The sequence below is a fragment of the Marmota flaviventris genome, chromosome 1 (genome assembly GCF_047511675.1).
Source record: "Marmota flaviventris isolate mMarFla1 chromosome 1, mMarFla1.hap1, whole genome shotgun sequence".
NCBI lineage: Eukaryota > Metazoa > Chordata > Mammalia > Rodentia > Sciuridae > Marmota > Marmota flaviventris.
This window is the reverse complement of record NC_092498.1, coordinates 129640999-129929356: the sequence shown is the minus strand read 5'-3', so window position 1 is coordinate 129929356 and position 288358 is coordinate 129640999.

Below are 288358 nucleotides of genomic sequence, written 5' to 3'. Positions count from 1 at the left end.
GATACAATAAGAGAGGTAAATAGAGAGCCTACATCCTGGGAACAAATCTTTACTCCTCACACTTCAGATAGAGCCCTAATATCCAGAGTATACAAAGAACTCAAAAAATTAGACAATAAGAGAACAAACAACCCAATCAACAAATGGGCCAAGGACCTGAACAGACACTTCTCAGAGGAGGACATACAATCAATCAACAAGTACATGAAAAAATGCTCACCATCTCTAGCAGTCAGAGAAATGCAAATCAAAACCACCCTAAGATACCATCTCACTCCAGTTAGATTGGCAGCCATTATGAAGTCCAACGACAACAAGTGCTGGCGAGGATGTGGGGAAAAGGGTACACTTGTACATTGCTGGTGGGACTGCAAATTGGTGCAGCCAATTTGGAAAGCAGTATGGAGATTTCTTGGAAAGCTGGGAATGGAGCCACCATTTGACCCAGCTATTCCCCTTCTCCGTCTATTCCCTAAAGACCTAAAAAGAGCATGCTACAGGGACACTGCTACATCGATGTTCATAGCAGCACAATTCACAATAGCTAGACTGTGGAACCAACCTAGATGCCCTTCAATGGATGAATGGATAAAAAAAAATGTGGCATTTCTACACAATGGAGTATTACTCTGCATTAAAAAATGACAAAATCATAGAATTTACAGGGAAATGGATGACATTAGAGCAGATTATGCTAAGTGAAGCTAGCCAATCCCTAAAAAACAAATGCCAAATGTCTTCTTTGATATAAGGAGAGTAACTAAGAACAGAGTAGGGTCGAAGAGCATGAGAAGAAGATTAACATTAAACAGGGATGAGAGGTGGGAGGGAAAGGGAGAGAGAAGGGAAAATGCATGGAAACGGAAGGAGACCCTCAGAGTTATACAAAAGTACATACAAGAGGAAGTGAGGGGAAGGGGAAAAATAATACAAGGGGGACAAACGAATGTCAGTAGAGGGGGCAGAGAGAGAAGAGGGGAGGGGAGGGGAGGGAAGGGGTGATAGTAGAGGATAGGAAACGCAGCAGAATACAACAGACACTAGTATGACAATATGTAAATCAATGGATGTGTAACTGATGTGATTCTGCAATCTGTATATGGGGTAAAAATGGGAGCTCATAACCCACTTGAATCAAATTGTGAAATATGATATATCAAGAACTATGTAATGTTTTGAACAGCCAACAATAAAAAATTAAAAAAAAAATATTCCTAAGGGAAAGAATCCATACAAATTCACATTTAATTGTGAAATTGTATCCTGGGAAATAGTCAAAACACTTGTAATTTGGGTCAGAGAAGAAATACTAAAATAGTGTCTATCAAATAAAGTCATCCACTCCAAACTCAAAAAAAAAAAAAATTTATGGAAATCATTGAAGGTATGTGCAACATTAAATGAAAAAGAAAGAGTAAATTCATATATTCTTTCATCAAATTTAATTGTCCTTCCTCAATTTGTCACAATGCAAAGATTACTCTGAAACATTTCTTCTGATCTCCCTGTTCCATCTTAATTTGGTTCCTTAATTTGGTACCTCCTCAAACTGAGAAACATATGGAAAATTGTAACACTTTCATCATTAAAATCTCTGACTGGGCAAAAAAAAAAAAAAAAAAAAGTAATCTAGAAGGAGGGAGACTTTATGCTGTGAATATAAACAAAGTCTGGTCCAAGTCGTGCTTTTCTGACGTTTTTCTTTCCCACCGAGATGGGAAAGAAATGTCCACCTGCATTTTCCCATCTTCCACCCAAACCTTCCCGAGATCCCAAGGACAGCTCCGTGTACCTTGGGCACCAACAGAATCATTTCTCCAAATTGGTTTCCATCTAAATCGGCTGTTGTGCCTGAGGACGCCAGAGACCTGTCCTGCATCGACGGATGTTGTTCATGCAGCTCTTTATTTGCACCAGTCTGAGTTTGATGCTTTCAAACATGTTTATGTTCATTTATGGAGATCAATTGCCACCAAGCCTTCTTGTCATTTGGAGTGGGACCAGATACACCTTTGGTTCTCCAAGGCCTCTGCAGCCCCAGGCAGAGGGCAGCAGGAAAGCGACTCCTTGGTTTAAACCATGAGTTCAGGTCCGTACAGAGCAGACGGAGCAAGCAACATGGCAATGGGATAAAATAGAGGGATTTTTCAGAATTAAAATGATCAGAGCTATTTGGCAGAATGACTTGAGCCACATCTATGACCCACTCAAATTTCACCAAGGAAGCAAACGATGTCCTCCTTTATGAACACCAGGGTCCTGAGATGTGATCTCCAGCAACACTGAGGGTGAAGGTAATGAAGTGACTGTAGTGAAGAATTCAGTATTGCCCAGGAGAGATCTGGTCAGCCTCGGTCCCTGTGAGGTAACCCACTTGCTCTCATGGAAACGCCCACTGGTTGCCTGGCAGCCATAGTGAGCTCAGGGCCCTGCCCACCTGGCTGCTAGTGACCTGCTTGTAGCTGAGCCCTGACAGGAGGCAGGCCCCTGAGCCCTTTCCTTGGAGAGTTTGGAAGGAAACAATGGATTCCAGCCGTGGCTCTGCTCTTGACAGAAAGAGAAGTCACTCAGGAATGTTGTATGGCCTTTGTCTTCCACATGGGCAGGGAAGTCTTGACAGCAGGGAAAGAGATGCAGGTGGGCAGGCAGAAACAGGACGAGAGGTGGACACAACACCTGGGGACCTGCAGCAGCTGCTTCTCTGTCCTCAGGTTCCATGAGGCCTTGGGTTCATTATACCAACCCCCTGTGCTCCAGCTGGCCAGTCATTTCCTCTTATTTGTAGCCAGTAAAAGTCCCAACCAAAGGACTAAAAAAAAAAAAAAAATTGTTTTGCAATCTGAGCTGAGAGATGTACTGGCCCAAAGGTAATATGTTCTTCACAGTCACCCCTAAATACCAGTGGGGTCCTCACCTGCACACAGGCTTCACTCTTTTGGTGACAGACAGCTGTTGGCCCTTACTCCACCACCTGCAGGATGCAAGGACTGGCTGTGAAGGTGGTCGGGAGGCTCGAGTCCTAGTTATGCCATCAACTTTCTGGTGACAAGGGACCAACAACCCATTAGTTCTATTTCTCATCCATTAAAGTAGAAATAGTAACACGAAGTCCACCAGCTCCTCAAAATGATATTATGGAAATAACATGATTAATAGAAAAAACATGGCGTCCATGGTGTGCTCAAGGGAGGGGAAGGCCAGTTTGAAGGTCCAAGGAAGGGGGGACACCAATATAGTTTTCACGTGAGACAGCAGGTGGAGAAGAGGATGAGATGGGTGGAAGAAGCCAAAGTGAAGACCTTGAGGTAGAACTGCCATTGGGGAACCCATATTTTCAGAGGAGGGCAGGGAGACACAGTCATGTGCCCATTCCCAGGGGATGTCCAGAAAGCCTGAGGTGGGGGGGGATGTTTTCAGAGGGGACGTGAGCTACAGCCATGAGCTCAGGTGTGAACTGAGAGTTCTTGATGTGTGGCCTCTGAACAAAACCTTCTTGTTTGCAGGTGGAGAGAGAAGCCAAGGAAACACGCAAACCACATTCATGGCCCCATCTCAGTCTTTGATAAAGTCGAGGACCAGGGGAAGGACCAGCAATGGTCTCAGCACTGTGGTCTCCATCTTTTGAGACTGAGTCAAGGATCTTGAGTAGAGGCTGTTTAGGTGTGAGGTGTCTCCCAAAGCTCATGTGTGCGATGATGCAAGAAATTTCAGAGGTGAAAGGATTAGATGATGAGAGCTGCAGACTGGTGCTGCTATAAACATTGATGTGGTTATGTCACTGTAGCATGCTGTTTTAAATCCTTTGAATATATGCTGAGGAGTAGGATAACCAGGTCTAATGGTGGTTCCATTCCTAGTGTGTTGAGGAATTTCCCTAGTGAGCAGAGGTCTCTCTCTGCTCTCTGATAATTCTATTCTGAGCTGCTTTTCTCTGCTTCATCCTCCACCATGATGTTCCACCTCGTGTTGGGCCTGGCTAGGAGTTTGCCATCTCTGAAACCATGAGTTGAAATAAACTTTTCCTTCTCTAAGTTGTTCTTGTCAGCTATTTTGGTCATGATGATTAAAAAAAGATATCTGAGTGAAACAGACGCTATCTGAAGTTCCTGTCCACCCTTTAGAGATAGAAATGGCAGCTTTGTTTAAGATTAAGAGGGATAGATAAGGGTCCTTTGGCTGAGTTAGAAAGAGAGAAAAAAGGGAGAGGGAGAGACTGAGTAAATCAGAAAGACCCACGAGCACAGGAGAGGACACACAGACCTCATGACACAGAGCCAGAGGGCAGCGAGAGGCCGCAGAGTGGGAAAGAGAGGAAAGAAGATCATCCTCCCCAGAGATGTCCAGGGAGCTGGAGGCTGAGAAAGCACGGCTCAGGACAGAGACAGGAGCAGAGACAGGAATGGGAAGGAGAGACAGAGGCACCAAGCAAGGCAAGGAACATGTAGGATTCAATAAAAACAGGCAGAAAAAGACGATATCCTCACACAGACAGGCAGAGAGCTCCTGGGGAGCAGGAGAGAGGAGATGGAGGGATGGAGAGAAGGAGACAGGAGCGAGGAGTCGGACGACTCAAGGTGGAGGCCCAGTGTGGGGCTGGGGGCAGAGGTGGGGCTGCAGGCTCAGACCTGGCCAGGACCCTGTGATGGCCTGTCTGTGCTCCTCACAGCTCCTTGCTTGATGACCATGACGGGGCGCTCTCAGCTCCCACTCAGCGCTGCACCTGTCTCCCTGGAACCTCATCAACAGCTCCCCTTTGTTGTCTGGAGAAATGTCCTGCAGCTTGGTCCAGATGAAGGTCTAATAAACCTCGGGTTTCCACCAGACCAACAAGCAAGTGGCAGCTGTTGCACTAAGACTCAGACTTGGCCCAACGGCGCTCCAGAGAGAGCCACTTCAGAGGAAGACGTGGAGCTGTTAACCATCCAGCCTGCAAGAAAGGCTTCACGTGAAGAGGAGCAAACCCTCCTGCACAGTGGAAATGCTGCCCAAAGCTCGGTCCTTGTCCCTGATGCCAGTCCAATAATGAGGACAGGGTTTTCAGAGGAAGGAAAAAGAGGGTTTATTGCTTTGCTAGCAAAGGAGAGACACGGAGACTCCTGTCCCAGAGGCTGGGATTGTGCCCATCAGCAGGAACAGGGGGCTTTTATAGAGGTGATTCAGAGAAGATGAGATTGGGGAGGAGAGAGCAGGAAGGAGAGGATCAGGGAGGAGGAGAAAGTTGGGAAAAAGAAAAAAAGAAACATGCAAGTTTCAAAGCCGCAAGGGACATAGTCAAAGCAACAAGTGAACCCCGGTTTCAGAAACTGCAGTCCCAGCCGTTCCAGCCACACAGGATCCAAGAGCTGCAGTCTTGGGTTGAATCTTCTGTCCTCCACACAGGTCACGACTCTGCCTGCCTCTTGGCTGGCCTGGGAGTTCCTTCGAGGCACAGAGCTGGTCTAGAACAATTCCCTAGATCCAAATTGCAACAGAGCATTAAAAAGAGTGTTTGTCAAAGCAAAACCCAAAATAACACAATGAAATCTCACCTCTCACAGAATCAGCCCTTGTGGTGTGAGGAGAAGATGACTTGGGGAAGGACAGCGCAGGCTGGACCCCCTTCTTTAACCCTGTGGTCTAAGATGCATCTTACGGAGCACATCTAGTTAAGACATATTGAAGAAATTTCCTACAGTTAAGGAAGGAAAAGAAAAAATGTCCAGGCAAAATTCCCAGAGACCTATGACACCCCTCCCAACCTCCCAAATCAATTTTGATTTATTTTGGATGAGAAAATAATAAGCATCAGAATTTTTTTAAAGTGTATTTGCATATATAATTACATATATTTCTATATTATACATTTTATGTTTATTTATTCCACATTAGAATCATCAAAAGGAAGCATGATATCCAGAGAAATCTGGGAGAGTCTACATCAGAAGGAGCTGGGTGAATTCTTCCAAGGTCTCACTTACAAAATAAAGATTATGAGGCCCATTAGAACAAGATTATTTTTTCATTTGACAAATTGTTCACCATTTTTGTGTTCAGATAGGAAAAAATTAATAAATTATAAAGCAATATTAATTTATTAACCTAGTAAAATGTATAAATCTGATGCTTTGCTAAATTATTATAATCCAAAACAGTCTTGATGGGCCTTTCTAGCATTTATGCATAATATTTCAGGCTGTGAATATGTATTGATACGTATTAATGGAACCGATTGCTGCAAAACTCTTCTTGTTTTCCTGCATTACATCAAGCCCAGCTCCATTATTTATCCACCTGGGTGTTAGAGCGGCACTGTGCACTGGAACTTTCTGCGATGACGAGAATATTCTGGAATCTGGGCTGGTGAGCACTTGACACTTTGCCAGTACAAGTGAGGGGAAGAAATTTAAATTGTGCACATCTGAAGTCCCACTTGTGGCCAGCGATGGTGCCCCTGCACGGTTCATGCCCTAGGCTATGCGGAACAACACTGGATTTGACGTCCTTAGGAAAGCACACAAGGATGTCACATCACTATTATTGTTGAAAGGAAAACTCAGCTTGCAGATGGCTGAGCTCTGGTTCCATTTGCAAAAGCAAAAGGAGTCACCCACATTGGATGACCCACTGACCTTCAGATTCCTTGCACAGGTTCTTTCTAGATACCAAGTTTCTGACTCAGACTTCTCTAGGCTTCTTTCTCTCTCTCCTTTTTACCATTAAGGATGTAAATGTCAAGGAAGTAAACTGTCCTTTGCAAGGTCATAAATAAAGAAACCATAATAGGATTGGAATTTATGTGATATCTGGAGGCTCAAGTGACTCTCAAGGGCTCCTCCAGTCACTAACATAGGAGCATCTGACTGTCAGGACATCTCCTCACCAATGCAGTAATAAAGAACTTTGCATGTTATTATTTTACAAATTGTGGTAATTACATCTCAGCACACCGAGTCTCCTTTGTAATGCTATGAATCTCACTTTGCACATTTTAAACTAATGAGGTGAGCCAGGTGTGGTGGTGCAGGCTTCTAATCCCAGCTTCTCAGGAGGTTGAGGCAGAAGGATCACAAGTTTGTGACCAGCCTCAGCAACTTACAAGACCCTGTCTCGAAAAAAAAAATACAAAGGGCTAGAAATGTGGCTCAGTAGCTCAGTGGTTAAGCACCTCTGGGTTCAGTCTCTGGTTCCAAAAGAAAAATAAAAGAGTAACGAGGTGAGGTTAAATAACTTCCTAACAATCAGGCAGATGAATCTAAAGTGGAAGGCAAGACATTGGTCAGAACCGCAGGAGCCAGCTACGTTGGACAAACTAAAAAGGGCATAAGGATTGCCATCTACCAGGGTAATGGATGGGCTGCTGGTTCACATGAAGCAATATCAGGGGACCTTCAACATGTGCCATTATTACAGGCTGGAAAAAAGAACTGAGCAGCTGACCTTAAAAGGAATCCCTGGGAAAAGTCCATAGGAGTCCCATCACCACCATCAGCAGCACCAACCCCATCATCACCAACACTGTGGTCATCACCACCACCACCCTCACCATCATCACCTTGTGACCATCATCACCATCGTCACATCACAACACTGTTTTTGTCAGAGTCCTTATCATCACTCCCTTCATCACATAAACCCAACCCTTGTCCATGGTTCTGTTTGAAGATCACCATGTCCATGATACACCAAGTCCGCACCAACGCCTTGAGTAGGACTGCAGTTTGCTGAAATTTTCAGAAGAGAAAACCAGTGCACAGAGAGTGAGCCTGTCCAGGTCACACAGGGGAGCCAGAATTTGAACCCAATTCTGTTCAGCTTAACCTGTGGTCTCTAATATTCTGCTTGAAGGACTCTTGGCACAGGGCTGATCTCCATTCCCTGTCCCTAAACCAGCAACCCCTAATGTGCATGCTATAGTTAGAGGAAGAGGAGATGGGCAATTAAACAACCACAAAATGCAAAAAAAAGTGTGTGTGTGTGTGTGTCTGTGTGTGTGTGTGTGTAGCATGGAAGAAAAAATAGGGAAAGAAAAATCACCCTTATTTAGAAAGCTATGAATTGAAACTAAATCTGTAAGAGAATCTGAGATACAATTCCTCCCCTTCTTCCTGATATATCTCCAAATACTTGCCCCCACCTGCACCTGAAAATTAAACAGGGGGTAGAGCACTATTGCATGGGCATACACACACATGCACACACACACGTGCACACACACACACACACACTTCATTGCCTGGACGCTCAGGTGGGTCCTGAGCACCACACCCCGGCTTCTCCGTGTGCTCATCTCCTCCTTGTTCTTCCACACGTCACCCCCCCTGCTCCTCTCCTAGGACCCCATCAGGACTCCTCCCTGCAGAGTCACCAAGACTCCTCTGTGCTCTTCCCACAGAACTTGGCTCCTCCTTGGTGCCAGTGTTTCTAATCCTGGATTGAAACCATCACTTTTTAAGCTGCTGCCTGCAACTGCCCTGGAGACTCCAGCCAGGAACAACCTGTCCAGCTTGCTTTCCCGAATGGCTCCGCCTCAGGGGAGGCACCCTGCACCTGGTCACCATGGCCACATGCCCCCAGGGGATTACAGCCTTCTCCAGCAGACACAAGGGCCTCCCCAGGGTGAGCACTGATCCCCTCAGAGAAGCAGGATATCCCCAGACCAAGGCCACCTCCCCTAGAACCCAGCAAGCCAAAGACTTGCCAAAGCTGAGAGCCTCAAGAGTCAAGGGAGACCCAAGATGCTCTAAGGTGGCTAGAAGGATCCTCCTCCCTCTGTGCACAGATGCCTCCTCACAAACGCAGAATGTCCACCATTGGCTAAGTTTGCACCCAGAGTCTGTGAAGAGAGAGTGTTAAATTCATGCAAGATCCACAACTTCATGGAGGACACAGCTGGAGAAAGACAGATGTACATAAGCAAATAAACAGGGAATAGGATCATTTTTAAACTGTTGAGTAAAGGACAGAATGGAGTTTTGAAGTACAGAGAATAACTAAAAGGCAGAACAACTAACAGGCTACGAGTGAGGAATTAATGATGTGTATTGACTCCAGGATGACTGCAAGCAGAAGCCAGGCCTGGGGAAAAGGGCTTTGCTGGCAAGTGCAAAGGCCCTGAAGTGGGAGCAAAACTGGGCTGTTCCTGGAAAAAAAACAAAAAAGAGGCTGGAGCACCTCAAGGTAGAGAGAGAGCAGCAAGAAATGAGGGCAGCGGGTGGCAGCGGCACACCAGTAGAGATTTAGAGGAACAGACGACAAATGTTGTTTACTTCTAACTGCTGGGGAAGTCAAAGGAGAATCTTCAGCAGGAGACTCAAAACATCTGGTGTCTGGTTTGAAAGAGTGACTGTGGCCACCTCTGGGGACCAGATCATCAGGAAGCTGGAAGATGGCAGGAGTTGAAAGGTCCTGGAGTTGAGACAGGCCACCTGGGGAGGTGATGCAGCTGGGGAGGGCAAGGGAGGTGAGTCCTGCCCATACTACATGCACTGGAGACTCCAGGACCTGTGGGCGGGCCAGACATGGTGGGAGGTGGGAGGAGAGACTGAGAGAAGCCCTGGTCTGTGTGTCCAGGGCATTTGCATGGATGGTGGTACCATTTGCAATCAGGGGGGAGATGAAGGAGAGCACTGTCCACCCAGGGAGGGGGCCTCCTAGATGTCCCCTGGAGGCCACAAAGCAGACCCGTTAAGGTTAAGCACAGACCCCAATCCAAGATGAACTCCACCCTGCGCTTCCCCGGGATCAGATGGCTGGAGTCTCCTTGCGCAGATGTTCATTGTCACAGTTACAGACGATGCCCTTGGAACCGAAGAGCCTGCAGGAATCATGGGGTCATCAGCTGCGGTGTGGGAGCAGAAGGGCTGAATCAATTGGCAGTGAAATGAGAACGAGCCCTGGTGGGGACAAAGCGGGTTTCATGGAAATGACTCCCTAATTGTTAATCAATTGCAATCGACTTCCTGGTCCTTCACTAAGGATGGGCTGCGGGTCCTGCCTGAGCCTGGGCCAGCTGTGGGCCATTTCACTCAAGCCAGCAAGGGCTTCTGAAACAAGTTCAGGTCCTCCGCTCTGGGAAGACAATTCCCAGGAAAGAGCAAAACTCGGAAGATGCGGGCACTCAGGTCAGCTCCATCCAAGAAATCTCTCTCTCCCTGAAACAGTGGAGATGGTGCAGGCTAAGTGACCCCAGAAACATGGCTCCCCACAACCAAGCATCCCCGGAAGGAGGAGCTCCAGGTGCCACCAAAATGGGCACAGTCTGAAAGATGGCAGTATGTAAGGCACAACTGCTGCAGCCAGAGGCCAAGGCCCGGTGCCGGCAAGAGCCAAGCCGCCTCGTGAGGACATCAGGTCTCCTGGTGGCTTCCAAGAGGCGCTGGAGAAGGGATGGCCCGAGCCTTACTCTCAGAGGCCCAGATGCCACCATCCCGTTCTAAGAGGCTCCTGCTCCCTAACCTGCCTCCCTCTGCTCTTGAGATTGCTGTGGTCCATAATTAATGTTCAACATGTGTCCTTGTTGGCGTCACTGTCACTGTGAGCAAAGGGCGCACACCCAGTCTGGGCCAGCAACAGCTTCTCTGCTCTGGTTGGCTGTGGCAGGGGCTCAAAATAATGAGGCTGCACAGCTTCTAAACCCTCAAGTTGGAAATTTCCAGGTCAAGTGTAATCCCCAAGTTTTAATCTTGAGAATGAATTGGCTGGATTTAGAGATGTTGGGTGAACCCAATAAGCACCTCTGCTGGGCACACCCTGCACCTGCACCACGTCACCTGGGTAGGGCAGGCATGAGGTCTCAAAACTCAGGGAGGCAGCAGACGCATCCTTCTCCTGCCACTGTGCTAACTGAGCACCAGGCACTGTGAAAGACCCCCAGAGACAGTGCCCTGCCTCATCACAGAAGAGGACACAGAGGCTCCGGGGGATAGATGGACTTGCCTGGTGCTCACAGCCTGTCAGAAGCATATCAGGGACCCAAGGCTAGTGTCCCTAGGATCCGCAGACAGTGTTTTGAGCTGCTGTGCCCTGTGCCTTCTGCTCTCCTCCATCACACGCATCCAACAGCCTCCCTGCTCAAAGGCAGTGGCCGGCCACTGCCCTAAATGGACCAGACGCCTCCATCCAGGAGTGTGGGCTCCCCAACATGCCTCCCTCGGCCTTCAGCACGAGGCAAAGGCCAGGGAAGAAACAGCTGACCCTGTGACAAGTGGCGCTGACCACACACTCACTCAGCATTCAGTAGAAGCCACTGGTCCTCCCAGGACACCTGGGTTTGTAGACATCCACATGTGGCCTACAGGGCTCACCTGTAAGTATCCAGTGAGCTGGCTGCAAGCCTCCCAGGGGACTGTGGTGTGACAGTCCCCATCATCTCCTGTCCTCCCATGGGAACTTACCAGGAAAGTGCTTTCAGGGGAAGATCGTACTCATCTCATCCAAAGATGCGGTTAGATTTGGAAGGTACCAGGGCACCACCCCCTCTCTCTGTCCTTCATTGAGATTCCAACACAATCTTTGACCATGAGCATCATAAGACTCAAGGTCCCCAATGCAGGTCCCTGTTCCCGAGCTCATGGAGAGGGCAGGATGTCTGGGTGGTACCCAGGGCTGCACTGGGTCACCAGGGTCTTCAGAGAGGCAGGGTAAGCAGTGGAGATGGAAAGGATTCTGAGACAGAGGTGCAGGTCCCAATGACGTTTCTGCCATGATGTGATTTTGGGGGTTAAATCATATGGATTTGGATTCCTGCTTTGAGTTGGTTTAAGGGATTTGACTGCTAAAATTCTACCTGTAGATTTCTTTTAAACTTCAGGCTTTTTTCTTCCAGTAAACCGTGCACATGATAAATAAATTCAAAGATAACTTAAAATTTTCCAGCATGATTAAGCTCATGTGTGCGGGGGGATAATAACGAACCATCTGTGTCCCTTCAACATAGATTCAGAAGCAGAACACAAACGTGAAGCACTCCTGCTTTGAATCCCATTGTCACACTTGAACCCGTTTCTCGGGCTTCTCTGTTTGCTCACAGATGAGGAGATGCCATAGAACACACGTGTCAACCCAGCCCTTTTACATAGTGGTGCCATATGTATGATACACGGGATTCTGTGTCATGCCTTTCACATTGAACAGTGGAAGAGCTGGTCTCTGAAGTCTGATTTCAGAGTCTGTATGAAACTTCTGCTCAAAAAAAGGTCTGATCTTCACCAGGGGGATGAAGGATGTGTGGCGATGGTGTTGGCAGATGGGATCCAGCAGGACCACTGAGGCCACCACCAGACACCTGGGCCACCTTCATGGAGAACAGGGGTAATCCAGAGTGTCCACAATATCCCTTGGCCATGGGTCACACGGAGCAGGCTCTCTCTACATTGTCTCTGTGGAGGTCATCCTCTGCACTGTAGGATGTCACGCAGCCTGGCATCTTCACTGAAAGCCAGTAGCAACACCTCAACCCTCAACTGAGAAAGCAAAAATGCCTCTAGTCATTGCCTTGTGTCCCTGGGTGCCCGTCACCCTATTGAGAATCACTGATTAAGGTTATCAAAGTTTATCAAACTGAAGATTTACAGTTGGAGCAATTGTTGAAATCTGATACCAGGGACCCCTGTCCACACATTGGGTCCCTCTTCTGACTTCCCACAACCAGGCTCAATGCTGAGCCACACGCCTGATGGGCAGGAAGGAGGCAGCCCATCGACCAACCTTCTGTCAGCATCTCCTGAAGGACATTCTGGGATTCACGCCCCTCCCTTCCTTAGATTCAGAGATTGGTTTATGCTTCCTGGCCAGGAGAATGTGGGTGAGCCCGGCTGCCCTGTTTAATGTCTCAGGCGGTGAGGAAGACGGACTCGGATCCCACCAGCATGAGATTCCCAAAGCAACATGACAGGATCAGGCAACACAAACTTTAACACTGCAAGAGCTCTGCCTCCTCCTGTGGGGACACTTCACCACCCCCACCTGATCCCTCACCTAGGTGTTACCATGGCTGCATTGGAGTCTGCTCTGAGCTTGACACGGGGTTCACTATCGACCAAGACACCCCCCCTCCCCCGTGAAGGCTGCAGATCTTCATTTTTGTTTGCTTGCTCCTTTGAACTAGTTTTATGTTATTTTTGAGACCACGCCACTGACATATGATTGGCATATAAAAACTGTAATATAGAATGTACATGTTGGTGGCTGTGGCAATGGAGTGTGCACCCATGAAATTGCTGCTACAGTGTGGAGAGCCATGACAGTGACTGGGAGACCAGAGTCTGAGATTGGGGTCCCTGATGACTTCATGGCTGTGGCATGCTTGGTGACTGGGAAAGTTTCTGTGCAAAGGCACAGGATGCCCGGTTGCTATGGAGATGTCCTCCATGCTAGAGTCTTATCAGCCTCAACCTAATTCTCAGGCAGGGCAGCTCCTGGGAATGAAGGAACTTCCTTGCTAAGATAGCAACAATGTTGACCAGCTCCGCTGCTCCTGAATCTACCTGTGAATTAGTAACTTTAAACAATGGACTTTCTTGAGCTGCACAAGGCTCCTAACACTGCACAGTGCAACTCTAGGATGTAACTGGGGAAATAGCTGCATACTGTGGCTAACTCTGTAACTTTCATGAATACAAAGAATAATGCTTTCACACTCTTTAATCTGATTTAGGGACATATATAATAAAGATTGCTGGTGTAATTCTTCAGACCTGCTTCTCCACTAGAGAGCAGTGCTCCACTGGACCCCAGCTGTTTTGTCTTCAAGATCTGTGTGTGTTGACTCTTCCAATCTCCCATCGTTCCTTGCTGGAAACTGCTAGTTTGGCCTCGCTGGTTACTCACTACCGGCTATATCCCGAGCATACCCATCGCCCCCAAAATCCCTTTCCTGCCAGTCTTCTGTATCTATTGCGATGAGGACATATGCTGGACCATCTTACCACTTTTTGTAGTGCAGCCCAGTGGTGCTTAGCTACAGAAGACGTTTTGAAAAATGCACCATCAGGCAGTTTTTTTTTTTTTTTTTCAGTGCGCAATCAGCATGGAGTGTACCTGTGAGATCAGAGATGGATGCCCAGTCTCCAGGCAGAATAACCTCAGGGATCTCCATTGTATACTGCATGTTGTCCACCACAGCCACTGGGTGACTCCAGATCCCTTCCTCCTTGTGAGACTGAGCCTCGGTACCACCATCTCCCCATCACCCCTGCCCGCAGCTAATGGCGGCCACCTTTCCACTCTATGAGGTTGACTCTTCCAGGTACTTCACATAATGGGATGAGGCATTATTTCCCCTCCGTGTTGGGCTTACTTCCCTTTATCTACATTGTCACTGATGGTTGGTGGGATCCACATGAACGAATTTCTAAAATATCACAAAACATAATCAATAGATCTGAGGCTATTTTGAAATAATTGGGGGTTCTGGCCATTCAGATGCCCAGTCCCACAGGGAAACAGAGCTGGAGCCAGGGCTGGGGCCCCCGTGTTCATGCAGGATGGGGTTCTGCAGTTGCCTTGAGTCCCCTTCCATCTGACCCTGTCCACTGGTCTACACGCCTGGTTCTTGCTCCTGGATCTTGTGCTGACCGCCTTGCTGAGCTCACGTGCTCCCTCTCCTCCACCAGCTGGATAGCAGGAAAAGGAACCTTGACCCTCAGCAATCTGTGCTGTGTGCAGGAAACCTCACCCAGAATCCAAACACCGGAGGTCTCCCTTTCAGTGTCCATCTGTGCTCTGTGGCACCAGGTATGAGAGGCTGTCTCTGTGTACAGCCCCGTGTTTTGTCTGGTCCTATAAATGTTACACTCCAAACCCCCCTCACCGTGATGGTCACTAATGTTTTTTGGGAGTCTAATGCTGAGCAGAGACCAGGACAGCTGACTTATACACATTTTCCACTCACTGCAATCCTGAAAAGGTGACTTTTTGACTCAATTGTATAAATGGGGAAACTGAGGCACAGAGATGTTAAGTCACAATGAAACTCTCCTTGATCCCCCTGTTTACTGTGGTAATGTCACCTGAGCCAGCAATGTCCTTAAGTTCATGCTGGGCAGGTAGCCTGAGCTTACTTCCCAAGGATGGGGACCCAGTGTGGACTGTCAAGGGGGTGCAACGGTCCTAGGGCGGGGAAAGCTCTAAGGCAGAGGCAGGGGGTGGAGGAGGTGGGAGGAGGGATGGGGAGGGGACGGAGGTGAACCCTCAGGTAACTTCTTGGACATTATTAAGAAGAGGGAAACTTCCAAGAGATAAAGGAAGCCACTAGAAAGTTCAAGCAGGCAAGGACGCCATCTGATGTGTGTTTGAAGAAGAGCACCCCTTCTGTTCCTCAGAGAGTATGCTGTAGGCTCTCCAGTGGGGAAGCCAGAGACCACTGCAGCCTCCCAGGACCAGAGAGCTGGCCTGGCCTGGTCCTGCGGAGCTCAAGCACTGCTCTCCCTGCATTATATTAAATCAGTCTGCACCTGCCTCCACTCCCTCAGGTCTCCACTCCCTCAGGCCTCCACTCCCTCAGGCCTCCACTCCTTCTGGACCTCGGTCCTATGAGAGCATAGACCCAGTTGGTTCCAGCCCTGTCGCTGTAGACCCTGAAGCTTGGAAAGAGTTGGTAACCAGGGAACCATTACTGAAGGGGACACCATGGGTCGGAGCTAAGTGTGAACTTCAGCTCTGTGTTTTGAGGCGAATTTGATCCACTGTCTCCTTAATTAAAACCCTAGAGTCCCAGGTACAGAGCAGTCAGGTGCTCCCATCTTGGGTCTGCAGAAGGTGAGCATCGTGAAGTCTGGGGATTCTGTGAACCTGGTCGGGAAGAACATCTGTATTTTTTTTTTGTTGTTGTTCCTGGGATTGAGCTCAGGGGCACCCGACCACTGAGCCACATCCCCAGCCCTATTTTGTATTTTGTTTAGAGACAGGGTCTCACTGAGTTGCTTAGGACTGTGCTGTTGCTGATACTGGCTTTGAACTCTGGATCCTCTTGCCTCAGCCTCCTGAGCCGCTGGGATGACAGGCATGTGCCACCGCGCCCAGAGAGAACAGTTGTACCTTGATTTTACTAACCTCTAACTGTGATTTAGCATTGTTCTTTGTAATGAATGGACACAAACACACACACACAGAGTAATAATAGTCCCCGTGCCCGTTCCTGGTGATGCAGACACCCTGGAAAGCCACTTTCAGGCACCACAGGTCCCGAGCGTGGGGCAATGGAGGGGGCACCAGATCTGTGCTGAGTCTTGTCCTTTAAAGCTGCATGCACTACTGTACCACAGGCTGCTTTTAAGGAATATTCTGATGTCATTATAATTGGTTTCTTGGCAAGACTATAATTTTAGCAAGGCTATAATTTTACTTTACTCAGAGAAGTTTCCACAGGCCTCACCAGACTTCCACGGCACTCATGCTCAGAGATGCTGGTCAGGCTGAGGGAACTGATGTGGACTCTCTGGCCTGGACTTAGGTTTCCACGTGGAATTTCAGGCATAACTTTGGGCACGCTGCCCATCCTCTCTGTGCCTCAGTTTCCCAAACTATAACATCAGGGTACAAACAGCACCTAGGTTTAGGTTGATTGGCAGCTTTCCCTGGAGCCTACATAAACGGGCTTGGCTACTTGGAAGGCCCCATGAATATAGCTCTGTTCTGTGTCCTGGGCGGCCTCGCGTAATTGAAGAAAAGCCAAGTAGAGAGGGAAGGAGGAGGAGGAAGAGTTCAGTACGATGATAGCATCGGATAACTTGCCAACAGTGGGCAGAGTCACAGAAAGACACCTGCAGGGTTTTATAGGCTCCAGAGGAAAACACGCTTTTACCCTGGATTAGCTGCGCAGGATTTCAGGGCTCACAGCTAGTTATAGTGATCCACAGAAACAGAAATACCAGGCCCCGTGGGTTACAGAAGTGCTGGTGATTTCACCCCTCCTGTCGCCATTAAATCAATTTATCACGCTCCATTTACCACAGAGCAGGGGCTGGGTACCTTGTGGACACTAAATAGATGCCACAGCTGGACATGAAGGGAGGACCACTCAAGGACTGACCGGTGAGTACAGGAGGGCTTTCTCTTTTGTCTTATTTATTTCTCTAATTGCGCTAAAATACATATAACACAAAATTCACCCTCTTAACCATTTACAGGGGTAACGTGGTATCACGGAGGACACCCAAACATCTAGTTCCAGAAAAGTTTCACCCCGTACCTGGGGTCCTCACTCCCCGCTGCACTGCTCCCTGGCAGTGGCCCAGCCACTCTCCCTCTGTGGACTGACTGTCCTCTTGCTTCCGCTCAGTGAGCCCAATGCCATGTGGACAGCTGGGGCCGGCCCTATCCCACTGCCACCCCTGGCTGCTGGCTGTGGATCTCCTCACGTCCACCCTTCAGCTCCACAATGGTGCACGTGTTCCCAGGACGGGAATTGCCACCTTCCCCCAGTGCTGTGGACAGCGTCCAGCAAGGCCGGAGGTCCCCTGCTCTGGCAGCAGAGTGGAGCATCTGGGCTCCTGAGGTCACCAAGGCCACGTTTCCAGTCAGCTTGACCACATCCCGGCCTCATGGACCTGGCCACGCTCTGCAGCTCCCTGTGCCCCAGCGTCCCCGTGGGAAGCCATAGTGCGAAAATTCAGGAGATGCTGTCAGCTCTGAAAGAGGAGAGTAAACAATTTTAGGCAGAGCTGACTGACCCTCTGCTGCCATTCTCTCCCTCTCTTTCTTCTCCAAGAGCTCACCTCACAGCCTCCTGGGAGCAGGGACACCAGATGAGAGCAAAGAGCCTGACAGATTACCATGGGTGTGTCACCCAGTGCTGGCCAATGAGATGCCAGGGCCAATCCCTGGCAGCCCCCAGCAGGTCCTCTGTCACCTGAGCTGAGGACCAACACCACCTCTTCCCTTCCCGTTGCTGGCCACACCTGAGTGCAGACATGGTACCTGGACTGCTGAACGCCATCTTGCATCATGAGGTGGCAAGTGTGAGGTCAAGAGAAAAGGCTCTGAGGATGGTGGGTGCCAGGAGAGGGTGCCAGCTTCTCCCCTGCTCCTGTCTTGGGGGTCAGGGGACAGCAGTTTCCTCTTGGCTCCTATTCCCAGCATTCCCTTCTCAACTTTGCCCCCCACAGTGCTGGCTCCCAAATACAGAAGGGAATCTGGGGACACAGGAACTAGCCCAATCCCCAGCTGCTGTTCTCTGCACTGTGCTTTTAATTCAGGACGTGGGTAAATCTGCAAATATTTTTTAAAAATATCTCAGTACAATTCACAATTGCTCACTTATGGAGCCAGTCCAGGTAGGTGCCCATCAGCAGACATAGGGATAAAGAAATCGTGGGCCGCGTCCCTGATGGAGTTGGCTCTCGGGAGCTGTGGAGTCCTGTCATTTGTGGCTAAATGGATGGGACAGAAGAACAACCTGGTAAGTGAAATAAACCAGACTCAGAAAGTCAAAGATCGAGTGTTTTCTCTCATCTGTGAAAGTTCAAGAGAGAGAATGGAACATAAAAGGGAGAACTTGCCGCAGTCTGGCTGGGCACAATCAGGAGCCACTTGTCAAAAGAAACTAACTTTATTTTTAGAACCACACACGCCAAACAAAACAGCCTCTCAGGAAAAACCCTCAGAGCCTCAACTGCCACCACCAGCTTTCCACAAGCCTCTCTCTCCCACACAAGCTTCTCTCCACCTCCCACAATCCTCCTGCTCTTGAGGCCGATTGGCTGGGTCACGTGGGCGGAGCCAAAAAAGTCCCCCAATGAGCAGCTCCGTGGTCTGAAAGGGCAGGGAAACAGTCCAATGAGCATCACCGCAGAGGAGCCAATCAGCTAGATGTTGCTGGGGCTGAGGAGCCAATCAGCTAGATGTTGTTGGGGCCGCTGTGAGCCAATCATCAGCCGGCAGCTGGAAGTTTGCTGGCAGCTGGAAGTTTGCTGGGGCCCCTTCGGCTGTGGCTCTCAACATCTCCCCCTCTCTGTTTAAACAACAAGCATGTGGCTTAGGGACCGTGTCTGTTAGGCAGTCCAATTCAACATATGGTCCTTACCCGTCATCGGATGAACTGACCTCTAGGCGTCAGCCTCCTGTCTTAGGTTGGTACCACTGCAATTGGATCATACCCGTCACTGACTACCGGTCCAGCATACAGCTATACTTGTGGATAGGCCTTTGCACCAGTGGGGGGGTGAGGTTCTTTGCCTCACCTCTGTTGGCCCCCAAATTTTAGACCATCACTAGTAGAGGAGGATGCAAAATGCCATGACATTAAGCCAATTGAGGGCTCCTTTGAAAAATTGTACCACCGGTGACATCATCAGCAAAAATACCCCAACACTACCACAAGTCGCTGCACCAACAGATAGTTCACATTGCATACAGGTAAGCTCACAATGTGTCCAGGCAAGTTCTGCAAGCAGTTCAGTGATGGCTATTGTAGAAGCTGTAGATTGGTTTTATCTTTGACTTCACCAGCACTGGGATGAAGATAGGAATTCTGGCAATAATGGCTAAAGAAAAAATTATGTAACATTACAGAAGGCACTAAAAGAAAACAATTTTCTTAACAATTTACATTGTCTTCACCGGCACTGGGATGAAGATAGGAATTCTGGCAATAATGGCTAAAGAAAAAATTATGTAACATTACAGAAGGCACTAAAAGAAAACATTTTTCTTAACAATTTACATTATCTTTAAGAGAATTATTAAATATAATGAAAAGGAAAGGTGAAAGTAAACAAACAGATCTGTTAACCTTCTTTTTTGTTTACATATTAAAACAATCCTCAACAGTTGTTTACCCAATTTAAATTAAACCATATAAATCACGTGTAAAAAAAATATTTGGATCATTTTATCATGAGCGCTCATCATATATGATATATGGACATACGTACATTCAAACATATAACACAAAACACAAGTGTGCACACATAATATAATACATACAACACATAACATTATAGTAAAGGCCTTATAACTTTTTACAGGTGAAATCTCCATTGCAATGTTTAAAAACTCTATAGTCAAAAAATAGAACTGATCAGCAAAACATTAACCTAGGTCTGTATGAGCTCAAAAAACAAAATAGAACTTCATGATATGGCAAAGGGCAATAATAAAATAGATATTGAAAAAAGCATCCTGGTTCTGTTGCAGATGTAAGAATAGCCAAACTGGAGTTTTGGATATCAGTTGTTATGGATTTGAGCCAAATCATCGTCTTTTTGGTCTGTAGAAATCGCTTTAGTTAATCTTTCTGGAATCCAAATCGGCTGCTGTTCTCCCTGTGGAAACACATAAACAGACCCCCGACTCCAGACAATCACTGGGTCAGGACCTTGGTTAATCTCTCTGGAATCCAAATCGGCTGCTGTTCTCCCTGTGGAAACACACAAACAGACCCCCGACTCCAGACAATTACTGGGTCAGGACCTTTCCATTGTCCTGTTAGAATATCCTTCCAAAGTACCTTGGGCTTATGTACATTTTTTGGACACATATGCCTTTCCGCAGCACTAAGTCCTGATGAATCCAAATTTAAAAAGTTTAGAGTAAAAAGGGTTATTTTAAGTTTATCTTTGGGGAATATATACCCCTTCCCAATTCCTTCTTTTTGCTTTAATAAGTACATTTTAATAGTTTGATGAGCTCTTTCAACTATGCCTTGTCCCTGTGGATTGTATGGGATTCCTGTTATATGAGTAATGCCAAATGTTGAGCAAAATTGTTTAAAAGAGGTAGAAGTATAACCAGGGGCATTATCTGTTTTTAACTGTTTTGGAACACCCACAGTGGCAAAATTTTGTAAGCAATGAGCTATAACATCTTTAGTTTTTTCTCCGGCATGAAGGGAGCCCATCAAAAATCCAGAAGAAGTATCAACTGTAACATGCAAATATTTTAATTTTCCAAATTCTGGCAAGTGTGTGACGTCCATCTGCCAAATATGGTTAGGTATCAATCCTCTAGGATTGACTCCAAGATTAACTTGTGGTAAAAAGGTCACACAATTTTGACATTGTTTTATTATTTGTCTAGCTTGTTCCTTAGTTATTTTAAAACGCTTTTGTAAAGTATTAGCATTGACATGGAACTTTTTATGAAAATTTATAGCTTCTTCTAGTGTAGAGAAAATATGTATGTCATGTGTAGTTTTATCTGCTAAATCATTGCCCAAACTAAGGGCTCCAGGCAATCCTGTATGTGCCCTGATATGTCCTATAAAGAATGGATCTTTTCTGTCCCAGATTAGACTTTGTATAGTGGAAAGCAAAGAGAAAACAGTAGAAGAAGGGGAAATCCTACCAGCATCTTCAAGAGATACTATAGCATTAACTACATACTGACTATCAGAAAATAAATTAAATACAGAATCTTTAAACGTCACAAAAGCTTGTAAAACTGCATTAAGCTCTAACTTTTGAGCTGATTGTTTGGGTACTAAAAATGTAAAAGTTTGATCAGGGGTAACTATTGCTGCTGTACCATTATTTGACCCATCAGTGAATATATTTGGAGCATTCATGATAGGTGTTTTTCTTGTCATTTTTGGAAAAATTACAGGATGCAATGACCAAAAAGACAATAAAGGATTAGATGGTAAGTGGTTATCAAATGAAACATTAGATTTGCACATGATTATTGCCCAAGTATTTAACTCATTAGCTAACTCATCAATTTGATTCATAGTATATGGAGTAATAATTTTATTGGGAGAAATTCCAAACACTCCCTTTGCTGCTTTTATTCCTTTGAGTATTAATTGTCCTACAGCCTCAGGATACCTAGTAAGAATAGTGTTAGGAGAATAAGATAAATGTATCCATAATAATGGACCTTCTTGCCAAAATACTCCTGTAGGAATATTTTTTGTTGGTAGTACAATAAATAATAAAGGCAAACTTATATCAATTCTATCCAAATGCATATTTTCCATATATGTTTCAATGATTTTTAATGCCTTTCTTGCTTCAGGCGTTAACATTCGGGGTGAATTTGGATCTGATGGACCTTTTAGGATATCAAATAAAGGTCCCAACTCTCCTGTTGGTATACCTAAATAAGGCCTTATCCAATTTATGTCTTCTAATAACTTTTGAAAGTCATTAAGTGATTTGAGTTGATCTACTCGTATTTGAATTTTTGGTGGACGGACCATGGTTGAGGATAATAGAACTCCTAAATTATTAATTGGAAAATTTAATTGTACTTTATCTATTGCTATCTCTAGATTATATTTTTTTAATAAGTTTGTAAGTGTGGCATAACATTCTAGCAATGTGTTTTTATCTTTGTGTGCTAATAATACATCATCCATATAGTGAAATATTTGTAGTTCAGGATTTTGATTTCTAAGTGGCTGGATTGCTTTGTTAACATAAATTTGACACATAGTTGGGCTGTTAGCCATCCCGTGAGGGAGTACTTTTCATTCATATCTCTGATCAGGACCTTCATGATTCAGTGCAGGGATAGTAAATGCAAAACGTGGACTATCCTCAGGATGAATTGGAATTGAAAAAAAAAAAACAATCTTTAATATCTATAACTAAAACATACCAGGTTTTTGGCAAAGCAGACAACTGAGGAATCCCTGATTGAGCAGGTCCCATAATAACCATCTCATTATTAATGGCTCTTAAATCTTGCAATAATCTCCATTTACCAGATTTCTTTTTGATGACAAAAATGGGAGTATTATGGGGAGATACAGAAGGTTGTATATGTCCTTCCGCTAATTGTTGTTTGACCAGGTCATGGGCTGCTTCTATCTTTTCTTTAGTCAGGGGCCACTGAGGAACCCATACTGCTCTTTCTGATTTCCAAGTAATTTTGATTGTCTCAGTGGCCCTTTCTGAAAATCCAACCCATGTCTGTCTGTTCCTTGATCTATTTGTATTGGTGCTGCTATACCTTGTTCTTGTTTTTCTAATCTTTTTCCTTTCCTAAAACCTTGTCTAGTCATAATAGTGGGTGCATTTTGGTTGATGTTATTTGTTAATGTCAAACCTAATTGATCTAGGACATCTTGTCCCCATAAATTTACGGGAAGATGATCCAATACATATGGCTGTATAGTTCCTTCACATCCTTCAGGATCCTTCCAATCTAATACCATTGCACTTCTATGGGGATTAGTTGCCACTCCTAGGCCTCGAAGCGTTTGAGTGGCTTGTTGTAATGGCCAATGTTTTGGCCATTCTTGACGAGAGATGATGCTAAGGTCTGCACCTGTATCCAGTAGCCCATTAAATTCATGTCCTTGAATATTTAGTTTTAGCATGGGGCGAGAATCTAAATTTAAAGAAAGCATAGCCCAGTCTACACCTGTGGAGCCTAATCCCTTGGAACCTCTTTCTACAGTACGACTGGAAAATTTATCATGTAGGCTTGGTATTATTAGTAACTGTGCTATTCTATCTCCTGGTGAAATTACTGATATACCCTTTGGAGAACTGGCTATAATTTTTATTTCACCTTCATAATCGGGATCAATTACCCCAGGACTTATCATAAGTCCTTTTAGAGTAGAAGAGCTGCGTCCCAATAATAAGCCTACTGTTCCTTTGGGAAGAGGTCCTTTCACCCCTGTGGGAATGATTTGAACTCCCATCTCTGGAGTTAGTACTGCTCTGTCGGAGGTGCAGATGTCCAACCCTGCATTCCCTCTGGTTTGTCTGATGAGGGATCTGATGGACAATGTGTCCTGGGCACTACCCTGATGGGGTTGCTGGGTTCCTCCAGTGCTCCGTATATTTGTGGTTTTGGGCCCCGGAGCATTGGGCTCCCCTGTCCATTTTTTGGCAATGGAGCCCGATGCCTTTCTCCACGATATCGTGGATAAACACCTGGTCCTTGTTCGTTTTTTGATAATGGAGTACCCTCTATGGTGGTTTGAGAATGGCATTCATTAGCCCAATGTCTCCCTCTACGGCATCATGGGCAAATACCTGGTATTCTACTCCTTTGATACCTAGTTTTGTTAAACTCTCCTCCAATGGGGCAATTCCTTTTAAAATGTCCTGTTTGTTCACAATTGTAGCATGTTCTTGGCCTGGCATCTAAAGCCTGTTTTACTGCAGCTGCCACGACTTGCTCTTGTTCATTAATGTCTCTACATAATTTAATATATGTGTTTAAATCTTCATGTTTCCATGGTCTAATGATATCTCTGCACCAACGATTTGCTTGCTCATAAGCCAGGTGTTTTAGTAATGGCATTGCTTGTTCTGTATTCCCCAAAACTCTGGTAGCTGTTTGAATAAGCCTATCTACAAATTCAGCATAAGGTTCATTAGCTCCTTGTATTACCTTAGATAATTGACCTTGTAAACCTCCATGTCCTTGTAAAGTCTTCCATGCCTTAATTGCATCTGCAGCAATTTGTGTGTATACGCCAGGATCATATGCAATTTGTTGCTGCTGATCCTCGTAAGGTCCCTTTCCTAACAACATATCTAGATTTCTCTGAGGATAACCAGCTGCTGCATTTCGCCTAGCCGTCTCCTTGCAAAATTCCTCATTGGCAACCTTCCATAACAGGTATTGTCCTCCATTTAGCACAGCTTTACACATATTAGCCCAATCTGCTGGCGTCATGTTCAAGTTGTTAATGGATTCGACCATGCTTACAGTGAAGGGTGCTTGAGGACCATAGGTTGTTACAGCCACTTTTAGCTGCTTCACTGTTTTGAAATTTAAAACTTGGTAAAATCGCTGCCCTCCTGCCTCAAATATAGGGCATGTTAATATTTGAGATCTTGTCTCAGGATCCCAACTATCAACTGCGGGGGTTGGGGACCTCCCAGCATATGGAGGTGGCCTTGTTAGTTGGACACTTACATCCTCTGGTGATAGAAATGTGTTAGTAGCAGTCTCCTGTTGTAACTTTTCCCCTGATGGCTTTTTCTGTTTTACACTTTCTTTCTCTGTCTGACTAGCTTGAGAGGCCTTCTCTTTTACTTGAATCTTTTCCTCTGTCTGACTAACTTGAGAGACCTTCTCTTTTACTTGAATCATTATGTCTTGTCCTTCCTCTACCATTGTCTGAACTGAAGGCTTTGGACTAAGCAAACAAGATATGAACGTCCACAATGGCAATGTGCCAACTGGCAGAGTCCCTGGGCTTTTCTTTTCTATTCTTTTTAAATCTTCACCATGATGGTTCCATTGTGATATATTTAACAACTCCTCCTTAAAAAGCCATGGGCTACATTTTTGTATTGTATCAACGTATGCCCTGATTGTTCTTGATTTTACTGAGATGCCTCCTTCCTCTAACAATTTACTTAACACTCTTTCAGTTTGTTTTTTACTAATTTCTGATCCCATATTTCTACTATAATACAACCCAACAAGATGACGCCTAACAAAACTGAAACAGAGTGAAACAAAATTGAAACAACACAAAATCATTATAATAGCCTCCTGAAATGTCCATCCGTCCTTTCTCCCTATCTGTTCCTCAGATGTGAGCAGTTTTTCTTCCATCTTACACATCTCCAGGGACAGGCAACTTAAAACAAAAGTGAAACAAAATAACAAAAGAAGAATCTTAAAATGGCTACCCATCCTCTCGCCCTGCCCTCAGGGGCGAGCAGTTCACTTACCCTCAGTCGCTCCCCGTGCGTGCCACCAAATGCCGCAGTCTGGCTGGGCACAATCAGGAGCCACTTGTCAAAAGAAACTAACTTTATTTTTAGAACCACACACGCCAAACAAAACAGCCTCTCAGGAAAAACCCTCAGAGCCTCAACTGCCACCACCAGCTTTCCACAAGCCTCTCTCTCCCACACAAGCTTCTCTCCACCTCCCACAATCCTCCTGCTCTTGAGGCCGATTGGCTGGGTCACGTGGGCGGAGCCAAAAAAGTCCCCCAATGAGCAGCTCCGTGGTCTGAAAGGGCAGGGAAACAGTCCAATGAGCATCACCGCAGAGGAGCCAATCAGCTAGATGTTGCTGGGGCTGAGGAGCCAATCAGCTAGATGTTGCTGGGGCCGCTATGAGCCAATCATCAGCCGGCAGCTGGAAGTTTGCTGGCAGCTGGAAGTTTGCTGGGGCCCCTTCGGCTGTGGCTCTCAACAAGAACTCATGAAAAATAGGAAGAAAATGGAGTAGAGGAGGGGACTGAGGGAGGAAGGGAGGAGGGCCATGGGGAAACAGCAGGGAATGGAATCTGCCAAATTATGCCATGTCCACATGGAAGTCAGCCGCAATGAGCACACCTGCGAGTTTATTTATTATAATGCAATAATAATAGTAATAGGAAATCAACAGAGTAGAGCAAGCAGATCAGGTGGAGGCAAGAGTAGGGTGGGGGAAGGGAAGGTGTGGGGGAATGAGGTTGGAAAACTATGTTCTGGGCATGTGCAGATGTGGCAGAGTGGTCCCACCCACTGTGTGTGTGATCACAATCCACTAATTTTAAGATTTGAAAATAGAGATATTCCAAAGGATGCCACTAGTACATTGATGGAGAACTGGGATATTCCAGAGGATGACGTGTGCTGCCCTGTTCTGAATAAGCAACATGGTTTAAAGACAAAAAATTAAAAAATGTGGCTCAACTACTGATCTCCTGGTTCTTGATTCATAAGAAAGAGGTGCCTTGGAAGCCCTATATGAGCATGGGACATGTGACATCTTCCTTTGAGAACAGACTTTTTTTTTTTCCTTCAGAAAGAAACAGGGCAGTGTATGGGGTTTAAAGGGAGATGAAAGAGTTGATTAAAAAAAAAAAACTCACAAAACAACATTGTCACCTGTCAACTTCATCTCCCATAATTAGTGCGTGAAAATCACTTCAGAGCCAGTTAGTTTCCAAGGTAAACCAAGAAGCACATTAGAGCAAATGAACACCCGGCCCAGCCTTCTTCCTGGATGGCAATCAAGTCAGCAGTGTGTTCTAGAATGTTCCTAGCCTTAGGTAGGCTGGGGTGGCATGGGTTCTAATGGCCACAGGGATCTGAGAAGACCCAGGTGTGAGTCTTATGGAATGTGACCCAGACATCAACTGTCTGCTTCTAGGAAGAGCCTGGTGACACTCATCTGTCCACCTTCTTCTCTGGCCCAAGCACTGTCACTGTCCACCTGGGTTATTGCCACATCTTTCCAAACCGTCTTCTGCTTCTGCCTTTGCCTCCACCACCACCTTCTCCCTGTGCAGATCCTAGTGACCCTGTTACCGTCTGCGTGCTGCTCCTCGACCCAGAACCCTCCACCCACTCCCACACCTGGATCCAAGCTGAGTTGAGGCCCCTCCTGCCTGTCCAGTCTTGACACCCCAAGCCCCTTGCCTCCACTGCCCAGGCCCCTCTGCAGTACACTGTGGGCCTTCCTCTGTTCACACTGCCCCGGCCACTCTGGCCTCCTTCCTGTGTCCCCCGCTACCAGCACCCACTGGTTTCTGAGCCAGGCCTTGGCTCAAGCTCACTTGTGCCCATGGGCTGCCTTCCCTCCTCCGGGTCTCCTGGCCAACCCCCCTTCCTGGTCAGGCCTTGCTGATGGCTCTACTAAGACCCCTCCACCAAGCCTGGTCTCCCTGTCCTCCACCGTGCCTTGTTTTTCACCAGAGAACCGAGCACCTAACATGCTAGGTATTCCACCCATTTTACCGTGTGCCTCCCCGCTGGGGGGACAGTTTCACGAGGGTGGGGACTTTGTCTGTGTTCAGAGCTGCTGTTCTAGTAGTGATTGGCACGTGGTAGGCATTCTGCAAATATGCCATGGAAGGACGGGGATGGACAGATGGACACGTGGACAGGTGGACATGTGGAGGGAGAGATGGATGGATGGATAGACAGGTGGACAAATGGATGGATAGAGGATGGACAGATAGCACCACTGTGAGTCTGCAGCAGACTAAAATCACTTAGGTACTTTCGTCTTCCAGGAGGCTGATTTCGGGTCCTACCCTGCAAACCCCAACTTCACACTCCTCTTTCTTGCTCTCATTGCCCATCAACTGCCTTCCAATATTTTGCTGTTTGAATTTTAGGATCTTGGCAGCCAAGTACATCCCTGTCAAATCCCACTTCCTCCACAACAGAGGCAGACCTTCCTTTGCCTCAGAGGAAATTAACAAATCTGGCCACCCTGGACCCTTGAGTACTTCGGTGTGGGTTGGGCTCTGCTCGTGGGCAGTCCCCATGTATCTTCTGGGGCACTGGGTGAGCGCCTCAGGGTGCGCAGCTCTCGTCCCTGCCCTTGCATCAGCTTCCCCCAGTCCTGAGGTCTGAACTGTGGTGAGACCCAAGTCTACGGAGACTGTGTTCAACTTCTTGGAGACGAAAACCACATCTAGTTTATTATTGAATCCCCCAATGCTTTATGAGGGAACCAGAGCTTAATAAATATTTGTTAATTTCAAAATGGGAGCAATCCATTCAGATAACAAGGGAAAGATCATCACGGCTGAGGGAAAATAGCTCAGGGTAACATCCCTCGGCAAGGCAGGCAGAGAAATGCTGAGATTTTGAAAGGAGCTCTTGTTACAACTGACTCAGTACTGACAAGGACAGTCAAGGTGACCTTCCCCACAGAGTATGGATAGTGACAGGGATTACCATCTCTCTCCAAGAAAAATCACAGCTCCCAGTGACCTGGGGACTTTTGTAATCACCAGTGATTATTTAAATGCCAACACAACAAAGAAGTTAAAGCTAGTCCAAAAGGAAAAAAAAATACCCCCCCACACACAGACACACACTTACACCTGTGCCTGCATGTGTCTGAGAGGATAAAAGGAAGGCAACAGAAACTGAGGTTAATGGTATATATTCCCAGCATCCTCCAAATGCAAGGGCACTGGGTTGCACAGACACACAGACACACCTCCAGCCCCAGAAGCTGGAAAATCCAGTGAGGGAGCAATAATTAGCTCCCGAGTAGAAGGGTATGCTGTATGCCATTTGGGTCAAAAACCAAATCAGAATTCTTATAATGTTCAATTAACCCGAGGGATTTGCAGACTCTCATAAACCTGAAGTGGGTAAATATCTCGGAGTGAGGCACTCTTCTGCCGCAGAAATTAAATCCTCCGTCTCCCACTAATGGGAATCCAATAATTTGGTCCTATGACCTGGTTGGTTCATCATGTTAATTACAAAAGCCTCCAACTCCTTCTTATAGGACCAGGGCTGTCAGTCTGGGCACTGACATTTTAGATCAGATCATTCTTTTTTTTTTCAAGGGCTGATCAATGCATGTCTGATGTTGAAGCACTTTTTCTGGCTTCCCTGCTAGATACCAGTAACATCCCAGGGTGACACTACTCCATGTCCCCTTGGAGACAGAACACTCCCAGTTGAAACCATCATTGCAGGATAATTAGTCTAAGGTAACTTGCTCTAGCTGCACGTGTATTTGTGTGGATGTAGTTTCTAACTTCCCCATGGCTGGCTGATGCTGCCCACTCAGGCAGTCCTGAAACACAGGGTGAGGCTCTGACCATGCCCACACCTGCAGGGGTTTGGTTAGGAAAGGTTGATTTCTTCTGAGCAATTACAAGCTGAGATGCTTATATGACATGATAGCAAATAATAAGAAAGTTGCTTCCCATCATTCCTGAAGACTTGCTCAGTTTGGAGAGATGGGAAAGGCTGCTCAGGATAGGGAAAGAAAACTACTCATTGCCTGAGTAGCTGTATTTCTGGAGGGAAAGTGAGTTTATCGTGTTCAGGACACAGCAGAGCAGGATGCACCACAGTGCAGTTTTCGGCACGATGGGGGTTCCCAGTAATGTCGAGGTTTACGTGGGAGTTGGTACCTAAAGGATGGAGACAACAGATGGACTCAGAATGGAAATTGATGTTCCTTCCGGTGGTTGAGCTGGTGTGACTGCATCCATGTGTTCTCATGAGGCGCTGCAGGGCTTCTGAGGTCCACTGGGGAGCATTTTCCAGAAAGAAGTCTGCAGAGACTTAACCCCATCTGACTCACCATTAGCCTGTATTAAAATCAAAATGCCCTTCACGGCTTAACTTATTAGGAAGCAGGAGTCGGGAGAGAGTGATGTGCAGGCTTCTCCCATCGGGTGTGCTTTATGATTCTGCCATGGTCCTGAAACAGAGTGTTTTAGATTGAGTGAAACACAATCTGAGTCTTTGTGACCAGTGGTCTTGGTGGCAGCCCATATTCTCACAATCAATGGTTGATCCTCATGTGGGTGGATGGACACAGACAGATGGAGGGGCCCAATGACCTAACTCCAGGCTTAATGTGTTTATTTGCCTTCTCTCATGCAACCACAAGGAATCACAACCCCAAATAGCCGGTGGGTGGAGAGGTACGTGCTCCTGTCTCTAGGAGTTAACAACACATTTTGCAGAGCTCCAAGCCAGGGACAATTCACCTTCCCAGGACCTTGGCCGGCAGGCCCATGTTGCTGAAATGCCTTCACAGCACCAGGACTGGACCTCAGAGTCAAGTGGTCCCTGCAGGCCCTGGACAGCAGCAGTGGCAAGGGACTGCCCGTGACTTCTCTCTTGAGGAAATCACCCCTGAGACACTGGCATCCATGGGAATTCAGCCAAACCCTGAGTGGTAGCCACGACCCTCCTTTACCTGGGAACAGACAGGCTGCCTTCTAAATCACGGGGTAAAAAGGCATCGCATACAGATGGCCTAACCTCATGTGTCTCTCTGTTGGAAAGTCATTTCACATATTCCTAATACATGCTGAGAATCACATTCAAAATGTGATTAAACACCACCAGCCAAGGACGGCTATTACGCTTAGCAGCTGATTAGCAAGGGAGGGGGGCGCACATGGTGCCAGGGTAAATGGATCTTCTAAATGACACTGTTGGTCTGTCTGCATTTGTTGTTAGTGAAATGGTTGGGAACACACATAACTAATAATGCTAAAGAGCAGAGTGTCGAGATTCAAATCTTAATAGCCTCATTTAAATTAAATTTGTATTGATTGTCCTTCTAATTATTTTTCCCAGCCTCTGACCAGGGCACTTTCCTCCGCCGTGGTGGAAGGCCCTCTCCCTGCTCCAGGGCTCCGTGAGATGCACCAATTCTGGAGAAGTCCAAAGGCCTGCTAAAGCGAACCTGCAAAAGACTTGTAGCTGAAGCCTTTGGTCTTTCTTTCTAAGATCTCATTTGGAAAATATTGTTGAAACTTCAAGCCAGACCCTCAGACTACATTTGCTATCATAGGAACAGTCTCCAATGGGCGGCATCGCGGAGGTCTCCCACCACCTGTGGGTCCTGACTCATGTAAGCGCTCCCGTCTGTGAGGTATGCAGAGAGCTTGAAGACACTCTGATTAGCTCATTCACATTCGCAAGCGGCCCCTGGGCACCTGGAGGCAGATTTCCCAGCCTGGAGTCAGATACTTTAAACAAACCTGCCCTATGCTAGAAGCATGTCCATTTATAAACTGGCCAGGCACGGCAGTTAGGATGGCCATGTGAGCTGGTTCCCAACTCCTAAGCCAACGCAGCCCTCTGTGCACACGCAGGGACAGCAGGGGCCCAGGGCCTCCGTCCAGCCCTTTGGAGCATTCCACCCACCTGGACAGACATGCCCAGGAGACCCTCAGGGGCAGAACATCTTCTTTAGGAACCACAGGTAACAAGTACAACTCTCAGCCAGGCTCTGTGGCCCACACCTATAAACCCAGGTGCAGTGCAACCCCACAGCAGCGAAAGCACCTATGGCACGTGGGTACCCAGGGAGCCTGCTCAGATGCATCCCTCACAGGCTCCAGGGTTTATAGGGGGCTTCTCAGCACTGAGTGCTCTGTGGGTCTTGCCAAATGCATAAGGACAGGTGGCATCACTCACAGGGTCCCACCACTCTGCATCTCCTCACTCCTCCCTGTGCCCCCATCAATCCCACAGGTCTTTTCGATGTCCCTGTCACTCTGGCTTCTACAGAACATCACAGAGTTGGGGGCATGGAGTTTGTCGTTATTTTCAAGTGGTTTCTTATACAAGATGCAAAGTTGTTGTTAATCCACCCTGTGAGCTCTGTGTTCTGACAGGTGAGTGAGACCATTAGATCTCACATGTTGATGAGGTCGCATTTAGGATTACTATTTTGTCGTTTGTTTGGGTGTTGCCTAATTTGGACTGCTTAAGACTATCAGTGACAAAATCCACTGTGGTCATGTGTCTGGGGGGCAGACACTGACGGAGCTGAGCTGCCTTGGGCTGGGCAGACCCCGGGGCCATTCTGCTCAGCATGTCTCTTAGGCTCCTGATGGGCCATCACAGAAGCTGTCCGTTGTGCCTCTCAGAGAGTGGATGGCAGTTCAGAATACACAGGGCTTCCCAACCTGGGCTCCACGCAGGCAAAACAACACCCAAGTCTGTTCTGTTGGCAAAGCAAGGAGCAGAGCTTTCCCTGGAGTCAAGGGGCCTGGATGTACCCCTGGCTTTTCACAGAGGAGCAGATGAGTCAGAGAACAAGGGAATCAACACTTCCCTGTACTACAGTTCTGCAACCAGACCACCAGATGCAGATAGGTGGATAGACACTGGGTGGATATCTACAGTTTACACACACAGGAAAGTCTGATTTAGAAAGGAAGGTCGGCTAGTTGCAGTGGCCCACGCCTGTCATCCCAGTGGCTGGGGAGGCTGAGGCAGGAGGATTGCGAGTTCAAAACCAGCCTCAGCAAAAGCGATACACTAGGCAACTCAGTGAGGCTCTGTCTCTAAATAAAATACAAAATAGGGCTGGGGGTGTGGCTCAGTGATCGAGTGCCCCTGGGTTTAACCCCTGGTAGCTCCCAAAAGAGAGAAAAAATAGGCTTCCATTAGAAAGAAAGGGCATATTGAGGACTGAGCTCAAAGTTCCCACCACAATGTGGTCATTATCATTTGTACCATTACAGAGAGTAACTAGTTAACGTCACCCAGGGTAACATGTTCCCGCCCCACGGTGGTCATTCCCAGAAGAGACATGGAGGTGTGCTGTGTATGCCTTTCTTGGGATGGTAAGAATTTTTCTTTTTTCCTTCTGCACCAGGCGAATAGGTAGGTGTAAATGTCTCCAGAGCCCTGCTGTCCAAATGGCACCCACAAGTGACATGTAGATGCTCAAACTGAAATTATGAAATAAAGTAAAATAAAAATCCAGCTCCCTGGCAGCTCCAGCCACATTTCCCTTTCTGGACAGCCCCACGTGGCTGCCGAGGGACACAGCACAGAGGAAGGTCTGGCCAGCCAGGAGGCTCTTTGTTGGACAGCTCCACTCTGCAGCAGGGTGCTTCCCTATGTCACCTCTGTGCCCCGCGGGGACACAGGTTATCATAACATGCAGTGCTGGTTTAGGGTTAGCATGGTGGCATCGGATGCTAACGTAACCTGGTCGTCCGGTCCACATGCCGAGGTTTAAGTCAATATGTGGGGAGAGATCATGAAAACCAGAGGAGTCCAAAAATGAGAAAAAAACACAGTGTGTCATGTGAAAGTACGAAAGAAACAGCTTTTTAAAATAGTGAGGAAAAGGCTTCATACAGAAGGCTGGGAGCAAGCTGGGACGTCTCCCTCCAGGACTCTGTGCAGCGTGGTTTTCTCAGGCAGGTGACTCCATAGAACCAAGTCTGCAAACTTACTCTGATTTTAAATGTCGTGTTGAGACTTGGCCAAAATAGCGAGAAAGAATTTGTGCGGAACCTCATAAACCCGTCTCCCTCGCCACGCGCATTTTTATTTGTGGGTTGATGGGAACATGCCATGTATGGAGGGTGGAGGGAGCGAGAGGAGAGGATGCCTGGGTACTTAAATCCAGACTTGGTGAACATTGCTGTAATTCTGATTTAATGTCAGCTCTGTCAGAACCAAGCTCTCATCTTCTCCATGCAAATTATAATTTATGTCTTAATGGCGTGAACACTTTACCTCCCACTGTTTTTTAAATCAAATTCAATATCCCTCTTTTTAGTATACTATATGTTTCACTTTCACTTAGAGGTGGCTGTGTGAATTATAAAGTGTCTCAAGCTCAAAAGCAATCATATCTTAATTTTTAAAGCGTATCAGAAAAAAAAAAGCAGAGCCTTCCAGCTGCAGAGTGGTGAAATTATCCTGATTTATGGGATGGATGTCTGTCTTCTTTAACATTCCCCTGCCTCAGGAGAGAGACAAGGACCTAGTTCCTCAACTGGGGGTGATCACCTCTCATTCCCCCATTTTTTTCTTAGTAAAACATTTAATTTTGGTGGGGGCTAATTATAGTTCTTTCTGAATTTGATTTTTACTTGACTTTGGAAAAACGTAAATTGTTTTTGTTAATATGGAAAAGCTCTGGATGCATTTGGTAAAATTTAAGCACAACCCACTGTGTGGGATGCATATTGTGGGTCTGAGTGTGGTTTTGTCTCTGACCTAGGCGGGAGCTGGGATCTTGAGGAGGAGAGCCCGCAGTCCCAACCACAGGGGCTACTGTAACACGCAGATCCATGGGTGAAGCCCCAGTGGTAGAAATGAGGCCCCACGTCTGTCCCCAGAGCCCAAGGGGAGGAATTGCTGGGGCCAAAGTGCTCTTTCTGACTCAGGGCCTGGTTCTCACTACAGCCTGGACGCCCCTCATCAAAGTCTGGAAAGAGACTTCCCCCCACAAGGCTATTTCAGATAAAGCAAATATCTGAAGCAGAGAGCCTTTAGGCTCCTTGACAGCAAGGTTCTTTCCCAGGGAAACCGTTGAACTAAAGGAAAAGTTTAAAAGCAGACCTTGGAGGGACAGTGAGCCAGGCCAACTCTTCCCAGCAAGAGGAGGTTGCAGGAGGGTGACCTTGCCTCTCGGAGGAGTGATGGTGTTTAAAGGAAAGCAGCCTCCTGGGTCTCTGGTCTCTGCACCTCCTCCTCCTTCCACCAGAGAACTGGGAACAGGGTGGTTTTCTATGACATGCTTACCGGACTGTTGAAATGAATGACAGCTGCATTGTCTTGCTCCCTGGCTGCTTCTTAAACCTCCATGAGCATCTTATGGTGCCCTCTGAATATCATTCCATGCCTTGCAGACAGGGAACCTCATGCATCTACAGTCTGGTGCAATAAAAGTGACTTTTCCCCTGTCTCCTACCTTTAGATGGAAGTGTGGCCTTCTGAGGACCCTGGAGGGGCTGGAAGGGTGGGTCAAGGCACTTGGAACTCTGTTGCTAGACCTGGGTCACAGGCTGTGCCTGGATGGATTGCAATATTAACATAGGGCTTTGTGACAGATTCTCCCACAAGAGTCACACACAGAGGTGGGACCCGAGGGCCAGAGACCCCCTCAAGTCAGGTTAGGAGGCAGGTTGGCTCTCAGGGCCCCTTGGTTCTCTGAGCTGCTGAACAAGCCCTGGAGACGGTAACCCCCTCTTGGTGCATTCAGATTCCTCCTCACACGTGCTGCGTTCCCTCAAGCACTCCTCCCTCTGTGCCTGTTTCTCTTCCTGTGTGGACACTTTCCAATTCTCTCATGAGAGTTCCTGGGCTTTGGTTCCTTTGGTCTTTCAATTGAAGTTCGTTAAAATAGTTACTTAGCTTTAAATTTTCTCCCACAGATCTTTGTAAGAAGAAGCATGTCCTCGATGCTACGGGGTGCCATTATGTTTGGCTCTAACAACCTGCTTGTTATGGTTTAGTGGTGAGGTGTCCCCAAAAGCTCACATGTGAGACAACATGAGAATGTTCGGAGGTGCAACGACTGGATTGTGAGCGCTGTAGCCTAATGGGTGGATCACCCCCTGACGTGCATTCTCGGGGTGATGAGTGTGGGCGGGTAGGGTGGGACTGGAGGAGGTGGCTGAGGGGGTGTCCTTCATGAGTGGAGCTCTGTCTCCTGGTCTCATGCCTGAGCGTTCTTCCTCTGGGTTCCTCTGCCATGATGTCCTGCTTCACCCCGGGCCCAAGGCAATGTAGTTGGCCAACCACGGTCTGACCCCTCTGAAACAATGAGCCAAAGTGAACTTTTCCTCCCGTATGTTGTTCTTGTCAGGTCTTTTGACCACAGCAGGGAAGAAGCTGCCTCACACCCTGCCAGACACTGGCCCAGAGTGTAGTGCCGCCTCCTCTTCCCACCAGCAGTGCTGGGCGGGCAGCGGTTGCATGGTGGCCAGCGCTGGGGAGGCCTGTCCCGAGCATCAGGCCTTCTGAGAGCGCATGGAGCCTCGCACTTGGTTCTGACCCACGTTTCCTAGAACTTGCTATGCTGAGCATCTTGGCTCTATGCTTGTTTGCCATCTGTTTATCTCCTTCAGTGAAGTGTCTGTTCACATAAATTCCCCATGTTTAGTTGAAGTTGGAGGGTTTTCACGCACTCTGGACACGGGTCACTTATGTTATTTCTAGATCTTTTGCAGACTTGGACTTCCCCCTTTGCCTCTGTTTTAGGAGTGTTGCTGCCAAGACCCCCCCCCGCAATAGATGGCTGGTGGAGAGAAGGGAGTGGGTGAAACCACATCAGGGCCTTTGGTTGGTGGTGGGCTCTGAGGTGGGTACAAACCATCATGCCTTGTGTTTTCTTCAAGTCATTAGTGGATATTTTCTGCAATATTTGACTTAGGCTATAATCTAATACCATGGGCCCTTCACAGCTGGCCTGTGAACAGCTGCAATGGCAGGTCAGTGGACGATATCCCTTCCCACAAATAGGCACAGGGTGACTTGATATTCACATCCAGAAAAATGAGCTTTGCTCCGTGTTCTGTGCCGTAGACAAATACCAACTCGAAATGAATCTGAAACACAAGTGTGAAAACTCAAACAATAACACTTCATGAAAAAAAACATGTAGGAATATCTTCATAACCGTGAATTAGATACAGTCTAGATACAGTTTAGATCCTGTCTTAGATACAGTATAAACGATACTTAACAAAATCTTGGTAACATTGATTTTATTAAAATTAAAAATTTTGTTCTTTAAATGGCAGTTCTCCGCATGGAAGGATAAGTTGTACTGCAAGAAAGTAGTCTCTGCTTTGTGATTTATTTATTATAAAATTCTATAAAGTGAAAACATATCTATAAGCAGATTTGGGGCTGTCTGGGATAGTGAGAAATGTGCAGATGGGTGAGGGTCAGATTTACAAAGGAATGTGGGGAATTTGAGGGTGTGAAGATATGTTCACTACAGTGACTGTGGTTTCACAGATACAGATATATATATATATATATATATATATATATATATATATATATATATATATACATATATATATATATATATATATATATATATATATATATATATATATATATATATATACTGGGAGCCATTAGCCAAGTAGGTATGACAATTTCCTTGCCAGCGTACCCCATGTTGCTTAGTGGAAGGACTCGTGGAAATAGGACATTTTGCAGTGACATTGCATGTAGGTGACCTTGCTCAAGGACCAGGGCAGTTCCAGGTTTAGGGTGTTCCCAGTTTAGGATAATCGGGTTTAGGGTGTTCCTGGTTTAGGATAATCGGGTTTAGGGCGTTCCCAGTTTAGGGCGTTCCAGGTTTAAGATTATTCCTGCTGGGAATAGGGCGTATCCTGCTGCCTGAGTTCCCCTTGAGTTCTCACGGGATTCAGACAGTATTTTTTGGGAGACAGAAGCCCAGTGGATGTGGATTTGGGCAGAGAACGTGGATTTCCCCAGAACATGATTGTAGACGGCTGGTGTGAGTTCGGGAATAAAGAGTTGCTGTTTGAATCTACAAGCTGTGTGGTGGCTCGTGATTGTGTGCCCAGCCAGACTGCGGCATTTGTGCCTAGCCAGACTGCGGCATATATATATATATATATATATATATATATATATATATATATATATATATATATATGTGTGTTTGTATATACATGATATACATATATACATATATAGGTATATATGTGTGTGTATGCATATATATTACCAAATTGTACTTTAAAAAGTTTGCTCTAGTTAATTATACCTTAATAAAAATGTTGGGGAAAAGGCATCTTGCCAAGTGGAAAAGCCAGCAATGAAAGGCTTCAAGCTGAGTGACTTCACCTGTGTGTCTCTTGGGTCAAGTCCATGCTACTGGGAAGGAAAGAAGGGGGGTGCTTTTCCAAGGCCACAGGTTGGGGGAGGTTGTTTGTGAAGGGACAAGGGGATATTTTAAAGCATGGGAAATCTTCGTTACTTTGATTTTGGTGTTATTGGTGTGACTATATCCATTTGTCAAAATTAATCGGATGCCAAATTTTTCTGTATGTCATTTGTAAATCAACAAACTTTATTAAACACAAACTGAAAACATCCACAGCTGCTCCAATGATTGAGATGTGTGATAAGAATTTAGGCTGCTTGGGGACAGGTTCAGGGGGACATCACATGAACTGGGCTATGGCTCACAGTCCCTAGGGTGAGGATGACACAGCTCTGCAGGTCCCAGGGGTGGGGTGGGGAGCGCTCACCTGGACCATGTGAACCTGCCTTCCTCAGTGCTCAGCCTGCATGAGCGTGTTTGGCATCCTGCACGGGAGCCTATTTTGGGATGAATGAGGAAAGAAACAGCCATCCTAAATCCCTGGTGCTGGGCTGCAGGCGGGGTTCAACTTTGGGTCTCTCTGCCATAAAGAGTCTGGGAAGATTGAACAACCCACTTCCATCCTTTGGATCTCAGTTTTACCATCTATAAATATGAAGAGGATGGGTGAGGTAGACTCCAAGGACCCCTGAGACCAGCTGGTCCTTCGAGGCAGTAGAAATCTGGGGGCTTGGAATTGTGAGACTCACAAGCAGCATCACCACCTGCCATGGGCACTGTGGCTGCCATAGCCAGTGCTCACCAGCAGAGCACGCGGAAGGTGGAGAACTGACCGTTGTCTAGATATGCAACCTGAGAGTGGGAGGGCCTCTCCAAGAGTCCCCAAGCTTCCCATGATACAGAATGACCACAGGTGTCAGCAACACGCTGAGAAGGGCAGGAGGACCCGGAGCTGACCAGCCCAGGAGTCTAGGGGGTGGCTCCCCCTGGCACACTCCTGGAAGCAGGTGTTTAGTTGCCCAGCAGAAGACTAGGAGGCCCACAGGGTCACCCTCCACTCAAGGGAAGAGCTGTGGACGCAGCCACTCAGCTGCCTTCCCCAGAAGACCATGTTGGACCTCGGAGATGCTGCTTACTTGATGTCCGCTGCCTACAGAACTCCCCGTGGCTCAGGCTAAGTGACAGCAGATGCAGAGACCATTGCAACTGTCACATCATCTCTGTTGGCAGAGAGGGCATGGGGGCGCTTCAAGTCAAAATATACCTGAACTGGTGGACGAAGGCACGACTTGTCTGGGGGAAAGATTTCACAACAGTTATGCATGTGAATGACTCAAATCCACCCCTAGATGTCACATTCAGTCCTGTATAGAGAGGGATCCACTCTCAGTTCCTTCTCTAGGGGTGACAACATCTATGTCCACACCATATGGAAAGAAGACGTCCATCTGCCTCCGAGAGAGGCTCCATTTGAAAGAGTTTCCCAGTTTCAAAAGAACCAAGGAAGGGGAGGGAAGAAGTGACAATGACTGTCACTCTCAGACATTTTCATGTCAATCAAACCTCACTTCTGTGTACAAACAGAATCAAAGTCTTCAACATGGCTCAGCCAACCAAGGCTCACAGCTGTGCTTTCTCCTTCCAACCAGACCTGTGAGAAAATAGTAAGAGTGACAGTGAATGGGGTAGAGGGAGGGGGGACTTGCCCTGCATTGGCACCCAAGCTGGGCAGGAATGTGTCTTCCTCCCTCCAAACATTCGCCATGAGGACCAGCAGTTACAGACACAGTCACAACCACGGGGAGATAGACTTACAAAACAAAAAGGGAAAAGCAAGCCTCAGAGGAAAATGTATACTTGACAGTTGTCACAGGACGCAAACCATTTTATTTCTCTGTCTTTTGAACAATCAGTTCATCTAGAGATGGAACTAAACCACCAATAAGACCCACCATCCTAGCACATTTTTGAAGGGACGTTAGTCTCCCTTGTTTACAACTTCTCTCTGCTCTCTCTTGTTCCCCTAATGTTAGTAACAATTCAAGATGCTCTGAAGATACAGCTCATGAAGAACCCTGGTGTCCAGAAAAGAGAGAAAAAAAACAAAGAAATTTGCACTTGGGATCCATTTATACAATGCATTCCATAGGAGTCTCACTCCACCATGGGGCCTCCTCAGCTCCAACCCACAAGTTGGGATGTTTAACGAATGTGTGGCTTCCAGAAATGGTGAGTGAAAGATGAAGTAAATTGTACTTAATGCTGTGGACTTACAGAGCCATCCCCATCTTTGCTATGAATTACTGTTGGAAAATGTTTCTCAGAGCAACATCAACCACCAAATCCTATGGGAAGTAGGGATAGATGCTGCCAGCTGCAGGGATGCTGAACGACGCTCAGCCATCAATACCAGCACTCGAAGCACCATTCCCAAAGGTCAACAAAAGAAAGAATGATGTGCCTTCAACTTCCGCACACACTCCTCAACTTCCAAACAGCTGTTTCATTCATCAGGAACAGTTAGAGGACTTCTAAAAAATGGTCTGAACCGAGACCCAGGGAGTTCATTATTTTGAAGGGAAAGTATAGAGGAGAGAAAAGATAGGGGTTGCAGTACCCATCATGCTCAGTCCTCCACCTGCGTGACCTTGTACAAGTCACTCTGATCCTCTGTGGCCTCATATCTAAAGTTCCTGCTGTGCTCTAGGAACAAAACCAAAGGGCCCCAGAGTTGCCCAGGGCTGGACCAGCTCAGCACAGGAGACGCTCCTTGAGCACGGGGCTTCCTCCACACCCTTCATGCTCTGTGTCCACGGGGGCACTAGAAGGCACATCCTGCCCCACCCAGCAAGGGCTGTAGGTGCAACTTAGCCTTAGCATTTCTGCATCAACCTTCTGATCAAGCTTCATCCTCCTTCCTGTCTGCTGGTCACATAAATCCTTCCTCCATCACCTAGCAACAGCAGACTATTTCCATGTGAGGCACTGGTCCTCTCCCTCTCAACCCAGAGAGTCCAGCTGAGGAGATGCCAGCTCCTGACTCCAAAGAGCAGAGACGCAGGATGGTCAGCAACTATCCTGCACACCCTGTTGCAAGCCAGCTCAGGAGGCAGACCGCCCCCACACCATCTGTCAAAATCAAGGACATCTGCTGGATATTCACTAGTCTGGTATGTCTCTCTCCTGAACTGCTGGGCAGGTGGACCATAACTCCCAGGTGTCCCGATGATGGAGGTCCCGTCTTCCAAACATGAGGAAACTCAGTTGAAGCCAACACAAAAGGAAGTTGGGTGAAAAGATGGAGAGAAAATCCTACAAACATTTCCCAGCCACCTGAGTCACCTAGTCCCCAACCAGGGTAATTGTTGGCCTGCCTTCCTTCCTTCCTTCCTTCCTTCCTTCCTTCCTTCCTTCCTTCCTTCCTTCCTTCCTCCCTCCCTCCCTCCCTCCCTCCCTCTCTCCCTCCCTATCTTTCATCTTTCTTTCTGTATTTTTTTTGTTGTTAAAACCTTATCATTGGCTTCCTGTCACCATCACCTGAGACATATGCCTTCACAATAAGATGGCATCACCTGGCAGGGTTGGGGACATATTTGGATTGCTGTTCTGGCCTGATGGAGTCAGTGGGTTCAGTCTCACTGCTCTCCTGATGTAAAGAATAATAATCTAAACAGAACCTCATAGTAATACCATAATGGATTTATACATTAATGTAAACATAAGCCTTCTGCTTGGAGCATATACTACCTGGCCTCCTCTGCCGGGGCCACCAGTCCTCTTGCAGAACTGTTCTTTGAGCTGAGCAAGGTAAGGCACACAGGAAGCTTTCCCAGAAATGAGCTTTGAGAAGAAGCCACCCAGATCCCGGTTGGTGCTCAAGGCAGCTTTCTCAGTGGGTGACCTGAGATTCAATCCAGGATGCCACAGGCCACTCCCTTCCACCTCCCTCAACAGGCCTGGCTTGTGCTGCCGGAGATTTAACCCAATTCCCCTTTTCAGTTATTAGGTCTTTATCCATCAGAGCAGAAGACTAAAGAAACCTAAGAGCATGGGTTCACACCCAGAGTCTATAGTCAGCCTCAACTCTGGGTGCCTCAGTTTCCCCACTGTTGAAAGTGGTGGCCACTGGCTACCCCACTGCGGTTGTGCAGACCAGATACCCCACGCAGCAGAAGCACCAGGCTCAGCACGTAACAGGACCTGGCTGCACAATGCTGGAGCTCCCCAAACACAGAGGGGCAAGAGCATGCGCGCACGCACACACACACAAACACACACACACACACACACACACATCTCCAAATATACACAGTTCAATATTGCAACTTAGAAAAATCAGATAGTTCTTAAACCAAAAAACATCATTGGAATTTAATTATTTTGAAGGATAGGTCCCCTGTGGCTCACTTATTCCATGATGCTGGAGTAGGGGAAAAAGTTAATAGCTTTCTAATTATATCAATTTCCCATTTAAAAAAATCTGTTTCTCATTTATTAGTCTGCCAAGGGATTATCAGGCTAGTTGCTTTTTGCTCTTAATTCATAGAGCAGAAATAAATTAGTGCAGATGTGTGAGATCTTACTCTCTCAAATTACCACTTCCTAAGTTGAAGCGATTAAACTAATGTGTTTTTATGGAAGTTATTTATAAACCCATTTATCAGAAATTTGACTCTCATAAGGTACAATGGTCAATCGTCCTCATGAAATAACCTAAGGAGTTCCTACCTCACGTCTCACATCTGACCGACTTCGTCAGCCAAGCTCAGAGAGAGTGGCCACAGAGAGCTCCAAGCTGAAATTCTTGGCCAGCTTGACTTTGAATTTAGCAAATCATGTTTTCAAACAACGGGAGTGTTGACCAACACCTCTCCATGAGCACATCCCTAACACCCTTAATTCTTGCTAATGAAATGGTCACCCGCTCCTTCCTTTGCCTCCCAGTCCTATTCATTGGACGTCCAATGGATCCAGATACAAACATCTTGACGGGTCCATGTGACACAGAAGAGGGGCACCATGAGCCCACAACACCCACTGCACTGTGAGTTTGGAGGTGACAGTCGACCTCAGCTGGAACGGGCAAAGGGATGGCTATGGATGTGGACACAGACATGGACACGTGTGTTAGCTCTCTGTTATTGTGGCCCAAATACCAGACAGAAGCAACTTAAAAGGAAGAAAGATTTATTTGGGCCACAGCTTCAGAGGATTCAGTTGAAGGCCCATAGCTCCATGACTCTGTGTCTGAGCTGACCATCATGGCAGAAGCTCCCCACTCATGGAAGCCAGGAACAGAGAAGGAGAAGGGACCAGGACATTGTCCCCAAGGGCATGCTGCCAAGGACCTGCTCCTTCAGCTAGGTCCCACCTCCTATAGTTTACAACATTTTACTTTCAATAATGCCATCAGATGGTTAACCCACTGGTGAGGTCAGAGCCCTCAGGAGCCCCACCTCAGAATGTGGATGCAGAATATTTCCACGTGAGGAACTGAGACCCAGGGAGTTCATTATTTTGAAGGGAAAGTATGAGCCTCTGGGGGACATTCCAGATCCCAACTATGGCAGTATGTATGTGTGTGTGTGTGTGTGTGTGTGTATGGACACTTCAGTGTGTGGATCTGTGTGTGCACACGTGTGTGTATTGTGTGTACTTGCACACGTCAGTGTGGCGGGCTAGATCAGACAGAGATGGCAGATAAACACAAAGACAGAATGGACAGGACTTTGTATGTCGGCAGTCTCTTATTTTTTGTTTAAAGCTGAATGTAAGCATTATCTGTGAGATGTCACTCTGAATTATGGCTTTGAATGACTTCCTGCACAGGCTGGCCACGTGGCCTACCCCAGCAATGTCACAGTGAAGTCTAACAGGGTTTGACAACGTGACTCCCACATTCAACAAGCATTGTGTCTCCACTCCGTCCACGCACGGCTCCAAGCTCGGGAGACTGCGAGGAATAAACCTTCCCTGCCGTCAGGGACGGAGCAGAGACCTAAACAAGAAGCGGATCATGATCAGGCTCCTCCCTGTTGGAAGTGACCTGAGGCCCTTGGGCAGGAGGTTGTTGCTTCTCTCACGTGGCCACACCAGCCTCTGGAGACAGCTGAAGCAGAGGTAGTTCTTTCTTCTGGACAGAGAGGGAACATGAATGCCTCCCTAGACCCGAGGAAGGGGGAGCCCCCACTGGGCTTCACAGACCCTGCCAACCACATGGCCCAGGTGACCACCACCAGCCTCCCCTGGCGCTCCCTGCCCATCAAACAGTTCTCTGATGAGCACGGCTGACCCAGAGAGCTATCAGTCACAGGCACGGCAAACCCAGGTCTTACTGGGACTGAAACTCATGTAATTACTTTTTGGAAAGCGATGTTTTGTATGAAAAATATGATAACATGAGAAATATAACATTAGGCATGGAAATAATATTCATATTTAGAAAAAAAATCACATCAAAGTATAAAAACTTAAAGCTGAATAAACACTGCAAATACCACAAAATTTAAAAAATGGCACAAATACTCTTATTAATTGATTACCTGACATACCCCCATAATATTTCTGCTTCCCCATATTGTCTGCCTTCTTCAGTGCTTGCTCTGATGGTCTCTTCCACACAAGCCAGTTTGTAATGCAATTTCCTATAAAGAGTAAAGAAAGATAATTTGTTTAACTCTCTGGTGTGGCTCATGGAGACATGTTTTTGTTTGGGAAATGTTTTTGTTTAGACTAGTCTCATCTTAAAACCCATTATTTTCCCAATCATACAAATTCTAGGATTGTCCAATATTCTCTTGAGTCTTTTTAAGACTTGGAAGATCTGTAGATTTGGAAGATATTCAAGAATTTTCCATGGATGAGCTTCTGCTCCACTCATTTCCAATATTCCAATATTGTCCTCCCTGCCCTGCTCCAGAACAGGGTGACATGAACCACAGTAATTTTTGACATGTCCCCTGCCCCACATATTCATGTCCCAACACTGGACAAACCTGCAGAGTCAGCAACATATGCACCTGGGAAGCCACACCCCCAGGGCCACCTGTAACCCTACTGTGTGCACAGCGGTGTCAGGCCTCCGTAGCTGCCTCCTGCCAAATCAGAGTTAAATGTATCTCTCAATTAACCACCCTGGGCCAGTTCTCCAAAGTGATCACAGCCACCTCAGTGTCACCCCACAGGAAAGCAGATGTGACCAGGGGAAACTGAGAAGAGATGGAGAGCTCAAGTAGCTGCAGGTGAAACATTTGGCTTTTGCTAATTGTGCAAAAACATACATCCTGTGCATTTCTGCATGAAGAAGTCCCAGACCAGTCATGAGTGCAACCTTCTGTGCATAGTGTGGGTGCAATTACATGATCATGCATTCCTGAGCTTGACTTTGCACCCACTTTCCCTCATGGACAAGGTGCTTAAATGAAGAAATGAAAGTATACATGCAGAAATGAGTGACGGGACCCACCAGTAAACCCAAAGCTGCCTGCCATGAGTGGGCGAGTGGGCGCCCAGCTAGGATGAGCCCCCTTCCTGATGCTCTTTCCGGTTTTCCTCAGACCAGGCCAGCATGGTCCAGGATAGACCAATGGAATGAGCCACCACAGTTGTCCCAGTGGGTCCACCACAACTTCGTGGAACAGTGATGGACAAGCAGGAAAGACTCCTCAGTCAGCAGCAGAGTCTGAAATGATGGACACCACAGTCCAAATTCAGGCACCTTTCCTACTCAGGCCTGAGCACATTAACAGGGCAGTTATACTTCCTAAATCTTACCCACTCCTTTGTGAGCTCTAGTTATTAAGAGGAAAAATCCAAGGATCTGCAAGTTATGATTGGGAGGGTTTTCGTGTTGTCTTATGGTCAGCTGGCCAGGTGCACTGAATGAGGGAGAAGTGTGGGGAAATTCCAGATAAGGAATATTGGAAATGGAGATCAAGACACTGCTGTTAAAAATACATGGACCCTTAGTTACAGTCAAAGCATTTAGGAGCAAACCTCCTAATAAAACCCCTGAGAGTGGATTACCTAGGACATCACTGGCCATCCTGGGAGAAACGTGGACACTCTGTTGAGATGCCACGTATGCAACCTATGGAGATCTCCAGGGTTCTTAGTTATTCCCTCTTCCTGGTGTGTTCTCCTTCCAAATTTCTTAAACTGGCTTCTGTTTATTATTCCAATTTCTGCTAATATATCTGTAGCCTGGAGGAGCTTTCCTGCCAATCTCCATACAGCAGCCCCTCTCCCAAGCATTGCTGCACTCAATTGCCCACTTTCTTTAGCCTAATGCAATCACACCTAGCCTGAAAGGTGTCAGGTAAAGCTCTGTACAAGCATTTTTTGTCTTTCTTCTGGAAAGCAATGACCCTGCCTGCTCCTGTATTCCTGCTGCCTGGGAAAGAACCCAGAACACTTAGAAGGTGCCTCTGGGTCCTTGGTTGAAGGTTACACTCCAGGGGCTGGAGCCCAGAAATGTTAATTATCTCAACCTGGCCACAGAGACAGCTGGGGCAGAACCAGGAGGCAAAGGTGTGACCCTTGACGGTTTGGGTTCTCGCTGCTTGGTAATCACTTGAATGTCAGTGATGTGAAGACAGAGAAATACCAAAAAATGCAAACGGTTTTCCCGGCGCTGCATCTTGCCACCCAGGAAAAAATGAACGCGGAATATTTTCTGAAGCACACACATTTTACCTCCACAGAGAGTGTGTGGGAACTTTCCTCTCCCACAAATGACATTAGCAATTTAGAAAATAATTTAGAAGAAGGTGGCATTTCACAAAATTGCCAATAACTGTTAGAAAATCTCATTAATGAGATACTCTGATGTGGAAATCACTGCAATCCTATTTCGTAGCAAAACACTGTAATTAAGCCATTGTGTGTCTGTGTTATTTAGCAAATGAATAATTACACTATGCCCTTGAGACTTGGTGCTACTTTGGAGCATTGGGGCTAATCTCTTTGGTGTCTTGTCTGGAACTCGCTTTAATGAGCAATATATTCTGAGCCATGTTCAAAGCCAATCAACTACTTTATACAAAGAGATATTACAGCAACAGAAAAAAGATCGAGTGTGCCGCAGGCCATAAAACACTGAAACACACTCAAACTACACTTAACTCTGAAAAAAAGCTTTTAATTCAGCAGTGGCCGCTGAACATCTTGTACATGCCAGGTTTTGTACCGCACACTAGGAAGAGAAGGATGACAGGGTTTCTAGTGTTGATGGGTCTTTTTTTCTGGCTAAAAGCAATTACAGAGAAGTCACAAAATCAACCTTAATGACAATGTCCCCTTCTATACCAAGTCTAACTTCTGCTGTCTCTTGCCCAACTCTGAATGGCTTTGCCAAGGAGATACTTGACATTCTGGACTCAGTCAAATAAATAAAATGAGGCAAACTTGCTATAATTCTTGCAGCTGCCCCAGCCCTCTCCATATTCTCTAAGCCAGCCTCAAAGACTGGAGGTCAGCAGCCAGCTGCTAGTGGTGAATCCCCTTCGCTGCTTCATCCCATGGTCATGTTTAAGCAAGAAGTTAAGCATGGAGCTGCATGAGGTCCAGCTGGCCTCAGGTAGGCACAAGACAGACAGAAGGAGGGTGGCAAGGGACAGAGGGTGAGTGCCCTGAAAGATGGGGACCCTAACAAGACCTGCGCTCTCTGACTCCATCTCTCCTCCCCCTCTGCAGGGAGTTCAGGGATCTGGGGGTAATCAGGTGAAATGGGTACCAAGAGGGGAGAGTAGCTCACTCAAGCTTCATTTGTGAAATGCTTACCCAGGTTTCCATGCACGGATCCTTCCCTGTGTGAGAAACTCCAGAGGTTCTGGCACAGGGCCCTCCACCCAGAAGCAGGGGAGGTCCATGGAACTCCCAGAGCAGGTGGACTCACCTGCCCAGGTGACATCCCAGCAGCAAGGGGGAATCTCTGAGTCAGAGAGGACTGAAGCCACTGTGGTCTTTGAGGGATAGAGATGGTGCATCTGTGATGAGCTGAGCTGGGCACAGTTTTCAGCATACACAAAGCAAGAAGGCCCTACATGATGAAAAATGTGCTGTTGAAGTTATATTGAAAATGATTAGATGTTTTGAAATTTGAGTTTGGCGCCAGCAGGGTTTTTTGCTGGTCTCAGCCAGCTGTGCAGTAAACAGAGGCTGGTACCTGGGGGGCCACTCTTTGGCTCATTGATGCTACAATCTCCTAAACCAAATGTTTGTGGATTTCCATCATCTCATTTATTTTGCCTTGTGTCTAAATAGTTTGGAAAAAAATGAAATTAAGGCCACCAGATGAAAGAGCCAGTCGCAGCATCTTCTGGTCAGTGGCTCTTGTGAATTGCCTCCGATAACGTACCAGGATGGGAGGGCCTCACTCTCTTGAGCCCTCTCTGCCAGGAGAAGAGGAGGAAGCAAAACCAAATGCATGAAAACCCTGGTGGTCTGCAAGCATGTGTCCCCATGGCCCTGTGCACGCCAAGCCAGGCTGGGCTCCCAGCATGGAGGACTTCAGCTGCCATGCAGTGGGGAGTGTCTCTCCCTCTCTAGAACCTTTCCCGAGGCAGGACAGCAATGGCCAACCTAGGACACTGCTGGACAGTGGACCAGTGAGTGTCTGGCCATAGCCACTGCTCATTTCCACAAGCTTGAAGCAGTTTGTCATTTTTTTTCCAAAACCTTTCCCCTTAGCGATAGCATCCTGTTTCTAAGATGGAACGAGGCAGGAACGTAGCCACAGCCTGCGAGAAAGCTGCTGTGGTTCTGAGCATTGCTCCCTGTTTGGCTTAGTCTCCCAGCGCAGGGGGGTTTGCATTCCTTTCTGAGTGTCCCAGAGTGTCACTTCTCTGAGATGTGACCCAGGCCTGTCTTCTGTCTTCTCAAAAACTCACAATTCCTCCTGTTAGACTGACTGTGCATGCACCATGTGAAAACTACGGCTCTCCCCAGTAGCTTCTCTCCAAGGACATCACCTTGCAAACTTCAGAAAATATGCTAAGTTCATAGAAGCTCTCTCTGCAGCTCATAGAATGGAGCTGGCTCTGACACACAGCTCAAGCCTCCAGAGCGCACAGGGGGGAAAGCATCTGCTGTCAAGATTCCCTGGAAACATGCTTTAAACCAAGCATGGTCAAGGCACAGTCCTTGAGTTGAGGATTATTGCAAGTAGCCGGCTGGTTTACAGAACTAGCCCACGGTATGGAAACCCCAGTTGCACTCAAGCCATGATCCCCACCTACCTCCAATCCAGAGACAGAGTCCACAAAATAGGTTAGTTAAAAAAGAAAAAGAAAAGATGACAGAGGAGGAAGAGGAGGGGAGGAAGAAGCTAGAAGAGCACAGCTTTGGTTGCAAATGAGAATCTGGGCATCGGTGGTGACACTCCTCAGTCCAGGGCTTCAATCTTTTTTTTTTCATTTTTTTTCCTTTAATTTTTATTGTTGGTTGTTCAAAACATTACATGGTTCTTGACATATCATATTTCACACTTTGATTCAAGTGGGTTATGAACTCCCATTTTTACCCCGTATACAGATTGTAGCATCACATCGGTTACACATCCACTGTTTTACATATTGCTATACTAGTGTCTGTTGTATTCTGCTGCCTTTCCTATCCTCTACTATCCCCCATCCCCTCCCCTCCCATCTTCTCTCTCTACCCCATCTACTGTAATTCATTTCTCCCCCTTGTTTTTTTTCCCTTTCCCCTCACTTCCTCTTGTATGTAATTTTATATAACCATGAGGGTCTCCTTCCATTTCCATGAAATTTCCCTTCTCTTTCCTTTTCCCTCCCACCACTCTCCCCTGTTTAATGTTAATCTTCTTCTCATGCTCTTCCTCCCAACTCTGTTCTTAGTTACTCTCCTTATATCAAAGAAGATATTTGGCATTTGTTTTTTAGGGATTGGCTAGCTTCACTTAGCATAATCTGTTCTAATGCCATCCATTTCCCTGCAAATTCTATGATTTTGTCATTTTTTAATGCAGAGTAATACTCCATTGTGTATAAATGCCACATTTTTTTTTATCCATTCGTCTATTGAAGGGCATCTAGGTTGGTTCCACAGTCTTGCTATTGTGAATTGTGCTGCTATGAACATCGATGTAGCAGTGTCCCTGTAGCATGCTCTTTTCAGGTCTTTAGGGAATAGACGGAGAAGGGGAATAGCTGGGTCAAATGGTGGTTCCATTCCCAGCTTTCCAAGAAATCTCCATACTGCTTTCCAAATTGGCTGTACCAATTTGCAGTCCCACCAGCAATGTACAAGTGTACCCTTTTCCCCACATCCTCGCCAGCACTTGTTGTTGTTTGACTTCATAATGGCTGCCAATCTTACTGGAGTGAGATGGTATCTTAGGGTGGTTTTGATTTGCATTTCTCTGACTGCTAGAGATGGTGAGCATTTTTTCATGTACTTATTGATTGATTGTATGTTCTCCTCTGAGAAGTGTTTGTTCAGTTCCTTGGCCCATTTGTTGATTGGGTTATTTGTTTTCTTATTGTTTAATTTTTTGAGTTCTTTGTATACTCTGGATATTAGGGCTCTATCTGAAGTGTGAGGAGTAAAGATTTGTTCCCAGGATGTAGGCTCCCTATTTACCTCTCTTATTGTTTCTTTTGCTGAGAAAAAACTTTTTAGTTTGAGTAAGTCCCATTTGTTGATTCTAGTTATTAACTCTTGTGCTATGTGTGTCCTATTGAGGAATTTGGAGCCCAACCCCACAGTATGTAGATCGTAGCCAACTTTTTCTTGTATCAGATGCCATGTCTCTGATTTGATATCAAGCTCCTCAATCCATTTTGAGTTAACTTTTGTGCATGGCGAGAGAAAGGGATTCAGTTTCATTTTGTTGCATATGGATTTCCAGTTTTCCCAGCACCATTTGTTGAAGATGCTATCCTTCCTCCATTGCATGCTTTTAGACCCTTTATCAAATATAAGATAGTTGTAGTTTTGTGGATTGGTTTCTGTGTCCTCTATTCTGTACCATTGGTCCACCCGCCTGTTTTGGTACCATGCTGTTTTTGTTACTATTGCTCTGTAGTATAGTTTGAGGTCTGGTATCGCTATACAGCCTGATTCACACTTCCTGCTTAGAGTTGTTTTTGCTATTCTGGGTCTTTTATTTTTCCATATGATTTCATAATTGCTTTCTCTATTTCTACAAGAAATGCCATTGGGATTTTGATTGGCATTGCATTAAACCTATAGAGACCTTTTGGTAATATCGCCATTTTGATGATGTTAGTTCTGCCTATCCATGAACAGGGTATATTTTTCCATCTTCTAAGATCTTCTTCTATTTCTCTCTTTAGGGTTCTGTAGTTTTCATTGTATAAGTCTTCCACCTCTTTTGTTAGGTAGATTCCCAAGTATTTTATTTTTTTTGAGGATATTGTGAATGGAGTGGTTGTCCTCATTTCCATTTCAGAGGATTTGTCACTGATATACAGGAAGGCCTTTGATTTATGCGTGTTGATTTTATATCCTGCCACTTTGCTGAATTCATTTATTAGCTCTAATAGTTTCTTTGTAGACCCTTTTGGGTCTGCTAGGTATAGAATCATGTCACCTGCAAATAGTGATAATTTAAGTTCTTCTTTTCCTATTTTTATGCCTTTAATTTCTTTCATCTGTCTAATTGCTCTGGCCAGTGTTTCGAGAACTATGTTGAACAGAAGTGGTGAGAGAGGGCATCCCTGTCTTGTTCCAGATTTTTGAGGGAATGCCTTCAATTTTTCTCCATTCAGAATGATGCTAGCCTGAGGCTTAGCATAGATTGCTTTTACGATTTTGAGGTATGTTCCTGTTATCCCTAGTTTTTCTAGAGTTTTGAACATAAAGGGATGCTGTACTTTGTCGAATGCTTTTTCTGCATCTATCGAGATGATCATATGGTTCTTATTTTTAAGTCTATTGATGTGGTGAATAACATTTATTAATTTCCGTATATTGAACCAGCCTTGCATCCCAGGGATGAATCCTACTTGATCATGGTGCACAATTTTTTTGATATGTTTTTGTATCCGATTCGCCAGAATTTTATTGAGGATTTTTGCATCTAGGTTCATTAGAGATATTGGTCTGTAGTTTTCTTTCTTTGAGGTGTCTTTGTCTGGTTTAGGAATCAGGGTGATATTGGCCTCATAGAATGAATTTGGAAGTTCTCCCTCTTTTTCTATTTCCTGAAATAGCTTGAAAATTATTGGTATTAGTTCCTCTTTAAAGGTTTTGTAAAACTCTGCTGTATACCCATCCGGTCCTGGGCTTTTCTTAGTTGGTAGTCTTTTGATGATTTCTTCTATTTCCTCAATTGATATTGGTCTGTTTAGGTTGTCTATATCCTCCTGACTCAATCTGGGCAGATCATATGACTTAAGAAATTTATCGATGCCTTCACTATCTTCTATTTTATTGGAGTATAAGGATTCAAAATAATTTCTGATTATCTTCTGTATTTCTGAAGTGTCTGTTGTGATACTGCCTTTTTCATCCTGTATACTAGTAATTTGAGTTCTCTCTCTTCTTCTCTTCGTTAGCATGGCTAAGGGTCTGTCGATTTTATTTATTTTTTCAAAGAACCAACTTTTAGTTTTGTCAATTTTTTCAATTGTTTCTTTTGTTTCAATTTCATTAATTTCAGATCTGATTTTAATTATTTCTTGCCTTCTACTTCTTTTGCTGTTGTTTTGCTCTTCTTTTTCAAGGATTTTGAGATGAAGTATGAGATCATTTATTTGTTGTTTTTTTCTTTTTTTAAGGAATGAACTCCAAGCAATGAATTTTCCTCTTAGAACTGCTTTCAATGTGTCCCATAGATTCCGATATGTTGTGTCTGTGTTTTCATTTATCTCTAAGAATTTTTTAATTTCCTCCTTGATGTCTTCTATAACCCACTGATCATTCAGTAACCTATTGTTCATTCTCCAAGTGATGCATGATTTTTCCTTCCTTCTTTTATCGTTGATTTTCAGTTTCGTTCCATTATGATCAGATAAGATGCATGGTATTATCTCTACTCCTTTATATTGTCTAAGAGTTGCCCTGTGACATAATATATGATCTATTTTTGAGAAGGATCCATGTGCTGCTGAGAAAAAAGTGTAACTGCTTGATGTTGGGTGGTATATTCTAAGTGACACAGACAATCTTACAGCCTTAGACTCTTATACCCCAACCACAGGATAAAAGCCTGCTTGTCCCCTTTCCTCCAGGGACTGAGGAGCTACCTTTAGAAAGGTAACCACAGGTTGGACAGGGTGACCCCAGACACGTGGGCACCTGGGGAGAGGGACGTTGCCACCTCCCATCATAGGCTCAGAATCTCTGCGTTAACACAGAGCATGCTTCTGCTCCCCAGGACCTTGTGCGGCCTTGGTCTGCGGCTCTCCTTCTCCTCAGGTCCCACAGCAAAACGGGGTCTTGCTGTCTTCCTCCTGAGTGGCAGCCAGGTCCTGCAGGTGGTAGATGTTACAGCAGCATGGTGCTTGTCTGCTGTGGATTCCCAGAACCAGGCCTTGGCGTTCCACTTCCTGCACAGCTGGAGGTGAACAGAAAGTGGTCAATACAGAAATGAATGCCACAAGTCAGGGGAGAACATCTGTCCAGATGCAACAGACCCAGGGGGCTAAGTTCCATCTCTACACTCTTGACCTCTGAGTTCCATCTGCAGTCCTGACCACCACCTTGAACCTGGAGATCTGTGTCCAGCTGCCTAACATTTCCGACTGGATGGATGTTTCTTCTGCCCCTCAAACCGTAATCACCCCAAATTGAACTTTTGGTCTTCTCCCCTATACTGGCTGCTGTGCACTCTCTTCCCTGTGAATGTGCCCCCTTCCTCGGGCCACTCTGGTAGAGCCCAAGGAGACCTTGCTGAAGCTCTCTGCTTCCCATATACCTGGGCTGGTCAGCGGTCCTCTGTGCTCAGCTGCGTTCTGACCACACCTCTCACCCAAGCTGCCAACACTGTGTCCAGGCAGCTTGACTAAACCAATCTGGTATAAAGACGAGTCTAATAATCACCATGTTGGCAGACCTTGGACAGAGGGTCCAACTTCTTCTGGTTCCAGTTCTATTTGCTCACAGGGGCTAACAGAGCTTGATCCTGTGTCAGAAATGAAATCTGTGCCCTGCCGGAAAGGGCTTGTCTCTATTGAAATCAGACCTGGATGGGGAGAGGAAACGAGCCATTGATGCTCTTGTTTCAGTGAGGACTGGTGGCAGGATGTGAAGTCGGAACGAGCATCTGTGTCAGAGATGGGCTTCACCTGATGGCATTTAACCAGGAGGTCTGGGGGGCTGGCAGAAACTCACCCCTGGTTGGACTTGGGGCTGGTTTTCTGTTTGACGCTATCGGCTTCTCTTTCTGCAGAAACAAAGATGCTGTGGGAAGAGTCCCCAGTCCATTTGTGCTGAGTGCTTGCGTTTACCTGGGCCAGCTGCTCAGGAAAGCTCAAGGCAGGTTCAAAGCCCGACTGAGTCGTTCAGCTTCCCTGAGCCTCAGCCTCCCTGTCCCTAGGCAGAGCTGGTACTGCTGCCACTTCACTTGGGTTTTCTGTTTGTCATGATTTTGTTTTGTTTTGGAGAATAAAAGGGATCACATAGCACAGCAGTCAGCAGTCGGTTGCTGACAGGCTCCAGCCAGCCTGCGGCCTGGGGTGGGGGTGATTTTACTCCAGCCGCTAGGCCTGGGGATTTGCCTCTTGTCTCAATCTGCTCTCACCCTGCAGCACCAGGGTTGGTAGTTACTTCCCATCTACCGGGGCATCTGGCCAGCAAAGCTTCAAAGATTCCCTCTCTGGCCTTTTATGGAGAACCCCTGCCAACTCCTGGTGTCTGTCCTAGGGCGTGCCTCACGCAGTGCTCAGCAGGCGAGAAGGTGAGTAGTATCTGCGCCTGATTCCACCTGAAGTCTGAACCCACCCTGGTGAGCAACTGAATGGGCTCCTGAGCAGCCCCCTCTCCGGGGCCACCCTCCGAAAATTTTGGGGTAAAAAGCATTCTGAAAGGCTAGTCCCTATTACAGCATTGGTATTTCAATAAGAACAACTTGTGATATCACCCTTCTCAGAGAAACAAAACAAAAACAGGGCAGTCGTGGGGAAATACTATCTAAACCCAAAGAGGAACTCCTGCTTATTCTTCAAGACCAGCTCAGACGCCACCTCCTCTGAGAAGCCTTCCCTGCTCCCACCAGGCAGAGCCAGCTACTCCAGCTCCTTCCTTTCCTGACACTTGGTCCTTTGGCCTCAGCAGTTCAAGTGACCTCTAAGTTGTGCTTCGGCTCATTGTCTAAGCATCTGCCTCCTTCACAAGAGTTTTGAGCTCATTGAAAGAAAATCCTGCTTCTGAATAGGACCTTGGGATGAAGCTGACCCTTTGAATTTCTCACGTGTTAAACAGGGAGCCACTGGGATGTGGGGGAAGAGGAACCTTAAGATTCATCTGGAACCAGCAGCAAAACAAAGGAGTAGTGTCCAGGCAACACTGTGTCCAGAAGCTGCAGTCAGGGGCTGGGAGGGCATCGGACTGCCTGGTGCCAGCTGTGGGGTCCTGAGACAGCAATCGCAGGGCTGCAACAGGCTTGAGAGCGCGATATAAGACTAATTCTTAATGACCCCATAAGAACTTGCAATGAGAAGACTTTTCCAGTGTTAAATAAAACAACTTAAGTACAAGTAAAGCATCCTGTGGCTCTAAGTTCATGACTGTATCCTTCAGAATAGTCTTTTGAGACCTGTACTCTTCTTCCACTGAGTCAACCCTACTCAATCAAGCATTTCTACATACCTTGTGTCAGTCAGGAAGGGCACTATTTCATGGTAGTAACAAACATCCTCCAACATCTTTTGACTTACAATAGAAGTTTATTTTCCTTGATATTAAATATCTTCTGTTGATTCTGAGTCATGTAGGACCCCAGGATAATAAAATACTGAGACATGGTGCTGCTCAGGAAGTTCAAGCCCAGGAAGGGTTTGCCATAAGCAGCTAATGGAAGTGGTATGAGATGCTCTGCTGTTAAGGTGCCAAGCAGGGCGATCAGTTCATGATATAAGGTGATGGAGAACAGGAAGTGTCTAGCCACCGCACCCATGCCTCCCACAGTTCTCCCCAAAACTCATTCAAACACAGCTCAAGGGCTGCACAAGACATCAAGCCCAAAATGTAGCCTGCCGTCCCTCATCCAGTCTCCACAGACCTGCCTTTGAGACCTTTCTCCTGACCGCAGGGCTGTGGTCTGGACGTTTACACCCCACCCCTCATAGTGCTGGCATAATAGCACCCTGGAGAGCTCCTTCCTCCCTTCCCACAGGAGGAAAAATAAGCTTTCAACCCATGCTGAACCTGCTGGCACCTTGACCTTGGACCTTGACCTTGGGCTTCCAGCCCCCAGAATGGTGAGGAATAAATCCCTGTTGCTCTTGGGCCACTCAGTCTGTGGTGAGTTGGTATAGCAGCCCAAATGCCCTAAGACACTCCCCAACCACTAAAAATCAAAAAAGGAAAAGCAAAACCTTGCTTAGCATCAAGGATGGTCATGCCAGCCCAGAGCTGGCACCCAGGGACAGTGCTCATTGGGAGACCTAAAAGTCAGTCTCTAAAAGGTCGGCATTGATAGAACTGTTCTGCAGGATAAGACAGAGAAGGAAGGGAAACGTCACCATTCAGTGGTCTGCTGCACCATTCCTGCTCAGTGCTCCTCAAGGTTTTCCATACCAGTGGAGCAGACCAGAGCTGTTCAAGGGACCTGGGGCCTGAGCAGGGGTGAGCACTGTAGATCAGGTGGTCAGACGTGCCCTGGGGAACAGGAGCCGGCCGATCTGGAAAAAACAGGAAGCCGGTTACCATCCCTCCTTCCAATGTCTCCAGTCACGAGGGTCCCAACTGAACCCCTACAGGCTTTGATTACACAAAAATCAAAAAGTTCTTCTAAAGCAATTGTGATAATAACAAAACCAAAGACAGGCAAGTGTGGGGAGTGTTAGCAATCTTAATAGAGCAGAACAAAAGAGGCTAAAATCCAAGGACATTGAATCTCATCAGAAATTAAATAAATATAAGTAATGAAAAATTTGCTCTGCTTAGATTTCATCTGGGTAATTACGCCTGTCCCAGTATCTTAATTTTACTAACACTTTTTTTGTAATAGATTTTAAATCTTATCAAAAATTAAATGAAAGCAAATAATGAAAGATTCTCTCTGCTTAGAGTTCACCCAGGGTAATTATGCCTGCCTCTTAATTTTACTAGCAATGTTGTTGTTTTTTGGTCTTTTTTTTTTTTTTTTTTTTTTGCATTGTTTAAATATTTAATTGCAGTGTGTCTCAAATCAGTCAATAATGCAATCCTATTCCATGCTCAATTGCACAGATTATTTTCTTGATTAATGAATGTATACAAATAGAAATTGTCAAAGGACTGGTCTCAGATTTCCAAACAGGACAGCACCCCAAGAGAGATCTGTTGTTACTTCTTTTAATTTTAATTTTTTTATTAGAGCATTGAAGTTATACATAGTAGTTGCGTTCATTTTGACCAAGTCATACATGCATGGAATTTGATTTACTCCATTTCAGTCCCTCCAAGAAAATCTGGTTTTGATCTTAATTATATCTGGCATTGGGGTTAGACGGGGAAGTGTGTGGTCTCTTTAAGAAACCTATAGATGGGTTTTACTTTCTTCTCCACCATAAAACAGCCCAAGTCCCTCTTTCTGTGGAGGACCACTGAGCTTTTCATTTCGTTTCTATTTCAGTTTCTAGGTCAAGGCAGGCTGTGGTTTCTGGCCACAGGAGAAGATGCAGTTCATTTCTCAAGTCTCCGGTTCCCAGGGACACCAGTGTGAATCAGGCCAGAGCAGCCCCCGCTGCATCGCCCTGTCTGACAGCACAGGATCCCAGGACAGATCCAGGAGGTGGCTGCAGTGCCAGGTTGCGGGTCAGAACCCATCACAGTCGGTCAGTCCCAGCCTAGGTGTCTGCAGGTCTCCTGTCTGCAGCAGGACGTTCCTGCACTGTGTCCATTTCTGCACACTGAGAGTTCACCGGGATATTTAAATCAAGAGGGTTTTTTTTTTTTTTTTCTGTCTTTAACACAACTCCGGTCTTTCCTTACAGAACTCTTTTTATTTTTATAAGCAGGAAGCTGCTTTGAGAGCAGTCTTAGTTTTGCATTAAGAGATGAGCAGGAAGCGCAGAGTTCCCTCCCGCACACAGAACGCAGGACACACTTCCAAAGCACACACTGGCACTGTTCTGTACTAGAACTCTATTCTAGCAGAGGCTGGCAGAGGGCAGAGACGTGGACTTCTGTGAGTGCTGGGCTGGGCCAGACCCACTGTGGGGTTTGTGGGGAACCCCCTCATCCTGTCAGCCTGCACAGCTCACACTGAGGGGAGCTGAACACACCCAAGACAAGCAGGGAATGACTTCCTCACATTATGGAGTGCGTGTCTCTGGAACAGTGACCAGGCATTCAACATGACCCAAAAGGAAACAGAACGTGCTTTCTATGGTCACATGAGTCCTGTAAGAGAGACCGAGCAGGAGAAGAAAGGAGAACACGCAGGGTCTGCATTTACGTAACTTGAGTTCTGTAATGTCCCCCTCCTGAACTTTTTATCCCTTCCAAAGAGAACGGAGACTCCTTTCATTTAAAGACATTGCAACTGGATCAGTCACATATTTCAGCAAAACGTACTTCTTGTACCAAGACCAGAAATATCCCCACTTGCACCAGCCAGTATCTGGGGACTAGAGACAGGAATCTCCCCCAAGCTCCCTCCTCTGTCACACTGCCAGGGCCCTGGTGGCCCAGCTAACTCACATGCCCCCAGAGCCCTTCCCCAGCCTTCATCCCAGTCCTTCATCAGGGGCCAAGGGCTGGCTCTGGCGGGTGGTTAGGGAGGCACGTGATCCAAGTCACTCCATGCAGACAGTGACAACCAGGACTCATGCTGGGCCTGTCTGGGGAGAACAACTTCTCCACATCAGCAGATGGACGCTGGGAGCTGCTGGCCACCATATTCCTCCAGGATGGAAGAGCAACTGGGAGGAATCCAACCATGGACGATGGGACAGGCTATGAGGGATGGCTGGAGCCCACACCCCACACCTCTGGTGCCCATCCACCCTGAACTCCACCTGTGTGAGGACCGCAGCTCCTTCTCTGCTTGGGCTTCGTTAGTATAATGCCCAACACCATAGATGGGACAGTGTCCACTGAGAGGCTCCCAGCCCCCAAGGGACATCTCCCTGTGACACAGCTCCCCATTACAGAGCCCCAACCAAAGTCCAATCTCTGCCAGAGGCCAGGTTTGAAGAGCGTGGTGGATATTGTTAGCTGCCCACCAAGGGCCACTCACCAGCCTCCTGTGGTAGAAGCAGAACTGGCCTCCAACACAGACGCCATTCATGCCAGATACCTACCTCCCAGAGAAGATGTCAGTCCATTGCTCTCCTCCAGGATCTGAGTGAAAGACTGCCCGAGAATTGTGTGAGAGAATCTCATCCATGGTTAAAATGGGAGACCTGAGGACAACGTTCCCTCTTGTTGATGGAGTTGGGTGAATTTGTGATGTCTGGAGACCTGCAGCCATATGGAGTTCGTGAGGCAGCCACATGAACTGCCAATAATGCAATCCTATTCCATGCTCAATTGCATAGTTTATTTTCTATGCAGGAATGCAGGTGATTAGAAAGACAAAGAGCCTGGGTGATGGTTTGATGTTTACCCTCCAAAATCAGGAGATGAAGCCTTAGAGAGGTGATAGGCCACCAGAGCACCTCCCTTGAGCGTGGGATCAAGGATCCTCAGTGTACAACAGGCTTGCCACTCTGTCTTTGCCACAGAAGGACCCAGTGCCCCTCCCCTCCAGGGGATACAGCAGAGCCTGCGTGAGCCGTGAGCCTTTATCTCTATCAGATGTCCCTTCCTCCAGAGCTGCAAGAAAAGAACCCTCTCCTTTTTGAAACTATCTCATCCTGGGAGCACTGACTGTGCAGGAGGAAAGGTTTCCAGAGGCGGGGCAGGGAGACCAGGCTGTAGGCTCACAGCCTCGACTGCAGCGCATGCTGACCAGACAGGGACCCGCACAGAGCCACCATACCCCTGGCCACTTCTGCCGTCTGAAATCAAACTTCAAAGGAGGCAGCAGATGCCCTGGCCGCAGCCTGCTGTGGTCTCGAGGGTCCATGTCTCCCCCCGCCCTGCCTTCATTCATCCGCAGCAGATGTCCGTGGGCATCTACTTGGCTTCCCCACTGTGAACTGAAAAGGCGGTACTGTCCAGAGAAGAAGGGAAGATGGCGGAAAGCATAAATGCACAGCGGCCAGCATCAGGCCCCAAGTACGTGCACCATGAGCTGACGGCGGTTTTTCTGCGAGGGCCATAGCTTGGCCCAAAGGCTGAGATGTACCAGACAGGTTCTCGGTTCAAGGTGAGGCAGGTATGCTGTGGACAGCTTTGGCACCCATGGCAATGACCTGCTGGGTGCTTTGATGCCAGGCTGCTGTCCTTGCAGGGTTTTGAGCTTGCGAATGAGTTCAACCCCAAGCCCCAAGAATGACCTTCCAGGCAGAAAGGAGAGGATGGGGCCCTGGAATTCAAGCTCCCCTGGCTTCCCAAGTCCTAAGACAGTTTCCAACTCAGCGGGCAGCAGGTACCCAGTGTCATACCTGCAGAGTGACCACACCTAAGCACAAAGTACCAACACCCTACAGCAGCCCTACCTAGCTTCACACACCAAAAATCCCACACTTGTGTCTTAAATCACTCGGATTTTTCCCATTTCAAGGCTGAACTCTGTGATGCAAAACATAATAATAACATAATATTTTTTAAGTACTTTAATCCAAACTTCCTCTGCGGCAAATGTGAACTGGGGTGACTTTGGCCACCTTGAAGGTAACTAGGTCATTAGTGCATGAGGCCCTGTGGAGCTACACCCCTGTAATGAAGCCACTCAGAGGCTGTTTGGTGACCTCTGCTGATGAGCCCAAGGAGCAGACGTCACCAAGAACACTGAGAAGCATCATTTCACGAAATCTCCAGAAATCGCTGTCCTGCTTTCAGGTCTGTTGGGTGTCCCTGTGGCCTCCAGGGTTGAGGCCCAGGCGAACACCGCTGCTCAGTGGTCTTCTGTGTTGACTGCCGTCATCGGGCACCTGTGACTGTCTTCTCCATGAAATCCTAGCTCTGCTCCTGAGCTCATAGGTCAGGGCCTGCTCTTCTGGAGCCCAGAGGAAGCCTGGTCCATGCTCACTGCCACGCTTGGCTAAGGCACCTTGTCCTTCACTGCAAGGTCCCCTGTTCCTCCATGCTGTCACCTCTGAGGCCCTGTGCCTGTGACTCAGCTCCCACGGTCCTCCTGCTCCTCCTGCCCCTGGGTCACCTGGAAACCCGGGGCTCTCAGTGATGTGTCTGCCCTGACACTTTCCCTGTTTGGATCCAGGGCATTCTTGAGCTGCCATAAAGGCAGAACCAAAAAGATCCCCTTGCTGCCTTGGCAGCTTCAAGTTTCCAGAAACATCTATCTGAAAGTCTGCAGGGGACAACAAGTGAGGAAAATGGCAGCCACCAGTCACCAGCCCCAGACCCTCCCCCTGAGGCTCAGCTCCCTTCCCCGAGGACAGGTTGCAAACTGAGCCAGCCCCGGGGGAAATACGAGGCCGGCAGGAAGACCTTGCCCAAGCCCAGGAGGTGCCCTCTCACCCTCGCCTTGTGGACTGAGCACCCTCGAATCTATCCACTCTGCAGGGGCTGGTTTTGATCCACTGCTCTTTCCATTTTGTGGTGAGGGGCTATTGACCACAGAATCTCTCTCTGTGATCAGTGGCAAATCTCAGCTTGGCTGTGTCACCCACGTCTCAAGCCATCCGACAAGTGCTGGGGTGTAGCTCGGTGATAGGGAGCCCTTGGGTTCAATGCCCAGGACCTCCATGGGGAAAAACCTGAAGCTCCATGGAACACAGCCGATGTCCCTTCCCTCGGGCAAGCACATTGCCCATCTTACATTTTATGAAGTCTCTGCTGGATGTCCGTCATCCATGGATTTGTTGCCTGATCTCATCAAGTTATCAGGATCTTGTGCTGTATCTGCTGCCACTACAGAGGTTCTCAAGTAAATGCTTACTTTCCCAAGTCCTGGCTGGGCTCCCTGGGACAGCTTTGCTTTCCTGGTGAAGGAGACATATATCACAAGAGTTCCCCCTTGTCCCTCAGTTCCCTGATGGAACTAGGTTGTAAAGTTTGGAATGACAGCAGCCATTCTGTGACCCTGAACCAAAGTCATGTCTCTTGCTTTTAAAAAAAACAATTAAAAATCAGGAACTGGGGCCTGCAGCTGCTCACCTCCAGATCTTGCTAAGTGTGAAGAAGCAGCCCCGTCTGTGTGGGCTCCTGGGGTTTCTGTCATATGTAGTCATAGCCTGTCTACCGAGTGAGCAGCATGTGTTGGGTTAAGATATCACAGTGCTCTGGGCCTCATCTCTCCAGCCGTGAAATTAAAAATAGGATCTGGGATCTGTCACACCCCACAGCAGTAAGATGGATTCTAAGGCAATTCAGTCTCGAATCCGGCACCTCGAGGAAGGAGGAGGGAGAGCCGGCTAGAACGCAGAGCCGCCGTTGCTTTAGTTTGTGAGCTGGTCTCACAAGAAGTGAGTCTGTCGTTTCCTCTCACCTACCAGTGTCTTATGAATAGCTCAGCTGCTGCGAGGAGGCCCTCGAAAAGATATCCTAATTTCACAATTACAGGTAATAAATCTTAACGGGAAGTAGTACATTTCTTTCTCTCATTAAATAATCCACCCAAAACATGACAGAACTCTATTTTTAATAGAATTAATCAGGCTAAAGGATATACACCAATTACAGAAGAAATCCAGGGAAACTGTCACAAAATGATAGCTGTCCAGTTAGGACAAGAAGATCACAAAATGCACTTCAAAGGTTTTCTCAGCACAGTGCAGGAAGGTGGCAACGCAAGGGTAAGCAACCATAAGCCTTTCATGTAGAAGAGGCAAATTAAACCAGTTATCCATCAAGGAGTTGACGACAAAATTGCACATACATGAAACAGATCCACTGGGCAGACAAGCACTTTAAAAAAATAAAATAAAATTCTCTAAAGTGATGGAAAAAGGAAAGTAGACACTGATGGATCCTTGGAAAGCCATGTAGGAAACACAGATTCTTATTGGCTGGCAGGAAGTAGCCCTGTCCCCTTCCAGGACTCTGGAACTCAGAGCCTCACCTCTGCCTTTCCATGGTCAGCTCCCCTTCATCCTCTCTAAAAACCAGAAAAACTCTGAGATAGACACAAGGTCCCTCTCAGGTGGGGGTTGCCTGTTCCCATGCACCTCCCCGCCAGACTGCCTGAAAGAACTGGATTTTGTCTTGACCTCTTCCAGAACATCTGTGCGCCAGAGGCTGCTAGTTTTCTGTCCAAAACCCTTCCATGACTCCTTCTAACAGAATCCTGATTTTTCTGGGTCTGGAAACATAGCCAGGTTTTTAAAAAGTCCTTGCCCTTGGGATAGATCAGCCAAACGCCACAGCTCAGGCCACGGGGACACGGCAACAGATGCCTGGTGAGGCTGTAAGAAAGCACCTTGGAAAACTGTGTGCAGCGGGTGGGGCTGGATGATGAGGGGACCCAGACTTCTCCTAACTCCTCCTAGAACTTTTAGATCTCACCTCCGCCACCAGCTCCCCCAGGCAGCTCTCCCATGCCCCCTGAAGCTGCAGGACATGTTGGGGCTGGAGGTCACCCTGGTGGAAGTATTTACACCATGGACATCGTCAAATGCTACAGAGGGCCAGCTGTCAATCATTTGACAGTATTCCCCTGTTTTTCACCCAAGACCAGGTGACCTGCTCCACCGTCCTACATAAAATTATAAGAACTGTGCTCAGCTTAGATTCCCACCTCCTCCCTAGCCAGAAGTGCCTGTTCCTTTCCCTGCTCCCATCCCTTCTCACACAGAGCACTTGTTTAAATCTTCCTGCCACAGGCTGCAACCTGACAGGGTTCTCTGTCTGGCGTCTCCCCCAGCCCTGTGCAGTCTGGCTCCTTCTCCTCACAGAAGTTCTCCCTCCTGATTGCTTTTTCTGACCAGCTCCCTCCCCACCCTGCTGATAACCATCACGATTGCTGGGAATCCTCATGTTGCTCGCTGCCTTTTCAGATTAGCTTCTTGATTTATTGGCATCTGTGCCTATGTCCCACCATGGTGCAAACACCCTGAGAGCAGGACTTGGTCAGCTGGGGGTCATTGGTAAATCCTCATGAGCTGTAACTGAGTCTTATACAGAGTAAGTTCTAGAACCTCCCCCATGCTGTAGATGAAGGAACCAAGGCTGAGAGAAACTAGATGACCCATCGCAGGTGACTGCTGGTGCTGGGATTCCAACCAGACAGTTCCTACCAGCAGGTTGACCAGCCTCCTCACTCACACCCAGGTGGGGGGAGCTTTGCTGATGGCCTTGCCAGCACAGGGTGGCCTGTGGGGACCTGGGGCTTTTTCTGTCTTCTATGGGAGGAGTAGAAATATGTCTGTTCCATTAGCAGCTGGTCCCCAGTGCAAGTGAGAGACCAGGAGGTCAAGTGAGAGGGTGGCTCGGTGACCTCAGACTCCCACCCCAGCCCTAGCCACCCACAGAAACTTGACATCTTGGTTAGCTTTTGTGGTGGGTTGGTCTGTCATGAGCGAGCTCTGCCATTAACATAGACCAAACACATTTGCGACTTTCCACAATGTCAAAACTTATCAAATGACAATAGATTCATAGGCCACACCAGTTTCATCTGTGGCAATTCACTGACTATGTGTGGGTCACCTGGTAATTATATGAAGGACAATCACAAGTTCTTTCATTCCAATCTTAATCTCTAATGTCTATCACACTCAAGTCACACATCACACTTTATGGTGTTACAGAAAGGCCAAGAAAGGGTTAAGGCAGCCACAGGGGTTCAAAGGCTGAACCGAGAGCAAAGGCAGAGAGTCATATGAAAGCAGAGTCTCTGAGGGTGGTGAGAGAAGATTAGGGACCAGCCTAAAAACTTGTTCAGGGTGCAGAGCTGTCCAAGTGCAGGAACTTATGCTAGGCGAGGTTCCTGATAGATAGCCTTTTGACAGTGTCACCTTGGAGTGTCAGCTTCAGATGTCAGGTTGGCATAGGGCCTGCATGGTCATCATGGGCAGGATAAGCTGCTCTGCTCAAGTCACAGGATGGAGATTCAGAGGTTCACCACCGTGGTGATTTTCTGGGCAAGGCTCATGATGAGCCAACAGGTGACTGGGTCAAGGTGCTGACCTGTCCAGTCTCAGGAGATTCCTCCTTTGGTGGGTCTGAGGTGAGAGTGTTGAATCTGGTGAGGTTGATAAGCTCCCATGCCTGGCGTTGCTGGTAGGGTTTGGGATGACCACACAAGGCAGGTGCTCCTTGATCCAGTTTGGTAAGTTGGCACATGAGTTATTTACCAGTCTGTGCCTTAGGGTGGTGCCGGTCAGATGGAGATTGTTTACTTGTACAAACAAGGAGTGGAAACATTCCATCTCAGCCCTTAAACCCTAAATGGAGTGACACAGAGCAAACTATTGTTTTATATGACGGCACACCAAGGATTAGGCACAGCCTGAAAGCTGCTGTTCTCCACGTCATGGAGTAACTATCTGCTCTCCATTTTCCCCCCAAAATGCCCATGACTGAATCCTTGGAACCTGTCACTATGTTGCATTATACTATAAAAGGAATTTTGCAAATGGAATTAAACATGAGAGATTACCCAGCATTCTAGTGGAGGACAAGTATAATTGCAGAAGCCTTAAAGGAAGAGGAAGACTAGAGTGAGACAGGGAGACTGGAGGAGATGACTCGGGAGAGCTGCGGGGTATGAGCAGGACTCTGCTACCATGGCTGCCTTTCAAGAAGCCAGAAGGAGACCACGCATGAGGCAGGGGCTGAGGGTGTCTTCCAGAGGCCAACAAGGGCACACGTACTCAGCCCAGAGCACAAGGCAGGGCCTGAATGGGCACAGGAACTGCTTCTCCCCAAATTTCCTCCAGGAAGGCGTGCAGCCCTCTGACCCCTTGATTTCAGCCTGGTGAAACTCACCTCAGATAAACTGTAAGATCATAGATCTCTGTTGTTCCAAGTCATTGTTTGTGGTAATTTGTTATGGCAGGAGTAGAAAGGTAATGAAAAATAGGTAGAAAATAATGTTTTCCCCAAATAACAGAGCTTATCAATCTTTGAGGATTCTCAGGAATTGATAAGCTCAGATCCATAAAGAGGCGCACAGGAGAAGTGGCAGATGTCCTCATCAATTAGGTGCAACTTGATTGGCAGGCCAGGAATATTAAAACACAGACAGCATGCCGGCTCCCGTCTTGTCTCAGTGCCCTGCAGCAGAGCTGCGGCAGACGACTCTGTCTGCTTGGAGATGTACCCAGGCACAGCAGAGTGTAGGACAGACCCACACATTAAAGGAAACCTCTACATACAACCTAATGAAGGGAGCCTTTCATTCCTCCTGAGAGCCCCAGATGCATGCCTTACTGTCCCTAGAAACCATCCATCCATGATCAAATATGGCAGACCCAAGTCAAGTGATGAATCCTGGTCCAGAATGTGTTTCCAGAATCTGGAAAGGCTGTGGAGACCCAGGTGTCTCAGGACCTAACACTTAGATCCCTCCCCTGCTTGTGGTAATGCTCTGGACAACCGCCCTGAGTTCAGTCAGCAAACATGGTGTGGGAGGAGCCCAGGTGCTCTGCAGGTGGACAGGCTTATCCTATCAGAATTGCTGGCTTATCCAATCAGAATAGTCCTTCCTCTGTGCTATAGCAATTGGTGCAGGGATGAGCTTCTGACTCCATCAAGCCAAGGACAGGCAGCCCTGGGGTCTTTGCTGAACATCAGTGCTCAGGAGAGCAGCTAGCACAAGTGAATATTTAAGAAGTGAATACATAATAATGAATAAATGAAATGTTTAAAAAATGATGCATGCTGTTACTTAATTGCACACAAATCAGACTTTGCCAATATATGCATTTATTTTGGCGATGGTTTAATTAACGTTCTCAGTTGCTAATTGTGGATAGGTTAGAGCGACTCACTTGTCTTTTGAGGGGAGGGAATGTTTCCTTGATAGAATGTGTGTGCCATCGGAGCAGGGAACACATTTTTATTGGTTCCCACTGTATCTCCAGGGTCGTGCAGAATTCTTGGCACACCATAGGCTCTTAGGAACTATTTGTGGAAAAAATGACTGGCACTCTCTTATTCCCAGCCTCAATACTATCACTTTTCCTAGATTTTATGGCTAGTCTCCCTGGGTGTATAGTTGAATTCTGGGTCACTGACTTGGGAATCCTGAGCACAGCTATAAAAAAAACATTCTCCATGTGACTGAATAAGAAAGCAGCTTTGTCAAGTCTCTCTCTGCCAGGGAAGTCCTGGCAAGGTGGGGGAGGATTCAACCCCATGGACTAAATATATATGTGCACTCTCAGCTTAGTTGAGGTATAGCCTCTGTTCATTCACCAATCACCAACCCCTCCAAGAGAAGCCTCTTGTCTCAGAGTTCACAGAAAACATGCCAAAGTGACCACTGAGGACTTGAAATCCATAATTATGACAAGTACCAGGCAGTAAGTACCTAGCACAGAAAACAGAGTAACATCCAAGTCCCTACTACCATGCTTAGGAAGATTGACTGTGTGGGAGCCTGGAGCTCTAGCTAACGCCCCTGCAATTTAGTGATCCTTGCTCAATCACGTGTGTGTGTGTGTGTGTGTGTGTGTGTGTGTGTGTGTCCAGGCTCCCGAGCACTTGAGCTTAACTGTCTTGTGACGCCACCTCTGAGCCCAGCACAGTAGCAAGCTTCCCCACAGACCCTGGGTTGCAAAGACCTGGGTCAGATCAGGCCCCTTTGGCTCTGTCCCCCTGGGAAAGCCACACACCTTCCTGAGATGCAGTTTCCTCACCTGGAAGGTGAAGGTGATAACTATGAGAACTTCTGAAACCCATGAGAGGAATTAAAGATGAAGGAGGAGTGAATAGCCCTAAGGAGCTCTCAAAACTCCAAAATAAATGTGTCCAGCATTGAAAATTCCAGGATGTGGAGCTTCCATTTAACTAATGTCCCAAGAGCAGCCTTAGACCCACCCCAGGTTCAGGTCAATCCCTGCTCACCTTCCTTTCAAATCACCTCCTCCAGGAAGGCTCCTCTGGCCATCCATCTGGGCAACACTGACCCTTGCCTCCCTGATGTCACATCCTGCCCACGTCACTTCCTGAAGGCCTTGGGAGGCTTTTGTGTAGTGAGAGACCATCCAGCTCAGTGGTTCCATCTCCCATTGCCCTTTGTGACCTCTCAGGTCCTCAGCGCCCCTTGGGGACTGAGGAAGGACTATTGTTAAGAAACCAAGGGTGACATCTCCAGGTTGCAAGCTCAACCCAGTCACAACCCAACATTACCCTGCCCCCTGCCCACACCCCTCCCAACCACTGACAGAGGTTCTCAGGGCATTGCCAAGCACAGATCCCCACGTGAAACCTGACCGAATTATATGTGGCTGAAAAAGAAATTCAAGTTTCACTGCAACCTTTACTTCTCAAGTTCAGACTGAACTCTTTAATGTAACACCTGAGCAGAAAACTCACAGGAAAAGATACAGAAATGTCCCTCAGACACAGAAAAAGTGGTCAAGCTCACTGACACTTCTGGGAATATTAAAACATCACTGAGGTCATATTTCTCACCTAACTAGCTGGCAAAATTGAGAACTATCCCAGTGTATCCCACAGGATAGGCTGTTGGGACCTGTACCTGCACAGGTGGATGGCAAGGACGTCGACGGACCCACCCCTGCTGGGGGGAGAAGTGGGCTAATCTTAGCTGTCCTTCATGCACTTAACTTTTGACTCAATGACCCCACTCCTCGAAATCCACCCTGAAGATACACCTCGAAAATGTGTGTGTATGTGTTTACTCCTCTTAGCATTGCTTACACTTGTAAAACACCAGAAACAATAAAGATGTCTATACAGGGCACAGTGGTTGAATGATGACATATCTGCAAATCAAGGGCCCTGCAACTGTTAACAATACAGAATGCTGTGAACTAAATTGGAGTAATTTCCAGGATATACAGAGAAGTACACAAATAACAGAATACCATACTATCCTCCACCTGAGAAAGAAGTGGATCTGAGAAAAGGCACAGGCATCAGCATTTGGTGAAAATAATTATAGGAAGGATAAACCAGAAAGCAAGAGACGGAAGGGCTGTGGGAGATTTGGAAGAAGTGCACTCCACCTCTTCTGCGTGGCCTGCAAGAGGGGCCACATCTCCCAGGCAGAGCTCGCTCATGGAACCAAAGCAAAATTTCATACATTTAAAAATAAATGCATGAGTGTTAGAAACCAGAATGTGGGGATTTTAAAATGGCATGTGGAATGATCATCCCATCCCGCCCGTATCACAGATGAAAACCAGCCACACCAAGGACAGGAGAAAGAAAGGCACCAGGCTGAGTAGCTTATCAACTGTGTTTTGACTGGATCTAGGAAGCCCTGTACAGCAATGTTGAAATAACTGACACTAGGATGGAACAAACAAGTGAGTCTACAGGATGACATGATAGCCAGATTCCTCATTTTCAGAAAAAGAAGTTACAAATAAGGGAGGCTAGAACAGACCTGGGACAGAAACAGAGGCATCAATTCAAATCATGTTTGTAAAGGTACACACACATGGAGAGACTAGACAGACAGATTAGACAGGTGGATGAAAGATAGATAGATAGATAGATAGATAGATAGATAGATAGATAGATGCTGGATAAGAGATAATAGATAAAAAGTGAATGAGTGGATAGGTGGATGGGTAGATGGATGGATGGGTGGATGAATGGATAGATGGATGTAAAGTTTAGCTAGATGATAGATAGATAGATAGATAGATAGATAGATAGATAGATAGATAGATAGATAATAAAAAGTGAATGAGTGGATGGGTGGATGGTAGATGGGTGGGTGGATGGATGGATGGACAGTTGAATGGGTGGATGGATAAATGGGTAGATGGTGGAAAGTTTGGCTAGATGATAGAGAAATGATAGATAAAAAGTGAATGAGTGGATGAGTGGATGGGTGGATGGATGGATGAATGGATGGATGGTTGGATGGACAATTGGATGAGTGGATGGATGAATGGATAGAGAGATAAAAAGTTTAGCTAGATGATAGATAGATAGATAGATAGATAGATAGATAGATAGATAGATGTTGGCATGGGTTAGTAGGATAGGTCCATTTCCAGCCCTCTGTTCTGAGGGGCTCAGGAGCAATCATCCCCATAAGCAGGCCACATGCTGAGACCTGGGAGGCAGGAGTGTCATTTCCTGCAGTCCCTACTACTGTGTCAGAATGCTGTCTACTTGAAGTAAGTAGACTCACTGACAACCAAATTGGAGGGTAAAATGTCAAAATTTTGTCCTTCAAGGAGACATTCGAGTCCTCTGTAAGCTTCACAAGCAGAGGAAGAAAGGAAGGGAAGTGCAGATCATCAACTGCTTTCCCTCTCGTGTGGCTCCTTGTCCAGAAATACACGCCTCACAGACATTGACTTCACAGAAATTGAAGGCAGGGTCCCCTGTCTTTGTGGCTGTGACGAATCCCTCTGGGAATTCTGGGAGGTTCGCACACCTGTCGTACCATACCACTAGTAAAAAGTTAGACACTTTGTCTGAAAGCTTATGTGGAAGGTCATGAACATCAGATGACGGGCCTCGTCTTATCCTAGCACCAGCTTCCTGGAAACTGCAATATAGAATTTAGGAAGGTTTTATGAAGCCCCAGGGATGTGTGGAGAAGGTCCTTGTGCCTGGACAAGCCCTCACTCCCCTGTTTAATTCCAAATCCAGTCTGCCCCATGGGCAGCTGACACAACTGCTGTCTGGGCCCTGAAAGAGACATACAGCGGAATGTGCCCTGGTAGTTCTGACATTTCCTTTGCCACCCTGTTGCATGACCGATGTCCCTAGAGGGGAGCAGGGGAAAGGCTCCGAGAGGCCAACTGCAAAGGGCCTCCAGTCCCTGCCTTCATCATGTGTCATAGAAAGAACTAAGTTTAGAGCTTTGGAGGGAAAGCAAGAGCCTACTGCGTGCACCAAGAGGAGCTCAAGGAGGTCTCCTGAAGGGGGAGTGCCAGGGGACCCTGCTCTGGGACACCCCAGGGAGCTTCTCAGGGAAGGCTCACGGCCTACAGAGTCCAGAATTTACCAGGACACCAGAAATCCTGGCAGGGACACCATGACCCAAGGGCTTGGGTAAATGAAACTGCCACATGTAGAACTTTGCTTGGAGCACGCGCACGTGCCTGTGGAAAACGTCCAACCTACAGGTCTGACCTCCCCCTCCACGAACACAGACAGCAAAGCGTGAACCATCACAGCCTCCAGCCTGGACCCCCACCCCCACCGCTAACCCCTCAGCTACCCACCCATGCAGCACAAGAGATCTGGCTTCTCCACATTGTCACCTGCACTTGGAATTGTCTCTGATTCTTGTCTTGGTGTACCTATTCCAACAGGTGTGTGGTCTTTTCATTTCTTGTTGGACTCACTGAATCCCTCAAGGCCCATCAAGGTGAGCACCTCTCCTCACACACTAGTTCTCCATCTACATTCTTCAGTGAGTGTTTTCTCTTTGCCCAAGTTCTCACTGGATGGCTTTTCCACCATCGGTGTTGGCCAGGTGTGTGGCCTGCCAATACTTTTTTCCCATGTCTCATCTTCTTACACAGAGCAAGCCCTTCTGACTGCGGCCAGAGCCCAGTGCATCTTTGTTTCCTATTCTTTTATGGATCCTGCTTTCAGCCTCATAGTTGAGAATTATTCACCAAGAACAGTGAATAATTTTGTTTCCTTTAAAAGTTACATGGTTTTGACATTTTACATTTGGGTCTAGGATCCCCGAGCAGGAGGGTTGCCCAGTGGTTCCGTGCTTGCTCCCCTGTGCCAGGCCCTGGTTCAACTCCCACCATTGCAAAAAAGAAAAAAAAAGTAAATAAATGAAATAAAACCTGTGATCCATTCTGAGTTGAATTTCATTTACGGTGTGATGTTGAGGTCGAGTTTCACTTTTTTGCCTTTGCATGTCCAATGGTGTTAGCACCATATGTTGACAAATACTGCACTTCTGAAAATTGAGATGTGCTCAACTCTGCCGAGGAATCTTCTTATGCACAGTTTTCTGAAGGCAACCGCTGCTCTCCTGCTCAGTCTTCACTTGCCAACCCTCTGTCTGAACAAGTAGGTACAAAGGGTGTGATTCTCAGTTTAGTGGAGCATTTTGGAGAAAAACTCTCTGCTAAAACCATAAAGAGCAACATTTGTAAAGGACCCAGTTTCTGGAGCTGCCTGGAAACTTTGTCTCATGGGAGTGGTGTCCCCTGGATCCTCAGCCTGTTCTAGTGACTCCTGAACACCAAATCTGCCTTTTAAGGTCATTGGGCCCCACATCTCTGCCAGTGTGTGTCCAGAAGGTTGGTGCTCGAGAAGAAGGGCAGAGGAGGGGGAGAGAGATGCCCCTTCCAGGTGGATTTGGCCTGGCACCATCTACAGACCCAGGAGCTGGGTTCTAACCCACAGTCCCTTGGCAGATGCCTGACTGGCAGTGAGTGTGACACTCCTGGCCCTGCAGACCCTCACCCCAAGGCCATGAGGCAGTAAGAAATGGGTAGTCCCACCTCTGTTCCCCCAGGATCCCCACCCCAGGACCTCAGCAGACACTGTGATGCACAGCCACCCAGGGTCCGGTTAGGCACCAGGATTGCTCCTGGTCTGTCCTGGAGGTGCTGATCCCATGTGGGTGGGAAAGGACCCAGGTACCCACTGTCTAGGATTCAGGGTTCACCTTCCTGCTCCCTTCCCCCCCAGGGTGCCCACTGTCCTCCTCAGCCTGTTTCTCTCCTGCTCACTGCCAGAAGCAGCATCTCAGCAGACAGCCCACAGCCTCGGCTGAGAGCCCACTCTTATGTAGTTGTAGATAATGAGCCGTGGAATGCATGGGAGAGTCGCAGGTTGACTCTAAGTCACTGGTAGAGTTTCCTTTAAGTTACTGCTGTGAGATACAGAAAGTCTGGTGGTGCATTCAGAATGCAGTATTTAGCCTTAAATGTAAAATTGCCTGGGAGGTAAGAAAAGCAGCAGGAGGGAGCAGAGTGGAGAGTCGAAAGCAGTTAACACCGAGTGTGCCAGATCCACAGCCCTTGACAAGCAGGAGGTGGGGGAAGGGCCAGCCTGACCCCAGAGCAAACCTAAAGTGCGCTCAGTCCAAGAAGGCCTTCCCGCTACAAAGAGCACAGCGAGGTGGGGACAAACAAAGGTGCACTTATTTAAATAGCCCTATAGGAGACAGGTGACCTAGGTGACATTAGACAGTGCACCCATTGTATTCAGCCAATGAGGCACCAGGAGAAGGACCCCTGCACACCATGGGATAGAGGCTGACGGTGGCTGCTCTGAGGGCAACTGCTCACCCAGACACCCAGTGTTGCGAGACTGTCAGTCAAAAGCCTTGCTCTCGCTCTACCTCGTGTCTCTTAGTGGATTCTTGGGTTTGGAGAGATGAGCTTGTTTCTCAGGACTTGGGGGCTCCTCCTGGATCTCTGGCTGTGTGTAGCGTGAACCTGGTGGAGAGCAGAGATACGCCCCACCCCACTTTGGGGGATCTGCCCTACCTGGATGTCCTGTCCCCAAAAGAGTCCATACAAACACCTGGACCATTGTCTCAGGGAGCACAGCAGAAGCAAATAAAGTCACCAGCAACCAGGTGAACTCATTCATGAGCCAAGGTAGAAAACGGGCCTTGGCGGTCAGGAATTTGGGAGGGAGAGTGTATGGGAAGGAGGCGTGTCCTGGGCAGAAATTGAGTGCAGAGTCCTGGTGGGTTGTTTCTTCTCCCCTAAAAGAAATGACCAGAGACAGATGGAGCAAGAACTCAGAGTGTCCAAGAAGTCCCCAGGTATGGGGACTGAGCACACAGTGAGCTCAGAGTGTAGGAAATCTCCAGTAAGGGAAGCTCAGTTACAGGAACCTACCAAGGATGGTGTGTAAGAACTCGACTCCTAGGGACAGGGAAGGAAAATAGAAGGATCCCACATGCGCAAGTCTTTTGCTTAAGATCTTCTTCCTGAGGAACTCGTGGCCTCTCCCGTTCTTTAAATATCTGCACTGACTCATCTGATCCAAAAGGTCACTCGGGTCTGATGTGGACAGCCTCCTTTACCACAGTAATTATGGCTGCCTTTAAAAAAAAAAAAAAAAAAAAAAAAAAAAAAAACTTTGATCTTTTCCTGAGCTCATGGTTTTCCTGGTTTTACTCTCGTTAGTTTTGTTTTTACTAATTGGAGCTTATCTATTTATGTTTTTTAGCTGTACATAGTTTTTTCATGCTCTCTTTATTCAAAGACCAACTATTCAAGGCTCAACTCTCAAAAGCACTGAAAAAGGAATAGGTCTTCTCCTTTGTTGAGTTCTGAGGAGGAAAACACTGGGATAGTGGGGGTAGATCTGCCCCCATGGAGGTCCAGTGGCTGCCGGAACCTCCCCAGAGCTGACAGGTTGTCCCTAATGTTCCCAGTCGTACAGGTCCTTCTCATGTCTGGCTCACACTGTAAAAACCTATGACAGGCTCTATTTTAATTTCTAAAGGGTCAATTTACATTGGTAGGTGTGACAATGTCTTTGAAATTACTAACATACATATTTTCTAGGTGTCCAGCCAATCGAGAAAACATCCCTTTCTATAAAATGTTTAAAGTGTAATATCCATTGCTTTTTAAATTTTTAATTTGTTTTAATTAGTTATACATGACAGTTGAATGCATTTATGCACTTTGATAGATCATACATAGATGGGGAATAATTTATCATTTTTCTGTTGGTGTATGTTGTAGAATCACATTGGTACATAAGGTAATAATGTCTGTCTCATTCTACTGTCCTTCCTAACCCCTCCCCTCCCCTCCCTTCACTCTCCTCTACCTAATCTAAGGTAATTCTATTCTTCCCTAGTGATCTCACCTACCCCATTATAAATTAGCATCTGCATACCAGAGAAAACATTTGGCCTTTAGTTTTTATGGAATTGGTTAATTTAGCTTAACATGACATTTTTGACTCCATCCATTTACTGGCAAATGCCATGATTTCACTTTTCTTTAAAGCTGACTAATATTCCATTGAATATATACACCACATTCTCTTTATCCATTCATCTACTGAAGGACACTTAGGTTGGTTCCACAGTTTAGCTATTGTGAATTGAGCTGCTTTAAATACTGCAAATTGGTGCAACCACTCTGGAAAGCAGTACCGAGGTTCCTCAGAAAACTCGGGATGGAACCACCATTTGACCCAGCTATCCCACTGGACAAAAGGACAAAAGGACAAAAAAAATCAGCATATCCATTGCTTTTAAGAATTTGTCTTTGGCAGAAACAACAGACTTAGAGTGTGAATTAAACTTGTATGATACCTTGGTTTTCATGTGTAACCTAAATTAAAAATGAATAAATTAGATTTAACATAAGTGGAATAAACAATTATAAATGTGTTTATTAGAGTAGAAATCTAATCAATTTGCAAAGCTAAAATACTAAAACATCAACTACTAAATTTAAATTTAGATATTATTGTCTTCTTAAATTCCATAAGGTAAAATATACTTGGATCTATTAACTTGGTAAATGGAAAAGTTGGTAAATCTATTAAGTGTACTTTCATAAATTGTAAATGTGCTTTCATAAGTTTGCTTTGCTTCTGGATCTAAACTAAAACAAGGTTACTAAGAATTAAAATTCTAACAAACATAATTCTATATGCAAAGAGTATAAAACATTTCAGCTCAGTTTTGATTAAAGTGTTTTAAAAAGCACAAAGTATTTCCTCTTATTAAAAAAGGAATAATTTTTCTAAGTTCAAAAATTTCATGAGGATTTTTTCAGAATGTGAATTTAAGAAAGGGTATGAAACTAAAAAAAAAAAAGAGATATAAGGATGTTATCAGTATAGATGTTATAGTATATTTTATTATGAAAAATTGGAAAGAAAAAGAAATGTTGTTTGGTTGAGAAATAATTTTATATATATATATATATATATATATATATATTTGTGTGTGTTAAAGTCCAATATTTAAAAAAAGGGCAAAACTAAGAATGTAAACAAGTTGTAGAATGTCTAAGTAGGTTGCAGAAGACTTGTGAAAGATAAAGCTAAGTTTGTGCATGTGATTAAGTCGGTTATAATAAGCACAGTCAGCCAAAATTATTTAAGGGATTTTCTAAGGTTAAATTTTAATGTACTGATATGAAACAAAAATCAAAAACATTGATCTGTTATTTTTCATCAAGATAATTTCTTGTGTCCATTGGGTGTTATTTATAGGGAAATGAAATCTCAAAGGAATTATGGTTTGTGCTCATTTTAAAGTCTTTTAAATGAATCCTCCACAACTAATTAAATAAATAATAGTTATTTTCACTTATTATAATGTAGTTGCCACCATAAATCCATGGAGCTAGAGATAGGTATACATCTGAAATTAAATATGCCTGTCTGAGGCTTGTCTAAATGTTCTGTTAAATTTGTAAAATGAAAGCATATATAGGTTTACAGGCAAGGTGGCCAGTAAAAGCTATTTTTTTTCTATTTATGATCCTTAACACTGTTTCCTAAGTGTGTGAGATTTAAGACTGTCCTTTGCTTTTTGCTAGTGTCGCTAACCTATACAGACCTGTGATTCTAGTTATCATGCACTATGGATTCTAAACCTTTTTTTAAAAGTTAAACTTAGTTAATATAAGGACCTCTGTGATTGTGACACTGTTACTGGCTTCTTTGTGTACTCCACGTATTCATATTCTCTATGTACACAAGTCTTTTACAATGTAAAGCTGAGAAGAGCAATTTACCAAGTTGGTGTTCTCCAAACTAAAATTATCTGTAGCAAAAGTCTTCTTCAGGTTTATATAAAAATAACAGATTTGTTTGGTGTTTATTTATGTCATCTAAGGTTCTGTTACTGGATAAAGGTAACCTGTTATCAGTAAATTATATATAATATTTTATGTTGTTTTTTACCCTGGGATGGAAATGTACATGCATTTTTGAAAGATAATGAGGAGAAGCCTGAGTTTAAGGTTGACAATGTAGAACATGGAAATGTTTTTACATTTTTTTAATGAAAATGAGTTAGGAGCCCTCACAGCTTTGTTTGATTCGTGATGCAGACGCAGTGTTGAACTATGCCGTTTGTCAAGAGCACAGCACCTGAGATAAGGCTCTGCCCCTCACCCTACTCCATGTCAGCATGGCTCCAAGGAAGGCTGACTTATGCTCACTTAAAGTTATGTTCAAAAGATAGACTTATTATAAGGATTACTGTGACCTCGAAAGGAACAAGGGATATGATACAAAACCAAGTAAAGAAAGCTTGGGTAAATTATAAAAAGTATTTAAGGTTGCAAACAAATTTTAAAAGAAAGTAAAATTTGTAAAGAATCCATATGTGATTGAGTTGATAAATTTATGGATCTTTGTGGAGGCAAAATAGATATCAAAAATACATCAATCATATTATATATATATATATATATATATATATATATATATATATATATATATATATATATATAATGTTTATTGGTTGAAAGCTATTATACAAATTTAATATGTTTTTGCTCCTTGTTAACTTATTTTGTATTTTCCTTGTAAAACTTTACAACTTCTCCTTGCTAGTGTTTTGCCTTTCAGAACAACGTGGGTTTGTTTCAGGTAATATGCCATCAGCTATAAGACAGACAGGACATTAGGGTGACTTCCGGTACTGATGCTGACCCTCATTAAATGGAGGGTGAACTGTAAGATCATAGACACAGAGTTAAAGTCCAGTACTCCTACTTCAGGACTGTGAAACCAGTCTTCTGGATGTTTAAATCCAAAACTTAGAGACAGAAGCCAAGGAAGGAAAATGGCCAAGTAAAACTCAGACAGTATTTTGGCCCTTGCCCTCGAGGCTCAGCCAGGATCCAGGGACCCCTCTAAGGGTCCCACATCTCCAGTGGGTCACCCAACCTCCCCATCAGAGGGATTGAGAGGACCCTAGAGAATCAGTGCACCTTCGGCCCAGAGAAGGATCAGGGAGAGAGGAAATGTCCCTGATGCTTCCAAGGGGAGCCACACATGGTCAGCCAGACCCTGACCCGTCCTGGCAGATGGCACAATGGTAGGAATAAGCCAAAGGAGCCAAGAGTCTTCTCATGAGTTCCCAAGAGCCATTCCTGGCCAGTCTCAGCTGACTCTTAATAACAATTAAACCAATTTGGCCTTAAACACCTGGCAGGAGAATGTAACAGAACACAACCACCATGGACATTTAAAAGTTAACACAATGGTCCTGTATTGTTAATTGAGATGTATATATATGTCAGTCCTCCCAAAAGTAAGTAAAACTGGGAGTTTAGAAAGAAAGGATTTTTATGCAGGAGTGCCTGATAAATCTCACACAAAGATCTGTCAGAGTCACAAGTTTGTTTTGAGTCCATTTGAGACCTACAAATCTTCCTACCCTCCTCCGTGGGCAGATTGATCTGTTTCTGGTTTTTTGTTTTGTTGTTTGTTTGTTTTTGCTACTGTGATTACTTAGCTCTATATTATTATGAGCTGCTATATGGGCTCCTTTATTTGAGAAAAACTACAGAATTCCTTACCATGGAAACTAAAGACCAATTTCTGAAAGAATATTTGCTCGGGCTATGTTCCACTTTACCACCCATCAAGGTAAAGGGCTCCTTGCTCAGGCTCCTCCTCTAGGGTTCGTAGTCACCACCTCCAGCTTGCTAACTTGGTTTTAATCAAGACCTAGAAAGAAGACGAGCATCAACCGAGTTGGGAAGGGTCCTACCGAGGGCTCCTGACCTAGGCAGCTCTACAAACTGCTAAAAACATGACCCTGGGTGGTTTCCATCTTGAAAAGTTAATATGGCAAGGATGGGTGGCCATACCAAAGGGTACAGGAGCAAAAATGCAAAGGAGACCCAAGGTTATCCAAAGAAAAAGAGGGGACTTGTGAGAGAGAGAGAGTCTGGTGGTTCATTTTCCAGATACAGCACTTAGCCTTGAATGTCAAATTGGGATGTAAGGAAAGCAGCAGGAGAGGGCAGAGTGGAAAGCTAAAAGCAGTTAACACTGGAGTGTGACAGGTCAATGGCCCTGACAAGCAGGAGGTGGGGGAAGGGCCAGCCTGACCAGCAGAGACAAACCTAAGATGCTCTCAGCCCAGGAGAACAAAGGCAGGTGAGGACAACTAAAGGCTTACTTCTTCAAAGAACCCAGTCGGACACAGTAAGACCTAGGTGACATTTAGGGAGACTGAACACCCTGAGGAGGAACCAGGTAGGGACCCTGGGACTCTGGGGAATAAAACACTGACTGTGACTGCCCTGGGCCTGCCTGCCACCCAGACACCCATTCATGCAGGACCCTCAGTATAAAGCCTGGCTTTTGTCTCCTAGTTCATTGTTTGGGTTTGGGTAGGTGAGCAAGTTTCTCACACTTCCAGAGCAGATGAGTAAATACCTCCCAGCAGATGATAACCCGTAGGAAAGCTCTGGGTACACAGACCTCGAGAGTAAGCAAATAGAAGGAAAATGAGTTAATTGGAGAAATTCTTCAAGAAAAGGGGATTTATGGGACCATAAAGGTCAAGATAGAACTAGAAGCCATGGCCCCACGTGCCTCTTTCTGTCTCAGAAAGGGGGATCCTTTAGTGGGACAGGCACACTAGGAGAACTCCTGACTAGTACTGACCCCAGGACGGATTGACCTGTAGATGAGGCCCCCTGGAGAGGACCAGCTAAGGTCACCAACTCCACCACCTGGCAAAGTGAAGGAGAACCTGGTCACCTGATGGGCAGAATGCAGAATGTGGTCCCTGCCCCTCCGGCGCACATCCCAGTCACACGTGTGGGAACAGCACTGGGTCCTTGGGGGTTCTCCGCTTGGTGATCACCTGCTCTCTCTCTCCAGAGTGCTTTCTGCTTGAGCCTCACTTTACCTTCACCTTCATTTCACTTTACTTTCTCCCATAATGAAGTTCTCTTGGGTGGCTTTTGGTGTCTGACTTTAAATTTGAATTTCTTTGGTGGGAACATAAGGAACCGGGATTGAGCTTTAGCCTCCCACACCCCGTGACCCTCACCTGCTTCCACCGTGGGTTCAAGACCACAAAACCATCCAATTAATGTCAAGACTGCCTAAGAAGGCTCAGATTTTGTTGCAAGTGTAATTAACCAATTACACGGAATCCCCATTACTTAATTTTCTCACAGAGCAGTAAGAGCTAACACTCAGGCGTCTGCTTGTGAGCTTGTTTTTACATGTATTAATTCACCTAATCCTCCCCACTTGTGACTCTATGGGGTCACAATTTTAGTACTTTTTTAAGGCAATGCCATTTAAACATCAAAATGTTACGTGTATGTTAAGACTTTGTAAAGCATAGAACTGGACCTCAGGAGAACTGGAGTGTGGGGTTCACATTTCAAACCACAGCACTAATCTGCCTTCCCTGTACCTCCTCAAAGATATGGCATCCAGTCCTATGGTAGCCAGAAATGCCACTTCCTGCTAAGCCCCTGCTCTCTGGACACCACAGGTGAAGCCCATGAGCCAGAGGACAGCACTGCTTCACTGAGACCCGCTCCTGTGCCTTGTAGTTGATCCATGACATTTACTTAGTAGATATCATACATAGAGAGCCCAAAACTGGGGAAGGGAACTCAAAAAGGATTCTCTCATGAGGAACTAATTAACCCCAAGTGTGGTAGCCAGAATCAAGTCCCCCAAGAAGCTCACATGTCATCTCAGAAATAGTGGCGAGGGCACTGTCCAGACCCAGGGGAAGGGAGGGAGCACCTGGTATATGCTGGGTCCTTCCAACAAAGCATCTCACTTAATCCAGCATGGTAGCCCCTGGGGCGCCATTGTTACTCCCATGAGGAGGCCCAGAAAGGCCTAGTTACCTGCCCAATACCACACAGCTAAGGGTGACAGAGCAGGACTGGAAGCCAAGTCTGTTTGATCTTCTCCAGGGGAGAAGGAGAGGGCCTGCAGCTCCCTCAGACTTTGGTGAGGGACAGTCTCACATACCACAGTCATTTTCAGATTCCACTGTCTAGATACCACCACAAAACCAAGGTGTTAGAGTGAACAGAGAATGAAAGCAGCAGAGCCAGGGCATCTGGCAGGACTCCTGGCCCCACACCACTTCCTGCTCTTGCAGGAAGCAGACCCAGTCATTAGGAGAAACACTGATCCATACCATCCGTCTGTGGGCATCCCCGTCCCACCTCAGAGACTGGGCTCAATAGTGTAATTTCCCTTCAGCCTAAGATCAACCAGGTCCGTGAGCTGTCAGATCATATTGCAGATGATGCCATTCATACATCATAGAGATGTGACATGAGAATTGATTGATTAATTATGTGAATGGATTATACTTGATCAGTGCCTCTGTGTGTGGGATCTTGTGGGATCTGTTGTTTGGTTTTTCTACAATAAAAAGATGGTATAATGCTCCCATGTAGTGTCCAAGTAATTTCAAATGTGCATTCAAACACCAAAACTTTAAATTCAGTCATGTCAACTTTCTTCAATTCACATTCACATTTACTGTAGACCACAGCGTGACCTGGAAGTCAAGCATCTGGAGAGACAAGGGATTGGCCTGCAGTCACTGTGGGCCTTGCTCTGGGATCCCATCCTCCCCCATTTGGGTTCTGGGTTTGGGTTCTGGGAATTTAGTATACCTGTCAGCTTCTCCTCTCACACACATTGCTATCATCTGAATGCTTGTGTTCCCCTAACAGCAGTCAGAATTCACTAACCTGAGCCTCCCAAATGGATGTCCAGTGGCTGGAAGTTTCTAGAAGGTTCTTAGTGAGCTTTGGAGATTCCCTCCTAACTAGAAGCAACGATTATTTGAGCTTCAATTGTTTACACACTAGGTCAAACATCTTTCATAAGTTCCTGCTCCTTTTTTGGCAAACCCTCCAATTATACAGTAAATACAGATTCCTGTCTGTAATTACTGCAGCTTGGGATAAGGAATTATTACTGGACCAGAATTTTAATTCATGAAAACAAGTTCAAAGTTCAGTATCTGAGGAGAGTAGCATCCAGGGTTACCTCCCGCAGGGCTCCAGGGTGGTCCAGATGTGCAAAAGGGAGGCCAGGAAGTCGGTTGGGTAAATTAACACCTGTGAAGCTGGTGATGATGCCAAGCACAGCCAAAACTCGTGGAACAAATTTCTAGCCTGAAACTTCACTCCTCATGACCCAAAAGGAAAATACAAGACACAAAAACTATGTTGGACAATTCTCAAGACTGTCAGCTGATGTGATATGGTCACCAGACCCTGGCTACTTCATAGCCTATTAAAGTTTCACCTCACTATGGCATGACAGCATCCGCTCAAAGAGTCTCCTGATCCAAGCCAGGTGAGGTGACTGATGGGGCTTTTGGGATGGGACATCTTAAACAGAGCTGTGTGCCCAGGTCCTCTCAACTGTGAGACTTTTGAGATGAGGTGAATCACCTGCTCCCCATGCCACACATCCAACCACAAAGTTCAAGCAGATGTAGAACAATCCTCATAGACATTCCTATGCAAAAGGAAGGACATGAGAGCCCTGAAGGAGCCACTGGCCCATAGCCACTCTGGCTTACAGCCAGGAACACCATGGAAGTTCCTTGATTGAGAGTTAATCAATCCTTCCCAGCCCCAGGTGCCACCCTTGATGGAGAAGATCAGAAGAAAGCAAGCATTTGTGTCTGTGTGGCTCTCTCAGCATGCTTCCTGTCAATTTGAGGGACACAACTGCTGATTTGATGGGATGTTGCCACTATCCTTTTAAATTGAAGATGACAGTGTATCCATAGGTATAATTCCCTCTAGCTCTGGATGGACCTCCTGTGAATACCACGGAGGTTCACTCCATTAAGTAAGAGCTGCAAACATGAACATCTCTTACATAAGCCATAATCCCATAAGCTTCTTGGAAACCCTGTGATTTGATTAAGAGTTGGACGCCCAATCCCTCTGATGGGCCTTTTGTGTGATGTGCAGTCCTCTTCAGTACCATGTTTGTGCTTTCCAAGGTCATTACTAATGTTCTTACAGCCAGACCCTCAGGTCATCGCTAAGAAGTCTTTTCCTGGTAGTGCCCTGCATTTCTCCCATGCTTGGGGGCCATTTTAATGCTACCATTCTTTGTCAGCAGGAGGCTGAGAATTTTACAAACCATCGAGTCCTGTCTTCCTTTTTAAACAGTCCTTTCCTGACTTGTCTCTTGTCCCATATCTTTTCCAATCCACAGCATCTTCAGCATGATGCTCAGGATCGGCCAAGCACAGTAGTCACATCGCTACTCTCCGCATTCCCACGGGTGAGGGCAATACTGAGTTCATGCAGAGATGCAACAGGACTCCCTCTGCCAGCTTCCCAAGACATGTTTCCCACATTCTCCTGAACTCTCAGTACCCAGAAGCAGATGCCTCTTCCAAGACCACCACAATCCACCAAGGCCACCTTGGCTTTCTCTAATATGCTACTTAGAATGCCCCTGCCTCTGAGCCCTGCTCACTTCTAAGCTACTCCCAAATTCCTGTGCTTCTACTATGACAGCTCATTTTTTTTTATTGTTTCAAAAAAAATTATCTCAAATCACAATGGCTTAGAAAAGCAGATATGCCTCAAACCCTCGTTAATGGGACACCTTCACCAGTTGTCTGTGGCCCAAGATCTTATACACGGCTGCTGTCAGTCTGTCATCCAGGGCTGCAGTCACCCAAGACTTGGCTATAGAAGATAATCTGCTCATGAAGAAGCTCATGATGGAGGGAAATGGGGTCTCTAGAGGAAGGGCAGTGAGGCCAGCCAGCAGCCATGCACAATTCAAACCTGCCCAGAAATGGAGCTGGAAGTCACTCTTGGAGGAGGTTTGGGCACTGGGAGGAATTCAGGCTGCCTCAGATGTTGTGACAAATAAAAATCAAATAAAAGGACACTTTAGAATGAGAGGAAAACAATAAGGGGAGTAAAGGGAGCTTCCACCCACATGTCCCAGAGCCCCTGTCAGCAGATCCCTTCCTCCCTCCCTCCAGGGCTGAGGCTGTGCTGGCCTGAGACTTGGGCTGTTCCCACAGCATGAGAGGCACAGAGTATAAAATAAGTTTTCCTGAAGATAGTGCCAGGTGGGGGCCAGGAGGAAAGAGATACACACTGACTGGGTAACTTGAAGACAGATAGATAAAGGGACGCTTTAAAAGGCAAGAAGAATATTTAGTATGACCAGAATGGGTAGCATATCAGGGGCAGTGTGAGCAGAGAGGTTAGCTGTCTCCTGTGCTGCAAGATGGAAGGGTAGGAGAGGTTTCTGGAGCCAGAGAAGGCTGGTCACATGCACAGGACCATTAGACAGAAACTGTGGCCTTTGGTGGGGGGGTCTGGAATATCTCCTGAGGACCGTGCACTGGGGAAATACCCGACTTCCACCCTTTCAACCTCTGTTCTCCTGGACGTGTCTCCAGGACACACCAAACAGGGAGCCAGAGGACAGAGATGCTCATGATGCAATCCAAACATTGGTGTCTCTAGGCACAGGGAGGGCAAGAGGGTGCAGAACAATCTTGATGGGGTTAGAGCATACCCAGCACCCCCTGTGAGTGGGAAACACAGGAGCCCCATGGGGAGGCCCAGAGGTCACTTCCTGCCCTTCTAGTGGCAGGACTATCATAGGCTGAGCCTGAGCTCAGCACAGGGCCAGGTCCCCCAAGCAGTCCTTCTACCCAGGATTTGGGCCCCTCCTGACAGGACCACTCCCTGCCAGAGGGGAGTTGCAGAGATGAGCAGGCTTCATTGCTCCACCCAGGCTTACCTGTCAGATAAATCACACTCTCCCAGGGCAGGAGGGAGGGTCGGGAGAAGATGCCACAGGACCTGACTATTCTCAGGACAGATGGAAAGATGCTCGTCTCAGCACAGAGGCACATTCTGGGTCCACCATTCTCCACCAAAGGCGTGCAAGGTAAGGTGCTGAGGACGCATAGGTACAGTCATGGTTCACTTTGAGAACATCTTACTTCCCATCAGCAGAGGGGTAAAGTGCCTAGAGTGGTCAGCCACACAGGCTGCCAGAGGCCATCAGGAATTCAGACCGAGAAGGGGCAGGAGATCCATGCTCCCAATGCATCTCACTCCAGGACAGGTCAGCAGGGTCACCTGCTCTGAGCTGCATCTCTCTCATTTTCCCAACAGAGACTATGAGGGAAATCTGAATAAGCCTAATTGTGCATCATGTTACCACCATAGAGGGGAAATCTATTGTTTTTAAATAGACATCCAGAGAAAAAGTCACAAAAATTATAACGGTTAACAGTGCCAGAATCAGGGCATAGGGGAAGGGGATAGTTTCTTTCTTTTTTGACACGATAGTAAACAATTTTGCCAATGAGCTTATCTTGCTTTTGCAACCTAAAATAAATAAATAAATAAAACAATTAAATAAATAGTTCTCACATCCTTAAATTTTATTTGCCATCTGGGAAGCTTAATGAAGCGTCCAGCAACAGCAGTTTCCCTGAGTTTCGGGTCCCCGGGGGAGCTGCTGAAATGCCCCCTGAATATACATAATAAGATGTGAGTGGTCACCTCAAGCAATAGGGAGCACTCAAGTTCAAACCCCTGAATTCCAGGGAGGATTTTAAATAGGCTGCTGTTCTTGATCAACCATGTAAGTTGTGTAGTGATTTCCTGAATTCTCTTTCCTTTATGAGATGCGACCTCAAACTTGACCATTTTGACAAAATCCCCAGGAATTTAAAAGATACTGAGGAATCCAGCCCACACAACAGCTCTTGAGCAATTAAATTTGTAACCACAAGATGACAACTCCAGCCAGGTGTGACCTTAACTGAGAAGCATTTCATTACCCCAACTGTGATAATTATTCTCTCAATAATGGTCTCAAATTATGCAAACAGACTAACATAAAGTGTAAGAAGTGAAAATGGAAAAACAGCCACCTCTATTTCCTTCCTAATGAGTTCTGCTAGAGACCTCTGTGCCGGAGCCAAAGGCAGGGGGGTTTCTTGAGACAGTCGAGCTCTATGCTCTCCAAGTTGTGGATCAAGACCTAGCAGCAGGCTAGGAGACAGTCTGGTATGTTGCCATCAGCCTTTATAAAAACATGAAATAGATTTCCAGTGTCAGCTCTGACATGACTATAACTTGGTAGTCTTCACCTCCATCCTTACACAAGTGAAAGCTGAACAAAGGGAACAACAATAACTTTTCCTCAGTCTATCAGAGAACTGAGGTTTCAGGGAACTGGACCCTGAGGCCAGTGCAGGCAGGTGCATCAGAAGCTGCAGCTGAGATCTGTTTGCCTTGAGCAGAAGACCTTGGTGTACAGGCTGGGAGAAAGACTTCAGTGGTCATCATGGTGGCTGCTGTGGACTAATGTGAGTCAGAGCTCCTGGGAATACAGGAGGGAAGACATCTTTCCATGGATTTCACTGTCAACAGTCCCTCCAGAATCTGATGGTGAAAATCAGAGGAAAGCCCCCTGGTGGTTTGGAAGTCAGAGAGAAGGAATAATCATTGTAGAATATTCCCAGAATGTTCTCCATAACAAACTGCTCTTCAGGAAAAAAAAAAAATTTCCAAAGTCTATTCCTAGTGGAAAAAGGATGTGTCTCCCATGCCAGCCCCCTAAGATCTGGAAGGAGACAAGGATTACTCTTCTCTTCATGTCTACTCAACATTGTACTTGAAGTCCTATGCAAGGTAATATGACAAGAAAAACCCTAAAGAAAACACTGTTGTATATGCAAACAAACAAACAATAAGAATCAACAATGCTTTAGTGATTATAATAAAGCTGCAGCAGATAAGGTTCACACACAAAAGCAAATTGCTTTTACATATTCCAGCAATGAAAAAATTGGATTTTGAAATTTAAAATACATTATTTACTTTAGCACCTCAAAATGAAACACTTAGGAACAAATCTAAATAAATAAATGAGATATGTATGAGGAAAACTATAAAATTCTCATAAAAGAAATGAAAGAAGAACTAAATGAATGAAGCTAGAGTTCATGCTCATGGATAGGAAAATAATGTTATTGAGATATAAATTCTTCTCAATTTGATTTGTAGATTCAAGGCAATTCCAATCAAAATCCTATAAAATTGTTTGTGGAAATTGATAAATTTTTTCTAAATTTATATGAAAATATTCAGAATGCCTGACACAATGCTGAGAAGAATAGTCGAGGACTGACACTTCTCCACTTCAAGACTTACCATATGGCTATAGTAATCAAGCAGTATGACAAAAGACTAAGCAAATGTCAATGGAACAGAGTTAGAACCAAGCAATAGATCTATATAAATGTAATCAGCTGATTTTTTTTTATAAAGGAGAAGAAATTATTTAATGGAGAGAGTCTTTTCAACACATGGTGCTGGATCACCTGGACATATACCGCCAAGGAATGAATGTGGACACTGACCTAAGACCTTACACAAAACTCAACTTGAAATGATTCCCAACATAAATTTAAAACACAAAACCATAAAAAAGTACTTTCAGTAAAAGAAGATAACAGAGAAGATTATCTAAGCAGCCTTGGGCCTGATGAATTTTCAGATATGAAAAGAAAAACACAATCCTTGAAAGAAATTTTAAGTTGAACTTTACTAAAATCCATGTGACAGTGTTCAAATAATGAAAAGATAATCAGAGACTTAGAGAAAATATTTTGAAATCCATATTTTGAAACCCATATCTAATTAAACAGTTTTATCCAAAATATTCAAAGAACACTTCACATTCATCAAAAAGATCAAAGAGTATAATTAAAATATGGTCAAAGGACCTGAGTAGGAACCTTAGTAAAAAGGAAACGTAGGTGGCCAGTAAGCTTATGAAAAGAAGTTCAACACACTGAAGTGGGAAAAAGTCCTAAAAGCTGTGGACTGTTATGGGTTGAGTTGTGTCCTCCAAAAATAATAAGTTGAACTCCTGCCCCTCAGCAGCCCACAGTGTGACCTTTGGAGACGTGGTCTTTGTAGCAGTAATCAGTCATTTCAATGAGATCATTAGGGTAGGTCATGATCTCATAAAACACAGAGATGGACACACAGAAGGGAGATGATGTGAAGACAGCCCTACCATGGTGACATCATCTACAAGCTAAGGACCATGTGAGGCTACCAGCAGCTAGGAGAGGCAGGGACAAGAACCCTCCCTGGAGCCTTCAGGGGGAGCATGGTCCTGCTGACACCTTGGTTTCAGATTTCTGGCCTCCAGAACTGTGAGACAACAAATTCCTGGTGTCCTAAGCCTGTGGCGTGTCATTAGAGAAGTTCTGGACAACTGACACAAACACTGTGGCTGCCCAGAATGCAGAGTGACAGCCACTCTGACTCAGCACTGACAGAAATACAGAAGGTTCTCTCCATTGTGGAAGAAATTTCGGCAGGTTCTCACAAATATATTATTAATAGGCAAACATCAATCATGCTCCAAGGTGTTCACCCAACTGATTTGAAGTGCTATATTCATGAATTCACCACCTGTGAATACTTGTAGAAGCTTTCTTCATAATTGTCCAAAATCAGGAGAAGCAGACAACACGAGAAAGTACAATAAGTTACTATAATTCATACAACAGATGTATTCAGAAGGAAGTGAGATCTCAAACACATAGGTACATCTCAAAACACACAGGCAAATCACATGGTTGTGAATTTATTGCTATCCAAGTAAGAATTGAAGAATTAAGCAGATGGATGATTCCAGGAGCCAAGTTTCTCACTGTTGGGATGGAAAATTGCAGATAATGGAGGGGAAAAGGGGAGAATGGTTGATGTAGCAATGGGTTAGAGCTGGGCCCAAGAGTATGGGCTCAGGCTTACCTTAATACAAACACCAGTAGCTGCTTCTAGAAATGTCTGTAGGTATGTATACATGCACGGTTAGTATGCATATGTGTATTTCCTTCCCTTGCCAGTCAAGAGGCTGAGAAGCAATGACTTCCAGCAACAGTGAGCAAACCTAATGCTCATGGTGTGGTTTCTAATATCATTCTCCAGGAGAGCAAACCAAGTTCCCCTGGAGAAGGCCAGATCCTAGGACTTGGGCAGGATAGATGTAAAATGAACATGGACCCTCTTGCATTACATGAAGGAAGTGTTTTGAGTAAATAAAACAATAATTACACTATGAGGTAATGTCAAAGCAATATGCGGGAAACAATGGAAAGTGCTCTCAATGTTCAAAGCTGGAACAATTTAAGCAACAAAATATTATCCAAAATATAAAATAAATATCCACTTGCCCCCAAATATAAAATAAATATACATTTACCTATACTGGCATAATTAGAAATTGAATAGGTAAATAAATGGAGGAGAAAATGTATCATTTAGAAGAATTCTTAATAGTTTAAGTATGCACTTCACCCTCAAAAATGGGAAGTGGGTGTGGATGGGAACCTCATTCCAAAGAGTAAAGCATAGAAAGGGAAAGGAAAAGTCACTTTATACTAGAGGAAGTTTAAAAATGCTATCTTAGTCAGATGATTGAGGATGGCATCCATAGTGATAAGACATGATTATATTTTGTGCCCTGAGTTCAACGTGATGGGAGGGGCACTTTACCCCTGTGGCCTTCCATATGTAACCTCATCTAACCAAGAAAAAGCAATCATATGAAACCTACTAGACGTGAGACTGGACACAACCAGTCTTGGACAGTCTACCAAGCACACAATCAGTGCTCCTAAGCTTTAGATGCTGTCAAGAACAGAGAAGATCTGAGATACTGTCACAGGCAAGAGAAGGGGTGTGTGGGATCTGCCGACACCAGTTTGAAATTGTTTTGTAAATGTAAACTACTTTTAAAATAAAAGAATACTTCTAAAGTACACACACTTGAATGATTTTTCTGGAAAACTGTTGCCCCCATGATCATTCCAGATGATGATGCTGAATACAGACTCAGGTGATTCTCTATCCATCATCCCAGATCCCAGCTACATCCCTGGCTCAGCTGCGATATGAAATTCATTTTCAGAGCTTCTCAGAATCTCAGCATCATTCTCTTCTCTTCCTGGAGAAAGAGCAACACGCTGTCTTCACTACTGATTTTGAAGCTTGATCTCCAATTTCAGCACGGCCAAGGTTTCCAGTAGTTGGTGCATAACTAATGGAGTCATCCCTCCAAGGGAAGGAAATGTGGCAGGAGGAATATGAGATGACATCTGAGGACAGAGGGAAAAGTCAATTGGTAGAACCGGAATGCCACGTGCTTTGTGATGTGATGTCACGATGGGGTCCATTCTCGGCTTTCTGTACTTGGCCATCCAGGTAAGACGGTTGCTTCCATGTGTGTGTATGGGCTGAATTCCTGACTCTCATCCTTGAACCAAGCACCTGACAGAGGTAAAGAGAAAGCCTCACTTTCTACACACACCTTGCTCCAAGAGTGAGCGACCTCCTGAGGAAGAGACCATGTTATGGCTTGGATGTGAGGTGTCCCCCAAAAGCTCACGTGTGAGACAACACAAAAAGGTTCAGAGGAGAATTGATTGGGCTGTAAGACTCTTAACCCAATCAGCGATTTACTCCCCTGATAGGGATTCATTGAGTGGTAACTGAAGTGGTGGCTGGAGGAGGTGGGAATCCAGGCATGGCTTTGGGTACATATTTGTATCTGGAGAGTGGAGATTCTCTCTGCCTCCTGGTCACCATGATGGAAGCTGTCTTCCACCACCCTCTCCCACCATGATGTTCAGCCTCACCTCAAGCCCTGAGGAATCGAGTCAGCCATCTATGAACTGAGACATCTGAAACTGTGAGCCCTCAAATAAATTTCTCCTCCTCTACAGTTGTCCTGGTCAGATCTTTGAGTCATGGCAACAAAATAGCTGACTAAAGCAGACTACATCCTGATCCTAGTCACTGAGGCCACGATTACACCAGGTGGCCTGATCGCCACCTTGTGCCTTGGATTCTGAAGGTGCATCTCCCAGTCCTGGGGCAGAGACGAGGCCCCCCATGGAGACCAGCTCCAGGGTCTCTAAGATCCCTCACCCAGGTCTGTCCTCACTTTCCTACCCCCAAACTCACAAAGGGAAAATCAAATGGTCTTCAAAAGGTTTGTCTTCGATTTCCTTCCAAATTCCTTCAGGTTATTTGGCATAATTTGGCTTTATTGGTAAAAAGATATTTTTGAAACATCCAGTGTCTGCCTTTAAACAAGCACACGTCTCTCCCTGGCTGCTGCATCTATAGCACATCTTAAGTGGAAATTTGGGTACACTGAAAAACACGAGGCATTTTCATCGACTTTGAACACAGAACATGGAGAACATTTGAGAAAAAAACTTCCAAAACTCATTCTCTTTGGAAGCTGCTGTCTGCTCCTGAAACCGGGGAGAAGTGACAGAAATATTTTTAATTGAAATTCCTGCGCCTTCTCCTCTGGAAAGACAGACGAGTGGCTTCTCTGCTTCTCAGCGGTGCAGACTGCTTCTCCACAGAATATCTCAGGGCTTGAGCTCAGCAGAGTGAAGCAAATGCCAAGGCAGAAAGCACAGCTCTGTCTCCAGCTTTCACAACGGAAAGGAGTCGGGGTTTATAACAAATCCACTGATGATGGGATTCCATGTCCCTGGAGACTGCAGCCCTCTATCAAGATCAGTGAGAAGAGATACTCCTAATAATCACATCAGCAGGGGATGCGCTGGGGAAATAGTTCCAAATCTCAAGTGTTTTCAAAAATGCATGGATCAGACTCTAGGTCACCAACACCCTCCCTAGTTTTCATCTATTTAAAAAAAAAAAAAAAAAGAATTTCATCAGCTCAGAAAGCTCTCAAGACCCTGAATGTGCCTTTCCTACATCCCTTTCTGCACTCGCAGAGAGCTGCTTGGTGCCCAGTGTTCAACAGCAACATGGTCTCGCGGTAGCCTGGGGGTGAGCTCATGGGTGTTGGGATGATTCACTCTCCAGCTAGGCCTATCCTTGAGAAGACTTGCAAAAGCTGGCATTCAGAGAATTAATAAATGTGGTGATAGTAAATGTGGTGATAGTTACAGTCCACACAGATTCTCCTCTTGCTTTAAACATTAGCTCTCCTGGTTCACGACATCCTATTTGCTTATGGATCATGGGTTGTAAGAGTTTAGCTCAAAGGATATTCTTAACGTGGGGTGGTGTGGAATTAGAAAGCTGTGTTGCATAGGCATGAGAAATGTGAAGCCAAAATGTTAGGTTTGCATTGGAGATTAGCAAGAGAAGAGTGACATTTTCTCTTCATGTTAAAAAGAAGATTTATCAAAACGATGTCCCAGTGGCTGATGGATGTGTCTGTGGCAGAAATTGGCCTTTGGTTTCCCTTTGCAGAGAAGGCAGGTGTATAAGAGAAACCTGTTCCCAGGGTCTCCTCTTAGTTGATGTCAGGAAAAATGGTAACACAAGTGGAGAGCTTGAGAAGGCTTCCACCAGCATCTAGGAGCTAGAGAAAATGCGTAGGCTGCTCCCAAAGGAGCCTCCCTGAATCCCCACTCCCTCCTTCCCTCCCACCCCTGGCCCTGCAGAGCCTCAGCCCATATGGCTCTTTCCAGTCTGCCTGTCACCCAAATGCCATCTTGCACATCTTACATGAGTCATAATTGGAAAACACCCACCAGTTATGTGAAGTAACCCCCTAGGGGTGGCCCTAGAAGTCTAGGCCCTGCTGATAACAGGGCTGAGATCTGTTCTCCCCATCCAGTCAACCACGCTGGAATAAATGATGACCTGGGTTCCTTCCAGTCTGACTCCAACCCCGACCCTAATAATCTGATGCAGAATAAACTGAAAATAGCCTTCATTCTGCTCTGTTCTCATACATCCAGGAGAGATCATCAACAACCGGACTTTAATTGCTAAGCCTTCCCATCTCTGTGTTGAAGGGTATTTCAAGATTTTCACAGTCCAGAGTCATCCTTTTCTTTGGCTACAGATTTGGGGGGGGCAAGAGAAAGCCACCCAGGTTGGAGTCAACACAGGGTCATCGAAGGATAGGGGGCTACACTGAGCAAATAAAACACAAGATGCCCAGTTCATCCTGAATTTCAGATCAACACTTAATTTTAGTGTAGGTGCTGATCTGAAATTCAAATTTAACTTGGTGTTTTACATCTTATCTGGCAACCTTATTGGAAGTTAAGCTGAGATAGTTTACAAAAGTGCAGAGCTTGCTAAACACGAGTTTCCTTTTACACATTCAGTATCCCTTTCAGATAAATCCTGGAGGAGTTTATTTCCGACTCTATAAGACATAACAGAGCATAAAACATGCTTCTATTTCCTTAAGAAAATATTTATGGGAGAAAACAACTACTTTTACATCATATATGCATGGGAAATGATTTTTAAAATAGTTTTGTAGGAAAAATACATAACGGTGCTGATCCAAGTACAAAGTGCTGTATATCACATATAAGAAAACAGAGCCAGATTTGAAATAATGGCCAACTAGTGCTGAGAAATTATGGAATCACATAGCTAACAGAAGTACATCAGCGGCAGTGAGTGCTGTAACACAGTGAGAAATACCCCAAATGTGCTTGGAGATGGAGTCTGTCCTCTGTAGGAGTCATTATGAGAACAAATGGCAGTAGAATGGCTCATAGCCTACCAGTGACTAAAAAGCAAGGTGCACTGTGAAATAATTGGCACCCACATCAATTCCCACCCTCTACTTGGAGGCAGAGTGAAGCGGGCAGCAATAATAAAAAAAACATAAATTTTGAAGGAATTCCCACCCAGGGAATGTGGGCAACTTAGATGTGGATTATATGTAGACAAAACAATATTTCAGTAAATATCAGTAGAAAACACTGAAGGGGGAAATAATGGATTCTGATATCATGAGCACACATGCAGAAGAAATTAAAACTTCACTCACTGTAGAGAACAGCAGAGGGAGAAAGTGGGTGCAATCTTGGAAAAACTGAGCTTACTCAAGAACTTACCAGGACTTCCATCAGCGTTCAGAACAATCCAACATTGTAGCAGCAATAAATAAGAATAAAATACACATGCAGGAAATAACACTGAACATTTTCTGGGGTTTCTCGGGTCTTGTTATTTATGCAGAGCAAACCACCCTCAGATAGGTGATTTCTAGCTGTGATGCTATTAGCTCCCACCAGAGAGTAGCAACATAGTTACTGTCCTGAGATCCACTTCCTGTAGCTCTACCAAAACTCCCAAGCAGCTATTGGCTTTTGGCTTGTCATGTAGGTTTCATGGACCTAGATAATTTTAAAATAAGTTGCTTTTGGAAAAAGCCATCAGACAGTGCTCCAGTTTGAAAAGTAGATGATCTTATTTGATCAGAGAGATTGAGGGAAAAAACACAGTTACAACAGCACCCAGGGTACATTGTCTGTGTGCTGCTTGATTCAGCTTTCCTGACCAGATCTGTTTTCACATATCTAATAAAACTTGTCCCTGGGTCTGTAGAAAGTCCTAAATGTCACATACCTCTTGTTCCAATGGCTCTCCCCAAATTAAAGTTTGTAAGAGGTCTCCCAACCTGCTGCTCTCCAATTTCACTCAGGAAGGCCGTGTTCTCTGGTGTCCAAGGTGAACATTTGCAGCAAAACCTGTCAAGCTATTGGCTGCCCAGGGGCCAATCAGATGCTCTCAATGGCATTAAGCTAGAGTGGGGGTGGGCACGTGTATTGTGATGTCACAGGTTCCAGACTTGCAGCCCCTTGAGCCAGGACCAGAGGAGGCACAAGTGGAAGCACAGAGGAGGAAGCCACCATGAGATGACAAGGGACCCAGGGCAGCCGGAAGATGGCAGAGCAGGTACAGGAAGCCACCCTGGACTCTTCCACAGCCCAGAAGCAAAGCAGCAAAAGGGCCCAGAGGGGACTTCTAGAACTCAATGTTGGGCAGGTCAGAACTTAGAGGGATTTGAAATTAGACCACAGGAGTAGAAAATAAGGACAGAATTCCTTGACCCCAAACCCTGACCAGGGTGGAATAGGGGGACGGGGGGCAGGGATAGAGAGAAAGAGGAAGAGAAAAAGCCCTCAGCTCACTTCCTCAACAACAGCTAGAAAGAGAAGCAGAGTAAGTTAAAGTGGGAGGAGCAGCAAAGACTGCAAAGGAGGTCAAGCAGCTGAACCCAATGTGCAGGTGGAGAGCCGTGCTGGGCAGGGCGGCCACTTGGTACAGTCCATAGCCAATCCCCCTAGAAGAAATTAAATTAATACAGCTTCTCTCCATCTTCTGATAGCAGCAAATAAAACCAAAGGGAACATTTCTGGAGTGGGTTGTCTTAGGAATCCATCTAGAAGGAACTTGTACAGGGATTTTTGCTAGAAGAATGTTACAGAAACCCCCTCCCCATCACCTCAGGCAAGAGGAGTGGGGTGGAGCAGAGCTGAGCTAATTACTCTCAAAGGGTGCTAACCCCCATCTAGTGCTCCCACAGCATCGGCAAGAGCTCAGATCCCACCCCTGTCAGTGATGAGCCAACCCTGGTGATCTGCAGGAGCCAGGGTAGAGGCTTCTGGGTCAGAGACCACCCCCACAGAGCCTGCATCCACAGGACCCCCAGTAACATACAACCAATAAACTCTTAGCACCACTACCAAGAAGCCCCAGCAGAGGGGAGTGGGAGCTCAGGGATGTATGGCTGCCAGCTGTGGGAGCTCAGAAGAAGGTGGGCTGACTGCAACCCTGCCATGGGGATGGTACCCCAGGATGGACATCAGCCAGGGTGGAGGCTTCTGCACCACAGCCTGCCCACAGAGGGCCTGCATTCACAGCCCAACATTCAAAGACAATATGAAGAAACCCCTGAGGAGGGATTTTAAAAGCCACAAGAGAAAAATTGTGTGTCACATTTAGAGGTAAGCTAACGAGGCTTTCTTCAGATCTCTCAGCCTGACATTAAAAGCCAGGAGGACTTCAAATAATACATACTGACCCCTAAAAGATAACAAGTGCCAATCAAGATTACTATATCCTGCAAAAAACTAGACTTCATAATTGAAGGTGAAATACATCCTTCCATGATAAGCAGAAATAAAAAGAATTCATAACCATTAATCCCATACTACAAAGCACACTCAGTAAAGTCCAACATGCAGAAAAAATTAAAAATAAATGCCAGAGTCAGCATGTGGATGAATGTTGCTAGAAGAATAGTCAAGGGACAGTCACTCTCGAACATAGAAATAAAACAGAATAGCATTTTTTATTTAAAAATGATCTCTCTATAGTAACATTGAATATGAATGGTTTAAACTCCCATTACAAGATATAGATTGACATAGTGGATTAAAAAAGAAGACCCAATGATGTTGTTGATAAACTCTATAGGCAAAGACATCCAATACAAATGGAGGCCAACAGTGAGCAAGAGTAGCTACTCTCTCATATTAGACAAAGTAGTCAAGCTTAAATTATTCAGAAGACATCAAGATGGTCAATTCATAATGGTTGAAGGAATCATCGAACAAGAAAGAATGGGAGTGAATGTTCATGTCTCAAACATTTGTGCAACTACAGCCATAAAACCATTCTGTGTTTATATCATTCTGTGCCTACATTAAAAAAAAGATCTTAAATAAGTCATCTAACATTACCTTTCAAATCTTACAAAATATAAAGACTCAAATAGGCCCGAGGACAATAATACTGGATAATTTTAACACACTCCTGTCACTAATGGATAGGTCATTCAGAGGAAAAACTAAGATTCTCCAGAACAATTAAAAATAATTTTAAAATAATATTTTTTTAAAAACTGTTAATCAAAAGAACCTAAAAGACATCTTTTGAATACTTCATCAACAACTGAATTCACTTTCTTCTCAGTTGCTTGTGGAACTTTCTCTTAAACAGAGCATACTTTAGGACAAAAAGCAAGTCTTAGCTAATACAAAAAAAAAAAAAAAAACAGAGATAATTCCTTGCATCCTGTAAGGTCATATTGGGATTGGATTAGAAATCATTAACAAGTTAAAAAATAGAAAACATTGCAACAACTGAAGATTAAATAAGACACTTCTGGATAATGAATGGATCATAGAAGAAATCAGAGGGAAATTTTTAAAAATTCTAAGAAACAAATGAGAACAGAGATATGACATTAAAATCTATGGGATAGTGTGAAGGCAGTTCTAAGAGTAAAGATTATATCTTTCTGTGCCTACATTCAAGAAATAAAGATATCAAATAAGCCATCTGACACTACCCTTCAAGGTGTTAGAAAAGGAAGAACAAGTTAGTGCCCAAATCAGTAGAATACAGAAAATATTTTAGAGCCAAAATTAGTGAAATTGAGAATAAAAATATGAAGATTCATGAAACAAAGAGTTTTGGCTCTTTAAAAAGACAAACAGGATTTATAAGCCCTTATCAAAACTAACCAAAAGAGAGAGAAGACTTAAATTATTAAAAGAAGAGATGAGAAGGGAAATATCACCAATGACTCTTCTGATACCCGGGAGATCTTTAGGAATGTTTTGAAAATTTACACTCCAATAAACTGGAAAACCTAGAAAATGCTTTTAAATTCATAGACAAATGTGACCTACCCAAAACCAAGAAAATGAAGAAAACCTAAACAGAACAATATCAAGCAATTAGATTGAAATAAAATCTGACCAAAAAAATTTTTTTTTCAGGACCAGATGGATTCTCAGCCAACTTTTACCAGATTTAAAAAGAAGAAATTATGTCAATCTCCCAGAAATTAGTCCATGAAATAGAAAAGAGGATTAACACTCTCAAACTCATGCTATGAAGCCTGACAGCAAGGAGGAAAAACCTCAGAACAATATTGCTTATTAACACAATATCCTTAATAAAATATATCCCTGATGCAAAAATCCTAAATACAACATTAGCTACCTGTATTCAGAAGCACATTAAGAGAGACTGGGATTGTGGCTCAGTGGCAGAGCATTTGCCTCATATGTATGAGGCACTGGGTTCGATCCTCAGCACCACAAAAAAAATAAATAAATAAATAAATAAGGTATTAAAAAATTAAAAAATCACATTAGGAGGACCATACCACATAGACAAGAGGATTGTATCTCAGGGATGCAAGATGGTTCAATACACACAAATCAGCAAATGTAATTCAGCACATAAATAGAATTAAAAACAGGAAGGGAATGAACATCTCAATATAGGCAGAAAAAAGCCTTGATCAAAATCCAGCACCTGTTCAAATTAAAAACACTGAGAAACTAGGGTTAGAAGGAATTCACCTCAACTGCATGAGGGCGATTGTGACAAATCCAAGATCAACATACTAAATGAAGAAAAACTGATTTCTCTAAAATCACAAATAAGACAAGGATGTCCACTTTTCACCACTCCTATTCCATATAATTCTTGAAGTTCTATGCAGAGAAAATATCAAGAGAAGGAAATTAAAAAAGAGACAAACAGGAAAAGAAGAAGTCAAATGATCTGTCGACTGATGACATGATCCTATATGCAGAGGACCCCAAAATTTCACAAGATTTCTAAAGCTGATAAACAATTACAGCAAAGTAGCAGGATTCAAGATCAATGTAAAACAACGTTAAGAAATCAATACCTTTCTTATACTCTAATAATGATCGTGCCAATAAAGAAATAAGGAAAATTATTTTGCTCACAATAACCTCAAAAAAATTTAAAAAAATATTTGGAAGTAAATCTAACTAAGGAGGTGAGCAATCTCTACAATGAAAACTATAGAACACTGAATTGAAGACATTAGAAGGTAAAAAACCTCACCTGTTCATGGACAGGCAGACTTAACACTGTTAAAATGGCCATATCATCAAAAGTGATACACAGGTTTAATACCATCCCACTAAAATACCAATGACATTCTTCACAGAATGAGAAAAATCCTAAAATTCATATGAAAGAGTAAGAGACCCGGAATAGCCAACACAATCCTGACCTAGAAGAGTGACACTGGTGGCATCACAATTCCTGACTTCACGTTGTACTGCAGACCTACAGTAACAAAAACTTCATGGTATTGGCATCAAAACATATTTGAAAACCAATGGAATAGACAGAGGCACAGAGACAAACCTACATAGTTCCTGCCATAGGATACTTGACAAAAGTGCCAAGTACATATGCCAGTGAAAAGATTGTTTTTTTTTAAGCAATAGGGCTGGAAAAACTAGATATCCATAATTAGAAGAATAAAACTCGGTCCCTGTCACTCACCCTGCACAAAAGTCAAATCTAAATGGATCAAAGACTTAGGAATTGGAAATCTGTGAGTGCCAGGAGGAACAGGATCAATGCAATACTCCAACATATTGGCACAGGTGCCATCTTCCTCAGCAAGACCCTCAGACTCCAGAAAGAAAACCAAGAATCAGTCAATGGGATGACATTCATTAAAAAGTCTCTGTAAAGTAAAGTAAACGAGAGTGTGAAAAGAGAACCCACAGAATGTTTCCCAGCCACTCCTCGGATAAGGAACTAACATCCAGAATATATAAAGATCTCAAGAGCTCAACACCAGAAAAAACAAATAACAAATCTTTCAACGGGCAAAAGAACTGAACATGTTTATCTAAAGAAGAACAACAAATGGCCAAGAAATATATAAATAAATGTTTAAATATGTAAAAAGAAAATGTTGACCATCCCTAACAATGAGGGAAATGCAGAACATAGCTATATGGAGATTTCATCTCACTCCAGTTAGAATGGCAATCACAAAGAATTCAAAAACAAGAAAATGCTCATCAGCATGGGGTGGGGAAAGGTGCACTCATGTTGTTGGTAGGACTTCAAATTAGCCACTGTGAAAAGCAGTAGAGAGAATCCTCATAAAACTAGGAATGAAACCACCATAGGACCCAGCTACCCCCGTCCCCAGTATTTATCCAAAAGAACTAAAGTCAGCGTACGATTGGGAAACAAGCATGTCAAGTTTTATAGCAGCACAATTCACAATAGCCAACTCGTGGACCCAACCAGGTCCCATCAACAGATGAGTGGGTAAGAAAATGTGGTGAATGTGCACAATGGAGTTCTACTCAGCCACAAAGAGGGATGACACCATGTCATTCACTAGTAAAAGGCGAGAACTGGAGAAGATCCTGCTACTTGAAATCTGCCAGACTCAGAAAGTCAAATGTTTTCTCTCCTGAATTAGAGTGAAATTTTTAAAAAGGGAGGAGGGAGGATTCCATGAAAATAGAAGAGAGATTTGTGGAGCAGAGGGAGGAGAGGGAGGAGGGAGAGCAACAGAGACAAACAGTGCAGAGAAATTGACCAAATTACACTGTGTACCTATATGAATACCCCACAGAGAGTTTCAATTTTACATATATCTAAAATGCACCAGTTGGAAAACCAAGAAATAAATAAAAGAAAGACCAATAGAGGAAAAGGAACAGGAGAGGGAGGAGGGGAGGGACAGGGGAAGGTATTTGAAATGAAGCAAATGGATACCCCATGCTTGTATAATAATGTCAAAATGAACCCACCGCTGTGCCCGACTCCACTGCACAACAAAAACATTTTTTGAAAAAGGAGACCAATGGCCTCCAACTTAGAGAAATGGTGTCTGGCGGGTTCCTTTTAAGCTCACCTATTTTGTCATTTCTGTTTCTGGATGGACTGTGAACAGCTTAGTCTCACCTCTCCTTTTCTTAGATCTTCCTTCTTATCTGACCCTGGATCCTTCCTGACATAAGGGAAAATTTCAGGGAAGACCACTCTTCAATCTAAGAGCGTTGTGACCTTGGGCAAGTTACTTAACTTCTCTGGGCTTTAGATTCCTCATCTATAAAATGGCAACAATCAGCTCTGTAACACCAGAATTGTTCTGCCAATCACAGCAGCACACTGATGTTCAAGAGCTGCACGCATCACCTGACACACCAGCCATGCCCAGCAGAACCATTGCTTCCACTCTTAATTAGGGACTTAGTTTTTCTGAACTTTCTGTGTGCGGGTCTGAATTCAAATGGCTTCTGCAGGAATCTGTGTTCCTTTAAGGGGACTCTCCGCCCAGGATAAGCAGATTCCTAGTGCAAACAATTTCCTAAAGTTGATCATTGCAGTTAACAGCAAAGACTCTGGGGCCACTCTAGGGTGGTCCTGGCTCCACCCCTTAGTGGTTGTTTGAGGCTGGGCAAGCTAACTCACTTCTTTGCTCCCCATTTTCCTAACGTGTGAAATGGGAGTGACTCTCTAAAAGGATACATTGAAATAAGTCAATGTAACTCAGCAATTTAAAGCACTTCGGGTGCTCTGCAGGGGTCAGCTGGAGTCACACTAATATCCAATTTCCAGCCAGCAGCCAGAGTGGCAGCCCTAGAGCACAGATCTGCCCATGAGATACTTGTGCTCAACATCCCTCTGTAGCTCCCATCTCCCTTGAAGTTTCTGCTTCTTGGCGCAGACCATGCACTGGTTACCTGGCACCTGTCACCTCTAGGCTTGTCACCAAGTCACAACATGGATGAACCTAGAGCTAAGCCAAATGAGCTAGACACAGAAGGACAAATGCTGCAGGTGTCACTTACTGGCGGCATCTAAAATAAACCCATGGAAGCAGAGAGTAAATGTTGGTTTTTAGGGGCTGGGTTAGGAACTGGAGGAACTGCTGTTAGTAGGTATAAGGTGTCAGTTATGCAAGACAAGTAGCTCCCAGGTCTGCTTTGCAGTGCATTGCTGTATCATGGTGCACTCGGAAACCTGTTGAGGCAAAGGATAGAAGCACTCCCTAGGTGGCCTTGGCTGAAGGAAGGTCTTTGTGGGGCCCAGCAGGGGGCAAGGGCCTGGGGCTCTGCCTTGATGCCAGAGAGGATTCTTCAGAGTCAGCCAGAGGGGCGGCAGCCCCCCTGGGCCATGACACCAGCCCCTACTTTCACAAAGACCCCAACAGGATTGCACTCCCTCCACTTCTGGACTTGGGGAATGTGCACCCAACAGGAACCCTGAAGGGCCACCTCCAGACAGAAAAGATGGGGGCCCTTGACCACTGAAGTCCCGGGACCCTGTTTGCCACGCAGAACTTAGCACCAAGTTTCCTTGGGAAGGCACTGCTAATTCATGTGCTGAACCTCAGCAGGGAAAATCGGTACCTGACAGGGTGAATGTAATTAAGCCATCATCAGAAAACAGCTGTCCATCATCCGTGTTGGAGCCGAGGCACGCATTTCATCAGGACTGGCTTCTGCGAGGAACCTGATGAGTGAGAGAGAGGCTCGGCTCTACAGCCAGGGCTGCAAAGGGCAGGCTGGCATCTCCAGGTGGCAGCAACCAGCTGCTGCACTGCCCACGGGGCTCAGTGCCTGGGCAGAACAGAGCAAGCGTCCTGGGCTGGGTCACAGGACCACACCTGCAGAATCTCAGCTGCCAGCTGGATGGTGCACACTGATTGGCCAGTCCTGGTCACGTGCCCACCGAGAGGAGTTCAGATTCCCTGAGATGGGAGCAGTGCAGTGATGGAGCAGTTCTAGAATCAGGGGTTGAAATCCAGGAAGAATAAACCAGTTATTTCTGTTAGGGTGCCGGGTACATGCACACGTTGCTGAGATCTCAGGAGCGCTTCCCAACCTTTAGAACCTGCATTTCTTAGTACACTTTGGACTACAGCTTGGTGTCCATCATCAGATGAAAAACGCTGGTTTTACCCACGTCCTGCACAAGGCAGCATTGCTTTAGGGGAGGAGGGACACATGCCCGGAATGTCAGATGTTCACATAAGTAATGGTTCTTACACACACACACACACACACACACATACACACACACAGAGTGCTAGCTTGAGGAAAGCCCTCATTTCACCGAACCAGACCCTCCTGAGTTCTGATCCCAATCGTTCAGAACTCGGGCCATTCAGGAAGTGCTGTTTAAGCATCAGCCGGCCTATGAGTCCTTCCAGCTCTGCTTCTGAATCACCGAACATGATATCGGGTTTGTAAGATTATCCTGAGCCTCCTACACTAGTGGACCCTTGAGGATGTTCACCACCTCACTTCTGTTCTGTGCCCTTGAACTGTGGGTATTTTTTTTGAATACCTGTCATTTATTGACAGTAATTAGCTCAAAGAGGCAGGCTCTGGAATGCATGCAGAGCACAACCGGATCCTCCAGGGACACCCTCTCCATCCAGAGTGTGCCCTTCGTGCCCCACTATTATCACCAAGGCAGGTTCCCACCCACTCTTTCCACAATGAGCTAACTCCTGGCTCATTCTGAGATGTGGCTGACAACTGCCCCCCATCCTTCCCTTTTCCTTCATAGAACTGAGGTTCTCAGCACTGGTGATCCCGCGAAGAAAGCTGAACGCTAATTATGCAATGGCTGGAAAGGAAGGTACCAGAAACTTGGGTTCTCTTAGGTTTGGATCCCTAAGCCAAGTGTGATCATATCAATCATCAACCAAACCAGCACATCACGTGAAGGGGGCTCGTCTATAGCATGTCAGGACCGCCCGTGGACATCCCAGTTCTACTGATTGAATCAGGAGGCACAACCAGCTTCCGACCTTTCCAGCTCCTCTGACTCACGCTCCTTGGCGGTCTCTCCTGGTTTGACTATCATGGTCCTGGGCTTTTCTGGGCACTGTGCCCTTCTGCTGAAATTATAGCCCCCAGGGACAGAGGGTGAAGAGTCCGGGCCCTGGCAGCCAGACAGCATGAGTTCACCTGGCCTGCACCCAGGTCCTCCCATGACCAGTTGTGTGCCTCCTTCAGTGACATCTCTCCACCTGGCCCAAGGGAAGAAACTGGCCACCATTTCTCATTAAATGGCTCCTTTGTTTTTTCTTGTTTTTTTGAAAGCAGCAGGTGGCCATGGAATGAACATTCCTATTCCAGTAATATTCTCCTCCTGCTCCTTTCCTAGTAACTTTCTTTGCAAGGAAAAAAGAAAAGCAGGAGGCCCCTCCAAATCAAGCATGCTGTGCCTAATGAGGTTGAGCTCCCTGGATGATATCACTTGGGGCAGAGATGCACTTCGGGTGGTCCATAAGGCCACAGCACACTGCTGGGACTTCCTTTGCAAACCTCATGAGTGTGTTTCTTTGTCTCTTTCTTAGTGACTTCATCCTCTGTCTCCATCTCAAAGTCCTTTGCATAAAACAGCAGAGAAAGTCAAAAGTGCTGTCTGGGTTATTTATGAATCATTAGCAAAAGGTCACGGTCCCTCTCACACATTTTCAGGTTCTGAAATCTCCGTAGCAGTCAGTGCTTAGGACTCAAATGTCACTCTCGGGCCATTGTCATATAATGTCCAGCGACTGGGCCAAAAGTGCCTTTCTCTGAGTGGCCCTCCCTGCTGCTATTTTACCTCCCTCCTGGGGAGCCAGCTGTGAGCCCCAAACCCAGGTATCCATTTCTAGATATTGTGCTGTCTCATTTGCCCCCATGGACTTGGAGATGAAGGGACCCGGGGCTCTGCATCCAGAATCCATGAAGAAGCCTGAGCCCCTGCTCGTGCCCTCTTGGCCCCTGGCTGCCTGGGCTCTGCATGCTGGCCATCCAACAGACACACTCTTGCTCCTCAGGTCCTTGCCACTACAGGTCTCTTCATAAATGTCCCCCCCTCTACTGGAATGGGATTGCCCCTCTTTTCCCAGCAACCAATTTTCATCCTTCAAGGCCCAGTTCAAGCTGTCTGTCCAGGAAGGTCCAGGGCTCATTGATTCCAAGGAACAGAAACCCAAGCAGAACAGGCTCAGACTGAGAGGGCTGCAGGCTCCTGAAACCGTCAGGCAGAGAGAAACAGGTGGGGTTGAGGCCCAGCAGAGCCGGGGCTGGGCTGCACCTGCTTCTTGGAACCTCCCCCGGGCCCCTGTCCATCCTGAAGCCTCCTTTTCAGACAGGGCTCCTCCAGCCTCTACAGGCATGCCCAGCCTCCAGGGACAGGATGGGGTGATGGCCCTGTGTCTCTGACTGGCACGTGGGAGTCATGGACTCCTTCAGGTAAAGAGTGTTTTCAGACCCAATTTAGAGACATTTGTGTCAGGGGATCAGGCAGTTGTAATTACCAAAAGCCTGAAGGCTGGGGGAATGAACGATGTCAAAATCATGGCTTCATCAGGTGAAATTAGTCAAAAGTGGAGAAATAAATAAAAATGAAGTGTGTGTTTGGTTATTGCTAGACGGAGACTGGCGGTTGAAGAACTCATTTGCCATTCTTCCACTGGTTTATTAATCACAGAAACCCTTGTTTGTGCAATGTTTTTTCATTTATGAAGAGCTTTCTCACAAACCATGAAATTGTCACACAGCCACCTGAGCAGGTGAGTTGTCCCCATGTTGTTCTGGATCTTGTGGTGGGACTCATTGAGGCTGGTGCAGAAGACCTGTGTGGGGATCTTGGGCCAGACCCGTAGGTCTGTAAGCCCAGAAGTCCTGTCTCCTCTGCTGTGACATGGTGGAGGGCACCAGCAACAGTTTCCACCCTGGGTCTGTCACAGGACGTTATGCTGCAGGTAGATCTTTCTGCATGGAGCTGGGCACAGGGTCCCTGCGCTGTGCAGAACAGCAAGGGGAGAAGCCCAGAGGGCAGTGTCTTTGGACAGTACCAAGGCACCACCTCACAGTTCATATGTCAGAAGTCTGAGCTGCGTCTCACCAAGCTACGAGCAAGGCCCTGCAGGACCGTGTACTGGCTGGAGGCTCCAGAGGCTGCGTCCTTGATATCTGGGTAGTTAGTTTCTGTTCCTTCCATGGTAGAACTCTGGTTCTGCTTCCTCATGTCAGCTGAGGGTTGTGGTCAGCTGCTGGAGGCAGCAGCACTCCTGGGCCCCTGGTTCCCTTTCTCAGTCTTCAAATTCAGCCACAGCAATTCCAATCTTTCTGCTTCAAATCACTCCTGCCCTCTTGAGGGACATCTGACTCCTCTCCATCCCTCTCCATTGGTAGAGACCACCTCAATGATCCGGGATAATGCCCACACTTTCAGGTCCATTGATCAAGGACTTTAATTCCCTTTGCCAGGTAAAGTCACCTATTCCCAGGGATAATGCCAGGAAGGAAAACTGTGGTTCCAAACTCCCACCTGCCACAGGGACTGGTGTTTCCCATCTGCAAATCTAAGCCTCTGGAGACTGCTTCCTAGAGACACGGTTTGTCATGGTTTGAGTGGCTTAAGGGCTACAACAGCAGACCCTGAAGCCAGGATTGTCCATCGTGAGTCCTTCCCCAGGGCTTCCGGCTGTGATCTGGTGAAGTGGCTTGCTCTGCATGCCTCTCTCTCCAACCAAGAAAGGGACATAATTGTTTCCCCCATAAGCCTCTTGTAAGGATGCACGATAAATGTCACCTGAAATTATCATTACATCTATTTGCACTGCCTTCTCTACCTGTTATGGAGAACCCATCTCTAGAACAGTTTGCGATCATCCCACATACAAGCGAGGGATAATGACGTCCTCTTATTGTGGACAGACAGCATTTTATCTACATCATCAGGAAGCATTACCACAGTGGACATTTCTGTGGAGTTGGTATTCCTGCTGTACAGATGAGGAAATCAAGTGAGGAGGGGAGAGTGGCTTGCTGCACCTCCCCAGAGGTCTAACCAGGGGAGGAGGTGAAGCCTCATCAGGATTGGGGACACTGGAAATCCAGGGCTCACACAGCCGCCTGTGCTGCAGCTGCAAGTGGAGATGGGCTTGACAGCTCGAGTGTCGGTGGCTGGGTGGGAGGACTAAGAAACATTGGAGTGGACCACTGAGAACCACCTCTGAGCCCTGGAATGGGGCAGGTTAATAACAGACCAAAGACTGTCCCCTACTCCAGCCTAACAATCTGTCATGGAATTGCTGGAAATGTTTTTGTAAAGTTCTCCAGTGAGATTCTAATGCACTATAAGCATTGAGGACCACTGGACTAAATTAGAAATTCCATGAAGACCCAAAGAGTGTCCTCTGACACGGTACCCCATACAGTATCCCAATTATATAGCATGCAGTTGGTATTTGATCTAATAGAGATGTGACTATTCCTGCTCCAGGCACCTGAATTCTGCTCTATACACCACATGGGGTCTGCAGTCTCCATGCCCAGTGTCTGGTCCCACCATCTTCCCTGTGCTTTATGCTATTATGAAGTTCCACTATCACGAAGGACTAAATCAGACACCTGTGGGTTCATGAGGGCAGCCCTGAGCTCCCCAGGAGGAAGGCGCTTCTTTCTCCCTCATGTTTCCCAAAACCCACCCACACTCCATTTGTAACCGAGCTCATGGGAGAGCATGACCTCACCTACCTGCCTGGATCTTCCTGAAAGCAAGTCCCAGACAAGGTGACCTCAGCTCCCCAGAACCTAGAGGGCATCCAAGAACACCACAGGTGCTCAATAAATGTACTAAGTATCATGAGAAAAGACTGGACCCAGGTAGAAACTGGTGTCATGATGCTCTCACCTCAGGAAACCAGTCCTGCTGACCTCCACTAACTGCAAGGACCTGAGGAAGGACTGGGGGAAGTCTGAAGAAATGGATTTCAGAGAGATCAGGACCTGGGGTTGGGAGCTTCAGACACCTCCAGGGGAGGCCCCCCACGGACAGACCACTCGGGGAGGGGAGCCCACGTTGGAGAGATTCAGCCCCAGGCCTCCTCCCCTGGCATCTCTTGGCTCTGTGTCCCCAGAAGAGCCTCTGATTGGCCAGGCTAAGGTCCCAGGAATATGGCCAAATTAGGGCAGGGTCCTTTGGCAAGGGCTTTCCTGAGGCTCCCTGAGGAATAAGTGAGGTGCTGATGGGAAGGAGGGCTGAGCAGAAACTGGCCAGGCAAGACCTGGAACCTCCGCATGACACCCTGCTCCATGGCTTCAGTTCTTTTCTGTGGAGCAGAAGAAAGGACCTGGGCCTGGAGAGGAGTGGGTCTGGGCTGAGGGGTTCCATGATCATTCTTTTCTACAGATTCACAATGTGCCGTGCCCTGGGGATCATCTGAGATGACCGTCCACCTTTCCCACTCTGTATGAGTCACACCCAGAAGTGCAGTGTGAAGCCTGCTTTTCCTCCTCACCACACACTGGGCTGTGATGGGGCTGCTGTGGCCTCCATCCCTTTATAACATTGCCATATTTTAATGGTACTTCTGAAGAAAGTGCAGCCAGTTAATAAGCAATATTTGTTTACTAGAATATATGTGCTTGTTTTATTTGGATATATGGGTTACAGAGCTGGAGGGGACCATTACACTGATAAATTTAGTGCTATCTTAAAGACAGTGGACTTTCTGCTACTAAGTAGGGGAATTGCCCCAGCTGGAGGTTCTAAGCACCCACCGGCTGGATGATTTGGGGCAAGTTATGCTGTCTACCTGGCTCTCTATTTCCCCATCTGTAATGTGAGAATGGAGTGTCTTCTAACCCAGAGGGTGATGGTGAAGGTTAGCTGGGTTAGTGAGTGGACACACCGTACAGTATCAGGCCTGTAGTAAATGCTGGGTTTGCTCTTACGTAGGATTTTTGCTATGATTTGGCTTCTATCAGAAGAGTTCTAAATCATCTAGATGAAAGGGCCCATGCTCAGTGTGTTATGGCTGCAGACCTGTTCCATCCAGATGAGGAGGACATGGTGGGGCCTGAGCCTTACCCTAAATGCTTTCTTCTTCCATCCTGATGCTTTTATTCCCAACGTGGGGAGAAGCAGCATCTCTTTTTGTTTTATGGTCTTGTTGTCCTTGGTTGGTGTCACACCATTAAACCAAATGCACATCCTGGCCTTTAGAAATTCAGCGCAGCCAGAACGTTAATATCTCTGCAGATGGATGAAGGCACGGGAAGTCACCGAGATGGCTTAAAATGAGATCCCCTTTCCACTCATTCAGGAAGACAAATGGCAGGAGTCGATTGTCACCAGTCAACAGGACCATTAGCATTTCCCTTATTTAAGAAATATGTCAGGCTCTTCTGGAGCTGCATTCCCACTGGCTGGCTGGGGACTTCCTATGTGACATCCTTGCAAGTCTTGCTCAGTTGTCTGGAACCAGATCAGGGAGTGACCATTGAAAAAGTTCCATTGGACTCCAAAGCGCACAGCAGCTGGATTGGCTGACATGGTTCACTGGATGGTCGACAGCCCCTCGGCTGCTGCTCCCCAGTGTGTCCTCCTGAAATGTCATCAGCACTGAAGTTCTTAGGTCCCCTGCCTTTTGCTAAAAGTCAACTTACTTAGGACTCAAATCTAAATGCAAACTACCTTAGCACCCACCACTGCCACGAGGTATTGCTGTTAATAAATAGGAATAGCTTCACTCTTCCCCATGTCCATCATGTACCCATAGGACCATCGTCCCAGCAGGGCCCGCCCATGTCTTAGCTTGTCACGTCCCTTCTGTGGGGGATACTGAGATCCCAGCCTCAAGGAGCACCTGGGTCTAGTGGCCAGCCATGCCCTTGGCAATCACGCTCACACAGGTGAACAGGGAATGGTCCTGGCAGGTTCCTGGAGGGGAGGCAGGTATCATGGATATACAAGGCAGCCAGGAGCAGGGCACAGAGGACTGTGTTGCTCCCACATGAAAGTCAACATAGTGTGACAAGCAAAGGACTCTTGACTGTGCATTTGGTGACTTTATGGCTCAAAACTACCAGGAGCCACCAAAGGCAATGAACAGCAAGATGACATGGTAGTGCTTTCTGTATTCTCTGAATGGACCTCTGTATTGGCCCCATGCTGCAGTCCCCAGATGCAGAGATGGTGCTGATGTGGGGCCACAAGAGTCTCTCCTCCCCACGCACCTGCACAGGCAGGAACCGCACAAGGACTGTTGGGACCCGACCTTCCCGACCCCACCCTGTATATTATCAGCTCCAGGACAGGAGAGCTCTCCAGGCATTCTGACCCACAGAAGCTCTTCACTAAGTGACCATGCAAGATGACAAACTGTCTTCCAGCGAATTTCAGAGATGAAACACTTCAGAAATGACAGGTTTGTCTGAGCACAACAAGAATGATGAATGAATTTGTTTGCTTTCGAAACTGAAAAACACATTAGTGTTTCTTGTTGGTTTGTTTAAGAAAAGCCTGGGATTGACAGAGACCCAGGAGAGATATTAGAGCTCAGATTTCAAAGAGAGAGGGGAACACTAATGGTTCAGCCAGGGATGCATTTGGCTACAAAACTCACATGAGCTTGGCGTAAACCAACAGTTTTTCTCATGTAATAAGAAGTCCACAGCCAGGCAGTCTAGCAGGGAGCCAGCAGGGACCAGGCTTTATCCTCATGGACCAAGGACATTTAAAAATGATCATGTCCCAAGAGAGAAGGTGCAGCAAACTAAAAGAAGTACTGTCCACACCAAAAAACCGCAACAGCCCCTGAGAAGTAGCCCACTCTGTTGTCCACCTCAGCACCAGAAGAACCTCATAGGATGGCTCCGGGCTGCAGAGAAGAATAGAAATCCAAGCTACTATCATTCCAAACTTCTTCAGTAAAATCAACCAAGAGACAAGGTAACTGTAACAGAGAGTGGAGAGAGCCAACTTTTGATATGTTGTCCATATTAGGAAGGATGATGGAGGACCCAAGAGTTAGCTGAGACCTTCAGCATGCCACCGAGAGCCCCTGCAGGCCCCCACAGCCTGATCCCCTTTTAAAGCAGAGATTGGTCCTTGACCAGGTGCCCCTCATAGAAGTGCTCATGTGACTGGTGGCCTGCCGTGTTCTTAAAAAAAAAAAATTGTCAATGTTAATTAAAACAACAACATATGAAGAAAAAATTCTGTTCCTCTTGTAAGATTAGAACATCTGTCCCCAGCTGTGCCCAGTGCCATCTTCCCATTGGGGAGCAGAAGAGTTGACTCCCCTTTACATGGGAATGCCGGCTCAAGTCCCCCCCCTGCTAAGTAGGCCACAGTCCCTACCCATCCACAGCTCTTCCCGCGTTCATTCCACAGCACTTACGACCTGTTCAGCTGCAGACACTGGGCTATGTCCTAGAGATACAGAGATGGACGGAACATCCTCCCCTCTGTCGGAGAACACAGAGTCAGTCACAGGGAAAGGGTAGCAGAGAGCCACTTCTGATCAGGTGTACTTGTGTCCCAGAAAATGTCTACAGTGTTATAAGGGCCTAAGGGAAGGACGGTTGCAGACTGGGTTGGTCGGGAGAAAACACTCGCGTCAATGAGAATAAAATTGCCCAAGCAACGAAGGCAGGAGGGCCTGACCCCTGTGCCCAGGGAGCAGAGTGAAGCAAAATTTCATCACACCCTCAGGAATCCCCAAGCATCGGCTCAGGGAACACACCATGGCTCAGGAGTCCCTGCCTCTGTCAGCGGCTGGCTATTTAATGCTCTCTGATCCCCTTACCTCCATTTCATCCAGCTGAGGGCCCATTCTGTGGGGGCAGGAACTCTCTTGTTCACGTTCCACCTTCTCAAAGTGGCAGGAAGGTCCTGGCTTAGAGAGCAGGATCTGGTGATGGGCCAAAGCAGGTGGTGTGGCTGCGTGGATGCACATGTGCTCAGGGGAGGATTTCAGCAAAGCCCATGCCCGTGGTGACCCACTCCTGTGCTTGCAGATGGTCACCCTCTCAGGGTCAGAGTCATGGACTCAGGGGCTAAAAGCAGCATCAGGGATAAAGGAGGGCCCTTCACCATTTGTTGATTCAATAGATGCATCAATGAAAGAGGCAGAAATCCTCAAAATGAAAGAAAATGACATTTCCAAAGCTACTTCCTTACTTCTGAAGTTGGCAAATATAAAAGTCACATAGCCATCATTTTATGTCCCCTTTCGCACCTGCCCAGTGCTGCTACTGGAACAGGAAACAGTCACAGACCCCATGTAAAGGAATGGGCACATCCTAATTCCAATAAAACTTGGTAGCCACTTAAATTTCAATATCATATTATTTTCAAATGTTGTCAAAATAAAATTTTCTTTCAATTTCAACTATTAGAATGCAAAAGTCATCCTTAATCCCTGGGTTATATCAAACTAGGTGTCCAGCCTTCAAACCACAGATAACTGAGCCCCACGCGTTTGACATGAGCAGGTCCTGGGCCCCTGGAGATCAGCTGTGCACTGTAGACCTCCGACCTTCCTCAATGTATGGAGGAGCCTGTTCCAACTCCATCTGCTGTGGTCACCAACGGCTCCTCTCTCTTGATTCCTTGGTACTGAAGCACAGGCAGTGAAATTCCCACGGGTTCTTCTGGGAAGCCAGTCAAACACTGGACACTCCACAGAATCATTAGGTGCTTTTCCGTGACGCTATGCAGTGCCATCAGGAGTGGCCAGACTCCATATTCAAACATCCCCCCCTAGAGGTCATGGTGGGGAGACCAAGCTTCTGCTCACAGGTCACACTGGCAGATTGAGGGAAGGTTTATGGTGTCAAAGCACCTGCTTGCCCTCACTGGTGATCCCATGGCAGTCCCAGGAAGTCAGTGAGACCCTCAAATTTGAAACTCCCTCCCAAACCATCCCCGGAGAGGTGCTCATGGACCTAGAGCTGCTGCGGCCCCCGAATCTGGTCACCTCTGAAAATTACTTTCTCTCCTTGTCACATCTTAACCATAAGCATAGGGAGAGGCCTGTTGCCAGAGCAACTGGCTCTGGATGGTAAAGCGGCTACCTCCCCTGCCTACAGGCCCCAGTGCCCTCTTTGGATCTCGCAGAACACAGGTGACCAAGCTCTGAGATTCCTCTCTACCCTAGTCTCCAAGCTTTTGAGTTTGAAAACTCACCAGAGTCCGCTTTTCCTCTGCTCCTTTTAGAGGCAAATCATCGTAGAAGACACTTTCAGCTTTACAGCCTAGGAGGATCTTGCTGGGGACCTGAGAGTTGTCCCCCCTGAGATAGGACCCTCAAGAAAAACTGGCCTCTACAGGAGGGAAAGAGCCTCAGGCTGCAAAACTGCCCCTCCCATGAGGACCAGAGAAAATTCACCATTGGAAGAAGCCATGGCGTAGGTCTCAGTCCCATGCTACTCTTTCTTTCAGTGAAATTGAGCTCAGGCTGAGTTATGGTCTCTCTCCCCATTGGAATAGTCTGGAATAGTTTGATTCTCTGTGGTGCAAATTTTGCTTCAATCTGGCCATGTTTCCAAACCTGTGAAGTGTGGGATGGAGTCCACGCCCCACCCTGATATTCTGCTTTAGGTCAGAGGAGTCCAAACCTGTGAGACTCCGTGAACCTCACAGGGCACTGGTTAAAGTCCTGACCCTCCAGAGCCCACCTCCAGCCTTAGGGACCAGTCTTCCCCATTGGATCCTGTCATCTGCATGCTCACTCAACATCCTCAGATCCTTTCGTGTGTCTATTTGTGTGGTCAGGAAAGCCTGCGAAGTTAAACTCGTCAAACCCCAAAGAGTCCAGAGGCAGGGTACCTACTTAGCAATTTCTCCCAGGCTCTGCTCAAGGCAAAACTCACCAGCCACAGCCTCAGGAAATTCTTTCAAAGAACAAAAGATAATCCTGCTGTCCTCACCAATTCCACACACTTTGACCCCTTCAAAACAGGAAAAAAATAAAAAAAAATAATGTCTTTATGTTTATATAAAATATGTATTTATTTTGTTGCAACCCATATATAACATGAATCAGATCTTACATACAAATGAATGTTGAAAATCTGTCTTCTTCTTACCCTTCCTTACTTTTAGTTCCCTGTTAAAAAACAAGCATCCTCTGTCTCCCCAAACATCATAATGAGTTTATCCATATGTTTCTGTCACATTTAGGCCATTACTGCACCTTCTGCAGACCCTTACAGCTGAGGTGTTCTTTATTCACCTGTCCTGCTCCCCCAGTGAATGAGAAGGTTGCTTTCAGGTCCCCAACCCTTCCTTGACTCCTTCCCATAAGATGCCAGCATCACTTCTGATCAGCACACTGGTGCCCCACTCTACAAAGCAGACACACCTGAGCTGTGAACATCTCATCTCTCCTCCTGTTCTTCCCCTTCTTATCCCCCTCGAACCTCTCTCAGTCACCTCTTTACCTACAACACAGTGGTAAGGTTATTATAGTTTGCACATGATTTTGCAAATCTACCCTAGACTTCAGTGTTTTTCTCCTGGATAGACTTTCTTGATCAGAAACACAGTGAACATTCACCTCCAAGAAGCTGCTGTCTGTCAATGGGCAAGGTTGAAGCAAAACCAAGGGCATGACTTCCTCCACCAATGGCACTTATTCCATATTCTTTTCAAGCTCTAAGCTATTCCTGGACACGTTGACTGGACTCAAAGCTGTAATTTAGGAAGGTCTCCATCACTAGATGCAACCAGTGCTTCACTATGCTGCCACGTGACAGGTTATTTTCATCTGCTATCTCTTCCTTCAGTCCTTAGGCCACGTGTTAATTTGGCGTTGAATTTGGAGGAAATGTTGTATTTTTAACAGCTGCTCCTAGATGTTCTGTAGTAGGTATGGATCCCAGACAATGAGCTCAGTTGTGGAAGAAACGGAAACTTCTTTATTTATATCAGACTCCGTAGCTTAAGTTTTCTTTCAGTTTTTATTGTTCAGAACGTTTGAGGAAATCTCCATGAACTTCACGTCAATTTTCAAATGGATTGTGTCTCGGATGCAGGGCAGAGGGTGTGGGGGCCATCACCATCATGGTATAGTTCTTGGAGAAACTCGTTACCTTCTCCAATTAGTGTGGTGGTTGTTACTTACACTTATCTTCTAGCCCTGAGGCTCCCCTTTCCAAATCTCCGCTTTTCTTTCTCCAGTCCTTTAGGGAGAGAGAGGCCAGTGTATATTCGGAGTGAAGTGAAGACTGAGACATCTGGCCTAGAAATTCTCTGATATCAATTCCTGAGGGGAAGAAATTTCTTACCATAGTTGTGCCATGCTTCCTGTGTGCCCCCACAAATTCAGAATTTACGGTAATTTTATGATGATTACATCCTTGTTTAATTGTAGAAGTCAGGTTAAGCTAGTTTATAGTGCAGTAACAAATATCTCCATCCTGATCTCAAAAATGTGTTACATTTTATCATGCCCCATACCTTTTGCAGGATCAGCCACTGTCCTGAAAATTGCTCCTCACATGGGAGTCCAAGTTCTCAGAAGGATCTTTAGTTGGCAGCTAGATCTTTGCTCAGAGATAATGGACATCACTTTCACCTGGACAGATAGTCATAGGATGCACACAACCTCAAGGGGACAGAATGTGCCATCGTCCCATGAGCCTGGGAGATAGACACAGGGACCTTTTGGTGACCCACTCCTGTGTCTGTGGAGCTGCCACTAGAAAATAGTGAAAAGAGAGTAAGAATAGGAGTGAGGGAGAGTGTGGGCCACAGGCATTCTGGGTCCCAGCAATACCCTGTGACATGAGCTTGCTCAGTGATCTAGAGTATTCTCAAGAAAATCTGCCCAAGAAAGTTCACAAAAATTATGAGTGCAAATTTTATTTTGTGAATATGAAAAAGTAGTTTAATGCATCCTACTGGCTGGACACACAGGCTGCTGGCACCTGGGGACTCCTGCTTCTCCATGGGGACTGGCTTTGCTCCTTGAGGTGCCTGCTTCTTTCATTAAGTAGTAGAAATGTGCTCCTGGGGGACAGGATGCTGCACTGCCCTCTGCCCACCTACCAGCCTCCACAGGTGCCTTCACTGGCCCTGGCCGCCCACAGGCGTTGCTGGTATCAGCAGGTTAGGAAGCCCACTCAGCAGGTGGTCTGGAAGGGACCTTTCCCAGGGGAGACTCGAGCCACACACACCTATGTCTATGGGTGATGCTGGAGTTCATCCCCCTGAATTCTTCCCTTACGTAGATAGGCAACATGGTCAGCTGCACATAGATCAGAGGACACTGTGCTTGTCACGCACATCTGTGGGCTCTCTTCCCTGTGGGCCAAGACATCAGTGGAAATGGTGCTGGTGAACAGGCTGCAGAACTCCCCAGACGCGGCCCCTGGCACAGGCCAAGTGGAAGGAAGCACAAGGAATATTGAAGGGTGTTGAGGATGATCGAAAAGACCCATGGGGGGCTCCTCAGCTTACAAGGGGGTCGTGTCCTGATAACCCTCATAAATAAAAAGTACCACACATTGAATTTGCATTCAACACCCAAAGAACCAATAGTCTCCTTGCTCTCTGTGTAAATTCACCAACTTTGGACATTTGATGTAATTGGAATTATATGCCACGTGATGTTTTGTGCCCAGCTTCTTTGGCTAGGCGTGGTTTTATCAAAGTTCATCTACAATGTAGCACGTGTCAGAACTCCATAGAATATGTTGTCATAGAATATTCCAGTTTTGGGATATACCACATTTATAGAGCCTTTACCACTTGAAGGGTGTTTGGGCTATTCCTGCTCTTTGATTACTAGGTACGATGCTGTTACAAAGAGTTAAACATCCCCAACCAGTTGTTAATTTAGTCTCATGGGAGCTTCCCAAGTCTTCTACCCAGGCTGCACCTGAAGCTAGAGAAGGAGGCAGGGAGGGGTGAGGATGTGGCTTCGTGGTAGAGTGCTTGTCTAGCATTCGAGAGGCCCTGGGTTCAATCTCCAGCACGGCAACAAAAGAAAAAAGAAAAAAAATTCTCAAGAACATGGGACGGAGAGTGAGACAGAAAAAAACAAGGTTGAGTCAGATGAGCTAAAGAGAAATCCCTTAGTAAATGCTACCAGGCGGCATGATGCAATTACGTCGCAGACTCAGGGAGGTTCACTGCCGAAAAATCAAAGCACAATACCCCACAGGCTTAGTGACTCTCTGAGCCCCGTAATTCAGAGCTGAGATTATACTCTTTTCCTTTAGTGAGTGTTTCATGGTCAATTTGTTATCAGTAGGGGAGTGAGACCCCAGTCTGGGAGCTTTGGTGACATTACAGAGCCTGGCTGCTTCCAATAAAAACTCAGAGAACAAAGAAGGAATTTTAACCACTTGTGAAAATAAGCCCAGCTGGTTTCAGGAACCCCAGACCAAGACTGTGACTTGCAGGTAAACTCTCAGGCCAGTGAGGGTAGCAGTCAAGAGGGAAAAAGGCCAGAGAGGTCCTCAAGCCAGGGGCCACAGAGGAGCATCTCCATGATAGAGTTTGAAAGCGGTAAGAAGGTGGGCTTGGGGCTAAATTGTGAGTCATGTATTTTTAAATCTCTTAATTGGCAAGTGAATATGAATACTTGAGTTCAAATTTAATTTCCAGTAGAGACTTCTGTTTGAGATACAGTAAAGGCAAAACCAAAGCAACGATATTATGATCCTCAATAAATTTAAACTCCCAGCCCCCAGGAACTTAAGTGAAAGGCCTGCCCCCAATAACCCACCTCCTCCAGCCACATCCCTCATGTCTACAGTCACCACCTAGTTAATCCCCATCCACAGATTAGTGCGCTGATTAGGTTCAGACTCTCTTAACCCAATCATCTCACTTCTAAACTTTCTTGCATTGCCTCACCCGTGAGCTTTTGGGGGACACCTCACAACTGAACCTTAACAGCACTTGCGATGGTTCCAGGTAGGGGCTCTGTCCAGTCTGAGGAGGGCCTCAGCTTATGTGGGGCCCAATACAAAACACAGGTGCAGCCAGGCCACCCCTACCCATGCTCCAGCCTCCTCTTCTGCAGATGGAGGCGGCGATGCCGCCCAGCTCAAACACTGCCATGCAGGCCAGAGGTCCTCTCAGCTCCCGGGCTCTTCCTGGAACACTGACCATCCTGTCTTGTATGAATGACGTTTTCACATCTGTCCCATCTATCCTCTGTTTCCCAGCATTCTAAAGACAGCATCTGTCTTGGTGAAGGGAAACTTGAGCCTGGGATAGAGACTTAGGTGAAGGTAATTGAGCTTGGGGGGTGGTCCAGGCCAGAGGGAAGGTCTCTGCTGTGGGCAGTGGGGGCTTGCCACTCGCAGGGCCTCCGAGCATCCCAGGAGGCAGGCAAGACAAGAGACCGTATCCTTGTGAGGCTGCTCCACCCTCCTACATGGGGAAGGGTCGCACATGGAGCATTCTCACTCACACACCTGAGCTCTACACTAAGCAGGAGCTGAGGGAGTTCCCTGCCTGTGGGAAAGCCCCGAGGTCAAGAAGGAAGAGTCGTAGCAGCCACCAGACATGAGATGAGGACCATGTGAGTCTCATGGCACCCAACCTGCCCCTGCAGCTGGAACTAAAATCAGAAGTGTGCTGAGGGGGTGCAAGGGTCTCAGAGTGTGAGCACAGCTCCTGTTCACCTTCTTCACAATAAGCCTATTTTGTTTCATAACCTTCTCAGATTTTAGCAGTAGAGTGACAGTACATAGATGGCAAAATTTAATTTCATCTATCAAAATGAAAAAGTCATCTGCAAACTGAATCTTTGAATAATCCCTTTGACTCTCTTTTGTTTGATGTGTTTGCAAGTGACACAGAAAACCTGGCTCAAAATGGCTTAGGCTTATTGACTTATGAAGCCCTCTGGTGGAATAATTGGCTTCAGGAAAGGCAAGATCAAGAAGCAATGCCCGGGGAACGCTTGGTCTGCACATGGGGCAGAGTGGCTGCCAGCACCCCCAGTGGTTTGGCGGGGTGCTTTTCTCCCACAAAAGACCACAGAGCTGGGCCTCCCTGACTCTGTGGTGCCATGACCCATCCCTGGAGTGGGCATCATGGTGATGGAATAAGGAGCTTTGATTCTCTTGGCCTGGGTCACTTGCCTGTCTCTGGAGGACATGCGAGGCATTGTTTCCAGGGACAAGGTGAGTGGATGTTGGGTGTCAATGACGTAGAAATCCGCTGTTATCCACAGATACTCAGAACGAGTGCCTTGATGTGAGTTTAGATCACAAGTTGAGGAGTGTGGCCATTTGGGGTCTAAATTGTGCCTTCCTGGGTCCACCCGCAACTCTGCTCATCTCTCTGCCTCTGTATTATAGTAAGAAAACTAAAGTGTGCCCACAGGTGAAGACACATAATCACCCCAAAGCAAAACGGGAAGCCCTAGCAGTCCTGGGCTGCCCGCGGCTCCACGCTGCAGCGGGAGACCTCCATCACATATTCCTGATTTCCTTGGCTGGTTTCCTACTGACTGAAAATGGCTCAAGGGCTTCAAGCCTCACATCCTTCCACGAGAGCAGGAAGAGGAGGGAAGACAGAGGGACCTCCACCCACCTCTGGCCTCTCCCTTCTCATGGAACTCCCCCGAAGCTGCCCACAATTCTCTCATGGATCATTGACAGAATCAGGTGCATAGACTCCCCCAAACCAAGCACGGCAGACACTATAGCAATTAGCCCAAAGGGTAAGACCAAATGCAATTCATACTTGCAGCTTAGGGACAGAGGTATCTTCTTTGGGCACCTGAATTCTGTAAGGGTGTTGTTTGCATGGGAAAATGAAATAAGTACTACATAAGCGATCATTTTTTATTTCATTACAATGTTGCCATATGGCCCCAACCTCATTAGGAGGAGTTCCAAAGTCTCCCTCTTGCCTCCTCCTCCTCCTACATCAAAATGCTCAACAACTTTGTTTAATAGAGTCCAAGAGGAATCCTTTTCCCTTTAAATGCTAAGAAGGAAAGAAAGGGCCTCTGATCAGTCTCCTGCTGCCATTGCTCCATGCTGACCCGAGTGTCAATGTCCAACTGTGGCCCATGTAGATCTGCAGCTGCAATGTTCTGTGGCTGCAGGACCCCTGCTGGCATGAGGTTAGAGTGCTTTGTTGTTCCTGTCTAGGTATTGCTTGAGGTGGACACCACCTGGTCCCCTGCACCAGCCATGGGAAAGCAACCTCACTGTGGCCTGGGGTTGAGCTTGGTTGTCATCCTCGACCTACTCTGTTCACAGATTCCTTTATTTTATGAAATTAATTGTCCTTGCCTCTTCCTTGACCTTGACCTTCTGGTCCTTCTTTATCTGTCTGCTCTGAATTCCAAATCTGAGGGGTCAGGACCCAGGGGATTCACTTTCCCTTCCAGGAAGCATTAGATCCATTTTTCAAAATAATGGCCTCTTTCCAGCAGCCATCTTGTACATGGTGGAGGAACAGGTAAGACCTTTTGCTAATCCAGTGGAATCCAAGCACTGTCTTCTTAGGAACCTTCTATTTTTATTGTAGCCTTCGCCATGGCAACTGGCTGATAGCAGGAGCCCAGAGTTTTAAATGAATGGATGGTTATCACCATCAGGTCTTGCTGTTTGACACTTTTGAGGCAAGGAACATTTAAATAATTAAAAGTGAAAATCTAAAAGAAGTTTTCCTTGGACAGAAGGTGCCCTCAGGTTGGTTATCTCCCCACATGACCAAAATGTATCAGACAGCTTTCCGTTACTGCAACAACTACCTGAGATAATCAACTTGTAAAGAAAAAAAGGTTTATTTTGGCTCACAGTTTTGGAGGCTTCAGCTCATGATCAACAGACCCCACTATCTTTGGAAATGTGGCGAGGAGGGACACCATGAAGGTAGTAAAACCACTCCCCTCATGGCCACGGAGCAAGAGGAGGGAGAGCAGGCAAAGTCCAACTAACCACTTCTGGTGTGTGTCCCTAACAACCTAGGACCTCCCGCTAGACCCCACATCCCAAAGTTTCTACCATCTCCCAATAGCACCAAGATGGGGACTATGGCTGTGACACGCGGGCCTCTGTGGGACATTTAAGATCCAAATGGTGGCAAAGAATGAGCCTGGAGCAGTTTTGCTGAGAGCCATAGCCAAGTCCGAATGATGCATGGCATTTTTGCCAGAACAGAGTGTTTGAGAGGTGACACCAGCAAGCCATTGAGATGATAATTATGTTAAGCTGTGTATATTAGACCCCTGCTGCCCTTCTCCTGGGGATTCCCGGAGAGTTCCCATTGGTTGGGGAAGTGCCACCGGAGAAGGGATTTCCAGTTGGTGTGTGGTGTGTCCTGTGAGAAGGCCATGTGTGTGGCGTTCGCAGGAGTGCAGAGAATAAAGGAGTTCCTGTTTTGAACCTACAAGGCTGTGTGTCGACTCAGTTATTTTGTGCCCAGGCAGACTGCGGCACAGTTTTAAAAATGCCCCTCCAGGGTGTCACCTCTTACCTTAGTCTTAACCACCCCATTACACACCAAGGGGCCTCTGAACAGTGGGGCTCTGCTCCCTCAAGTCAGCGCTCCAGGGTCTCCCCAGCCGAGCCGTCTCCTCTTGGAAGCTCAGGAGTCCTGGCCATTGTGGGGGAGGCAGTACCTGAGTCCGGCTGCTCTTAGGGACTGTCACTCTAGGGACCAGGCCTTCTCTTTTCCAGAGTGTGGGGACCCCCCCTGCACCCTGAAAGCTGCTGTTCCCTCCTTCGGACCCCATTCCCACCATTCCTGCATGGCCGGTTCTGCCAATGCTTCAGGTTACAGCTGGGCGGTCTCCTTCGGAGGTCTCCCTCCCCACCATCAGTGGTTGTGACCACGTGTGCAGTGCAGTGTCAGGGTCCGGAGAGTGCCTTTGACAACACCTAACTCCACATCGCTCCATTGCTTCTGAAAACTCAGCTGTTTTGGTGGCTCCTGTTCAGATGAAAATACGTTGGTCCCTCTGATCCCTCCATACTCATGGAGTCTACCAACCAGGAATTGAAAATGTCTGGGGAAAAGAATCCATTCTAAATACTCCAGAGTTTATTTTTCTTGTAATTTTCCCCTAAAGTCCAACAATCACTCACAGGGCATTTACTTTGAATTAGGTGTGTGTGTGTGTGACTGTGTGTGTGTGTGCATGTGTGTGTGCGTGTGCATGCATACATGTTATATGCACACAAACATTATTTGTACACACACACACACACACATATGTACACCATTTAGAGATGACTTGAGGTTTATGGGAGGGTCTGAGTGGGTTTTGTGCAGATGCTGTGCTTTAATGAGGGAATCGAGCATCCTGGGTGGTGGTGACCTCAGGGTCTCCTGAACAGATCCCCGGACCATTCACAGGAACCACTATGTTATTGTGCCTGAAATTACACCATGAACGTGTTTCCCTCAAGGGTGCTTTGAAAGAGCGTGTGCTGCCGGAGAGAAACTGTGAATTCATTGACACTGAGGTGTAATTGACTTGCTGACTTAAACTTCTTGCACATCTCTGGATTCATTTAAGATGTCAAGGGGTTACTTCAAATGCACTTGAATTTTTCCTAAACTGGATAAAAATCAGCTCCGCCATCCACCAAATTATACATCGAGGAACCAATTTTTTGCCCTCTTTCAAGTTTAGAGATGAACACTTTTCCTTGTTTTATGAATAATTTTATTTTTGCTGTTGACGTTTGCTTTTTTCACGTTCCTCATACAGAAAAAGTTTTAGACCCCACACTTGGCTAATTAAATTTTAATTAATTGAAATTAAACGCAATTAAAAATTTAATTCCTTCATTGAAAGCCTTATTTCAATTTCTGAATAGCCATATGTGCCCAGCGGTTACCACACTAGAGAGGATGGGTAATAGAAGAATTCCTCATTCTGGAATGTTCTATTAGGCTACTGTGAAGCAAACCTCAAACTCTAAGTTACTGTCCTCTTCAAAGCATTGGTGTTGGGCTGAAATGGCCACTAGAGCATATTCTATGTGAGATGTCCCCAAGAGAACAAAGCCCCTGCCCAGGAGGACCATACAGGCACAGATATAAGAATGTCCACTGAGGCATTATTTGTCCAATGGCCACCAAATGTGCCCACCCACAGGAAACTGGATAATAAAATGTGAGATTCAGGTCCATAATCTCTTCCTATTCCCTGAAATTAAAAAATCTCTGACGACCAAAGGGCTGCTCTTGGGGGCAGGGGTGTTTGTGTTTTTATCCCAATGCTCATTAGGCAGCAAAACCTGAGCTGCATTGGCATGAGGCTCTTGTTTTATTTGTGCCACTGAGTGTAAATTCTCGAATGACTTGCTGACCCCTCATTACAGCGCTTGATTATTCAGTGCTGCCCCAGACCTCCACGGGCGCCTGACGGCGTGGTTGATAAATGTGTTACTTGTAAACTCCGAGCAACTTTTAAATCCTGAACTTTAGCTGGACCCACAGGGTTTGGAAAATGGATGGTGGGTCTATATTCATCAACAGCCACCCAGGAATAATCAGATGTGCACATGTAAACATGGTACATAAAGTAGATGAGAGAAGGAAAAATGCAGAATAAAATATCATTCTGTGGCCAAAGCACTGTCTCCCTGCAGCATCCCTGTGGCTGGTGGACACACAGGTGTGTGACACAAGCATGGTATAAGGGGGTGGTCCCATGTGGGCGTCCACCACAGGAGGACGACTCCCACCAGGGCAGGCTGTGCACAGGGACAGATGAGGGCCAGGTAAGGCTGGGGGTCACCTTGGTCCCATCAGCCCAGTTCTGTGCACCTGGGTGTGAGACTAAGTATGCAAACAAACTACAAGAAAGGGTCTTAAATAGCCATTTCCTGCTGACCCAAAGACCCCCAAGCTCGTCCGCCTTCTACCTGACAAAATAAGAGCTCCCCACCACCCCTCATGGGGTGAATCCTGAACTTCAGATTCATGGGTTGTGCTTGTCAGTGCTGCGAGAACAGGGGGATTTCTTCATGACCAACAGGAGCATGCCTCATAGCACACAGGAGTGGTTTCCTGTAGCCTCTGGACCCACAGTCTCCATGGGGACCTGTCCAGTGCATCATCTTGGGCCCCAGTCTCACCACACTGGAAATCAGGTGACCCCAGCAGTTTTTGTTCTTCAAGGTTTCCAGATGGTTCTGCTGTTAAAAACCACTGACTATGATGTCAACCAGCAAAAAGTTTAAATATCAACAGCACGGAATGTCACCTGTGGGTTACTCTTTACACAGGCAGCTGTAGGTGGGCCCAAAGAAGGTGTTCATTGCCCCCGGGGGTTGGAGCAGGCCCTCAGATGATCTCTGCAATCCCAGGGTCTCTGTCACTCCCATCAGGGCTCTCCTCCTGCCTCGGTGTGTGAGAGGTGAGTTCAGGTATCGATTAAATTAAAATGGGCAGTGCACTAGCCATAGCATTTGCAGGCAAGTCACTAAGCAGGTGTCTGGCTAATGTTCATCCATTCCAAATGGATTCGCCCCTCACTTATCACCTGGAGGGAAGGAGCCCAGCTAATGAGCAACGGGCCAGGAAAAAACCAAGGAAAACAAAGCAAATTTTGTGTAGTGTTAATAACAGTCCTGAAAACCAGAGGGTCAAGCGATTGCCTTCCGAGGCCTCCTCTCCTCTGAGGCGTGGCAAGTTGGCGCAGCTGCCAGGAGCTCTGAAGTTGGCCCAGATGCAGTGGACTGACCAGGGTGAACTGGGATCCCGAGCTGAAGCCTCAGCCCTGCTCAGATTTCCCTGGCCTTTCTAAATTTGAAAGCAGAATTGAATCAGTTGTCAAAAGCTCACGGCCTCATCGCTCCCCTGCAGTAACCTGCTTCCTTCTGAACAGCTCTTCTCTGCAGCAAGGAAGTTAGATGTTACGAACACTGTCCCCAAACAGCAATTATCCTCTGGTCACTCATCTCGCTGTGGGGACCATATTGTTTTGTAATTTCTCATTAGGCAGCAGATAATTAAGAATACAATTAGCAATCCTTGAAATGGCAAGCTGTTGTCCCAGAAAGGACTGAAAATATAGTAAGAATGGAGGTGATCAGATAAAGGGGCTGTGGGGCAAGAGACCAGCTAGGGGAAGCCAGTGGGAAGGGAGGAGGCTGAGGGGGGGCCGGGCTGCAGAGCCAGAGGACCAGCTGAGCTTCTGCACCACTAAGCGGCTGGTGCTTCTTTGAAAATTCAACGCTGACTTTAAAAAATCAATAAATCAACATATCCTCCTGGAAAAAAAAAAACAGAGTAATTTATATACATAGGAAAATTAAGATGAATAATGTGGGCTCTGTGCAGCTGAAAGAGCACATTTGGATGCAAAAATGGATTTTCTAAACCGGATCTCGGAACAGCAGCCTTGTTCTCAAATCGGGATTCTGCTCATCTGAACTTTGTGAAGTAAATATGATTTCAGTATTGTAAAAATAAATAAATAAATAAATATGCAAGCTCTGGAATCTGACATTTGCATATAAATAGAAAAGAATTCATAGCCCCTGGTCTACCCAGAGAAAAATGACTTCCACGTTCTTATGTAATTCCTAGTAAATTCGCCTTTATAAATGTTCTTGTCACGTTATTCTAAAAACAGGGGTTAATTTTTGTAGCTTCAAAATAAAAATAAAGCCAGTTATTCACGAGAAATATCTCTATGAAGCAGCTGAACCCAGTGAGATTCTTTCTGCCCCCCAAGTTCCACCAAATGAAAAGAAAATACCTGATGCTGATTTCCCACTGCGTGGCTTTACTGACTTCACCTGATTTCTAGATGTCCACGCTCACTGCTGCTGGTGTCCAGGTATCAGAGACGCCAGGAGACAGCTGCTCCTCCTCCTTCCCGAACACCGCTCTCTGAGAGCACGTGAGTGACTGTGAACCCAGGAATACTGCCTCCCTGCTGTCCGATCACCAGGAGGACTGACAGAAAGATGAACTGACCAAGCACAGCTGAGTACCTTGGACTTCTGCAGTGAGGAAGGACATCTCTACAAGGAGTCCCAGGAAGGGCCATCAGGCCAGTGCTTACAGGATTTGCACCTGGGCTGCCTGGGAGGTGGACCTTGCAGGGCAGGGTGCTCCTGGGGATTGGGCCCAAGGCAGGCTCTTGGGCTGTCCACACACCTGCTGTGCAGGCCGGGAACTCGGGAAGCCCAGCGGGACCTGACACTGGTCCACAGAAGCAAGATCTATGCAGATCCTTATTGCACGGTCTTGCCTCCAGGTTTCCATTGGCCTTTCCTGGGCCTTTTGAGGAAAGGTGTCTCACTTATGAGGCTCAGAGACACTCTGAGAATCTCAGAGCCCCAGGGGCTGCTAAAGGAAGGGTCTTTTCAGGTTGAATGTGGATGTCCACGTCACCACACGTCACCAGTTTATGATCTGAAGGTATCACTTGACACTCTTTGCTTTAGCCCCAGTCTGTCCATCACAGGTCCAGGAAAAGGGGCTACCCAGTGACGTGTGAGGGCACTTCTCTTAGGGACTGAAGTTCTCTGTGTGTCTCCAAGGAGCTTAGGTCAGATACTGGGGCTGGAGGGATGGGAATTTAGGCTTCAGAATGTGGGAATCCTTTCTGCTGGGGCCTGGCCCTGTTGAGGCATGAGAAAGGTCATCAGAGGAAAGCTCCTTGCTGTTCCAGGTCGGGTCTCACTGAGAACCAAGGGTGTGCAGATCAGTGATCCTGGGGTCCAGAGAGAAGCCTGTTCCTCCCCTCAGGCTTTAGATGGGAGGCACAGTGATGGGAGATCTTGTAGCAAGTCCCACTGAGCAAGCTGTTGGTCCTGATAAGAAAGCCGTTTGGCTGGTTCACAGTTTAATCTTTCAGGAGTGGGCATTTTCTGGAACAAGCATCTAAATTACTTGTGTTGGTCCCAGGGCCATTTGACACAGGGAGGAGGAACTGGGATGGACCAGGCACATGCCCTCCATTTCATCCTCTAAGTAGTCTTTGCAGAGATGTGTATTTCTCCTCTCCCCACTTAAACTAATTCAGCACTTATTTTAACAATAAGTGTATCCTGTGCTAAAGGGCAGTTCATGTCACATTTCTTTATTTATCTTGATGTCATCTGGTATAACTTTGCTCCATCCATCTGGTTTGGCAGTAAATCAAATCTGGCTCTGTTTAGGGGCCTCTTCCTCCCAGGGCCATGAACTCTCCAGGTCCCTGGAGCTCGGTCAGTCCAGGAGTGAGGATATCCCCTGGCCCCCAGTCGATCCTGGCAGGTGCTCCCAGGTGCTCCCAGGTGGAGAGGCCTGAGGGTAACCTGCCTGCGCTTGGTGCTCTGGCCTGAGGAGGCTGCCCAAGGGTTGAGATAGGCCGCCCGACCACCCCAGCTGGTCCAGAACTTTCTTGACTCTGTCATAGGATCCTCAGTGCTGGGTAGCTACAGAGAGGTGGTCACCCTAACCACAACGTGTCTATCTTCCTCCAAAGTGATTCAGTTCCCTTGAAACCCCCTGGATGGGCCACTCCCCACATAGCACACGAAGAACCCACCTTTGCTAGGAAAATCCAGCACCAGCCAGGAATGCAGACCTTTGAAAGTTGAGCCTCCTGTATATGCAGGCTCCTGTCCATTCTCTGTATGGAAATTTACCACATTGAAATTTTTCTTATTAATGCCAGTTTAAATTTTCCCAGTTCTTCTGACCTCCATAAATCTTCCACCTAAAACCCCAGCATTCCACAGACTGGACTGGCATATCCTGAGGCTAGGAGGGATTACCCTCTCTCATCTTTCCCTGGAAGCCAAACGTATATTATAAAAACATTACTGCTATTTTTCATTTCCGATCTCCTTGAAAACTTTGCTGAGGAAAAAAATGCCTTTCTTCACTAATGAATTTCTCAAAATGGGACCAAGGCCAGGTCAGCTTTAGCTCATCCGTGGGAGTGTGCGTGGCGAAGGGGTATTTAATCACAGGTACAGGACACTTATGGCTGCTTTCCAATGATTACCTCGGGCGCAGTCTCCAGTGCCACGCTTTTACTTTATTTTAACATATTTATAATTGCCTGGAAGGATTTCTTAGACAACTACCACTTTTATTGAGACAGAAAATCTCAATGTTACCTAAATGCTAGATGCGACCTTTTATTTATTTCTGTGGTGGATGAAAAATATTGGAGTAACTTAAGGTACCACTGAGTGGGAAAATCAGAAGAGGTAAACGGCCTGATTGCTGTCTTTTTCATTCTAACTAAATCATTTAAAGAAGTTTGGTTAAAATGTGTGATACAAAATAAAACTACCTGGGTACCGTTCAAGGCCATGTATTTATTAAAACCAAAGCGTGTGAGTCAGAATACTCACGAGGCTGTGTCCACCTGATCTGCTCCAGTGCCACCGTGGCCTGGCTTCAAAGGCTGTGAGTCGAGCGTTCGTAACTCCTCGGCCAGAGACTCTTGAGATGAGAAAGTCGGGTCTGTGCCAGGGAAGCGGCCTCAGGTCAGGTGGCCTTCCTGACTCATCCCTAGTAAGTGGAGGTCCACCCGGGTGGCGTCCGACTAACTCTCACCCACCCCCTGTGTGTCCTTCCACCAGGGAAGGTTGGAAGGTATTTTCAAGGCAGACCCAAGCTTTCTTCCAGCCTGTGCCTGGCTGGATCTATTCCCAGCCCGTTTCCCAGGAGCACCTCCACGCCATTTGGTCACCTCCTTATGGGGTTGGTTTGGCTCCACACCGTAGCTCTGCTGCCATGTTTCCGTCTAGCCTGGGAGAACCTGCCTCCCACCGGGACCCTCAGGAAGGCCGCGTCTGTGCTGCAGAAGCACCCCGGCCTGGGCAGAGCGTGGCACACCTGCGTGGCCATGCTGTGTGGGAAGGGCGTGGTGGATGCTGATTAACACGAGAACGGCTGAGGCCACGAAGCTGCCCATCGCTGGGGAGGACGTGGGTGGTGCACAGTAGACCTGCTGCGTGGGCAGCGGTTGGCAGCATCTCTGTCCTGTTTCAGTCGTCCGTTATGAAACACAAAGCCACACACCACACTAGTGTTGGCTGGAGGACAGGAGGCAGGGCAAACGTGGTGGCAGGTTCTTTTGGTGATAGAAGTCCAGCACAAGCTGCCCTAAGCAAGCAGCTCACTCACTGGAAGCCACTGGAAGGGTCAATGGCAGTTCGTGGTACAGAGGTACATGCCTGCCCCGTACACACCCTGCCTGCAGTGCCCTGAGTCTGGTGCATCCTAAAAGTCCAGTCAAAGAGGATCTGCTGCAGAGATGGGTGCATGCCGGGGGACATGGGTCACTCTGGGAGATGAAGAGGACGAGCAGAAGGCAAGGGCCACATGGGCAGGTGGATAGAGAGAGGGAAATGCACAGGGGTCCATCACATGGGGAGGGGAGGGCACCCATGGACAGAGGTATGAGAAGGTGCCAGGCACTGCAGATGACGGGGACGGGGAACACACGAACCTCATGGAGATCAAAGGCATTGGTCACTGTGCACTCAAAACAGCAGCAAGGACCTGAACTAGTGATTTCTGACCAAAGTGTGCAAGAAGGTACTGGTGACTGGACTTGGAATATGCTAATTACCTGGAGATAAGAATGGCAGTGGTCATCTCTCACACACACACACCGACACACACATATACACACATGTTGGGTTGTTTAGGAACACGTTCTTCTGGTAGGTATGTATATGTATCATGCATTCACATATACACAGCTATATGAATATATTTCAAAATATATACACATATTCCAAACTGTCATATTCTCTGACCACACAATTAGACTTATAGATAATCCCACAAAAACATCTGTGCAAACAATGAAAAGGACAAATGTGGAAGTGTGCCTACTGGGGCACTGTGGAGAGCAGGGGAGAGTGCCACACCAAAAATGCTGGTGGCCAGGGGTGTCCTCAACCTCTGGAATAGCCATGAATGGGGAGCTCAGCAGCCCTGGGGTAAATGCAGCAGGTCTGGTCCAGCAGCTCAGGAAGCTGAGGACGCACCCACGTGAAGGAGCACGTAGAGAGAGACATGCCTGCCTAGCGTGCACATATGTACACACACACATATATACCTGCATGCACACACACACCTGCACACACATACAGACATACCTGCATGCACAAACAACTGCACACACACCTGTACCGGGATGGTGGTGGGCAGTCACACTAGTTGTGTGTTTTCCCACTCGTCCTCATCACTAAACTCTCCTGCAACCCTAGAAGCTTGGGCATTTCAGTCTTCAAACCCCCAGGTGGGTCCAGACCATTATCAGTCCACTATGGAAGCTACGGCTCTTAGAAAGGTTTGTAATCACAAGACCCTGGGCTCCTTAAACCTCGGGATTTTAGTTCTGACCTGAATAATAGGCAAACAAAGTAGGTGCCCTAACAGAAGGAGCCCTTCCAGCTCCCCTGGGTTAAGGAGCCATGGTCTGGAGGGTACAGGGTACCCTGGGGGGAGTGCAGGTGCCAGTCAGTCTGCCCGTCCTGCCCTCCCGACTTGGTTCTGAGTGATGGCGGTGGCGTGGCTCCAGGTGTTTGAGAAGAGACCTGGGTCCCTTTCCCTTTCTGGCTGCCATGAGCTCCTCAGGTCACCTGGCTCTAGACGGCAGAGAAAAGATGGCCCCGTGAGAATTCTAGGCAGGGCACTAGCTTCCCAGGATCGGCTGGAAAAGTCAGCTCCAGGGAAGACCAAGGAGGTGAGATGTAAAGAAGACCTTAGTGCACAGACCACCCAGCAAAGGAGAGCTGAGGACTGCTTCTGCCCATGACACTGTCCTGCATGGTCCCATGGGCCCAGAGTCACCTCCAACAGAAAGGCACAGACAGAATGACGTATCAATAGAGTGCCCATGGGTGCCCAGAGGTTAGTCAGATTCAGCAAGGCTCCTCTTGCGACATCAGGCTGAACATGCCTAGAAATAAGCCCAGGTGGCATCGACTGGATGAGTGTTCAACTTATGCCCGTGGGAGAGCAAGCAGCATTTGGGGGAAACTGTGCTTTGCATTTTGAATTTTGATCTCTTCCTGGGCTAGTGTTTTTGCTCTGCCAGACAGTGGTGGCAAGCCACTGCTCCCAGTCAGCCACCCACCCCAGCGGCACACAACCCACACTCTACCCTGAGCTGGGCTGCCAAGCTCTGACACTCCGTGGGTTGGGTGCATTAAAGCCCCTGTTAACATGGATGATGTTTCCCATTGTTGACGGGCTTATCAGGACATGACCAGCTCAGGTTGACACACATCTGTGTTAAGTTGATTAGGGAGTCTGAAAATGTGCACTTCAAACACAGAATGAAAGACAGAGATAGAATGGGACATGGGAAGGCAGATGATAGACAGGTGATAGATAGGTATATAGATAAATAGATAGATAGAAAGGAGATGGAGCAAACTCTTCCTGACACACAGGCCACGTAGACTCATACCTTGGGGACTCTACTCAATAAATGACAGTGCAAAGAAATCAGCTAACAAGGGACTGAATGAAGCAGGTGAAGATGGACTTGGGGGGGGGCAGAGTGAGGAGGAAGGGGAGTCGTTCCTCCTTTGCCTCCTCTAGGATGTTGCCTGACCTAAGTTTGGAATAAGATTGGATGTGTTCTGCCTCCCTTCATCCTCCTCTCTCCTGCTGTGATGGGGGTAGGGCACTCTAACAGACACTCATGGGAACAGTCCCTTCCACAATGTGCCCAGCTCCTCCCATTTGGTCTGGGTCTTTCCCAGTTATACCTCCAAAAGCCAGAAAATACTGGGAAAAAACCCAGTCCCAAGCTCATTTGGAGGCTTTGTCACCCTGGGTTCAGAATAGTCTCAGTTCAGACTTCAAGTGCCCCTCCTAGAAGGATAACGTCACCACTTACCCTGCTCCATTGTAAGGATTTGAGAGCAAGAGAAGGGGGTGCAAGCTCTTCCACAGAAGAAGCCAGACCTGTTTGATTTGCACAGAGCTGTTTTCCAAGTTCAGCCCCAAGTGAGGTTTAAAAATGAATGAGCTCAGCTGGGTGCAGGGGTACACACCTCACCTGTCATCCCAGCAACACAGGAGGCTGAGGCAGGAGGATGGAAATTCCAGGCCAGCCTCAGCAACTTAGTGAGACCCTGTCTCAAATATTTTTTTTAAAAAATGGATAAAGCACCTGGGAAAGTACCCCTGGGTTCCACCCCTAGTACCAACAGAAATAAAATATAATAAATGAGCTCACTGGGGTTGGGGTTGTTGAGGTACATGTGGTCTCACCAGTCTCAAATCCAGAGATAGGCTTAGAACGAAATGCTGCAATCCCTTGTTCTTCCTTGACTGACAATGAGGCCCTGCTCCAGGCAGCCCAAGTCACACGGAGATCTGACAGACCTTTACAGGAAGGGGAGGCTATTAATTTGGTCGTGTTAATTTATCATGGTGGAGACCTGGTGCCTCATTTAACATTTACCCCATTGATTTTATGGGGCCTCTTTATAGCTGTTAGGACAGTTGGAAATGTTAAAGGGAAGGGAGATCCCTCTCCTCCTGCTCATTATGCTAGAAGAGAAACTTCCAGGCCCTGGGAAGCTTATGGTCCTCAGAGGCTTCAGGATGATGGACAGGTGCAGTGTGTCACCCCGGGGCGGAGCAGGGAGCTAACTTGCAGGGTGTCTGGGACGGGCCGGTGAGATGCAGCATGGAAAATTAGCCCAGTAAAACAGCTATAAAATATGAGTCACGGCGTCCTAAAAACGCCAAGAGACCAAGCACCATAAATATCCCAAGCAGCCGAGAACAAGGCCCGCTACCTCCTGCAAACCTGGAAATAGCGGGTTTCATAGCTGTGTCATTAGAGTTCTTGTTTAACCATCTCTGAAATAACAGCCAGTGCATTGGGCAGGACATGAATCCACCCTCGAACGTGGGCCACTAACCACAAAAGGGCAGAGAGAGGTGGAGACGCTAGGAATAATTTGGCCCACTATTTCCCAAGGCAGAAGTCGATTCTTGTTACCGGGGATAGCTAGTTTCCTTCTCTTTTCTTTGCACTTCTTTGTACCATTTAGTGTTTGTTTTCCTTATTTTTTTTAAATGGACTCTTCATTGAGAAGAAATAATTGTATGTATTTATTGTACAACATGGTATTAAATATGTGTCTATTGTGAGATGGACAAATCAGGCTCATTAACATATGCAAGGCCTCGCCTACTTGACCTTTGACTTGAACTTGCTTATTCTAATATCGCCACCCTCACAGGATCTCCTTCCCATCAACTCCTGGACTGTTTTCTTTCTCTCTAGGGGAGATACAGGGATCTTTCCAGTGAGCCTCTTATCACAACGGTTCCATCCCTCAATCAACACACCACCTCATTCGCTGTGCTTCTGCTTCAGGAGAACTTATGAATCCACACTGCTGATTCATGAGCACTGAACTGGCCAACCTCACTCTGACTTGGATCCCAATGGAGCTTCTGTGTGTCCTCTCCATGAGGCACAGCACTCCTGTCTTCCCACTTTGGCAGGTGAAACAGCAAAATCAACAGCCAAGACCACAAAAATGCAAAGAAACCATTGCCACACAGACTGCAGTAAAGGCTCTTGTAATGGCAGGTCACTGCAATAATGATGGGGGTGTGGGTAGCCCCTCTGCACCCCACCCAGGAAGGGCCACTGCAGATCTTGCCGTTCCTAGCACTGTAGGTCTCCTCTTCTCCAGGGCCTTCCCCCGACCCTCAGCATGACCCGGGCAGCAGCAAGGCTGCTCTCTGAAAGTCTAGACCCACCCCTTAGCTACCTAGCAGATATCATGCATGTTTTTTTATAAAGACTGCAGAAGCAGAGGCTGGAGGTAGCCATTGAGCTATTAGGTGGGCCAAACCTGTTTCCTGTTCTTCCTGAACACACAGCGAACCAATCTTGGCAGCCTGCCTTGCAGTTGTGAGCATCTCTCACTGAGCAAGATGAGCAGCTGGGACACACAGCATGTCAAGGCCAGGTCTATGGCCCCGTCACTCCATTCCTGCTCCTTGATGGTGGAGGTGGCTCAGGACGGGAGGAGCCCCCTGATCAATGCACCACCCACAACAATGGACTGAACTTTCTATGAATCAGAAGTAACTTTCTATGAATCCACCAGACTGTAGCTGTCACTCCTGTGGGGCTGTATTGGCCCTGGCATGGGGTCTTAGCTACAGGAGACAACAGGGACCACTAAGATCAAGTTAATGGCAAACCTGGGTTTCTTTGGCCAGCACAGGGGTCTCAGACCTCTACTCATTGATTTGGGAGAAGCAGGAAGTGGCCACTCTGGTAACTCCACGTACTGCAGTTGCTGAAGACACTTTTGGGATCCCAGTCTGAGGACACTGATGAGTTGATTGTGAGGGCTTGGACAGTCCCTTTCGCTCCAGCTGAATACGTAGGGGTGGACACAGAGTATCTCATTCCACCCCACAAAAGCAGACTTTATATCTGCAATTATGCAAGTGTTTTCAGTCCACAGTCTGCAAAACTTGTTGGTTTTCCAGTGAGGCCGAAGTTTTCCCCTTTTCCTCCTGGTAGTCTTCCCTGAATCCACTGAAGCCACCTGTCACTCATCCCTGAAGGGCCAGATGGTGGATACTTGGGGAAAGACTTGCAAAAGCAAACTCATGGCCCCTGGAGCGGGCAGGAGGCTTCAAGGAGAGAGCCCTGCACCTCCTTACACCTGCAGAGCTGACCCAGCCTCCCCTCCAGCCATGGACCATGAGTGTGCCTCCAAGTTTGTCCAGAGGCCGACGCTTCCCAAGCCAGAATGCTCTGTCATGAGGGTGTCCAGACATGCCTCATCTGTTTCAATTTCTGGTTTGCACTGACAGAGAAAAGCAATCTATCATCTCTTAGGGAAAAGCCATTTGGAGGAATCCATCTTGTGCATTCATATCAGCTCTGCGGCTGATGAATAGCAAATAGCCTCAGAGAAAGAAAGAGAGAGACAGAGAGGGGACGAGGAAGGACAGGGAAGGAGGGAGGAGGGGAGGACAGAGGGAAGAATGAAGGGAGGGAGGGGGGGGAGGAGGGGGAGGAGGGAGTGTGGGAGGAGCAAAGGGGGAGGAGTCTCCTGGGAAACAGCCCTCAGGCCATTCTCCACGTAGCAGTGGACTGCAGGGGAGGTAAAGTGTGGGTGAAGCTGACCACTCCCTGGGTTTCCTCCTGTCCATGACTAAATCGACCTGAGATGCTGCCGTTTCTCAGGGAGGCCTCCTTGCAGTCGCCTTCTGCTTCCCTTCCCGCCCAGCGGAGCCAGCTCAGCATGGGAAGCAGATGCCCTCTCCGTGCTTGGGTGACCAGAGGCTGCTCCTCGGGGTGAGGACGGCCCCCGTGCACACTCACCCTGGCTGCCGTGCTCTCTGCTCTTCCCCAGCGTGAACTCACTGGCGACCTCCCTGCATCCCAGAACAGCAATGAGGCCCAGAGGTGAGGGAGGCCGCCCGGGCGTGGACAGCTGGCAAATGGCAGAGCCGGGACTGGGACACGTGTGGCCTGGCTCCTGCCCCAGCCCACGGCAGGGCCTCACAAGGCCAGGACGCCTCGCTGGGCCAAAACACGTTTCCCAAAACAGAAGTGGAGCTTTGGAGGAGATAAAGAGGAAGATTGCCAAGCTCTGATAAGGCCTTTGGCTTCCCAGGACAAAGACCTAAAACCAGAAACGCACCCTGCACCAAGCCACTGGGGGCCTCTGCCAGGTTTTCATCACTACAACAAAACACCTGAGTTAAACAACTGAAAGAAGGAAAGGTGGACTCTGGTCCAGAGTTGGCTGCTTTCATGGCTCTGGGCCCACAGTGAGGCTGGACATGATGCAGGAGGGTGTGGTGGAGGGAGGCAGCTCAGCTCATGGAGGCCAGGAGAGAAAACAACAGCAGGAAAGGAGGCGGGGCCAGGGACAAGCAAAACCCTGCCAGGGCAGGCCCCACCCACCTACTCCCTCCACCCGGGTCCCAGCTCCAACAGCTTCCACCACCCAGTAATGCCATCCAATAGGAATCCCGATGGCTTCATCCACTGATGAGTTCAGGCCCCCACTGCTACGCTGGGGCCAGAGGGTCAACCCTGGAGCCTTTGGGGGACAAAGAAGAGCTGTGGGCAGATCCATGTGTGCCTCTCCATGGCACACATACCAAGCAAAGACCAGGTGGGGACACAGGAGGAAGGAGGCGTGTGCCAGGAGCCAACCCTGTCAGACTTTGATGAGGGACTTCTGGCCTCCAGAACTATAAGAAACATTTCTGTTTTTTAAGCCAACCAGAGTATGGTATTTTCTTATAGCAACCCAAGAAAACTAATATATAAGACACATATTGCTATTTATACATCATTCAGAGGTAAATAAACAGATGATGCTTACAAACACACATATGTAAATGTAGAAAACTATACATATGCGTACAGATGGATATATTGTATATTTGTATATATTTTTCTCTTTCATGAGACTAATGTGGATATTTCATAATATTTTAGAATTTATCAAAAATGTTAGCAAAGCATTCATTTTTATGCATTCCAATAAGTAAATTAGTTTTATGTTAAAATAAAGCAATTTTATCACTTTTACAGAAACAGAGACAACTGAATTTATTTTTGCTATAGAAATTTATATGACAAAATCTATGCCATAAACTTTGGATCAAAGAATATGCAGACAAGAATGAATTGGGAGTGTGGGAAGTTAAAATCTTACAGTTGCATGAGGCAGTTAATTGATAAAAATGTCTTACAGTCTTTCTAAATCTCGTGATGGTCGTGGTGTTCCTTAGCTTCTCAAAATGTGCAATTTCGTGTGGTTTCTTTTCAGCTTCCAAATAAATATTGACTTTCATACTTTTTTTTCATTTATAACTTTGTGTATTTTTAATAAAGAGGATTTCAAAGTATGAAAACGCCTAGGCATGCCTCATAGTAGCACTTCAGCATCTCTGGGGGGACTCTGCAAGGAACAGCCGCTTTCCTAGGTCCCCCGGGTGAGATTTGAGTTCAACTGGTCCATGGGGGCATGGGAGGCCCTTGGGCCACAGTGGTCAGTGACCCTTGCCCACAAGATTCTCAGGGGCAGCCAGAATGAAAAAGGCGTGGAGGCCATGGGAAATCTCACTAATGGTCCCCTCTCCTGCCTGTTTCCCCAAATCCGCAGCTTCAGAGAAACGTCAGATAAGAACACAGCAAGAACCTGGGACCTGAGAGCCCTCCTGGTATCCTTGGGGACCGTGTCAGATTCTGGATCATGGAGAGCGAGGGCAGGGCTGAAAGGAAGCCTTCTGCTAGGCTTGGGCCATGCAGATGTAGAAGGGAAATCAGGTTGACTTACAGTAGGTGCAGCAACGTGATGTCATCTCTTACCTGTTGGGGTTTGTGGACTGATTTTGTTCTCTCTTATTTTTAAAGAGCACTATCTCCCTCCCTATAGGTGGAGAGTATTGAAGTTACTTCTTGTCATAAAGGGACAATGGCAGTTTTGTCTGCATTGTTTGGGGTTTTGGACTCAGAGACCAAAGTGTGTGACATATACTTCTACATCTGCCTTTCTTTGGTTTTCTGACTCCCTGAGCTCTGATTCCTTGAGTATCCACCTCTGCTGGTTATTTCTGCTGTCTAACCAGTGTACCCAGCTATTCTCTGGGCATTTTCCAGCATTGTATTCACTCTTTCTTGAAGTTGGGTGTGGCTGTGCCGTTTTCTACGGGTAAGGAAAGTTGAGTAGAAATGACATCTTACGTATTGGTTGGCTACAGCTGCATAACAAAACATCCATAAACTTAGGGCCTCAAAGGTACTGAGAATTTTGTTGCTCATGCATCCATGTGTCTCTCAGCCATTCAGCTGATCTGGGCCTGGCTCTGCTGATCCAATATGGTCTCATTCCAGTGTCAACAGCACCTGGCCAATCCACCTAGAGTCAGCCTCACCACAGGCCTGGGGTGGTGCTGGTGGTCAGAGTTCTTCAGCACCCAGCAGACTAGCCTGGGTGTGCTGTAGGAAGAGAATAACAGATAAACCCCATCGACAACCCCTTTGGAGCCCCAGTCTCATCACATTTGTTGCAGTGCCAGTGGACAAGGCCAATCAGAAGGCCATCCCAGACCCAGAGAGTGGAGAAGCCCCCTTGCTGTTGATGGGGTGAGTTACAGACCCATATTGTAAGGCCATGGGATCTGGGAAGGGGTTACTTATACCCAACTTTATGGTCTCTCACTGGTCACTTCAAGGTGGCATCTGTAAATGCCAGCCAGCCATCTCCACATTCCCTTTCTCTCCGCGTGGTGACATTTCAGAGGACAGCTCTTCCAGCAACCAGGGTCCTAAAGTGCAGATGCTGTAGAGCAGACTCCCAGGCACCCCTGTGAGGGAATCAGGGTGCAGCAAGAAACAAACACCAAAATTTTCTTCAATGTGTTAGGCCACTGAGAATTGGGATTGTTGTTACTGCACCACGGTGTCACTCATGCTGCCTAATTTGCCCACGGAGAGGAAAGAGTCACCTAGACTCAGGGCAATCCACAGGAACTATAGGGAGCCACTGTCTTCAGAATAAAGGCAGCTGACAGTGTCCCCGTCATTTGCAGTAAATTAATCATCCAATTGCATAATCATGAGGATCTTCTGTTTATAAGAAGGTGGCATGTCTCTGTTAACCTTGCGCGTGGCTGCCTGAAAATCTAGTCTAGTGACAGCAATTTTTACCCAGAACGTGGATCCGTCTTGGCCAGGCTTGCTTCCCTCTGCTCTTGACTGCCACAAATGCTTGTTGTCACGCCTCCAAACAAGCAGGCTGGGTCCTCCCCACCAAAACCAGATTCACACATTGAAAATCCAACAGTGCACGGACCTACGTGTCAGATCGTGTGCAAAGGCACCATTTCCGTGTTTGTGAAGCCCCGTCACAGTCTCACCGCACAGCCTCAAAGGACCGCGAGGCTCTTGGTAGCAACCTGTTTTAAACAGGGTGGGAAGCAGAGGAGTCTTAAAGGCCACTTCTTAAAAATCCTGTCTTTATCCTTCGGAGCTCGTCTGTATCTTTTTAAAAAATCAAATATTCCCAGTGGCATCAACCTGTGTCTCAGCTTCTGACAAGGCCACTTAATAACCAGGGCCACTGGATGGAAGCGCCCTCTCCTGTCCCTTTGGGCAGCCCACAGGCCTCTGAGAAGCCTCCGCACAGCACTGATGGCAAGGGGAGCTGAGGCCTCCGTGCGGAGGGTCCCATCTTTGGGAAGGCTCCCTGTCGTTGTCGGGATTATCCAGCTATCAAACTGGGGCCCCCTCGGTGGGGCCACCCCCCAAAGAGACGGTGCTAGAAACTCAGAGAAAAGCAAACCAGGGACGTCCAGTGAGCGGGAGAGGCCGGCGCAGACGGCAGCCTCCCCACAGACAGTCCAGGGGGCCGCTTGCTTAACTTGCAAACAGCCCCCAGGAGCCCCCTTTGTGATGGACCCGGTGGGAACAGGAACCCAGTGCCCAGTCGTCCATTAGAGGAGGCGCTGCCAGGCGGCCTCTCCAGAGTGAGTGGATTTGTTTTCTAACCTTGGAGTTGGAGACTTTGGAGCAGGATGGAGGAGACACACCACAGACCAGGTGCACTTTCTGCTTCATCCTGGGGATGAGTGGGCAGGGCAGAGAGGGAGAGGGAAAAAATACGGGACTAGGGTTAATTGTGACACACTCTTTCCTCTTTTCTGTTTTTGCCAGTTGTTCAATATTCCATGCATGGTTCAAATTGTAAAGGTAAAAACACGACTATGATGAAATATGTAAATAAAGGTCAAAATAGTGAGTACCTATTATTTACTATTTAAGGTGCTCAGCTCTAATAGGATGAATACTCAACCTATAGCAGCCTTCCTGGTAAGGACATAAAATGTTTCTTTTGCAGAGGAGAGATTTGGAGGTTTTTGCTCTGTGAATTGCTTCAGGCTCTCTGTGGCGTGACATGGAACTCAACGGCTCCCGTCCTTCTTCACCCTCATCCTCTGTGGGTTGGCGTTTCCTCCTCTTGGCTGTCATCTCATGGTCTCAAGCTGGCTGCAGCAGCTCCAGGCACTGCATGTGTGTCCCAAGCAGAAAGGAACCAGGGGACAAAGAGAATTTTATCTCAGGGGTTCTCTCAGCAGGGCTTCCCCCTCTGGCTGCAAGTGAGGCCACAAAAGTGAATTGAATAAAGGGGGATCCAAATGCCAGGAGCAACGACTGTCAATCAGAATCCACATATTGTGGATGGGCATTTTACTCCTCAGCCAAATTTGGGACTTCATCAGGAAGGAAACACTGGGCCTGAACTGATGGTGGGTGAGTCAAACGGTCATCCCTTGCATTCACCAGCCCTCCCATTCTTCTCTAGAGCCTTAAAGACACCTGATCTCCTTGGGGACCTTCCATGAAGAGCTGGTATCTGTAAGGATCAGGACCCGAAGCCTCTGATTCTGAATCTACTGGCTCAGCTTTGGACTGGTCCCACGGAGCTGCCTCTTAGAGCCGCTTTTCAGCTGGTGGCCACCAGAATCCAAGTCTGCCCACTCTGAACACGCACTTGTTAATTCTGAAGCTGCAGAAGCCCCGTCAGTGAGTCTTGGCCCCTGAACCAGCTACTGTGTCCCTGGTGCACAGTCTGTGACTCCCGCAGGAGAGCAGAGTCCTGCTCTGGGTGACAACCAAGAACATCCCCAGCAGAAAGAGACTCTCTTCCCTGCTCGAGGAAGCCTTGTGGGGAGGAGCAGAAACAGACAGCCTGGAGCAGAGAGCGCCACTCCAAGGCCTGTGCCCGCCATGCCCATGTCTGCAGAGGTGTCCCTGGTGGGCTGTCTCCGCCGAGACTCACATCTGCCCGAGGTCCACACCAGCGAGATCCTAGACCCAGTGTTTCCTTCTTTTGCCTTCTGTATGAAAAACAAGACAAACGATCGCTGTTCTGGAAGCCAGGAAGGGTCACTAATGTCACATGAGCCATCAAGACTGGAGACTCTATTCCTTGTCAGGGGAAAATGACCAGGAGGAACATCCTGGGCCTGGTGTCTTCATGACCACAGAACTCTGGGTGGTAGCAGCCCTGGACCACTGTGGACATGTCCCTCCAGCAGAAAGGAGGGCTGCAGGCCTCCTGTGGCCCAGGGGAGTGGGGTCTCACCCGAGCAGCTGCCAGGCCTCCTCTGCCTGGACCCTCTGCTCTCTTTCCTCCCTGAGCACAGTGCCACCACCTGGGAGTTGAGTGGAAGTTCTTGTTCGGAATGGAGAATGGCCAAGGCTGCATTGCTTTCTCCTTTGTACAAAGTTGTGGATTTGCCCCTTTGTTATTTCCTTTGGGCAAATCATTCTTGCCTGTGGGACATGAGTCCCAGCAAGAGTGACAGAATCACAGCGAGTCAAGAACCAGCCCAGGACTAGTACTCACTGAGGTTGTCTCTGAGACCAGGGAGGGACGCGTTGTGGGATGTATTTGTGTGGAAGGCGCTTTCCCTGTCACTCAGCTGTGTCTGCGTGGGTAACTGTGTGTGCCAATCACAGCCTCCCCCTGGGCCAAGCTCCCTGTCACTTTCAGGGGCAGCCTGTCTACTATCCAGTCTCCTTTAATTCAATTATTAAGAGTCTAAGGCACAGAACGCATAGTAATATGGTAGTGCTTCCTAAACTCTTTTTAATTTACAATTTATTCGATTTCCATGTATTATTTATTTGCATATTCAGCAGCTACCAAATGCAGCCTGAGCAGGCCAGGTTGTATAATATTTCCCAAAATTATTGTGATAGTCAAATGAGGCAATCGTTGCTCTAGAGCAGAACAGTGTCCTACATGACCTAAGTTCTCAATAACATCACCTAGTGCTATAATTAGCTGGCTATGCTGTTATCATCCGCTTGATAGCTCTTGCTGAATATCAGCCTACATCGGGCTCCTTGTACATAGCAAGAGAGGCTTCTTCAATTTCTTTCTTCAGTGTCCTATAGTTTTCATTGTGAATGTCTTTTACCTCCTTGGTTAGATTTAGTCCCAAGTACTTTATTTATTTTTGATGTTATTGTGAATGGGATAGTTTGCTGGATTTCTTTCTTTGAATATTCAGTATTGGAATACAGGAAAGCTATTGGTTTTTTAATGTTGATCATGTATCCTGATACTTTGCTGAATGGGTTCATCAGCTTGAGAAGACTTTGGGTGAAGATTTTTGGGTCTTGTAGATATAGGATGATGTCACTGGGAAACAGAGATGGTGTGGCATCTTCTCTTCCTATTTTTATCCTTTAATTTCCTTTTCTTGACTGATTGCTCTGGCTAGTGTTTCAAGAAATATATTGAAGAGAAGTTGTGAGAGTGAACATCTTGGTCTCTTGTTCCTGATTTTAGAGGAAATGCTTTCAGATTTTCTCCATTCTGTATGATGCTGGCAGAGGGTTATTGTATGTACTATTAAGGTGAATTCCTTCCATGCCTTGTCTCTCCAGCATTTTTGACATGAATGGGTGCTGGATTTTGTCCAATGCTTTTTCAGCATCTACTAAGATGATCACATGACTCTGGTCCTTAACTCTATTTATATGGTAAATTACATACATTGAACCAAATTTGCCTCCCTGGAATGGCTCACTTGATCATGGTGTACAATTTTCTTACTGTGCTTCCGAATGCAGTTTTTCAATATTTTAATAAGGATTTTCCTATTGATTTTGGAATTATCTTATTCTTCTCTTTCTAGGGCCTTCAGGTGTAATATTAGAATATGTATTTGGAATCATTCCATATTTTTACTCTAGGAACCCAATACTATAAACTTTCATCTTAGAACTGCAGTTGTACTGTTCCAGAGATCTTTGACATGCTGTATTCCTATTCTTCTTTGTTTCTAAGAATTTTTTTTAATTTCCCCTGATTTCTTCTATGATTGATTTCTCAAAGTTGTATTATTTAATTTCCATCTGTTACGATATTTTGTTTTTAATCATGTTGTTGATTTTTAATTTTATTCCATATGATCTGATAGAAGGTAAGGAATTTTCTCTATTTTTGATATTTGCTGAGACTTGCTTTATGTCCTAAAATATGGTCTGTTTAAGAGGCTATTCCAAGCATCACTAAGAAGAAAGGAAGTTCAGTCATTTGTAGATGAAATAATTGATAGATGTCTGCCAAGTCCATTTAATTAATAATATTTTTTTTTAATTCTGAAGAATATTTACTTAGTCTATGTGTGAAAAACCTAACTAATGCTGAGAGAGGTGTGTTGAAGTCACCAAGAATTAATTTTGTATTGTAGACTATTTGATTCTTTATATTGAAAAGACTTGTTTTATGTATATAGGTGCATAAAAGTTTAGGGCATAAATATTTGCAATCATTATATTTTGTTGTTGAATGATTCCCTTAATAACATGAAGTGATATTGTTTGCCTCTTCTAATTAATTTTAGCTGGAAGTCTCCTTTGTCTGATATGAGAGTAGCTACCCCTGCTTGCTTGGTTTTTAACTGCATGGTATATCTTTTTCCATCATTTTTTTTTTTTCTTCAAACTATGGATATCTTTTCCTATAAGGTGAACCTATTGTGAAAAACATATGGTTGGGACTTGTTTTGAATCCACACTGCCAAACTATGTCTTTTGATTGGAGAATTAAATCCATTGGTGGTGTTATTATAGAGAGATGATATTTATTTCCTGTCTTTTCATTTTGTTTCTAATGTTTAATTCAGGCTTAATCCTCCTTTACTGGACTATTCTTCTAGAAATGTTCATCCCCATGGTGACTCTGATTTCTATTTTTAATTTCTTTTACATGGAAATTTTATTGAGTATGATTTGTAGTTCAGGTTTAGTGATATGAGTTATTTTTGTTTTTGTGTATCATGGAAGCTTTTTCGTTTATCTTCAATTCTGTTGGGTAGTTTCAGTGGTAGAGTAATATTGGTTGGCACCCATGTTCTTTCAGAGCTTGGTCTATATTATTCCAAGTCCTCCTGTCTTTTAGAGTCTGGGCTAAGAGACCTGAAGAAATCCTAATTGGTAAAGTGACCTGATATTTTTCTCTTTCAGTTTTTAAAATTCTATCCTTGTTCTATGTATGAGGTGTTTTAATTATTAGGTATTAGGATATTTTTTCATCTTGCCTATTTGGGGTTCTACATACTTCTTGTATTTGGATTTCCATCTTTTGCCTAAAGTTAGGAAAATTTCCTGATATTATTTCATTGAAAAGATTATAGATTCCTTTAGTCTTTATTCCAGTGCCTTCATCTATGTGAATGATTCTTAGATGTGGTCTCTTGATGTTATCCAAGATTTCTTGAACATTCTGGTCATATTCTCTGAACATCTCTTCCTTATTGTAGATTTTATTTTCAGGATTATGTACTTTGTTTTCAAGGCAAGAATCTATCCTGAACAATGCTTTCCAAAGAATTTTTAATTCGATTTATTGAGTCTTTCACTTCCAGGATTTCTGTTTGGTTCTTTTACAGAATCTCGATCCTCATATTTCAGTGATCTTTCACTTCCTGTATTTTCTATGTAAATCAATTTCTTACAACTTTTAATTCATTGAATATTGCAAATTTTTTCTCTGACATTTTCTCCAATGTTGTATTGAAGTAGTGTGAGCTGTTTGGGGTGGTTGGTCCCCTTGCTTTTTTATATTGTTTGTGTATCTACCAATCTACTGGGATGATTCTCTCTTTCACTTTTTTTCCAAAGACAACTTTGTGACCTTCATTCTCTAAACTGTCTCAGGATGGGAAAACCTACCAGTATGGACACTTTCACTCAACGTGTACCCCTCGATGATCCCAGCATCAACATCACTTTGAGAGAAGACACTAAACCCTATTAACTGCAATAACTTCAGAGAAAAGCCTCAGAGTCATAAACTTTAGGGGGAAAAACTTGTTGAAAATGTTCTCCGCAGTTCTTCTAAGTCAGATGTAAAACGGTAGTAATATTCTGGGGTAGAATGAGAAAGTATTTATCAAAGATGTAAAATTACTATTACATTATATGTAGGTTAAAAGGGTGAGGGAAAAAATAATTGGGCAAAGGAAAAAAAGAAAGAGAAAACAAAAGATAAAGATGAATAATGCGAACAAAGTTGAAAAGAGGAAATAGTTGGGTGGGGGGATTTGAGGTGCAAGCGGGTAATGCAAGAGGGAAGAGCAGGACTCGGAGGAGCAGGTGAGAGACTGAGAAAGGGAAATGAAGGCAGAAAAGTTTTAGTTGATACTTCAACACATGAGAAAACATACAGTCAAACAGGCTGAGGGCCCAGGATAGAGGAATAAGGAGACATCTATTGATCCAAAATGAAAAGTCATATGTGGAAGATGAAAGTGGACATTGTAGCTATTTACAGAGGTCCCTGTGAGGAGAGGGGCTTTCTAATGAAGCTTCCTTTCAACTAGCATTGCTTCCTCTCTGAGTTCCTTCTGGGTGGAAACCAAGACCCCCCACCCCCATTTCAGGGGCGCTCTCTCTGCCTCCCCTTGTTGATCTCTGAAGGAGGAGAAGCTGTGTTGATTCCATTTCTTCTGGGGAGGCTGGGCATGAACTGCACAAATTGGCCACCCTGTCCAGCACAGCCTATGCCCACAGTTTGGGTGAAGCTGCTTGACCCCCTTCACTGTCTTTCCTGTCCAGTTTTCACTTGCTTTGCTTTTACTGTTGTTGAGGAAGAGCTTACGGGCTTTTCCCCTCCCTCTTTCTCTCTGATGCCCCTCCCACTGACTCCACCCTGGCCAGGGGTTGAGGTCAGGGAAGCTTGTCATCATTTTCTGGCCTGGGCAGCACACTCCAAGTCCCCCCTATGTTTCAAGCTGTCCAGTATTTAGATATAGACACTGCCACTGTTTTATTGTTATTGTTCTGAGACCAAAAGACCTGACAATTAGAGAGGAAAAGTTTATTTGGGATTAATAAGTCTCCATCCACAGATGGCCCATGGATGGCCACCTTCATTCCTTGGGGCCTGAGATGAGGCAGAACATCACGAGGAAGAGCGTGACAGAGGGAAGCAGCTGGGAACAGGGCACCAGGGGGCAGAGGGCTCCCCTCACCGTAGACAAAATATGAACCGTAAAGACATGGTCCCAGGGACTCACCTCCTCCAGCCATACCTCACCTGCCTTCCACTACCCCCCAGTTAATCCCTACAAGGGGATTATTGCACCGTTAGGTTAAGGCTCTCAAGGCCATTTGTTCACCACTGACCTTGCGTTGTCTCACACATGAGCTTCCAGGGGAAACCTCATCTCTAACCCATAACAGCCACCCCTCCCCAGGAGCTGTTCTCTACTGCTTCCTCTGTGGACTTTGGAGGGGTCCAGGTGTGCTGCCCACATGTACTCCACTATCATCACTCCCCATACTTAAGATTTTTAAATTCCTCTTTTAAAATGAGTGTTCAAACGTGTTGGATTTGAAAATAGATTATAAAGATTTATGAGTCGAAGTTAATGGTTTATGGAAAACTCTTGGATCTTGGAATCTTTATATTTTGATTTCAAAGGTAAAGAGCCACCATGTTTGGTCTGCAGGGAAGCCCACCTTCAGGCAATGGCTCATACTAACAGAGCAGACAGAGGCGTGACTGGGGAAGTGGACGGTGGCCACCTGGGAGGTGTGGACAGGATGTGCAGGAAGGACCAGGGCCCATTCTTGGGAACCAGCAGAGATGATAGACTAGGGCCAGCATGACAGAGTGGGGCTCTCTCCAAATGCTTGTGGGAAAAGACAAGGAGAGCAAGATCCAGATGCAACATGGCACCTCTGTGTTTAAAGCACACACATATGAACCATAACCACATCCATTTGAAGGTGTCCCCTGAGGCCCCACATCACACACAGGGATACTCTACAGTAGGGGATGGTGGGGAGAAAACACAAGAGGAGCCACCAAGGGACACTGTGCTGGGGCCACGGAGGATGGAGTAGGGTGAACTGAACCTGTGGACACCTGGGTTTTAGATGGGAAAAGGAAAGAAGAGGAGAGGGAGAGCAGATGGGAGACAGGGAGCGAGGGAGAGAGAGAGTCTGACAGCCCTCGGGGTGGGGTCCTATCTGATGCCACCGCAGAGCTCCTTGGACTCAGCTCTCCTGATGAGGATAGAAGACGTGGAGCTTCAGTCCAACACAGAGCTTCGTGGAAGCCAAAGCTGAGTTGTTCCTTATGCCCATGCCATTGTCAGGACCTGATCGAGGTGAAGCGACTGTGGTCATTATGAGAATGGTAACTGGAGTCTGTGCTTCCAAATGTGTGGGTGAAAATAAAGTTCTGCCTTCATTTTGTAAAGATCACTGCCTCTCTGTCCCCACCCCAACTTGAACAAATCATCCTGGAATAAAATCACCAACTTCTCCCACATCAACTGAAGCCCCTGATGTTTTTGCCCCTTTTCCCCTTTTAGTTCAAACCATTAGGGAGGGTGACAGCCTGAGGCTCCGGCCTGCAGGAGTCACTTTGAGTTCCAGGTCCTGACAGTCACTGATTTCCTCCAGCACAAGCTGCAAGGCGGCAAATCATTCAGCAAAGGTCAGTCTCTCCAGTTTCCAAAGGCAGGGCTCTTCCCTCCAGGGTGGAGGTCCCCAGACACTTTTCTGTGAAGAGCCAAAGACTGAATATCTCAGGCTGTGCAGGGTCCCCTGGAGGTAAAGAGGGTAAAGAGCAGAGGCCTGCTGCCCCCTCCTTGGGCTATTTCTGCACCACCTAATTGCAGGCCCTGGCAGCTGTGAGGGGAGCCTGTCGCCTGGGAAGCAAGACCTGGGGGTGGAGGGAACCTGACGGAACCTGGTGTCTGTGGCGCACAGTGCTTGCCCGCTCCAGCTGTGACAGTGGCCACAGAGAAACAGGCGCTGGCCCTCAGCATTTGCTAATCTTTGCTCTAAGGAGACATAGTTACACATAACATGAGCCAGCCCTGGAAGAAGATGCTCAAAATTGAGACTAGGGGACTCTAGTGACTGCAAGGAGGGAGAGCAGGTCTCTGGTGTGGGAGACAGCAGGAACAACGCATTCAGCAAACGCCTTTCATTCTCCTGCAGGCCACAGGGCAGGACTACATTTCCCAGCATCCCTTGTGGCTAGGGAGGGACCATGGGGCTGGGTTCTAGTCAATGAAGATGATGGGAGCCCCCAGTAGATCCTGCAGGACTCCAGAGTGACCTCAGGCGTGTCTGCCAAGGGCCACAATGCAGAGAGACCTGGGTAGGATATGACTGCATGGACCACAATCTCCACCCCACTCCCTCCCCACTTTGGGCTGTAATATCAAGAAGAAATAAATCTAAAGCCACTTGATTCAGGTTTGTTTGTTCAAGTGGCCAGCAGACCCTGACTAACAAAGAGGCAAGAAATACCAGGGAGAGAACTGTGTCCCTGAGTGTCCACTCCACTATCCTAGCAATTCCATGCAGCGGGACCCTCAGCTCAGAGGGAGGGGAGGTTTCTGAGAGGGTCCCCAGTGGGACTCAGAGGAGAGCTGACAAGACAGAGCTCATGAGAGGTGCTCCTTGTAAGAGGGAAATGGACTGTTGCCTCCATCCTGTCTCCTACAAATGATGGCCACCTGGCGTCTTTGAGACAAGGAATCCAAACCGTAGCCCGAAAGGAACACTGAAGTCCTCTGAGAGCCTTCAAGTTCGGTGAGAGAAAGGGAAACCTGGGCTTGGGGGACATCACCATGGACATCAGGACAAGAAGAAGATGTAAACAGAGGGTGGAGGGAGTGGGCAGAGGTGGGAGATACAGGGTTGGTCAGCGTGCCCTGGACAGCACCACCATGGCCAGCTTGCTGCATCCAGTGAAGGGGTGCGGCCCAGCAGCCAGCGCCTGGTTGCACCTTCCTGAGGCTCATGTTTGTGCCTCCTGAGCAAGATCCCAACCTTGTCACGTGGTATCCTTATCCACTGAGTCAGGATGGGAAAGTTTTTAACTCCTGAGAGAACTAACTTGAGATGCCTTAAATACGTAAAGTGGCACCTGGGGTTTACCAGGCGTTGACAGAGGGTAGCTCCTACCTGGAAAGTCTAGAAGTTGACGTGGTGGGCCAGCTGCGGGGGCCCCTCTTGTCCCTCACACACTGTACCAGGTTACTTTGAGGATACCGGGGTCGTGGGGACGGGAGGAATGGGAGTCTGCCCTGCTTTTGGTCCCCAGGGTCTCTTGGAGGCTCTCCAAGTGACCAGCGATCTCCTAGTTGGCAGGACAGTCCTCTGCGCATAGGCCGTAGGCCCTGGATCCTATGCCCTGTCTCATGGTGATTCTCTGAGTTGAAGGTTGCTCTGCTGTCCCTTGAAGGGTCTCAAGAGGAGCCCAGCGCAGGATAAACTCTGGAAGCCCTGGTGCTGCTGGCTTCCGTGAGCTCCAGCCACACCATGGCCCGCTCTGTCCTGCTCTGCATGTGAGGCTGGCGAGAGGCTGTAGCCGCTGCATCTTGACCTTGGGAGCCGGTTCACTCTGGTCTTCCTTCCCAAGTCTGTCTCCCTAGTCTCCAAGTTTGCTCGGTGGCTGCCCCATCATTCTAATAAGGTCTTTGTCTTTGAAGTATGGGGACAGGTGTCATATGGGGATGTGGACATGACCTTGCAGCAGGCAGCATTGGATGTGGATGGAGGACTAAGTCTCTGAGCAGGACTAACACTCGGGTGCAGATGGTGTCACCAGTGATGGCCCACAGGGGCAGGAAGAGGGTCAGAGAGCTCTTGTGGGACATGGAAGGAGAGCACGGCAGAGGGGGGCAGAGGGAGGGGCACCCGCAGCCCTCTGAGGGCAGCGTGTGTGGGCACAAGAAGCCAGGCTGCAGCTGAACCGGAGCCCCCAGTTGAGCTGTGGATGGAAGGCAGACAGGGTCAGGGCTGCCACCACCTCTGGGCTTTGTTTTACCCAGACTGAGCGGGTGAGCACCCAGGGCCAGTGCTCCTGCCCAGCCACAGCATAGCTACTCCATCCTGGCTCAGAGGAGGGCACCATGGCCATCACCCCCTGGGCCATCGCAGGGACCAGGAGTTCTCCTTCCTCACTGAGGAGGGGGGAGGGGAAAGAGACACACCCTTGTAGGAACCCTAGTGTTAGTTCTTGTTGGAGCCCTCGCAAGGCCCCAGGGCTCCTTCAGGGAGGAAGCAGCCCCCACCCCACCCACCCCTCTGTCCCTTCATAGGCTCCGGCCACCCAGAGACAAAAGTGAGGCTTGGGACTGCAGAGGGGATGGGTGGGTTGTGAGACTGAGACCCGGGGCTGGTTACAGGCCCAGGGAAGGTTTGCTGGCACAGCGGCTGCCTGGCACGTCCCACTGGTGTGCTCACAATGTCCTGTAAATTCACAACTGAGACGTTGGGGTTCATCCCATCATTGAAGTAAACCCCCTGACCAGGAAGGGGTCCCACAGGGGAGCTGGGATGGGAAGGGGTGCTTTGGAACACCTTGGCCAGAAGGAAAACGCAGGGCTTTGCCCTTCATTTGGGCAACCTCCTCCTTCCAGCTTTGGCAGGGGCTCTCAGGGGAACAGGGGACAGGAATGTGGTGAGCCGTTCCTATAGACCGTGGCCGCCATTAGAAGATGGTGCCGGCTTCCACTGTGGCCTGTGATAAACAACTCCTTTTTTGGAGAGTTGGCATGTAATCCCTTATCACCCTATGAGAAAGCTCCACGTGGCAGCTTTGCATTGGGGCTTGAGATGCTTTATTAAGGCTGGGAGGGCATCCGGGAAGGAGAGAAGAAGGGAGAAGAAGAAATATCAAGGGCCTGAATAAACTGCTGAAAGAAGATTCCTGAGTTGCGTCTTCCTTGCGGGCAAGGGGTCGCAACAAGTGGTGCCGAAACCCGGGAACCAGAACTTTCAGCAGTCAGGGGTGGTGCACCGGTTAGTCCCAGGTAAGTGGGATCCGCGATCAAAGCGGGGTTAGTCCCAGGTAAGTGGGATCCCCAACCAAAGCGGGTTAGTCCCAGGTAAGTGGGATCCGCGACCAAAGCGGGGCAGCTCCTCTGTAAAGAAAGAGAGAGCATTACATTTTATTGCAGCTGCACTGTGTACTTTCGCTTCTACTTTCGCTTTTGTTTTTTGTGCTTCCTTTGTTGTTGTGTCATGGGTGCCGCATCTTCAAGTCTGCTTCTCCTGGCCCTAGATGGCCTGTTACGTTCCAAGGGACTGGAAGTGAAGCATAGTACTTTACAGAGATTTTTACAGAAGATAGATATCGCTGCACCGTGGTTTGCATTTTCGGGCAGCCTTACTGTACCTAGTTGGGATAAATTAGGCAAAGATCTTGACTTTGCATCTGAGCAGGGCATATTAGAGGGTGGGGAGATACCCCTTTGGAAAATGGTCCGTAGTTGCCTTACAGATGGTAAATGCCAAGAAGCTGTGAGTGAGGGTCAGGCCGTTCTTGAACAACTACATGAGGAAAAATCTGAAGGATCACATAGTGAAGTGGCAGAGAGTATCAAAAGTAACAGTAGTGAGAAGGCAAAAGAGCCTGAAGATAAAAATTGGAGAAGGCTCTATCCAGACTTGACCGAATTCAGAATGCCTGAGAACACAAGCGACTCAGAGAGTTCTGAGGACCTTGATATATTGTTGCAACAACTACATAAGATAAAAGTGAAAAAGAAGGAAAAGGAGACACAAGGCGCGCATGCCTACTGTAAGAAGGGGGAGGGATCTAATATTGGTCAACAAAACTCTGAGGAGGAGGAGGTTGAAAATTTAGAAGAAGATATGATGCCTGTTGCCCCACCCCCGTATGTGGGGGGGAGCCAAGGTTCCGGGAGATCTTTTCATGCGCAAGTTTGGAGGACAGTTAATACAGATATGGGACTTGCGTACCCAGTGTTTCAGGACAATAACAGGGGAAGATATCATGAGCCTTTAGACTTTAAGATAGTTAAAACCTTGGCAGAATCCGTCCGCACTTATGGCATAGATGCCGCTTTCACTCTCACTCAGGTGGAGGGACTTACTAGATTTTGCATGACTCCCTCAGATTGGGCTAGTCTGGTGTGCGCTTGTGTCTCCCCAGGCAAATACTTGGACTGGAGAGCATTTATGCTAGAGGGCGCGGTAGAGCAGGCTGCACAAAATCATGCAGCGGGACGCCCTGCCTGGGATAAGGATATGCTTTTTATCTAATGCTACATTACCCTCCGCAGCAGTCTGTCTCCAATCTCCGTTCCTGTTTCTTTTGGCTAATGTTACATTACAGGGGATGCTTAATTGTTCTAATGTTACTTGCTACTTGTCTGAGTGTTGGAATGGCTCCTGGACTACGGCAGTGATTATGAAAATTCCAACCTTTGTCCCGATCCTGGTTACTGCAGATCCAGAATCCTTTCCTATTGTTGAATTGATTAGAACCCGTAGAGATTTTGGAATTACGGCAGCTATAGTGACAGCTGTGGCGGTATCTGCTGCTGCAGCAGTTGCAGCTGGAGTAGCCATGGCCAGCCAAGTACAAACTGCTGCCACTATTAATCAGGTTATTCAACAAACATCCACTGTACTTGAATCCCAAAGTAAAATTAACCAACACATTTTATCTGGGATTTTGGCTGCTAATCAAAGGATAGATCTGCTTCAAGCTCAAGTTGAGGAGTTGTCTGATCTAGTACATTTGGGTTGTGTCGATCAACATGTGCATTTATGTATAACCTCTGTCAGATTTAATGATTCCAGGAATGTCTCCCGCATCATCGGGGAATATCTATCCGGAACCTGGTCCTTGGAAGCAGAAAACTTGATCCAGTCTCAACTAACTCAGATTGCTGTTTTGAATAGTACCCGTGTCGAACCAGTGACTTTGGGTCAATTCACCAGTTGGTTGTCCTCTGCCTTTTCCTTTTTTAAGGAATGGGTGGGAGTGGGCATTTTTGGGGCAATGTGTTGCTTCGGTGTTGTACTTTGTTTGTGGCTTCTCTGTCGCCTTAAAGCTCGCCATGCGCAAGAGAAAGCTATGATTGTACAGGCTCTTGCAGCCTTAAAAAATGGCATTTCTCCACAAATCTGGCTTGCACATCTTAAACAGTGATTTCCGGGCAGGGCCATTGCACCCCAAGTTATTTTCACATTGCACTGGGATTGGCATGTCCTCTTCCTTACTCTCTCCCAGTGCTGAATAGCCCTTGCACTCTGCAGGTCTTGTTACCATTGCACGCAGATGGGTTTCAGGACTGGTCTTTCTTCTCGGCTACAGACTCTTTACCTTCCTCTGGGGCTTAGGGATTGTGTTGCCAACTTAAATTTTGTCATCATTACCAGGCTACCTGTGTTATCCTACTTCTCACCGTCGTCACGATGCAGGATGCGAGGCAAGGCACTGCACTTGAGTGATCCCTCAACGGACCTCAAGGAAAGCATGTCCTATTGCATGCGGGTTTGACGTCCACGCCCCGCCCTACGAAAAAAGGCGTTGGCTGATATGGGACCAGGTCTAAGGAAGGGCCCTCCTTAGGACTGAACCATACATTGCATCCACTTCTGCACAGTGGGATAGGACCTCTACTTTCGCCTGCATTGTTTTATAAAACAGAAGGGGGAACTGTGGTGAGCCGTTCCTATAGACCGTGGCCGCCATTAGAAGATGGTGCCGGCTTCCACTGTGGCCTGTGATAAACAACTCCTTTTTTGGAGAGTTGGCACGTAATCCCTTATCACCCTATGAGAAAGCTCCACGTGGCAGCTTTGCATTGGGGCTTGAGATGCTTTATTAAGGCTGGGAGGGCATCCGGGAAGGAGAGAAGAAGGGAGAAGAAGAAATATCAAGGGCCTGAATAAACTGCTGAAAGAAGATTCCTGAGTTGCGTCTTCCTTGCGGGCAAGGGGTCGCGACACAGGAAGACAGGACAGACATCTGGAGACAGACACCACCTAACTGCGGTCCCCACCTGCCCTCTTCTTTCCTGCTCTGGGCCAAATCACTGAAACCTGATGGGACTCCTGGAGCCAGCGCCCTACCCCAGTGGCTGGAGTGAACAAGAGCCTGTGATCCTGGTGGACCACAGGAAGTCCCATCAGGCTGCCTTCCCAGCAAAGGCAGCCCTAGGGCAAGAGGCTTCCCATCAGTTCTGCATCTGAAAACGCAGCTAGAAAGAAAACCAACCTCATAGGTAAAAATGTAGCTGTAAAGCACTGGTCACCTCAGTGCCTGGCCCAGAGTAAGGGCTCAAAGCAGGCCAGAGAGGAAGGGGAGGAGCAATTTCCAAGGAACCAGGCACAGGCAGAGCTGAGGAGCTGAGGACCTGAGCCCAGCGGGGTTGGTGCTCCAGGCGTGGTTCTCACCAACGTCTCCCGCACAGCCTGGCAGAGGCCCCAATCCCAGGTTCTGCTCCCAGCGGTTTCCAGGGACAGGAGGGCGCGTTGCCAGGAGACCAGGTGAGAAGGGCCCAGGGGAGATCCAGGCCTCGCAGTGCCCTGGCCAAGGCCTTTCCTTTAAAAGCATCATCCTTCCCCCTTCTTCCTCCCTCCAGGAAGTTCTCCTGCAGCTCAGAGAGGCTCTGATTTTCTTTTTAAAGTTCTTCCTTCCATTTTTTTTTTTTTTTTTTTTAATTTTGGATAGATTCAACTGCTGTTTCCTTAAGTTTATGATTTTCCCCCTGCAATGTCTAATAGGCCATTATTTCTATCCAGGGTAGTTTTCATCTCACACATGTAGTATTTAGTTCTAGAATTTGGATGTGGGAATTGGGGTCTTTTTATGATTTCTATGTCTCAGCTTCGTTTTATTGAACATTGAAATAGTTATTTTGAGGATACCAATATATTCTAATATTTGTAACTGTTCTTAGTGGATCTCAGTTGGTTATTTTTTTTTTCTTCTCACCATGGGTTGCATTTTTCTGCTTCTTTATACATCTGGTAATTTATGATTGGATGATAGACACCCAAAATTGTGTCCTCTTGGTTGGTTATTCCTGTACTCCTACAAATCTTCCAGAGTACTGTTCTGAGATGCAGTTGAGTTGCTGGGACATGTTTTGATCCTCTTGGACCTTGCTCTTAAGATTTGCAAGGCAGGACCGAAGCTTCACTCAGTCTATGACAAATTAATTTCTACTGATGGGATTACATCTTCTGAGAACCCTACCCAATACCCCAGTGCTGAGGCGGTTTCCAGTGTTGGGAGCGATGACTGTGTCAGTCAACTTTTCATCACTATAACAGAATACCTGCCATAAACCTGCTTAAAGGAAAAAAGGTCATTTTGATTCATGGCCTCCAAGGTTTCACTCCCTGGTCACTGGGCTCTGTTGTTTCTGGGCCTGAGGTGAGGCAGACCCTCAGGACAGGGAGCCTGCTGGGGAGCAGAGCAGCTCACCTCAAGGCAGCCAGGAGCCAGAGAGAGAAAAGGGGCCAGGACAAAATGTAGCCAGTGTCCACCAAAAAGTCTCCTCCACCTCCCAGTGTCCTCGAGCTATGGATCCCCCAGTGGCCATGGCCAGGCCAGAGCCCTCATGATCCAATTCCTCCAAAGCCCCGCCCTGACCACTGGTGCACTGGAGTCCAGGCTCCAACACGGGAGCTCTGGGGGACATTGCAGGGACAGACCCTAACAGGCACTATCCCCATCGAGTGCTGGCACCAGTTGCTTCTGTCTCCACCCTTAAGTGGGCCCCTCCCCACATGCACTGAGGTCTTCAGGGTCCCCTGTGAGCTGCTGTGTCTCTCTCGTCATCTGCCTGGAAAACCCCAGCACCTTGGCCTGCACAGACCCCCAGTTTGGTCTCCTCAGCTCGGGGAGTCTGGGTCCCGTCCCTGAGCAATGTCCCAGACACTCTCTGGCCTGGTCAGTGAGGCACCTGCAAGGCTCACCTTGTTCTCATCTGTCAGGTCCCATGTCCTTCCCTGCCTGTGACCCAGGTCTTACAAACAGCCTTTTCAGATAGTTTGCCTGCCTCGGGTTATTTCTGGGGAGGGGCGAACAAACTCTTTCCCTGTTGCTGTATCTTGGCTGAAACAGAACCTCCTCTGTGTGATTTAATTCTACCTCAGTCCAATTGCGGCCACTTGTTACACCCAGCAGCCTGTGCCCAGCATGCCCACTGAATGCTCAGCCTCTCTGTCACCGTTGTTCTGTTTCCGTGAGCTCTTACAAGACCAGGCTCTGAGCTTGGTGCTTAATTTTTATCAGTGCTCTGAGTCTCAGTAACTGAGTGAGGTGCACGTAATTGCTCCCACATGTGCGTTCCATGTGCCGGGGAACAGGGGATTACGAGGTACCCATGCAGAGGGGCCCAGCTGGTAAGCAGTGGCGCAGGGCAGGGTTGGAGCTCAGTCTGTCTCAGGAGCTCACACTTCACTGCAGAAGGCTCTTGGCTGCCTGACCCAGGGTGCAGGGTGCCCACTGTCATGGAAACTCATTTTCTAGGCAACATCCAACCGTGATCTTTCACAAACAATAAATCTCTTACTTGAATGTCCTACATCCACCATGTCACAGGCAAAATGCTGAATGGACCGAGCTGCTTTTACAAACCAAAGCAGCTCCCATCCTCCCTGGCTGCTGATGAGCTGGCTAACACTCACTCACCCAAGGCCTGGCAACAGGGCCAGTCTAGGAGAAGGAGACCGTGGGTAAGAACTTGCACAGTTGGCAGAAGACACAGGAGGGCCAAGACCCCAGGGAAGGGAGAGGAGGCAAGAGTGCTATCCATCCCTGTCAGCAGCATCCCAGAACATCCTAGAACCTAGAATCACATACCTCAGTGACACTCTGTGGTCCTTAGCACACCCTGTGCCTTGCCTCCACCTCACTATAACTCCTTGAAATGGGTGCTCCTTCTACCCACATAAAGATGAGGAGTCTGAGGTTCAGAGGGGTGTAGAGTTGCCCATGCTCCGAGTGCTAAGGTGATAAAGGTGGAAGTCACCTGGGCCTCGGGCTCCATCTCCCCTCATTCTAAACTGTCTGTCTTCCACCGTCTCCCCGGCACTTTGCAGGAATTAGCTCACTGACGCTCCCGAGCTGCCCTTAAAGCATGCACTGTCTCATCATCTGTGTGCAGATGAAGAAGCTGATTTTCAGGAGGACTTGGAGTACACCGTGGGGACCACAGCAGCATAGGGACACCCAGAATTTACCGAGGGTTCATCCTGCACCAGACGCTGTGCTAAGTGTTTTATATAAATCAGCTCCATTCACTCAGTAGATGTTTCAGTGTTCCCATGAAATGATTCAGTTATGACCTCCCTTCTGCACATCGAGTGAACCAAGCATGGACATTCGGAATGGCTGCCATCAGTCCTACAGGTAAGGGGCAGAGCTGGGATTGTACACACGTCAGTGATCTTTCACGAACAATAAACCTCTTACTTGAATGTCCTACATCCACCATGGCATCCATAACACTGGGTCACATGCATGCACACTCATGCACACTCACACACACAGAAGAAACATACCACACTAGTACACTCACTGTGCAAAGTCAAACGCACACGCATCATGCACTTCCACACACCCACGTCCATGGGTACACATGGGCACACACATACGTCATATTTACATGTGTACACATGTTCACAAGCACGCAGAGATACACATATTCAGTGCACACACAGGAACACGCACTTGTGCACACAGCCATGTTGAACATGCATATAGACACATACACCTCAGCACTCACACAGAATGTAATCTCGAGCTGAACACTAAATAAGTCGTTACAAAAATTCCATGTTATAAAAATCAGGCCATAAATTCCTTCAAACAGAAAAGCTGGGCTCGCTCTCCTCTGCTCACACCTGCAGATTCGGGGCTCTGGAATGCTCTGGAAGCACCTTCATGATCCCCACACAAAGAGAAGCCTGACAGGTCCTTTCTGAATGCCATGCAGCCAGGGGGTGGGGCTGCCAACTCTGTCAGTGTGCCCAGGTGCCCTGCGTGCCCCCTAAACAGCAGAGGATTCCCTCTGTGTGATTTTGCCCCTGATTCAGCCAACCTTGCTTCTTATCCAGAGACTTGGCATAATCTTGGCATAATTATGTCCCACAATGCACCTGCCATTTGTCCCCTGTTTCATCCTGCAAGCCTGGACTTGGGAACCTGGGGACAGAAATCTTGCCGCAGGCTGGGTCAGGCCAGCCACTGACTTCCTACAGTTTGGGTCAGAAATGGTGCTTATCAGCCATGGGATCTCCCGAGAGTGCTGCCCACCCTCCAGCAATGCCAGGCACCCTGGGCTCCTGGACTTCATGTCACATTCCCCTCCAGCAAGTTTCAGAGGACAACTGCAGATGCTTATGTCACAGGGATAGTGGACACATGTGGGGAGAGGTGGCTGGCTAGAAATCCACATTCCTGAGTGACAATGTGTAATTTATCTGTTCAAATACTTGGGCCTCGCCTGCTGCTGTTCCCCGTTCAAAATGACTTCTTCACACACAGGGTGACTCGTTCATGAACAAATCACCTGAGAGGGTGAATTTCTCTTAATAAGATACCTAACATTTCATATAATTACAATTCCCATTACTCTGCCTTCACTTGGGTGTGTGGACAGGACTATTATGGTATGTAAATTGCAGGCAATTGCTCAGTAAAATAAAAGAAATTTTAATCCATCTGTTCTTCGGGGTGGGAACTACCTGAACTAAGTATTTCTTTTTGACACAGGATTTTTCTCACTAAGGATCAGGAAAATGTAGCAGGTTGAGAAAGCTGAGCCCGTATTCAATACCCCCAGCAGCGAGCAGAACAGCTAGTTTAATTCAACTCACTGAGCGAATGTGATAGTAAATGGGTTTTGCCAAATACATCTTGGGATAAAAACAGTCTTTCTTTTGGTCCCATTTGATTTAATGAAATTCATGCACCACTGCTTTGTTATAAATTAAAGAATAGTATAGGTGTTTTCCTTTTTTTTTTTTTTTTTGGTTTGGTTCAAAATATAGGATGACAGCACTGAATTAACATTATAGATATTCTGGGAAATTGTATTAGGTTCACCCAAGCAGAGCAACAGGGAGGCAGTTACCAAGGAAAGGGACAAATTTAAGGCACAAGTTTTCCAAGAGAAGCAACCAGCCTTCAGGGGGCAGCTGACACAGAGGGGCAAGGAGCAGGGTTTTGATTGGCACCTGGGCGGAAAGTGGCCCCATTACCCCATGACAGCCCTGCAGGCTCTGGCTCTGAGGATGCCAAGGATTATTAGCCAGGTCTGAGCATCCCAAGAGCTTCAGGAGTCGGAGGGATCAAAAGATGAGTAATGAAGCATCTTGTAGATTCACCTTTTACTGGAGCCTCAAATTCACCCTCAGAGAGACTAGATTAAAACTTAAATAAGAGTTTCTGCATAGACTTTCCAACATCTAAAGGCACCGGCCACTTAGCCCTGCAGGTAGCTGTCACGTAGGACTTCCAATTACAAGAGCTTCTAAAAATCTAGATTTCTATGTGAAAACCTCCAGTGTTTCCATCTTAGCTCTGGAGGCCACTGTGACTTTAAAACACAGGGTGAACCAACAGGATGTGGCTGCAGGTTGGTTTCCACTTGGACCCTGGAATGGTCACTCTGCACCCTTTCGAGGTAGAAGATAATGGTTATGTAAGACTTGGGAAGGGCTGTGCTTATGATGTCAGTGGGAGATGGGGACATCATGATTTTCCTTATTGTAGAACATTCTGCAGCTTGGCACAACCTGTTGCTCTCAGGAGCTGTAAAAGTCATCCCTGTGGATTCTTTTCCACAGGCAGATGAAGGCCCTGGGCTGCCTTTCTTCTTAGGAGCTGCCTGAGTTCCAATGCCTGCCCTGTTTTCCAGGTAATGGGACTTTAAACTGGCCCCCTGGCATCTCTGGGTGTCTTTAGGGACCCTGGGAAACAAGACCAGTGTTTGTCCTCTGCAGGTATTTTTAAGCAACTCAATTCAATGAGATGCCATTTGTTTTGGAAAGGCTCTTTTAGGACAATGTTGCCAACAACTCCAATGACAGATTGGAAAGGTTTTGCTCCTCCTGCTTGGTGACAATGACCTTTTGCCCAGTCCATCTCTCCCATGTCAGAATTAACAAGCCACAGTGTATTAAAGGAACGGGCCAGGGATCATGAAGATGTTTTGTAGTTCTAATGTCAAATGCACTAACTTTCTGGACCTTGGGTACGTCTTCTCTCTGCACTTAACTCCTCGGGCTGAATCACTGTTGGCAAATCTGCCCTCACAAACACTGATGAGGAAGCTGGTGTATTTCTCCTCACATGGTGCAGTGGTCTCTTGGATACTTGCAAGTGGTTAGGCTACTGTCCCAGGAATCCTATCAGACACTAATCTAGGAATTGCTGTGAAGGAGAGCTCCTGTAGAGGCCATTCCAATCCAAAGGAGCTCTAAATGAAGGAGATTACTGTAGACACCCTAGATGGGACTAAGCCAATCAGTCAAAAGACCTTAAAATCCCAGTAGAAGCTTCCAGAAGAAAGAACTGCCAATGTGCTGCAGGCTCTCCCCAGCTCAGAGTCCCAGCTGGCCCTTCCTGAGGCCCTTCCCCACAGTGCATGATGCCCCGCGACAAATGTCTTCCTATTGATCCTCCTGGTTTGGGGCTGGGGTTGGTGCCTGATCTGCATTGTTGTACAGAAGGCTACGTGGCCTTCTCATTTTGATACAGTCACAGACAGAAATGGTACCTTTCCCAAGTACCACTGACAGCTCTATGGCGAAAACACAGGCGGCATCCCCTGATATGAATAGAAAGTACCAGTGGAGGTTTCCTCGAGGAACAGATGGGATATTCAGATATGGATCCATCGGAGGAACCGGATTTACAAAGCTCTGCTCCCGTCTCTGGGATGCAAGGTGTTCCAGGGCGTGTTTAGCCCAGGCTTGCTCATGTCTCCCAACATTCACTGGGTAAACGCTCTTCAGGAGCTTCTCATTTGCATACCATCTCCTGACTGTCCCCATGGCATCTGTCCACTGTGGTGGAGCTGCAAATGCCTTTTGTGACAACACTTTGTGCCCTGAATTCTCTTCACCTTTACAAATTTCAACGCTTCAGTGAGGAAACATATTGGTCAATTGTTCTAAAAGAGCCCCAATATCATACATTATCATATTTTCGGAAAAATCAGACCTCATGAGAACATACTCAAAATGCACCTCTGCCCCAGCTGTGTAGGCAGTATTTTGTTGGGTGGAGCAGGTTTGGGGGCGGGGGGGGGGGGGTGGTGTTCAGGGGCAGCAATTGCTTCAGCCGCCAACTCAGCAGGAAGCCAGGAGTGTAACCCAGTTTGCAATTCCAAGAGCCAGCTCATCTGAGAACTCTGGGTGAAGCAGGGAGCCTGGAGACAGGCACAGATTCCCCAATAAGACAAAAGATGAAACCCCTAAAAATATATGTGGAAAGCACTTCTATGCATTTTTACAGAAAAATCACTGCTTTATTAGGCTTCTAAAGGGGCCTCTTCTCCTCTCTACCCACGTACTTCCATCAGATCTCTTTGAGATTCCCATGATGGAAAATCTTCCAGGAAAAAGAAAATCAAGAAGCTACAGTGACACCTTGTACAAATGGCTACTTCACGTATGGCCTGATCCAGGGGTTCACATGAGGGCTCTAGGACTTCAGTCCCTTGTTTCTCTCTTCATTCCATTTTACCTGCACAAGGTTCACGTTCAGATCAGTTTCCTCTTCTGGCAACCTCAAGTTCCAGATCTTATACCTGTCAGATTGTTCGAACCCAACAGGATTGAGCATCCACCTCTGCACAGGGATTCCCAGCTGAAGTTTCTGGTTTGGTTGGTCCTCCAGATCTGTGCCATCTCCCATCTGAGCCCTTCCCCTTCCCTGGGGTTGGGGGGCAGGGGGAGTGATGTGTTCTGATTTGTTCAGGCCAGACGACATGATTGAATCCAGAGCTTGCAGACTCTTCTGTCTCTCTGTGCCTGAGAATGAGGAGGGAACAGTCCTCTGTCTCAGAGAACCATCCATCAGGGTCCCCAGGAGCTTGGAGGCTACTGCAGATGCTGCAGAATCAGGCTCTGAATAAATCTGGTGTATCTCATGCTTGACAAGCCCGGCCAATACCAAGTGGCTAGCAAATAACCATGGTGACACTGCTAATAGTGTTGGCAAGGGTGATCGATGACCGAAACAGTAGCAAAGATGCCCCTTTGCATGCCAGGATGGTGATGTCCTTTGTGTGTTGAAGCCACGCCGCCTTGGCCTCACGTGCACGTTTCCTTCTGCTCCCTGTGTCTGGGGAATCTGCACTGACTTGTTTTAGGATGTATTCCACTGAACTCTGGTCAGGCCAACAGAGAGGCTGTCCAGAGACCATCTGAGCATCAGTGCCCACGTCTGGGTCCTGGCAGCCTCGGCCACCTCACCTCTGCAAATCACTTTCCATTTGAAGTCCATGGAAGAGCTCCCCACCAGCCCAGTAGAAAATGACTGCTGGCTGGTTTTTGTCCCCACCACCATCACGGGCAAGAGGGTCCTCTTAATTACAAGGAAAGCTGATCAGGTGTGTTATAAATATTGCTGTCCTTCCCTGGGAACTGGCAGACTCCCAGGCTCATACCTGGATGGTGGCTCTTCCAGACCCAATACTCTTTCTACATAAAAGCACAGAAAAAAAAAATCATTTAAAACTCTTAGTGGGCTTCAGACACTGTTAGGAAAGTGAACTTCCCTTGGGAGCTTCTCAAAATGGCCCCAACAGGGCATATGTCTCCAAAATCATCTGTCTTCCTGCAGATGGTTAAGGATGGATGAGCAATGTCCACACAGTTGGCAGGAACAATCCAAGATGATCCGAACCACAGCTGGGGACAAGGTTCCCTCCAGAGCACAGATTCCCATCAACATGAGGGAGTTCATGGTGGCTTCATAGCTTCAGAAGCAGTGGCCAGACGCCCAACAGGAGTGTCAGCCCTAATCCTTGAGTACCCTTGAAAGAGACTCTGCTCTTAGCGCAGTGATCTCATTTAGCTCTCGGCACCCCATGGGAAAGGCACAAGTGCCACAGACCCTGTGTAGAGTCCACTAGAGGTAGAATTGCTCGAAGAAATTACAGACTAGATTCTACCCCAGCATATGGCCCTGCTCATGGTCCCCAGGGAGCTGCAGGTGCATCTGTTTTAAAAATGACTCCGTCTTGGTTCACTTTCAGGGTGGCCTTTGTCACCGCCTGAGTTCTCGTTTCCAAATGTCTCAGTTTGGGCTTCCTCAGCTCAAAGAGGATGTGAGAGGAACTCTTCAGCTATGACATCAGGTTTTCACTGTAGGTTCTCCATTTCCCATTAACACATTTTAATTCAATCATGGGAAATGATTCGCACCTTGACGCAAGAAATTGCAGAACTTTGTTCTGTGTAAATAAACGCATTTCGACAAGCAGAAGGAGAGGACAGGACATGTCAACCCCAATGCCTTAGAAGAAAACCCAGATGACAGGGAAAGTGGTGGCCTTGGGCTGTGACTGATGGAGCTGGGGAAAAGTGATGCAGGGCTGGCAGAGAGGAGGCCTGGAGCTCAAGGAAACGGAGTGGCCCTGTGGTGATGGCAGCAAGTGGTCTCCCTACCCAGGGAACCTGTAAATAATTGGGCCATTTCTCAGTTATTTCGCTGCTGTCACTGCTGGTAGCATTCCCAGGGCAGCTCTGCTAGAGTCAGACAGTGAGGGACAATAGGCCTTCTGCCACTTGTCCCCAACAAACACCACGGACAAGGGGAGTCCAGGGAGGGGAGTTATCTCCAGGCACAGGTGTCTCCTCTCCCCAGCGACTGCCACGGGTGACTTAGAATGAAGAGAGTGCCATCTCCGCAGCCTCCCTCCATGCCTGTCTCCACTGGATAGGGCCGGGAGACGCCTCTCACTCCCATCCAGGATCCTGAGGGTTTTCAGAATTCTTGACCCTTCCCACAATGAGACGCAGCAACTGGGTCCATCCATGAGCTCCTCACACCACACGCAGAGCCTTCTCGTGCCTGGTCCTGTGAAGGAGAGGCTGGGCAGAGGCGGGAAGGCCCCCAGCTCCATGCAGCTTCCAGGCCAGGCGCAGAAGTAGACTCCACCCCGAGGATCACAGGGAGAGACTGGGAGAGCCCAGGTAGGTGCGCTTTGTCCCCTGGGGGTGTGTCCCGGGGCAGAGTGCAGGGACGCCCACAGCACCTGTACTGATCTCCCCAGGGGTGAGTTAGCAGTGTTGGTCCCACTCGCTGCCCACCTGGCTGGCAGCTCTCCTGCAGGACACCCACTTTCCTTCCAATTTCCTTCGTCTTCCCTGAGGAAAAGGACCCCAAGCTGAGGCCTGAGAAGGACGGGAGGTCAGCCAGGGGAAGAGAAGCAGGAAGCGCTTTCCTGAGAGGGCCCAGCACCTCTGCAGGGGGTCAGGGGCGTCCACTTGACAGGATCCAGTGGCCAGGTGGTACCTGTTCTCAGTGCCCACAGGCACAGACTCCACCCCTCTCCTGCTGAGCGGCAAGCACAGGTGGTCTGGGCCCTGGCTGGAGTGAGGGGGCTGCCCGGGGTGTCTGGGAGTGCTTTGGGGAGGTTGGCACATGCATTGTGCCTTGCGGGGAGACCTACCCTCCATGTGGATGGCACCATCCAGCCAACTGAGGGCCCCAGGAAAAAAAAAAAGGCAGGAGGGAGGGTCCTGGCTCTTCCCCAGAGCCAGGTCTGGAGGAGTCGGGGGGAACTCCACCTCCTCCAGGGTTTGGACTCCAGGACTCACTCCAGCAGCCCCCTGGGCTCTTGGGCCTTCAGGCTAACAGTGGTCCATGGTTTCCTCGGCCTCCCTGGTTCTGAGACCTTTCCACTCAGACTGGACCATGCTACCAGCTTCCCTGGTTCTCCAGCTGCAGGTGGCTTTGGGGGGACCTCTCGGCCTCCATAAGGGAGTGAGAATCCCCTAACACCTCCTCTCTCTCTCTCTCTCCACAAATGTCTCCTAGCAGTTCTTTCTCTCTAGAAAGCCCTGGCTAACCCAATGTCTCAAGGCATGGTGTCTGGGCAGGCACAGGTGGACGCCCCATGGAGCTGACGGGGCTCCCCCTGAACAGGGCCCCCTCCTGCTATTTGATTTGCATGGAACATCTTTCCTTGATTTTCTTCATGCAGCCCTCACTACTGTGACTACTCCAGACCCCACAAAACCTGGGTCCCCCCTGGGAAAACGCAGAGGGATGAGGTACAGGACAGGCCCTTGGCTATCAGGGCCTCACTGAACAGAACGGTTCATCTGAAGAGCAGATCCAGGGTCTGGGCTCGCCTGAGGCTGAGGGCTGAGGAGATCCATTAGAAGGCCTAGGAGAGGAGGACATGGACATGCTTCATCTTGCTGGACTCTCCTGGTCACTGTGCGAGCCTGACAGGAAGACAGGGGTGGACGCTAGGGCCAGCTGACATTTACCTCAGCAGCTTAGGTAAGAGGAGGGTGGCCTCCTCTGCGTGGTCCCAGAACCTCTCTCTTAGACTCTGCTGGAGGCTCATGGCCCTGGGCAGGAGGGCCGTCCTTACACAGCAGCATGCGTCCAAGAGGCCAGGCAATCCGAGCCCTGCTGGTGACCACACGCCAAGGCCACGCTAGACTCCGCTGGATGAAATCGTATCAGCAGCAGCTGCAAGGGCCCATTCTGACAGGAGTGGGTGGGCGCCTGCCTCCCTCCCTCGTCCGTGAGCCCCCAGAAGCAGGGATCTGCTGTCCTGGTGTCGCACTTAGGAACCAGAGATTGTGCCTGTGTATTCACTGCTGGCTGGAACCCCAGCTCCCGGCTACTCACGCCAGACCAACACCTCACACATCCTGCAACTGTTGTAAACACAGCATGGAAAACCATTCTTTACCCACTTAGAGCTTTGCCACTTTACAGAGCCCCAGAGTGCACCCGATGTCCTCCACCCAGGGATAAAATAAACCCTGTTACTATGAAGGAACCCAAGTGGCTCCTGCCTTTGGGACTCTGTCTTGGTTGTCCCCCACCATGCTGCTGAGCAGCCCCTGTGCTCAGGAGCCCATCCTCCCTCGGGGCCCCCTGCTCTTCTCCCTCCTGGGCTATGTTCCCTGCACCACAGCCTCTGGAAGGTCTCAGCCTGGGGGGACTCTCTGTGCAAATCTATTAGCCCTGCCTGGATGACTCACTGGGTCCCGCTGCCACCTTGTGGTCATCTGTTTTTCTTTGTTCAACCCTGGTATCCAGAATGGACACATCTCACCAGAACATCCTCCCCTGGAACTCTACCCCCATTGCCCAGGAGCCAAGGGACAGGTCCTCATTGCCAGGTTGTCCCAGCAGATGCTGGATCAGGGCTGCCAGATGCACGGTGTGTCTCAGTTTACCAACTTTGTCTCCAAATCTGCCGTCACCACCCTGAAACCCTGGGCCAACTTCCCATGGGCAGATTGTAAAGAACTTGATTGATGCTTTTTAAATCAATCAATGATAAGAAGAAAGCATTTCCATGCAATGACCCCTGATTTTTGGCATTCACACCAAAAAACTGGTGGGGGTGGTGACTAGAATAAGATGTTCTGAATGAGACCAGCTCCAAGTCTCTGACATGCTTCTCTGCCCTGGAACTCCATGACAGTGACAGGCCACAGAGAGAAGCCCCTGCCTGAAACTCCCAGGGGTCCTGGTTGCCGAGATGGGTGTGGGTTAATCTGGAAGCTGGGGTTAGAGCTGCTCTCCCTGGGCCCAGCTGCTGTCCTGTCTGCTGATTCCATTAGACCTGCTGATGCCCGTGAGTCCTTTATCCCCCCAACACTGTGGAATCTGAGGCCTACACTGGGCTTGGGGAACACAGGTAAATAGGGCCCGGTTCCCAGTCTGCAAGCACCCAGCTGTCACTCCGGCGTCGCCTCAAGCATTTATTTACTTCAACTGCTCCCTTATGTTCAGATTTGATACATACAAAACAGCACACCAGATGCCATAAGAAAGCTTTCTTGAAACCCATATGAAATTTATTTAGATTTCTTGTCTTGCCCGCTTCCCCGGTGAGCCAAATGACTGTCAATCATGCCCAAACTTTCATTATCAGAAACGCATGCTTGCTTTCTAGTATTTAGAAAAATAAGATGACACCCCCTTCCTGCCCTGGCAGATGACAGGATTCGTTTAAAGGCGAGTTTTGCTGTGGCACGCGGTGGTATCCCCAGCAACATGGCTCATGAAGCCTATGAGACAATGTTCCTAGCTGGGCGCTTTCCCACTGCGTGGGGAGGTATTTAACTTTGCACTTGAACTTGAGTTAGCGGTGATCTGAGACCACAAACAAACAACAGGTAGGTGTCCATGTCAGGAGGCCCTGGATGAGGGGTGCCGATGAAGCAGCTCTGTTTTAGGGCCTGCTGGTGTGAACGGCCTCTGGGGTCAACACAAGAAGACAGGCCAGTCCCCGCCAGGCTAGGCGTGTGGAGCCAGGAGAGCTGAGGGAACCACCGTGGAATACACATTCCCGCTCTGCCCTGCTCCCAGCTGCTGACCTGCTTATGCCACAGTGCAAGAGAGATCTGTTAAAAATGGAAAAGTCACTATCTGATGCTGGCAGAGCGCCCCCCCACCCCCCGAGCTCCCACCCTGCTCCCTCAAGCACAGGCTTTGATCTGGGGAGATGTGCCCTTGAAGAGGCCTTTTTGGCTAATGCAGCTTTTGGCTCTGACCCATGGAGTTAATGAGGGTGAAGTCCATTTTCCTGTCTATGGACATTTCGACATGATGGCCAGAGGAGGTAATTATTTCTTCCTTCAAATTGAATTAAGCATTTTAAGAAGATGGCACTTTTGTCTTTGCATGAGGAAAATCTGCTTCCTCATTATCCCTCAACCCCGAGACCCTCTCCTGCGGTGTCTGGGTTGGATTTCTTTATTTAAAGCTCCCCTGCTGCACGGATACAGGAGAACCATCTGGCTGGAAAGATTCCGAGAGGGGCTTTGGCAGAGCGAGGGCTTCAGCTGCCTTCCTCATACAGGATTGTACTTAGGAGTAGGCCCAGTGGCGCGAGAGTCGTGCCGTGGCCAGGACTCTAGTTTTGCAACCTTCAGAATTCAATTTAACGGAATAGGTGATTTAGGACGCGGGAGAGCATAAGTATACCTAATAATTCCACTTAAGAATTTAAGCCTAAACTTTACATCAATGTCTGTCAAAGGAATTTCTGTTGCTGCTCTGTTATGCCCTCACCTACACACAAAATAGCACTCAGGCGCTTAATATCGTAAGCCTGACAAGCTCCCCATCACGGTGGGGAGAGGGGAAAAGGAAGAATGCAGCAGTTGGCCCTCTGATGAGACGTGGGCGCCGCAGAGCTAGGCAGATGCTTCGAGCAACCACGTGCTGCAGAGGAAAATTAAATGGGCAGATGAGCTTCAGAGGTCCCCAGGAAACCCAGATCCCCCAGAACTTGCACTCCTGGAAGCCTCGGAATGCCTTCTGGTGACACGGAGCTTGTCGGAGCACATCAGGCATGTGCCTGTGAAAACCCACTGAAGGCCATATGGCACCCGCCAGCGAGGGGCTGTCCCCTGACCCTGGAGACAAATCTTCCAACAGTCTGAATTCTCCACGCTTCACTTTCAAGCCCCAAGTGCTGTTTGATTGACACTCAAAGAAGCAGGGGATGGTGCCGCCACTTCCAGCATCCTCGGACCAAAAGGAAAAGGCAGCCCGCGTTGGGCCAGCGGATCGCTCGCGCTGTAGGGATGCACACATAGGCATCGGTGTCAGGGTATGTGCTTCCAGCAGCCATCGCTGGGGACAGCCCTCACGTGTGGGTACTGTCACGACAGCATTGTCTAGAACAGCGCGACAGGGTCAGAGGACACAGCTTCACTAAGCTCGGCTGGAGCTGGGTTTTCAGAGGCATGAGGTCATCCCCACAGAAAGACGGGGACAAAGCCAGTGCAGCACCTCTGTGTCACCCCTAGAGGTCTGACCCATCAGGATGTGCCTGGGGCACGTGCTGTGACCCTGCAGATTTCACGATGGTGAAATCCCTTGGGCATGCTGTGCAGTGACGGCTTGCACTATGAGCAGACGCCCCAAGCATAGAGGACACAGACAACTGCCCCAAGGGGCATCAGTGGACCGAGGCTGTGAGGAGTACTCAGCCACAGGGTGTTACGGGAGGCTGTTTCTCAACTAACTTAAATGGTCTTAGGAACTAACTCACTTGGCCCTGTCTGAGACCAAGACTGAGATGTTGGTGCCAAAGCTGTTTATGAAGAATGTCACTGATTTTCACAGTTGATGGTTAAAATATAAATGAATATATTACTTTACATATGTGGCTTTAAATTTACCCAAAGACCTAAATAAGTCTTAAAAAAAATATTTGCATATTGTATCTATCTATCAAAAAGTTTAAATTAAAATTGGCAATAAAACCTTTAAAAACCAATTCATTGTAAAATCATGGCTGGTCACACTGGTTTTGAGGTGGCTTTGTTGGGGTTCTGTTCTCATGTAGGTGAGCCCCCCTGGAGGGGGTTAAAGGTGCTCATGGTCTGTGGGGTGTCGGATAAGGGTCGCAGGGGAAGCTGTGAGGCCTGGTCCATGCCAAAGCTTATAGGTGTGACCTGGGCTTGGATGTCACTCTTGGAAGTGGTCACTTTGTTCTGCCTACTGTTTACAGGTGTTTGAAGACTTTACACTAAGTGCAGGGTGACTTAGCGCAACCCTTGGTTAAAGTAAGCTGTTACCAGGCCCACGCAGCCACACAGGCCCACACAGCCCATGGTGAGGTAAGACAGCAGCAGTCCCCGATGCAGTAGAATGGCCTGTGCTCTATGGTCCCCAGGCCCCACCACTCCCTATTGCTTTTGGGGGTCAGCTTCACTCCTGAGGCTGGGCTGGGCCTGGCCCCTGTGGACATCGGTATCTAGGGCTCCAGCCCCCATCATACTCTCTTCTATATGGAAGGGACTGAGTTCTACAGGACACAGACCCTGAAGGGCTGCTAAAGAAATGAGCTATCAAGGCATGAAAAGATGTGGTGGGAGCCCAGATGCACATTGCTTAAGTGACAGATGCCAATGGTGCTAATCTGAAAAGGCCCCGTGCTGTACCATCCCAGCTCTAGGACATTCTGGAAAAGGCAAAAGTACAGACAGGGAAAGATCAGTGGTTGCCAGGGGTTACATACGGGGAAGGGAGGGCTGCACAGGGAGGACAGGGGTTTTTAGGGCACTGGAACCACTCTGCAGGATGCAGTAATGATGGATGCCTGTTGTTACACATTTGTCCAAGCCACAGAATAGAGGATGAACCCTGATCTAGTCTGTGGACTCCGGGTGATAATGATGAGCCAGCGTGGGCTCAGGAGTCCAACAAACGTGCCCTGGGGTGGGAGAGGCTGGTAGCAGGGGAGGATGCGCATGTGCGGGGACAGGGCACATGGGGACGCTTTGTACCTTCCTCTCAAGGTTGCTGTGAACCTCACACTGCTCTAAAAATAAAGTCTTTAAAAATCTCGGCACCTTCTGTGTATCATCAATAAACGCACACGAGGAGACGCATGCACATCTGTGGGGGCGAGCACCTCGGCTTTCAGAAGTTCGTTTGATGGCAGAGACGGTGAAGGCCCGTCGCCTGGAACCAGAGCCTGAATGACAGTGGCCGGCCTTGCTCTTCTCTGTGATGGGATCTCAAAGGCAAGATGAGATGACGCCAGCAGCGAGCTCCGAGAATAGCAAGGCACCATCCCAAGCGCTCAGCACCGTTTGCCTCCATCCACAGCTACTATTTTATCTGTGGCTAAGAATACAAAAGTGGGACAAGCTATAGGAGATCAATTTTAAATCATCCGAAGCTACAGGGAAGACACTCTCCGAGTTTCTTTTGAAATGGGATAAGCTATGTTGCTGCCATGGCTTTTAATAATGAGAGGCAGAGGGAGGGCCACCGGCTGTCCACACTTCTCCCTGACACCGCACTTTATAGAGGTCACACTTGGGCCAGTTGCCTCAATGGAAATCATTTATTTAAGACTATGAATGTGAGTTCTGCTGTCCCTTAGGAATATTGTCTTTACTGTAAGAAAACAATTGAAAAGGTGCATCATTGATGAGCTTGCCCCGGATGCAACTGGGCAAGAGACTGTTATTGGAAACTTTGCGTGTGGAATGCAATTCTTTCTTCAGGAAAGGGGACAGAGGGGCGAAATCAACAACTACACACAAGAGTCACTCCTCACCGTGCCCTGGGAGATGATGAAGTTGTACCCACTTTTCAGAGGAGGCAACTGACCGTATCAGGTCTAACCTTCATTGTCCTGGAAGTCCCCTGACTCTGCTGACTGCGCCACCTGGCCTAGACATAGCTGCCCTGGGTTCCCCTCCACCACCACCGGGGGACCCCTGCACCCCTCCTCTGCTGGACCCCTGCATTCTCTGTACCTATGCTTTGCTTTTCTCTTTTCTCCCTCACATTGGTAGACAACCTTGACCAAGATATTCCTGAAAAAGGTGCAAGATATTTTGGAGACATCATTTGGACCCCATCTGTGTGAAACCCAGTGACCCCCCCATCTCAGTGCTCACGTTGGCAGTGCCCATGACCACACTGGCACAGTGTGGATACTTAAGTCCCTGCAGCTTTTCTTCAACAGGAGACTTTGAGCATGTGGAGCTGGAGCTACAGTGACACTTGCTGAATCAGAGTGGCCCCAAAGGCAGGATGGAACGTGAGGGTCCAGGTCGGCAGGGTCAGGCTGGGCAGGATTTTCATTATTTCATGCCAATAAACCCATCTGTGCTAACACAGTTGAGGATAAAACCACGGAGCAGGATTATTGAGCTAGGCCTTAGAAAGCTGGGTTGGCACAAGGAGAACTGTTTTCTGTCTGGGGAAATAAATTAGAATATGCAAAGCGTATAAGTACAATACCATTAACTTAGAAGATAAAAAGGTGTATAATTTAGTGAAGCCAAACATAAATGCCCTCCCTCAGCTCCCCAAACGCCACCTCTTTCTTTCCACCTCAGTTTATCATTTTTATTGTGATTGCCACAGTTTATGGAAAGAGAAAATAATCTATATTTATAATGGGGCATTATTTGCATATATTCCGTTTGCAATTTACTGTGCTGTGCACCCTTAGCAGAAGTTGATTCCAACAGCTGTGTCTTAATGTCTTTAAGATCTGTGATACGTATGCACTTCCTTTGCTAATGGAGAATTTCTGATCCCGAAGAGAAGTCTCGGGAAATTAGGTAAATATTTTATTCTAATGCTGATCAATCTTCTCCATAATAGTTATCCCTCTGATAAGAAGAGCAAGCAAATATTTTCCTATAAAGGAATTAAAAAGACCTGCCTATTTTTGCTTCCAGGTAACAGAATATGTTTATCGATGTAGAATAAATGATATGAGATGGCGGATCAGCTTGGGAGGCTCCATCTCTCTCACAATTTCATAAAGTTGAGGTGCACTGGAACCCTAAATCAACGAGATACGTTTAGTCCTTAAAAGCACATTCAATTCACGATTTCAATTCAGCACTTCTACATTTTTTTCGGGGTCAATAGCAAAGCATGGTAGCCCCCAATCTATTTTGTTTTTAGCAGACTCATCTTTGTGCATCTGAATTTCACCATGGGAAATGAACCAAAGGATAAATCAGCATAATTACAAATACTCTCTGCTTGCAGCAAAACAGTCACAGTGTTTCTTTTTCTCCCCTACCATTGTTATGGGACCTGGAGTAGCACCATGCAAATTTCATAGACAAGAGAGCGCTTGCCCCAGGGCTCTGGAAAGAACACAGCTCTAGACAATCGAGATTTGATTTGAGACTTCTCTCCCCTCGTGTACCTTCTGAGCAAAACTGTCCTCACGGTAATGACACTCCAGTAACTAATGGAAATTCGTCAGTTTTATGGAATGGTAACAAGATTCAGAGCACTGAATGACATAGCACAAAGTTTTCCTCCTTAAAAAAATAGATCAGAACAGGGAAGAAGAGCATGAGGAAAAGATTAACATTAAACAGAGACGAGTGGGGGGAGAGAAAGGGAGAGAGAAGGGAAACTATGGAAATGGAAGGAGACCCTCATTGTTACACAAAATTACATATAAGAGTTTGTGAGGGGAAAGGGGGAAAAAAAAAAAACAAGGGAGAGAATTAAACAACAGCAGATGGGGTAGAGAGGGAAGATGAGAGGGAAGGGGAGGGGGGATAGTAGGGGATAGGAAAGGTAGCAGAATACAACAGTCACTAATATGGTATTATGTAAAAATGTGGATGTGTAACCGATGTGATTCTGCAACTTGTATTTGGGGTAAAAAAGGGGAGTTCATAACCCACTTGAATCAAATGTATGGAAGATGATATGTCATGAGCTGTGTAATGTTTTGAACAACCAATAAAAAAAAAAAAAAATATGAGGTTGACCCCTGCGTACGATTTTTGAAGGGTTCTCTAAAATCTGAACCCTCACAGCCATGCACCAGGAAAGGCACACATCAGAAACGGAGAGCCTGATGAATAATTGCAAAGTAAATACAAACACGACCTTGACCTCAACATGGGTCAAGGAGTAAACACCAGACTGGCCGAGTCCTCTGCTGGACCTGCTGATGAGCCCCACAGGTGCTTCCCCCCAGGACTCCAGGGCCCAAGCCACAGTCAGCCAGGTCTGTTCTGAGTCACATCGAGGGAATCGGTTCAGGGCCATAGTCCTTTGTTGCTCACCTACACATGCCTGTGTCCCCACGGTGCATCCATTTCCACCTTGCCTTGGGTGTCCCGTGTGACTATGCCAACAGGTACTTACCCATCCGCCCATGAGGAGCATCGGCCCTGTGACAGATTACAAGCTATTTTAATAAAAGTTGTCAGTAACTTTCTTTTCTTTTTCTCTTCCTTCTTTCCTTCCTTCCTTCTTTTCTTTTTGGTGCTGGGAAAGGACCCAGGGCCTTGTGCCTGCTAAGCACATGCTCTGTCTCTGGCCACACCTCCAGTCCCCAGGAACCTCCCTGTGGAGGTGATTCTGCTCATGTAAAATTTGAGGTCCGAGAGTTTCAACGAATTTCATTTTAGAAGATAATGCCGAGTAATTTCCATAGTTGCTGGCTGGTTTCCATTCCCACAGGCAGCATAGAGAATTTCATTTACTACATTTTCCCACCAACATGAGAAAACTGTTTGGCTATTTGGGTGGGATATTAGTAATCTCCTCATGACGTTCATTGGTACTTCAGTGACTCAGGAGGCCGAAATCATTCTGATGGATTTATTGATTCTTTGGGCTTTAACCACCCCCCCCCCAATTTTTTGAATTGTCTTTTCAAGAATTTTGCCTTTTTTTTCTATCAGGTTTGAATGTCCTTTGCATATGACTTTGTAGTATTTTTTTGCTTTTTGCTTTGTCTTTCCCCATTTTTATGGGTGCATGATGATGGGATTGGCTGTTACATGTTAGCACATGCTAACATGTATAATAATGATATAATTTGGTCAGTATCACTCCCCAGCTCTTCCCCCCTCTACCCCTCACCCTGGTTCCTTTCCTCTGCTGATCCCCCTTTGGTTATCGTTACATTCCTGCACATACACCCCACCTAGCTTTCCCTTTTTCCTCTCTGGCTTCCACATAGAAAACATATGACCTTTGACCTTCTGCTTTAGCTGATTTCACTTCGCCTAATGGACTCAAATTCCATCCATTTTCCTACAAGTGACATAATTTCATTTTTTTAATGGTTGCATAAAACTCCATCGTGTATATTTACTACATTTTCTTTATCCATTCATCCACTGATGGAGACCTAGCCTGGTTCCATAGTTTGGCTATTGTGAATTGTGCTGCTATAAAATGGGTGTGCTTGTGTCGCTATAGTCTACTGACTTTAAATCTTCAGGATAAGGACCAAGGAGTGGCAGAGCTGGGTCAGGGGGTTGTTCCGTGCCTAGTCTTTTGAGGAACCTCCCTACTGATTGGCACAGTGGCTATACTGTTTATAATCCTACCAACAGTGTACAAGTGTTCCTTTTCTCTCTGTCTCTCCAGCATTTATCATTTGTTTATTCTTGATGGCTGCCACTCCGACTGGAATGAGATGAAATTTCAGTGTAGTTTTGATTGGCGTTTCCCTAATTGCTAAGGGTGTTGCATATTTTTTTTCACCGATTTCTTGGCCCATCTTTTCTCCATTCTGAGATTTCCTTTCCATGTACTCAAGATGGTATTTGGATGAAGAGAAGTTCCTTCCCTGTGTGGTGTCTGATGTGGCCAGCACTACTCCCCCGCTGCAGGACCACCTGAGCTACAAGGGTCTGTGAGGGCAGCTTGTTTCTAAGTGGGCCACCCACACTGTTCCATTGGCCGTGTGACGGTCCTGCCCCCTTACTGTCTGGATGCAATCACCGCATTGCTTCATGAGATCTGAGGGGCCAACTCATCCAAATTCACTCTTCTTACCTGTCCCTAACCCTTTACATATTTGTATAAATTTTAGAAGCAACTTAAATATCTCCTGAGGTTTCCGTTGGCGTCACGGTGAAACTTCACGAACACATTTGCTCCTGGAGTTTTCGATGCATGAGCAGGGGTGTATCTAGCTAGACACATCTTCCCTCATTTATCTCAATGATGCTTTGTCTTGCAGGAGTCACAAATATCTTTCATTCAATTTAGAATTCAGCATTTTATCTTTCTATTCTCTTGTAAGTGGCAACATTATTTAATTTGATTTTCTCAGCATCTGTTGCTTGGATACAAAAATGCTATTGATTTTTATATTGATTTTGTATCCAAGTTTCTTTACAAAATTTGCTTATCGATCGAAAAAGTTGTTTTTTAAAAATTATTGATTTAAAAGTTCTCTAGTTTGATGTCCTCTGCATAGATAATCACGCCACCTGCAAGAGAGTTTCGTTTCTTCCCTCTCAGTCTCTAAATATGTTGTTTCTTTTTGTTCCTTTATTAGCAAGGCTGAGGCTTCAGTTCAACTCACAACAGAAGTGTTGATAACTGGACATCAGAGTCTCATTTCCAAATTCTACTTCCTCTGCTTCCCCCTTAGGTGTGATATTTGCTGTGGATTATTTTTGTAGATATTCTACAACAAGTGAGTTGGCTTCTCTTCTAGTCTTACATGATTATTTTATTATTTTGGGGGACTGCTGGGGAGGAACCCAGGGCCTCACACCTGCTGAACACGAGTGGGCTTAACCACTGAGGTGCACACCCAGCCCTCATGCTGCCCTCTCAGGTGGGCCCAGAGGAGGGAGAGGGTTTGCTCAAAAGGAAGGTGTGTGCCAAGGCTCAGAGGCCAGGTAAGGCAGGAAGTGGGCTTTGGGATTCAGGACAGCAATGGGCCTTAGATGCGTGTGCTCTGGAGACAAGTGGGGAGACACCATGGAGAGTGACATCAGAAACCTGGGTTTTATGTCACCTGAGGGAAGGTGTCTCTGAAGATCTTGGGTTGTGCAGGGTTGTGGTCAGACCATGGGAAGTAGCTCCTGTTGGCTGTGGCCTGGAAGCCCCCTGGAGGGGACACAGCAGGCCTAGGTAGGAAGGCTCAGTCCAGTCTGGATGGATGAATCCAGGTACAGAGAATCAAGACATCGCCATGAGACGTGATTCAACAGAATTTGTGATCGGCCACAGAAGGCAGGAGGGAGAAGGAAAATCACAGACAAATCCTCATGGTTCCCACGGGGAGCTGGGGGTGGGGGACCCAGGCCTGGCTGAGTCAGGAAACCCGCTCAGACACAGCCTTTGATGAGCGGGGGATGCCTGGGGCTGAGCAACAAGTATGGATCCCGTGCTGTGTCCAGGGCCAGGCTCATCGTCCTGGCTGGAACCCACGAAGCATTACCCCCAAAGGCTCAACCCCCAAGGTGAACTGATTCTTTTTACCACAATCCAATGAGATAAGGACAGTTTGTTTCCCCCATTTTGTAGATAAAATAACTGAAGCATGGAGTGGTTAGGAGAGGACTCAGGGTGCCCAATAATAAAAGGCTCCTGCAGATAAGGGGTCCCCACTCCCCATGCCTGCCTGAGCTCCAGGCTGGCTCTATGCTTGCCCGTCCTTGGGGACACAGTGGGTTCCCTCTGGGGCTCAGCTTTCCACCTATGCCCTAGAGTAACGCCCAACACTATTTACAGGGTTCACGGCCTAATGCATGCAGCAGCCTGGGGAGGCTCAGCTTAAGGAGCAGCCAAGCTGTTTCCCTAAGGATCACCCCATTTTTACCTTCCAGCAGCAGCCCACAAGGGCTCCACCTCCTTGCCAGCCCCCCGAAAGGCCAGTTTCTAATACCAGACATTCTAGTGGGTTCTGTAGAGTGTTCTCCCTGGGATTTATCTTAGGTTTCTTTGGGGACTCATGATCAGGAGTTTATTAACTCTTCATCCATCTTTGACAAGTGTCTGCTCCAATTTCGTCCATTTTTTCTGGACTGTTTTCCAGCACTTAGGGCTTCTGGGTTACAGAACAGATCCCTGGTGACAGTCATCAGGCCCTGTGATGAGAAAAACCGTGCTACACAGCCTCAGTGTCCCACGGAACACAGAGCCCAGAGCTTGATGAAGAGAGAGAGGGACGGGATCACGGGGTGAGTGTGCAGGACACCTCCCAGGCATTCTCCTGGGGACCCACTTCCTCCCTGTCCTCCAGCTGTCTCCCTGGCTGGGGCTTCCTCCAGCTGTCTCCCTGGCCGGGGCTTCCACTGACTTCTAGGGGTGGCTTCTCTGCCTATCATCCTTGGCAGCTGTGGCCTGGCTCCCAGGGAAGCTGGCGTGGTCTCCTGGGCCTCAGGAGCTGAGGGTGGTCACTCCGACCTCTTCACTCACACGCAGGCTCAAGGTGGCCTTTGCTAATTTCTAAACGACCATTTGGAGCGTCACTTCCTTCAAGTGTGGCATCCTCCAGAAGCCTTTGCCGGCTCTGAGCTGGCTCTGGAGCAGCCCAATTGCAGGAGGGCTCCTGTCACCATCATCCTGAAAGAGACTATTTCAGGCTTTCAGTGTGTGTCTTCATTGCAGAGGGGGAAAGGGGCCGCTCTGCTTGCTCTGTTCAGAGCCTCCAGGGATTCACATAGGGACCAGGAGGAAATCTTAGCCTCTTAGGCCAATTCTAAGTCTCCTTCCGATGTGCCACAGAAGCTCAACAATTGCACTACACAGAAAAAAATAAATAAACCTCTGTGATGGACGCCCATGCCAAATCTCTTGCTCACTCCTGAACCCTAATGTGGAGGCTGGGAGCTGCAAAAGTTAAATAGCTCATTCCCAGGTCCACCTGCCTCTGGGACGCTCCAAAACACATCATCAAAAAATGCCGAGGAAAAATACAGTGCACAGATTTTGTAAAAACTTATGAATTTTATATAAGTCAGAGGAGTTGAGGCTCTTGCTCCATCTTTTTCTTGGACTCTCTTCCTGTCTAGAATGTGGGTGTGACTGCTGGAGCTGCAGTCAGCATTTAAAAACCAACAGGAAAAGTCCAATAGTTATAGATATTGAGGCCCTGACATTGTGCACTTCCAATTTATATATTGTGTGATAGACACAGACCCAAATGGTCTGGGCTACCATTATTTCAATGTATTTTTACTTGCAGTTGAAAGCATTCCTAACTAGTGCTAAGTATCTCCTTGGCATACTTGGTTGGCAGTTACAAAGGAATGGCAACGTCAATGGTAACATTCATACAACGAATGATCTTCTTTGTTCACTTAATAATCCAACTGATGTTTACTGAGCACCTACTAGGTGGCATCCCTGTTCCAGGTGAAGAGGGGACCTCAGTGGATACATCAATGGAGCGCCCACAGTAAAGTGAAGACCAAGATCAGGCAGACAAGCAGGATCTCATCTGTGACAGAGGAACATGCTGGGAAACAGGGCAGAGCTAGGGTTGAGTGAGGGGCGTGCAAAATCCCAGGGTCCCTGCGAGGAGGTCACAAGAGCAACTTTGGATGATGTTCAGAGAAATGATCCTTGAGGAGTAGCATTCTACCTGGACCTGAATGACAAGGCAGAGTCAGCCACATGGAGACCCTAAGGGACCACGGGAGTGGAGTGACCATTACAAACACAGATAAATGAAAACAGGTGTGGTCAGCAGGGTCCTGGGCAGGGGCACAGCCCAGCCAATGAGAGGCAAGTGGAAGGGGTGAGGCCGGGGTTGGCAGGAGCTGGACCCTGGGAGGGCTTACAAAGACCATGGTGAGGCGTTGGATGTGGTTTTGCGACATGGGCTCTGTTCATTTCAGATTTGGCCTTTTGTCCTCAATCCTCAGAGACCCCTCACTGTCTGGTGATGGAGTCGGTCAGGACTCACCACGGTTAGGTTCCACAGAGCCACAGGCCCCTGGCTACTGATCCATCCCCTGGGCCTGCCACTGGCCCAGTATGAAAAGAAACATGGATTCAAAAGCGTCTGCCAGTGCGGACTAGTTAGTAGCTCGTGGAGACTCAGAGGTCAGAAAATAAACCCAACCTGACCGACTGGGCCAAATTTTAACTGCGGAATCCCAGGCAAACCTCACAGCCTCCTCGGGCCTCAGAAGTAAAGAGACGGACCTCCCAGGCAGGAGGACTGAGGGCTAATGTAAGGACACTCCACTGGGGCCCCGGCTGTGCGGGGGACAAGTTACAACTTACAACATTATTAAATACTGTGGTCTTGGCTACGTTGGTGGTGTCTAGCTGAAGAGGCCCCGAGAACAGGTCAGATCCATTTCCGTAGGTTTTACAGTGAACTAGTTTCCAGGGTTGGCACAGGGTGACATAATGCAGCCAGGGGTCAGAATTTAAGGAGACACTCACACTCAGGGCCTATTCCTGTACTGGCACCAACCTGAGAATCAGCGCCTCCTTAAATCCCACAGCCTGGACAATGGCCTGCCTGGCCCCATCTGGACCTGTGCCTTCCAGAGCTCAAACTCTCCTGCCATGACTCTCCTCAAATCCCCAGAGGCTGTGCCACCACAGGGCTGGGACAATAGCAGGAGGAGAAGGAGGGCACCCATTTCCCAGTCTCTGACCACAACTCGCCTGCAATTATCTCCAGGCCACTCAGAGAGATTTCCTTCCGTCCCCACAGAGCCAGTTCCCCGACAATGGTACCGGTAATAGCTGCTAATTCGCACTCCATGAAATTGTGGAGGGGCTCCCAAGCTGTAAGGAGGTCACAGTCTTCTTGGCCTGTTGATAGGGACAGATTGAGCTATGGAACCATCAGAGCTCTCGGAGTTATTAGTGTTCCTGGTGCAAAGCACCCTTTTCCTGCCCAGCATTTTGTCATGTGGATGCGGAATTGCTGACAGCTTTTTTGGCAACTTGAAACTGGTCCCGGCAGGGTCAGAGAGTCCCCCTGATGGCTGTTTGCTTGGACGTGGAGTGACCATGCCCGTAGCACTGGGAGAGAGACCTGCTGACCCACCCCCTTATGAGCTGGCATCTCCACTTCAACCAGGGCCTCGACCCTGAAGTAGTGCTGTGCTCAGGCCCGTATTGCCAGCAGATAGGGACAGCGGTGACTGAAAGGGGCCCACGGCGGGTGATTTTTTAACCACTCTGCATCTCTGAAATCACGTGACCTGTATAGTGTGGGGGCTGCCACCCCATTTCACAGATGGAGCAAGAGAGGCCACACTGTCCCTCTGTCAACCAGACGAGGTGTGGAAAGGGCAGGGATCTCCTTTACACATCTGTGCTGTGTCTGTGCATGAGCGTTTTCTTATCCCAAGATGCTCTACGAGTCCCTTCCAGGTTACTCAAAAGTCAAGAATCGGTAAGTAGGCAAACATGACAGCTCTGCCGCTTTGCAGATTTCTAGTGCTTATCTATTTTTTCCTGATAGAAAGGGTGGTTGGTGTTACCTGGACGAGAAGGGCAGTGCACTGAGCCTCAGAGAGGCTCATGCATGTCAGACCAGAGAGACGGAAGCTTGGACAGGCAGAGGGCACTGGGCTGAGATGGGGCAGGAGTGCACCACAGCTGGACAGACCCGTGCATGCAGGGGCAGAATCCTTGCCTGCAGGGGTCTCCATGTATGGTTATTTGTTGTGAGCTAGCAAACTCAGCGATATAACAGGGATGGACAGGAAAGGAAGAGGGAAGTGGGGTTGAGACACGGAGATGAGCCCTGGGTTGGGGGAAAGAGAAGGCCAGCAGCCCTCCACGGGGCCCTACAATCTGTCCTGCATCCCCACAGTGAAGTGGTCACTCAGCCTCAAAGTCAGCGTGGATAAGGTGTCAGCCCATGGGAGAAGAATGATTTGAGATTTGTTTCCATCTGTCTTTCCTAAGTCAAGCAGGAGGGACCACCTTCTCCCACAAAGGTGAACTCAAGGGCACAGGACATTTAGCTGGTTGAATCGTTGCCCTTGCCTGATGCATGTTCATGCTGATCACCTGAATGTCCTGCGTGCGATCCTCTCTTCCTCCCTGTGCGAGGGCCATTTCGCCCCCAGGCATCTGAAAGCCTTCAGCATGGATGTGGGTCCCTTCCTTGTTAGATGCAGGGTGTGGGACACGTTGTCTAACTTGCCGTGCTTCTCAGTGAGCGAGGGCATGGAACACCCAAGACTGGGACATGGGTCAAGCCATGAAATCGGTGATGATTTTTATGGAAACAATAGGAATTCCACAACCTCGGTGCCCCTCCCTGCAGGGCCCCGAGACGTCCATCATTGTCTGGACGAACATGGCTTTCGCAGTGAGATGCAACCCATCCTAACAGTGATGCCACAGGATAGTCCACCGCCCAAGGTCATCTCGAGTTGGTAATGCACACCCTGCACTCAGACGTAATGGCAGTCATTTGTATTTGCGTATTGCTCAAAACCCCACAGCTTCTAGACACAGGGTCACACAGGCAGGTGCCAAGGCATAAGCTGAGGTGTGGACTCCTGTTTTACAGGGGAAGAGATCGAGGCCTTGAGAGGTCAACTGGTTTCCCTGCACAGGTCCAAACTGATGGAAAGTAAGGGGTCAGATGTGAGCTGGGTTTCCTAATGACAACTCAACACAGTGATGACTCCAAGGAAGAAGACCCTCTGCAGCAGTTACTGCACCTGCCTGTGAGCAGAACCAGGTGTCTGAGAAGTTCAAACACAGGCTCCAAGGTGTCAGCTCTCAGGAGCTTGCCTGGGGCCCAAGACCACCTCCAAACACATCAGGTGAAATGAGAAACACCTCCGGCCGCCCAGCCTGGACCCAGCCTCCTCCTGACCTCCTCACGCCCCTCCTCCTCCCGTTCAACAGGCCCCAGCCCCCCAACCCACCTTCACTTTTGGCACATGCCCCTGCTTTGCATTCGCTCCTGCCTGTCCAGTGTCCCCAAGATGCGGCAGTGCTGGGTCTTTCTCAGCGCTCCCATTTCAAACCCATGGTCACCTCCTCCTAGAGACCCTCCTGCCCCACTGCCTACGTCAGCTCTCTTCGCCTCTCCCGGTCCCCGGAGTTGCTCCCTTCTGTGCCTTCCTGTAGGAATCCCACAGGCTGGTTGAAGTGGTTGATTTCTGCATTTGCCTGTGGTCCAATGCACCCTCCATATTAGGAAACGAGCTCCTCATGGGCTGGGATCTTGTGCCTCTGTCACCTCCCAAAGCTTTGGCACATAAAAGATACTCGGTATAACGCCTGTCAAAATGAGCAAGATGCAGGTGCTCACACGAGGCCCTGGGGCAGGACAGGTGAGGGGAAGGTGGCCTGCAGGGGTCTGCAGTCAATGACAGGTCCAGCCTTCAGCACCCTCACTCACCAGCTCTGCGTGGCCCCAGGAATCTGCTTGATCTCTCCAGAGCTCTCACCTCCCATAACTAAGTGGCGGTGTTCATGGTGCCTCGCTTTCAGAAGTGCCATGAGACACAGAGTCACTCCTGTGGTGCACCTTGCACAGAGACAGGCCCACAGAAAAGGACCAGTGCAACCTGACCACACCTTCCACTCCTGTGAACTAGGCCCCACCTCCCACGACCTCCACCACCTCCCACGACCTCCACCACTCCCAAGACCTCCAACAACTCCCAAGACCTCCAACACCTCCCACGACCTCCAACACCTCCCACAGTCCACACAGCTGGGAATCCCTGTGTGGATTAATCCTCTGATGAGGTTGGAACCCCCATGATCCACTCACTTCCCAAGGGCACTGCCTGTGTTCATTGCTGCACTAGAGACCGACCCTTCCCCACAAGAGTCTTCGGAGGACCCTTCCTATCCAAACCATAACACCATGTGACCTTTGGTGGGTGTGGGCAGAGCAGCCGATCTCAGGCCTGGGTGAGATTGTAGGAGGAACCACAGTTCCACTCCCTCTGCCTTCGCCTGTGAGCACCCAAGAGCTGGCCTGGGTCACCCCAGGCCCTCAGCTTGCCAGTGGCCCAGCACAAGGTCACACAGACCAGAACATAGAGCACTTCTGTCCCCCAGGGAGTTGCTCATGCCCTGTTCAACAAACAGCCAACCTTCAAAAGCCTTTTCTGACTCCTACCTCTTCCTGTCAACTTTGCATGTCTTAAAAATCTTAGAAACAGAGCTGTAGGGTATTCACGGAAGGATGGCGCTTCTCTTTGACCTAAGGGTCAAGATTTAGGTAGAAAATACTACAAATCCCTGAGTTTCAATTGTCCCCGAGGAGCATCTCTGAATTGGAGCTGTTTTGGAGTTGCTTTCTCCTCTCAATCTCCTGCTCTGTCTGTTCTTGATGGTAAAGGAGTTCAGAAGCCTGGGTTGGCCGTGGAGCCCCGGGAAGCTCTGGAGGGAAGCTTGGAATGTCAACACCCCACACACCGCCTGCCCTCCCTCCTGGGGCTTCTGACTTACTGACAAGCTAGTGAACAGGCTTTTGTACGAGCTGCGACACGTGCAGCCTCCCTGATCCTCCAGCCTCTGCACTGCCCATCTTGACTTGCCTCAGGTAAGGATCTACAGGCACAATGACACCCTGGGGAACAGGGGGACATTGCTATCCTTCAAACCAGCACGGAGTGTGCTTGCCACCCTCCTTCCCAGTCCTGGATAAATCTCACCAGGCGCCTTGGAGCTGATGAAGCATCTACTCACAGCCGGGTGGGCGGCAGCTTCTTCAGCAATGAGATTGTCTTTTAAATTCTTCAGTTTCCTCCATAGAGCGAATGGTGGAATGGTGTCAGTCTTAGTCGCCGGGGCCTCCAGGAGTTCTGTGTCTGCTGCTGAGTGGGGCCCAGGTGTGAGTTCCTAGGGACGCTGCTAATCATTCGGGATGCCCACAGATTGTTTTCCCTGCTCTTAATCACCAGATATGGAGCCCACAATTGGCACCATTTTTCTCCTCTACCTTCATGTTGACAGTTGCCCCCTTCAATTCAGAAGATGCATCCTAAGAGTGATCGCAGGGATACTTCTACACTGGTGACCACAGCTGACTGGAGGCAACCTGTTGACACTAGTACTCAAAGGAATCTGTGAACACAAAGGAGAGAGGCTCGAAATGCAACACGAGACTGACTGCCTTGGAGTCAGTTTGATTCTGATTCTCTCACTTAGGATGCAATACCCAGCACAGACCCTTCGGATGACAGACTCCAAAGCCACTCTCAAACCCTCACTCTTGCTTTTTAGTTATAGAGGACAGACAGCAAGATACTCATCTTTCTGACTTCCATTGTGATCAGTTATAGCACTGTGACCTAATTCAGGCCACTTAACATTTATGTGGAGGTACCTACAGAAGGCATCCCTTCAAGTAAGCGCTCACAGGTTGTGGAGAAATTTATTTTAGCCTTCCTGTCTCCTGCCAATAATGTAGATGTGATGGCTGGAAGTGGAATAGCCATCTTATAACCATAGGGAAAAAAACATAAAAATCACAGGCTACAGGTGTTGGGAAAAGAAGTGAGAAGGGGTGTAGGTTCTGCACGAGCTCTGACCTCTGGATTTAGTCCTGCATGAGGAAATAAAACCATCATTGTGTGTTCATGCCACTGACACGGGGATCTTTATTACTTGTAGCAGAAACATTACCTGATGATATAAATACTCCAGTATGAGAAAAACCATTTCCTTGGGTGAACTCTCTGTGGTCTGTCTGTACAGCAGTCCTCGTGGACCGTTTTCTCCTGCCGGCCGGGCCAGGGAAACACCCTCCCGACTTGGGCCTCCCCTGTCTGCAGAGAGATGGCTAGAAGCAGGAAGAACTCAAGGTCTAACCCCAGAAACTCAGGTCAAACTCTGACTCTGGAATCACAGGCTGTGGGACCCTGAGTGATTTTTGAGACTGTCGGAGCTCCACCTTTATTTTAAACAGTGTTACCTAATACATTTCTACAGAGACTGTTCCCAGCATGTGCTAATACATTAAAAACCCTCATCTTACGTCTTAGTCACTTATTTTGGAGGGTGGGTGGATCCTGGGGATTGATCTCAGGGGCACACGGCCACTGAACCACATCCTCAAGCCTATTTTGTATTTTATTTAGAGACAGGGTCTCACTGAATTGCTTAGTGCCTCACTGAGTTCCTGAGGCTGGCTTTGATCTTGTGATCCTCCTACCTCAGCCTCCCAAGCTGCTGGGATTACAGTTTTGGGCCAGCACACCCGGCCGGCCCCTTATTTCCTTTTTTAATCCAACATTTCATAACACATTTATGCATAATATATACATACATGGTAATATATGTAGCTTACAGTAATATTACATTATTTTAATAATTTTTAAAATTTTGACACTTTGTTTTCTGGAGCACGTCCTGCAGCGTGCCTGCCTTTGGCTTGATGTAACATGAATCACGGCTTCTATGAGACACTAATTCACAAGACACCTGCCTAAAAATGCTCTGTGGTCAAATTAAATCTGGCACTGTCTCTTCTTGATGCAGATTGACAGTCACATTAGTGTGCAGCTGGCTAGGCCCTCCCTACAATAACAACAACAAAGAGAGTCTCACTCATGCACCAGCTTTGCAGATCATTAACCCAGACTCTCACCCCGAGTCAGGGCCCTGAAGCCCACGCTCCTCAGGGAGACCTGGGTGGGAAGCGCCTTCCAGAGCAGCGGCGTGGGGAGGGCGGGGGCGTTCTTTACCTTAGAGAAGCCCAGGTCACATGCTCAGCCAGGGACCCAGGTCAATGTGGCCAGCGGACGTCGTGCTGTTGGAGTGTGCCTGTGGTCAGATGAAAAGAAACAGCCCAAGTCCCCTCCTTAGGCTTCCTCCCCAGCACCACAGACCCCTCACTATCGTGAGAAGAGCACTAAGGGAATCACAGCAAGGGCAGAGCCTATGAGACCCCTGCCAGGGCCCCTCAGAGCGATGGGCGTCCAAACAGGGAGACCTGAGGGACAGCCACAGCCCTGAGGAGCCGGGGAGGCCTGACAGCCAAATGCCACATGGGTCATAAGGACTTTGGATAAACATGAAGGAAAGTAATCATCGGTGGCAATGGTTAGCAGCAGCACATCAGAGGTGGCTTCTTAGTGGTGACAAGTGTGCAGTACTGCTGCAGGAGTTTGCTGTTGGGGATGCCAGCCAGGGAGGCCAGTTGAGGCTCACAATGTGTGCACTGTGCACTACCTCCTAATTTTTCTATGAATTCAAGACGGTTGGCTTTGAAAAGTGTATTTTATTTAAAATGGATTTGATATCATTTAATCCAACATGTGCTAGGTGTATGTAAATGTGGGCTTTTCTTTTTTTTTCCAGAAGCTCTATACATATCCTATGGAAAACAGTTTGGAAAGTTATTAGCTGGAGGAAACGTTTTTCTACTGAGCATTCTTAAAGTAGTTTTTGACTGTAAACGAAACATCCAATGTTTTACTGCTGCCAATTAATTTATTAATTTAATTGCACATATATATTTAAAGCATGATTAAGAGACTATAGCAAGTTCAAAATACCACCTTTTCCCTCTGAGGTTTTAATGACAGGATTTCATTCAGGCAATGCTGGGGATCCCTTGGGATTGCATGTCCTCCCTGTGCAGCTCACAGTGAGCAGACCTGCCTCCTCTCCTTCCTCCCCCCTCCCCCACCCCTCCCCTCCCCCTCCCCCACCCCTCCCCTACCCATCCTCCTACCCCCTCCTATCCCCCTCCCCCTCCCCCTCCCCTTTCCCTCCTCCTCCTCCTCCCTTTCTCCCCCTCCTCCCCCTCCTCCTCCTCCTCCCCTCTTCCTCCTCCTTCTGGCCCTCTCTGTCATTCCTTGTCTTATAGACACATCCCAGCTCTGACATCATCTTCAGGTGACGGTGATGTTGTGTGTGTGTGTGTGTGTGTGTGTATTCCCAAACCCCCTGGTCGAAGCTGGCAGGCCAAGAGCCAAAGCAGAGCTCCTTTCCTTGGGTGGGTGTCCTTGCAGCATCTGTCTGTCACCCTGTGGGGACTGCAGGTTTCCCTGTGGGGTCCTATTCAGTGCAGTCAGCAAGCTCCACTCAAGGACTCAGCTGTCACCCACCTTCAAGCCCCCTGGGCCTCTGAGAAGCTTCCACAGGGGACCAGCTGTGGTGGCTGCAGTTGTGTGCCCCAAATTCACAGGGTGGGGTCCTGACCCCAGAGCTCAAGGTGCAGCCACGTGTGGACATCGACCCACTGCCCATGTGGATAGTTAAGACGGGGTCAGCAGGGTGGGCTCTGAGTGTGACTGGGGTTCTATAAGAAGGGGAAGTTTGGACACACAGACACACACACACACACACACACACACACACACACACACACACACAATGCCATATGAAAGAAGAAGGCAGAGATTGGGGTGACATTTCTCTAAGACAAGGAAAACAAAGATGGCCCAAGCCAGGGAAGAACCCTGGAGGAGTCTCCCTTGGAGCCTTGAGGAGAAACCAACCCAGGCTTGGACTCCACTGCCAACCTCCTAGAATGTTAAGGTGATCAATTATGGACACTTGAAAGCACCCATTTGTGGTGCTTTGTGTCAGGGGTTTGAGGAGGTGGGAACCTGGCTGTGGGACGAGGAGGTCCTGGGGCCAAAGGCCAAGCCAAGCCCAGGAGGACTGGCCACCATAGGAAGCCGTCAGTCTCCTCCCCTAAGCTTCCCGGTGGAGACGGACAGTGAGGTTATTACCCGGAGCTAGGTGCACGTAGCAGCTGCATGAAGATGGCCAGCCTGTGTCGATGGCCCTCAGAGCTGATTTGCGATTAGGACAACAACCAAGATAAGGCAGCTGATTGGAACAGCTTGCAAAGTGAGGGTTTTGCAACATACCATTAAATTGTCATAGACCAACTGTTCTTGCAATTATGTACAATAATTCTTTGATGCTAGCCCAAACCAGGAAAAATAATCTCCTTATGCAAAATGCATGCAATTAATAAAAGATGAACATTTCATTCAGCCATTCTTGCCCTTCCCAGTCCTAATTATATTTATTCCTTTTTATTCATGCACAGTTTTTTTATATAAATGTAATCATGGCTTGGTAAATTCATAATCATTTGTTAAGCAGCAATGCCGATCACATCTGGTCAGTTATGACTTGCAAAGCATTTCATTAAAATGGGCTTTGCACCAAGGTTCACCCCATGAATTGTATCTGTGACCACAGAACAAGACGGCGCACCCACAGGTACTTCCAGGAGGCCTGCTGATGTATATCATCTGTCGATGCTGTTGGAAAAATTTCTTCTCAAAGCGATGGGGGCAGAGGACAGGATGACGGTGAACCCAGAAGCCCCTCAGAATAGAAACCACAGAGGTCTTTGTTCGGGCTTTTTCCCTTTGTGGTTTGTACTGGAAAGATCAGCCTTGAGAAATAGCTTGGGGTGATGGACAACGGCTCCCAAAGGACCCTCGTTAAATTCCCTGGGAGCCCTGTGTCCCTTGGCCAGTGCCATGTTCTTCAACACCCACCTGTACCAGCTCTGCCCACAGAACTCAGCAGCAGAAGCATCGAACAGAGGGCAGCGAGGGTCATCAAAGACAGCGAGGGAAATACCACATGGTGCTCAATGTCCCTCTGGTTGACAGAGTCACCTGCCATGGTTGTGTTTTTCTCAGCATGTCCTGTTGTACAAACGGCTCATCAGGGAGGTTTCTCAACTGAGCACATCTCCCAGGGCGCCTGGCTGGAAGGTTCCTCCCTAATCCTTTGCCCTCTGGTGGAACCTCCTGAGCAGAGGGCGACTTGGACACTTTCAGATGATGGACAGAACTTTTTTGTTTTCCTCTTTGGGTGGAGATCTCTGGGGTGGGGAGCAGGGAAGCCCTGATTTGCACTGTCTTTTGGAGACGCCTCTCTCTGCAGGCCCCAGAAAGGTGCTCACAGACCCACAGAGAGAAAAGTCCAGGGCCAAGGAGGCCCTGCCTGCCGATCCGATGGAAGTCAGGTCACTCACACAGCAAGTGATGCTTCTGCATCAAGTCGTCGAGATCCACATTAGGCTCTGGTCACCCTCCGGCTTTATCAAACACACTTCTCTATGGCCATCATCTTTTCTCTCACAAACCTGTGCACATGGCCACAAGGTTTCCTGCCAGCCAACCTTGGATCCATTAAGACCAACATGGATTGATATTCAGATAAATTCTTTGCCTGTCTTTGTAGACAGCCTGAGGGAGCCAGTCGGTTTTACACTGATAAGGTAGTGAGCCGGCCTCGCCATGGCCTAGTTTTATTGTAGCTGGTGTGGAAATATATTTTCTTTCTCTCTCTCCGATGGTGAAAAGCCCAGCCCACACCCTCACCTTCGTGAAAAGGCCCCAACAGCTGGCCTAGGATCTACTCCTCCCGAGACCACCTAGTGAATCACGGAAGTGGGGGATACACCTGTGAACCCCAAAAACATGTCCACGGCAAACACTGGGGACAGTCCCCCATTTTCCCACAGTTTCTTATTAACCTTCTGGCTGAGCTCGTGGTTTCTGTCTTTAAATAAATAATTAAATAATCCCTAAATTAAATCATTTAACTATTAAATAAATCATGCCATTATAATTCATGGCCGAGGTTTATAAAAAGGATGTGAGAGAAGGGAACGGTAATTTATAGTTTCCCATTAAACATTTCCTAAGTTATTAGCGGAAAACAAAATCCAGACTCAGATCCCAGCAAATGCTACCCACCCCCCACCCTTTGCAACCCCCCTGCCCCCCCCACCCACACACTGAGCAGAGAAGTCACTGGTCGGCCTTCCTGCGGAGCTGCAGGGAACCACAGGAAGCGTACACACTGAGTGTCACTCAGGTCCAAGGTCAGGGTCATGCCTCTCTTCCTGTCATGTGACCTTGGATGAGTTATTGAACCTCATTACCACTCCATAACCTCAATGTTAAATTAATACCAGTTTCTACACCACAGAGTGTCACAGTTATCTGGAGGTGACAACCAGGACTTAAAGTCATGCTCAGTCAATGACACTGCTGCTGTCCTCGGTGTCATTATTTGTCCTCTTCACAGCACACAGCCCTGCTCCAGGCTGGATTCCCAGAGTGACATGGAGGACCCATATAGGTAGGGCTCGGTCTCCCTGGACCAGAGGAAATGAGGTCACAAGGACAGCATGATGTGACAGCAAAAAAGTGTTGAGAAGATGAAGATGCACAAATAAAATTTCCACTTTCATTTGACAATTCTTAATTATTCTCAGAGATTTCATTAGAAAGTGCCTGGCGTAATGTGTTTCTTTAAAAAATGAGGATATTTAGGGATATGATCCAAGTTGATAATAGTAATGAATTTTGGCAGGGGGCGGGCAGGCAGGCCACATTGTCACGTTGCAGAGCATGGACAGGTCTCATCTAGAAGATTGTTGAAGAGCTGCCACCCCAAGGACCACCCCAGAAGGCCTGAAGGAGCAAGTGGCACTCCTTATTCAAAGTGATGGACAGAGAGAGAGAAGAGACCAAGGCAGGGCGCCCATCACCCTAAGGGGGGAAGACCTTGAACCTGGCTGTCAGGCTAATCTCTGTTCCCATTTCAGCCTTGTGATTCCCAAATGAGTGACTTTGACAAATCTTTCCTCTTAGCCTCAGATCCCCATAAGAAGTTAATAAATGTGGTAATTAACCTGCTGCTTGTGAACTCGCTGACTCTGGGCGGGACCGTTTCTGCCATGCGGTGACCCTTGCCACTGCCTGGCGTCTCGCATGCACTTTTGATCCATCTCACATCATCTGTCTCCAAACACATTCCAGACGATTGCTACTGGTGTTATTTTCCATTCTTAAATTGATTCAAATTGCAGGGAAACTCTCAATAGCAATTAATTAATGTCACCACAAATAACTGTGCCAGTAGGTTAACTAGTTACTAGCTCTTCCTTTCTAGATGCCTCTTATTTCCTCCATGTGCACAGGAGAAACTTCGACTGAGTTTTGCTCCATCCCAGCCTCTGCAAAGGCCTAGAAGGAACACAGGGGCCGTCGCCTCTCTGCTCCTCCTGGGGCTTATTGGAGGAGACCCACAGAAGCTGGCTCAGCTTGTTGGGAGCAGCGCCTGCTGGGGGGTGCTTCCTGGGGTTACTGCAGCCATGCTTCTGGTGTAAAGAAAAATAATAATAAGTAGATAGAGATACAGACAAGGTGCAGAATGGCTCTTTGTCCAAGGGGTCACGTTTATTTATAACAATAAGTTTCATTAGGCCATTAGTATCATAACCACATTAGTGTTAGAGCATCAGGAAGGTTGCTTATTCTGCAGTCACATTTCACAGTTACAAAATGCAATGTCAGGAGCTTTGTCCAGTTTTCAAGAAGGTCAGTTGTCTGAAGTTCCTGTTAGGTGGACAGCTCCAGGAGCTCCAGAGCGTGGGGAAACATGGTAGTTATCAAGCAAGCAAGTTCCTTTATGCCCAGGGGTTATGTGCCTACCATTAAGGTCGAAGCTGATAAGACTCTAGCATGGAGGCCATCACAATAGCAACTGGGCATCCTGTGCCTTTGCACAGAAACTTTCCCAGGCACCAAGCATGCCACAGCCATGAAGCCATCAGAGACCCCAATCCCAAATACAGAACCCCTATACCTGGTGACAAGGAACATGACTTTTTTGTTTCCATAAAAAGAAAACTTCATTTTAAGTTTGCACATAGGACTTTGTTCAGGAAAAACCATTATCTCAAGTTCCTGTTCAGCTGAAGGAGAAGGAGACACCTGTTTTTGTCCTACATTCAGAATTTTTCTCAACTTGGGAAGATTCACATAAGCATTAAGGAGCCTCAGGAAGGGTACTGTCTAGACAGACGGCGGCCTGTGTGTGACCACCGTATACCCAGCAATCTTGTTCACCTCACTTACTGGTTCCGTGACTCTTTTTAGATTTTCTATAACTTTCTACATGAAGAATCACACCTGAAAATAAAAATGGTTTCCAATCTGGAATTCTTTTATTTATTATCTTTATTATACTGTCTAAAACCTCCAAATGGAAGAGAAGTTATGAAACTGAATAGCCTTGCATTGTCCTTGGTCCTAGTGGGAAAGCACTTGGCTTTGCCCTGTTGTGCCTGGTATCAGCTGGGGACAGGCACACTTATCATGCATCCCACTGAGGAAGTTTGTAGTTTTCTGACACTTTTAAAAATTAAGAATAGATGTTAAATTTTGATATATATTTGCATCTATCTGTAATTTTGTGTCTACAAGGCACATTTGTCCTGCAATGCTCTGTCCTTGGAATCTTCTGGCATCAGATGGACACTGGCCTCATAAAATGAGAGGGAAGGTGCCCCTTCCTCACACAGGAGCCCACCAGCCATCAGCAGTGGCCTCTTTGTGTATTCTATGCAGATGCCCAGATGCCCAGATGCCCAGGGTCCTCTGATGGCCTCTCTCCCCACTGGGTCCCTTCTTTGCAAATGTCTGCAAGCCCAGGATTCCACCCAGCTCCCCTCTCTGTGCTGAAGTCTAGAATCCTTCTGAAAGCCATGAGCTAGAGCGAGCCCAGGTCTATCTCTTCTGCTCCTCATCTCTTCATAGACCACTGTTCTTTGCTGCCTGACCTCCAATAGCAGGAAGACCATCATTTCATACGTTTTGGGTGGTTTTTTGGTTGGTCCAGGAGGGAAGGAAACATGACCCCTCTTACTCTACCTGAGTTGCAAGCAGAGTCAGGGTCCAGAATTTTGCCCTTGTTCTGACTCATCATTTCCTTCCAAAGCAATGAGCAGTCCAGAGACTGAGCACCCAGATAGGATGCCCTTCACAGCAGCCTTCAGCCCTGAAGCCAGGTCACAAACATTAAAAGAGGGACCATCCTAAACTGCTTCTCAGCCACACTCCTGGGGAAATTCTCAGCAGCTGATGAAGAATTTGGATTAAGGGTTTTTTACAAAAGCACTGACCTTGCACCTAGCCCGCTCTCTCCCACGCCGCTTGAACCTCTGTAGAGCAGAATGCAAAGAAATCCTTCTCCAAGGTCTTCTTTGGCTCCAATGCTAAGTCACCCTACATTTGAGCTCTCATTAGGATTGCTGAATCACGACAGGTGCAATAAAACCAAACATAGACTGAACTGGCCCAGGAGACTGCAGGGTCTATTAGGATTAACCATGTGTCTGAGGAAAGGTTCCCAAACCGGCAACAGTCACCCTTGCACCCAGGTGCAGAGAAATTGACAGTGACAACCATGAGTGAGAACTTCTTAATGGCCATTGTCGATCACCTGCCCTGCAACCTCTTGTGTCCTCTGCTCCCAGTAGAATCCAAATCCTGTGGAGATACCTACTTCTCTTACACAGACCGTGAGAGGCAGGGTGAGCCTGTCCTCATCAGAACAGGGCTAATTGGTGTGATGGTAATCAGTTCTCATTGGCATTGAGGGTTCATGGATCAGTAATTTTGTTTGCCAAAGAGAAGGAAGTTCTTCTGGGAAGAACTCCGTGGGAAAAAAAAATTAATCCCATAGAAGGTCCCAGAAATGAATGGTGTCTCTTGTTCCTGGGGGGCTCGTGTCTGGTTGTAATGCTGGACTCTGCTTTGGCCCCGCCATGTGCCTGAGGATAAAGGAAATGCCCAAGATAATGGAGCTGAAAAGGGGATGGTGTGGCCCTCGAGGACACCACTGAGCTTCAGAATCCATCAGGCTGCCTCCTGCTGCAGGCTGACTTCCTGTTAGTGGGCCAGGGAAAGGTCCTTATTGCTGAGAAAGATTTGAGCTGGGATTGTATTACTTTACTCTAAATTATTCAATCATGGGCGAATCGGTGAGCTTCTCATTTACAACAAAGCATCCGAGAGGCTCCCTGGTTGCCCCAGCTTGCACGGCCAGGAGTCAAACCTGGTTCCCTGACCTCCTGTCTCCTGGGGAAGATCAGAAGGGGAGGAAGATCTTTAAGTAAAAGGGTGGGGAACAGCCAGACAAAATCTCATCATGTGCTGCAGAGTTCTTTTTCAGAGCCATGGATAACATCTAATCCTTTATCTTATCTTTTCTCTTAGGCTTCAATCTGGCCCTCATTCCAGCTGTTAGATTGAATTCTCAGAAAGAAGATAAATTGGAAAATGGGATTCTAACACTTTTTCTGTTTTTTATTTAACTCCCAATCACATCCTATCCTCTTTTTCCCTGATATCTCTGATTACTCACTGGTTCTTAGGGACTGAGTTTAAAAATCTCATTTCTTCTTAGAAACCTACCCAGGGTTCAGCCCCGATGGCCCATGTAGACAGCACACAACTCCCCTGTTCACCCACTGCCCTTCGGAGTCTCCTGGCCAGAGCCCTGCACCCACGACCAAGTCCCCAGGACCCTATTGTGTCATTGTACATCAGAATCCTATTGTCTTTCCCTCATTTTAGAAATTTCCGCTCACCTGCTATCCAGCATAATGACTTCCTTGTGAAAAGTCCCATACTTTGAAGCGCAAATTCAACCTGAAATAGAGAATTGGGCTAGACAATCCCCTCATTTTCTCCTGGAAATAGAAAACTCAGAAGGAAAGATTCTCTGCATGTGGGAGGGGGTCATTAAAATTTGGCTGTCAATTCCATGAGTGGATATGCTGAAGAAAAATTAATATTTGAGCAAGGTAAAAATGGTTACCTGATGATTTTTTTCATCGTTCTTACCATTTAACCTTCCCAAACTTTTCAATATCCCTGCTGCAAGTATTTTAGCTGTTTTTTAAAAAAATACCCTGTATTTATGGAAGCAGTGTGAAAGAACACTGATGCGTCATTTCAGGAGCTGTAACTGGAAGCCGTTTATGATGAAGCCCTGTTCCTCACCTGGAGGGAAAGGTTCAAACCTAACCTTGGGGTGTTCTGAACACAGCCACTCCCCTAACTCCTAAGGCCTGTCAGATGGAGGGGGTTAAAGGAGCTGCACAGGAGGGTTCTGGCACCCTGTTGGTGGTGAGGGGTGGTCTGGTCTCTTCTGGGAACACCAGCCTCTTCACGATTCTCAGGCAGCAGATCTCCAGTCTTTGCCCTGAGACATGAAGAGGGACTACTCCCTAGCCTGGCCAATCTGTCCCCAACAAGTCCCTCAGCTCTCCTGCCATCTTTGAGGTTTTTCCTTCCTGAGAGGAGTAAAGACTTCAGCTCAGACATATCTCCCTTTCCAGGCCATGAGGTCTCACACGGGAGCTGGGAGGGAGGGTCTGCTCAGAGGCCTGGGAAGAGCAGAGCCTGGGAGGCAGCAGGTCTCTGGAGGTGGAGATTCAGAGTCACCAGGGATCTGCCCAGCGTGGGCTTCAGAAACAAACAGCCACCCTAACTACAGGGTGATGGACACAGAATTCACTCCGAGTCATTTCTCACAGGAGAAGACCACTGGGGTGAGAGCAGGAGGGCGGAGGATGAGGGAGGAATTTAAATGCAAGCTTTTGGCTGGGCGCGGTGGACACGCCTATAGTCCCAAGACTCAGGAGGCTGAGGCAGGAGGACCACAAGTTTAAGTTAAGCCTCAGCAACTTAGCAAGACCCTGTCTCCAAATTAAAAAAGGGCTAGGAATGTCATTTAGTGGTAAAGCGACCTTGGGTTCAATCCCCAGTACCAAAAAACACACATAAAGAACAAAAGTACATATGTTTTTATTCAAATTTATCTATTGAAACAGAAACATGACAGTGCACTACAAATAGAAACCCAGTCTCACTTGCACGAGGGGATGTAACTATAGAAAATAAGTAACTACAAGAAAGGAACAGTTCCTAATCCCAGCCACCCTTTTCTCCTGATGCCCCGAGTTTGGCTCTGTCTCCAAAAAGTGCTACAAACTTCCTAGCACCAAACAGACTCTCTCCTCGATGTGATCAAAAGGCCTGAAGGACAGTGGAGATGTGATGTGCGGTTGAAGGGGTGTAGGTGTGTGTGTGTGTGTGTGCGCGCACGCGTGTTTAATCAGCCTGCACTGCTGCAGGGTGCCCTGTCCTCTGCCCTGGGAAAGACAGAGCGGGTCTCCCAGCTCTGTCTCACTGTGAGAGCCCAGCCCACCCAGAGGGTGCTATTCATCCAAGATACATGGAAACAGAAGACCTGTTCTGTTTCCATGTATCTTGGAAACAGAAGTCATTCCTGACCACATTCACCACCTCCAAGCTGCCTCTCGTTGATTTCTAAATACTAAGACACTTAGAAGTGCTCGGGTCTTGAGACTTAATACAAATTACGCAGACATGTACAAGAACAATCTACGTATTGAGCGTTTCACTCCATTCAGGTGCCCCGACAGGGACAGACATTGGTTTTTAAGTCAGACCTAGTACCTGCCCTTGTGGGGTTTGCATCCAAATAGCAGATACTTTATTTCTTTGAAAATTCATTCTATAATGTTCTCTACTGATACAGAACAAACTGCTCTAAATTTCATGGTGTAAAATAGGAGACAGAAATCTGCTACCTACAAATCAAATCCAACTGGCTGCCTGCTTGTGAAAATAAAGTTTTATTGAAACACGGACATGCCCCTGTGTCCACTAGTTTTACTCCTTAATGGCAGAGTTCAGGAATTACAACTGAGATGGAACAGTCCCCAAAGACGCAATACCCACTAGCTGGTCCTGTAGGAAAAGTTCGTCCACTTGTGATAAAGAACAACAAAGTATGCTTGAGCTTCTCCAAGTGCTCATTTCTGTGCCTGATGCACAAAGCCAACACCTGCCTCAGTGACACTCATGGGGGAGGACACCTGTCTGCTTGTCCTCAGCATGGCCACCAATGTGTCCTTTCCAAACCAAGAATTCCATTGCCTGTGAAGATAAGGCAGGTTGCCCACTTGGAACATTGTATCAATGGACATGCCTCTTGCAGATGTTGGTCCATTGTATCAATGGACATGGCTCTTGCAGATGTTAGTCCAGGGTTTCATCCACTGAACCGTCCCTGTGCTCTGGCTCCGCCCCCCTGCGGTGGAGCTGGGCTTGCTGTTTCTCCCAACAGGTGAGTAGTGTTCAGCTGGCAGACCTGAAACCCACCTGGAAGTCAAAAAAACACCCTTCCTTCCTGCCTACTGAAGACCATGTATCTGTACATGGAGCCTAATTTTTCTTTCCATTAAAATTGCCAAACAGACTTTCTGAGTCTATTTAGGATCACAAGTCCGCACATACGTGGAGCCTTAGAGTGATCCAATCTCTTAGCCTCGCCTCCGAGCACAGACTCAGAGCTCTGTTTACATCTCTGACACCCATTAGCTTAATGGGAGCTGGGCCTATCCATCACTAATGGCTCCTGCCTGCAGCCTTTCTCAAGGTTTCCCTTCTAAATTTGTAATTCAAAGCTGAGGTTTAAATTCCTCCCAGAGCAGAGACATTAGTGAAGGGCGGGAAGACAGTCATCCTTCTTAGACTGATAAAGCCACTAATTCGCCAGGAGGCTTGGCAGCTGGCTTAGGATCAATTAGCCAAGTTCATTCTTCCATGCCTCCAGCTCAGATGTGAAAGCTGCATCTGAAGCTGCAAGATCTGGTCCCTGTGGCTGGAGCGAGGAGGATTGCTGAAGACCTCAACAGCCACTGCCCGCACAGGCCCAGGAGCAGCAGCCCCCAGACCCCTCTGTAGGAATTCACTGAAGTCCCAGGTGAAGCAAGTCTGGGGGCTTTCACCTGCCGTCTATAGACTCTGTTGGTCCCTGAGGTCTGGTTCTGAAGCCCTTTGCTTCTTCCAGCCTTGAGCTGACCTGTACACGTTATTAAACCCTGTCTAAGGAGTTGCCAACCTGAAAAACTAGGGAGGGCTCCAAATCCTAGATTTCTGGCATTCCCCCCCCTCCAAAAAAAAAATTCTCAGAGTATCTGAGAATTCAAGGACCACAGGACTTCAGGGTGGCGATGGAAGCAGGCCCTTCTTCTCCTTTGGTCTGTGACACTGGGCCACGGTCCCCTCCCCTGTCTGGACAAGGCAGGCATGGTCGTTTCCCATCTTGACTCCAAAGCTTTACATGTGCCTGGTTTTCAGACTTGCATGCCTGACTGGAGCCCGTTGATTTTCCAAGCCCATTATTGACTCTACATTCTATCAAAGAAATGTTATAGGCACATCACCAACAATGTCTGGAACACACGGGGCATGGCCTGGCAGGGGCCATAGCTCAGCACAGCCCCCTTCTGCTGCCAACTGCTGCTCAGACTTCTCCTGCCCCGTGGCTGACTCTGCCTGCACTCCACTGGCCACTGCGTGGAATCCCCTTCTAATCAGCTTCCATAATCAAACTAAAATGATTTTTAGCTGCAAATCAGATCACATTCTGTACACATCTGAGAAGCTTCAATGTCTCACATTTGCTCTTTTAATGACAGCAATGTCCACCATGCAGAGCCTGGACTTCTGGTCCTCAGTTGCCCTGCCCCAGCTTGCTCTGTGGCCCCAGTGACATACACCTTCTTTCCATTCTTGGTATCCACTGTGGTCTTTCAGCCACAGGGCCTTTGCACATGTGGGCCCTCTGTCTGGACACTGTTGTCCCCTCTGCACTTCTTTAACTTCCACTACTTCTTCCCTGGATTTCTCAGTGGGCACATGCCCACAGAGGCCTCCCTGGTCTGGGGACAGGGACACATTCTTGCATCCTACACTGTCGGGGAATTGTATGGCTCCCCAGTGGTACTTATCACAGATAAGATGGTTTATTTTCTCCTTCATGATTTTGGAGCAGTGGCAATGTAATAAAATAATAATAAGCAGCCAAGTCAGGTTCTGCACATCCTTATGTCCTTAGTCCCCAGCACAGAGCCAGGACCAAGGAACAATTGGCCCCAGGCTGATTTATATGCAATTAAGTCAGCTGAATTCATTGAAGTCCCCAGGTGAAGCTCTTTGTAACGCAAATCACTGCCCCTGATTTATTTGTAATGTTAATTTAATTTTCCTATAGCAGGTTACTAGCAGGGAATAGTCCCCAGCACTAGTATTTTGGGAAATAAATGAACTGATCTAGTTGAGTTTGGGTTTCTCACATCAAAAATAGTTCCACACATCATGTGCTCCGACAGCTTTCAGCCACACGATTTAGTTCCGTGTTTGTCCTGCAGAGAGCAATCTCATTCTACAGGACAACATTCTGGGAAAACCATTCTTCCCCTCTCTCTCTCCATGCACCCCAGTGCCCCAGGTCCCCAAAGATGCCCACTCCTAGTCCCAGAAACTGTGATCATGCTCCCTTCTCCTTATCCAGCAAAGGGCACCCAGGTTGGAGAATGGCTGAAGGTGCTGACCAGCTGACCTGGAGCTGGGAGGTTACCTGGGGTTGTTCCGGATTATTCCAGTGGTCCCAACATACCTGGAAAGGTCCTGACAAGAAACAGATAGAAGAGGGAGAGTCAGAGAAGGCTGCGGCTGGAGCAGGCTCTGCAGATGGAAGGGGCCAGGGCCAAGGAAGGCAGGCAGGAGCGGGCTCTCCCACGAGGCCAGAAAGGGACACAGCCCTGCAGACACCTCGATTTTAGCCCAGAGACCCATGCCAGACTTCTGACCTCAGTGATAAAGTTAAATGGTTTTCAGTCACCACACTAGTGGTGATTTGTTACAGCAGCGTTCGGAAACTAATACAAAGTCTACACCCACAACTCACACAGGAAGTCGTGAAATCCACTCTGCAGGTCACCTGCCCAGTGATGGTGCCCAGAGGAAGTGAATTCCCTCTTCTTTCACAAAGCTTTAGAGCACTGAGGACATCAATCACACTCTAACTACCTTCCACTGCCCGGCCCTACTTCTCTATTAGCTCCACACACCATATTTTCTGTGCAGCATCAATAGGCCAGCTCAGGTGGTAGGGAGTCTTGTTGCCTATGGTCTCGTTCTCCCCTGCAGCTGGTGGCCATGGATCCCTTCTGCCCTATGAGACCTTGTCATTAGTTTCTGGAGGACTGGCAGTTCTTGAAATGGCCTTGTGTCCCAACAGCAGGGAAGACAAGACTGCAGTTGCTCCTTGTGCATGCTGCTGGGAATGTGGTCACCAGAGCCTCTGAGAATGGGATTTCTGGAGCAGGCCTTCTCCTGGATGACAGGGAGCTGCCAAAGTCACGTCAGCAAGCTCCATGTTTCTTGAGATATTATTTTTTCCCCCAAAATTGAAGGGCTAGGAGTGTATCTCCATGGTACAGTGATTGTCTAGCCTGTGCAAAGCCGTGAGATCAATGCCTGGTACTGCAAGTAAAGAAAGAGAAGAAGAGAGGAAGGAGGGAGGGAAGGAAGGAAGGAAGGGAGGAAGGAAGGAAGGAAGGAAGGAAAACTGATGACCTATCAGATTTTTTTAATTAATAAAAGCACTTGCAAACAGAAACAGGGATTATTTCAACATAGTCTCTGCTCCTAAAAGACTATGGAGATGATTCCACAAAATGCAATTAACCAATTCAATTAACTGCTGTGCTGAGTGTTCGTGGCGTGCCAGTCAGGTTGGCTGTAAAAACTCAAAGAAAATGATCCCATTTGCTGTCATTTCTTCCACATGGACAGTTTGGAAATTGCTGCCATCCCAGCCCGAGCTGCTTCCTGTGCTCTGACTGTGAGCCGGGCAGGTTCCCTGAAGCTCTGACAGCCTGAGGAATGCATCTCAATGTGGGTAAATACAAACAATTCTAAAACTGCTTTGGCTTTGATGAATGAGTTCATTATCAGTTGAGATCAAGTAGCTTAAGATCCATTTAAGGAGAAAGCTGTAAGTGCTCAGGGTTTTTGAAGTTGAGGGTACTCGAGCATATGGAATTGAAAAGCAAGATGAGGACACATTCAGCCTTGAGACTCACCTCCTGTTTCCAGCATTTTCTTTTCTTTCCCTGGGCATCAGCATGGCTCTTCCACACACATGACTAACTTGCTACGTGGAACACAGCTGAATTCCAAGGTCTGGAATTGGGAATGCAGACGTGACTACTTGGTGTCTGTCAGTCCTTCCCTAAGTCTTCATTAAACTAGGCACATGAACGAGGAGTCTCGTCCCAAGCCTCCTCTCCTGATGCTTCTCCCAGGCCCTGAATTCAGGCAGAGGGAATTCAAGTGAGTAACTACCCCCACGAGACCATGGGATGTGGTGACAAGGACATCTCATGCAGGTTCTTCCAGGGCAGCAAACGCCCCCTTTGGCGGGGGTGTTGGTCACAGCTCAGGTGGTGTAGGTGCACACAGGGGCACATGTGGGCTCTCTGTACCTTCCCCTCAGTTTCTCTGTGAACCTGAAACTACTCTAAACAGGAAGGTTTATTAATTTTTCGAAAGCCCTCGGATGTCACAATGGCCCATGGACTAGAGCTAGGGGTGGATACTAACCCAAATATCAAAAAGATAAAAGGTGCAAACTGGAAGATGTCTGTCCCCAGAAATGCATGGGGGAGAAAGGCTGGCTCTGTAAAACAGTCTAGGATACATTTCCTCCTCTTCCTGCTTCCTGGAACCCTCACCACCTGCTGCTCCCCGTGCCCATGAACATGAGCTCACCTTCATTTGCTCACTCATTCCCAAAGTACCTTGAGAAGCCCCTAAAGCAGCAGCCCTGCAGATACCCCGACCTCAGGCAGGTGCATTCCAGGGACAGGAGACAAGCAAAAGATCCCATCAACAAAGCCAGCAGGCCCACAGCACTGTTGAGAAATGACCCCTGGAGAGAGCTGTGTGGGGCCTGAAGGAGGAGCTCTCCAAGCAGAGGGAGAAAGAAATGCAAACCCAGGGGTGCCCCTAGCTTGCACTTCACTAAGAGAAAGGCCAGTATGGGGTGTGCCTGACCCTGAGCTTTGCATGTGCAAACCCTCTCATTAAATAACTCAGCAATTCTGTAGAGGTAACACTATCTGTCTCAAGGACAGACCCCAGGGCGAGAGGTGCATAGCCCCCCATTGCCTCCTCACTGATAGGTGAGAGCTGAATGTAGACAATGTCACCCTCAGGTACTCAGCCACCTGCTCACCTGCAAGTGGCCACTTCTCCTCCAGACCTTCGCCCTCACTCATCTTTGTCCATGGCTTCCGTGATGTCCAGCTATTCCAATGACTTCCATAACTAGTTTGGACAGCAAAAGACCAGCTATTGGAGACCGAAATGGCAGTTAGGTGTAAGCATCAGACTTCTGCAAACCAAGGGAAGAGGAGGGATGAGGGACCCAGAATTACGGTGGCTTGTAAAGCAAGACATTCCTGCCGGAGAAAGCTTGCTTAAGTCCTTTCTCCAAACTGTGAGGTTTCGTGCCTGATTATCACATCCTCACACCCAGAAAAATTGTATAAGGAAATATTTGCATTCCCCAAATAGCCCAGAACAAAAAGTGATGTGGAGGAAACCCAATGGCAGGCAGCCCTGGTCCTGCAAATGCCTCTCTTAGAGGGTTCCCATTCCGCATGGGCATTTGGGAAGTGGTCAGACCAACCAAAGCCAAGTACTGCCCTGAAAACTGGATGCAAGCTGCCTGGGTTGCAGAGAGAAGTATGTGTGTGCCGGGAAATCATAATTCAGAACCAGAGAGCAGCTCTTTGGTAATTTGGAATGATTCAACATCACACAATAGGTGATAATTGGACTAGATTCTTTCCTACAATCATCTTTTATTCACACCCCCTAATTTTCTGCAGGGAGAACATTCCTGAGCTTCTTTGTTCACATCCATCTCAGCATTCAAGGTACCGAATGGAGAATTCCCAGCCACCCCCTAGATAAATGTCTACCCGACGTGGGAAGCCAGCTTCCCATGATTCAGACACCCACATCCCAGCTTCTCCCTTTAAGGCAGAATCTGGCAAGAAGGTTCAAGAGTGAAAGAAAACAGTGGCCGGCCGTGTGGACGAAAATAGTTCAATAAGTGCAAGAATCTCTACTCAATGCTGATGCCACTTCATGTTACCTGAAACTGGTGGTTGTACTTATACTCCCGGTGTCCCTGCCTGGAGAAGCACCTGCCAAATTGGCTTTGGTTTTGTGAGGCATGTGTTTCAAGAGTATTTTGAATTAAATACCTGAAGCATCCAGCAGAGCTTTCAACAATCTCACATGGATGGAAAGGCAAAAATTGGATTTGCAGCTGCCAAGAAAATCCAGAACTCGGGGGGCCATGATCCAGAAGAGAAAGGAGGTATGGAGAGAGAATGCTACACTCCAATTTCGTTCTCAAAGCCTTGCCAGGTGCTTCAACTGCACAGGGGTAAAGCCCAATGCCTGGGAACGGAATGCTGCTGAGAAGCAGAGAGAAGTTCGGAGCCTTCTCAAGGCGCCAGGGAGGCAGAAACATGGGATGGGGGTCGTCAAGTGTGAGGGCCTCTGAGGATGTCGCTTTCCAAACACATGAAGCCAAACTGAGAACCAGAACGAGAGGTGGACAATTGCACAGAGGAAGAGCACCAAGCACCCTGTGGAGGAAGGAACTGAGCCTCCCTGCCCCTGAGCAGCTGATCTGAGTGAGACTCAAGGCCAGGTCTGTCCGATTCAGAAGGTCCTCACCGTCCCTGGCTTAACTGGCATCATCTTTAGCTCTAACTCAGATTTTCTTGGCTTAACTTTTACTTTGTGCTTTCGAGGGCGCTCTCTGTGAGGAGTTCATCTTCGCATCTCAAATTTAACGTTCTCCATAGTTCCTGGCCCACCATGGGTATTCAACAGCTATTCGCTAAAAGGAACACCATCCACGCCTCATGAAAGTAATTTGTGAGAGAAATGTCGGTGCTTCTTGGTGGCCGGATGTGTTCAGGCATGGGGTCTTTGGCGAGAATGCTCAGCCTTAATTGGCAGTGGATTGAAAGATGGTGCATCTGACTATAAAAACTATCTGGAGTGCAAGGGCTTTGGCCACCCCGTCTTATTCTCCTGCCATGCATCTCTGCGATTTGTGCTCTTATTTTCATTTGTCCTCGATTCATTGTTAAGAATATCTTAAATGATCCTCAATGTTAGTACAGAAGAAAGAAAAGGATTTACCCTTAGTGCTAAATCCCCTGAGCTCTTTTTGTCCAAGCAAGCATTCATGGATCTCAAGTGTATCCTGTTACTTAAGCTAAATAAGTTGGAGTGTTGGTGTTCTTTTCATTCAGAGGCTTAGTCAATAACTAAATCACTGACTACATAACTAATGGACTTTGGTTAATTCATCCCAAAGTGGTTGTGGATTTGGAAACAGAAAATGAGTCACACAGTTTCTGTTTTGGCTGATGATTCCTCCAATCTATCTTATCTGAATATCAATTATAGGGTAATATGTAATTTTGCCACCAATTTACAGCATTTTATAAAGGGGAGAAGCTATGAAGAATGGGATCATTTTCATTCCAATTCTGAAAACCAAAGGCTGTATTTAAGTGATGACGGTATTCTATTAAAAGTTGATGGTCCCTTGCCATTAATAAATTCTGAAACTCTTTAATAGAAAATAATGAGTCCTCAAATTTTTAGAATGGCAAGTGATATACAAACTGTGGAACCATTTTCTCAGAAATGGAAGTGATTTATAGCATCAAAAACCAATATACAACAAGATAGATGGGCATAGAGAAGGATTGTTTGTTCTTATTTTTGGGGAGAGGAAGCACATGAAAACATAGGAGATTGATTGAGGTTGACAGGCAGCAGAGGTTTCTTCTCACCACTCTTTGATTTGATTGATTCCACACTAAAGACAATTGTGAGGAAGACATGCACTTGGGGATTGTGAAAATTAGTGATTAAAGTATGCTTGCTTCCCCCCACCCCATAAACACTTCTAGAATTTTCCAGCCAGAGATTTCATTTCAACTGGGTATTCGAATTGGTTAATTACTTAACAAATTTCCATCTCATTATATGTTCTGGGAACAAATGGTCTGTCTGGAAGGGTGAGACCTAAAGCAATATCTCATGTTATCCGAGAGTACCAAGCCTTCAGACATTAAGCCTGGGGACACTCGCTGTACTTTAAGAATGTGCAGGGGACAAATAGTTCTAGAAACTAAGCAAAGATAATATTAATAAAGCCTCATTAGCTAAGTAGGTAAAGATATGCCAAGATTATTGCTTCGACAGTTACAGTTAACGTTGAGTCCTTACACAACCCTGTGGGACACATGATATTTGATCTCAATATACAAAATCTGAAGCTCAGAGAGGCTCAAAGCTGATCTTGAGCCTGGGTATGGTTCAGCCTGAAACACTCTTCCTTTGAAAGGCTCCCTCTCACTTCCATAGTTCTGCAGAGACACCCCCTTTCCTGTGCCTTCTCAGTACCTCCTGGCCATCTTTTCTACCATGGGGCTGTCCACTCCCCGCCCAACACCACCCCACCTGACGTGCCCTTGTGGGTTTTCCCCATTCACTACCTGACTAGGGGCAGTGCATGGGGGATGGGATTTGTTTTCTTCCCTGCTGTGTCTCCAGGGACTAGGACAGGGGCTGTCCCCACCCTGGCCCTCCAAGCACATTGCTCATGGGAGAAGGAGAGGAGACAATGAGTAAGATCTTCCTCTTGTACTCAAAGGCCAGGTTGTCTGATTGTCTCCAGAATTTTCAAAATAGGCCACAGGTTAAAACAGCATGATGGATTCATGGTAGCACAATTCTCAACGGCCCACAGAGAGAAACAACCCTAACCTTCCACCGATAGATGCATCAGGGACACGTGGTATGGTAGACCCTGGAATATCATTCAGCCACAGAAGGGAATGAAACCCTCATACATAAAACATAATGCTCAGTGAAAGGAGCCAGTCACAAAAGGTCACATCCACATGACCACATGAAGAGGAGACATCCAGATTGGGTGGACCCACAGAGACAGATCAGAAGGGTTTGAGGGAGCTGGGGATGAAGGGGGACCAACTGCAAAATGGATACAGCACTTGCTTTGGGAGGATAAAAATATTTCAAGACTAGCTAGAAGTGGTGTTTGCACAACGTTGGGGGTGTCCTTAATACAACTGGATTTTTCACTTCAAAATGGTTAATTTTAGGTTATGGGAATTGCTCCTCATTTTTTCTTTTTTTTTAATTGCATAATCATCTTGACCCTGGCCAAGTAAATCCCCATGCTTCTATTTTGTATAAATGAATAATTATTAGCATGAGGTTCAGTTGTGATTCGCTATACAACAGCAATTTGTAAATCATAAAGCACTGAAAAAATGCTAATAATGACTGTCCTGCTGTTGTTCAGGTTGGTCTTGATGGCATCGTGGCCGTGTTCTATTTTAGCTGCACTCCAGGAATCTGGCCCCCTGTAAAACGGGGACCAAAGGTACAGGTTGCATTTGTCCACTGAGCAGTTCTTAGAAAAGCCATACGCCACTGTTTGGCAAAGCTCTTTCTATTCCTTTGTATTGATTGTGGGTCTATTAGCTGAACTTGAAGCTGACTGTCCCCTGGATACAATCATTGCTCTCCCCACCACCACCCTCCCCAGCCTCCCCTACTCCATACTCAGGAGGTGACCTCTCTGCACTGCCTCCCTGGGCTCTCGTCCCCTCTGACTTCTGGTGAGGCTTAGCTACTGGAGGCCCATTGCTCATCCACACCTAGGCAAATACTTCTTGAACTAACTTATTTCAATGACTCCCTTTGAATGTGATATTTGTTTTCTCCAAGACCCTGACTGATACAGCCTCCCAAATAACATTAACAGCCAACATTTGAATGGCCAAATGAATTAAGTACTATAATTATGAACCATATTTTATACATGAGGGACTCATGTCCCAGTGAGATTAACTTGCCCAAGGTCACCCAGCCAGCAAATGACATTGATATATGACCCTAGGCAATTTGTCTACACAATAAAAGCTTTAACCCTATACTTTACTGTCCAAGCCTATAACATATTCATAGTTCTGCTTCCAAGTTCTTACAAGAGGGCTGTCCAGGCCCATGACTCTTTCTATCCCAATGTCCCCAGTGGGATTTACTGGACTATTTGGTTGTCATTAGTCACCATTAATTATGAGAAGTCCTACTCCAAATCATTACCCGACATTCTCCAATCACCTGGTGATCCTTCAGTTAATCCAGTGGCCCAGGCCAGCTACATCTAGTCTGCACTTGTTATTATGTTAGGGGTGTAGGGTGACGGATTTTCTCTTCTCCAGAAAAGAGGGCAGGGATGTTTAAAGAATCAGAATGGGCAATGCGAGCTCATTTTCAAATTAGCAGGAATAATGAAATACTTCTCTACACCACTGAGGACTCCCCCCTCTTAGAATAAAGACAGGAAGTCCTTTCTCACAGTTAATCACTTTAGGAAAGCTACCTGCAGTCTGCATGCATTCCTGGGAGTCTGACAGAGGGTAAAAGACACAAAGTACCAGCAGGAAATAATAGCTGTCTGCCACTCTGGCCATGGGGCTTCCTGGGGCAGTGAAAGTCCTGGTCCTTTGCACATTGTAGCGCATTTACCCCAGAGCCCCATGAGGTTGGCACTACGAACAGAGCCATTTTTACAGACAAGAAAACCGAGGCATAAAGACATTTCAACTTGAATCAATGCAGGCTCCTGTGATTGACTCCAAAGTCTGTGCTCAGACCCTGGTTTCCCCTCAGTGACACTTTTATTTTCCCATGTGGCTTGAGTGGCAGGCCCTGGACTCACCCACTCCAGTGGTCAATTTTGCTGGGAACTTGCTGATGCCCACGTAGAGACACGTCCTCAGTGACCAGCAGCTCAACCTCAATTTGATGTGAAATGACCAAGAACAAAATCCTCTTTGGTTTCCTTGGCCTGTGGCAGAAGTTGTTCTAGATTCACATCACAGGATCCCTGAACAGATCTTTGAGTTGTCCCAGGGAGGATAATAAAATCAAGCAGCCTTTGAAACATTACTCCCCTTGCTAATTTTAGGACAAAGTAAAAAAGAAAACGAAACCCAAAGACTAGTGTTTCAGGATGGAGATTCCTAACTGGCCCCAAGATGCTTACAGGCCTGTCAGTCACAGAAAAAAAGCCACGGGCACTAAGCTCAGAGTGTCCCCAGGAGATGAGATGGTGCATGACCCAGTCAAGTCCTGCCTAGGGGCCACAGGACGGGAGGAGGTACCCAGGGTTCTGGAAGAGAAGACCTGTATCTTCCAATGTAAAGAAACTTACCTACAATAATGCCAAGAGAGTGGTGAGTGGTGAGTTATGGCAGTACTTCCTGTCTTCCTGTACTTCCTGTCTTCCTGTACTTCCTGTACTGCCTGTACTTCCTGTCTTCCTGTACTTCCTATCTTCCTTTCTTCCACTATTTTCCTCAAATTGCTCTAAATACCCAGGAGGATTTATTATAAATATTATTACAATTGTCAGTAGTCAGATCTCAGCTTCACTTTGAGGAGGAAACAGGTAGAAATAAAAGTTTCTATAGGAAAGATATAAACACTAATATTTTCCTATTGTTTTTTTCAAAAGTAACTCCTTCACCTTATTTTTGCTCCATGGCCATGGTGATGATCAGAAGTGACATTATCACATGTGGGACATTTGGGTTCCTAAGCATATTTTTTTCTTAGATTCACAGGACTTCTTTAATTTTCTTGATGTGTTTTAATAATTTGGGGGAAATGCTCAGCTATTCTCTCTTTAAATCTTGTTTCTGACACAATTAATTTTCCCCCCACCTCTTGAAATATAAGCCCTCGAACGTTGGGCTGTCTCCTTTCTGGTTTCCACTTCACCTCCTGTGTTTGCAATGCTGCTGTCTCTTGGGACTTTAGTCTGGATTTTTTTCCCTCTTGCATCTTCTAGTCCACTAATTTTATCTTCAATGATTTATCTGCCCTTAATCCAATCCACCGAGTTTTGAATGTGCTTTTTGTTTTTAATTCTGAAATTGCCATTTGTTCCTTTTGCATAGTTCCCATGTCTCCAACTCCCTATTCCTCCTCTTGTCTCACTGAATATAAGCTCTTAGTTGGGTTAAAGTTGGTGTCTGGAAATGCCAGTTGGGGAGGCACGCTGACTGGAGCTATTTCTCTCGAGTCCGTGTGGGCTGGTTTTCAGCTGCAGTGATTTGTTTTTGCATGAGCTACGTATCTTTTTATTGTGCAGGCTGTGTCTCTGCTTGAGTGTTAGTAAAGTGCTAGAAGAACATTACCTTCTTCCAGGAAGGAATTACATTTGCACCTCAGCCAGGCACCTGTGGAGGTGTTGGCGGGGTGATTTCCAAGGAGGACACAGTCTCTGGGACAACCATCCACTCTGGGTCACCTCCACTCCTAAGGTGCCACCTTGGGAGACCCAGAATGCAGCGGGAGGGGCCGGCCAGCTCCCCTGAGACCTTTGCTGAACCCCACTCCTTTCTCCCTGCACCTCCCCAGCTCCAGCATTCCAGCTAATTCCTCTGGAATTCTTCATTAACATGTCTGTCTGTCACCTGCTTCATTCTTGCTTTCCTCAGTGGGAGGACAAATTACCTAGACTCATCCCAGGCTAACTAACCAGCCATGATGGATGGCAAAAACTTTTCATTATTCTCCTCTTTAGTTTAATTGATTTTTGGGTCAATGATAAATGATTTTTCATGTGCTTATTAATGATTTTTATCTCTTCTTCTGAGAATTGCATTTTTCTATATGATATTGATTTAGAATTAACAAATCCAGAAGTATTTTAATCTTTTCTTTGTCATCACTTAAGCGGATGCAAATACAACCACATTATTAGGGCCAAGTCAGGAAATACTCTTTATGAAATATGAGCAAGTTCATTTACAAAAGGATGTGAGCTTTCAGAATATGGGTACTTCCCCGACCTTAAACACTGATCTCCTGGGCGCGGACAATATTGCCTGCTTTCCAAGTGAATGCAGAGAACAGGAAATGTTCAGTTGGGCCTAATAGGAGAGCTCTCATTTGGAAAATTCAAGAGAAGCCTCCAGATGACCAAGTCACTTACTTAATATTCTTCTGCAATAAAGCACTGAAATGGCTAAGAAGCCCTCGTGTCTGTTTTGCCTCGGCCTTAGAGGTTGAGATCTTACCTGTTGGTACCTGTAGGGTTAAAAGGAGCAGAGGGTCTGGGAGCAGAATGGGTTTTGCACCAAATTTTGAGAGAATCTAAATGTAAATGTCTGCTGAGAAAAACTCACTCGAACTGAGTACGGATCGATTTCCCCGGGAGCAGCGTGCCTAAGTGCTTTCTGGTCCTGCCCTGCCATCGATCCCGACCTTTAGCCATCCCATCCCTTTTTAGAAATTTTTATAGAAAAATTGGGTCTATATTAGGACATGTCATGTGAGGATGAGGCACTTCCTGTCACTTCCTGATGGGGCCTACATTTAGGACATGTCATGTGAGGATGAGGCGCTTCCTGTCACTTCCTGATGGGGCCTCTGCGTGGCCACTCTCCACGGCTGTTTCTCTAATGGTGTGATTGCTCTATGGAGAAGAGGGTCTTGTTCCCTGGTGAGACCATTACAGAGAGCTGCCTGTATGCACCTGACCGAGGAGTCTATGCCCACTTGGGCCTCACTGTGAAGAGAGCACCCTTCACAGGTTCCCTGGGGGGTCTACAGGGGACACAGTGAGGAGGTGAAAGTCGCTGCTGCCTGGAGCACAGGAAGCCCTGCCTGTGCATTTGTCAGAGCTGAGTGGCCCTTGGGTGAGGGGACCTCAACGTTCTGAGACAAAGTCGTTCCTTAACATGTCTGGGAAGCAAAGGCCACAGCACCATTGATCATTGGTCCCACCGATTCTCCACGGGAGGTTGGTGAGGGGTAGGCTTCTGATGGACACCTGGATTTCTCCTTGGGTTCCAGGAGGTATGAAAAGACAGTGGACATGCGGCAGCATCCTTAGCTCCTACGGAGGAGAGGATGGCAGGACCTGCGGGGTGAGGAATGCATGGTAAGACACCTCCCACTGTCAGATCCTGACCAAGGTGCTGCAGGCTGTGTAGTAAGTCACCAGCTGCCCCAGCCTTCCCGAGTCCCACTGGGATACAATAAATCGCTCTAGCTCCATGTTTCCCAAACACTGATCACCTGCCACTCACCTCCAGGGTCCCCCTGGGAGCCGTGTGTTACCAGCTTTGAGGAAATAGAATTAAAACAAGATCTCTTGCCAACCCGCAAACCCTCACCAAGGAAGTAGAGAAAGAAAACAGCCTTATTACTGATTTCAATCTTGAGTAAGATTAAACCAAAATGTAACACATATCGTAGGCAATCTGCTAAGAGATTGTGAAATCTCGAGAAATCTCACCCAAGTAGATAAAACCCATTATGTAATATTCTTGAGATGAGTAATAGCAGTGGGCCAGTGGAGGCCTTGGTGGCCCAGAGGGCCTGCATTGTCCATTCCAGAGGCACATGGCAATGGGGGGTCACCTGTTAGCTAACTACCTTCTCCTACCTTATGACAGGACTCAGAGTGAGGAGCCTGCAGAAGGTCCCCTGCCCACTGATCTTAGAAGACAGCATGTCAAAAACAGGGTCCCAGCATCCTTGAATGAACATTCCTCAGTCACAAAGCTACCCAGACCCTTATTTAGATTTTTACCATTTGCATATAATCAAAGAGATAGATTTAAAAAAAAAGAACTAAAATTAGGAATCCTGTAAAGTAAATGGTTTAAGAAAACCAGGGACTGTTCTCTTCCTCTTCTTTCAACAGAGAGAATTGAGACTCTTGTTTTCCAGTTGCATCTGTAGCTTACTTTTTTTAAAAATTTAATTAATTGAATCTTAAATTTCACTCCATCCTAAGCTGAAATCCATTAAAGAAAAAGTTTTAATATATTGAAAATAATTTTAAGACACTTAAAATAAACATACCCCTGTTAGGTGCAGGAAAGGCTGAGTAAGTTGTCTGCAGGGCATGCCAAACATGCTGCAGGATGACCTGGCTTCTCAAACCCTCTGTCTGGTTCTTTATCACCTGTTTGCTGCAAGCCCAAATGCCCAAGCCCCCGCTCAAGGCTGAGCGCTTCGCCCTCTTGCTCAAGGCTGAACACTTAACCCCCCTTGTGCCAACAAGGCAGCTTGCAGACCCAGAGATTCCATTAGATTTGGGCTATAAAAACTCCCTCCTGCAGGGCCCCTCTCTCTTGCTCTCTCTCTCTCTTGCTCTGTCTCTCTTGTGTGTGTGCTCTCTCTCTCTCTCTTGCTCTCTCCCTCTCCATCTCTCCTCTTCTCTTCTTCTCTCTCTCTCTCTCTCTCTCTCTCTCTCTCTCTCTCTCTCTCTCTCTCTCTCTCTCTTCTTCTCTTTCTCTCTTTTCTCCTCTGTTGCACTGCTGCAATAAAGATCTCTTGGATGCTCTGAGTGTTGTGGTCACTTTCTTTTCAACCCCCATATACCACCATTCAAATTTTGTTTTGTTCTCCCTCTCCCAGAGGACCTTGTGGGAACAGAGACTGTGGGCCACTCCATCCCAAGCTAAGCCAAGTCCAGAGAAGAGGAGGGGCCTCCTCTCCCAACTGGCATCACCCCTGGGGCCCCAGTGTAGCCTGTCCTGTTCAGTAATGGGTCTTGCTGGTAGGAGGAGCCCAGCAGTGCAGACCCCCCTCCACGCTCTGCTCTGTCTTCATGCCTGTGGGTGACGTGCCGCCTTCTGGCTCCACAGGGCACTCAGCCAAGTCCCCAAACAGTTGCTCCTCTCCCTGGGGCCTGGTGACTGCTCTGGGGGAGTCCTGCTGCCACCAACTCCACTCTGGGGTTGCACAAAGAGGTGCCCAGTTTCTCAGGGTAGAGGAAGGGGCTGGGCATGGGAGAAGATGAGGAAGACTCCTCCCAGATGCCTCCTTGCAGGTGGGGCAGGTAGGAGAGGGCAGGGCGGGGAGACCCCACAGGCTCCCTCCCCACTTGGCCTGTGCTCCAGGGTGGCCGCAGCCAAGGAAGACAACACCTCTGTTTCCCTCCTCCTAGGAGCCACTCGGACCCTCATCTTTGCCCAGCTTATATCTCTGTCACCTCACAAGACAGCCAAGCATGACACCAGGTCAAAGGCAGGACAGTTTTATCACCTCTACTCACTGTCACCGCTGTCCCTAACTCAAGCAGGGATGATCTTTCTCCATCCTGGAGACAGGAGGCTCCACGCCCAGCCTCACCCAGCAGGACCCCTCCTCCTGCTACCCACGAGCAAGTGATGCCCACCGCTCTGCTCCTCTGGAGGGGCTTGGTTTCAGGTGGGAATTTCTCTAAATGCATATGGCAGGGCTACTTTGCTGTTTTAAGTTTGACAACATTGGAAATTTCCATCACGTTTATATTTTTTCTCTTTTGGAAATTGATAATCTTTTCCCCTTTCCAGTAATGATAACAAGCTGCCTTTTAAAATATCTTTATCAAGATATCATTTTTTAAAAAAAAGAAAGAAAAATAGGTCAATATTATGAGGCATGTGCATATATCAAAAATCAGGATGTTCCTCAAGTGGGAAGATGAGGAACCAACCTGCACCTCCCATTTCCCTGCCTTGCACCTAACAATCACCCAGGGCTTCTGGTTCCCACCTGGGCAGGACCCACCTGCTGTCCCCAAGCTCACAAGCACAGTGCAGGGTGGTACAGTGACCCCTACTGTTCTTGAGATAATGGACACTTGGGGAGGCATCTAGCCCCAGACCAGGCAGCTGGCAATAAGTGGTCAGATGTCAGAACATGGATTTTCCTGAAAGATGGAGGGGATGGGGCTGTCAAGGGAGAGAGGACAGCCAACCCCAGAACCCCTGGAGGAAATCATCCCAGACAGACGGACACTCGCATCCTACGCCTGAGCCTCCCTGCTTCCTCGCACTCCCCGCGGCCTCCTCTTCCAGAGGATGTAGGATGTCTGACTTTCCGGTTGTCCCTTCAACATGATTTCTGTGCAGATTTCAGTCCATGCTGTGCTCATCCTGGGGCATAAGCTAAAGGAGTTTTTTGAAATCAACTTAGTAAATATCTTAGTTAATGGAAACCAAAATAAGCACCCTTGGGTCCCTTCTCTCTAACCTTGAAATTGCAAAGATTGACAACGCCCTCTGAAATGGTGCTCTCTCCACTGGCATGATTTTTGAAAGCTGTGCTGTCCTTCTTTTGATGATATCCCACCTGAAAACCACACACGCTTGTCTCGTTTTATTTCCTAAGAAGTCAAAAGCTTCCAAATAACTGTAAATGACCCATGCTATAAACAAATGGTGCCTTTCATTTCTTGCCTCCAATAAATATTTCTTGGCTAACAATGCCACTGATTTGTCTTTTTAATTTGTCAAATTTATTAGTTTAATAAATTTAGCTTGCACCAGGGCCTGGAGGTGCTATGGGTGACCAGGGAGGGGTCTCTCCCCTTTTAACCCAATGTCAACTTTGGAGATACACATGAAGCCATTATTTGTCCTCAGCAAAATGGCAGTCCAGGGCCAAATCTGCAAAAGGGTGCATCATTAACTTTAAAATATCAAGATATCATGTACAAAAATGAATTTTCCTCTTCCTTTTAAAAACATAAGATTCACCCAGACTGGGCCCCTTCAATCCTGAGACGTCTCAGAAGCCAGGTTTTAGGTGTCTGCACTGACAGGGCCACGGGGGGTGGGGGGGTGGTGGAACTGTGATCCACACTGAGCTTTACGGATTGAAATAGTTTCAAGCTCCATTAAATAACTATTCATCTTTGCTTGGTAATGTGCATATTATTCTGGCTAAATACATCTGTTACCAGGAACTGGTATGCTTCAAGAATTCTGTGTACAAGAGCCAGATGAGACCTTCTCTTTATTGTGAGGATTTTAAATCTGCTGGGAAAAAAAAAAAAAATGGTTCCATGGCTAAGAATGATGTAAATCCTGATATTTTAACTTTAAGCAAGATGCTGAGCTATTGCAATATTCAATTATCTAAATGCGACAATGTTACAAGTCAAATGTTCCCAGGTCTGACATATTAATCTACTTGACATTCAACAAATTACACTGTGTTTTTATAGAGTGGTAGCCCTTTGAGAAGGCCAGGACACGTGTCATTCAGCCTGGCCCCTGCCTGCCCTGACTACCTCCATTAATGCACTTATTATTGATATAAAGGAAACACATTTAAATGCTTCAAGAAGAGAAAGCACCTGCAGCCTTCAAAAGGGACTGCTCAAGGTCAGAGATGTGCAAAGAAGGAGAAATCCGCTGCTCCTTTTACTCTGTCATGAATAGATGGACTCTGGGACATGCACAGAATTGGTTCATATTCAATAAAATTCCAGCCCATGGTTGCTTCTCAGCTAGGTCTTCTCTTTTAATCTGCCCTTATGACAACAGAGGAATAAAGGTAATGGGTCCCGCACTGGGCCTCCACAGAGCCACCTGTATAACACACATCAAAGCCTCTATCTCAGCTCCCAAGTGGAGCACAACAAGAAGTGCATCTGTGATCTGTCATCATAGTATATACAGAAACAGCTAACCGTATGGTGTGCTCAGCATGGTCGGGCCCACCAATAGAACACAGCTTATCCACTTACACTCCCCAAAACCCCAGGAGATGCTGCTCTTATTACCCTTGCTACTGATTAACCCATTACTTTGACTACTCATTTCACCAAATGAGGCTACAAGAAGTTAATTTTCTCCAAATCAAATAGTGTATGATTTTAGATCTAGGGAACTAAGCATATGTAGTACCTGGTCCCCATCACCAGCCCTGTCTGGGAGACACAGTGAATGTCCCCCTGTCAGGCCTTGTGACAGTGGCAGTCTCAGCCACCATTCAACTTCAGCTGCGTGAGAAATATCTGGGAATCTGGGCAGCTGAGCCCAGGCAGCCAAGAACCAAGATGGAGAGCAGAGGTTCATTCTTGGCCACTAAGCTTTGAGCAACTAGGTGTAACTAGAAACTGCTAGCATCCCAGTTTTGAGAGCAGGCTGTGGAGAGTTGATTTGTCCAGCATCAGAGAGTCACTAAAGGAAGAGGCAGGAACAATTCCAGGCTCCTCCCATCCTACTACCCTTCTTCTTCATCCAGGTACATCTAGGCTACTCATCCTCACCAAACACATTTGCATATCCTGTCTCAAACGCAAGCCATGTACCTTCAAGACTGTCAGTCGTGAAGCATGTAATACGGGTAGATACATGAAAACATACACATACACATGCATTTTGAAATGTGGTCCTGTTAACCCTTCCTTATAATTCATTTTTATCATGCTTGTTCATTCAAGAAACTATTAAATCAGCTCAGTGACTGCCCTCTGTAGGTCTCTAACCAGCTACATGGTTTAAACTAACTTGGAAAACCGTGCATCACAGCTGCTTTGATCTTCAAACAAAGGCCACGTCTCTTTACTCACAGAATAAGGAATGAATGGTGCACCGTAAAGTGACAAAGAGCACAGACCAGCTGGACGGCCTGCTTCACACCCAGGAGCTATTGCTCTGCCTCTGAGACTTTAGGCATGTTCCATTTTTCCTGTAGCATCAACTATATGGAGATATCATTCACTAAGTCTTCCCTCTTAAGGTGCACATGTCAGTGATGTTTAGCAGGCACAGAGTTGTACAATGAGCAGTACTCATGACAGATGGTTTTCATAGCTATCCCCAAAACCCTGTGCCCATCAGCAGCCACACCCATGCCCTGCTCCCCAAGCCTTGCCACCTGTGCTCTGTCTCTGCAGATGCGGTTATTTGAAGATTGTATGTAAATATAATAATATAACCTTTATAACTATGCCTGGCTTCTTCTCAACATGACATTTTCAAGGTCCCACTAACTGACTCATTCAACAAATATTTCTTGAGCACAGATACACGTCCTCCTTGATGAGGGAGGCAGTAGTGATGGAGGCTTATGTTCTGGAACCCAGGGTATCATGATGAAGCAGGCATCAGGACTTCATTCCTTTAGATGGGTAAGTAATATTCCATTGTATGTATGCCTAGGTGGCATGTTGTTTTCGCAGGGGTTAGCAGGCAGGCATTTGAGAGGTTTCCACTTAGGGCTGTTAGGAATCATGCTCCTGTGAACATGTGTGCACCAGTTTTGTGCAGACTTCTATTTTCCATCCTGCCCAGGCATTTTCCCAAGATAGCCCTGCAGGGCAGGGTGTGTTTCTCACTTTTTCCATGCCTCTAGGGTAGCCTACTTCATAAGGTTGTTGGGAAGATCAAGTGAGTTAAATCTATAGGAAGAGTTTAGGACATTTTTTCCACAACAATCAACCTTGAACTTGGTCCTTGCACCACAGCCTGCCTTTGCTGCCCCTTCATGTTCTCCCAGTGACTTCCCATCAGCACACACAGGATGCGAGGGCCTCCCAGTGACCCCTTGAACTCTCCAGCTGTCCCTTGTCTCCAGGTTATGTTGTTTTCCCTTGGCCTGACACTCTTTCTCCCTGCTCTGTCCTTGGCTGGACTTCTGATCCTTTAGGACGCAGGCTAAATGTCTTCCTGATGGGCCGTGCCCCAAAACCCTGTGGAACACTGTCTCCTCCTCCTGCTCACTGGCAGGTTCCCAGTGGTTTCTGTGACACCCTGTAAGGTCCTCTCTCCTGCCGATCCCCACCCACCCCACTGCAGGCCCTGGGTTCCAGAACATAAGCCTCCATCACTACTGCCTCCCTCATCAAGGAGGATGCCTGTCTGTGCTCAAGAAATATTTGTTGAATGAGTCAGTTAGTGGGAAAAAAAATACTCTGAGTGACTACATAAAACTCTGTTGGATGTAAGTTCTTCTTTTCCAAGTTATTTCACGTTTGGTATTATTTTTATGTTAATTCTCATTTCCACCTATTAGAAATATATTTTGGATCGATTCATGCTGATAGTTTTACAGGTCATCACATAGACTTGGGAGTACACCCCACTCACGTTAGTGACTCAGGAAGAGGCACGAAAGATAAAGAGTGCAAAACCATGCAACATGGCTGAGGGAAGCCATTAGCCCTGGGACAAGGTGGCCCTGAGACCTAAACACTCACCACAGCTCAGGAAGTTTCAGGCACACCCACCAGGCCTGCTGGGTTCTGAGAGAGAAGGGAGGCAGCCACCCTAGGAAGGCAATGCCTTACTGATTACACCTTCACCTCCAGGCTGTCTCTGTAGTTCTGAGCACATCTGCCCTTGCCAGCTAATGAAGCCCAAAGTGCATGAATTTCAGAAAAGATTCTGCAATGAACCCCACCCACAAAACCTGTGCTTGCATTAAGAAGTCTAGATGGGTATAAAACAGCTCCAATTGGCTTAGGCAGGAAAATGATTATTAACTCATGGAAATTAAAAATCTAAGGAACTTTTGGAATTAAGTACGATTGTGGCCAGGCACTTGGGCAATGTCACCCAACACTCCTCCGTTCCTTTTTCTCATTTCTTGCTGGTTGAGCACTGTTCTGTGGAGTGGGCACACAGCAATGAGCAGCCCCTCATCAGGGAGTTGATGTTCCCCCTGGCCCAGAGTGGGGCTGAGATTTTCCACTGTGCTGTTCTTCCTGTTGGCTTAACTTAAAAAAAAAAAAAAAAAAAAAAAAAAAAAAAACAGGGATTGAACCCAGGAGCACTTAACCAATGAGCTACAAGCCTCATATTTTTTTAGTTTGAGGCCAGTCTCACTAAGATGCTTAGGGCCTGGCTAAGTTGCTGAGGCTGGCCTCAAACTTGTGAACCTCCTGCCTCAGCCTCCTGAGCCACTGGGATTATAGGCATGCACCACTGTGTCTAACTGTCTTAAGTAAAGTCTTCTCCACAAGATGGTTTCAAGAAATGCCAGGCTATGTCTCCCTGAAAAAAAGGGTCTGTTTTGTCCCCACACAGATTCTGAGCATGCCTGACAGAGGATGAGGCTGGGCACATTCCCCTCCCCAAGCCGGTTATGGTGGCCAGGAGGATGGATGATATTTAATTATTATAACTGGATAGCATTTAACTGTTAAATATTAATAATAATAATCAAATATCATATACTAATAATTTGTATTATAATCATTTAAAATATGATTATTTATAATATTATAAGTGATTAATGATGATTAAATACTATTTGCATTAGTTTGACAATGCCCTTCAAGTTCAATCATGTCTAAAAGGAAATTTGCTCAGAGGGTTTTTTTTTTTTTTCTTATTTGTTTATTCTTTAATAAAAAGGAGAATCATGGGCCACTTTGCAGAGGATTTAGCTCTCCAATCAGCCTGGCCAGATAGTGATCCTCAGCTCCGTGTGCTCACACTGGAAAGAATGGAAAGAATCAACAATACTTATGAAAATATCTAGATCTTTTGGTTTCTGTGGATAGGAAGTAAAATACCAAAAAATAACAAAATACAAAAAAAAAGACTTGATTTATCAAAAGTAAGAAAAATGCCGAATAAAGGGGTGCTGAAAGCAGAGCATCCAACTGGGCAAATTTGCGTAGACGAGAAAGAACACGAAGCAGGTGTCATCAGGTTAGCAATGCCTCGGGCTCAGCCGGGTCCTCTCCCTGTCAGCCAGGCCCAGACTGCATCTGCCAGGGTGTCTGGAGCCAGCCCCTCCTGTGCTCCTCCTGCCTGGCCATCCTCAGCCCCCACTGGCTGATGGCTGGGGAGAGACTCTGGCCTGTCACCACCCGTCACCCCACTGGGCTCAGTGGGCGGCAGGCTCCATGGCAGCTCTCAAGTGTGATCCCCAGGGTCTTGGCTGTCTTGTACTCCTCATGGCTGACCTGGACGCCACTGCCTGTCTCAGGGTTTGCAGGATGGCCTCACAGTGGGTGTCCACGGGATGCACTGCAAACAGCAAGGACCAGGGATCCGTGTCTATCAGCCTGTGATCATTTTACCTGCGACACCGAAATAGGGACCAAAGTAAGTGGAGTCTTACAGATTGGTGGCTTCTGTTCCTTTAAGAAGGCGCTAGAAGTAACTAGAACCCTTTCTTGGACTGCGCCTCACATGGTGGCTCCACCAGCCAGGAAGTCCCCTCTCCCGCCTCCTCTCTTCCTCCCTCCTCTTTCCTTCACAGCAAAACCACTGCCTGCCATTTCAGCCTGGGTCCATTTACGATTCGTGATCAGACTTTCCACACTGAAGTCTGAGCACCATGAGGGGGACTTGGTCTCTTCTGGCCGCTGTGGACCCCCAGCCCTGAAGACTGCCGGCCACCGGAGCCCCAATCCCTCTGCGGGCTGGTGCCCCACGGCTGGCCTGCTGGCTCTTGGTCTGCTGCTGTCACCCACGGTGGCAGGGGGACAGGCTGCTCTCAGCTGGTCTTCTCCCCTTGAGGAACATTGGGGTCAACAAGACAAGGACAACAGCCGCCAGGATGCGCTAGAGCCACTACGCTGCCCAGCGTCACCTGCTCTGAGATCCGCTGCCTTTACCTGGGGAACCACAGAACCAGGGAACAAATAAAATTATGCTAATGAGGATTATGAAAGTAATTCCTATTTCCTGTTCTTTCTTTCAAAAGCAGTGTCACTGTCAATCTTCATGAGGTCAAGTGTGACACCACAGAGTGGATAGCTTTATGTCATGTATGTTTGAGAGACAGACAGAGGCAGAGGCTGCAGCTGAATCCTCCTCCCACTACTGACCAGGTTCCTCGGGCTTCAGATCCCTCAGTTATGAACTGAGGATGGCAACAGTCCCTACTCCACAGAATCACTGTGTCATCCTAGTAGTGAGGTGTGCAAGGTGCGTGACACACTGAGACCTAGTGTACTGGTGTTGCGTGAATACATACTATTATTATTGTCATTTAATGCTGAGTCTTAAGGCTCTATGCTAATGAATGGGTTTTCCTCTTTTTCAATATAAATACTAACTATATATGGAATAAATTTTAGAGGGGTGAATTTCAAATATTTTGACCAGAATTCAGAGAAATAGATTTTACGTGAGTGTGCACACATGATTCAAGTGAAATCCACAAAGCTACATTCCTCTCATCACCTGCAGCGGGCTCGGAAGCATTCTGTTCTACTCCATTGGTTCTTATCTATTCTTTCTATTCCATTCTATTCTACCTGCCCCATCTCAGTGCCTTTCCTGGCATTTAATATTTTTAAACATTGGATCGGATCTCATTTTTGCCACAAAAGCACCTTGCCACTTGTCAAACACTCCAGGAGGCGATGCCCGCCCTGGTGCCTCACGGCCAGCACAGTGCCTATGCAGGTGCTCCTGCCTGAGGAGTCCAGAAAGAGCCTGGCCTGGCATCTGGCACACCACCACCTTCCTCTGATCCCTTCCCTCCAGCGAACTGTGTGATGAAATCGTCTCTAGAAAAACGCGGCCCAGGGAGCTCGCCTTCTGAGCTTTAGAAGAGGGTCCTGTCTCATTAATAATGCAACAGCAAGAAGAGCTCCAGAATTACACAGCACAAAGGAGGCGGGAGCTCTCACACAGATCTTCACTAAGATTTACCATGAACCACAGATGAGTAAAAGACCTGAACAGATTCAGTGGGACCAATAAGAGTTCATTAACTAATGAGCTGATATTTCCTGATCCTAATGCCACTCATCCCTACCATGACCTCACCCCAGAAAAAGGAAAGACAGAAGGAAAGAGAGCCCCACTTGGGGTGTGGTATGCAAGGGCTCCCAGGAGCCGGCAGTGGGGAGGACACAGCCACCCAGTCATCCCTCTCCTGTAGTGTTCCGGGGGAGTTACACTGACCATCCCCTTCCTGTGAGGTCCCCATTTGACTCCGCTACTGCAGTGACATGGTAAGCAGCAGCCCGCTGGTCAATGAGAGTGTGAGCTATAAAATCCTTGAACTCCTTATTTTTTTTTTTCTCATCTGCTACAAACTTTCGTATAAACACTGTCCCAGGTGGCTGGGCAAATACTTGAGCCTTGAAATGAAATCTTGGAGTATTCGGTAACTCACAGACCAAATCATCAAAAAACGTAATAAACTTTAGCCTTTGGCATTTCACGATTGCCAGACTTTTATTGTACGCGTTGCTTTCACAGTTTATCTCCTAAGTTATTTGTGTAAACTTTTTGAAAATTACAGAAACCTCTCAATCAGGCACTAGGGCTGAGGTGTTGTGCTACATGTTACATGTAACATGTCACATGTACACATGTAAAAAAAATTTGGTCTCCTTTATTTTCCAAATTATTTTCTTTTAAAACTGTTTGTGCCAGAGAATACACTATTTGATTATTCTTTAGAAAACTCCATTGGCAAGTGGGATATTCCAAGAACCCATCACACAAACATCATTCTTGCAAAATTATTAAAAATAAAATTCACCTTGATGTTCATTCAACGGTCATCAATATGTGGGCCGAGGACACAAAATGAAAAATGAAGAAATGATAATAATATAAGGGCCCAAGGTAGTCTTGTGGAGTTTCTATGGATTCTTGCCCCCAATGTCTGTCCCTGCCTCTGTCCCTACCCTCCAACATGGACATGCATGTCAGATGGACGTGCCCAACAGAAAACGTGGACCATCTGCATGCCTGACTGTTCATGTGCACACACGTGTGTTTCTACCTAGATATTCAGGTGGCTTTCCTCACAGGTTGTGGGAAACTCCTTAATTTCCATTTGCTTTTAACATACTTCAAACCAAGGTGTCACGAGATAAAAGCTGTGACTTATTCCTGAAAATACACTTTTATTCATTTAGTGATTCCCAAAGCATCCTGAATGACTCATCCTTCTGTTTACCTGTCATTTTTTTCCCTCTTATTTTAAGTAGTGCCTGACCATAAAGGAGGATGGGTGGAAAGTGTAAATCAGAACCTGGTTCACATCTGCTATGTGGGTTCCAGATGGCACCAAGGAAAGGGCCCCAGGGAGTTCTAGGTCCCCAGGGAGTTCTAGGTCCCAAGGTGCACCAGGTGCTTCTAAGCTCTTCACCAGATTTCATGGAGATGGTATTAAACCAGATAATGAAGTAGAAAAATAAATATTCTCATCTAACAGAAAAACAAATAAAGCTACATTTCAACTAACTATCAAATAGGAAAATTCTGCCTTAACTTAGTACTCAAAAAGATGGTCAAAAATGTGATATTTAAAAATACCCATAACTTGTAACTATATACAGATTGAATTACAGGTTTTACTTTTTAATGTAGTGAAATTGAAGTAGATGTATCTAGCCTGCACAGGTTAGAAGTATCTAATCTCAAGTCCATTTTCCCCTCTGGCATCTGTATATATTCGTATTTTATACCCACTAAGTTTTTAAGGAGCTATTAAGAGACAGTTGATAGGCAATAAGCTGCATATATTTCACCCACTAAAGTGGTTTGACAAAATGTGATGTGCATATACATCCATAACCGCATCAAAATTATCACATCCTTCACCATTCCTCACAACCGCTCATGATCCATCTAGCCCTCCATATCTGTCCCTAAGGAAGCACAGATATGTTCTCTAGAGATACAAACTGAGCTTTCTATAAACTAATATAAATGGAAATATATTGGAGGTTTTCCTTTTTTTCTAGCTTCTTTCACTCAGCATAGTAACTTTGAGATGCATCCACACTGTTGGGTGTGTAGACAGCCTGAGCAGTGTTTAATTATGAAGGTACTCCACAAAGCATTCATCTGTTCACCCACTGGTGGTCATTAGGCTATTTCAAATAAAACCTTTTACCTTCTACCTTCCTTTAATGTGAAAGTTACTTGAACTACAGTTAAAGTGAGTTTGTTTTAAATAGCACAGAATCAGGTCTTTACCATAAAAAGTCAACTATACCAACTTCTCCTTTGAATTGATGTATTTAGACCATTTACATTTAATGTAATTGTTAACATTTATGCTTATATCTGTTATTTTACCTTATTTTATTGTTTTCTCTCTATTCTTTCTAGTTTTTAATTCTGTTTATGTTTTTTTTCTTTCCTATAGATTATTTTACAATTCCCTTTTATCTATAGTTTTTTTTTGAAAGTATATGATTTTAGTTACTTTGTGTGCCTGTATCAATACAAGTAGGTATAGACAGACACACACACACACACACACACATACACACACACACTTACCATAGTATTTTTTGCCATATTTTACTAGTTTGAATGGAATGTAGAATTCTTACAGCCCTCTACTCCTTGTCTAGCATACTTCCTCTGTATACCTTGAGACCACATGAGACAGTACAGTAATTTTTGCTTCAATGTTCAAATGTAATTTAGAAAACTCAAGAGAAGGGACGTGCACTGTGTCTGCCTATAATTTTACCCATTCTCTTATTCTTTTTCCCCCCTCTGGTTCTGCAAGATTCCTTCTTTTGCCATTTCTTTTCTGCTTAGAGAACTTCCTTTAGCTCTTGTCTCAGGATAGTTCCACTGGTGAATAATGCATCTCGTTGTCCTTATCTGAGACGTCTGGACTTTCCCTTCGACCGTGAAGGTTATTTTCTCTGGGTAAAGAGTTCTGACTGGGTATTATTTTTCTTCAGGACATAAAAATGCTGTGCCACTTTCTTCTGGCTTCGGTGGCTTCTGAAGAGAAATCTGCCACCATTCAAATGGTCCTTCCCAGAGGTAAAGTGCTTTTTCTCTCTCACCCTTTTCCAGATTTTCTTTCTCTTCGTTCTGTTGAGTTCTCAGAAATTTGAGTATGGTTTATCTTGCAGTATATTTATTTTATTTTTATCCTCCTTGGGGCTTTCTCTTCTTCTTGAGTCTATAGTTTTATGTTTTGTTTTTCCAAATTTGGGGGAATTTCAGCTATTATTTATTTGAATGCTTTCAAAACTCCATTCTCTTTCTGATTTCTATCTGACATGGAATGTTAGATATTCTATTACTGGTTCCTAAACCTGGATCTTTTTTTTTCAGTCTGTTTTTATCCTCTCTGAGCTCTGTTTGGATTGGGTCATTTCTACTGTTCTAGCCTCAGTTTCAATGATCCTTTTCCTGTCCCTTCTCTTCTGCTACTGAATGCATCTCTTACTTTATTTCTGCCAATTTTTATTTTATTTTTTGGTCCTAAAGTTTATTTGGTTCTTCTTTATATCTTCCACCTTTTGCTTGTTTTAAGCACATTCATAACTGGTCTCTGAAGTGTTTTCATCATGCCTACTTTAAGATCCTGGTCAGAGAATTCTCACATCTGTGCCATCTTGCCATTGGTATCTACGGATTGCCTCTTCTCTGTTGCTCCCTGCAACAAGGGTACATGGGAGACAGGCAGGACCAGCCTGTCATCTCTGAGGGGCTGAGCGAGAGGGTAAGGGTCAACAGCCCAGTCCCCACCCCAAGATTGGGAAGAAACCACACTGAGCTGGGAGTTGTGTCAGCCGTGAAGGCACAGAAGATCTCAGCTTTATTGTGTCAGGGACAAGGTTATATAGTGATATAAGGAGGGAGTAAGAAGAGAAAGTAGCGAGGACCAATAGGGGGCAGTTATGTTACTATCACTAAGGGCCTAGGCAGATTTCAGGTTAAACCATTAGGCGGGGCTAAGGTCAAAAGCCTGCACGCGCCAATCCAGCCATGGAAATGCTCTAGAAGAGCCCATGAGGCCACCTCAGCCAACACCCAATAATGGCCACGGTCCCAAAGGAGGTAAAAGGTTCCAACACTTCTCATTCAAGTGGAGGCTTTCCTGATTCTGATGTGACACGTGGTTTACAGCTGAAACCTGGACATATTTGTTATTGTGCTAAAGACATTCTTAATTCCTCTATTTCCGTTGGTTGCATTGGTACCACTCCTCTGGGAGATGAGAGGCACAGCCCATTTCCACCTGATGGAGGAGGAAGTCCAGCCTTCTCGTTGCAAGCTCATCACTGATACACTTGGGTGGAGTTCAAGCTGCCCACTGCACTTCCACTAGGAACACCCTCAACTGAGGGGCAGAGGTACCTCTTATAGCTTCACAAGCCCCCAGTGGTGCTGTGCTGTGGGATGGTGTTGTCATTTCTGAGCAGGGGTATATTGCTCCCACCCCTCTAGCTGTGTCTGATACCAACTCACTGGGAAGGGAAAGGTGCCTTGTTACCTCCAGACAGGGGGAAAGTCAGACACACAGATGGTCTCCATCGACACTGTGGGATTGCAGGCTCTTGTTACCACTAAGTAGGATGAGAGCCCCAGCTTCCCTGTGACTTACACATGGACAACACAATTGGGCTACTTCATCATGGACTGGTGAGTGTAGAAGTCTAGGCTGCCCGCTCAGATTTTGCTGGTAAGGCTACAGTTTTCTATATAGTGACCAGAGTTGAAAAGTTTTGACTTGTTAAGCCTCCTCTTCCTGTCCTTTGGTGTGATGGAGCAGGCTATGGAGGAGTTCTCTTTCTTTGTGTCTGTTGGTATTTCCATGCGACCAGTCTCTCCAGCACCCAGTTCAGCATACAGAAGGCAGAGAGAAATCCCCATGAACTCACCTCATGCTATTCCTTGGGTCTCCCAGTCCCTAGCTGGTCTCCTTTATCTTCTGTTTTCTTCTCTTTGTGTTTTTCTACATTCACTTTTCTAACTAAGAGGAATAAGGAAGTACATCTACTCTAGCACTCTCAAGTGGAAGTTGTCTATCCCCTTTTAATGTACTCACTCTTTGGAGTCATGAGTGACTAAAATAATTTTAATTACAACCCAAACCTCTAATTCATAAATTAGGGAAAGGGAAATGTTGTAAATAGAGATCTTAGCAAAAACAAAGGAAGGAAGGAAGGAAGGAAGGAAGGAAGGAAGGAAGGAAGGAAGGAAGGAAGGAAGGAAGGAAAAGATGAAAGGAAGTGATTGCATTTGGAATCACAAAGGGGGCTTTCCATCTGGGGATGGGGATTTGGGAGTCTTCATTCCATGGAACAACAGAGCTACTGGTTAAAATGCTATCTGCTGCCTTTGAGAATGTGGTCCACAAGCCCTCGGTGGTTAAGCTTGAAGGGCATGATATTTAACCATCAGGATATGAGCATTCCCAGTCCCTCTGGCAGCTTTAACAATGGGCCACACACTGCAGACATTGGCATGGCCCAAGGTTCTCGTCTGGGCACAGGAGGTGCACAAATGTCCATCAGTAACTCTGGAAGTCACATTGAGCTGCACCTGGAGTGTGGGCCACCTGGAGTCTCCTGTCACCATGCCCCAAGCCAGTGCAGTGACTCAATTCACCCCAATACATCAACTTCTAAAATCCATGGCTATCAAGGAAAGTGGACTTCCTGAGCAGATGGAATAGGAATACTTGGGAAGAACAAGGTGATTTAGGGGCCAACCACAACTCTCTGAGACTCTCCCTTATTTCTCGCTCTGCGCCCCCAGCCATACCAATGGGACAATGCTTCTTCCTGTGTTCCAGGCCACGTAGCCAGAACATGGGACAGGTTTCTGCAACAGATTGGAGCTCAAATCCTCCTGCCTGTTATGTTTAGTCCATGCTCAGAGCACTGGATTAGTTGGAGGTCTGGGTAGTTGGCAGAAATCATGGGATTACAGAGACCCCTGGTGACTCATCCCAGCTGTAACATTTATCAATCCCAAGGATTCATATAGCAGGGTCCCACAATTTCTTAGGCTCTGAGAATTTGCCAGAATGGGTCACAGCAGCAACAGAAAGGAGACGTGATTGGCAATTGAAAGGGCCTGGGGATTTGGGGTTCCCCAGCTGCTCTTCCTCTCCCCAGAGTTGCTAAGCACAGTGTCCTTCTCAGGACCAGGAACACTTGGCTCTACTAGGGTATATCAACACGTGAGTCCAGCAATCTCAGGGCACCCATTGTTTACCACTGTAGCCCAACAAACAACATTGGTGTGCACCCCAGCAGGAGAACCTAGATGCTCACAGACACACCAATTAACAAAAGGGATCTCGTTCCTAAGGGATAGGAATCAACCAGCTCAAGAGTCCACGACCAGCCAACAGCCATGCATCTCCAACCACCTGCTGCAAGCCAGGTCAACAGCAGGAGATGGTGTGCAATTTAGGTGGAGAGAGGAACCCAGAGAAAGGGAGAAGGTCCAAGAGAGAGAGGGAGAGCTTGGACGAAATGGAGCTGAACAAATCACAACAATATTTTATGTGACATTTTACTTTTACTGGTGGGATGAGTAGTTATTATGCAATCAGGACAGCTTTGTGGCCATAATTACTTTCTCATGTGTCCTGATGGACAGAACACAACTTTTCTTTGTTGCTTTTAAAATTAGTGCCATCTTTGGTTAGTCTGAGTCTTGATTTCTCATTCTATGAAGAATGAGATGTATAACATGGCTTCAAATGAATTGTGAGTAAAGCCGTCTTCACTGGGTTGTGGTTATATTGGGTCAGATTACAGAAGCAGGTGTCCTTCAGAGAATTCCAGGGTGACCTGCCCTCCCCCAGCTCTCTGGGGTATGTTTGAGGGCTTTGCCCTGAGAAGGGAAGGGAGCACTTGTGAGCTGCCTGCCCTGGACCAGGAACCAAAATCTAATTTCAAAGTCCCAGACCCATAGACAGTGCTGCAGCTCCTGTTCAGCTGTCCCGTGTCCACCCTCTCAGGGCCCTGACAACCCCCAGCACCTGCCTCCTCTACAGCTTCATCTGAGAGCTGCCCACTCACAGTTTCTCTGTCCGTGTGGCTGGCTGGGCATGCTGAGGACCAAATGCCCAGGAGAGCCATGAGAGGGAGTCACTGTCCACATCCTCCAAGCCTGGAGGGCTCAGTGTCCTGATGTCTGCTTCCCAGTGGGTCTAAGCACCAGGTCTGAGGTGGCTGGAGGTTTGTCTGACCCCCCTTCTCACCTTGTTCCATGAGTCTGCTGTCTGACAGGTCTGTCCTTCTCCCAGATCAATCACCTGCACCCCAATCCTTGCCCTGCTTCTGGGGAGCCCCACAAAGACAACCACATTCTGAGGACACCAGAGTTGTAGATTCGGCGTGGCCAGGAGGTGATGATTGCTGAGCACCACATGAAGGAAGACAAGAGAGAGGGGACACTGGAGGAAGGAAGTCAAAGACATTGCAAGTTTGGGCTCTTTAAAGAAAAGTCCAATTATCAGGTTCATGAATGTTCCACGCTTTGTCCAAGTCAGGACGTGGTGTTTATCCTTGGCCCAGCTCCCCCGTATTCTCAGAGAACTCAGACCAAGCTCAGTCCCCTACTTCCCAGCAGTCCACTAGATATATATTCTTGGGTGTCGACCATGTAGTAGGCTTTTTTCAAATGCTGGGTGGATGTTGGCCCATAGGACCTTCTTTCCCTGTGGGTCTTGTGTCAGTGTGAGGAGTGGGATGATGACGTTTTAGAGCTATAAAAGAGTCACTGGCTGGAATTCTGTAGGAATTCTGGAGCTTGGATCTAGGTCCTTAGATCAGGTCAACAGGAGATGCCACCGTCTCCTCACGTAGGTGAGGCCCCGAAAGCTGAAGACAAGCTTCCCTGCGTGGATGCACATTTTAGAGTGAGATGTCCTGGGCAACCCACCCACGGGTCCTGGCATCTCTGCTCATGCAGTGAATGGCTTTGTGCAGACGACGTATTTGTGCGTCCTCCCTTGTTTCCCCTCCTGACTTCTTGTGTCCCTGGAGCCATCATTTGTTTCCACTCCTGAGTTGTCAATGATGCACCTTTCATTCCTTTGCATCTCCTGACCATCACTTCTGGGAAGCCCACTGGACCCCATGTAGTGGAAACATTCTTGGGTAGTAAAAAGCTGGTCCGCAGCTCTCACCATCCACCCGTGTGCCCAGCCACTCACCCATACCAACATGGGGCTCAGGGTCTGCACCCATCATTTTCTCTACTTTCCATGTCCGTCTTGTGAATAGATTGTCCCTACTGGACAAAGAGCAAGAGCTGACGGATCTTAATAAATTACCAGTGGTCACGAAACCAGCAAGAGGCAGCACTGAGAGTGGCGTCGGCAGCCATCTAACACCTCAGCCCGTGCTTCTGGCTGCGGTCCCCGCTCTCCTAGAGCGTGCTCTCTGCACGCCCTTTACTTTCTTGCTCTTCTGTGTTTCTTATAAAAGCTCATGGTGCAAAGTCAGTTTCAACTGAAAGATGAATTTAAAATGGAGCTATCAACCCCACAGGAACAGGCAATAGCTTAGATACTAAGAATCCAGAACTTCAAACTGTCCTAGAAAAAGCCAAGTGAACAGGGACGTAGATAAACACACAACATAACGGAGGGTCCAGGGTTCTGGCTGTGGGCTCAGGTGGACCTGAGCTGGAACCCAGCCCTGACCCTCGCTGGCTATGTAACCAATGGCTTCTTACTTCACATCTCCAAGCCTCAGTTTCCCTGGAGGAGCAGGGGAGCACGGAGGCCTTGATGATGTGGGGCCAAGAAGGACTCCGGTGTGAAGTGCGTCGCAGAGCCAGCGGTGGGTTTAATAAGGATTAATAAGACAGAGCTGCTCTCAGGATTGTTGTGCCAGGATCAAAAAATCCAGAGAGTTGAACTAAACACACCACCAGCCAAAGAGCTCCCTTCAACAGACCCTCAAAGGACTCAGAATAGATGCAGAGCAACCAGTGGCCCCAGGGCACCCAGAGGTGAAGCACTCAAGGAAGGTGATAATGGGCACCGCAGGACCACAGGTGGCAGCAGGGAGGTCAGGGGGGCTTGGGCCCTCGTCCCCAGGAGCCAGTGGGTCAGCACTGAGCTGCAGTCACCAGTATGCACTGCCCACAGAGGGTCCTGATGGTGGCACTGGAGCAGAAGGGGACTCTACTTCCTCCCTCCAGAGGCGAATCCAAACAGAGAGCACATCCTGGATCTCATCCCTGGTCACAGCGGCCATGACATGTGCTCCAGCAGGACTGAGTCTGGTTAGCCTTTGTGTGCTCCTGAGTCTGGGGGTGACCATAAGAGACCCTCCCTCCCATGCTTGCTAGGTTCCCAGAGATAAAGACTGCACCACACCTGGCCAGCTCTGGTCCAGGTGATAGCTCCATCAGGCCAGCCATCACAGCTAGTTCTGCTATCAATATTACAAAAAGCACATTAAGTCATATGCAAATTTGCAAAATAGGGCACTAATGAAATCAAAGCCACACATAAAGAGTAAATATTTTGCAGGCATTAGATGATGTTTATGAAGAATTTGCACTAATATGGTAAATATTTATGTTTTTATTCGGGTGAAGAAAAAAACAGAATACAAAGTAATACATAAAATATGTTCAACAGAAAATATAAAAATGTGCAGAAAAAATAGACTGACATATTCATAAGCTTCACTTTCATTTGGATATGTTCCTTTATTTTGCTGTATGTTGTTTTCTGCATTTTGGGGAAAATTCCTATGATTAGTATAATTTTTTATTGATTAAATTTATATTATATTCTGAAAAGAAAAAAAGACTGTAGTTTCTAACCATATCTACATGATGAAGAATGCAGGCCATGTGGGGACATTGTGGTCTTTGAAATTTTTCCCCAGGAGTGGGAGGAAGTCATTAGTGCAAGGTGCCATATGCACAACCCTGACCTTAGGCTGAAGGATAAGCATCCCAGGTTCAAGTCCAATGTGGCCCCAAGGTCACTCTGAAGAACCAGGGACAAGATATCTACATAAATATACTTTGATGACACCATTATACAAGTAACAGGGCTTTAGGGAGGAGCCATGGCACAAATCATTTGCAGTCAGCATTTTTAAACAGAAAAAGAAAATGAGTAGAATGCAGCTACTGACAAATGTATGTCAAGAATTACCCTCTTCCTCTTTGGCACTGACTTTGCCCAAGTGACATCTCGGCTCCAATCAGCAAGATTAATGGAGAGAGAGCAGAGGACAGAGCGCCAACCTTCAGTTTAGAGAAGTAAACTAGGAGCGTCTCTTGCCCCTTAGCAGAGACAGAGGCCACCAGTCCACAGACCATAGTGGTAATTTCAAATTGAGTTACAAACGAGGAGAGCCCTGTAAACTTGCACGATAGATACACCTTCCTTCAGAGGATGGAGAAGCAATGTCGATCACACATACATAAAATCCCAGGCCAGTTGGATTTGTGATTACTTGATGCTGGAGTTTGCACTTCTGGGCAAAGAATGAAACCATGTTCTCCACCAAGAGTAGCTGTATTGGCAGCGCTATCTCAGATTAACTAAGGCTGATCCTGGGATAGGGGACAGGTGCATGGGTGGTGAGAACATTAGGTTGGGGAATGGTTCTGTAGACCTGGGCTCACCCTGCTGACCCCCACCTGCTTTCTCTGTTGAGAAGCAATTTACCTACAGCCCTGCCTGCCAAAGTCCACAGGCCATGTCCCATTCCTCACCAAACCACCTGTTACCTGCAGGAGAAATGGGGGCTCTGAAATGCTAATGTGGAGAACACTAGTTACCCTGAAGGGTGGCAACTTTTGTGACCCTCACACCAACCAGATCCTGGAACTTGGGAAGAAAAGGATAATTTCCTTTAACCATAAAATTTGCAAGGTTCCAAGTGACCTAGAGGTGTTACAGCAGTGGGGACTTGAAAGTCTGATGTCATCCTGCTTTTAGTCAAAAGTCAAGAGTTAAACCTCAGTAGGACCCTCTGGAAATGTCCCTGGCCCCCAGTAAAGCTAGAGGGCAGCAGAGGCATGCTGTCCCTCTCCTCTCGGAGGGGACCCACTATCTCCCTTGAGAGTGTCCCTTTTCCTTTTTCCTGTTCCATCTGATGAACTCTTGCATTTTACTCTGAGAGACATATCTGCGATCTTTCTGAGTTGATCACGAGAATCAGGGTTTGAAGGGGGCCATCATGCTGCCTCTGTCTCCCAGAAGGCCCAGCCCTGTAATCCCTGGAGCTGGAAGGCAAGCTCCGGCTGAAGCTGTGGAACAGGAGGAACAGGGCTGTGTGTGCCAAGCTCCTGGGGGTGGCTGGTGAGCACAGAGCTGGTGATTGACCTGCACCAGGGATGCAGCCATATGAGGTGGAAATGATCACCCAGTTTCACAGACAGAAAACCCGAACCTTAATGTAGTCATTCAATAATGGTACAGCAATCAAAATCAGGTTATAATCCAGGTCATCTCAATCTAAAGCTCTTATCTGCAAGTACAAGACATGTCTAGACCTCTTCTGAAATATGGCTTTTATGTCAAAACCTAACAATCACCATTTCTGCATGGGCTGGCCCAATTGGAAGCCGCATTCCAAACATTAGTTCTCTGGGTTTGAGCTGATAGAGCTGAGCAGACTCATCAGGGAGATCTAGTCCCTTTCTTACAGACCAAGTTCTGTGGGGTGAAGGTGTAGCAGGCCCATGTTCCCCCTCTGCCCACAGGGCCAGCAGGGGTGGGAGCTCCCAGCCACCTGCCAACCATGGGTGCTTCCCAGTCCCTGGACCCTGCAGCAGGAGTCCTCCACGCTGCCAAACGTAGAGCGTGAGAGGCCGACCTGAAAATCCCCACAGGACTGTGGGGGCTATGTCACTAACCAACCTCCATCCAAGGAGCAAGATGAGAAACTGCACTGCAGGCAATGGACCTTCTATCAATCACTCCTAAACCCTCTCTTGGCACCAGGAACTGGGCTCCAAGCTTGTTTTCCAACACAGGTCCTAGGATGACCCCACTTGGCAGTGAGGAATAACACTGGTATTATTTCCACATCCCAGGAAAGGAAAATCGGTTTATTCTCTATATTTCTGTTATCTCTTAAGCATTGTCTATATTGTCACTTCAGACGTATTTTATTTAGCACAAGCAATGAACTTGGCTATGGTTTTGGTGTTGTTGCCATTTAGTGCAGGCTAATTGGTCAGCATTCTGTAACAACCACCAGGATCCCAGGAAGCTTGTTACCTGGACTGGTTTCGGGACCTGCAAATCCAGCCATGAAGAAAACGCCATCACACAAAATGCAGGACAGTGAAGGATGCAGCCCCTTGGATGAGAGAGACCCAACGCCACGTGGTGAAGAACCGACACTCATTGGCCCTGACTTCAACAGTGGACGTTCAGAAGGCCTGTCTTTACCCAACATATGTAATGAGCAGCACAGGTGCTGAGAGCCACAGCTGAGTTGGAATGATGCATGGCATTTTTGCCAGAATGGAGTGGTTGAGAGGTGATGCTAGCGAGCCATTGAGATGATGATGGTTATGTTAAGCTGTGTATTCAATTGTATATTAGACCCCTGCGGTCTGCCTTGGCCCACTATTTTGGAGTTCTCTTGCTACTTTGGAGTTCTCGTGGGGATTCCTGGAGAGTTTGCATTGGTTGGGGAAATGCCGGATGAGGGATTTCCGTTTGGTGAGTGGTGTGTCCCGGGAGAAGGCCTCATGGGTGGCGTTGGCGGGAGTTTGGAAATAAAGTTTGTTCCTGCTTGAGTGGCTCGTGATTTGTGCCCAGCCAGACTGCAGCACGCAGGTAAGAGGGTGGTGGGGGGTCAGTGGCTCCAGGGTGATTGACAAGGAGATAGGGACCTGGCAGCAGGAGCATGAGGACATGCACAGCATTCCTGAACAGGGAGTAAATAATCATGCATTTTATCTCTCCACCCCACCCTACCTCAGTCCTCACTTGTGCGCACATGCTCTCTCTCTCTCTCTCTCTCTCTCTCTCTCTCTCTCAGTCCTTGTTCACTCATACCCAACAGCCCTTGGCAAACATACCTTCTCCATGAAGGAAGGTTTATCCACAGGTGGGGCACTCCATTCATCTCCTCACCCTGTGCCCAGCTCTGAGCATGGACATATACTGCTCATCTAATTCTCCCAACAAAACCACAGAGCAAGGAATTCCATTATGGCAGGTGTCTTAGCTTCCTGGGGCCTCTATTTAATACAAGAATTTCCTGCTGTCCAAGCAGACAAAATGCACATGTTGAAGTCAAAGATTCAGCAGACTTCGCACAATTCACACCTGCTTCTCTGGCTGAGGTGTGTCAATATCCTGGGGTACCGCTCGGCCTCGTGCCCTGCTGTCAGCACCCCATCACAACCACTTCCCATCACCAGTCACACTCCTGGTTATCTCCATGGGCAAAGAGCCACACGCTCACAGAGGGGGCCTCTATCAGAGAAGCAGATGAGCTTGCTAATGAAGGGGGTGAAAGCCGGAGCCACAGTGAGCTACTGTATCATAAATGAGTACAAATTACATTGTCAGTGCTATTTACAATTCCACATGGCACGGAGCCTTGTAATTATGTCTATTCAATTATTGCATTCAGAGGGCTTTTCAGCAAGGCTTCTGCCCATGGCCAAGATCCATGGAATCTCATGCAGGGACCTATCACTGCAGATTCAGAAGGAAAGATGTGGCCCAGGAGCCTGAGATGGGTCAGTACCTGAGAAGAGATGCTCAAAAGTTCAGAGGCAGCGGGGACTGCCTGTGGCTCACGAGGCCAATGTGACCAGTCAGCACAAGACTCCTTAGAAGCAAAACCTTGGAAAGAAGCAATCACTAAAGTTTTGGCCAGCTGTCAACATGTTTGGAGTTAGGGTCTTTTACATTGTTTGTAAATATTTTGGTGCATTCATCTGAAAAGAGCCATTTTTATACATGACCATTACACCATATTGTGTCTAAAAGGATAATAAATCATCCATATGATATGTAAGACTCAGGTTTTCCCACATGCGTGAGCCTGGTCTCACATGCCTTTTATATAGGTGTGAGGGTGTTGTATGTCCACAGAGTGTCACATCAGCCTGGCATTCCACGTGGAACTCAGCACAAGCTGTAATTAGATTTGCCTTCTCCAAGCCTCCAAAGCTGCCACTTCTCCTGGAGCCTGGTTTCCTGTAGAGTTTAAACCAAAACTTCTCAACAGACTAAACGAGCCTCAGTTTGTTCTAAAAGCTGGATTCAGTTACAATCCAGTGGAAAATTGAAGCACAGACTGAAACAAGCAAAATCACCTTTCATTATAATATAAATGGGCACGAAGCTTCTAGCTGCCCTGAGGATGGGTAAGAGTGGCAAACAGGGGCTTGACAATGACCATGGGATTGCCTTGGTGCACAGTTCCCTGGGCTACGTGGACAGCCCCATGCGGGCCCACAGCACTTCTGATGTGAAACGGGAAGAGCCCCTCCAGAGAGCCCAGCTCTGCTCTGCACACAGTGGGGCTCAGCCGAGTCCCGGCTGGACACAGAGCCTTCCCTGCTTCCTTGATATCAGCGGGGGCAGCTACAGGACCCATCGGCCTCCATCTGTTGTGAGAAAAAAGCAAACCCCGAATCTCCTGGGTCTGCCCTGCCCCTCAGCTGGTTTAGATTAGTGCTGCAAAGCCACCTCCTGAAGCCTTGCTGGCACAAGACAAGCCGGTCAGCACTCACCAGGGTGACTCGGGTGCCTCTGTTCCTGAAGCCGTCCATGCCCGCTCCTGCCTCAGGGCCCCCCACCTTGACCTCTTCCTCTCAGAGTACAGTGTCCCCATGCCCTCCCAGGGGAGCCTGCCCTGCCCCTGCTGTCTCAGGCAGCCCTGTCCCCCACCCCGTCTTTCCATCTCATCACCCTGTCTGTTACCTTCGTCACACTTCATCCCACTGTCACCAAGGGCCACTCACATCACTGCACCGGGCACAGGTGTCACTCTCCCCAGGTGCACACAGACACGTCCTCTGTACCATGTGTGGAGACAGAACCCGTAACCTGCCCTTGCTCTAAGGAGGTGGTGTGCCCAGCACTCAGCCCTGGGTCCAGCTCCCTGTCCAGCAGGAGGTGGCTGGATGTCACTGGCGCAGAGACATATCTGTTGCCCTCCATTCACCCAGAGGTCCTGTGACACTGGTGTGACAGCACCTGGTGTCCTGTCCTCTCCTCCTGGGCTCCTCTGCACCTGCAAGACCCAGGTTGGTGCTGCGTCAGGAGCAGCCGCCCTCAGCCACCTGGGGTGGAAACGACCAACCACAGGACCCAAGATGCTGAGTCTCCAGGGCACCTGAGGCTTCTGCTGCCAGGGAACAGCCCTGGTCTGCTAAACCAGGACAGAGATTCTTTGACGCAGCTTTACCTGCACATGATGCTCTAGGCCCCAAAGGCTCGGCCATCCTGGCCTTGACTCACTGTGAGGGGCCAGGTTGAGACCAGTGCTGCCTCACTCTGGCTGAGCCTCCACCCAGCACAGACGCTAATGCACGAATTAATAAACTCTGCACTGATCACACTGATTAATCCCAGCATATGCTCATTACATGGAAATCAGGGGCTGTGTGCCCCCTTCAGGGAACACAAGAGCTTCTTAAACCCAAGCGCACGCTGGCACTGTCTGTGCCCAATGATGGAACCACTTGGGATTTCCCTTTTGTGTTTTCTTCATGGCTGCAGCATCTCCGAGGTTTGTGGGCCTCATTGAGGGTCTCACAGGAGCTGTATTTAATGAGGCACACCTGCAGCCACAGAAAGATCAAACCTCATCCTGAGGATGTCCCCCCCAAGTCAATAGGAGACATTAACCAAGGACAGACAGTGGGAATCACATTATCCAAAAAGCCAGAGATGGAGGGGGTGTGTGTGTGCGTGTGTGTTTGTGTGTGTGTGTGAGAGAGTGTGAGTGTGTGTGGACGAGGGCCTCACTAGGCATCATCTGAGTAACTATTAAACATCTCTGCAGATGCCCACTAGCATCTAGAGCACCTTTAACACACTACATTCAGAAGTTTGCAATTATTTTTAGGGCAAAATTCTAGGTTTTCTAAAGAAAACTCACTGCTCTAGGAGCTAATACCACCCCCTTTCACAGAGCAGGAAACTGAGGCACAGAGGGCTGGGTGCTGCTGACACCCTCCCCCACACTGGTGAGGGCCAGCACTGGGGCTCAGACCTGGCCTCTGACTGTGGAGCTGAGCTCGTCCTGGGCTCTGCTCAGGGTCCTGCTTGGTTGTCTAGTTCCCAGGTGACTGGAGGAGTCACCTTTATTCTGGACATCGTGGTGCCCCTATATTAGGTGGGATAGCTTATGGGCATCAAGGAGATCAGACTGTAAGGGGGAGGCTATACGTTGCCACATCCTGGGCACCAGAGGCCAGCCATTGGCTCACGTCTCCCTGTTTCTGCCCACGCCCGCCACTCTGGCTCTCTGTCCCTCTCCCACTGCCAGCTCACTGCCAAGTCGGATAAGCCTTCTCCACTGCCCCTCCAACATGACCCTGTGCAGGCAACGCCTCCCCCTGCTGTCCTTCCACCTGCAATACCCCTTCCCATAGGGCCAGCAGATCCCACCATGCCTGTGCACCCGCTGGCTCGAAGCTATGTTGGCACAGTGGATGGCACAGTGGACAGCACGCCTTGTGTCCTGTCTGCACCTTCCACGAGCAAAGTATTGTCTTCTCTACCAACCTACAGGCTCTCCAGAGGGCCACTAGTGGATTTTCCACAATTGCTTCCCTGGTATCTGACACGCCTGCCCCAGAGCTGGGTACAGAGTGTGGTTTGGACATGTTCAGTGTGGCTGCCACTCCTGGGTGCCCTGCCCACCTGGATGCATTATTTGTCACTAGTCCCCATGCTAGTACAGATCTGTTGTCCCCCACGCTGCTCCTAGTTTCAGTTCTTTAGGTTGTCCCCAAGGCTGGTCTGCGTGACTTAACCATGGGACCAGGGGAGTCACTCACCTCTCGGCCACAGGTTGAGAGTGTGGGGCAAGACAGAGTCACCAGTACCCACCTGGGCTCCTCGAGCTTTGCATACAGGTAAGGGGCTCCTTGAACACCCCTCCCCATGTGCCAACTCCAAGCTGCTTGCAGGGTGGGGGCACTTCAGCTCCAGAAGGCCCAAAGGTGGGAAAGGAACAGAGTGTTGTTTCAGCAAAAATTAAGACCATTTAAAAACAATTCAATATTCAGAACAAACAGATGTGAGAGTCCAGCTTCCAACTGCCCCAGGCCCTGAAACTAGGCACATGTAGTCTCCATTCTCCAGCTGTGAAGGCAGCAGGGCTCCCTCCCCCAGCATTCTCCCAGCCCCCACACTGAGGATCCACTTCCTACCAGCAGAAGAGAGCAACAGGCCCAACAGCCCTGTGGCAGAGGACGACGGACGGGACCCATAGGTATCGATCCCCTCCCTTCCTCTCTGAGCTCTCCGCAGCTGCGTGAGGAGCAGGGTCCTCATCTTCTCTGACAGTTCTAGGCTTGTGGTGGAGCAAATAAGTGGTTCTCAGGAAAAAAAAATGGAAGTAGCTGTTAAATTCCAAACCCCCAAAACAAATAACTTAATATATCTAAGGAACTGTGTCTATGGAAAGATTTGGAGGAGACATAAGAGCTTTTAACCAAGATGATGTTCATCAGAAAATTATTCATTTCCTGAAAATAGAAAGGAAAAGCATCCATCATAGAAAGGAGTTTTATTCAACTTGGAACTTTTTAAAGGAAGAACCAGCCAAGAAAAGACTCACCAATTATAAATTCATGGTCATAGCAACTTATTTGCCCACAATGGAAACTTGTCTGGGTATCTCCCAACAGGTGGATGGCTACACAGATGGTAGTATTTCCACACCACGGAATGCACCTGGGGATTAGAAAGACCTGGACTGTTGCTGCAAACAGCTTGGAATCTCCAGGGAATTCTATGGAGTGAAAACTCCAACCCCAAGTAGCCATATATTTTGTGATTCCATATATATAATGTTTTCTAACTTAAAAAATTAGACCACAAATGGCTGAGAGGAACTGGGAAAGGCAAGAGCAATGGGGATGGTGGGAGAGAGGTGCTGAACAGGCAAAAGACAGACACGGAGCTTGAAATGGCACCAGACACCTTCCTGCATGAGGACACTGTGACACACACACACACACACACACACACACACACACACACACAGAGAAAATTATCCCTGGCTATCCCTAAGAAAAACAACAAACAAACCCAATCGAAGGGGATTGTGTAGAACACCTGACTAGTATTACTCAGAACTGTCAGGATCCGGAGTTCAATAGTGGATCTAGTTTGATAGAAAGCTGGAGAGTCAGTCCCAGCTAAGAAGCGTGTCCAGAGACAGTCTAATGCGTGCATGTGGTTTCCTGAGCCCCGGGACAGAAAAGGGACCTTGGGTAAAACCAAGGAAGTCTGAGTAGAGCATGGCCCCCAGTTTGTGGTAACACACCCACGTTGGTTCTTAGTGAGGACAAGGTGCCACAGGAACAGAAGCTGTGAGTAAGGGGAGACCGAGTCTGGGGTCCAGGAGGATTCTGAATCATCTCAGCAACTTTTCTGTGAATTCAAAACTACTGTAAAATAAATAAACACATTTTCAAGATTAATCATTTGTTAGTTCACTATTAAATAAAACATTTCTCCATCCAGGGGTCACGACCAAGGGCAGGAGCCAATGTTGTCCTCACACAGCTCCCTGAACACCATCTGTAGCCGTGGCTGCTTTTCAGTTTCTTCCATGGAGATGACAGTTGGTTCCTTTAGGATAAGAGCATGGCCCAGGAAGATTTCCAATGACGTCACCAAGCAGCACTGTGAATCTGGGTCCAGGACCATTGGGGTCAGCTCTTCCAAGATGACCTGTGGAAGGTGCTGGGGGTTCTTGTGTGAGCCCTTGGTTAGCAATGAGGAGCTGTGGCCTGAAGCCTTCTGGCACGGAGGCTGCGTGCTATATTTAGCTCCCAAGGCCCTCAACAGCCACCCTTTGGCACTGCGTGACATTTGCTGGGGAAGGAAGTGCTATTTTCCTCCCATACCTAGTGGCTCAGGACCTGGAAAGTGGGGAGACATAAACAAAGGGAAGACAGGAAAGTGGGGACAGCCCGGCTGGCTTCACTCAAGAGGAGGAGAAAGTCGCAGGTTATAATTTTAAATTACCGCAACAAAAAATCCCAAACATGTCAGGCCCTTGGTAAATGAGCGTCCTTGGAGGGTGCAGGTAACCGCATTTAGATGGAGTGAGGAAGCCGTCTGAAATTTTCTGGAAACACAGACTGAAATGAAATTCATTTCTCAAGTCCTGCTCGTTTCCTTGATATATTTGCTTGTTTCCTCCCCAATAAAACAGGACCATTTTTAACATGCCGTGAATTTTCTTTGGGAATCTATCAGCCCATGGTGAATATCTAAAACTCTATGAGTAGGAAAATAGGCATAAGAACCAACTACATGTAGTGCTGATCTATTGATCTCTAAAACCTTATTATTTTGTGTTCTTGTCTTCATGTGTGTTCTCATATTTATCAGCCAAGGGTCAATTTATTGCGGACAAAAGCAGAAATCCCATGTTTGTGCCATTAATATCCCCAAATAGGAGAGCCGCACTCTCTATTGTTGAAACTCATTGATAGGAGTCACGTTGCCACCTTCACCTCTCTGTGTCCATTTCCTAGACAAATACATTGAATCCATTAAATTCAGGAATTATCTGGGCTTAGGCCAGGGTTTCAAGTTCAAGGAGGAAAGAAAATGTAAATTGAACCATATTCTATTTCTTGCTTTCAGAGAATTTTTATTCTAGCTTGAAACAGAGACTACCTCCAAATAATTATATTTGATTTAGCACCCTATTTTGCTGAGTGCAAACACATTTGCCAAAAACAATAAGTACTACACATCTATCCTGTGGCGGTGTTGAATAAGTCTTAATATTATAATAAAACATTAGTCAAGTTTTGTATTTTATGATTTCTCTGAATTTAATTCATCGTAGTCCTGAAATATCAGCAATAATATTAGCAATAAAAAAATAAAGATTAGCAGACAAACCAGCAACTTATTAGGTAACAGAGCACATTCATGCTGGTCAGAGACTGGACTTAGGTGGACACTCATCAGGGTGTCCTGTGGAATGTGACAGAAGTCACGGAAATGTTTTCTCTTGCAGCCTCTGCTGCCTGACACTATTTGCTCCTGGTTTTGACCCTCAGAAATACCCGGGTAATTAACTGCCCCGTGGTTTTAAAATACAAATGCCTTTTCTCTGTCGGTTGCTTCTCCCCTGGATCTCCTTTGAGTTTTATGTGACGCAGCGGCTGGAAGCAATCATTTCAGGTGTGATTTCCAGTGAAGAATAATTTATCTGGAGCAGGATGCTGACGTCACATCAGCAGGACAGCATTTTGGAGAGCTGCAATTTCAGAAATGCCAAAATACCCAGGAAGAAGTGAACACCGGCCTCCCGGGCTGTGGGGTGGGAGCAGTGGTACAGAGTGCCTGAGAGCTGTGGCTTAATAGCTCAGCTCCATCCCTAAAGCCACACCCAGCAACACAAACCTCCCAGGATTTCTGAAAAGTACTATTTTTAAAATGGATGTATTCACAGTCCTAATTAATGTTGTTTGCAAAAATAAGAAATTTAACTTTATTTTTTAAGCATAGAAACTACAATGATATTACCTCTTTTACTGTCTTCATTTGCTAATTACAGTAGCTATGTCGATACTTGGTTGGTTTAGTTGATGGGTGATTGTTTCATGCAGGTCACGGAGACCTGGTTTTTCACATGCGTAATCATTCTTTATTGGATGTGAGACACTGTGAATCTCACCTTGTTAACTGGTAGACATTTGTGTATTCTGAAAGATACTCAAGCTTTGTTCTGGGATTCAATTAAGTTACTTAGAAGCAGTTGGATCCCATTTTTTTTTTTTTTTGTTTCTCTTTGTGGTTTTATTTTTGGTACCAGGGATTGAACCCAGGGACACTTAGCCACTGAGCCACATCGCCAGCACTTTTATATATTATATTATATTATATATATAATATATATATATATATATATATATATATATATATATATATATATATATATATATATATATAATTTACATACAGAGTCTCACTGCTTAGAGCCTCGATAACTTGCTGAAGTCATCTTTGAACCCTTGATCCTCCTGCCTCAGCGTCCAAAGCTGCTGAGATTACAGGTGTGCACCACCATATCTGGCTGCAGTTGGACCCTTTGAGATGATGTTTTTAAGATTGTCTGCACAGGAAAAGCACTCAGATTAGAATTCATTATTTCCTGCTGACAAGGGGCGGCCTTTCTGAGGACCTTACCGGGTGCCCCACACCTCTCAGGGTAGCTGATGCGGGTGACAGAAGCAGGCGCTATTCCCAGTCTGTGTGTGCACCCGGCTGTCCTGCTTCATGCTTTGTGGGGTTCTTCTCCAGGTCTGGGTAGTTTTCTCACAGTGTGAATTAGTGGATACACAGTTGAACACTGAGGGGACCCTCAGCCCACCCTGGAGCTCTGTTTGCACAGCTCTCTCTGGCTGGTCCTTGGACCCCCACATTCCCGTTGCTCTGATCTTTTCCACTCTCAGCTCTGTCTCCTCAGTGCGGGCGTCCACCAGGCCCCTGCTAGACTCTACAGTCGGGAATCTTCAGGTGGTGAGCCAGAGCGGGTGTAGGGCTCCCTTCATTTATCCTACCTTTCCATCCTTGGTTGATTTATTTTTGGAGTCTCACAAATAGTCATTTTATCTGCTTTAGGTTGTTATTGTCATTATTATTGTTTGAAGCAAAAGGCTAAAACTGACCCCTGTAACTCCATTTTTTGCTAAAAGCAAGCCGTTCACTATAGATGTTTTTTGAGAATCCCTTTATGTGTGTTGCAGAGATTTCGCCTCCAAAGAACTTCAAATGCAACACTCCCAAGGAGGCCCCATTGAAAACATGCACCAATCTGAAAATCACTCAATCGCACATTATAGATTCAACCACCCAGATGGAAGTGTGATCAGAAACTCATTACGGACTTCAGCAAACTAGCGAAATTGTTAACAAGTACCAGCCTGCAGCAGTCTGTTTTTAATGCAAGTATCAGACTGTATTCTATTTTTAAAAAAATACTTTCAGTTATAGATGGACACACTACCTTTATTTTATTTATTTTTTAACGTGGTGCTGAGGATGGAACCCAGTGCCTCCCACATGCAAGGCAAATGCTCTGCTACTGAGCCCCAAACCCAGCCCCTCAGACAGTATTCTTGATGGGAACATCTTCATACAGAAGTGACGTCTGCCTCAAATCACAAGCAAAGTATCCCTACACCAGCCCTTAATAGCAACAAATAACATTATCAATAGCGTGTATTAAAACGGGCCAGTCACCATTGCTATGAGCTTCCAAAGCCCTTGGAGAACCTTAAAAAGTGGCTTATACAGCCGTTTTCCCACTCACATATGGCAAAACTGGGGTCTGAAGAGGTTACCCAAATTGTCCGTGGTCACTCAAATTTCTAGTAGCAGTGGTGGGATTTGAATGCAGATCTTTCTGATGCAGAGTCCACATAAGTCATCTCTCCTGCATTCCATACCCTGCATAAAGTGAGCCTGTTAGTCCATAAAAATGCACTTCATTCAGATTCTCTCTTAGTACAAGTGTTATTCTTTGCAAATGGTTGAAAGAGCTCCTACCTGTTTCTTAGTTGCACTTCAAATTGCCAATGGAAATCTGTGCTAAGGAGGCACAAACAAGCCATGGCACTACACCAAAATCAATATTTGCTATAGATTAAGCAGCATAAACACCATGTAGCATATTAGGATAAAATGTGAGCTGCCATAATCCTCATACTATGGGGAAATTATTATGGCAAAGTAGACTCCATAAATGTTTACTAAGACAACACTCAGAGCACCATCCAATATCCTATCTCAATAGCGTATTAGTCGAGGTTCTCCAGAGAAACAGAACCAAGAGGAGATGGATAGAGAGAGAGATAGATAGGGGATTTATGATGGGAACTGGCTCACATGGTGGCTGAGGAGTCCCACAGGATGCCATCTACAAGCTGCATAACCAGGAAGGCCTGTGGTGTAATTCAGTCTGAATCCAAAAACCTAAGAACAGCAGGTGGAGTTGGGCGGGTTCTGGGGGCACATGGAAGGGTCACCCATGTTAGTCCTGAAGCTCAAAGATCCAAGAACTAGGAGCTCCAATGTCCAAGGGCAGGATAATATGCATATCCCAGTTCAAGAAGGCGGGTGGGCAGAGAGGCACAGAGAGAGGGAGAGAATTTACCCTTCTTTCTCTTTTTTGCTGTGTTGGGGAATTCAATAAAGTAAAAACACTTTTACGTGGTCTATGGTCGAATGCTGGCCTCTTCAGAAACCCACCAGGATTATGGGGAAAGATGGCCGCTGCGTACGGGGGTTGCTGAAGTGCTGAGCGTGGTGCTCAGAACAGAGGCTTTAATAGAGATTTCGCACAGTCTGTTAGAGCTCCTTTCACCATTAATCTGTAGCAGACCACTTTGCCAAGCAGCAGGAAGAACAAAGAGATCGAAAGAGACGCTTGACTCCCGGACGCTTGGCTGCTCAGAGCCGCGGGCGCTTTGCTCCCATCTGCTTCCTCTTTCGCTTCGCTCCGGGCAGAGAAGCTGAGTGTGTAATCAGCAGTGGATTGTAAGTACCCGAGGCAAAGAAAGCTCAGTGCGCCCCGCCTTTTTTTCTTTTTTTTTTTTTTTGAATATTTTTATACAGGGAGAGTTTGTGGATTGGGATTGTTGGCGGGGCTGTGGTTTCTGTGCCGAAAATCCACTCCGCGGGAGCTGCCATTTGCTTTCTGCTTGCTGTCTTGATGGCTCCGTATACATTGTCTGGCAGCCACACCTAGAGGTTGGAGCTGGGCTGCGTGCTGAGCCCTGTCCTCCAAAGGCTGGACTGCAGCCTCGAGCACCTTGGTGGCCTGTTCGCCGCTGCACCTTCGGGCAGAGCCTGCTCTGGGGTCGTTCTGCACCCCCCTGCCAGGGGACCCGTGCTCCGGAGGAGGGGGACAGAGAGCTGCGGCGGCAGCCGCTTGGGCCCTAGGGGCCGGGCACCGGGCTGAAGAGCTGCGGAGGCCAGGGCGGCTCTGCTACAGTCGCAAAGGAGCGCAGCGTCCGTGAGCACGGACCAGAGACGGAGGCGACAGCGGCAGGGTTTCATTCCTAGAAATCTGGACTGGAAACAGAAGCAGCAGTTTGTATAATCCCAAGAACTTGCTTATGCCAGGAAGCTGTAAGGGCAACATGAATATTACTGAGGAGATCTAACATGGTGGCAGGGGCAGAGAGATCAAGTCTCTGACATCTTCAACTGCGCGGGCATAGGGAGCCGTAAACTGTCTAAATGCTGTTTGCTCAGGATCACTAGGCAATGCTGAGCTGACGTGGATCTGGGGTGTACAGGCTGGGCCCCTCAGAGCACACACACAGAGCCTGAATCGGAGGCAATTAAGCTCCGATTCGCCTGCTTCGTGTGACTCAGCACTAACGATCCCACTGAAATAATTGGTCAGCCCTTAGGAACTTACAGAGGTAAAAGCCAACCGAGCCTTCATAGGCAGTGGCCACAGGACTGAAACAGGGATTGGGAGAGACAGTCAGGACCCACCCGTTGCATTGGTCACCCGGCAAAGGGAACGAACGGTCACCATTTGCATGGGAAACCACCATGGCAGAGAAATGGCGTCAAGGGCGGAGGAAATAACTGCATTGAAACCAGCGCGACAGGTGTGTAATCCCCTAGTCATCTCTCTCCACACAGCGGGGAAACCTTAAGGGCCATTCCCAGCTCTCCTGTGAACGCAATAACCAGACCGAGGGAATCAGGAGTGGCGCGGGACTCGCGGTGCAGAACTCCTGGCTACCGCTCCCACCAGTGCTGACAACTGAGGGCTCTTGCACCAGCTACCGGGGGCATGGCTACAGGAGGGCAAGCAAATTCGCTGGGGGATATCAGCCCCAAGCTCTACAAACTTAGGGTCTGAGGGAGGCAAACAGGGAGAGTGAGCCCAGGTGTTCATGAAAACAGGGCTCCCAGGAGCAGCAGACCTGGCGTGTAGACAGTATTGTGGTGAGCGCCACAGGTGAGCACGGCCTGGCTTGAGGAAACACAAGGCAAGGCCCTAGACACTCAGGATTGGAGACCAGCCCAGTCTAGGAGAAAGAGCTGCTGCACAGTGAATGGTTCCCACCTACTGAGAGGAGAAGCTTGGCCCAGTGGGCACAGCTCCACCTACTGGAAGAGAAGTTAATAGAACTCTAGGACTGCATTTATTATTATTATTATTATTATTATTATTATTATTATTATTATTATTATCATTTTTTTTTCTTTTTCTTTTTCTTTTTTTCCTTCTTTTTCTTTCATTTTCAATTTTTATTTGTTGATGTTCTTTTACTTTTTTCAATGTTTCTATTTTTTTTAATTTTTATTATTATTATTATTTTTTTTAAATTTAAATTTTCATTTTTTTATTATCATTATTATTTTTGTTAAAAATTTTTTTTCTCGTCTTTTCTTTCTTTCTTTATTATCTAATCTTTGTTATTTTGTTCCTTTTGTCTTTTCATTTCTTTTCAATTTTCTTATTCCCCCTTCCTTGAATTCTACCTGCCTATTCTCACTCTCTTTAGTGACTTCTTCCCTTCCCTTCTAATATCTTTCCTCCCAAGCATCAAATAAATCTATAAGAGTAAACAGAAACTCAGCAGTCAAACAGAACAAGAAGTAACATGAGCAGCATAAAAAAGCAAGGAAGAAAAGGAGTACAAACAATGAAGGACAGCCTAAATATTCAGGAGGACCTAGAGTCAGCAGAAAAATGGTCATATAAAGAACTCAAGGAATACCTTAAACAAATGGAATGGAACCTTAAAGAAGATAGGAGACAGCAGATCCAAACAGTGAAAGAACACTTTGAAAATGAATTACATAAACAGATAAAAGAAGAAGTTAAGCATCTTTATCAGGAGATAGAGATTATAAAAAAAAAAAACCAAACAATAATTCTAGAAATGAAGGAAACGATAAACCAAATTAAAAACTCAATTGAGAGTATCACCAACAGAGTGGAGCAAGTAGAAGCCAGAACATCAGATAATGAAGACAAAATATATCATCTTGAAAAGAGCCTAGCCAACTCAGAAAGGCTGGTTAAAAACCACGAGAAAAACATCCAAGAGATATGGGATAACATAAAAAAAACAAACCTACGAGTCATTGGGATAGAAGAAGGTACAGAGATTCAAACAAAGGGAATGAGTAGCCTGCTGAATGAAACAATTACAGAAAACTTTCCAGAAATAAAAAAGGAAACAGATATACAAATTGTAGATGCATACAGGACACTGAGCACACAAAATCACAGTAGACCAATGCCAAGACACATTGTTATGAAGATATCCAATATACAGAACAAAGAGAAAATATTAAAAGCTACAAGAGAAAGGAGGCAGATTACATTCAGGGGTAAACCAATAAGGTTAACAACAGATTTTTCATCACAGATGCTGAAAGCGAGAAGATCCTGGAACAACGTATTTCAAACACTGAAAGACAATGGATGCCAACCAAGAATTCTGTATCCAGCAAAATTAAGCTTCAGGTACGACAACGAAATAAAAATCTTTCATGATAAACAAAAGCTAAAAGAATTTGCAGCCAGAAAACCAGCATTGCAAAGCATCTTGAGCAAAACACTACACGAGGAAGAAATGAAAAACAATAACCAAAACCATCAGTGGGAAGTGCCTCTATAAAGACAGAGGGCGGGGGGAAAGCTAACCATGGAGAAACAAACTAAATTAAAAAAAAAAAAAGAAGATAAATAATCAAACATGGCTGGAAGTACAAGCCATATATCAATAGTAACTATAAACGTTAATGGCTTAAACTCTCCAATAAAGCGACATAGGCTGGTAACATGGATTAAAAAAACAAATCCAACAATATGCTGCCTCCAGGAGACACATCTGATTGGAAAAGACATACACAGGCTGAAGGTGAAAGGTTGGGAAAAAATATACCACGCACACGGTCCTCGTAAGCAAGCAGGGGTGGCCATCCTCATATCGAATAAAATTGACTTCAAGACTAAATTAATCAAAAGGGATAAGGAAGGACATTATATACTGTTAAAAGGAACCATTCACCAACAAGACATAACAATTATCAATATTTATGCACCAAATAATGGTGCTGCGACGTTCATAAAACAAATTCTCCTCAAGTTCAAGAATCAAATAGACCACAACACAATAATTATGGGTGACTTCAACACACCTCTCTCACAATTGGACAGATCCTCCAAACAAAAGCTGAATAAAGAAACTATAGAACTCAATATCACAATCAACAACCTAGACTTAACTGACATATATAGAATATATCAACCATCATCAAGTGGATATACTTTTTTCTCAGCAGCACATGGATCCTTCTCAAAAATAGACCATATATTATGCCATAGGGCAATCCTCAGTAAATATACAGGGGTGGAGATAATACCATGCATTTTATCTGATATAATGGAATGAAACTGGAAATCAATGATAAAAGAAGGAAGGAAAAATCCTACATCACATGGAAAATGAATAATATGTTACTGAATGATCAATGGGTTACAGAAGACATAAAGGAGGAAATCAAAAAATTCTTAGAGATAAATGAAAATACAGACACAACATATCGGAATCTATGGGACACAATGAAAGCAGTTTTAAGAGGGAAATCCATCGCTTGGAGGTCATTCCTCAAAAAAAGGAAAAACCAACAAATAAATGAGCTCACACTTCATCTCAAAGCCCTAGAAAAGGAAGAGCAAAACAACAGCAAATGTAGCAGAAGGCAACAAATAATTAAAACCAGAGCGGAAATCAACGAAATTGAAACAAAAGAAACTATAGAAAAAATTTAACAAAACTAAAAGTTGGTTCTTTGAAAAAATAAATAAGATCGACAGACCCTTAGCCATGCTAACGAAGAGAAGAAGAGAGAGAACACAAATTACTAACATACGGGATGAAAAAGGCAATATCACAACAGACGCTACAGAAATACAGAAGACAATTAGAAATTATTTTGAAAACCTATATTCCAATAAAATAGAAGATAGTGAAGACATCGATAAATTCCTTAAGTCATATGATTTGCCCAGACTGAGTCAGGAGGATACTCACAACTTAAACAGACCAATAACAATAGATGAAATAGAAGAAGCAAACAAAAGACTTCCAACCAAGAAAAGCCCAGGACCGGATGGGTATACAGCAGAGTTTTACAAAACCTTTAAGGAAGAATTAATACCAATACTTTTCAAGTTATTTCAGGAAATAGAAAAAGAAGGAGCTCTGCCAAATTCATTCTATGAGGCCAACATCACCCTGATTCCGAAACCAGACAAAGACACCTCAAAGAAAGAAAACTACAGACCAATATCTCTGATGAACCTAGATGCAAAAATCCTCAATAAAATTCTGGCGAATTGGATACAAAGTCACATCAAAAAAATTGTGCACCATGATCAAGTAGGATTCATCCCTGGGATGCAAGGATGGTTCAATATATGGAAATCAATAAATGTTATTCACCACATCAATAGACTTAAAAATAAGAACCATATGATCATCTCAATCGACGCAGAAAAAGCATTCGACAAAGTACAGCATCCCTTTATGTTCAAAACATTAGAAAAACTAGGGATAACAGGAACTTACCTCGACATTGTAAAAGCTATCTATGCTAAGCCTCAGGCTAGCATCATTCTCAATGGAGAAAAATTGAAGGAATTCCCCCTAAAATCTGGAACAAGACAGGGATGCACTCTATCACCACTTCTATTCAATATAGTTCTCGAAACACTGGCCAGAGCAATTAGACAGACGAAAGAAATTAAAGGCATAAAAATAGGAAAGGAAGAACTTAAATTATCACTATTTGCAGATGACATGATTCTATACCTAGAAGACCCAAAAGGGTCTACAAAAAAACTACTAGAACTAATAAATGAATTCAGCAAAGTGGCAGGATATAAAATCAACACGCATAAATCAAAGGCATTTCTGTATATCAGCGACAAAACCTCTGAAACGGAAATGAGGAAAAACACTCCATTCACAATATCCTCAAAAAAAATAAAATACTTGGGAATCAACCTAACAAAAGAGGTGAAAGATTTATACAATGAAAACTACAAAACCCTAAAGAGAGAGATAGAGGAAGATCTTAGAAGGTGGAAAAATGTACCCTGTTCATGGATAGGCAGAACTAACATCATCAAAATGGCGATATTACCAAAAGTTCTCTATAGGTTTAATGCAATGCCAATCAAAATCCCAACGGCATTTCCTGTAGAAATGGATAAAGCAATCATGAAATTCATATGGAAAAATAAAAGACCCAGAATAGCAAAAGCAATTCTAAGCAGGAAGTGCGAATCAGGCGGTATAGCGATACCAGACTTAAAACTATATTACAGAGCAATAGTAACAAAAACAGCATGGTACTGGTACCAAAACAGGAGGGTGGACCAATGGTACAGAATAGAGGACACAGAGACTAATCCACAAAGCTACAACTATCTTATATTTGATAAAGGAGCTAAAAGCATGCAATGGAGGGAGGATAGCATCTTCAACAAATGGTGCTGGGAAAACTGGAAATCCATATGCAACAAAATGAAACTGAATCCCCTCCTCTCGCCATGCACAAAAGTTAACTCAAAATGGATCAAGGACCTAGATATCAAATCAGAGACCCTGCGTCTGATAGAAGAAAAAGTTGGCGCCGATCTACATATTGTAGGGTCGGGCTCCAAATTCCTTAATAGGACAGCCATAGCACAAAAATTGATAACAAGAATCAACAAATGGGACTTACTTAAACTGAAAAGTTTTCTCTCAGCAAGAGAAACAATAAAAGAGGTAAATAGGGAGCCTACATCATGGGAACAAATTTTTACTCCTCACACTTCAGATAGAGCCCTAATATCCAGAGTATACAAAGAACTCAAAAAATTAAACAATAAGAAAACAAATAACCCAATCAACAAATGGGCCAAAGACCTGAACAGACACTTCTCAGAGGAGGACATACAATCAATCAACAAGTACATGAAAAAATGCTCACCATCTCTAGCAGTCAGAGAAACGCAAATCAAAACCACCCTAAGATACCATCTCACTCCAGTAAGATTGGCAGCCATTATGAAGTCAAACAACAACAAGTGCTGGAGAGGATGTGGGGAAAAGGGTACTCTTGTACATTGCTGGTGGGACTGCAAACTGGTGTGGCCAATCTGGAAAGCATTATGGAGATTCCTGGGAAAGCTGGGAATGGAACCACCATTTGACCCAGCTATTGCCCTTCTTGGACTATTCCCTGAAGACCTTAAAAGAGCGTACTACAGGGATACTGCTACATCGATGTTCATAGCAGCACAATTCACAATTGCTAGACTGTGCAACCAACCCAGATGCCCTTCAATAGATGAATGGATAAAAAAAATGTGGCATTTATACACCATGGAGTACTACGCAGCACTAAAAAATGACAAAATCATAGAATTTTCAGGGAAATGGATGGCACTAGAGCAGATCATGCTTAGTGAAGCTAGCCAATCCCTAAAAAACAAATACCAAATGTCTTCTTTGATATAATGAGAGCAACTAAGAACAGAGCAGGGAGGAAGAGCAGGAAGAAAAGATTAACATTAAACAGATACATGAGGTGGGATGGAAAGGGAGAGAAAGGGAAATTGCATGGTAATGGAGGGAGACCCTCATTGTTATACAAAATTACATATAAGAGGTTGTGAGGGGAATGGGAAAATAAACAAGGAGAGAAATGAATTACAGTGGATGGGGTAGTGAGAGAAGATGGGAGGGGAGGGAGGGGGGATAGTAGAGGATAGTAAAGGTAGCAGAATACAACAGTTACTAATAGGGCATTATGTAAAAATGTGGATGTGTAACCGATGTGATTCTGCAATCTGTATTTGGGGTAAAATTGGGAGTTCATAACCAACTTGAATCTATTGTATGAAATATGATATGTCAATAGCTTTATAATGTTTTGAACAACCAATAAAAAAAATAAATTAAAAAAAAAAAAAAGAAACCCACCAGGAGGAGTGTTCCACCAGCCATTGGAGTATCGCTGAACCTGAGCACATACAATTAGCTATCACAACCAGAGTCTCTGCATTCTTTCAGCTCACCCCTGTCAACTCACCAAAGTGTGTGGCCCTTTTCCATCATATTACAAATGCCAAGGGGAATAAGCAGGAGATGAAAGAGGAAGGAAAAGAATATGGACTTTAGATCCTTAGGAACTCTAATTCGCCATACACTAGTAAGCGGGAATAGATAATCCCTACCTCTTGTATTCAAATTTTACACTCTAAAGAAAAAAAAACATATCTTAAATGTATCTTTCAAGAAAGAACTTGTTATTCACTCTTGTTATTCTCAAGATAGTATCTGGGCTCACTGCAGGCCTTGGAAGCCACTCACCTCTTTACAGACTTCTCAGGGGACATTTCACGAGATGCCCCTCCACCATCACTGCACAAGACCTACTAAGTGTGCTTGGGCTGGCCTGCCCTCCCCAATGCTGGAATGCCACCCTGACCCAGACACATCCTTCAGCACCTCGCTAAGACCATGGTGGCTGCTATAGAGTAGGTGTGGCCGTGAAAGACTGGGCCAGAGTCATGAGAATTTGATGGGCATGCATAAAAAAGTTCAATATGGAATTCATCAATAAGGAGGAATTGAGAAAACAGTTGAAGTAATGGGTCTGTTTCTTCAACAAACCAACAAATATTAGATCCACAAATATTTACTGGGCACATACTGAATCCCGTTGCTATCGTGGGAACTATGGACTCAGTGGTGAATGGAAGCTGCAGATGCTCGCTCTCAGGGTCTCACAACCAGCAGCTACTCCTCGAAGACAGGGAGCCTCTCAGGGACCAGACGGGTCACAGGAAAGAGTGCACAGGTGAAATGACCAAAGTGAGTTCATACAAAGCCCTCTGCCTTCTCTTTGTTCCCCTTTCCCCAGCCCAACAACACACAAACACAACACGCACACTAACACACTCTAGCCACCACACACAGCTCACACATGCTTCAAAGGGTTTAAAAATCAGCCGGGATCCACTGAGGTTTCCGGTAGCTTTGTGTATGAGAAAGGTCCTCATAAGTCAGTGCGAACCTCCCTTCCTGGATTGATCCCCATTCTCTAAAATTTCTTACTCTTCTTAATATTCAACGGGCTTGTCCTCCATCCTCAAAATGTAAACTGCAGGCAGTTGTTTTGTACCATCTCTGCTGCCTGGAAGGTTCTGGTAGGTTGACAGGTGGGGGAGAGCAGATGCAAACTGAAGACTTAATCAATCATCCACAAACACTGGTTGAGATGCCACCTTGTGCCTGGGGCTCCAGGGTCCTAAGGGACAAAGGGGCTCATCTGCAGGTTTCCTAGGAGATTAGAATGCACTAGAAGAATTCCACAGTGACAGCCTGCTCCCATGGGAGCATATTCTGACATGTCCCTAACACAGAAGGTAACTGCAAACAGGTGAAAATAAAAGTGGATTATTTCCATTTCTACTGTATTAGAGACAGGTGTTGCCGCAAGAATGACATTGAAGTCTAGGGTTTACTTAGCAATGGTACTCCCTGGTAAGTATCTAGGAGTACTCCCAGAGTACTTCTGGAGTATCTGAGAGTACCACTAGTGCTCTCTCATAGGTCCCCAGTCCTGTGCTGAACATTGCATGTATTATTTCCTTTCATCCTCCCTGAGCTGGCGCGGTGGCTACTGAAACCATGCCCTTTCCACAGGCAAGGACAGGAGCAGGTTCAGAGGTGAAGGGCCCTGAGGCCAGGCCCCGTCCCCTGCCCCAGGCACAGGCATCCCCCCACATCCCAGGACACTGGGGACAAGGCCTTGGGTTCCTCATATTCTTGATTAACAATGGAAAATACACATAATGAACTATTTTTACTGGAAGCCAAGAGGGAGAGAAGGTCCCTTTGTGCGCACTTTCACCCTCTTTAGATTTATTCCTATTACACTTGAGAAAAGCCAGCCAGATTCATGGTAGGTTGTGACCCAAGAAGCCCTGGCCCCACTCTTCTCAAGGGATTTTTCTCTGACTCAACAAAAGAACCTTCCAGATACCTCTGTTGCTGACTCTCTGACCAGGCTAAGGGCTTGGCATTTCTGGGAACAAATAGCCATTCACCATTCTGCTCCTATCCACATAGCAAAACAGGTCAGGAGGCCAGAGGAGGGAGAATCAGCCGCAGCTGTAGGGATACATTTTCTCTCTGGGTATTTCTGGGGCTTGAATTTCACAAGGGAAAAAAGGTGATTCAGTCTTAATCAGCAGCAGGAAGTGTGGGGCCAGAGGGAGTGCCTGCCCTTCTCCCTGGCTCCCACGGGTGGCATGGTCTTTTGCAGAGAAATCCCAAAGCGGCTGAAATGTTCATGCATCTTTCACCCAAATTGCTCTGCAGAGAGAGGACAGACCAGTTGAACTTTGGGAAGAAAATTTCAAAGTGCAATTAGATGCTTGGCACTCCCACCCGCCGCCGCCACCTTCTGATGCCAGAGGTGGGAAATGGGAGTCTCCTGTTCATTCATTGTGCACTGGCCCTGCTGCGCCAGCCAGAAGCTCCAGCCTGAAGCACCTGGCCCAGGTGGTTTCTCTGAGGTTCCAGAATAAGGAAAGTGACTCAGAAAAAAAAAACAGGAGGGAAACCCAAAACTCACAGGTGATGCTGGACGGACCCTTTCCTCTGCAGACAGCAGTCAAGGGCCCTAGGAAACCTGCTCACAGTGGAGCTGGCTGTTTAAAGCCATAGTCAGTTACAAGCAGCTTCTCAAGAGTTCCAGAAACAAACATTAACATTACAATCTACCTACCACTCCAATGAGCTTTAGCCTAACAAACAAGAAATAAAGGACAGAATAATCTGCCATCTGTAGCCCTTGTTTCTGGAAGAAGCAGATTCTAGCCCCAGGCTTTGCTGGCCAAACCACAACAAACCTACTCTCTGTACCTGTCCCTGTCAGAAGGAACAATTACTCCAGATGGACTGAATTCCAGGATGAAAATGAAGAGATTCCTAAGGAAGGAATGTGGCCAGCTGATGACTTTTCCTTCATCTACTAACTAAAAGTGGTTTTCAAAGCATGTCTTATTTTTACCTAATTTTACCTACTGAGGAATGCCAATCTGACCTGCACTGTTTTTAACTTAAATACTAGTGAAGTTAGCATCACCGTTGTCCACCACAACAGTAAAACATGGATATAAAATAGTAGGAAGCACATCAAGACTATTTTTTTTCAAGTAAATGAGGTGGGGAAGGATTCCTGCTGCATAAACCCATAGAATCACCCTTGTTTCAATCCGTAGAGCTCTTTCATTGCCATGGCCAATTCTTTCCTAAATAATAACATAACTTTTTATGTTTTTGCTCAAGATAAAAGCAGTATATATTTACAGTAGAGGAGGCAGAAATAGAAAAATCATTTTCAGTCACCCTACCACCCACTCTGGGCAACCATTTTTTTTTTCTTATTTATTTATCTATTTATGAATTTGTTCTAATTCATTATATATGACAGAATGCATTTTGATTCATAGTACACAAGTGGAGCACAATTTTTTATTTCTCTGATTGTACACAAAGTAGAGTCACATCATTTGTGTCTTCATTCATCACATACCTAGGGTAAGGATGTCCATCTCATTCCACCATCTTTCCTACCCCCATGCCCTCCCTCCCCTTTGCTCTACCCACAGTTCCTCCATTTCTCCCATGCCTCCCCCCATCATTTATCAGAGAAAACATTGGGCTTTTAGTTTTTTGGGATTGGCTAACTTCACTTAGCATGATATTCTCTAGCTCCATCCATTTGCCTGCAAATGCCATAATTTCATTCTCTTTTAATGCTGATTAACATTCCATTGTGTATATATATACCACAGTTTCTTTATCCATTTATCTATTGGAGGATATCTAGCTTGGTTCAACAATTTAGCTATTGTGAATTGTGCTGCTATAAACATTGATGTGGCTGTGTCCCTGTTTTAAAGTCCTTTGGGTATACAACTGAGGAATAGGATAATTGGGTCAAGTGGTGGTTCCATTCCAAGTTTTCCAAGGAATCTCCATACTGCTTTCCAGAGTGGTTGCACCAATTTGCAGTCCCACCAGCAATGTAAGAGTGTGCCTTTTCCCCCACATCCTCACCAACACTTATTGTTGCTTGTATTCTTAATAGCTGCCATTCTGACTGCAGTGAGATGAAATCTTAAGAGTAGTTTTGATTTGCATTTCTCTAATTGCTAGAGATGTTGAAAATTTTTTCGAATATTTGTTGATCAGTTGTATTTCTTCTTCTGAGAAGTGTCTGTTCAGCTTCTTGGCCCATTTATTGATTGGGTTATTTGGTTTTTTTTTTTTTTTTGTGTGTGTGTGTTAAGCTTTTTGAGCTCTTTATATATCCTGGAGATTAGTACTCTGATATGCATGTGGTAAAAACGTGGGCAACCATTTTTAAGGAAGACTTATTGATGGATTATTAGTGCATTTAGGTGTACATGATAATGAGTTCATTTTGATGTATTTATAAAGGCATGTAACATAATTCGCTCTATTTCAATCCCTAGGACTTTCCCTTCCATCCCCTCCTCCTTCCCCAGACCTCCTTCCTCTATCTATCAGTCTTCCTTCTATTTATTCATTGTTTCTAATCATGGACTATAGCTATACATAGAGGTAGAATTTATTATGATATATCCGCACATGCACGTAGCATAACCAGGACAATTTCATTCCGCAATTTCTCTCCTTTCCCACTCCTCCTTTCTTCCAATTCCCTCCATACACTCCATTGTTCTCCCTTCTATTTTTATGAGATCCTTTTTATATTAATTCCTTTTCTCTCTTTAGCTTCCGCATATGAGATAAACCATTCAACCCTTGATTTTCTGGGTCTGGCTTATTTCACTTAAGATAATGTTCTCCACTTCCATCCATTTACCAGCAAATGACACAATTTCATTCTTCTTTATGGCTGAGTAAAACTCGGTTGTGTGTATCTACCACATTTTCTTTATCCATTCATCTGTTGACAGATGTCTGGGCTAGTTCCATCACTTGGCTATTGTGCTGCTATAAACATTGATGTAGCTGTATCACTATAGTATACTGGTTTTAGTTCTTTTAGATTAATACTGAGGAGAGGGATAGCTGGGTCCTATGGTGGTTCCATTCCTAGTCTATTGAGGAATCTCCATACTGCTTTCCAGAGAGGTTGCTAATTTGCAGTCCCAGCCACAATGAATGAATGCACCTTTATTCCCACAACCTCTCCAGTACTTACCGCTATTTGAATTCTCCATGCCTGGCAATCTAAGTGGAGTGAGACGAAATCTAAATGCAATTTTGATTTACATGTCCCTGATTGCGAAGGACGTTGAATTTTTTTTTTTTTTTCGTGTACCTGTAAGCCATTTGCATTTCTTCTTTTGAGAAATGTCTGTTTGGCTCATTTGCCTACTTATTCATTGGGTTCCTTGTTTGTTTGCTCTGGTGTTAAGTTTGAGTTCTTTATATGGTCTGGATATTAATCCCCTGTCAGAGGAGCAGGTGGCAGAAATCTCCCATTCTGTAGGCTCTCTCTTCACACTCTTGTTTGCTTTGATGTGCAGAAGCTTTTTCATTTGATGCTGTCCTGCTTATTTATTCTTGGTTTTGTCTCTTGAGTTTTAGGAGTCTTATTAAGGAAGCCGGTGCCTGCCTCAAGATGTTGAAGTGTTGAGTTTCTAGAAGTTGTGAAGTTTCTGGTCTAATTCCCTGGTCTTTGATGCACCCTGCATTGACTTTGGGGCAGAGTAAGAGAAAGGAACCTAGTCTCATTCTTCTACATATGGATACTCATTTTCCCAGCATGCTACTGCTTGAGCCACATCCCCTGCCCTTCATGTCTGTTTTGATGCCTGGTATGCAGGTCTTGTTCCTGTAGCTCTGAAGTATAAATTGAGATCAGGTATTGTGATGCTACCAGCGTGGAAATTATTGCTCAAGACTGCACATTTCAATGTATGTTGTTCTAACTTCTCTCCCTCTCTCTCTCTCTCTCTCTCTCTCTCTCTCTCTCTCTCTCTCTCTCTCCCCTTCCCCCTCTCACTGAACATAAATGCTGATGAAGATGCTAAGAACCTGGATCACTCAAACATGGCAATGTCAAATGGTACAGCCACTCTGGAAAAAAGTTCTTTTAAAACTAAAAATAAACTTACCATACAACATAGCCACTGCATTCTTGGGCATTAATTCCAAATAAATGGAAGCTGATTTATCTGCAAAAAACTTGTCTGATAATGTTCTTAGCAGCTTTAGTCCTAATGGCCCTAAACTGAAAACTACCCAGACAAACTTTATTGGGTGAAGAGTTAAACTGTGTTGTAGCCACAGGGTAGAATACCAGTCAGTCATAAAAAGAAATGAAGTCTTTACACATTCAACAGTTGTTTAACTATCAAAGGAATTATCCCGAGTGGAAAAGCCAATCTCCAGAGGTTCCAGACTGCGTGTGATACAGCATTTGTGAGTTAACATTGCAAAGATGTGGACAGGTGATAAAGATGGCAACCATGGCTGGAAAAGGTCATGAATGGAGGGAGGAAGAGGAAGGGTGAGGAGTTTTGTGGCTAGGTACAGTTGCCTGCCTTGACTGTGCTGCTGGCTACTCCAAAGCACACACATGATAAACGTGCAGACACCTGCAAACACACAGAGACACACACGAGCACATGGGACCTGGCAGAACATGAATATAAGATGCACGATGTCATTTTTCTGATTTTGATGCTCTCTTGAGTTATGCAAGGTCTAGTTATCAGGACAAGTGAACTGAAGAGTTACAGACCCCCTCCTTGCTTCTGTGCAATTTTCAATGCATCTATAATGACTTTAAAATATGTTTTAAAAAGGAAGTACCCTTGCTCTGCTAAGACACAGCACATGCCTTTAGGAATCCCTTTTCCTAAAACCATCATGCTGCTCAAGAACCTTAAGGTCAAGGTAAGAACGTGGTGTTTGAAGGGCCGTCTGTATTTCACTCAGAAACATGAACGTGGCTGTAGATTCTTAAGGCACATTGTGCAGCGTGCCTGCTTTGCAACTTGGCCTAATATTCACTCTGCAACTGTCATTTTCCCATGTTGCTACATGCATTTGGTGTTATTCCTTAAAGTGTTTTCCCCTCTGCTGGTAGGCTGAGTTCTCTCCTACCCTGTCACTGGACATTCAGCTATCTCATCCGCGTTCTTGTCCATACTACTATGATAAGCCTCTTTGGGATATAAAGATTGATGACTTTTCTAATTATTGTTCAGGATAATTTCCTAGAAGCAGAATTTCTGGCTCAAAACCTTTGCCAGATTTCTGGGATATTTACCATTTCCCTCTCCGGAGGCTGCAGGGCTTCCTCTCCAGGAGCATTTAGTTGTCAGCTCTTCCTCTTGGCCCAGAACTGCCTCAACAGAAGTTTCCCTCCCCAGGTGCCTCCTGCTTGCAGCCGAACAGCAACTGAAAATCCACAAGCTGGAATCCCCGAATCTGGAGGCCTCCGTGGGCACTGGACAGAAGTGGGCCCCACTCCAGCTGCATCCTGGAGACCTGGTGCTCCTGCTGGGTGATGAGAGCCCTGGGACACCCTGAGCCAGAACACAGCAGCAAATTCTCCTTCTCCCAGCCAGCAGGGGTCTTCCTTCCTGAAGTTCACTGTAATACAACGTTGGCGAGTAGTTACAAGATGATCCTCTATCACCACAGCAAAATCCATTTTTTAAGGAAGAAGATGAGAAAATAAATTAAACCTACTATTTTTGACATCACTGAATTCTCAAGAAAGAAAACAGAAAAATAACTAGTAAACAAACTTGAAGGCTACCGTGGGCTCAGGACCAGGCAGAGACAAACACGACAGAACCTGAATTTGATCTTTTCTCCAGCAGCGGTCAGACATGAAAGAAGGGGTCATGAGCTCCTGCAGATTGGGTTTCTGATTCATCTGTGTGTCCTCACCTGAAACCCTGGTTGCAAACAAATGATTAACTGCACAAACAAAAGGAAAATCAATAAAATTTAGCATGTTGGGGGAGCAGGGGTTTAATCTACAGCCAAGGTCATGGCATTAATCCCTGCCTTCCCGTGCGAGGCTTGATTGACTCGTCCACACCCTGTCTTCCCCTCATGTGGCTCAGAGTGGGCTCAGGATTGCAGGTCACACTCAAGGTCCCTTTCCTTTTAAAGTACTTTGAGAGCCAAAGGCACTTACCCTTGATCAGACCAGACTTTTGCTGTCTTCATTTAGTTTTAGAAACAGAACAAAATAAAATGAAAATGACAACCAAGACACTTAGTCTTGCTTTGAGGATGGTGTTTGAAGGGCCTCTGCTTTGAGGATGATTTATAAAGGTACTTTTCCCAAAAGATGATTTTGCAGAATTATCCTGGGCTGAGTGGGTGCATCTTGCCTGCTGGGCCATTGTCTGCCTCGGGCTTGCTGCTCTCTGGGGTCTCCTGGTGTCAGCTGCCTTATGGCCCCTGCTGCCTGGGATTTGTTCTCCTGATAGCTGCTCCTTCGGATTTATTTCCTATTTTGCATTTTTGATTGCCTTGATCAACATGCTATGTTTCAATGCCTGGCTTACTCTACATGTACAGCATTCTAATGTATGATTTAAAGGGGATGTTTATTTTCTGGGATGGTTTCTGTCTGAATTAATTGAGTAGTAATCTGGCGGGGTGGGGGAGAAAAGGTGCTTTGCTCTGTGGGGTGAGGAAAGTCTGAGACGGCTGCTAGAGCGCACCTTCTGCCACTCACTCATTAGATTGACGGATGTGGTTCCATCCATACACACCAAGTTGTTTGGAGTGCAAGAGAACTGCCTTTGCGGAAATTCCTCACCTGCTGACATCTGCTGCATAATCCAAGCTTGAGGGCCCTTTCCTCTTCCCCTTCGATGCCTAATGCTCACCTTCCCAGGGATCCAGTTATGCCTCTCCTGCTCTAGACCATAGGCAAGTCATCTCTAGCTGCCCTATCCATTCTCACCAATTGATTTATCTGCACAGGGTGAATCCTGAAACCTTACACAGTCTCCATGTGTATGTCATAAGAGGTCAGTCATGCATGCTCTCTCCATCAGTGGGAAACCACATGGAATCTTCCAGAACTACATGGAGAGGGCAGCACCCCCAGAGCTGGGTGGATGCAGTCTCTGCTCTCAGCATCAGCTACACACAGAAAGAACAGGTCTTTTTTGTTAATTGGTTAGTAAGACCTGCAGTTACGGCTGCTTGACACATTTTCAGCCAAAATGCATTCATTTTGTCCTTTGTTTGTTCATTCAATTCATATGTACGATGCCTATGTGGGTCCAAACACTGCCCTTGGCCATCAGTTTGCAGAAGTTAATGAGAAAGGCTGAAACCAGCCCTCAGGGAACATAGAATAAAGAGAAATGTATGAGTGTCTAGTAGGTGCTATAACAAATTAACAGAAGTGCAATGGCTTACAACACGGATTTATTATCTCATAGCTCTGAGAGTCAGCATTGAAATGGGTCAGGGTATGGACAGGCTGGTTCCCTCTGGAGTGAGAATTACCTCCCTTGCTTTGTGCAGGTTTTGGCGGTAGCTTCGTTCCTTGGTCAAATCAGTCAACCTCTGTTTCTGTTACCGCAGCGTCCTCTCACCTGACCTCTCTTGGCAGGAGTCCCTCTGTGGTTATGATCTTCCTACCTGGACTCTCCGGGGCCATCTCTCCCATCTCACAGTCCTTCACTTGCTCTCACCTGCGAGCTCCCACATTGTCACAGGTTCTGGGGGACAGAAGGTGGACATCTCTGGGGCAGCTACACAGTGGAAGTTCACAATTCCACCTGCCACAGGAAAGAGCACAGCGTCTGCTGATCTATAGCCATGGGAAGTGCAGGGAAGGAGGGGATCCGGGGGCCCTGAATCCACATGGAAGTTTATGCCAATCCACCCCTTACAACATGAGTTTTGGTTTGAGCTGACGCTCTAAGCTCATTTATTTCTAGCCTTCGGTTTAATCTGACTTTTCATATGAATGTGATCTATCCCTCACCACTTCTATTGAATTTATGATGCATTTTTATCCTGGATATAAATATGTAAAAGTGCTTATAAACTTCATTAGGGAATTTTTAATGAAGAGCTAATGGCTGTGATGTGGTTCTTTCTGACTAGGGACATGATGCCCCCCGACCTGTGATTGATGATGTTAATAACATCCTGACACAGTAAGTCAAAGGGAAACTCCTGCAAACAGCAAATAGAGAGCTGGAAGAGAAAACTGCTCCTTTGGTTTGTATGTGGAAGGGGCCAAGGGTAAGGCCATTTTCCCTCAAGGCAAGGAAAGGTAGTGGGGAAGTGGGGAGCTTCCCCATAGCCTCTAAAGCTGCACGTTTGGGGCCTCAAGTCTGACTCCTTCCATTCTACCCAGCTCTACATTGATGTACTTGCATGGGCTTCCACCAGAAGCTGACGTATCATGAAGGAATAGCACAATGTCAGCGGGACAGCCACATCCAAGGCACAGGTATTCACGTGGCAACCATCCCAGAGGAGGCAGCAAGGTTGGGAGAGTTAGGGATGCAGGCCTTGGTGTCCAGTTTTATTTTGCCCCTTACATGCTGTAAGAACCTGGGCAAGTTACTTAACCTCTCTGTGCTTATTTACTCACAGCTACTGAGAGAACAAGGGGAATAACCATGTCTACCTCATGCGCTGTTCTCCTGAGACAGCATTCAGTCCCTGGAACAGAGTGGGTGCTGCATAAAGGTAATCTATCAGTATAACAGGAGCACTAGTCAAGGTCTAAAAAAAGGATTAAGACAGACAAAAGCAGATAATGTTCCTGGAGACTCAATCCTGGAGACTCCCACAAAGGATCCCGAGGCAAGTTGGGAGAGAGGCGTCCTCTGGAAGTCACTTGAGCAGGTAGGACAGTGGCTGTAGCCCCTGCAGTCCCAAATCCATTCTCTGTGGCTCCCAATCTGACCCTCCCTTCCAGGGCCTGAGCCTCTGCTTCAGAGAACCCTGAACCACAGAAACCCACAAGAGGCGGCAGCAGAGCCCCTGCAGCCCTGAAAGCCCAGGTGGACCCAGGGAGTGGAAACCAGGTGCCCATCTTCCCCACATGCAGAGAACAGAAGAGCACAGTTAGGATCGGAGACTATGCACACTCATTCCTGGGAACACAGCAAGCTGGATTACCTTAGGCCCTTCCCAAAAAAGCATGCTTTTTCTAATTAAAACGTTTCAACCAAAAAAAGTCTATGTGCATGTGCACACACAGACATGTGGAGCACACACACATATGAATACATGACTTTTCTGACGTTAGGTAGATCACAATTTGCAGGACCCTGGAGATCCACTCAGAGAGAACATCTGCAGCTGTCATGGCTCATGTGCACATAGGGGAAAGGATCGCCAACTGGGGACAGTGTGCCGAGTTCTGTGAATGAACCTGGGGTTCTAGCAAGGTGGCAGACATGGAGCCACACCCTCAGTGCAGAAGAAGCAGAAGAGACTCCCGGGAGGGGGCTGAGGAGCAGCGGCCATCTCACACTGGGAAGGGACACTCCCATAATGTCAGAGATGACATCTATTCATTAGCTGCTGTCTTGCCGCAGTGCACCGGCACCCACCCAGCCACGCAGTGTGCCAGAGTTTTTGAATTTGTCCACATCCGAGCAGGAGAAATTCCACCTTTGGCTCTGATCTTGCTGGAGATCTGAGCACGGAGTCCCTAGACTCTGCTGCAGTCAGACCCCTGCTGCTGGTTTCTTCTCATTTTACGTAAGAAAATGCAGGTAAGTCTGTGTCCCCAGCAGAGCGCATGCCTGGCAGTCTCCACTCTGTAGGCGAGGCCCTTGGTACCCAGGAGAGGGGCAATTTCCCTCCCAAGGCACAGTGGCCGCACTGACGCGGGAGCCCATCAGGGGTGCTGTTCTGTCCAGTGTTTCCCTCTCCCACCAGGACACCTGTGCCTGAGTACTTATGGCCTCTTACTTCTGATTGCTGCCACCAACAAGCCACATTGTGTCGCTTTGCTTAGGTTATGAGTTCCAAATACTTATGTTTAATGGAAGGCAATTATTTTCTGGATGGTTTTTATTTGAGTCAATAAAGAGGTAATGCTGGAGACAAGCTGTGTTCTCCTCCATTCTAGTTACAGAAACAGTCTGACATTCACAACGCTCAGCCACCTGCGTGCCGCAGCCCCAGAAGTGTGGGTCTCGCTAGGGAACTGCCATGTGGTTGGAGCAATGACAAAATCAACTCGCAAGACCCTTCCAATTTTTGAAGCACAACAAAGAGGCCCAGAGTCCTGCTCTCCCCTTCTTCCTATTTGCCTAATAATCACGTTCCTAAAGCTCCATCTCTGCATGGAGCCTCTGCAGAGGGCTGGAGCAGAGCCCCTCTGCCCCCTTGACTCTGACAGACCAGGGTGTCTATGTGGGCTGCACAGTTTACAGGGGTTTTGAGGCTGGTCCTGCCTCAGTGATGCCTGTCTTGGGGACAGGGGCTAGAAGGGAAAAGTCTCAGTGTTCAGACTGATTCCCAATACCCATGGTCCTAACACAGGCCTGGAGCTAAAGCACATCTACGGGTGCCTTTATGAGCGGTGTTCAAAACAACCGCTCTGACCACATCTCCATCTACGTATCCACGGGTCTTATTACTTCAGCGAGCCTTCCTGATGCCTCTGAGGTTCCAAAGGCTGTCCTGGGAGAGCACAGAAAGGGGCAGAGATGTGGCCACGCCCCCACAGGTCTGCAGTCCAGCAGGGACACTGCAGGATCCCTGGTCACAGCAGGGACGGGACTCAGAGCAGCCAGAAGGGGGCTTTGTGCCCATGTCACCAGGCACCTCCTCACTCTGGGAGGCGGCCTCACTGGGGAAATGGGGGTATTCGCTCTCAGGCTACATCTAAATTCTTTTGTGTAAATGTGGTGCGATCATGGAGTCCTCACTCCCTCTCTTCCGAGAGTTTCAGTACTCTTCTGAAAAGTTAAAGGGGGCTGTTAGACATCTTTACGGAAGTTTTAATGAACAGCAAGCTAGATGCAGTGGGTCTTTTGTAGGCTGGATGAATGTCATTTACAAAACACAATGGAGGATATTAATACCCATGGGCAGAGTAATTAAAAGGAGATTCTGAATGTACTAACCAGAAAATTTAAAAAGTAGAAGGGGTGCAAGTGCATGGGAGGGGGGTGTCCAAGAGGCTAATGGGGGGAGATTTTACTCTCTTGAGCACCTTCGAATAACAAAGGGGCTCAGAGCCTGGGAAGGGAAGCAGTGCTGCATGTGGTCACATAGGGCCAGCTCTGTAGCTGGATGTCCTGGATTTGAATCTGACTCCACCTGCAAGGGATTACCAGGAACCTGCAAATTGCTCCACCCTCTGTGTCTAAGTGACCTCTGAGAGGGGGATGAGAGCAACACTCACAGGGTGGGTGCATGGAGGACTGCAGGTGTGGACTCTCTACATGTCTGCAAGACGTGAATTACACGTTTCACTTGTGTGGGAGGACGCTACATACATGTTACATGTGAAATACATCTAAAAACTTTTCTAGTGTGTGTGTGGGGGGGGGTACAAGTATGTCTGGAACATTGTATCTATTTTCTAAGATGTATCTCTGATTGTTATCATTTTCCACCTTTCTGAAGAAGCAAAATTCAGTGAGTTCAGGCAGCCGCCTTTGGCCAGGTAGAATACTTTGCAAACTGCCCCTGGAATGAAGAGCCCATGGTCCTCCCAGTGGGAGCTCTGGCTCTGCCTGGGCCCCGTCCACTCTTGCTTGTCCCTCCCTCAGGACACAGACCTTCGCCCTGGGTACAGTCAGAGCCTTCCTGGTGGAGCTCTAAGCCAGAGCCTGTGACTCCAAGGGGCCACACAGAAGCTGTTCTGGGATCTGGCAGCTGCATCCAGAGGCAGCACCAGAGGTGGTGATGTCCATGACACCAGGCTTGCGCCCAGCTCTACCCACCTCGCACCCCCCCTAACTGCGAGGGCTTGGGGGCCAGTGGCTCCGCCTCTGCCTCAGCTCTCCCCCCTGTATGTGGCATGATAACCAAGACTCCCCCTTAGAACCCAAGGGGGATGGAGCTAGACCCTGGGAGGAAAGTGCTCTCGGGCAGTTTCTGGACCAGAACAAGCATGAGGCCAGGTTGGTACAGACCCAGAAAGACCCGGCAGGAACCAAGGAGGCTGGAAGGGCACCCCGGCTTGATTCTCACTCTGCACAATGTTTTGTGAGAGAGTTTGAGCCCTGAAGCTCCTTGGCCCTGTCAACAAATGACAGTGGGTTCTTCAGGCCACGTCCTGGGCTCCAGCTCCAGGTCCAGCCTCCTCCTCGGGTCCAGCTGGCTCCTGCTGCACACAACCCCAGGAGTCTAGAAAGTCTATCCACCCGAACTTGTCTAGAACCCAGATTGTCTCAACACAGTTTGTGCACGGCAAAAAATTAAAAATATAAACACTGACACCTCCTTGGAACTTACCAGATAGAAAAGCATTGGTGAAAAAATTAGAGATGATTTGAACTTGTCCCCTCCAAAATAAAATAAACTATGTTGACTATGATTCTCTCCAATAATCACAAAATTTCCAAGTGGGAAAGAAGCATCTCTGAATTTCCTGCCTTAATACATTGAAAAGATATATATCTTTTAGCACAGTGGAAACCCAGCAGAGACAAAACGTTTCTATGTTATTTTTCAGGAGCTGCATTGATCCCACGTGAAGGGCTCACCACCTCCAGTAGATGGTTTCCAGGAACATCCATGAGATAAGAAAATAAGTGGGTGGGGCAGTGGATCAGAGCAGAGCGCTCACCTTAATGACAGCACCTTCAGGCCAGTGATGAAATAAGAACCGTCTCCTCACTCGCGACTGACCTATGTGACCAGAAGCCTTTAGTGTCACTGTTTCAGGACAGTAGCCTATTATGCTGGGTGATGGCTATCCTGATTTCAAGTCTAATCACTGTGGTATTAAAAGCCAACTGTGTCACAGTGAAATCTAGCCGTAGCATAACACTGTGCTGCAGCAAGGGTGGATACAGCTTCGGGAACAAGGAGCCTTGCTATCATCAAACATGAAGACTGGGTGCGGTGGCACACACTTGTAATTCCAGTGGCTCAGGAGGCTGAGACAGGAGGATCTCCAGTTCAAAGCCAGCCTCAGCAACAGAGAGGTGCTAACTCAGTGAGACCCTGTCTCTAAAAAACTACGAAATAGGACTGGGGATGTGGCTCAGTGGCCGAGTGTCCCTGAGTTCAATCCCCTATACCCAATCAATCAATCAATCAATAAAGAGCTTTGCTATAACCAAACAATGAAACAGGAGCGCCAGCCCGACCTTGACCCTACCTGCTGGACACCTGGCATGGGAGCCAGTTCTGCTAGCATCAGAAGCCTGCATAAGCCCTACGCCCTGAGGGGTGGGCACCTCGCACCTCAGGACCCAGAGATCTGGCGCCTACACCACCCTGTCCACTTCATAAGCTGGAAATCAGAGGAGTCCCAGCCATCCAGGCAAGGTCCTGAAGATGCGAGGTCAGGGTTCCCCAGGAGAACCCTTTGCTATTTCAGGCAGTGATCATGACGGTGCCAGTGGCCTCCACTTTAGTTTGAGAAGGAGTACATCCCCTCCAGCCTGGGAGAAACGGACATCAGTCACCACCTGGCTGGGACAGGCTGCAGTGCCCCCACTGTGTGGCTGGGAAAAGTGAGGGCGGAGAGGCTTTGTGCCGTTCCCAAGTCAGCACAGCTGGGGGGGGGGGTGACATGCTGCAGGTCTCTTCACTGACAGCCAAGGCTTTACCCACCAACCCCAGAAATAATGAGAAGTAATTACTGGATGAAATAACAGCAATAACCAGGCTGGCCGATATTGATTATAAATGTCCCCACAACAGCCCACATGCCAGGCTTACCTGACTGCTATTGGGTCCCACGTGGTACAGCATGAGACAGGAGAAGCCCTGCAGATCCCTCATAGGGGACAAGAAGAGACGCGCTCAGCCACCCACATCGCAACTAGCCAAAGTGAAATGAGCAAAATTTAACTGACCATTGTGTTAAGTGAATGCAAGTTCCATACCCAAGGCAGCACGCTAATTAAATGCATTTGTTGAAAAGCACAGAATCGGCTACTGAAGGAAGTAAGCTCTGAATTATGGAAGGAAAATGAGTGATGGCAAAGACTGAGCCTGAAACACAGAGAATCATGCCATTGTGCAGCTTGGTCGGTCACTCAATTGCCCTGAACCAGCCTCTGCTCTTCACGGCAGAGAAAAGGGCTTCCCATGCGGGACCACTGGAAGTGACTGTCAGACATCAGTGGGCTCCATCCTGGGACCAAAAGGCTCGGTCAGTGGGCTTCCCCTGGGCACCTTTAATGTGGTGGAGGGAAGGATCTCCACTTTATGGAAATGCCCAACCTGTCCAGGATGTCCAGCATCCCTTGGTTCCCAGACACTGAATATCAGGACACCTTCCATTTGTTGTGACAACTAGAAATGTCCCCACACATTTATAAGTGCTCCCTGGGATGCCGAGCCCTCTGCAGTTGAGAATTGCTGTGGTCTGTGTGGCATTCTGTGATGGACAGTCCTCCTGGGTGGCAGGAGGACACGCAGCTGAGGGCAGACACTGGTGCCGGTGATCTGTGGTGCTCCTGGAATGGAAAAGGCTGTCAGGTGCCCAGTTAGCTCCGGCTCTTCCTCCAGCTAATGGTGGGTGGTCCCCACCTGGACAGAGCTTGGAGCACTCACAATAATAAAACCTGTGCTCGCAGTGATGGCCCTTCTCACTCCCTCACTCCAGTAAAACTAACTTTTTTCTCCAGTAAGGGGAGGGGAGATTAAAATGACCCCAGATGCCACATCTTCTGGAATGTTCTATCTTGTTCTTCGACCGAGTAAAGCATTTGATATTTCAGTCGGGAGTTTGCTGTCTTGTTCTCCGGATCCACAATGACTGGCACCTTCAGACAATGTGCAGGTTTGAGAGGGAAGCTCTCCGAGCTGCTCCCAGGAGAGGGCAGGAGCCCCCCTGTGAACTCTGCTACTCCATCTTTCCTGTGTCCTAGGTTTTTAGACCTTGAACATGAGGAAGGTAAGTAGATAAAATATCAGACAGAGCAGGATTTCAGCAGATAAATATTTGAAATTATTGAGGAAAGACTGCCAACAGAACTTTCTGAGTAAAAGCAAATAGAAGAATACATTCATGCAGAAAGATGTATGGACTTCCTGCCGAGGCTGGGAGGTGGTACCATGCTCTGCAAGGGACATCGAGGAGGCCAGTACTGGAGGTCAGGGGAAAGGAGGGGAGAGGTCAAAGCTTCCCAACAGAAATAAATGATAAATTTTGAGGAGATGGACATGCTGAATGCCCTGATCTGACCATTACATACTGGGCATATGATATATATATATATATATATATATATATATATATATATATATATATATATATATATATATAAACCCACAGTATATACAATTATTATGGGTCAATTAAAAATGAAAACATGTTGAAGGAAAGATTATCTCTTACAATAATGACACTTTCCAACCTGAAAAAAAAAAAAAAAAAAACACTAATATATACAATGGAATTTTACTCATCCTAAGAAAGAAGGAAATCCCACCATAAGCAACACCATGAATAAACTTAGAGGTCATTATGCTGATAAGCCTGTCACAGAGGGGCAAATACTGTCCAATCACATGGGACATCTCAAGGGTTCCTAGATAAGGAGGGTGGGACTGTGATTCCAGGGCTGGGGCAGGGTGGACAGACATTTGCTGTCCAGCAGGTGTAGAGTTTCAGTTACACAAGATGAGCAAGCTGGGACCAGCTCCACACTATGACAGCAGTTAGTGATACGTGTGGTGGCCTTGAGGTGGTGTCAGGAGGGTAGATCAGGGCTGAAGTTGTCTCACCACAATGAAAGAATCAGCTAATGAGCAAAGGTGCTACGTGAGACTTACCTTCCCAAATGGAATGCTTGGGATGTGGGTCTGTGAAGGGATAAAGGCTGCTAGACGAGAGCTTTGATTCACTAAATTTTACTCTAAACTGAAAGAGCAATAAGCGAATAGTAATAAGTGAAAACAGCCTAAAATTTATAACAGTTGTCATCTGAGGATACAAAGCCATTGCAGGAAGTCCATTGCACACAAATCGTATCCATACACCATGCTTAGCCATGTGACATTGTCACCGCACAGGTCAAAATGATCAGGTCAGCAATCTATAGGGCCCCTCTAGTAAGAGGCATTGAATCAGCCACACAGCCCTCGACTAAGATCCTCATTAACCCATCTGCTGTAGACCATATCCAAGTCAGATCCCAGCCCTCTCCATCTTCAGATACCCACCTGCTTCTGTGCAGAGATGGGCCTCCAGGTCCCCTGAGCCGCCACCTAACCCAGGGCACCCCTCCCATCCAATCACCTAATTTCCTCTGTTTAGAAACATCTGAGGCCCTAGGAGATATGACCATGAGGTCAATTTAAAAGACTGCTTAGCTACTAGGTATTTTGGGGGGTGAGCGGTTTAAATATCCACTCAGCAGTGCTGATATTCCAGCAAGTCCCAGCACCTCTTGTGGGTGAGTCATGAGCTCACATCATTCCACAGGGAACACAGCCCGCCGCAGGGCTCGACTCTGTGCCTCTGTCAAAATTATGCATTTTCTGCTGGCTGCATTTGAACTATTTAAGTAGGTGACGAGGTACATCTAGAATAACACCTCTAAGGAAATAGTAGCAGGGGATTGTAACATGAAATGCCAGGAGGGTTTAACACCAGGATAGATGTAGGGCTGTAGAGTCAGAGTGAGTCAGTCTCTCTCTCTCTCTCTCTGTCTTTTTCTCTCCCCCCTCCCTCCCCCCACACACATAAAGGCCAAGGGCTCATGTTTTTATCGCCAAAAATCATCAAAAGCTGCCACGTTAATTAACGAGACCTGCACAGATCCAGAGAAGTTCATTTCATTTCTGTCCCTTTCTGAAGCCCTGTCCATTTCCCATCCATATACTTTCACTGTTGGGGTCCCGTTGTGCCCCAGGGTCTCCCCTGGACTGTTCTCACAAAGGCTCCAGGCTGGCACTCTGTCCTGCGTGGGCAGGTTGGTCATATGCCCATCTGCCCAGGGCAATCTTGGCCTATGGATTAGCAGCAACAATTCTGCTCCTGAAAGTGTCCCTGTTGAACAGTAAGCTACCTGGCTGCCCTAAGCCTGCCCACACCTGGTCACAGGGACACTCAGCCTCCTTAGCTTCTACATACTCTGTGTACATTGAACCCTGCCCATAGAGGACCCAGCAGCTCTGCCACCGGGGCAGGCAGCCAGGCCCCTCTGAGACCTGTGCACTTCCTGAGTGGGTTCACGCCATCATGTAGGGGCTGGTGATGAGTGGCTTGGCGGGGACATATTAGGATGAGACTTATGCTTTAAGATGCCACCCACCTGCTCTGCGGAGAAGGGACGGGTGGCGGGAGATATACAGGAGTGAGCAGGGAGCACGAGAAGCTGGGACATGAGCTGGGTGGGCTTTATCCAAGTCCCCCGGGTCCAGAGATCACCTCCACTGCCCTTCAGAAGCCAGCACAGTGGCCCTGTTACAGGTGGAGCCTCAGTGAATCCAAGTGTGCCAGCCGACATGGTGGGGTGAGAGATCTGGTCTCCACAGAAAGGATTCCAGGACTCCCTTCCTGCTCCAGGTTCTCGCTCACAGCCAGTGAGCCTACTTTCTCAGGAACGAAGAAGGGAATCTGCCAGCTCATCCCCACACCTGTGACTTGCACGGAAACATGTGTGAAAAGACTTTAATAGAGTTGTGAAACACCCAGGTCCCATCCACCATCCCTTGGCTAGACAAGGAGCCTCCTTGAAACTGAAATCCAAAGACACGTTTGCTATCATTATTCTCTTTACATTAGCCAGTAAATGAAGGTTCAGAATTCACGTGATTCTATAAAGAAAATGCACAGAGTAGTCCCAAGCTAGGGTGTGGTGACATTATTATTAAGTCAGATGTGGACAAAAGCCCCCAATAATCAGGAAACTCACTATTATAGTCGTCTTGGGTGGCCAGGACAATGTTTGGTAGACTGTGTGGCTTATAAACAACAGACATCAGTTTATCCCTCACAGTCCTAGAGGCCAGAGGTCTAAGGTCAGGTGCCAGCATGGTTGGGGTCTGATGAGGGCCCTCTTCTGAGTCCCCACACTGTAGGAAGGTGGCGAGAGAGTTCTCTGAGGTCCCTTTCAGAAGAGCAACCATCCCATTTCTGTGGTTCTGCATCCCCACCAAGGCCCCACCCCTGGGGTGGGGCCTCCAACAAGGGCACCCAGGGGTGCAAACATCCAGCCCTCTGCACTCACAGTGGCTTGGGACCTCCCTACACACAGGCCTTTGTTTCCTCCTAGTCCCAAGTCAGATCCCTGGGTGAACTCACTGGTCCGAGCAGGTCTCATTAGTCAGTTGAGCAGCCTGCAGAGAAACGGGAGCCAGAAACCTGGCAGGGCCCCCAGGCAAAGGAAGGAAGCTCAGCCAGGAAAGGGAGCCAGCCTGAGCGGTGTGCAGTGCCTGCCCTGGCCTGTCCTTCCTACCCATCTCCCTGAAAGCCCACCTGGGATGCCCTGGCGACCAGACCAGGGCTGGGGAGGTGTAGAGAGAGAAGCCGAAGGTCAGAGTTGATGCTCCTGCCTGTAGGAGTCTGATACAGCCTGGACCGACGGGGTGTTTTAACTTTGGCAGGATCGGGGGCTTTGTCTGAGCAATCTCAAGGTGGCAAGTCTGAGCTAGTCAAGTTGCAGAGCAAGGGAGGGGAGGGCGCCCCCTGAGCGCATTCTGACTGCATCCCCCGGTGTTCTCATGGGGACCAACCACTCCACATGCTCCTTCCTCGCCCATACCTGCTCCTTTCAGAGGGCTTCCTATCTGAGCCAGAGCCCAGATGAATGTGAAAACAAGAAGAAAAGTTCAAAGCCCTCAGACACCAAGCGCTTAAATGAAAATGCTTAAAATCCTCTCCAGAAGAAGAAAGAGAAACTCAGCGAAGCTAATGCATAATATGGATGAGAATGCTGATATCCAGGGAAGGTCTGACCAAATCTGCTCTCCCTGGAAGCTGAAGGGTGGAAGGAAAGAGAGAGGGATGTGAATGAACCATCCTTAGTGTCTCCAACAAAGGCACAGTCCAAGTCCTTGATGATGAAGGTGAGTTCATTCAATCCTCTGGTGGAAATGTGCAGAAAATAACAGGTGTCACACTGTCCCTCCAGAGGGTGGGGGAGGGGGTGGTGACTGGGAAATGAGTACAGAGTGAGGCGCAAGGTAGGAACACCCAACCAACGGCATAAAGCATTTGCCAACCACTAAATGCTGCTGCTAAGCTGCCCACTTCTGTAAATACCCCAGGAGGAGGAGGACAGGAGATGCACAAGAAGACATCTGAAGATAAACACTTCATCAAAGCAATGTGAGTTCAAATTAAAATTTCCAAATTGAGCCCATGTCTCTGCCATCAGAAAATGTACAATCAGAAAATGAAATTCGAAAACTTCAGCAGAATCCAAAATACCATCTAAAATCCAATAGGAACATGGAACAAAACTCCAAAGAAATTCTAGAGGGAGACTTTACCACTTAGAGAATCAAAAGACATTTCCTAAAGTACATAAAACATCAGCCAGGCCCCCTAAGTACTTCTAGGTGACCAAAGGCTGGCCAGAGTCCTTGAAGATGAATTAAAATGATCCACTTATTTCCACACTGCCAGACGACCCCCTATGGGGAAGAAGCTAGAGAAAATTGGCAGAGGGCTCTGTCCCCTGAGAGAAAGGACAGGCACTTAAGGAGAGGAGAGGAGCAGGACTGTCACTCATCGGCTAAGTGAGGCTTTGCATCTGAGCTCCTCGCAGGTGCCAGGAAAGGGGATCCCCTGGAGAACCAGGGCCGCAGATTCACCAGAAAGCACCTCCTTTCTTGAGAAGTCTTGGGGATATCTACTTCAGGATTTTTTAAAAATTTGTTGATGGGAAAGGAAAAGCAAAACGTCGTAATGAGAACCCCCGGTGCACTGAACACGTTCAGAATCGAACCTCCCTTCTTCTCCTTCGCCAATTTTGAAAGAACGAGTAAGAGAGGGATTGAGAGAAAAGAAAGGAGAGAGTGAGAAAAGAGAGAGATGGAGGTGGGCGGGGAGAGAGAAAGGGAGGGAAGAAGGGAGGGAGGAGGAGGCAGGCAGCCGAGCAATGCAAAGACACTGGCTGGCATCAGACCACGAGAGGGCAGCAGTTTGAGGGACACTGTCTTGATTATGGCTCAACCCAAAAGCTGGTGGCTGCCTCCTCCTAACATCCAGAGAAGCACCCACCTCCCCAGCGAGAAGGCAGGGCCCAGCTGCCATGGCAGAACTTGGTGCTTGCTAACTAAAGAAAGGAAGAAGGGTTGCAAGTGTTGGAAACTCCACTCAGTCACTGAAGGAAGTGGAATTTATTGGATCCTGAAGGTAAAAATTCAAAATATTGGTTTCAGGTGTAGCTTGCCCTAGGCGTCCAATCTAAGTCCACAGAAGCCCTTGTTTCTGTGTTGGATTTATAAATTTATAGGTGGACTCTCCATATATCATGGCAAATTTGTCCCCCCAGCTTCTCCAGTCGTACCATGTGGCATGTGGGTAATATCTGCTCAGACCTCACAGTGCGCACACTCAGAAGAGACACTGTTTTCCAGTGGCTCCAGGCAAAATCCTAGGATGGCTCTCAGTGACTTGTGTTTGGTCACATACCCATCAGGCAAAGAATACTTGGTCATCCAGGTCAGAATGATGGTGTGGATTGGCATCAATGTGAACCCCAAAACTATAGATAATAGAATTGAGGTTTCCTCAAAGAAAAGGTGAGGAAAAGGTAGAATAAATGCTAAGAAGCAAAAACTCTATGGGACGAGAGTAAACCTCCTTGAAAAACATCACCCAGTGTTCTGGCTCAGATTTAAACCACTGTCGTGGCTTAAATAAGCACTGTCATGTTTTGGATATAAGGTGTCCCCTAAAAGTTCCTGCGTTCATGTAAAAGATGAATAATTAAATTCTGAGAGCTGTAAGCTAATCAGTGTGTTAAAGTCATTTGAGGGATTAATAATTTGAATGGGCTGACTGGGTTGTAACTGTAGATAGGTACCATGAGACCAGAGGAAGCAGGTCACTGGGGACATACCCCTGGAGATTGTATCTCCTCCCTCTCCCTTTCTCTCTTTCCTGGCTGCCAGGAGCTTATCAGTTTTCCTCTGCCCCACTCTCTGCCATGAGGCTCCACCCACCTGGGGCCTGGAGCAATGCAGCCAGCTGACCATGGACTGAACCTCTATAACAGTAAACCCAAGATAAAAGTTTTCTCCTCTGAGTTGTTCTGGTCAGGGATTTTGGTCAAAGCAACAAAAACTTAAGCTAACACAGAAATTGGTACAAGAAGTGGGGTCGCTGTGGGGACTAACCTGACCCTGTGGTTCAGAAGCCTTTGGAGCTCTTTTGGGGGAGGAGTTGGAGAGCCAGGAGCTGCAGGCTGGGGAGCCTCAGCCTGTTGTCTGCAGAGCTTGGTGGGAAGTTCTGGTGGGAGCTCAGAAGACCTGGACACCCGAGTTTTCTCAGGATGCAGGCCCACATCTCACTCCTCTGCCACCAATTCTGCACACCAGGTGGGCAGCAGTGGCCCTTGACCATCAGTAAATGTCCTTGAAAGGGCCCAGGTGTACCACACTCCCACAGGAGAGAGCAACTCAATAAAGAAAGGAAGACCTCGGCCCAGGGGCACGAGAGCTTAGCCAAGTGTTTCAGTCAGCTTTTTTGCTGCTGTGACAAAGGACCCAACCAGCACAATTATAGAGGAGGGAGGGTTGATCTGAGGGCTCAGTTTCAGAGGTCTTAGTTCAGAGAAGGCCAGCTCCATCCTCAGGGCTCGAGGTGAGGCTGAACATCGTGGCTGGAGAGGGTGGCCAAGGGAAGCAGGTCACATCACGGTGACCAGGAAGTAGAGAGAGAGACCCCACTTGCCAGTTACAAATATATACCCAAAGCCACACTCTAATGCCCACACCCCAGCCACACCCCACCACTTCAGTTACCACTCAGTTAATCCCTATCAGGGGGTTAATTCACTGATTGGGTTAAGACTCTGACAACCAAGTCTTTCCCCTTGAACCATCTTGCATTGTCTCACACATGAGCTCTTGGGGGACACCTCACATCCAAACCATAACACCAAGGATGTGGGAGGGCAATGGCACCAGTGATGGCCTCTGATGGCTTTGACTTCTGGTTGGGGCTACCAGCTCACCATCCAGATTCTTGGCATGACGGTCGGAACAAACCTGTCTGCATCGCTGAGTGTACCTGTGCTCACAAGTCCCTGGGCCCGGCCAGCCTTCCACGCCTAACCTCCCTCTTCCCTTGGCCTGCGGCACCCCAGCTACCAACCTGCCCCTCCCCAGCGCACCACCTCCTTCTCTGCCTTAGGTCTTTGCAGACACTCTCTCCCTGGCCAGGGAACCTCCACTTCTCTCTGCACATCTGGTTCTCCCGCCATTCAGGTCTCTGTTCAAACTCATGTTCAGAGCCGTCGTTCCTAAACACCCGTCTGCAGTGGCACCCAGCGGTAGTCCCTGGAACCACTCAGTTTGCCTTCTTTGCAGCCCACACCAACAGGGACTTTTCTGGTGATTAACTGGGCTGTCATCTTGGTCTCACTGCTGGACCTTACACTCCAGCTAAACAGGGCTGTCTGTCCCGCTCGACGCTGCTCTCTAGGATCTCGGCAGGGCAGAACAACTGGCCCCTGGGTCAACAGCATGCCCTTGGTCTTCCCTGGATTCCCACCATGAAACCATGGAAACAGAGGCAGAGCACGGACGTGGTGTGTGCATGGCACCCTTGGAGAAAGTGACAGAGATGGAGTTGGAACCAAATGCAGTTTTCCGCATCACTAGAACCATCTGCCCAAGCATTTGATGCTCCTCTCCGTCCAGTTTTGACAAACCAACCTCATTGTTTTGATGGATTCTAATAAGGTAAAATTTATGTCTTTAAAAAGCACACCAACTACATCTACGCAAAGCCTAAGACCCTAGACACAGGAAACCACCACAATAAAGACACACAACCCTTTCATCTCCCCAAAGCCTCCCGCCCCTCTCTGCCTGTCCCTCCAGCTGCTCCTGACCCATAGCTGCTACTATTTTCTTTCTGACACAATAAATCAGTCTTCTATCTCAAGAAAACTAAAATAAATGGAATTGGAGAATAATATTGGATTATTTTGGGTCTGACTTCTAACTGTCCATGCAACCACATTTATGATATTCCGTTGTATATTTATTTCATTTTTAATGTCTATGTATACAAGTTGTCACCTATCATGGACTTGTTACTGGGATGTGGGTGTCTCTCTGTCATCCTAATTCAGCCTCAGCCCTAGGCAGGGTCTGGGGACCTGGGATTCGGGCGGGGAGCTTCAGAGTTCCTTTCTCCTGTGTGGTGTCCTGTCTCTGCCTCATAGATGTGGAGTCTTGCCCCTGGGATTTCCTGGATCTCCTGGGGAACATTTTATTCTGTGCCCCAACCAGCAGCAGAAAATCACTGTCTGTGTTCTGGGAATCCAAGAGACCCCACCCCCCTCTTAGAAAGGTCAGAAGGTTGTGCCTCTGCTCCTCCTGCAGGGGCGATGGGCTTGTCCGTGTCCTGGGGGTGGAGGGCTGGTTTCCACGCCCCTGGCGATGTCCTGCTTTGGGTTAGTTGGAAGAACTTCTGGGAAGCAGGGAGAGCATAGTGTCCCACCCCAAGAAACCACAAGTCTCCATGTGTACGCCAGGCCACCCTAGCAAGAGCTGCCCTGGCTTCAGTCTTTCCCCTGAGCACCTGTCCAAGGTCCAGGGAAGGACTTCCATGTTATCTGGACCCCCGTGTGTCTGGGGCCCGCAGCTTCTCCAGACTGTCCTGCCCACTCACGCATGGTCTTTAGCCACTCCTGAACATCTTCACTGGCCACCCCTGGCCACCCGCAGGACAGCCACTTCTTCATCCCACATTCTGACACAGGTGAAAGCACCTGGTCATCCTGTCTCTATGTGAAGGTTCCCATCCTTTCCTAGGATTCAGTTTACTTGGTGGCCTCCAAACCTCGGCACTCTGATGGACACGGGAACATTTCAGATTGTGTAGGTGACCTGGCCTTTCCTGGTACCAGGTGAGGTGTTCTTGGCCCCTGTCTAAATCCTAAGCAGAGGGGAAAGGCTCATTCTTAGCATTTCTTTCCCCAACTCTTCACATGTCTATGTTTCTATTCTGGGTTCCTCTTTTCACTGAAACCAGATGTGTCACTTGGTTCCAATTTGCAAGACCTGAGCATGTACTTGAGCACAAGACTGACCCCAGAAGGATGACAATTGTCATCTAGGCACTTGAGCTTCAAATCTGGGAATATGTCAATTTAAAACATCACCTAAGACATATAATACCCTGTGGTGAGGTATTACTCTATGCCAAGATTGAAATGTCCACATCTTCAATATGATATAGAGCTAGGACTCCATGTGAGTTTTCTAACATATAAAGAGCCCTAAAAAATCAAAAGACAAATTAACAAAGATTATGAAAAGACGATCAATCAAAGAACAAATACCAATAAGCAATATTGAGCAAAAAAGGCTCAACTTCACCAGTAACAAGTGCTTGTACAGTGTATTCCTTCCTCTGTCTCCTCGGGGACCTGCAGACACCAAAATCAAGGGCGCTCAAGTCCTGTATATGAAGTAGCATGGCATTTGCCTAGAACCTGTGCATGTCCTGTTCCTTAAATCATCTCTAGATCACACCTCATGCCTGACACAACCCAAATGCTGTGTAAACGGCTGTTGTTTAGGGAACAGGGAGAGGAATGAAGGTCTGTATGTGCTCAGCACAGATGGAGTTTTTAGAAATACTTGCAACCCAAGGTCAACTGAATCCTCAGATGAGAATTCATGGATACAGAGGGCCAAGTGTACTCAGCAAGGTATCTCTCTGCAGACTCAGGGAGAACACACAGAGAGGTCAGGGCCCTGATGGTGCCTGGCGACTCTCAAAGCCAGTGAAGTGCAGCAAGGCAAAGCCCAGCAGCAGCAGCCTGTTGAACGCGGCCAGGGAGATCAGAGCACGGTTCCAGCAAAAACGAGCCGAGAGAGACTTTTAGGAAAGCTCCTTTATTTTGATGGAATCTGATACAGTGATTGGATTTTGCAAAAGTTTGTTGTGAATAAAGCATCTTCATGACAAGCTTCCAAACTCAGAAATTTGCAGCCAAAAGGTGTTTGCCAGTCCGTAGGTTAAGAAATGGAGTTTGAAGGAGATGGGGGCTGAGGGGAGAGAGAGAGAGAGAGACAGCTCACTGATTGATTACAGCCGTGTCTGCCCTCCATAGCCATTTGCTATCACAGGTTTTTGATCAATAAAAAGCTACTTTAAGCATTGCTCCCTCCTCTGCTGAGGTGAGTACATATTTGTCTTGAGTGTGCAAATAATCTCATTTTCAGCTACTCCAGCACCAAGAGGTGGAGGCTGGGACTGCGCAGAAAAATCTCGTGGTCACCCAGGGTGATGTCCAGTTCTAAATATTGAGCACCCAGACTGCCTTTCCCGGGCTTGGAAAACATGGTCTGTGTGGCCCACTGGCTGGCCTTCCCCAGAGGAAAACCTAAAGCTCTCGTTTCCCAGGTGCCCCTTTGTTTGTTCTTACATTTTTCTCCTGGTGACAAAATAGAGAAGGTTTAACAAACCTTTTTTCATAGATGACTAAAAATTACCTATTACATTTTGGACAGTGAAAAATAAAAACACTCTTTTAAAAAAATTCATTTTGCACAAGGGAAACTTATTTTTAACCCCTGGCATGCTGCATTAGGTCCTTGAGCTATTTTCTGTTTTAATTGGAAGCCTTGGAGGATGCACAGGCTGGGAGCCCGTGGGATCTGCAGGACACTCCCAGGGGCAAGTAACTCATTGTGCCATGCAGGTCCCATCCCTACTCTGCTTCAGAAGGAAGGAGGTTCTCTGGAGCTCTGTGTTCCTGGGTGATGCTGCAGCTGCTATGCTAATTACTGCTTACTTGCAAATAGGCCTGTGTTTATTTTGTGCCTCACCAGCTGCCCACAAAAACATTCTGGGAATGATTCCCATGTTTAAAGGCAGACTGTGTTCTGGTGTCCTACTGTGAGCTACCCCTGCAGGAAGCCCACTGGGGGCTGTGGGGAGAGTGCTGGTGTGGGAGAGGTGGGCTGGGGGGCTCTCCTGCCCCTCACCTGTGCGCCATCTCACACCAGCTGGAGGCTCTCCCAGCTCCAGCTCCTCCCAAGGAGCCTAACTTGCTGCTCCCCACCCCATTCCTCTTGGATGGGGGAAGGTCTCCTTCATGGTGGTTAGGGACGGTGATGATTTCACTGCTTCATGATAGAAGTTGGAGGAAACATCCCTTCAAAGTGGAAATTCTAACATCTCCAGAGACTCTCTGTCCCCGTGGCTTTGAAAGCCTGCTTGCTTTCCATCAGGCTGGGAAGCAGACGAGGTTTCAGAGGCAGATAACGGTGTTCCTGATCTTGCTTTAGGGCCGTGCTTTCTATGTTACAGTCCAGATTGGGTTTTGTTTAATTTTGTAGAAGAAATAGAGGGGATTTTAGTTAGGGTTTGGAACAGATGTTACTTAAAATAAAAAGGGAGAGTTAGTAAATCAAAAAGCATTGAATTTCTACTGATTTTGTCCCTTCTAACTATTGTCCCTGCTCAGCCATCTTTACAGTTCAGTGGCTTTAGGTCTAAGAAGCTCTTGGGCCCTCTCCCCATGTCCGTGCAAACACACTCACCTCTCAGGGACCCGTGGCCTACCTTCACAGGCTCCATCTCCATTTCCTCAAGAACAATGGAGCAGAGGAAGAGCCCCTGTGCTTGAGGCTCCCTTGAAAGAGACCATGGCACCCCTGAAGCCCCGTGAAGGTCACACCACAGACCGCCTGAGGCAGGACTCAGCGCCAAGCACCAGCCCCTCCAGAGCCCTCCCACCCTGAACGACAAAGACATCCTCAATGGGTGACATGTTCCAGTACTACCTCCTCGTCGCCATCTCTGGGTGGAGCCTTGTGCTGACCTCTGGGACAAACCAACTAGATCCTTCCCTAAAGGAACTAAGAGTAAGAAACACCAACAAATCATGGTTGGCCCTCACCCTTCTTTGGGGACGGGTGGGATAAGCAAAGCTAGGAATGCTTTTTACAGTATGTGGGGCAGAGGTGATCAATAACAGTTAACGTTAAGCAGGAGTAATGAGTGGGGATGGTGTGTGAAGGAGTTTCAAGGAAATCTCAATACATCTGTGGAGAACTATATCACATGGATCCAGGTGTGTATCCTACCACTACCACCCGTTAACTGTGTGCATTAGTCTATTTTTCATGACTATAACATAATTCCTGAAGCCAATTACTTATGAAGGAAAAAAAGCTTTGGGGGCTCATGTAAATATGATCAATTGATCTTGACAAGGAAGCAAGGCAACACAATGGGGAGAAGAGATCCATCTTTTCACCAAATGGCATGGGCACATCTAGACTTCCACATGCAAATAAAAAATAGAAAAGAATCTAAACACAGACCTTGCACTCTTCAAGAACATTAACTCAGGACAATTAGACCTAAATATGAACTTGAAACTCCTAGAAGATAACATAGGAGAAAAAGCTGGATGGCTTCGGGTATGGTGATAACATTTCAGATTCAACACCCAAGAATGACCAAGAAAAGAAAACTGGTGAGCTGGATTTCATTAAAATTAAACCTGCCCTTTGGAAAACACTGACAATAAAATAAGAATGCAGGCCATGGGCTGGCAGGAAGTATTTGCAAAAGATACATTTCAGAGAGACTTGTTATCCAAATATGCAAAGAATTCTTAAAACTCATCAATAATAAAGAAACAGTTTAGTTTAAAAATGAGGAGCATATCAGATTGCCAGTGAGCTCTTGAACGGATGTTCCACGTCCCAGGGCAACAAGAATCTCAAGCCACAGCATCACCGAGAAGCTCTACACACCAACTGGAACAGCCCAGAGCCACAGCACCCGTAAGAGCAGGTGCTGGTGAAGAGGTGGAGGGCCAGAGCGCTCAGCAGCTCCTGGTGGGAGAGCCCAGTGTGCAATCACTTTGGAAGACAGTTTGACGGCTTCTTACCCAACTGACTATGCTCTGACCGCACAACCAGCTGTTTTGCTCGTTGGTATTTACTCACATTGATTAAACACTGTGTCTGCACAAAACCTGCACACAGTTGTTTACAGAAACATCATCCATAGTTACCAAGGTTTGGAAGCAATCAAATGTTCTCCAGTAGATGATAAATAAGTGGTGTTGTATCCAGAAAATGGAATGTTACTCAATGCAAAAGAAAAATGAGTTAATGGGTCACCAAGTCATGAAAAGACATGTGGAAAACTTCAATGCATATTACTAAGTGAAAGCGGTCAATCAGGAAAGGCTCCACACTGTAACCATAGCAACTTAGTGAGACCCTGTCTCCAAAATAAAATAAAAAGGAATGGGGGATGTAACTTGGTAGTAGAATACCCTGGGTTCAGTCAAGAGAGAGAGAGAGAGAGAGAGAGAGAGAGAAAGAAAGAGAGAGAAAAGAATTTGAAAAAGCAACACATGATCACTTCCAGCAGTGGGGACGGAGATGACCTGCATCTTGACAGTACTGATGTCAAATGCTTGTCCATCACGACAGAGCTGCACTTCACCTTGACTCCAGGTCTGTGCTTAGAGATCCCTTCCTGCCACCCTATTTAAAATAATGGATCCTCCACAGTGCCCTTATTCTGCTTTATTTCTTTATAGCACTTATTACAACAAAAACCTTCCTCCCACGTTCCCTGGATTATGTGTTTATTGATATTTCCCTTCCCTAATATAGGTTCCCCCAGAACATGGACCATGTTGTGCACCTGGTAGCTGCTCAAAATCTGCTTAGTGAGTGAACACAAAAGTGTGTAGATTTAGTCATGAGGATGATGATGATGATGATGATGGTGGTGATGGTAGTAGTGGTAGTAGTGGTGGTAATGATGGTGATGATGGTGATGGTGATGGTGGTGGTGGTAATGGTGATGAAGATGAAGATGAAGATGATGGTGATGGTGCTGGTGGTGGTAATGAAGAGAAAGATGAATGTGACGTGACGGTGACAGTGATAGTGATGATTATTTACAAGAGGTATATCTGAGGTAGGTCACATCACTGTCTCTGTTTGAAGTTCAGTCATATAACTGGTGCTTTGCCTTCTAAACTTCTACACTGTAGTCAGTAGACCCCAACTTCTACTGGGGATGTGGTTTAGATGTACCCCAAGGTGTTGAAATTGCATTTTAAGTTGGAGCCAGCAAACTTTCAGAACACAGGCCTCACATCAACAGGCACAACTGGTCATGGGGGGAAGGCCCCCACCCGGCAGTGAAAAGATCCATCACCGGCCATCCTCATCAGAGCAATGGGGTGCTGTATTATAAAGGGAGGTCAGACTAACTGCTGCTCCAAATGCATGGAGACAGGAGTCCTGGCTAAAGCAAGATAAGATGTATTGTCTTCTCACAGAGTTAGAACAGATGCTCTAGTCTAACAGGGTCTCTCTTCTAGATCACTGATGAAGTCTCCTTCCAGGTCACAGCCCCACCACCTTCAAGCAGCTACATGCCTGCCATGCTCAGCCAAGGCACACAGTGCAGGGGAAGCAACACAAGACTGTGGGTAGGGTTCTGAGGGACAGGGCTGGATGGGGCTCGCCTTGATTCTACTCTCATCTCATTGGCTAATACTCAGGCACGCAGCCACATCCAACTGTCACAGAGGCTGAGGAATGTCATCCAGCTCTGTGTCCAGGGAAAGGGGGTGCATGTTCAGGAACTGCAGATGTGGGCTCCTCGAATGGCAGGGGGATTCCCCATGGAGCATCTCAGGTCCTGCTCAGAGGGCATATTTTCTTCTCCATAATCTTCACATTTAACCTCCCATAGAACTCGAAGGCAAGGGCCCATTTATCATCCCCACTTTGTAAACATCAGACTGAAGGTTAGAGGCATTAGGAATATTCCCCAGGTCACCAAGATACAAATTGGAAAAAACAGAACAAAAATTAAGGTTTCATCCCAAAGGCTAGGTAGCTCTTTAGCACTGTGTCGTGTGACTACATAGATTATACAGGTACATAGTTATGGGACTCATAAGACCCATGGCTAACTTCATCCCATGGGTTTGTGAGGAAGTCCTGAGCATGCTCCCAACCTTGAGCACAGCTGCCCTTCCTTGGAATATAATCTTTCTGTTCTGAGCTGTTACAAGTCCCAACTGAAGGCAGAGCCTCGCTGGGAACTTCAGAGTGGACATTCAGGTCTGGCTGCAGTTCCCTTTATAACCAATCAGTTATTTACAAAAGATTGTCTGTGGCTAGTGTTTCATCGGTAATTTCTGGGAAAGGCTCATCCCATAACAATTCTAGGCGGGAACACATATGGAGAAAGCCAAGACTGATCTAAACGGAATTTTGAATGCCCACTATCCTCCTTTACAAAACTCACTCAGCCACCCCGAAAACGTTATCTCCCCTAAAGAAGATGTGACCGTGAAAGAACATCTGGCCCTCTATGTCCACAAAAGCCCTTCGTGGCCAACCTGCCCTTCAGTCCCTTCCTAGTTTCTATAATTTACTTTTCAGTGAGTGAGAAACATAGCATGAACATGCAATAAGAAGAGACCAGTAATGGAGACAAGAAAGACGGGGCCCTTGGGGGTGAAAGAGAACAAGCCGCCCTCAACCAGGAGGGCAGATGGCATTTCTCCACCTTAACGTAGGCAGACCCGGTTACATGACTGAAAACACGTCTCCTTCTAAGGCTGCTCCCAGCCTACGCATCACGAGCCTCATCATTAACCTCTCCCCCTCCTGTATCCTCCCCATGGGCAGGTTTGGCCCCAGCAGCTCTGAGCATCAGGCACAGCCATGGAGGTAGATGCTGCTATGGTTTCCAGCAACCTGGACACACTCGTGCAGGCCACCAGAACAAGGAGGTCCACTTCTGATGCCCAACCCAGAACTCACAGGAAGGAGCCAGAGTTAATGGGTGGGCAACCTACCTCTGCCTTCCCAGAGGACTACAGAGATTGGGATCCCAGTGGACCTCATCCAGTGTATGAACTAGATTGAACGGTTTCAACAGATTGTTTCTAAAATCTCCTTTGGTTCTAATACCTGACTTAACTTACTGTATAAATGAACAGACTTAGTATCTTGCATTTTGCATGAAATATCAGACCTTCTGGGTCCAGTTCTATTCAAAGCTCATGCTCTGTTGCAAAAGTCTGACTATGTCTTCTCGTCATGACTAACCCAGGGAGTTCCATTTCCCCTGCAGCTGAGACTAACGCCACTCAAGGTGCAGAGACCTTTCTGAGTCGGGGAACTTACAGTCCTCCTGTAGCACAGTGCCCTCTGACTGAGCACACAACTTCTGTCCTAGGAGGCTTCTCCCAATACACTGTCTTGCCTGCACTGGTTGGAAGGGGTTTGGAGGCAGGCTTGGGGATAGGCAGTCTGTATTTTTCAGGATACCTTCTAACAGGGACAAATACCAAAGCCTCAACCTTTTTTATTTATTTAGGTAAGCCTGATGAGTTAGTCAATTCCCTTGGATCTTACAGAGGCACCATCTGCAGTCTCTGGCCTCCAGAATCATTGAAGAGGACAGGGGGACACCAGGAGGAGGCATGCAGCTCTTAGCCACCCCAATCTAGAAGTGACACACATCACCTGCATTGATAGTCCACTGGTCAGGACCAGTCACATGACCTCTAACAACTGCAAGGAAAGCCCGGAGAACGACATGAGACATTTGAGGAGTACCCATTCCCCGTGCTGCTTACCCCTCGATATTTTGGGTCTTATCAAAATGCATTTGAGCAGCCCTAGGGGACAGGGCTAAAGTCTGGGGAAGGCCTTTCTTAATCTTTCTATGAAAGATTAAAAGCAAGAAGGCCCAGGGGAGAGAGAGGCTTAGAGGCTCTGGTAGGTCAGCATCGTAGCCCCTGGAACTCTTCTCAATAAGCCTCTAGCGGCTGCTCTGCTGAAGACCAAGCTCGGGGCCTCCAAGCACAAATAAAGGAAAGTTGATGGAGCCATGGGTTGCCCTGAGCTCACCGTGTCCTGTCTCATCCCAACAATTAGTGCTCAGTCAGAGGATACTGTGGTACAGGAGCACTTTGGCTCTCCCCACCCCTGTGGGTTCTTCTGCCATCCGAGCGAGAGGGAAGGTGAGCTCTGCCCCCACAGCTCAGTGGTGTCGTCCATGAGGGAGTGCAACTTTTCCAGACCCAAACCATCCCTCCTGGAGGAGCCAGGCTGCCGGGTCCAGACGCTGGGCGGCTCCAGGGAGCCTTGCTTCTCCTGTGCTGGGCACTCCAGCTGCAGAGTGAGGGCTGCACACTGCAAGTCCTGGGATGAAGGGCACCGGAGTTCCCCACACTTGGGTTCCCCACACTTGGTGTGAGGGGGGCTCAGATGGGAAGAACACAGCAAGAACAAGGCTGACTGCCCCACCTCCACCCTCCTCCCAGCTCCACACAGCTCACGGAAGTCTTCATATCAAGTTTTCTATTGCACAGAATCTAGTTATAGTATGATTGGTAATCACCCATGCACACGTGCGTGCACACATGCACAACAGCTGAGCAGAAAAGCCACCACGTCTGCTCTGCTCAGTGCGTTGGTTCTACACATGGCAAAGCAATGGAATTGGCACAGACAGGTGTGATTGGCACAGCTGTCAAAGATACACAGCAGCTCTGTTAGGTGAGGACAGTGCACTTCTCAAATCACAGAAGAAAGAACAGCCCCAGGTGCCCGTTCTCCGTGGTCTCATCCTACTCTCCAAAAGAACATCACTGCACATGCAATGCCAGTCTCAGGATGCAGCAGTGCCCAGGAGCCAGGTCTGGATGTCACTGAGTGACGTACAGTCCCTTCCCTCCATCCTGAGATAGGCAGGCCAGGAATGCCCATCCCTCACAGAAGCCAGGAGAGCACGGGCACGTCTCCCTGCAGGGCAGGCAGGAGCTACTTGGGAGACGGGCTGAGCAGGAGGGTCAGAAGCATTTCCGCCAAGACAGCTTGGTTCTGGGTCAAGCTCTGCCTGGATGACTGTGTGGACACGTGAGGTCTTCAGGGCTCCATGGTGAGGGCTCTCCCTGCCCCAGCCTACACAGTGCTCGTAAATACTGTGGAATAAATGTGAACACGTGTGCGCCAGGCTCCTGAAGGAAGACAGGGAAGGTTCTGTGGCCTTTAACCACACGAGCTCCAGTCCAGATGCTGGTTCTGGAGTCGGATGGGAAGCGAGTGTCCTGTGCTCCTCATGGCTTGCAGGCATGTCCACGTATCTTCCAGAGCCCAAGGTGACTCCACGCCCCTATGGCCACACAGGCGCTTCCTGAAGAAACATCACAGGCCCCTGTGCTTGCTCACAGTGAAGGCTCCTAAACAACTACTCTCTTAACCCCTCTCTGTCTGGGGTGCTGAGCAGATATCAAACACAACTGTATCTGAGGTCTTACCCAACATGGGGGCCCACGAGATGTCATGTCAGGCCTGAGGGTAAGGAGTCCAGGGTTAGTGGCATATCTGCCAGAAAGGAAACATACCAAAACATAAAACATTCCAAAAACAGAAAACAAACAAGTTGTGTTTTCACTCTTGAGATCATTTTAAAATATCAGATTTTCTAAAAATAAGCATTTAATGACAGAGAAATGCTTAAAATATCCTGAAGTTCAGAAGTTAACAAGTTCTTCTTTTAAAAAGCAGTAAAACTCTTCAAAAACCCATGAATGGGCTGGGCACAGTGGCACATGCTGTAATCCCAGTGCTCAGGAGGCTGAGGCAGGAGGATTATGAGTTCAAAG